The 286,897-nt window shown below is 36.3% G+C and overlaps 14 protein-coding genes and 1 long non-coding RNA gene across 21 annotated transcripts; 9 read left to right on the plus strand and 6 right to left on the minus strand.

The window, feature by feature from the left end:
* Positions 1-20,261: 20,261 nt before the first annotated feature.
* LOC130014063 (alpha-(1,3)-fucosyltransferase C-like) lies at positions 20,262-33,976 on the plus strand. Its single transcript, XM_056102932.1, has 2 exons — positions 20,262-20,507; positions 32,798-33,976. Exons 1-2 carry the CDS (start codon positions 20,494-20,496, stop codon positions 33,942-33,944), a joined length of 1,161 nt encoding a protein of 386 aa, XP_055958907.1. The 5' UTR covers positions 20,262-20,493; the 3' UTR covers positions 33,945-33,976.
* Positions 33,977-38,842: 4,866 nt separating this feature from the next.
* On the plus strand, positions 38,843-47,024 carry LOC126830562 (uncharacterized). The gene is made up of 6 exons (XR_007683864.2): positions 38,843-38,872; positions 39,942-39,968; positions 42,599-42,880; positions 43,747-44,106; positions 45,351-45,484; positions 46,796-47,024. It is a non-coding gene; the product is annotated as an uncharacterized LOC126830562 (long non-coding RNA).
* A 1,314-nt stretch (positions 47,025-48,338) lies between these two features.
* LOC126830554 (uncharacterized) lies at positions 48,339-56,967 on the plus strand. The gene is made up of 6 exons (XM_050560947.2): positions 48,339-48,465; positions 49,344-49,427; positions 50,296-50,954; positions 51,945-52,086; positions 52,468-53,150; positions 55,452-56,967. Exons 1-6 carry the CDS (start codon positions 48,345-48,347, stop codon positions 55,608-55,610), a joined length of 1,848 nt encoding a protein of 615 aa, XP_050416904.2. The 5' UTR covers positions 48,339-48,344; the 3' UTR covers positions 55,611-56,967.
* Positions 56,968-66,216: 9,249 nt separating this feature from the next.
* LOC126830553 (uncharacterized) lies at positions 66,217-99,966 on the minus strand. Its single transcript, XM_050560946.2, has 15 exons — positions 99,733-99,966; positions 97,593-97,737; positions 96,239-96,460; positions 94,889-95,102; positions 91,760-92,452; positions 91,196-91,365; positions 81,674-81,803; positions 81,074-81,215; positions 80,573-80,677; positions 80,127-80,279; positions 79,663-79,836; positions 72,240-72,441; positions 70,919-71,140; positions 69,220-69,915; positions 66,217-67,610 (listed from the first exon to the last, which is right to left on the minus strand). Exons 1-15 carry the CDS (start codon positions 99,787-99,789, stop codon positions 67,345-67,347), a joined length of 3,591 nt encoding a protein of 1,196 aa, XP_050416903.2. The 5' UTR covers positions 99,790-99,966; the 3' UTR covers positions 66,217-67,344.
* Positions 82,840-84,772, minus strand: LOC130014010 (uncharacterized). The gene is made up of 2 exons (XM_056102750.1): positions 83,216-84,772; positions 82,840-82,951 (listed from the first exon to the last, which is right to left on the minus strand). The coding sequence occupies exon 1, from the start codon at positions 84,702-84,704 to the stop codon at positions 83,682-83,684; it is 1,023 nt and encodes a 340-aa protein (XP_055958725.1). The 5' UTR covers positions 84,705-84,772; the 3' UTR covers positions 82,840-82,951; positions 83,216-83,681.
* Positions 99,967-106,081: 6,115 nt separating the features above from the next.
* LOC126830445 (protein arginine N-methyltransferase 9) lies at positions 106,082-114,940 on the plus strand. Its single transcript, XM_050560833.2, has 9 exons — positions 106,082-106,404; positions 106,881-107,117; positions 107,485-107,652; positions 109,114-109,207; positions 110,650-110,738; positions 111,450-111,820; positions 112,177-112,741; positions 113,550-113,706; positions 114,193-114,940. Exons 1-9 carry the CDS (start codon positions 106,082-106,084, stop codon positions 114,565-114,567), a joined length of 2,379 nt encoding a protein of 792 aa, XP_050416790.2. The 3' UTR covers positions 114,568-114,940.
* Positions 114,941-116,039: 1,099 nt separating this feature from the next.
* On the minus strand, positions 116,040-128,006 carry LOC126830557 (transmembrane protein 184C). The gene is made up of 9 exons (XM_050560953.2): positions 127,695-128,006; positions 126,982-127,018; positions 125,847-126,052; positions 123,985-124,059; positions 122,273-122,366; positions 121,339-121,451; positions 120,535-120,637; positions 119,509-119,683; positions 116,040-118,239 (listed from the first exon to the last, which is right to left on the minus strand). The coding sequence occupies exons 1-9, from the start codon at positions 127,937-127,939 to the stop codon at positions 117,599-117,601; spliced, it is 1,689 nt and encodes a 562-aa protein (XP_050416910.1). The 5' UTR covers positions 127,940-128,006; the 3' UTR covers positions 116,040-117,598.
* Positions 128,007-128,051: 45 nt separating this feature from the next.
* Positions 128,052-140,416, plus strand: LOC126830556 (spartin). Of its 2 annotated transcripts, XM_050560950.2 has the most exons (8): positions 128,052-128,175; positions 129,732-130,419; positions 131,021-131,120; positions 131,728-132,003; positions 132,606-132,800; positions 133,792-133,953; positions 135,106-135,196; positions 138,354-140,416. In XM_050560950.2, the coding sequence occupies exons 2-8, from the start codon at positions 129,742-129,744 to the stop codon at positions 138,628-138,630; spliced, it is 1,779 nt and encodes a 592-aa protein (XP_050416907.2). In that variant the 5' UTR covers positions 128,052-128,175; positions 129,732-129,741; the 3' UTR covers positions 138,631-140,416. The 2 variants fall into 2 exon arrangements, with proteins under 2 accessions (XP_050416907.2, XP_050416908.1); XM_050560951.2 differs by lacking the exons at positions 128,052-128,175; positions 129,732-130,419; positions 131,021-131,120 and adding an exon at positions 131,142-131,165.
* A 1,552-nt stretch (positions 140,417-141,968) lies between these two features.
* Positions 141,969-144,341, minus strand: LOC126830559 (polyubiquitin). Its single transcript, XM_050560955.2, has 2 exons — positions 144,213-144,341; positions 141,969-143,656 (listed from the first exon to the last, which is right to left on the minus strand). The coding sequence occupies exons 1-2, from the start codon at positions 144,309-144,311 to the stop codon at positions 142,277-142,279; spliced, it is 1,479 nt and encodes a 492-aa protein (XP_050416912.2). The 5' UTR covers positions 144,312-144,341; the 3' UTR covers positions 141,969-142,276.
* Positions 144,342-147,467: 3,126 nt separating this feature from the next.
* Positions 147,468-149,963, minus strand: LOC126830558 (U4/U6 small nuclear ribonucleoprotein Prp31). Its single transcript, XM_050560954.2, has one exon. It carries the CDS (start codon positions 149,831-149,833, stop codon positions 148,340-148,342), a length of 1,494 nt encoding a protein of 497 aa, XP_050416911.1. The 5' UTR covers positions 149,834-149,963; the 3' UTR covers positions 147,468-148,339.
* Positions 149,964-150,548: 585 nt separating this feature from the next.
* Positions 150,549-174,614, plus strand: LOC126830555 (calnexin). Of its 2 annotated transcripts, none has more exons than XM_050560949.2 (21): positions 150,549-150,724; positions 151,829-151,970; positions 152,263-152,342; positions 153,001-153,059; positions 157,264-157,328; positions 158,554-158,630; positions 159,100-159,181; positions 159,603-159,719; positions 159,858-159,933; positions 160,441-160,519; positions 160,817-160,891; positions 161,033-161,068; positions 161,665-161,778; positions 163,145-163,185; positions 163,996-164,111; positions 164,804-164,878; positions 165,605-165,757; positions 166,623-166,742; positions 169,060-169,230; positions 169,713-169,789; positions 171,837-174,614. In XM_050560949.2, exons 2-21 carry the CDS (start codon positions 151,830-151,832, stop codon positions 171,865-171,867), a joined length of 1,785 nt encoding a protein of 594 aa, XP_050416906.2. In that variant the 5' UTR covers positions 150,549-150,724; position 151,829; the 3' UTR covers positions 171,868-174,614. The 2 variants fall into 2 exon arrangements, with proteins under 2 accessions (XP_050416906.2, XP_050416905.2); XM_050560948.2 differs by lacking the exon at positions 166,623-166,742 and adding an exon at positions 167,040-167,168 and having other exon boundaries at positions 150,550-150,724.
* A 4,225-nt stretch (positions 174,615-178,839) lies between these two features.
* Positions 178,840-201,989, plus strand: LOC126829619 (organic cation transporter protein). 4 transcript variants are annotated; one of them, XM_050559565.2, is made up of 12 exons: positions 184,142-184,418; positions 187,717-187,884; positions 188,973-189,138; positions 190,566-190,782; positions 191,506-191,609; positions 193,627-193,781; positions 194,423-194,591; positions 195,750-195,962; positions 199,214-199,440; positions 199,776-199,957; positions 200,962-201,113; positions 201,797-201,989. In XM_050559565.2, exons 3-12 carry the CDS (start codon positions 188,996-188,998, stop codon positions 201,894-201,896), a joined length of 1,662 nt encoding a protein of 553 aa, XP_050415522.2. In that variant the 5' UTR covers positions 184,142-184,418; positions 187,717-187,884; positions 188,973-188,995; the 3' UTR covers positions 201,897-201,989. The 4 variants fall into 4 exon arrangements, with proteins under 4 accessions (XP_050415524.2, XP_050415522.2, XP_050415523.2 ...); XM_050559566.2 differs by having other exon boundaries at positions 187,804-187,884; XM_050559567.2 differs by lacking the exons at positions 184,142-184,418; positions 187,717-187,884 and adding an exon at positions 178,840-178,859.
* A 10,727-nt stretch (positions 201,990-212,716) lies between these two features.
* LOC126830933 (uncharacterized) lies at positions 212,717-248,235 on the plus strand. Of its 2 annotated transcripts, none has more exons than XM_050561453.2 (13): positions 212,717-212,997; positions 217,813-217,899; positions 218,711-218,778; positions 221,649-221,842; positions 223,279-223,512; positions 224,687-224,881; positions 226,641-226,751; positions 230,864-231,103; positions 231,438-231,482; positions 232,197-232,247; positions 232,897-233,415; positions 235,119-235,220; positions 239,578-248,235. In XM_050561453.2, the coding sequence occupies exons 1-13, from the start codon at positions 212,956-212,958 to the stop codon at positions 239,592-239,594; spliced, it is 1,905 nt and encodes a 634-aa protein (XP_050417410.2). In that variant the 5' UTR covers positions 212,717-212,955; the 3' UTR covers positions 239,595-248,235. The 2 variants fall into 2 exon arrangements, with proteins under 2 accessions (XP_050417410.2, XP_050417411.2); XM_050561454.2 differs by having other exon boundaries at positions 232,900-233,415.
* A 748-nt stretch (positions 248,236-248,983) lies between these two features.
* LOC126830934 (uncharacterized) lies at positions 248,984-256,032 on the minus strand. Its single transcript, XM_050561455.2, has 7 exons — positions 255,513-256,032; positions 255,186-255,277; positions 254,085-254,191; positions 253,649-253,721; positions 253,134-253,195; positions 251,412-251,484; positions 248,984-250,715 (listed from the first exon to the last, which is right to left on the minus strand). The coding sequence occupies exons 1-7, from the start codon at positions 255,800-255,802 to the stop codon at positions 250,510-250,512; spliced, it is 903 nt and encodes a 300-aa protein (XP_050417412.2). The 5' UTR covers positions 255,803-256,032; the 3' UTR covers positions 248,984-250,509.
* A 908-nt stretch (positions 256,033-256,940) lies between these two features.
* On the plus strand, positions 256,941-285,582 carry LOC126830932 (exocyst complex component 1). The gene is made up of 19 exons (XM_056102880.1): positions 256,941-257,072; positions 258,045-258,185; positions 260,519-260,652; positions 261,292-261,387; positions 262,883-262,946; positions 263,580-263,776; positions 264,315-264,440; positions 265,434-265,535; positions 266,796-266,928; positions 267,457-267,566; positions 268,022-268,171; positions 268,593-268,695; positions 270,157-270,308; positions 270,590-270,694; positions 271,441-271,505; positions 277,370-277,393; positions 277,751-277,831; positions 278,978-279,012; positions 285,572-285,582. The coding sequence occupies exons 2-19, from the start codon at positions 258,062-258,064 to the stop codon at positions 285,580-285,582; spliced, it is 1,812 nt and encodes a 603-aa protein (XP_055958855.1). The 5' UTR covers positions 256,941-257,072; positions 258,045-258,061.
* Positions 285,583-286,897: the final 1,315 nt, after the last annotated feature.

Genomic DNA, 286,897 nt, shown 5'->3' on the forward strand with positions numbered 1-286,897 from the left:
TATCCCCGACCCTTCACCCGCTGCAGCCTCTACCAATCTCGACATTTCTTCTGAACTCGAACTACTCCTTTGGGAAATCAGATTTTATATGTATGGTGAAATAAAAGGGCCCGGACAGCAACATTGTTACTACACTGTCGCATTCCCATTTTCCCGTAAATAACTAATACATCAAAAGACCCGTCTGTGTACACTCAATCCCATCGTTCTCATTAGTAAACAGTTATATTATAACATCTGTAATTTGTTCAACATGTTTATATCAACTTATAGTCCGATGTCAAGAAGTCATCAATATGATCTTAAAGGAGAAATCCTAGCTCTATACCAGTGAATAAAAAGTGTAACAAGTTCCAAGAAAACTACGAGAAAGAAAGCGCGATAGAAATGGGGTTTAACGTCCATTCAACACAAAGTAGGTCATTTCGGAACTAACATACGTTCAATTTCCTTTCAATATTTCGCTTGAGCGTGGGGGTCTTTAGCGGTGGGGCGAAACCAGGGGACCCAGAGAAACCCCACGCGGTCGGACAGGGAACCCTACTCCTTGTCACACACAAGTGGGGAAGGGATCGATATCAGATAGAGAGCGCGATAGAAATTGGGTTTAACGTCCACTCAACACAAACTATGTCATTTCGGGACTAACATACCGTTTAATTTCCTTTCAATATTTCGCGTGATCGTAGAGGTGTCGATTGGACGGACGTTAAACCCCATTTCTCCCTAATTTGAGGATCCCGCACCTTATTCACTGATCCGCCGTGACTCTGGCCAAGTATGAACCGGGATTTCCCCTTTAACGATACCATGCTTAACGAATTCTATTAACCAATTTTATTTCATTTCTTCAAGTTAAGAAGGCGAAGTATTGTGTGATATGTTTAGAGAAGCCGGGAGTGTAATAGCATTTTAAAAAAAAAAACATTTTCAGTTCTTAAGTTCAGATAACATAAAGTAATTGAAAACCATAGGAAATATCAAAAGAAAACAGGAAGTAATTACAGACTTGTAGGTTTTCATTGCATCGTTTTTCTGTACTTGTTAACCAGTGTATCAAGAGGATGGGATCATTATATGTCAAAAATGGGTTGTATAAGGTCGATATAACAGCCGATAACAGGGTGGTATTTGCCATCATTAAGATGTCTTTCTCAAATAGTTTACACCAAAATACCGATTTTTTTTTTAATTTATCATTGCGTACGCTGAATCCGTCTTCCCCAATATGTCTTTCACAGTTATTTCATTTATATCCTTTGAACCAGAACCAGGCCTCGGTTTCACAAAGCATTCTCAGACTTAAGTTAAAAATTTACTCAACTTCCAATTATTGTTTGAGTTACATCTTTGATCCCGAAACACAAAACTTTGAATATAGTTTCGTATTGATTTAATTGATATATTAAAACAGCAATGTTTTGTAAAGGGCTATATTTTGGATAAATTCTTAACATAAGTCTGATAATGTTTTGTGAAACCGGAGCTTGGTTTCATAATCTTGGTAATCTTATACGAAACTTGACATGATTGTTCTTGCGCGTGAATTTTGCATGTCGGTGTTATAATTCCAAAATGGCCGGTACCTGGTTCAAAACCTGATCAGCAGTAAAGATTGGCTTGGCCAGGCATATTACATAGATACTTTGGAAGTATCCAAGATATCCTTAAAGTAGGCTCCAAATATATGACATAATTGGCTTAATCAACAGATGAACCATTCTGAAAGATTTGCTGAATGAAGAAAATACTGCAATCAGTGTGCAACCATTATGGTATAACTATAATTAACTATAATCCACAGAAGAAAAGTTTTATAAATACCAAGAATTCAAAGAAATTTACACAATTAAAAGGTACATTTTTGGACTATTATTGAGCAATGACATCATTAGCAAAATCATGGAAGAAAAACATAGAACAGCTGTCAGAACCAAAATTGATAGAACCAATAAGACCTTTAGTTCTAGGGACTTTAACGAGGGCTGAAAGCGGTTGTTCAGTGTTTAAAAGGCTATTTGAATAAAAAAAATTGAACATAATAAAAAAATATATAAAATGGATATTGGTAATGAGATTAAAGATAAATCTTAAAATAATTTTTTTATGATTCCATGTAACGGTTTCTATTCAGGCTACAATATGATATGATCATGCTATACTATTATATTATTGAAACATGAAAAAGTATTTGTTTGTTTGTCGCCTAAAGACAGCAATTATGAACAGATCGTCTTAAAACTTTGTATACTTATTCATTATATCCCAAGGATGACACCTATTGGCCTTGGTGTATGCTCGATCCCCAGGGACAGAGTCACGCCCACTTTTTATCGTCTACTAGACGCAATTCTTATTGGATGGCCTCGAAAGGATGACCGCTATTATTTTTGATGCATGCATCTGTTTTTCGCCTACAGGTCGCATTTCTTGACGGAAAGTTTGGAAGCATTTCATACTTATTCCTTATACCCTAAATGGCACCCCTAGTCTGGTGCAGAGCCTTGCCCCCATTTTCTCTTTGCGTCCCTTTCTTTCGCCTACATGCCACAATTCTAAATGGAAAATTGTTCATACTTATACCCTAGGGGTGACCTCTAATTTTTTGGGTGCATGCCCGACCCCAAGGGGCAGAGCCACTCCCTTTTTCGGTGAGTTGCCTACAGGTCACATTTCTTAATTGGTTGTCTTGGAACTTGTCATATGTGTTGTTTATAGCCTAAGGTGCATGTCCCGACCCCAGGAGCAGAACCATCGTCAATTTTTGTAGTTTTTGTCTACTGGCTGGAATTCTGAATGGCTCATCATGGAACTTTGCATATTTATTCCTTATATCGTAAGGACAGCAACTATTTATTTTGGTGTTTGCCCCGGCCTACAGGGGTGGTGTCACACCCACTTTTGTAATATTTAGTTTGTAAATTTGGCAAAACAAACCAAACGTCTAGCCTTCTTTGCCTCTTGTCATCTTGCCGTAGATACAGCAATTTCATATTTCATTCTCTTCATTTTAAAAAGCACCAATCAAAGAAGGAATGTGGACGTATGTTTCAGCGGTAGCGATGCTCTTGTTTTAGTTGCAAGAAATTTGATCTTGTTATAATACTGTATTCAACTCCGTACTAAAAAATGTCTCAATAAATAAGAACCATAACGCCAACTCAGAGACACAATCATGTATATACTAATAATAAACCGCTGGGTGGTTGGGAATCACTCTAGCGGATTGTCTTCTAAAAAGATCAGTTAAGAAGAGAAAGGAATGAAATGAAATGGCGTTTAAGTCTGCTATGAGTGAAATTGTGCCCAGGCAGCGGCGCTACGACAATGTAAGCACGGGACCTCGGTTTTTCGTTCCATCCGGAGAACTAGCCAGCTGACCTTGTCACGTCTTCAACCCTGCATCGTGGACGAGGAGAAACCACACAACATGACTAATCAGTTTGTGACTGTTATAAAACAGTTGCCAATCGAAGAAGAGTAGGCCCGAATAAAATGTCGCAGTTATTTCCCTTTAGATTAGATATACCTAACCATGTGGATTAATAATTGAATGAATGTATAAATGGCGATAAATATATTTTACATTAAAAATCAACAAGTCAGTTAGCCACTGGCTCACTCATTAGGAGATCCCGAACTTAATCCCAGTGTTGGCTGAGACAATTTAATAGGTAGGCGTGAAAAAAAGAAGTTCAGTCAATCCTGAGCATCAAGTTACATGCGACCAATTTTACATGCAGTTATTAAGTTGAGCAATATGGCTAGCTTCTATTAAACAGGCATTATGCAAGAGCTAAATCTGCCTATCGCAGGTCTTTCTTCAGGCTTGAAATGTTATATAAATTACTAATTAGACATTAATTAACTTACCAAGATTATAATCAACTCGCGATGCCATCGGATAGCTGCGATATAGCGATATAAGAAGATTTAAATACGTTTTGTGGTCGATGTGGGTACGGTAAAGATGGATAATCGAGACTTTGTTTATTATCGTAACAACGGTAGTAATGACAATCAGCGTGAAGTCATTTGACAGACATGTTCAGCATATTCTCCTTTCAACTATTGGGGGGAGGGGATGGCCGAATGATTAACGCGAGCCATTATATCATAAGGTCTGTCATGTCGGTGTACGTGACAAGAAGTATGGTCGCCTGTCCAACCTCGTGGGTTTTTCTCCGGGTCCTCCAGTTTCCTTCCACTGCCAAAGACCCATATGCGCAAGCGAATTATTGAAATAAACTTGAACCATATGTTAGTCTTGAAATGACCTAATTCGTGTCGAGTGGACGTTAAACCCCATTTCTCACCCTCTCTCTCTTTTTAACTATTATAGCGAGAACTGCCAGCTCTATAATCTTACCTAATGCCGCTTTAATGAAACAAGCTATGGACGTGTTCATATTACTCTTGTTATCTCAGTTGTATTCAAAAGTTGTCCTGTAAAAAATTAATCTATTGAGTATGATTACAATGAAATAAGAAATCCAATTACAGGTTGGTGATGCGCGAAATGAAATATGAAATCAAGTGTCGGAGGTTGAAAGATAAAAAGATAAAATCTAATATAAAGAGACTATTGTAATTATACAATAATATCATGTGAAATATTGGACTTGTGTCAGATGAAGTTAAAGGAGGCAAATACTCTCAAAGGGCCACTTTCGGTCATTTTGAGATCAAATTAAGGGAATTTGTTCTCTATGGTTTTGTGGATAATGCGAGAAGTGTGTGTGTGTATAGGGGCGGGGGCAGGGACAGGGCACAATCTGATTCTAAACACAGATCCTATTTCATTTCGATTTTATAGTTCAAAATTTCGTTTTACTTGTCTTTACTACACTAGGACCTGGAAGAGTTGTTATCATTGACGTGTTCTGAATGATGTGAGGGATTAGCCAATGAAACGCTCTGTTACGGCGAACTTTAGGCGTGTTTTGCACGGAACTGTGGGTAATCCACTAGTAACATCAATGCTGATTGGTTAATCAAATGTCTGACGTCATAGGTCAAAAGCCGCTCGTATGACCTCTGACACGACCTATCGCTATAACCGGTCAGATCTTCATGTAGTGTAGCCCATCGAAAGAATAAAAAAAAAACGAAATATAGATCTGTATTTTAATCAGATTGGGGCAGGGCACATACTCGTTTTCGAATTCCAACTGTCCTTGACATTTTACGAATACGTCAATGTATGCCCGACTGGACCTTGGTCTTTCCTCGATCCCCATCCGAACGCATAGAGACACTTTGCATGTCAGATGAAGCAGCATCATTTTTAAGAATTTATATTATACAGTTTAAAACAAAATCCCTGAAGGTGAATCGCATGCGATGTCATGTTGTCTGAAACAAATCTCGTTAATTTATCTTTTATACAAATTAACCCCAAATTTGATGACGATCTACTAGTTTACTGTGTATCCATCGACACCCACCAATATATAGAACACAAACCTATCTTATGAAGTATCATTATGGAAGTTCGGAGTCAAATTTCAGCTCTTCAAGAACCAACTTCGACCCTACATCATATTTACCATCTTAACGTGAACATGGCAATCAAATTCATTACAGGCCCAACTCCTTCAGGATATGTAATCACAAATATAATTTACTCCATTGCTGTGTGTCAAAATTGGTTAAAATATATCCTGGGGCTATCTAGAGACGTCTTAACAATTTGGGAAAAATATAAGTTGTACTGGAAATGAGATTCAATATGAATTCTTCTAATTTGTTCTGTTTAATGGAAACTGGTACAATGGGGTTAATTGGTCGATATTACTCCTTTAAGCTTCATGACATTTTCAGGAAATGGATTCTTTTCAAGTACAATGTATATATATATTTGTATATGAGAAAACATGGTCGTTGCATGGGATCCCTAGCTGCAAATGTCATTGGGGCCCTTGTATCAAGAGTGAAAAGGGGTCATATTCTGGTCATACCAGTACGGTAGATAGGTATCAACAAGTATTTATAGGTATAGGTATATCTATCTATCTATCTATCTATCTATCTATCTACATGCAGGTTCGCTGTGTTTATGTTTAAATGACCGGGCTTCTGGCTATTGATCTCCCGAAATGTATATTCTGAAGGACTAATTTTAGGCATCGTGTACGAAGCTATTAAATTATTAGTGGTTGACACATGTGTGGAGGACGTTTTTCCATTGGTGGATTCACTTCTAACATTCGAATCTTAGTGGGCGCATGTGTAGGGAACATGTTTCCACTGGGGGATTCATTTCTAACATTAAAATCTTAGTAGGCGCATGTGTAGGGAACAGGTTTCCTTTGATGACTTCACTACAATACTCGAACTTTAACCACGTGTCGTTTACGACATGTTTAGGTATGACTAAATAGATTTTACAATAATTGGTATACTTTTTATTTGGGGTCATTCAAGCAAAAGAGAGAGAGAGAGAGAGAGAGAGAGAGATGGGTTTAACGTCCACTCGACACAAACTAGGTCATTTCGGGACTAACATATGGTTTTAATTATATTTCAATAATTGGCTTGTGGGAGGAAATCAAAGGACCCGGAGAAAACCCACGAGGTTGGACAGGCGACCCTACTTCTTGTCACGTACAACCGAGGATTGGAAACCACGCCAGTTGACTCAATGACAGGCCTTATGATACAGCGCGCGCGTTTTAACCATTCGGCCATCCAATCCCCGCCCCACCCCATTCAAGCAAAAAGTTGTGAGTGAAACATATTATCTGTTGTGGTCTTGGTGTATGCTTCCCTATGATTTATAGTTTTCTAGTCACAGACATTATCAAGATTTGTTTTAGACCATTTGGGTTAAACCCTAATCATGAACTACTCGTGCTGTTTGTGGTTTGTATGTCTATTTCATTAGCATCTAGGATTAAGATAGGAACGTGACCTGTCTAAACCTACTGATGAATGTTATTATATCCTAATTCTCTTTACATGGTATTTAGGTATTTCTCTTCTCTGGACTTATCGAGGTTGATTTAAACGAAATGATATCTCCAAGTAAACCACGCAGAAAACTTAATTAAATGTACACTTTATGCATACAATGTCACCGATTTCATTGAGAAAGGTTGTTTATCTTGCAAGTTTATAAAATGAGCAAGACATTTAATAACTGCGTTTCATATCCACGGAAGTGCCATTATGTCGAATAATAACTGACGATAATGGTATGTCTTAAATCCTAAACGTATTCGATGTATATTTTTCAACTTATGTGCACGTATATTCATGCATGTTTCAATGCAGGTTCTATGGAGTCGACATCTGCTTTAGAGCCCGACAATTCTATTTTATATCATCTGTTCCTTAAAGAATCCGACCCCAAATGTAATATCGAATATACCAATTTTATATTAATACCATTTAGTGCAGAACCATCAACGTGAAATCTACATAAATCCCCTTGACCTACTTATAGCATGTATCTACATCACTTCGACTCATTGCAACAAATCCACGGATCTTTTTGACCCCGTTAATCTTCTCGTCTGGGTAAATTTCTAACGGAGCAAGTTGATTATGACAATCTTGAGACCGGATTTTATATCGTTAGGGGAATTGGTAGACTAGATATATTGTGAATTGAATTTCATTTTCTTTGATAAATGAAATTAAATATTGGATTGTGAAATCTACAGACCTTTCGCATCATATTTAAATTGATAAAATGATTGTATAGCGATGTAATGAATTAGATTTAGCTATTGAAGAGGGTTGTGCAAATTATTTGAAATGCTGATGATAATTCTAACCGATAGATGTAAAAAAACATAATGTGACACATGGAAGCTGACTGGCTTATTGTATTATTTGAATTATTTGAAGTGCTGATTGTTATTCCTGTGTAGAAAACAATCAACAGACAAAGGTTTTCCAAAGGTTTATTTGGGATGATCGCTTTCTTAAAATATCCGGGAGCCGCGGTTGTTCAGTGAGTCAGACGCTGACTCGCTAAGCAGGAGGTCTCGAGTTCGATCCCGGCGTTGGCCTGACCGTTAAAACCGCTCGGGTTCGGTTTCCCCTTGTCAGTGGTGTAAGGACGGAGAGTCTGACAAGGAAAGGGTCTAGTTGTTCTGATGAAAGAAGAAAGCGAGGCCCCGTGTACACATAGCCGAGCACCTCAAAGAACCCTTAACAGTTGGAATTCGAAATGAGAGTAAAACGTAGCGCCGCTGTCCAGACCAAGTTTCCCACATAGCACACTGTAGAACGTTAAACCCTATTTCATGTGTTACAATATCCAGTATTAATTAAAATAAATGGTCTGATGCTTCTTGTATGCTTAACTCCGCTATTAAGCCTTCTCAATTATTCTACTGGCTGCAAGTGTGTAATTAAAATCAAATCTATTTTCTTTTCTGTTTATTCCTATCGTTAATTGGGGAAAGTCTTCATAAGAAGTGGTCTACTTGATTTCCTGCTTATGAAACTGACGCTTATGAAAATGACGCTTTGTACTCGTCGTGGAAAAAGCGTCCCGCGATTCTTGTTACGATTCTCCAGTCGCTTTGCATACCTAATAAAGGTTTACTGCAACATGAATGTCGTAAGAAAAAGTCGTTGAGGGCGCTCGTAGATATTTATACAATGGTTAATTTAGAGTGAATACTTTCTTCTTCATGGTGCCTCAGTGAATAGCCCAGTTAGGTGCTTGTCTTCGAGAACGTTCATGTTGTGGAGCCAGATAGCTCAGTGAATAGGACGCCGAATGACTAACCACAAAGCCTAGTGAATAGGGCGTCGGATGACTAACCATGAGGCCTAGTGAATAGGACGTCGGATGACTAACCACAAGGCCTAGTGAATAGGGCACCGGATGACTAACCACGAGGCCTAGTGAATAGGGCGCCGGATGACTAACCAAAAAGCCTAGTGAATAGGGCGTCGGATGACTAACCATGAGGCTTAGTGAATAGGGCGCTAGATGACTATCCACAAGGCCTAGTGAATAGGGCACCGGATGACTAACCACGAGGCCTAGTTAATAGGGAGCCTAATCACTAACCAGGATGTCCCCGGGACGACCCCGGTGTTAGTTGAGACGTCTCACCTCGGGTTTTTGAGCATGGTTTCATCTTGACATGAAAATACACCTTGTCATTTAAGAATGGGAGCAAACGTTGCATTCTTGGAACAATTGTCCTCAGCAAACGTAGTTGTACGGGAACAATTGCCCCCAGCAAACGTCGTTGTACGTGAACAATTGCCTTCATACAACACTGCATGCCCCCATGGGAAACTTCACGTACCACTGGACATTAAACCTCGTGTAATTTCATTTCGTTTAACACAGCTCTACAGCTCTACAGCTCAGAATCAGTTACTGGTTATTTGGACAATCAAATTAAACGGATAGTATTATTAGCTGTTTCAGAGAGTTCAAAACAGACGCCTCACTTATTATATATCCATTTGACCTACCATAGAAATATCTCCAAATATATCGATAATATGCCAAAGGGAACCCAAATTGATAAAGGGAATCCAGGGACATCGTTAACCAGCGTCTATGTGACTCTCATTTCTGCTGATAAACATATGAAACAGAAACACTTACATTTTTTTCTCATTTTCCAATTTTGTTCGTTAGTTTCTTACTAGAACGTCTGAGACTACTTTCAAATGTCCGTTATAATTGCTTTGTCAATTAGCTTTTAAAACACAGTCTGCCCCCCCCCCCTGAACTTATTGAGAAGTGACTTAGCAATATTCTGCACGAATTAAACATTCCATTATCAATAGAGCCATTTCGATTGTCCCTGGTCGGTCAAAAAGTTTCTATATCTGTTACGTAAGAACATATGTGGCAGTAATTGCTCTTGTCAGGTTGCCTGACTCTTGCGAATCACAGTCCTAATTAGTTTATCCCAGTAGAGAGGCATGCTTCGTCTACAAGTCACAATCGATGAATAATAAAAGACTTCCCCGACATCTTTTTTAAAGTCGGATATGAGGTCGTGGAACCAGATTGGCAGGACAAAAAAAAAATCCAAAACAAGAGGTCAAGCGTAAATAACATTGAGTTAAATAGAAATCTCTTTCAAGCCTTTTATACTCTTTCGTTTGGTGTATAAAAAGTTAATTGCATGTGGTTTTTTGATCACGGTATTTTCAATATCTGTAAACATGCTCTTTATTGGATTTGGTAAAAGTAGAAGGATGTCGGGTGGTTATTATCCATTCCACTTGATTGGGCGAATCTGATGAAATAACTGAACATCAATATTTTGAACATAAAAACCTGTATTTATAGATGAGCGACTATACAATCCATGTGAAGGTGGGTTCTATCATCATCAAAGGTCTTCTGTCAGATTATAAAGGACTACTGAAATATTTATTCTATGAACACCAATCCACCAATTTCAATGGTCCTTACTGAGAATTTTCCAGGATGTGTTTTCCTTGATAGTGGTCAAGACGGTGGGTCTGGTACAGAAAAACGTCTAGTCGTTCCGATGGGACGAATATATCATTAATAACGTGTTGAAGATCCCCTGACAGTAGGAATAAAAAAAAAATATAGCATGTTGAAGATACCCTGACAGTAGGAAATAAAAAAAACATATTAGGCCGTATCGTCGTTGTTATAGCACACTGCATTAGATTAGAACTGAAATGGGGGATCACGTGGCTAAGTGGGTAAGACGCTGGCTCGCTAGCCTGGAGGTCGGGTGTTCGATCCCTGCATTGGCCGAGAAAGTTCATCCAGATTTTCCGGCGTGGTTCTCCCTTGTCAGTGATGCCGGACGGAGGGCCTGACAAGGACAGATGTCTAGTCCTTCGGATGAGACGAAAAACCGAGGTCCCGTGTATACATTGGAATGCACGTAAAAGATCCCTTGGCAGTTGGAATTCGATATAAGAGTAGGCGATAGTGCCGCTGCACGGGCAACTGAAATGTTAAATCCGATTTTACTTTGTATTTAAAACGACATTCAGTCAGATATAGATTATTGGGGAATGGTTTAACCCGTGCGCTTTATATCATAAGGTCTGCCATGGAGTCAAATGGCGTGGTTTGGATTCTCCACTTGTACGTGTACGCGAATTATTCAAATAAAATTAATCATACTTTTGTCCCGAAATAAACTAGTTTGTGTCAAGTGGACGTTCCGCTCTCTCTTTCGATTTTTGCAACATACTTGCAATGTGAATATGGCACGCCCACTTCCTTATTCTTTGATTTTATACTACTTGCTTTTTATTTCATTAATTCGCTTTCGCGTATGGGTGTTTCGATTCCCCGGTTGTACGTGACAAGGAATAGAGCCGCCTGTCCAACCTCGTTTTTTTTCTCCGGGTCCTCCGGTTTCCCCCTCTGCTAAAGACCCCTACGCGCAAGCGAATTATTGAAATAAAAAAATTAAACCATGTTAGTCCCGAAATTACCTAATCTGTGTCGAGTGGACGTTAAACCCCATCTCTCTCTCTCTCTCTCTCTCTCTCTCGCTTTAAATATTGATTGATTGATTTATTGATTGATTGATAACGCAAACCATGTCACATCTCTTGAATGAACAACCTTGAATATAAATCTCCATCTGTTTTATTGCCGATCAGAAACAGAATCTGGCGGGGGAACATTTGGACATTTTTAAAGTTATTTAGAAATATATGGAACCCCAATGATTAATTGTCGTGGTTTATGAGGTCAAGGTATCAGACTAAGCCGCAGTTTAAATCATCCCTTCGGATAAATTAGTAAGCATAAACCACTTTTGAAATAATACCGTGGTGGAGGGTTTTTTTTATAGTTAACCATAAAATTCACGACAACCCAGTGATCAATCCCAAGATCTTTACTATTATGTGAATGAACAACCATAAATATAAATCTCCGTCTGTTTTATTGTTGATGAGAAACAGAATAATATGGCTGTGAACGTTTTAAAGGTCAATTAGAATTAAAATATGTTTCGATCTGTTTATATGGAACCCTAATGATTAGTTGTCGTGTTTTTTGGGGCGCCCCCCCCCCCCCATTTTGAAATAATAAGATGGTGGGGTTTTTTTATAGTTAACCATAAAATTCACGACAATCTACTGATTAATACGATCTGTTCTGAAATAGACATTATGTGATCGCATTGACTAACCAAATAGTGTGCATCGAACGGAAACGAATTAGTACATCTACCAATAGAATCATCAGGTCATTTTTTTTTACTTGCCGGATGTCAGATAATCAGTAGACCTGAAATTAAAAAAAGTAATCTCATTCCCGCTTTTCTCCCGTAATCTGAGAGTTTTTCTCACTCTGGCTATCTATTAACCTAATTATTGCTTTTTCTGCTTAGTTTTTAAACCCGCTCTTAAGAGGTCGATGTAAGCGTTACTAAACTAAACACGTATACTTCCATATTCGTCGTATTCTATATTCCCCACGCTTTCCTAAACTGTGAGGATTTACTATTGGACCAATTATGAGATTGGCCCTAGAGGTGGTGAACCAATATTGATCCGAACAATTATAAGTCAAATGAATTGAGAACAATTTAATTATGCCGAATACTAAACCGTTTAGGTTGCCAGGGTCTGTAACTAGATGTAAATAAAGACTATTTCTGTCTATCTTCATTATTCCATTATCGTACTAAAGGTACTTTAACAATTCTCATCAAGCAAAACACTACTGGTAGCACTGTAGAATTGTGTAAATGAAATGAAATTGGATTTAACGTCCTGCTCCGGCTGGGCTAATGAAAACGGGCATACGATATACAGTGTGCTATGAGGGGTGTTTTGCCTTGGCACCGGCATTACAGTCTACTCGAATTCCAACTGCCAAGGCTTCTTTTACGTGCACTTCTATGTGTACACTGAGCCTCGGGTAGAATTGTAGAAATACTAGTTGTCTGACGATACTGTACCAGGTTTAGTATTACTCCGGTTTACTGTTTTTGGACCGAGGAAGCAACAATTGGTTTAACGGTGGAATTTTCTATAATGTTTGACATATCAAACGTGCAGTACCGAATCCAAACGAGAGCTCAAGCCCAACTTACCCCAAATAAGATAAAATGTTAACTTGTTAATCTGTATCATTGAGATTTTTGTTGGTTGGGGTGATTCAAATCAATAAAGCCACGGTGGTTCAGTGGGTAAGACGTTGGTTCGCTAACCTGGAGGTCCGTGTTCGATCCCTGCATTGGCCGAGAAAGTTCATTGGTGCGGGACCGAGGGCCTGGCAAGGGACAACGTGTAGTCGTTCGGATGGAACGAAATAAACGTGGCCCCGTGTACACATTGTCGTGCATGTTAAAGATGCTTTGGTCGTAGCGCCTCTGTCCGGGCAAAATTTTTAAGACTTTTGTAGAATTTTTGCTTTTTATTGGATTCACATATGTACTTAAATTCAAATGAGCTAATGAGTTACAGATTTTTACATAACAAAGAGTCATAATGTGGTAAAAATTCCATTCTAGGTTGATAACAGATATCTTGTGGGAAGTTTCTCCGGTAAATTTCCGCTATCCATAAAAGGGTGGGTTTCGACGTCATTTGGCTTAATTAACCAATCTCTATAATTATTTACATCATATTTAACCAATTAGATAATTGACGGACCAAAACCCAAAGCTACAAAAGTATCATATTTGGGAGATTTCGTCAAACAGCAACTCGATTCTAGAAGGGAAATGGTGTAGCAATTTCTATCAGCAGACTCGCCCTAGCGAGTCTTGTTGGATAGGGTTAGAGGGGATGATTTTATTATTGCAATCTATTGTAAAGTATGCTTATATGTATCCAGCTACGATATATAAAAAATGTAAAATTAAACTGTTGCATTTTTATTACTGGTACGACAAACGTCTTTATTATTAAGATAGATAAGAAGAGAATACACAGCGTGAAGGAAAGCAAAGACGACAAGTGAAAATACTAGACGATCACAAAGCTACTAAGATATGGAGTAAGAAAAGATGCATGGGTCATACGTAGGATGTGGCGACCGGTTTGCGTAGTTCGCTCTCCACGTCTGACAGAAAGGCCCATGGTGCTACAAATTTCCATCATACCACACTGTATGGCGTATGTCCGTCTTCATTAGCTCAGTCGGGGAGCAGAAACTTGAAAGACTGTATTCTTCAACAGTTATTTAAATTAGCGCCATCAGTGCATCATCAACGAACTGGCTAGATCTGCGGATATGCAGCAGCAATGAAATGAAATGGGGTTTAACGTCCTACTATTCTGCAAAAGCTTCATATATTTCTGTTCTTATTTTAGCACCGGTTAAAACCAGGAAATAACAGGGACGACGGAGTATAGACTAGCTAAGCATAAATTCTGTTATTGGGTCAGCTGCTGTGGTTTCGATTCCCTGGTTGTACGTGACAAGGAGTAGGGTCGCCTGCCCAATCTTGTGTGTTTTTGGTAAAAACCCCTACACGCAAGCCAATTATTTAAATAAAATTGAACTATGTGTTAGTCCCGAAATGATCTAGTTTGTTTCGTGCGGACGTTAACCCCCATTTCTCTCTCTCATACTAACCAAGACAATGTAAAAGGTTCAGGTGCCAGAATAATTAAATAGGTTCATTTAACTAGTGAGTGACAGGTCAATAGTTATTCGCATGGTGTTCAAAGGGAAACAACCCCCTTAAATTTGGATTTGAAGAAAGGAAGCAGACTACCAAATATTTTCTGATCGTACGTAGTGTTAATTCTTGTCTCTGTCAACCGCTAAGGTTTTCGCAAACTTTCGTTGGGTTGAACACTCTCTATCACACCCGGAGCAACATTTTACAATATTTTAATCCAAAGCGTGTATGAGATTCACCATGGACATTTTGCGATACACAATATTGGAATGAAATGAAATGAAATGGGGTTTAACGTCCTACTGTTCTGTTCCGACTGGGCTAATGAAGATGGACAAGAGGTAGGCTGCCCCACCATAAATAAATATCTCCAAATATCTCGACAATTACACCACAATACTTATATATATACTAAGCTTTAAATCAGTTTCGCACAATTCGAGTCACTAAATAAACGGTTATGTTGTACTTAATAAGATATAACCATTTAACCATCTATAAATAATACACTGAAAAATGGTTCGGAGTGTCGTCCATGACATCCAGACACTTTTGAGCAAAAAATAGGTTACGTGCCCTTGTTTTGAAATTAGTCCCACTTAAACCAGTCTACCGACCATTCTCCGTCTGATTGACAGGCCGGGATAATCAAGACTACTTTTTTTACGAAACATGACAGAAAGCTAGAACAAGAAATTGAATTTACAAATAACGCCCGGTGGGCGACACAGAAATTGTTTTAAGAACCTTGTAAAAGTAAAATGAAACTACTGCTAGTATCATTTTCCTGCTTAACCCGCGTTATTCAGAGATATTACTTGTACTAAACCAAAAGATGCCACTCCTTACGGTCTAGTTAATGATAAAGCAATTTAAAAAATAAAACGAGCGTAATTTATAAAGCTGCAGTAATAACCAAAAAGCTAAATATTACTGCTATTCAGAATCGTCAACAATAGATTTTTTACGTCTGTTATAGTTATTACAAGTGTTGAGAATTTCACGTGTTGTAGCTATTTATAGACACAAAGAGAGTCCGAGACTCGTCTGAAATCAATTAGAGTTACGCCACTGAAGCGTGCACATTCAACGTGTCGAGTACAACTTTTAGTAGGGAAAAGTTTCGGCCACGGGGCACCCTACAACAGGGATATTTTGCCCGCACAACGGCGTTACGATTTACGCTTATATCGAATTCCAACTGCCAAGGGATTTTTTACGTGCACGCCAATGTGTACACGGGACCTCGGTTTTCCGTTTCATCCGTAGGACTAGACAGCCGCCCTCCGTCCACACAATTTCTAAATAGCATACTAGATATAAGCAATTCCTTAGATCTGTTATCCTTCCGCCTCAAGACAATTAATATTGATCAATAGATTCAAGCAAATAATTTTGAAATATGCATGCCGATGGCATCTATCAGATTTATGAGCTTAAATAATTTTAATACTCTGTTACGCGCACGTCAACATGTACAAGGGATCTCGGCTTTTGGACCCACACGAACCACTAGACATTGTTCCTTGATTCAGTTTTATTTTTCTTCCTTTTTGTTTCTTTTTTTTTTCTTTTTTAAGCGGGGATAGGGTCAGGTGTACTCGATGGTGAATCAACAGATTAAAGTGGGCACAGATTCGCCGTTATGTCAGTTCATACCAGGGGTCCCTCTACGTACAATAGCAGGATGACCCACCTCTAGAAAGGTGTTATATTAATTCAAGGAAACCGGGAGACGTTTTCTTAAATCATCTTGTTCTTCATTTTCCACCTAAAATCGACTCTCTTAATAATCGTATGTCCAAAATTTAACGATAAAATGGAAAATCGAAGCTAAGTCTCGGCTGTCAAGTATATTCGTATTTCAAATTATTCTGAATACAGGAGAAAAATGATTATTTGGATAATTGTACACGTGTTGATTTGTGATATAGATAATCCATTGTTTATCACAGATTAGTAATATTATCTATCGTTTTAATTTTCATTGTAGACGTTTCTGTAGCACGAAATTTATGAATAACGGAAGAAACACCCACAATTTCTAATAATTGTTCTTCCAATGTTTGTCAATTAGCTGTTGTAATCCGAAATGACGATCGGTTGGTCATATATATGCTATCAACATGAACTAGTCTAAAATCAATATTTGATCGATAATGGTACAGTGTCTGGTAATACAAATTTAGTCAAAATGTTTGCATGTGTTACGGGACAAACCCCTCTCCGCTCCTCCATGTCAGCTAACCCCTGGACGCGAAGCACGGCGGCTCTGTAGTCATCTAGTTTTCCTCTTTAATAGACAGGGGCGAGCTTTATAGGTTTCTATAGACATGGTTGTTGAACACATTTTAGCAATAGGTTCTAAGCGCGAGTAACGTTTGATGTAATTTTACTTTTACTTGAGAAAAAACTTCAATTATTGTGTAGATATCGTGTAGCGTTAGTAAGAAATGAAATGGGATTTGGCTTCCCACTGCTCTGCATCTACTGGGCTAATGAAGACGGGCATTAGTAAGAAGAGTTTAGCTATCGTTGACTGTGTGAGTGTCTGTAAGTTTTAATTCTCTAAAGTGTTTTTGGGGCTTTAAAGGGACAATAACACTCTTGCTGGCTTGACAGCTTCAGAAAATAAATAATAGCCTTATTCTAAGCACTAGATGTTTAAGTGTCCTACCTGTTGTGTAAATTATCCATTACATCCTATTTTACTTGTCCAGAGGGTTCGAAAATATTTTTAAATCCAAGTCACATTTGAAAAGGTTTACGTTAGGCTTTTCAAATCATTAAGTTGAAATTTTCCAATGTTTTAAATTAGGTGTGTTAAGATAGAATTTGTATCATCAATTAATAGGAATATTGTAAAATAGTACAATTTGTTGACCAGAATAAAGATTGGGACATATTATTCAGTTACAACACATTCGCCAAACCTCGGCAGATTCTACGAATCTAATGTAGGGTACCGGAATCTGCCGAGTTTGCCGACTGTGCATCTACTAATATGTACAAGTATGATTAAATTGTAGTTGCTGGACGCAGACCGATCTGTTCGCTCTTAGGACTTATGCCAGATTCCTACTGTCATGCGATACGTTACGATAGGATTGTCCCTTTTGAGTCCACGATCTGCCACGCGCAGTTACGTTCGGATACGTTTCGATACGTTTGCTACGACTGACCTCAATATATAATACGGCTCATGTGTCATGTGAGGTATGAATGAACTATAGTAAGTACGAAACAGCCAGGTTACGAAACAGTCAGCACCCTATAATAAGACCTCTGACAGGATCACCACGAATACCCTACGATTAAAACCACGATTTAATTCGGGGGGGGGGGGTCGAATGGTTAGCACGTGCGTGCTGTATCATAAGGCCTGTCGTTGAGTCACCTGGCGTGGTTTCGAATCCCCGGTTGTACGTGACAAGGAGTAGATTCGCCTGTCCAACCTCGTGGGTTTTCTCCGGGTCATCCGGTTTCCTCCCACTGCTAAAGACCCCTACGCGCAAGCGAATTATTGAAATAAAATATGTTAGTCCCGAAATGACCTAGTTTGTGTCAAGTGGACGTTAAACCCATCTCCTCTCTCTCTCTCTCTCTCTCTATCTCTCTCTCTCTCTTTTTAACTATTATAGCTAGAACTGTCAGCTCTTTATCTAATCTTACCTAATGCCGCTTTAATGAAACAAATCTCTCAAACGATTTAATTCGTATGTTCGTGGGAACCTAGTATCACTGGAAATCATTTGTTGCAAGTGTTGGTGCCTTGTTCTTAATGAATACTGGTCGCCCGTCCAACCTCGTGGATTTTCTCCGGCTTCCACCCACTACTAAAGACCACTACACGCAAGCGAATTACTGAAATTAAATTGAACCGTGTAGTCCCGAAATGACCTAGTTTGTGTCGAGTGGACGTTAACCCCCTACCCCTCTCTCTCGCTCTCTCTCTCTCTCTCTCTCTCTCTACTCATTTTAAACAATTGTAGGCCAACAAAGATATTTTTATAGATATTAGATATGAAGTGAGTTTGGTTTTATTTTTTTAGGTTTTTTTTTGGTTTATTAATTATTTGAAAATAGTATAATTTATATTTGAATCATATGCTAATACATAAAATAGTAAAGAGTTTTGTTTACTGGGGTTTTGATGGGTTTTTTGTTCTTGGGGTTTTAGTTTAGGGCGTCATCTAATTGCCTATATTGTTTTACAATAAACGGGTGGGCCGGCCGCAGCTATATTTCCCATGCAATAAAAAGAAATTGAATGAAAATTATTGAATGAATAGTATGTTTAAATTATATAACCTTGGCCATTGGCAAATATTATCATTATTCCAAATATATCTTTATGTCGCAATAGATCTAACAACAAAACTGACACACTTATATGGGACAACAATCACTGGTTTATTATACACAAGCACAACGTTTCGATAAGTATTCTCTTATCGTTATTGTGCTTGATAACGATAAGAGAATACTTATCGAAACGTTGTGCTTGTGTATAATAAACCAGTGATTGTTGTCCCATATAACTGTGTCAGTTTTGTTATGTTTCCAATTGCTAAATGCCACTAAAGGATTAGATCTAACAACGTAGCTCTAATCAATGTTTGTTAATGATTTTAAGTTAGGAGAGGGTGACGGCTGTCCTAAGTTAAAATTGATTTTAGTTAAAATTGTCCCTAAAATAGTTTTGTGAAACGCCACTATTTTAAGTTAAGATATAATTTTAACTGAAAATATTATTTAGTGGATTTTATCTAAAATGCTTAAAATCGTTTTGTGAAAGGCGTCTATCTTAAGTTAGGATGGAATTTTAGTTTAAGACGATTTTAAGGAGATTTAAGTTTTTGTGAAACACGGCCCTGTTCTAAAAACATTTCATACTATAAGTACTTTAGCGCTATATATACAGATAAAACAGTTTATTATGTAAATATGTGTATGAAATATATATGGTAATCATAAAATTTCATTCTATATTAATAATCATGTCCTTTGATCATGTATGGGTTCATGATTTCTTGTTATATTTTTTCAGTATATATTAGCCCCGCAATTTGTATTACGATTTTAGATTGATAACATTGAGAAAATAGTAGCGGTTTTCCATAAATATGTATTATAGTTACTAAATGATTCTAAAAGACTATAAATAAAATGGTGTAAAAACGTCTACTCGGTTCCAAAGATTGGGTTATAAACGTTATTTTCTGAACGATTTAGATTTTATCGATAATATTTGATTAATCTATGGAACAATAATAAACAATTTACGTAATGGATTAATGATTTTAAAACTATTTCCATCGCGATAATAATAGACTCTTGTCTTATATTTCTTGAGATAATATTCAGGATCTTTCACTTATAGTGATTCTAGAAAAAGAAATTCGAATCTTGAAAACTTTAGATGATATTGAGTTAGAGACTTAGCTACTTTAAGACATACCAAATGTGGAGTGAAATTAATAAAAGCAATATGAATTTTGGGACAGAATGCTAATTTTGGGAAGACTTTTAATTTGTAAAAGTCGTCTATTTTGCTCGGAGCAATTACGACGACCATTTCCGAGCTCAGTATTATTTAACGACAACCATAACTCTATATAATACAGTTAAATCCAGATATCCTGTTCAGTGTAATGTGAAATACTATAGGCCTAGTGAGTTAACAATTACTTGGGACTCAAGATGGCTTTTTTGTACACGTGGTGTCATATTTTCATGAAGTCATATGGAATTTCTGGCTTCACAGTTGTAACTTTATCAATATACGGCTTTGTTCAGTTCGTTAAAGCTTCTAGGGGCGTATACAACTTATATATTCTGTTCTAAACGAATCCCGAACATAAATAGAAGTTCTGAACAGTGTTGCGTCACTCGTTTAGCTGAAGTGGAGTAGCAGATGCATGTGACAAGGTTAGTCAATTATAACATTTATTTAACCTAAACGATTCAGCAAATGTAAGAGAATACACCAGTCCCTGAGTTCCCAAAGCTTTAAGTTAAACCTTTGCTCAACCTTCAATCACTATTTATGGGAAATATCTTTGATCCAGAAACACAAAACTTAAAATAAGGCAAACAATTTTGAGTAAATTCTTAACTTAAACCTGGGAATGTTTTGTGAAACCGGGGCCGGGTCATTAATATGGTATAGCACTGAAAGGTGTGTGTGTGGTGTGTGTGGGTGCGTAAGCTAGAAACATCGGAACAAATTACAGAAAATATTTTTTACGATCAGTTTTATAAAAGCAAGGAGAGAACCCCACATAGGTTCCCAATCTATTGGGGGCCATGGTTTTCAGTTAGCCTGGTGGCTGAATTGTTGAAATTTGGTTGATGGATTTCCGGGTCACTTTGCTAAATTCCATTTTGGCGGCCATCTTTAACAATGGCCGCTGTCATTTCATTGAAATGGAATGGAATGGGGCTGACAATTAAGATTATGGACATATTAACGATTGTATACGGAGTCAGTTAAAAGCCTGATTAAATAAATGTGTTTTAAGTTGTTTTTTAAAAGAATATAGAGATATACAACATCTTAAACTAAATGGTAGATTATTCCATAAAACAGGTGCTTGGTAACTAAAAGAGCGCTGGTAACTTAAAAGTAAGTAATAAAATCTTAAAATCAATTCGATATTTAACAGGTAACAAGTGTAAATTGTATAAAACAGGAGTTATGTGGTCACATTTCTTAGTTAAAGTAACAAGTCTAGCTGCAGTATTCTGTACTTTTTGTAATTTCTATAAGCTTTAAAGGTAAACTAACTAAAAGTGAATTAAAGTTATCTAATCCAGAAGTTACCAGAGAATTAACAAGTGACTTAGTGGCCTCTACAGTTACAAATTTAAGTATTTTACCTATATTTCTGATATTAAAATAGCACAATTTACATATATTATTTACTTGAGCTCCCATAAACATAAAACTATCAAAGATTGCGCCAATACTACGAGCAGAATAAGATGACAATATATCACAATTACCAATTACAACAGGGGGGTTATCATGTGCAAATTTACTTAATTGATGCCTTGAGCCTGATAACAAATATTCGGTTTTATCATCATTCAATTTTAGACAGTTCTTTGACATCCATTTTCTACTTTCACTAATACAGTTCTCAAGTTGCACTTTTGATAAATTGAAAGAAGATGGACATTTAGGTGTAAATGAAATATATAATTGAGTATCATCGGCATACAAATGAAAGCTGAGACCATATTTTCTGACAATATCACCTAATGGTGACGTATAGAGGGTAAATAAAATCGGACCAAGAACAGAACCTTGAGGAACCCCAGATGACAAAACAGATTCAGACGACGATTTACAATTAACTAAAATACACTGTTTTCTACCCACAAGATAGCTTTCTAAAAGATTAAATGCAGAACCTCAAATACCGAATTTAAATTGAAGTCTGCGTAGAAGAAAGGAAGGGTCCACCGTGTCGAAAGCAGCAGATAAATCTAATAAAACTAAAAATGTACATTTTCTATTATCAATTTCCATTAAAATATCATTTGAAACCCGGGTTAAAGCTGTTTCGGTACTGTGAAATTGTTTATAAGCACTGTGAAATGGTTCATACAAACAGTTATCATCTAGATGGACCTTTATCTGAGAAGCAATAGATTTCTCCAATATTTAGAAATAAAACTTAAGTTAGAGGCAGGTCTGTAATTTTTGAAAACATTAGGATCCAGTGTAAACTTTTTAATTAAAGGGGTAACATAAGCTTGTTTGAAAACGTTGGGAATCGTAGAGGATGATATACAAGAATTAATAATATTGGTAAAAAAGTGGAATAACTTCGTCTAGACAGTCCTTAAGAACAGGAGTCGGAACAGGATCTAATGAACAAGGTTTAGGAGCAGACGGCTTAATTAGCTTTAAAACAAAAGATTGAATAAACAAGTTACAATTTTCTAAATAAAAAAAAATTTCTAACTTATCAAAATCATGAGAGTTAAAGTCAATAGTTTTATTTAAATCATCAAGTTCAGGTCGTATTTTCCGTATTTTTATTTGAAAGAAATCAGAGAATAAATTCGCAAGTTCAATGTCATTATCATTGTCCGGGAGAATAGTCCGCTCAGCATTATGATCCAAAAGGGGATTCACAACTTTATACGGGTCTTTTTGTCTGTTTTCGCCATTTTCTATTTTATCAGAGTAAAATTTAATTTTAGCGTCTTCAATTAATTTATTCACATTGTTTTTTAAAGATTTATAAATCTGTTTATGGCCATGTAGATTTATTTTCCGCCACAGATGTTCAACCTTATATGGCGTATTTTTACTGATAATTACAGTATTCAAGTAATGCGGGAATTTGAAACACGTTTTAACATCATACCTTTCGCCTCCCTTTTCAGGGATGGACACTCAAAATGAATATGGTAGTTTCGGGGGGCCATAAACTAGTTAATGTTCTTGCGTAGTCATGAATTTACGTCGTTTTTGATGAATTATTAAGATATATGCATCAGCTAAAAACACCAGGATATACTCTAGAAAGCACCATTTACAGTCAGTTTTTTCAAAAGAAATTTCGAGTCTGGATGGAGAAAACCCTGTCGTTCACCTCACGGAGCAAAGATAAGCCTGTCCTATCCTAGGTATCATATGTGTAATTTTATGTCAACTTCACAATTGTCAGTATAAATATAGCATTTACTTGACAATTATCACAATTTTCATCTGGCCTTAAAACAGTGATCTTGGATTTGTGTTCCTAGTGTTATAAGCTTTCCAAAAATGTATAGTTTGTTTAGTAGGGAGGACATTGAAGCGGAACTGTGTTTCTAAGCAAGCTAAAAATTTTGGCTGCAGGCCTACTAGACTATACGACAAGAGTTGCCGGTCATAGAGTCTTTAATGTAAAAACGGACCCCATTTCCATTTCTGAACGAATAAGAGAACTTAAATTCTTAATAACTGGATATATCATAAATAGTTCTCAATACGGCTAAACATGATGCAAAGGCATAGGAGATGAAATTAAAATGACTCACTATTTTGGTGAAATGTCTTTGATCTGTGAGATCCAGTATAATCAATTCCATATGCCCCATTGTATTGTTTGTGGGGTCAGGGATGAGGGTCGGATAAGATGTGTCATTTTTAGCATTATCATTAACATCATTTTCAGCATTCATTTTTGAGTTTTTATGCAAGTTCAGTGACTCTGAAAACCTTATTAAAGAGATATTATAAGCTATATAAAACGGAAAATTGACGATTTTCTAAAAAAAACCCATTCATTTTACGGAAATTCTGGCCGCCATTTTGAATTTTCGCCATCTTGGATTTTTCAAACTTTTTGTTTAGATGAAACATACATTATGCAAGAGCTAAACCTGCCTATTGCAGGTCTTTCTTTAAGCCTGAAATGTTTTCTAAATTATTAATTAGACATTAATTAACTGAATCAACTCTCGGTGGCATCGGATTTCTCCGATATTAAATAGATTAGAACGGTTCAGCCATATTTTGATTTAATCTAAAAATAGAGGAGCGAGAATTAGCTTCGAATAACCAGTACGTTGTCAAATTTTCAAATTATTCATTTTACATTATCTATTCTCGAACTATTTAGCAAGAATGGCTAGCTCTTTATCTAAATCTTACATAATGTATCTTTAATTGTAAGTTCAGCAACACTGAGCACCCTTTCAATTGGATAGTACATGTCATATCAAACAATGAAATGACTATTATCTGACAAATTGGTCATTTTAGGAAATTTAATTGCCATTTTGAATTTCCACCATCTTGGAGTTGAGACACTCATATTAGAGATTATTTTTAATGATCAATGTTTCTGATATCTATTAAATCACTTTAGTTGACCAAAAAGACCAAATAAACTTATGAACAGACATGAAAAAAAAAATCGAAAATATTGGGGGGGTTTTCAGATTAATCGTTTATTTTAGAACTGACAGTATTGATTAAACAACATATATCATATACCAGCAGATGCAGAATTATATTATGAACATTTTGAGCTATATTACATATCCATAGGTAAAACTGTTGAATTACATATCCATAGGTGAATCTGTTGAATGTTATGAAGGCGTCCTCGACTCGCACTATTTTAAATAAAAAAAACGGCGGTCATTTTTAAAGATGGCCACCAAACTGACATTTGGCAAAGTGACCGGAAGTCAATTAACCAGTTTTGAACACTTTAGACCTAAGGCTAACTGAAAATCATAGTTAAACCAATTCATTAAATTAGTAATGAAGTTCTGCCTGTCACATGGACTATATGTTTAAACTGTAGTTCGGATAAACAATAGTTCAGTTATGTACATAGAAGGGCAACCCCGCCACTGAATATAGCTTATTCAGCTCAACACCAGCCTTAAAATAGATACAATCGGTTCAACTTGAATGTAGAAATTAATCGTCTGTATGTTGCATAATAAAATATATCATTTTATCACTCTTCAGTTGAGATATACTGTCTTAACGTATTTGTTAACACCAAGGTGAACTTGTTTCTTTAACCTATTGAAATGTGTTCAAATAAATTTACTCAACCACCTCCCTCCGCCGCCCATGCATAGTTATGAATTTTCTTGTTTCACTTGACTAAAGAAACAATTTGTAGGAATGTATTCCTTTATAGATTGAACACTTGTTTGCGATATCATTGTCTGTGGAAACGGGCACTAAGTCTAAAAAAAATGAACAAAAAAAGCGGAGATGGGGTATGAGCCAGTTGATCTAAATTATTTCTTAAATCATAGTAAAGCTTGAAATATGCCAGTTTTCACTCTTTAGAATGCTTTTTTAAACAAGATTTTATTGTAGTTTTGGTGACGTATTCCCATTAAACGTTAGAAAAAAGATATATACCCTTAATCTCGGTGCTGATAAATGTTGGGTTGTTTGGAACATGCTGGAGGCGATTTGTAACAAATCTAAGACACGATATGGTTGATACTGGTTGATAACAGCATCAGAACAACATGATGTGTTTCATTGGAAATGGGGCACAAATACCCAAAGGAATCAGGCAAACTCAATCTGATTAAAATACAGATCTATATTTCGTTTTGTTTTTTTATACTTTCGATGGTCTACGCTACGTGAAGATCTGACCAGTTGTACTGGAAGGTCGCGTCAGGGGTCGTACGAGCGGCTTTTGGTCCTATGGCGTCAGACATTGATTACTATATCAGCGTTGACGTTTCTAGTGGTTTATCCACAGTTCCGTGCATGGCACGCCAAGAACTCGCCGTAACAGACAGTTTCATTGGCTAATACCTCACGTCAACCAGAACGCCGGTAATATAACAGCTCTTCCAGATCCTAATGTAATAAAGGCAAATTAAACGAAATTTTGAACTATAAAAAACGAAATAGGATCTGTGTTTAATCAGATTGAAACAAACTCTAAACCAACTACGTCCCCTTCACTGGGCTCCTGTCGGTCTACATTTGTATCTGTTAAATTTGTATGGTTTATATACTATTCAAAAAAAGTAGGGGATATTTGATTTTTAAGTGTTATTAAAGTCACCTAATGAAACTGACGAAGAAACAAATGACAAAATGAAATGAAGTTCACATTCATCGATTTATTCCAAATGATCGTTAGACTAAGTAAGGCACAGACTGACCATTATAAGGGTAAAATGATACCCGGGGTCAAACAGCAAAGTTACCACAGCATCACAACCAAGTCAGTAACGGGTAAATCCTCCTCTGTTTGCCAAACAAGCATTGATCCGACGTGGCATACTCCTAATGAGACGTCTAAGGTCAGTTTGGTCCAGATTGTCCCATACCTGTTGCAACGCAGCAGCAAGTTCTTGGACATTGGCAGGACGTTGATGACGTTGACGTAACCTCTGTCCAAGCATGTCCCAGACATGCTCGATGGGGGAGAGGTCGGGACTCAGTGCTGGCCAAGGTAATGTGGTGATGTTCTGTTGTTGGAGGTAACCTGTAACGATCCTGGCCCTGTGACATCTTGCGTTGTCATCCTGGAAGATGAAACGGCGGCCATGACGTCGTGCGAACGGCACAACATGGACTGCCAAAATGTTGTCCCGGTAGTACTGGCCTGTAACACGCCCTGCAACAACATGTAAAGCCGTTCTTCCAGCAACAGTGATGCCTCCCCACACCATAACAGAACCACCCCCAAATCGATCATGTCTGATGACGTTAACGTCTTGGAAGCGCTCGTTTCGACGACGCCACACCCTCCTACGTCTGTCCAAAAAATCAACAGTGAACCTTGACTCATCTGAAAACATCACATTGCTCCAGCGTCGATTATCCCAGTGTTGACGATCCCTACACCAACGACGTCTTGCCTGAATGTGATGATCTCTCAAACAAGGGATCACGCGAGGACGTCGGGCGCGAAGGTGACCCCTATGCAGTCGATTCCGAATCGTCTGGCCACTCACTCTCACACCAGTGTCTGTTTGAAGACGAGCCCTGATCTGATTTGCTGTGATGACACGATTTCTCAAGGCCAAGGTACGGATAAATCGATCCTGGGCTTGAGTTGTCGCCCTTGGTCGACCTGAGCGTGGTCTGTCCTGTACAGATTGTGTATCACGGTATCTGGACCATAGCCTGCTTATGACAGACTGAGAAACATTCATCGTCCGCGCCACAACCGCCTGTGTTGTGCCGATCTGTAGCATGCCAAGGGCACGTAACCTTTCATTTTGGGTAAGCCGACGCATATCAAAATTTGTTTTCTGGTCACTAAAACAATTAAACTGATGTTTCCACACTGGAATTCAATGCCACAATGACTGTAACATTCAAAGTCAGAGTCGTGCAAATCTTGGGTTGGACCCCCATGATGATCCCAAGCATCACCTGCATTCCATGCGGTAGCTATTGGTGCGTTTGGGCGTCACATGTAACTGGAAATGTTTCTTCTGTTAGGTTCTATAGTGACTTTTTTCGTAGTCATTTGCATATTTTAGTATTATGCCCCCAAAATCAAATATCCCCTACTTTTTTTGAATAGTATATATATATTAGACAGATTTTTAATTAATCGTCATTTTCTTCCGTTGGATATGGCTTGTAATAATAATATGTCTTGTATAACTAATAAGGTTTTCATGGTAAGTGAATTCTAATTTGGGTTCAAAAATTGATTAAGAAATCCAAACATTTGTTTAGCGTTCTTTTTCTGTAGTGCAATTTTTATTACAAGTCAAATCCAACAGGAAAAAATGACGATTAATTAAAAATCCGCCATTTTGGATTACATTTTAAATTTCTACCATGTTGGATTCTCAAACTTCATTTTTAAATTCAGAGACATCAAAAACTATATAAAAGACATAGTAAAAGTCATATCTTACGAGATAGTTTTCTTCGGTACTTTTCGTTTTTCTATCCACTATGTATTGTAAGAAATTTTTTATAAAAATCTTTTTAGTGTCCTAGAAACCTCCATACTGAATTATGCTAATTACTTCATTTCGACTCGGCCGAATTTGAGTATGATTGAACCCAACTGCATTGATTTCTTTTGCAATTTGTTTGGGGTTACTCCTCTTTTGAGAATAGCTTGCCTCACCTAGAAGGCCCCATAGCAATAGAGTTCATCTTCGCATTACCTCAATGTTTTCTACCAAGTTTTAAACAAATCCGTTAAAAAATAATGTCTTTATTGTTCTTACAATGTTTTCGGAAAAGGGGATAACTTCGTAACGCAAAGTCACAGAATGTTGAAAATCAATATTGTTCATCCTCTCATGATCCCAATACTATCGCTTCTATCATGTTCATAAGGCTTTCGGCAAATCGGGGATAACTCCGGAGAGGAATGTCACGGTACACTGAATATCGAAAGGGCTTGCCCTCTCATGACCCCAATGATCACACCAAATTTGAAAAAATATATATCCAAAAAGAGGGGGAAAATTTGAAACTGAAAGTTGCAGAACACTGAATATTAATAGAGTTTATCTACACATGACCCCAACAATTCAACCCAAAATTTGAAGAAAAAACATCTGTTAAAAATGGAAGCCTTTGTCGCGTTCACGAGGTTTTCGGTTCAGGAGGATAAGTCGCATAACGCTGCAAATCGGTCCTCTCATGAACAATGCGTCACATCGAATTTGAACCGAATCCGTAGGAAACTATAAGCCTCTACCACGTTTACAACGTTTTCGAAAAAAGGGGTATAACTCCGAACGAAAAGTTGCGGAACACTGAAAATAGATAGGGTTCGTCCTCTAAGACCACGATGCTTCACGTTAAATTTGAAAAGAATCTTACAAAAATGGTAGCCTCTATTGCGCTCAGATGTCAATATGTTAAAAGTTTGTTTATATCGCCTTAACAAAGATTTCGGTAACGGGCGGATAACTCCGGAACTGAGAGTCGTGGAAAGCTGAAATCGAGAAGGTTAATCCTCTTATGTCAGCAATGCTTACAACCAAATCTGCAAAATTTCGTTAAAATACTGTAGCCTATATCGCGTTCACAGGGTTTTCGGCAAGTGAGGATAACCCCAATAACGGAAAGTAATAGACCGCTGAATATCGATAGATTTCGTCCTCTTATGATCACAATGCGTCACACAAATTTTTAAAAGTCTGTCGAAAACTACAGCCTCTATCGCGCTCACAAGGTTTTCGACAAGGGGGAATAACGCTGAATATCGATAGGGTTCGTCATCTCACGATCCCAATGCTTCACATCAAATTTGAAAAGAATCCGTAGAAAACTATTGCCTCTATCGCGTTCACAATTTTTTCTGCAAAGAGGCCATAGCTCCGAAAGAAAAGTCGCGGAATGCTGAACATCGAAGGGTTCGTCCTCTCATGAACACGATGCTTTCAACCAAATTTGAAAAGAATCCGTCAAAAACTCTGCCTCCATCGCGTTCGTAAGCCAATTCCTGATGGACCAAGTGACGATATAATACGCCCGCACTGAAATATGTGTTTGAAAGATTAAAAAAATGTGTTGTTTTTTTAGGGTTTTTTTTCAAAATGACACCACGGCGATAATAATAGTGTTAAATTGATTGGGTAAATTGGATATCGCAAATGGTGATAAATCGAATAACGTCAACTGACAACACTGCAAGAATTGGCCGTGGCACTGCAAGATGAGTGGGTCAGATTGCCCCAAATCGTGATTGGATGGTTGATTAGGAGCATGCCACGAGGATTGGTGAACCGCCTATATGAACTGTTTATGTTCATATGTAGGCAATTGGCCTGTTATTAACATACACTGGTTACCTCTAATAAAAACAGCAGTGCATTTCTGCAGTTTTGTATTGTTTCTGAATATGTAAATTTTGCCTTAGGCCAAATGATCCATTTACACTTAGTTAAATAAGTAACTACAGAAAAACACACATGGTTGTTTTCTTTGATACACCCCGAACCTTTATGGGGTATTTTTTTATTTGTATGTTTCAGAAATAAAGTTGAATGGTTTCAACTGGGTTGGTCTATTATAAGTATTTAATAAACCACACCTTTGGGAGAAATAAACATTGGCTTCTATCTCATAGCATCTTCCGAGAATGTACAGATCATTGACGATTAATCCTTTACATTTGTAAAAAAAAAAATAAGACAAATAATAAATCAATACTTTAAATGATAGAATACTGTGTAATTTAGTATTGGGTATTTTAAATGATATTATATGTCTCCAGTGTTTGTGAAAGTTATCCAGTGGTTCGGCTTTCAATTTTGTTCCGCCAAAATCGATAATAAAACAATCTTCATATTTTTTTTTTCCGCCAACTGGAATATTTTACCTGCCAAAAATGTGTGAAAAAAAGACAAGTAACAATTTTATTTCTCGGGTAGGCTTATTATTATGAAACAATTACCGATATATGCAATATGCAACTACTTACAAAATTTGCCTTATAATATATTAGCACACTGTATGGCGTATGCCCGTCTTCATTAACCCAGTTCGGAGCAGAACAGTAGGACGTTAGTTAAACTCCATTTCATTTCATTTGAGATTACTTAATAAAATCAGATTTTAATTTTGGTGACTTTGGTCTTCTCGCACACCGTATTGCACAGTATATTTCCAGTATTTACACGTCATATTTCATCCAAGGATTGCCAGTTTTCTATAAATTTATGTTTTGCGTGTGCAATAGGCCTGTTGTTATTTCCAGGTACCGTAAGGTATCATAATCGGAATCCCTTATATAATGATAGAAATCAAATTTCATTTGTGAAAGATGCTTATGATCAGACTCGTCGTTCACGTTAGAGCATTTTTGTGACGGTAATGAAACAAATGGTGGACCATTTTCTCATTCGAGAATCGTCGCTATTTGACTCGTTCGTCACTCCCACATTTCGGACCAATAATGATAATTAAATTTGAAATATAGCCGATTAAGCATGTTTGTATATTATACATGCCGTATGAAGCCACGGTAAACGGAATTCAGCTATCAAAATGTTTAATTCTGTTCGAAAACAATTGTCGACCAATTTGATTATTTCAATTTATTTTTTCAGACGAAACCTTAATCACCGCTTTGATTAATTAATTGGAGTAAATAATGATGTTTGTATTACAAATTTAACGTCCAATATATTAAAATGATGGACAGAATGTAAATAATGACTTAAGATAGACTTTATATATGTCATTGACAATTGGTTTGTAGTACTCATTGACACGATCCGGATTACCAGCGATTGGATTAATATATAGTATGCCACCACGTGATTGACACTCAATGTAATGGTCAAAATAGAATATATACTGTCAGAATTTTAAGATTTTTTCCGCCAGTTCTCAAGAAGAATCGGCATTGTAACAAAATGTGTTCCGTCTCTCGTTTGTTCTGTCTGGATTCGGATGTGATGGAAGTCCGAGGTTCTGTGTATGCCAATGGCTGCACGTCAAAGATCCCTGGTGGCTGCTTTGGTATTATTTTCACCAAGTTACACCGGTTCTGAATTAGCACGGTTGGTGCAAACTAGTTCCCACGTTCAACCTCATTTCAAAATCATCAGCGCCCAGGGTGTCTTTTAAGTAAAAGTTTTGATTTTGATATGTTACTGTTTCGTCTCAAGGGATATTTCAATCACTCACACAAGGACGTCGTTTAGAAATGTACCTGTTGGTGGTAATTCGACAACAAATTTAGATGTCAACACGTGTGCAATTAAATCTTTCAAAAATCACGCTTGTCTTTTATTTAAAATAGATGGGATGAATGTTTATTGCGGATGTAGAAAAATTGTTTAGAAACACTTGAATTTTGCTAAATAAAGGAAATGCACGAATTTAATGTTGTAAAAGGGGTGGGAATTTGACCCAAGTTAACACAGTGGAAAAATGGCACCAACCCGTATCTCGAACTTTGTTTACATGCCTCTATACTGTACATTATTAGCACAATGTTGCCAATTTCGGCAGAAAATCTGAAGCACTTTTAAATTCTGACAAACTTGTTTAAATAATATTTTATTCAAAGGAAGACTAATACTTCCAAATGGTAATTTTGAAACATAAGTGAATATGATGGAAACATGCTTATAAAGACCTGTTCGGCTAATCTGGGCATTTTTTTTTTAAGGTTTTGCACTTGGGGGCAAGAATAGGGGAAGTGGGAGCGGTAGTTTCTCCCGCCAAATTTAAAATTTTGACCCTCTAAATTACCAATCGTGCACCCACACTTTGAAGATTTTAGCTTCACCAGGGGGTGGGGCGGGGGCAAAAATATATAGTACGGAGGCACTTTTGCCTTAAGAAATGGGCTGCGGTTAATAATGATCAAAACATATTTGGCAACTTAAAAACTGTATATCTATAAAATATTGTGTAAAACATGTATATATAAAAATTGTGTGATTTAAAGGACATGTGACTATTCTTTGGAACCTTAAAATAGAAGAAAATTTTCCTAAAGGTACATATTAATGTAATATGAATGTATATAAATTGATATACACCACTGACACGGGGGAACCACGACGGAAAATCCCGATGAACTTTCTTAACCAAGACTGGAGATCGAACACGGGACCTCAAGTTTATCGAACCAACGTCTTACTCACAGAGCCACCGCGACTCCAATGCATGCCCTTTAGTAATTCAATTTTCATAGTAGTGTACTTTGCAAGGACAACAGTGGCGTTGTAAAATATTTAAATTTAATTATAACCCTGCATACATTATTTTTCAGGAACAATCGTCGCAATATCACCATGGGGACATTTAAATCTAGAAAGCTGTTTACAGTTCCTGTGGCTGTGGGTTTACCCATACTATTCCTCGTGGGAACCATGTTTATAATCACCAATTATACCACCATAAAGATTGAAACCACGCCCTTGTCGGTTTCAACTAGTTTACGAAAAAAAACAACACGAGTTTCAAATATGAAAGCGACAGAGGTTATAACAGTTCGGTGGCACAAGAGACCATCCTATATAAGTACTGCAAAAATGGTTGGCTGGTTTTCCTCATGTAATCATTCATGCCAATATACAAAGGACATAAATAGCCACATCCTTCTATTTGATGCTAATATAATAGGAAAGCGACCCAAAAGAATAAATCCAAGACAGATATGGGTTTTTTATAATCCAGAATCGCCCCATATTACATTTTCACATAAATGGAGAGACCCTTCATGGAATGGACAGTTTAATAGGACAATGAGTTATCGGTTGGATTCAGATGTGAATGCGCGTTATGGATATCATATCAAAAGACGACATCCTTTGAGAAAAAACAGAACCGAGGTGATGCAGAATAAAACCAAAATGGCGGCTATATTACGCAGCAATTGTAAAACCCCGGGTCGGCGAGAAGATTATCTCAAATTATTGCGTAAATATATACCGGTTGACAGTTACGGTCGGTGTGAAAAATTGTCCTGTCACATGGCCAACTACTGTAATATTGACAAGAAATACAAATTCTACCTAGCATTTGAAAACAGTTTTTGCAAGGACTACGCAACAGAGAAATTTTTCCGAGCTGAAGGGTGGGACTTGGTAACCGTTGCTAGGGGAGGCGCAAATTACTCTCTTTTAGCTCCCGAGAAAAGTTACATTCTAACCAGTGATTTTAAGTCGGTAAAAGAGCTAGCCGAGTATTTAATCTATCTCGATAAAAATGATACAGCCTATATGGAATATATAGAGAAGAAATGGAAATATGAAGTGTTTTCGACCTTAGTTCATGGCAGTGCATACGTGAAACGATGGTGCAATTTTTGTGAACAAGCGCATTCGTGGCTCAAAGAAAACAATAATCATTCTTATGAACACATTAAAGAATGGTATGAGACAGATAAATGCCACAAACCAACTGATTTACATTAAAACCCGTTATTAAAATCTTTATTCATTTATAATATGTGTAATATAATTGGGAATTGATTCCATATAGAAGTCTCATGTGGATCTGATAACAACCTGGCCTAAATCCTTGCTTCATTTTGAATATGGTATTATTAATACATGAAAGGGATTATTTATTAATATACGCCCGTATGTTAATGCCGACCTTATATTGTATAATTACCGTTGCCGTCTGTCGGCTACAGCTTGTACCGATTGGTTGGTTCGTCAGGCTTAACGTGCCGGATTTTATTGAAACTTTTATTGAGCACAATTCCTTTTCAACAAAATGGGATAAATATTTTTTGAATTGGGCCCCTTTTTGCAGAAACCTGTCCACATTGATTGTAATGCGTATAAAGGCCGGGGTTTTCATCAACTGTTTCTGAACTTTCAAGAAACATGTATTATGATCAGGTAAAGATGCCTATTTCTTTTTACCAAACCCGATTAAAATGTTTTAGGGTTATGCCCATTGTCTCCGAAAACTATTTGATATCACAGAGGTCGCAGTTTTTATTGACTAACACCTGGTAGGGTGCCCCGTGAAGCGAAAATTTTCTCTACTAAAAGTTGAACTCGACACGGCGAATGGGCACCTTCAGTGGCTTGTCTCGAAGTGATTTTTGGCTAGTCACATCGCACGTGAAATTCTCTATACATTTATCAACTTTTACAGCCGTAAATAATCTGTTATTGACGATTCTGAATATTTAGTAATATTTAACTTTTTGGTTAATACAGCAGCTTTAAAAATTACGCTCGTTTTATTTTTTAAATTGCTTTATCATTTATAGGAGCGGCATCTTTTGATTTAGTACAAATAATATCTCTGAAACACTCGGGTAAGGCAAGAACATGATACTAGGAAGAGTTTCATTTTACTTTTACAAGGTTCTTAAAAGAATTGTTGAGTTGCCTAACGCTAGTGTTTCTAAATTCAATTTCTTGTTCTACTTTCTGTTATGTTTCGTAAAAAAAAGCAGTCTTGATTATCTCGGCCTGTCAATCAGACGAAGAATAATCGGTAGACTGGTTAAGGGAGACTAATTTCAAAACAAGGGCACGTAACCTATTTTTTACACAAAAGTGCTCGGATGTTATGGCTGACACTCGTAATCATTTTTCAGTCTATTATTTATGGATGGTTAAATGGTCATAGCTTATTAAGTTATTAAGTACAACATGATCGTTTATTTAGTGACTATAAATGTGTGGAACTGATTTAAGGTTTGGTATATACATAAATATTGTAGTGTAATTGTCAAGATATTTATTAATGGTGGGGCACCTTACACATGGTTCAATTCTATTTTAATAATTCTCTTGAGTGTAGGGGTCTTTAGCAGTGAGGGGAAACCGGAGGAGATGAAGAAAACACTACTCCTTGTCACGTACAACCTGGGAATCGAAACCACACCAGTTGACTCAATGACAGACTTTATGATACAGCGCGCACGTGCTAACCATTCAGCCAACCAACCCCAAACGTAGAATGGGGTCTCTAGATAATAATGTAGAAGTTGATATTTTTAAACTGTTTAAAAATGTAATTAAACATACTTTATACATTGTAAGTAAATATTTTGAAAACAATCGGCTAAAGTTTACTCAAACTTTCATTAAACCATCTTATAAGCTATGAATTAGACGGTACAATAACCGTTGACTTGTAAATGTATACCAACTAAAATCTACTAACCATGTTCATGTTTAAAATAGCCTATTAGAAAAGGGAGATAATCAAAATTAAATATTAAGCTTGTACTTTTCGGAAAACAGGTTTCCTTCGAACGCTCATAAAGTAAGGCCTGGCAAGGGACAACTTATACTCGTTCGGATGGGACAAAAAAACCGAGGTCCCGTGTACACAGAACCCTTGGCAGTTGGAATTCGATATAAGAGTATGCCATATACTTACGTTGCCATATCAACATTTTCCTCATATCACACTGTATGGCGTATGCCCGTCTTCATTAGCCCAGTCGGAGCAGGGCCCTGTTTCTCGAAATTTTAACTAAAGATAAAATCCAATTTTAATAGTTACTTCAATTTTGATGGGCTAAGCACTAAAATCAATCTAATATTATCCAATCAAATTACTAAAATTTGGATTTTATCTTAGTTAAAATTTCGTGAAACAGGCCCCAAAACAGTAGAACGTTAACACCAGTTCATCTCTCTCTATCTCTCTCTCTCTCTCTCTCTCTCTCTCTCTCAAACTCTATTCGTCCATTCTAGACCAAAAATCAACAAAAATGCCCATGCAAAAAGAGAGAAAAGAGAGAGAGGAAGAATTGCTTTAAATAGACGAACTATAATTTGTGGATACCAAGAAGGTGAAATTGAATAGTGGTCTGCATCCCGAAGATATACAGTAGTTGTCTCCCTACAATCGTTTCTCAGTCACCACAAAGTCTCCATAAGCAAAGAGGAAGCATAATTATACATTGTTACATAGTTTCTTACTTTTGCTAGGGTTATTCATCATTGATCAACTTGCCGAAATGGTCCAGGGTAGTTGGGTGGCTGAATAGTTCAACATGAGCGGTTCAGTTTATAAAGTCTGTCATTCGATCAACTGGCTTGTACGTGACAATGAGTCGGGTTGTCCGTCTAACTTTGTGGGTTTTCTCCTCTCCGGTTTCCTTCCACTGCTAAAGTATCCTACGCACGAACGAAATATTTTTAAAAAAAACCAATGAACCATATTATTATGTTAGTAAGAAGCGACATGACCTAGTTTGTGTATAGATCTTTTTTTCGTTAGAAAAGAATAAAATCTTACCTTTTATGAATGGAAAATAATTGTTTACCCACACAAAACAAAACAAACAAACAACAACATTCCTCAAAATCTATAAATAAAGCATCTCGGGTATTATTTTGTTTTATACACCCCCACGCCCCCTCCCCCCTCACACACACACCCACACACTTAGCCTCCACAAAACAAACAATCACACAAACAGACAAATAAATAAATCCTAAACCCAATGCATACCTAATGTGATGAATATGATAAACATTTGTTTTTCATAGGTTTTATGTTTAGTGGTTGTTAGACATAACCTCTCGAATAGAACGTATCATTTCTAACTTTCAACTTAATATATCAAATTCATATATTCTTTGGTCCTCTTTCCGCGAAAAAAAGCGGACCGGCTTCTTGATAAGACTAACAGCAGTTTATGGGCCTTGGTTTGTTTGTTTGTTTTTTAATAAAAGGATTGGTAAGATAGTCTTACATCGGACTAGAGTTAAAGTGACGATTTTATGTTGTCCTTGTATTTACTTCTATTTAACTAAATTGTTATTTAAACGACATAAATATGTCGCCATGTGTATAATGTCCAATAGTTTTATAGTTGAATAATTTATATCCAGTAGTTGAACAATGTGAGTCCAATAGTTGAACAATTTATGTCCAATATTTGAACAAAGTGTGTCCAATAGTTGAACAATTTGTGGCCAACAGTTGAACAATTTGTGTCCAACAGTTGAACAATTTGTGTCCAACAGTTGAACAATTTGTATCCAACAGTTGAACAATTTCTGTCCATGATTGAAAAATATGAGTCCAATAATTGAACAATGTGTGTCCAATAGTTGACTTATTTATATCTAATAGTTGAACAATTTGTGTCCAACAGTTGAACAATTTGTGTCCAACAGTTGAACAATTTGTGTCCAACAGTTGAACAATATGAGTCCAATAATTGAACAATGTGTGTCCAATAGTTGACTTATTTATATCTAATAGTTGAACAATTTGTGTCCAACAGTTGAACAATTTGTGTCCAAAATTGAAAAATATGAGTCCAATAATTGAACAATGTGTGTCCAATAGTTGACTTATTTATATCTAATAGTTGAACAAGGTGTGTCCAATAGTTGACTTATTTATATCTAATAGTTGAACAAGGTGTGTCCAATAGTTGACTTATTTATATCCAATAATTAAATAATTTGTGTCCAATTATTGAATAATTTGTGTCCAATTATTGAATAGTCCAATTATTGAATAATTTGTGTTCAATAATTAAACAATTTGTGTCCAATAGTTGACTAACTGGTGTTCAATTGTTGAATAATTCATATCCAATTGTTGATCAATTTGTGTCGAATAGTTGAATAATTTGTGTCCAATAGTTGAATAATATGCATCCAATAGGTAAACAACTGCTGTCCAATTGTTGGATAATTTACATCCAATAGTTGAACAATGTGTGTCCAATAGTTCTCCAGGTCCCCCCCCCCCCCTTTACTGCTAAAGACTCCTGATGCAAGCGAATTATTGAAATAAAATTGAACCAAATGTTAGTCCCTAAATGACCTAGACTGTCGACCTTTTTTTCACGAGAATTCGAGCTGAAATAGTTTAAGAATATAGTGGGTTTTTGTTTGGCTAACAGTTAAAATCTTTGTACAGATTTTAAAACTCTCAGTCAATGAAAAAACTGTATTCATTTCATTCATATTCTCGATAACCTAAGCTAAAATATTTTAAGAATTTAGCTTTTTTATTGGCTGAAAAGTTAAAATATTTGTACGAATTTCTAGTTCTAAGCCAATGAAAAAAATAACTGTATCCTTAAAATATACAAACTGGTTAACGGTTATAATATCTCTGACGTGTCTAATAGATTTTGTTCTTATGCAGGACCTTAATTTTGTTCTTATGCAGGATGTTAAACCCCACTTTATTTCACAATTTGTATTGTCTGAGTTTTTGTGCAGACCCATCTAAAAACACGGAAAACATGACATTAGTATCTTTTAAATTAAAAAGTAGATAAAACTAGTTGTGTTTGCCTGTCTTATCGCAATTCAAGAAACCTATAAAATCAACGTTAGTGAATTTCACACCATTATCAAGATGAAGTTATTACTAGTATTAATAGCCGTGGGTAAGTATAGTTCACTAATATAACGACAATTTATTTATTTATTTATTTATTCATTTATTATTCTAAGAAACAGACACACGTATGACAATGGAAAAAAATCATGAATGATCTACTTCTTAATAATAACCCATGAAAACAAGCATAACCAGTAAATAATCTAAATAATAGTGTTCACCCATAAGCATGCTCAAATGCTCAAAGCATTGTTAAAAGCAATGAACTGTATACATGTCTATTAACTGGGATTTGAAACCTGTAAGCGTTTTGCTGTCGCGAATTGTTCCGCCGTTTTGGTGCAGCCACAGTGCTTTAATTTTGATAATGAAATGTTAAACAATTGCAAGTCTTTCTTTAGGCCTGAAATGTTATCTAAATTATTAATTAGACATTAATTAAATTATCCAGACCATAATCAACCCTCGGTGGCATCTCTAGTCTGTGATATTTACTGGATTAGAACACTGTATGCTGCTTCTGATTAAATCAAAAACTGGATAATCCAGACTATGTTTTTTTATCGTGCCGACTTTAGTAATGATGATCGAGGCTAGGCCCAAAATTCAATTGCTAAATACTCGTTTCAGGGTGGATCAATTTGACTGAAAGTTAACTATTATAGTGAGAACTACAAGCTCTGTTGTACCTAATCTCCCATAATGTATTATTAAATGAATGAAATTGATTTTTATGACACTGCACAATATGTTTTGATGCCGGAATTTCAAATTGCAAGCATAAATGAAATGGAATGGGGTTTAACGTCCTACTGTTCTGCATCGACTTGGCTATTCAAGACGAGCATAGCCATATAGTGTGCTATTAGGAACAATTTTGGCCGGACAGTCACTGGTTCTATGGCCTACTCTTATATCGAATTCCAACTGTCAAGGTTTATTTTACGTGCACGCCAATGTGTACACAGGACCTCGTTTTTCGTCCCATCCGAGCGACTTTACGTTGTCGAACACGGCACCTCCAAGTCAGCGAGTCAACGTCATTTTCACTGAGCCACCTCAGCTCCCAAATTGCAAACGTATTCCTATTTTATTTCGTTTTTGTTTTTTAACAGGCGCAGCCCACGGCCTGAGTATACAAGGTAGGGATACACATTTTGTATTAGTGATTATATATCGTGAATGTTTATACGAATATTTAATTGAGTAAGAGAAATGACACAGCGGCCTTTCGTGCTTGGTGGGTACAGTGGCGGCGCCAGCCGTCGGTGGTTGGAGGGGCAAAGCTGGGGCAAAGTCCAAGGTTAAGGGGGCAAAGGCACGAGCTTCAACTAGGGGTAGGGGGCCTCCCCCAGAAAATTTTGAAAAACAGGTTGCCGGAAATGCAGCCTGGCAGTATTTCAGGCACTGATCGATGAGGTGAAGTGTTAAACGAACGAACTTGCGAATCACGACGAAGCCCACTCACGAGCGTCAAAGTAGGGAGTCCTTCTCCAGAAAATTTTGAAAAATAGACTGCCGGAAATGCTGTCTTACAGTATTCTGTCAGGCACCGATCATCGAGATATATAGATCTGCCCAGATACCGTTCGTCGCCTGATCACTAGTTTATATCCGACTACAGAACAAAATGTCAAACGAACGGACTTGCGAACCTCAACGAATTAACGAATTCCCCTTGTGAGCGCCAAAGTAGCGAGTCCATTGCGGACCTCGCCAAGAAAATTTTGAAAAATAGACTGTCGGAAATGCTCTACAACATGCAAGTTTATGACTGAGTGGGGATGTGGGATTTATTAACCTTAGAAGGTATTGATTACCGAAACGTATCACAAATACTTTTTTTTTATTTTCTAAAATTATTGGGGGGGGGGGGCAAACAGAGGGCAGACCAGATTAATGGGGGGCATGTCCCCCCCCCCCTGGCGCCGCCACTGGGTGGGTATTGTGGTTGAAGATCATAAGAAAGATACAGAGAAATGGTCTTTAACGTCCACTCGACATATGATTCAATTTTATTTTAGTGATTGGCTTGCGCGCAAGGGTTTTTTTAGCAGTGGGGCGTAACTGGAGGACCCAGAGAAACCTCGAGGTTGGACGGGCCACCCTGTCACGTACAAGTTGGAAATGGAAACCACGCCACTTGACTCAATAAAAAAAACGTATGATGTAACGTGTTAGACCATTCGGCCAGTGTGCTATGAGGAAAATTTTGCCCGGACATAGGCGCTACGGCCTACTCTTATATCCAGACCTTTTACGTGCACGACAATGTGTACATGTAATCTTGGTTTTTCGTACCATCCGAACGACTACACAGCTTTCCTTGTCAGGCCCTGCTTCCTGCACCACTGACAAGGGGAAACCCTAATGATCATGTTAGGCCAACACCGGGAGCGAACCCTTGACTTCCAGGCTAGCGTGCAACGTCTTACTCGCTTAACCACCGTGACACGTCGATGATACCAAAAGTTAGATTAAGTTCTCAGTTGATGGAATATACCAAATAAATTTACAACCATTGATCATTTTGACAATATCTAATTTTCACGGTTTAATCCATGCTAATTGTCACTATATGCTAGTTTACATGAAATGAAATGAAATGGAGTTTAACGTCCTACTTTTCTGCTCCTAACCTGGGCTAATGAAGACGGGCATACGCCATACAGTGTAGTATGAGGGAAATTTTGCCCGGACAGCGGCTCTACGGCCTACTCTTATATCGAATTCCAACTGCCAAGGGATCTTTTACGTGCACGCCAATGTGTACACGGGACCTCGGTTTTTCGTCCCATCCGAAGGACTAGACAGCTTTCCTTGTCAGCCCCTCCATCCTGCATCACTGACAAGGGAGAACCACGCCGGAAAATCTGGATGAACTTTCTCGGCCAATGCAGGGATCGAACACCCGACCTCCAGGCTAGCGAGCTAGCGTCTTACCCACTTAGCCACGTGATCCCCTGCTAGTTTACAAGGTATGAACGGGTGATGCGGTGGCTCCGTGAGTAAGGCGTTGGCTCGCTATCTTGGCTGTCCCGTGTTTGATGCTAGTGCAGGCCGAGAAAGTTCATCGGGTTTTTCCTTGTCAGTGGTGCAGGACGGAGGGAGTGGCAGGGAACAACGTATAGTCGTTCGGATGAGCAAAAAATCGAGACCCCATCTTCATTAGTCCAGCCGGGGCAGTAAAGTAGGACGTTAAACCCCATTTCATTTCCATTAGACAAACAATATACATCAACATATCTGACGAGATGTTGATCTTGTGGTATGGAATCAGACCATTTCAATCAGGTTTTCGCATACTGCTCATCTACCCCAGTCGAAAAGTCGCTCAGCAGTACGCATTTTAAAATTGCATTATCAAATTCGATTACTTCTATGTTATTGCATATTTTAAGATTGATTTCAGAATTTAGAATGTTTAAGGCATTCTTAGGGTTTAAGGTCCGCTTCTATCAAGGGTGATATTTCAGATAAGCGGTGTTATTTAAGTATATTCATGCATGAGCAGGGTTCTTTCATATGGGAGGGAACTCTAGTACTCGGGGTAACCCACGAGGATATGAATCCGCATGCGCTCACACCAGGGATGGAAATAAAAACCACAAGCCAGGTGTGACCCGTCAGCTGGAGCTCGAAGCGCGACATTCTAGACCACTATGCCATCAAAATCCTCCCATATTAAGCTTTCTAAAATATCTCAATATAACTTTTGTAGCTTAACAAAAAACGTTGTCTGTCTAAATTTGTTTGTGTATTTGTGTTACAGAACGAGCAGGTGCTGGTGAGGCATGTTCCTCCGATGATGTTTGCCACTGCCCTCCGGAATTCCATGGCGAATGCCATGACAACATTTGTAGATGTCATCACCATGGACATGAATTGCCAGACCACTCCGGACCCCCAGACCCACACCATTCTCCTCCTCCTGACCCACACCATGACTCCCCACCCCCAGACCCACACCATGACCCACATCATTCCCCACCACCAAATCGACGCCGTATCCCACACGAAACCCCACGTCCAGATCCGCACCGCGTTCCTAACAGTAAGTATATTTAAATTTCAACATCCAACAAATTTTGTGATTAGAGCTTAATGTTTTTCATACGTCATGTGAATTTCTCTAATGACAATTGATATCAGATTTCATAACCCGCCTCGTGCATGACACTAGTGTCAGTTCGTTATATAGCGCGGGGCCATGGTGGCTCAGTGTGTAGGGCGTTGGTTCACTAACCAAAATGTCCCGGTTTCGTTCCCAGTGTTAGCCGAGAAAGTTCGGATAGGCAAAAAATTGAGGCCCCGTTTTCATTAGTCCAGCCGGAACAGTAAAGTAGGACGTTAAACCCCATTTCATTTCCATTAGACAAACAATATACATCGACATATCTGACGAGATGTAGATTCCATGGTAATCTTGTGATATGGAATCAGACCATTTCAATCAGGTTTTCGCATACTGCTCAACTATCCCAGTAGAGAATTTGCTCGCGAGACGCATTTTAAAATTGCATTATCAAGTCCAATTACTTCTATGTTATTGCATATTTTAAGATTGATTTCAGAATTTAAAATGTTTAAGGGTGATATTTCAGATAAGCGGTGTTATTTAAGTATATTCATGCATGAGCAGGGTTCTTTCATATGGGAGGGAACTCTAGTACTCGGGGTAACCCACGAGGATATGAATCCGCATGCGCTCACACCAGGCATGGAAATAACAACCGCAAGCCAGGTGTGACCCGTCAGCTGGAGCTCGAAGCGCGACATTCTAGACCACTATGCCATCAAAATCTTTCCATATTAGCTTTCTAAAATACCTCAATATAACTTTTGTTTGTAGATGTGCTTAATTGTGAAGCTTAACATAAACGTTGTCTATCTAAATATGTTTGTGTATTTGTATTACAGAACGAGCAGGACCTGGTGAGGCATGTACTTCCGATAATGTTTGCCACTGCCCTCCGGAATTCAATGGCGAATGTCATAACAGCATTTGTAGTTGTCATCACCATGGACATGAACTTCCAGACCCACACCATTCCCCGCCTCCAGACCCACACCACTCCCCTCCACCAGATCACTCTCCACCTCCAGACCCACACCATGACTCACCACCCCCAGACCCACACCATGACTCACCACCCCCAGACCCACACCATGACTCCCCACCTCCAGACCCACACCATGACCCACACCATTCCCCACCACCAAATCGACGCCGTATCCCACACGAAACCCCACGTCCAGATCCGCAACGCGTTCCTAACAGTAAGTATATTTAAATTTCAAGTGATATCGTGCATGACACTAGTGTCAGTTCGTTATATAGCGCGGGGCCATGGTGGCTCAGTGTGTAGGGCGTTGGTCACTAACCAAAATGTCCCGGTTTCGATCCCTGTGTTGGCCGAAAAAGTTCCTTGGGATTGTACAGCATAGTTTCCACTTGTAAGTCGTGCGGGACGTCAGGTCTAGCAACCAACATCGGCTATTAGATGGAAAGCAAAAGGACGTTCCGTGTAATGTACATGTTTGGCAGTTGGAATTTGATCCAGAGTAGGCGGTAACTCCGCTGTCAAGGCAAAGTTTCCCTCATAGTACTTGGCCGAGAAAGTTCATCCCGATTTTCCGACGTGGTTTCCCCTTGTCAGGGATGCAGGACGGAGGGCCTGACAAGGACAGCTGCCTAGTCCTTCGGATGAGACGAAAAACCGAGGTCCCGTGTAAACATTGGAATGCACGTAAAAGATCCCTTGGCAGTTGGAATTCGATATAAGAGTAGGCGATAGTGCCGCTGCCTGGGCAAAATTTCCCTCATAGCACACTGTATGGCGTATGCCCGTCTTCATTAGCCCAGTATAGGAGCAGAACAGTAGGACGTTAAACCCCATTTCATTTCATTTCATTTCCCTCATAGTACACCACGTGGCGTATACCCGTCTTCATCATTCGGCAAACCTCGGCAGATTCTACGAGCTAGATGTAGGGTACCGGAAAAAAACCGAGGTTTGCCGAAGGCCGTCTTCATGAGCCCGGATTATACACAAAGGTTGGATGTTTAACTCCATTCATTTCATTGTATATTCCATTGACGTAGATTAAGCAATTAATGCTCTAATACAAATGGCGTAGATTATTCTTACAAACCAAGTCCCGTGAAAAATCAAACAATGGGTTAAGTAACGCCGCTAGGCTAATCCACATATTATTCTCGAAATGCTCAACATTGAAACTTGAAAATCTTTACGTGATTTGCATATTTTAACTCACTTGCATTTTCGATGTGTCCCGTTTGCCTAGGAGAAAGGAAATGAAATGAAAATTAATGTGGTTTAACGTCATACTGTTCTGCACCAAGTGGCCTACTCTTATTTCGAATTCCAACTGTCAAGGGGTCTTTTAAGTGCAGGCCAATGTATTCGCGTGAGCGTGGTTTTTCGTACCATTCCAAGGATTACACGTTGTGCCTTTGGCTCAGAGAAGGGGGGAATAATACTTACATTTCAATATTTCAGAGAGAGCCAATGTAGGAGAACTTTGCACAGCTGATGCTCAATGCCAATGTTTCATTGGTTATAGAGCAGCCTGTCATGCTGGACATTGTACTTGCCATCATATAAATTTTAAGCGAAATATTTTTAAAATGACCGTAAGTATAATTCAGATTGAATGAAGAATATTAGTAGCTTACAGAAACAGGGAAAAGAGGTGACTATTGCCCCTGGTATCCCATCTAAGAGTTTTGGCATATTTAAAATATGTTCAATTCTCACATTTTTGAGAATTCTATAGACCCTATACTTAAAGATGCACCGTGTAAGATTTATATAAAGAACTGACTGCTCTTGCTAAAAACAAAAGGTTCACAAATTGATAATGAGAATGAATATTGAAAATTTTCAGTCAAATTACTCGTTTCTCAGTGAAATTATCAGTGTCTGAAGGTTTTACAATATAGTCATGATTTTCAAGAACATCTGTCACGATAATAAACAAAGTTTCGCTTTCCTTTTCTTTAAAATTAAATTATTAAATGGCGAGCATATTTCAATCCATTGAAAATTGTGACAGTCCGATGCTCTACAGAGTTGATTATGATCTTGTCATGTGAATAGATGTCTAATGAATAATTTATATAACATTTGAGGTCAAATGGGAGCAACGGTGGCTCAGTAAGTAAGACGTTGGCTTGTTAACCTGGCGGTTCCGTGCTGGATCTAAGTTTTGAACGAGAAAGTTCATCTGGATTTTGTGTCGTGGCTCCCCTGGTCAGTGGGGCGGGATATCGAGCCTGACTAGGGTCAATTCACAATCGTTCGGATGGCATGAAATAGCGAGGTCTTGTGTTCACATTGAAGTGCATGTAAAAGAACCCTTGACAAATAAAATTCGATTAAAGAGAGTAGGTCGTAGTGCCGCTGTCCGGGCAAAATTTTCTTCATATCACATTGTATTGCGCAAGCCCGCCTTCATTAGCCCAGTCAGATAAACGCTCCGCTTGCGAACAGACACTAAGCTAGTTGACCGACATTTTAAGTCCTAAATCGACGATTTTATTCGAAAACACTAAGTATACTTCAAAAATTCTGTTAAGTATTTATTCTGCTTCCATTTGATAAAAATGAAAAAGTTTATTAAGTCTTTGGGTGTATGACAGATGTAAAACAGGGTAGAACCGCATTACCAAACTGATAATAAGTGGCGTGATTTCAATTACCCGCTTGTACGTCACGTGAAGTAGAGTCGCTTTTCCAACCTGGTGGGTTCTCTCCCCCCCCCCCCCGCCCCAGTTTCCTCTCACGGCTGAAGACCGTGAACATAAGCGAATTATTGAAATAAAATTGAACAATGTGTTAGCCCTGAAATGACCTAGTTTGTATCGAGTGGACGTTAAACTTCATAACTCGGTCTCTCCTCGTGTTGTTAAATAGTCACAACATAATTACTGTTTGTATTTCAGAAAAATGGTAATAATATTTTCTGTAGTTGAAATCTATTTAGAATATAACTGAATGCTGGTCCAATCGGTATTATGTGCCAATAATGATTATGTCAATAAATGCAAAATTGCTTTTATCAATTTTGTTATACATTTGAATTCAAAATTCCTTAAATATAATTGAATGTGGTTCCAATCACTAGTATGTGCTAATAGTGATAATGTAAATGAATAAAATATTAAACACTTACAGACCTTTTTTTGTTGTTATTATTATTATTTATACATCTTGGCGTTGATATCGTTTATGTTATGTGGTAATCTTTCATGAATTCATCGCTCAACTTGGTTCATGAAAATTCCATGGTGTCAACATCCATATATATGAGGAGATAAAGCAACTATAGATATTTCTTTGAAAAAAAATAGCCTTAATCAGTAAATTCTACTTAAATATGAGGCATCAGGTGTCACAAATCGAATTCAAAATTGAGATACAGAAGAAGGTCGACAATTTGTCAGAAAATAACAATAGGTTACCTCTCTTCTGTACTCGATAGAGGCTAAAGTTTTAAACAGATGATTTGTTCAAATTGCAAAATTTGGGTCAATCTTGCATGGCAATCTCTTGCTGGTGTCGTGGTCAGTGCTTGAAATGTCATTGGTAGGACTCTCTCGTGTAACCAATCTCCCTATGTCATACAAGTAGAGTACCGTTTCTATTACTCGTGATAAAATTGTCCCCTGTGTTGGTTGCACTGGAATGAAATACAAGTTTAATTATTCAAATAATAATTAACTAATGACTTAAAAAGCTCCAGATTGACAGTGAACCGTGTAGCGAAATAATGTATTCAGCGGGTTTGATTTCATATAACACAACACAATTAAAATCTAAATCCCAACATACTTTGATATTTTGGGTTTAATAAATTATATAATTATTAACTACTGAAACCATTCCAGGAACCAGCATGGACTCTGGGTACCTATTCTTTTTAACAAAAAACATTATTACAGCGAAGTATTTCAAACAAACGGGAGTTTAATTGATTATTGGATTATTGATTAGCTAATTACTCAAAAGCCTCCATGCTGACAGTGATCAAGCAGCGAAGATTGAATTAACACGATTCCAAATAAAAACGTTCAGATAAAAAACTTGGGTCCCCAGCTTTGGCCGCCATGCTATAGTGTCTTATATAATAATCTTGGATACTGCTCTGGGTATTTCTGAATTACATGGAATCTAGCGTTATTAAGAACCGGATTTAGTTAAATCACTAAATAAACCTGGTTGCCACGTTCGCTATTTATCTATTGGTATTGCTGGTTCTTAAATTACCTTGACATGAAACCCTCTCTTTATCGTCGTCTAGTAGAAAATAATTCATTGATTTATTATAACATATGTCGTTCGTGAAACGGATATTTAAACACGGCTGGTCACAGCATATTATGAAAATGAGACGAAACGTCAATAGATTACACACATTAGAGAAATATACTTAATATACACAGTGGTGTACTTTCTTAGGATCGTTATATCAACATGAGAGTCAGGTGTTTTATGATTTTGTTAGGTTCATGGACTATACTGTGGTTATTATTCGCATCCAACAGAACATTGTTTAATATAGCGAAGAACAATTGGCTAGTTTATCAATGCTGGAGAAATATTTCTGCTACAGGTTAGAAATAGTTTTAAGAACTAAACTTTTCTCCGGGTTCTTCGGTTTCCTCTTACTGCTAAAGACCCCCTACGCGCATTATTGAAACAAAATTGAACCACGAGTTAGTCCTGAAATGATCTGGTATGGGTCGAGTGGACGTTAAACTCTCTCTCTCTCTCTCTCTCTCTCTCTCTCTCTCTTTTGCGGTGGGTTGATCGGTCTACTCTTATATCGAAGGACTAAACCCATTTAGCGCCCACTTCTCTCTGAAATGACATATGATGCTTCTTTATTTCAATAGCATTTAGCTGGGAATTCACGATGCTTCAGTGGGCATAACGCTGGTTCAGTAACCAGGGTGTCCTTGGTTGGCTCCCGCAGCTGGACGTATCGATTCCCTTCGATTTTCCAACTGTCTCCTCTTGTTGGTGGTGTAGGACAAAGCACCGCGGTCCACGTATGCACGTGTTAACTTGTTCGTAAAAGAACCCCTGACAGTTGGAATTCGATGAAGAGTACACGGCAAAGCCACTGACTGTTCAGACACAATTGCACTGAGAGAATACTCTATGGCGCATTATTTTCTTCTATAGCCCGGTGGTGCAAAAAAAGTTGGAAATTAAATTCCATTTCATATTTTTCGGGTCGTAAGTGCCCAAAGCTTGCCCTCAATGCTAGCCGCCGTGGTTTATATACAAATATTGACCATATCAATCAAATTATGGATTAGGTATTGAGTCAATTCAAGAAATGTAAACACACTTCAGGGTATGTATATATATATATATTAATACTATTGAATTATTACTTCCTACAGGTTAGAAATATTACGGCAATTAAACCAGAACATAGAGTCATTATTAGTATCATCTTTATATAAACTTTTTATTTTACAGATAGTCGTTTGTTCTCTGTAAACCATGGTAAAAGTGACGGACTGTCGTTATACAACAATAACACCAACCCCTCCTCGTTATTTAGTAAGAAAATAACTAGTCTAAAGTCATAGTCTTAACTGCGGTTCATGCCATTATTGCTTTATCCATCTTCCATATCTATTTACCCGCCCTGACCGGTCTATCTACCACCACTGTCCTGTCTTTCTAATCTGTCATACTTGCTTTGGCTATCTGTAAACCTTGCTCTGCTAATCTACCACCCTAGCTTCGGGTCGTTGTTTTCAACAATTCGTAATGTCAGGAAATCTAACCTAAGTCCATATTGTTTCCAATATTTACATTATATTCGTCCGTCTATCTACCATCCTTGCCCCGTCTACCTACCATCTTTGCCTTGTCTACCTACCACCCTTACCCTGTCTATCCATGGGCGTGGATTTAGGGGGGGGGGGCGAATAGGTCTCTGTCCCCCTCCCCCATGATTTTGATCGCCAGGACAGATTTTCGGGTTTATATCCACATGATGGTGAGCTTGTTTCTACGTATCTTGAACTCAATCGGGACTTGGAACAAGAATTGCCATTCTTCAAGCGCCAGTTTTCGGCCAAATCTATTTCACTTGTGCACGAAGCGTTCATCATTATGTCACCTGAAGTGAGGCAGATGTTCCCTTCTGTCGAAGCTCTTCTCATCTCACACTGCTGAACCCTGCTAGTTCCTGCTCAGACGAGCAATCCTTTAGCACTCTGCGCCGTATCAAAACTTGGCAACTCCATGACGCAAATCGATCGGCGAGCAGAATCGTCGTCACCGTGAACGGGCTCACGGGCGATTTTTTCGAGCGATTTTAAAAATTCAAAATTTCCAAAGCCTTATGCATAATAACATTTTGTAACCCCCCTCCCCACATGGTATTTAACCTATCTTTTTTTTATTATTCATATTACAGGATTTCCCGGTGACCACAGAATTTGGTCCGTGAATAATAGTGACGTGTATTGTTTTGTTTACGTCACGAAAGCTACAAATAGATGGTTGCTTGAATTGATACCAAAAACATGGGGAAGTCATTGCGGCCATCTTGAATTTATTTGTAGTTATAAATTTCACGAAAATTGTACTGTTCCTAATGGCGTGATTGTGCAGGGCAAATTAGTGATCACCAGAGAATCTGACGTCATAAAGAAAGTCTTCCAGTATTGTTATTTACATTATTTACAGAAATTCAAATGGTTCTTCCGGATAAAAGAGCGAGCTTACGTCATTATGAATAATTTAATAGATATTTTGGCCTACGTTGACTATCTTCAACCTAGATACTTAGGACACAGATTTCTCGAAGGAAGTAGTTTTGACGCAAATGCCAGTTACGTTTTAAGTCAAAGCGGCCTTCGGTCATTGGTTGAATCCAGTCACATGAATAATAATGTAACCGAATACGGGTTTAGGTCAGAGGGTGAAATTGTCGGTGATTGGTTGAATAAATCTGGAGTAGAGTTCGTGGATACAGTGGATGTTTATGGTAGAGAAACGTTTCACTCTGATGATATGAGGTCGTTACTTGGCTTAAGACGGACCGATACAAGATCTCTTCATCCTTATCGCGATGTAAGTACCAATTATTAGTATACATGTTTCATATGTCTCTCAATCTGTTTCTAAACCTTTCATTAAATTCTATCCATGTCCATGTCCAAGGGCCAGTTTCCACTTTTCTGATCGATACTAAGATGTAAATATTCTGCTGATTAGGTTTCAATGTACGCGCTTTTGCCGGCGAAAAAGTCGGTCTAATTGCAAATAATAATAAGACCGTTTCCATGTAACAAGCGAAAACGCGCGCAGTAACGCCGCGAATACGCATACATGGAAAACGGGCTTTGGCCATACCTAATCGTATATTTGGCCAGGAATGTTTTGCAAATTTTCTAGGAATCTGAAACATCTTTGTACCGCCACTGAATTTGAGGGTACAACCAAGTTTAGGTCAATGCTCTATACATTCGAAAGTCCCGAGTTCCTGCCAAATGGTTAAATTATTATATTAATCAACATATTTTAAGGAATAAAACTTAGAATTTAATACAAATAATTTCATCCAGAATTTTTATTTCTATATGTGTACATGTTTAAAATAATATGACAACTGTTTCAAATGATCTAATATGACAACTGTTTCAAATGATCTAATATGACAACTGTTTCAAATGATCTAATATGGCAACTGTTTCAAATGATCTAATATGAAATTAAATGGGGTAACGTTGTACAGTTCTGCTCCGACTGGGCTAATGAAGACGAACGTACGCCACGGTGTACCATGAGGGAACTTTTGCCCGGACAACGGCGCTACGGCCTAATCTTATATTAAACCCCAACTGTCAACGGATCTTTAAATAGCTGTCCTTGTCAGGCCCTCCACTCTGCACCACTAAAAAGGGGTAACAACGTTGAAAATCCTGAGGAATTTTTTCGACAACGGGAGCGAACTCGTGACCCCCAGGCTAGCGATCCAGTGTCTTACTTAGCCACCTTGACTCCCTGATCTAATATGGCAATTGCTTAGAATGATCTAATATGACAACTGTTCTATTACAGGGTGTATGTTGTAGTGATTATACAGTAACGTTTTTAGCTCCATCTGTCAGAACGTACTGGGAAAACGATGCTTTAGTCAGACAGATCAGAGTGTTTGGATATCAGAAACCTTCTTATTTAGCTTCAAGATTAAATAACACAGGTATGCCAATCAATTATCGACTTGTTCAGTCTGACGCCCCCATGACGGTTGGGGGGTGGGGCGCGCGAATGGCTTGACATATGCGCGTTGGATCATAAGATCCTTCATTGCGTCAAGTGGCGTGGTTTAGATTTCCGATGGTACGTGACAAGGAGAATGATTCCATATCCAACCTTGTGGATGGGTTTTTCTCCGGGTCCCCCCCCCCCTCCACTGCTTAAGACGATATGTTAGTCCCGTAATGACTAGTCTGTGTCCATAAACTCCATGATGAAAGCATTTAGACATTTTAAAACATTATTGAGCCATAGATATTAAACTTGTACTTTATATGAAAGCTAAATTCATGTTTGATTTAGGCACTGATATTTTTTTTTTCAGCTGTTGATTCAGCTCCCGACATTGACGATCCAATGCTAACGAGAACGAAGAATGTTAAAATTTTATGTTGGATTTTATCGATGCCAAAACATTTCAAGATTTATAAAACCGTAATAGATAGAACATGGGCAAAACGTTGTGATAAATTTCTGGTTTTTGTGTCGAATCCCGTGAATAAAACAGCAAATGTGATTGGTCTAAATATTACAGAAGGTCGAGAGCATCTAACCGAAAAAGTTTATGCGGCCTTTAAACATTGTTACGACCATTATGTGGATGATTACGACTGGTTCCTGAAGGCTGATGACGATACTTTTATCATAGTCGAAAATCTTCGTTATTTCTTGGCACACCAGGACCCAAAACTGCCGGTTTTCTTTGGTTATGAGTTCAAGCCCAAGTGGTCGCAATATTCATACATGAGTGGTGGATCAGGTTATGTTCTGAGTAAAGAATCGCTGATTAAATTGGTTTTAATAGGAATTACACACCCCGGGGTCTGTCCGCCTAAAGGAGGTGCCGAGGATGTAACGATCGGACACTGTTTAGGAAATATAGGAGTAAAGAGTGGACATACCTCAGATGTATTCCATAAAGAAACTTTCATTCCATTAGGTTTTAGATATCGTTTAACTAATACCCCTCCATGGTTTATAGAATACAGTGTGCAACCAGTTTCAAAGGTAGGTTAGGGGGTAGTCCTAGAACAGGGGTGGTGGTAGAGCGGTATTTGCAGCTTAATACGGAACGGTGGGAGGACTTCGTCCTTCTCTTCACTGTTAAAAATAAATGTAAAATTACAGTGAAAAATATGTAATTTCTTTAACATAACGCTGTAAAAATACCACTGCATGTTTTTATACTATAAATTTACTGTATAAGTGAGGTAACATGGGATTACTGTAAAAAAAATGGTAAATTAACAAACAAGGTGTAGTTTTACAAGTTAGAACTGTATTTTTGTTACATGTAATCTGTATTGATACAACTATGTTGGTTAAAAGTATATTTATGTTGTACTTTAACTGTTTTATGGGTAATTAGACTATTCAAACATGTTTAAAAACGGGATTTGTGTACAATTACAGGAAACATGTAAATGTACATCTCTTTAGAACTTTAACATTTATAGACCTTTTAAGTATAGTCCACTTATGAGGGGATCACGGTGGCTAAGTGGGTAAGACGCTGCGCTCGCTGGCCTGGAGGTCGGGTGTTCGATCCCTGCATTGGTCGAGAAAGTTCATCCAGATTTTCCTGCGTGGTTACCCCTTGTCAACGATGCAGGACGGAGGGCCGGTCAAGGATAGCTGTTTAGTCGTTCGAATGGGACGAAACACCGAGATCCCTATTAAACTGTTAAAATTATATGTATATTTACAGTTAATATACTTAAAGTACAGTGTCCGATTTGTAATATCACATAGTTTGTTAATTTACATTTAAAAAGATGTAAATGCATATGAATACAAGGCTTACGTAAGATTACATCAAACTTAATGTAGAAATACAACCATATGTCAGTTTACATTATGTGAGCTGTTTATTAACAGAATTGCCATTTGAATTATTATTTTTACTGTAAATTGTAAATTAACTTTCAAATAGTGGCCACATCGGTTATTCCCTCTTTGGCCACATGTAAGATTACATGAAACGTAATGTAAAAATTCAACCATATGTCAGTTTACATTATGTGAGCTGTATATTAACAGAAATGCCATTTGAAATAGTATTTTTACAACAAATTGTAAATTTACTGTCAAATAGTGTTCAAATCGGTTATTCCCCTTCGACCACATATCGAATTCTGTGCATAATATTTACTGTTATATCAGTCAGATTAGTCCTTTTTTTTTTTAGAGAAGTAGGTTATTTAAGATCTGAATGCATCTAACTGGCGTATGGAGACAGTGATATGCGATACATGGGGTTGTGTGGGACATTTTGCTTCGTGTCATGCCTCCTACTCTTTCCATTGTAAGAAGCAGAACAGTAGGACGTTAAACCCCATTTCATTTAATTTCTTTCCATTATCGAATGATGTTTTGCATGCTCGGCTGAAAGGTCAGCAAAACTTTATGTGTTCCCCAGGACCTAACCTAGGACTACATAGCCGAGTGGGGACAAACACGTTCAAAGTATATTTCAAGTAAATCTACACTTCAAATTGTATTTTTACCGTAAAATGACTGACATAAAGTTGCCAGTAAAATCACAGTATTTTAACAAATGACTTGTAAATGTGCCCCTAAATGGTAGATTTACAAACACCACGTAAATTTACAGCGAGTGTAAAATAACTTTGAGGTGAATGTACAACCACAGTGTAAATTTACAGTGAGTGTAAGATAACTTTGGGGTAAATTTACAACCACAGTGTAAATTTACAGTGAACGCAAATTTACCTCACTTTCTATAAGAACAAGTTATTTTACGCTCACTGTAAATTTACATGCTGTTTGTAAATCTAAATCTACCACTTAGGTGTACATTTACAAATCAGTGTTTTAAATACAGTCAATTTACTGGCAACTTTCAGCCAGTCAAATTACGGTAAAAATACACAAATATTATTTACAGTGTTCGCTGACAACTGGACTAATGAAGACGGGCATACGCCCGCCACACAGTATGCTATGAGGGACATTTTGCCCGGACATCGGCGCCACGACCTATTCGTATGTCGAATTCCAATTACCCAAGGGAGATCTAAAGAAGAAAATGCACAGACTCTCTCCACTTGTTCAAAAAAAACAAAGGTTCCATTGCAATTGGTCAACAGAATTTTGTTTGAGGGCAGATTCGACTGTCATCAGTTTGTCGCCATAAAAACTACTATAAATAATTGTGTCTTTTATTTAAAAACCTTTATTACCCCAGTCGGAGCAGAAAAGTAGGACGTTAAATCCCATTTCATTTATCTAATAGTGGGATGTTTCGCGTCAAGCTTTGAAATTAATATGATTGTTTGTATTTTTCAGACCAATACTTTCAGTAGCCGATATTCCATCAGTTTCCATTATACGGCCGGTCTATATATTGATATATATCATACGTTACTTTATGGTATAAGTCCTAATAAACACAACCAGGTGGGGACCAAACAGTATTTTAAACCGTATCAACCAAACAAAACATAGATCTTTTCTAATCATAGATATCTCGACCCATTGTGATCAATATGTACTGTAAAACCATAGATATCTCGAGCCATTCTGGACATGTAATGTAAAACCATAGATAACTCGAGCCATTGTGGACAACATGTAATGTACAACCATAGATAACTCAAGCCATTTTGGACATGTAATGTAAAACCATAGATAACTCGAGCCATTGTGGACAACAAGTAATGTACAACCATAGATAACTCAAGCCATTTTGGATCTGTGATGTATAACCATAGATAACTTGAGCCATTGTGGACAACATGTAATGTACAATCATAGATAACTCGAGCCATTGTGGACATTATGTAATGTATAACCATAGACAACTCGAGCCATTGTGGACAACATGTAATTTACAATCATAGATAACTCGAGCCATTGTGGACATAATGTAATGTACAACCATAGATAACTCAAGCCATGGTGCACAACATGTGATGTACAACCATAGATAACACAAGCCATTATGGACAACATGTGATGTAAAACCATAGATAACTCGAGCCATTGTGTAAACCATTGAACCATTGTGAGCAGTATATTATGTAAAACCATAGATATCACGAACCACTGAAAACAGCATGTAATGTAAAACCATAATGTGCACTACACCTATATAACAAAATAGGTCTACCACCTATAGCGATTTATGGAATATTCTTCGGGATCGCATGAGCCTATTAGTGACCGGCGTGTACATCTCCAGGTGCGTCTAATGGCCAACGTGTACATTACAGTGCCGAGCAGGTACGTGTTGTGGCATATGCAGCATTTACATTACAGTGAAGGGCGGGTACGTGTAGTGACGCATGCAGCATGTATACTACAGTGACGAGCAGGTTCTGGTAGTGACTCATGCAGCGTGTATATTACACTTATGAGCAGGTACGTGTGGTGTCCAGCATGTACATTATAGTGACCAGCAGATGCGTGTAGTGACTCATACAGCGTGTATATTACATTGACGAGTCGGTACTTGTAGTGACCAGCGTGTACATTATAGTGACGAGCAGGTACGTGTAGTGACCAGCATGTACATCATAGTGACGAGCAGGTACGTGTAGTGACCAGCATGTACATCATAGTGACGAGCAGGTACGTGTAGTGACCAGCATGTACATTATAGTGACGAGCAGGTACCTGTAGTGACCAGCATGTACACTGTGGCCAGCATAATACTTATACATATATATTATTACCAAAAGTTAAATACTTATGCGCATGTGGACATTTTAGTAGTGAGGTGACAAATTAGTATCGTTCAATACATTCTCAGCATTTATGGCACACATGTCACTGGTAAGCTGACACCATTGGCCTATGAACCTTGAGCTTTTTAGTAATGACAAATTTTGTCAATAAATCATAAGTAATCATTATTCTAAACTAGTGTTTAGTGTGTATAGAAAGTGTTTAGAAATTATACAGTAGTCATTTATAAGCAGGTGTGTAAACCAGCTGTAAAAGATGTACATGAAATGAAATTTATGTTCTGCTACGACTGGGCTAATGAAGACGGGCATACGTCATACAGTGTGCTATTTCGAATTCCAACTGTCAAGAGATATTTTACGTGCACACCAATGTGTACACAGGGCCTCGGTTTTTCGTCCCATACGTTGTCCCTTGCCAGGCCCTCCGTCCTGCACCAATGACAAGGGGGAACCACTCAAGAAAATCGCGACGACTTTTCTCGGCCAATGCAGGGATAGAATACGGGACCTCCATGTAAGCGAGCCAGCGTCATACCCACTGAGCCACCGTGGCTCCCTGTAAAAGATGTCACTAATAGTGTAAACGCGTGACTAATTAACACACATTACTATCAATAGTCACTATTTAACACATGTGGTAAGCAAGAATTTCAAAATAGCCTTACCGCTACAGATCGCAATTATTATCCGATTTCAATGAAACTTACCTATTATGATAACACTGATAATATCTCAGGGTAGCCAAACTTTCGTCTACATCCGGTTCACGGTTTCCGAGATATGGGATTACCATACATTTCATGTGGCACGGTTATAATCAACCGATTTCAGTGGCACTAACGGATTATTTATGATAACACTGATAATATCTCAGGTTACTACACATTTTATGTGGCACGACTGTTGAGCGCAATTATCAACCGTTATCTATGAAACTTACAGAATATGATAACATTAATAATATCTCAGAGTAGTCAAAATTTCAACCATTTCATGTGGCACGGCTGCAGAACGCAATTACCAACTGATTTCCACAACACTTACAGATTATGACAACACTAATAGAGTAGGCAAAATTTCGTGCTACATGAAATATCTGTTAACCTGGTATCTCGGAAACTGAAAACCGGAAGTGGCCGAAATATTGTCTGCTCTGGGATATTCTTGACATTATCATAATCCGTAAGTTTCGTTGAAATCGATTGATAATTGTGATACGCAGACTAGCCACATGTGGCAAATAGCCCCCGAATTGTTATACCAGCAGGGGTAGTTGCCTGCAATTACAGTGTTGTGGGAGGGATTTGAGGGATTTGAGGCTCACTTGTGATAGATCAATTGTTTTTTTTTTTTGGTTTATTTAAACTATATTTTATTCAATAAGAATAGGATTGGGGAACAGGCGTAACGTTTCTTTGAAGGGAAAACGACGTTTGGGGTATGGGGAGCTTGGTATCTCTGCCACCAGTGATCAATTCCTGGCTGATCACGAGCCACCGGTAAACGGAACTTCGGAAGGGTGTGTAAGGACCAGCTAAAAAGTGGTCAGTAACGGTGTTTTGCTAAAATTATAATAAACTTCACCATACAAATTCCAGCCATCTAGACGTATCTATAAGAGACATTTATTCCTACTGGCGATTCACAAATATTGCATGAAGAAATTCAAATCATAAGAACATAAACACGACTAATAAACAGTATCATATTGATTATAAAAGTACAATGTATATATTGGTTACACTATATATGTCACAAAACACTAATCATTAGATAATAATAATTATTTACTAATTATATAAATCACTTTAGGAGGTAGGAGTTATCCGTTGTTCAATTTAACAGTTATATAATTACCCTGGTTATAAAGGTACGAACAATTAAGGTATTTAAACAAATGATTACGAAAGAACATAACACTATAGATTTCTATGATAAGACATATAATACATGTTTAATATATATATAAATGACAATGTCCTACGCTAACAAATAATGAAATATGATAGTATCAGTAAATATAAAAAAACAAAGTAGTCGCGATCATCCTGGCTCTTGACTGCTTCACTACCCACGCCTTCGTAACTTCTCACTCATCCTCGATGTATAAATCAAGCCTTAATTCCATCATTTGGCTAACTTGAACACCTACAGTTCTTGAAGATTTGTTTGTAGCCCGGGTGGTTGTTGCTGATTATGTGGGTGGATTTGGGACCCTAACAAACTCTCCGGTTGTTCCGTTTAATATATACATTTCTTCTCGGCTGTCATTAAGTTGACTGACAGTTTGTGAAGTTTCAGACATTAATTCAATTTCGGGGTCCTCTCCAATATCATTTCTTGTTAAAGTACTTTCTGCAAGACGTTGTGTGGGAGTAGATACAACCTGAATTGTGCTTCTGATGCGAGGCTGTGGAACTGAAAGTTGCGGTCTTGTCGGACGTCTGGTTGCTACCATTTCCACTTGATGTTTAGAGAACATGTGGTTTTCTAAGTTTAACTTAGAGGTATATGATCTACCACAAACTCGACATCTCGTTATTCTCTGTTGACAAGATTTTTCGTGACTCTTTCTGTCTTCCACTTTTTTACCGCAATGTCTGCAAAATTCAGCCATTTCAATACAGGACGTATTCTTTAAATCTCGAAGGTAACTTCGTTTGTCGATTATATTTTGACCGAAAATAACTAGGGTTGTCTTCCTGATTTTGACGAGTAGTTTCTGTTTCGATTTCTCCCTGACTATGGTCAAAATCCTGAAAAACACTGGTACCGGAAGTAGGCTCATCACAAGTCTCTTTGACAGGACAAAGTTTTAATCTGTCCGTATGCACTACTTTCTGTTTTGTACCAAAATCAATTTCCATCGTTGTATCAGTGATTTTCTTTACAATCTTGAAAGGTCCTGTCTAAGGTTTATGGAATTTTGGCGGAATGCCTTTTTATGCACTTGGGAATGGACATAAACCGTATCTCCTGTTTGGAATTTTCTAGAAAACGACTTTAAATCGTAATATTTCTTCTGTCTAGCAGCTGAATTTTCCAGGTGGTCTCTGGTAAACGCAAAGGTATCCTGAAATTTTTCTCGGATATTAGCAGCAAAGCTATTGATATTTTCTTCTACGTCTGGTGGAAGTCCATAGTGGAGTTCGAGAGGGGTGTAAACATCCCGACCAAACATTAAGAAGTTCGGTGAACACCCGGAACTTTCTTGCAAAGTGCATCGATATGCAAACATTACATACGGTAGATAGTCATCCCAGTCATCTTCCTTCGTGCGGACGTAAGCAGCTAACATGTTCTGTAATGTCCGATTAAATCGTTCTACCTGTCCATCAGATTGGGGATGATAAGCGGTTGTTCGAGTCTTAGTTATACCAAGTAATTTACAAATTTCTGCAAAATGTTTACTCTCGAACTGGCTTCCCTGGTCACTATGGATCTGAAATGGTAGCCCAATCCGTAGGAACACCTCTTCAACTAAAATCTTTGCGATTGTTATTGTCTCCATATTAGCCATTGGAAAAGCTTCCGTCCATTTTGTAAAATAATCTGAGATTACTAGTATATAGCAATTGCCTGACGACGTTGGTAGGTCTATCCTACCCATAATATCAATGGCAATTCTTTCCAATGGTGCGCCCGCTAAAAATGAGCTAAGTTTACCTCTTTTCTTGTTTCCCTTTCTTCTGTTACAGACATCGCAACCCTTTACATAATCTTTTACAGATTTGTTGATCCCTGGCCAGTAGTAGGTTGTTTTAAGTCTGGCAAGAGTCTTGGTTACCCCCAAGTGTCCTCCAGTGGGTAAATCGTGAGCCAGACTAATGGCAGTCTGTCTGTGTTCCTTCGGTACTAGTTTCTGGAATCTTTCTTGTTTGGCAGGAGATTTAACTTTTCTGCTAAGAATCCCATTTACCAACTCGATATATTGCCACTGGTTGTACAGCTTTTTAATACATTCTGATTCTGGGGAAACGTCTTCTAGACTGGGCTGTACACCGGTCTTTTTCCATTTCCTAAAGAGCTTAAGATCAGCATCCATTTCCTGCAATTCCTCGAATTGAGTTGGATCTGCGCCAATTACATTTATTACCCGTTTTCTGGATTTCCCTTCGTTCCGACCACACTGCTTGCAGGGAAGTCTTGACAGGCCATCGGCATTTTTGTGAACCAAACCAGGTCGATAAGTTATCTTAAAATCATAAGAGGATACGACTTCTAGCCACCTGGCTAGTTGTCCCTCTGGATTTTTGAAATTCAAGAGCCATGTCAAGGCTCCATGGTCGGTTCTGACAACGAACTTCTTTCCATATAAGTACGGTTTAAAGTATTTCATAAAATGTACTATTGCTAACAGCTCCTTCCTGGTAACACAATAACATTTTTCCGCTTTTGTCAGCGTTCGGCTACCATAGGCAATTACTCTTTCTCTACCATCTATCTTCTGCGAGAGCACTGCACCGATTCCGTATCCACTGGCGTCTGTATCTAAAACGAAGTCTTCACTCGGATCTGGAAATGCTAGGATCGGTGATGTAGTTAGCCTTTCTTTCAACGTACTAAAAGCATCTTCCTGCTCTTGATTCCAAATAAACGGTACTTCCTTTTGAGTAAGTTTATGCAAGGGAGCAGCAATATGCGAAAACCTTTCAATAAAGCGGCGATAGTACGAACAAAGTCCAAGGAAACTTCTCAGTTCTTTTAGAGTTTTTGGCTTTGGACAGTTCTTCACGGCTTGGATTTTCTCTGGGTCAGTAGAAATACCATTTTCTGATACAATATGTCCTAAGTAACTTACTTTTTTCTGAAGGAGGAAACATTTATTTGGTTTCAACTTCAGACCAGCATTTTGTAACCGATGAAATACTTCTGTTAATCTGGCTAGATGGTCTTTAAATGATCTTGAAAATACAATTATATCATCAAGATAAACCAGACAAGTTTCCCATTGAAGACCTGCTAAGACTGTTTCCATTAACCGCTCAAAAGTTGGGGGCATTGCAAAGGCCAAAGGGCATTACCCGGAATTGAAACAGACCTTTAAATGTGGTGAATGCTGTTTTGTCTTTATCATCTTCCGACATTTCTACCTGCCAATATCCAGAGGCAAGATCCAATGTTGAAAACCATTTAACCCCGGTTAGTGAATCGAGCGTCTGGTCTATCCTAGGTAGTGGATAAGCATCCTTCTCTGTAATATTGTTTAGCTTCCTATAGTCTACACAGAAGCGAGTACTTCCATCTTTCTTTTTTACTAAAACTATAGGTGACGACCAAGGACTATTGGACGTTTCTACCACCTTTTGTTTTAACATCTTCTCCAGGGTTTCTTCAACCTCCTGTTTCTGAAGTAACGGTATCCGTCTGAGCTTCTGCCTGATAGGAAGACTACTATTCAACTTAATGTTGTGTTTTACGGCCGACGTTCTTCCAAGATCGTACTCATCTTTTGCAAAAAGTGTTTGGTATTTCCCTAATAATTCTACCAGCTCACTTTTCTGCTGACTATCTAAGTGAGTGCTCGATCTTTCCCGTAAATCTTCTAAATGTTGCGGCAAACTTGTAGATAGCGATTCCTTTAGATCCACTGTGCATATGGACGAACAGCTTATGGGGCTGAATCTACCAATGGTGCTGCATTTGTAGACATTAACTGTATTTGGAGAAGCATTCATTAATCTCACTGGAACGAGAGGAGTGTCATCAGAAACATTTGCTAGAACTCTGGCAGCTATGACACCACTCTTCTCACACATATTTTCTACAGATTCCACAAGACCAATGTTTTAGTCAATTCTTGTTCAGTATCTGGCTTTACCTTTCCCATTACAATTTGTTCGTGGTAAGCAGGAATCTGTATGTGTTTTGTCGCCGTAATTCTACATATACCCAATCCTCCTTCCATCTTTAGAGGTAGTTCTTTTTCGTGAATGTCCAGTGTGTTGTCTTTGACATTAATTTTACAGTTATGTTCTTTGAGGAAATCAAGTCCAAGTATACAGTGTGAACCAATGTCAGCTATGACTACTTCCTGAGAACAATCTATACCACCAATTTTAAGATTTAAGCGACAAGCTCCCTTGGCATTCATTCTTCTACCATCTGCTAATGTTAAGGAATGAGACAATGGTCACAGTGTTGGCCTATCTTTAATAGAGTTAAAACTTCTGGTGGACACTATGCTCAAACATGCACCAGTATCGATTAGTCCGTGAGTTTGAACATCTTCAATCATCATGAGCACATGCAACCCTGCCTCAGTTGGTTCATTCGAAAACTTCCGCCTTCTATGATTACAGCGGTTGTTTACGGGTCTAATGTTGGACTTATCGGTCTCTTTCTTAGCATATTTGGTGCTTCTATCCGGGCAATGGATAGATAGATGTCCCGGCTTCCTACAATTATTACAAACGATCGGGTTTGGTGGTCGTGTGTCTCTTTCTTCAAATTTACTCTTTAGTTGCTCAACCATTTTAGTAAGAGAGTGAATCTGTTCTTTCATTTCCTTCACATCGTCCGTTTTAGGGTTACCCTGTACACCTCTGGTATACTTTTCCTTCGGCAGTTTAGCTTCATGTGAAGCTCTGAAAGATTCGAGCTCGATAGCCACTTGAATACTTTGCTCAATGTTGCATGGTCTAGTTTGTTGTACTTTCCATACCATATCACTGACTTCTTGAAGTGCGTCCAGAAAAGCATCTCTCGCAAGAATATCTTGTAAACCTTGCTCCGCCGTTGGATATGCCATGTGCACAAGTCGTTTGATTGACTGGCCTAACTCTGTGAGTTTTTCTCGTGGATGTCTTCGACGGGACTTCAACTCTGTACGATACAGTTCTGTCTGATTCCTTGGCTGGAATCGCCTCTCCAGGGCGTTCACCAAGATTGTGTACTTGTACCTCTCTGTAGACTGGAGCGAACTCAACACTTGCTGGGCTGGCCCTGTTAAGCTTCCAGCTAGATATAGACCCTGCTCTTCTGGTGTCCATCCGTTTAACTTAATACATGTCTCGAAGTGAACTAAATAGTCCATTAAGGGCGTGCTTCCATCAAATTTTGAGGCAACCAAAATTGGCTTTTTATAAACTGGTGGCACCAATGGTCGGTTACGTACTGTTCTCTCAGCTTCAACATTTGCTTGATATCTGGGAACCATTGGGTTTAGCACAGGCGGAGACAATGAAGTCCTGAACTCCGGGTTTTCAAATAATGGAGGAGTTGGTAAACGTCGTCTCGACTCTTGCTTTAACGGTGTTGGACGTGGCAGATAATGTGTATCTTGTGGCACTTCGAAATCATCAAGTAACCGCCTAGTCTGCTGAGTGATAAAGGATGGAGGTCTTCTAGTTGTGCTCTCGTCAACTGGATTAAAACCACGAAAGCCAGCGCGCTCTTTTTCTTTCTGTTCACCAGCACCATCCTCCAAACCCAAGCTTTTACTCAGGGTTTTTAATTCACTAGAGATTTCTTCTAATTTCTTTTTTCCTGCCTTGTCCGCCAAACTTGTTGGTGTATCGGGGAGTTCTGCCATTTTGAAAGATTGTCAAAAAGTTCTAATACTGAATGTCTATTTTTATTCCTTATTCCATACAATTATCCCACCTCTGCCACCAAAAACGTGTAACGTTTCCTTGAAGGGAAAACGACGTTTGGGGTATGGGGAGCTTGGTATCTCTGCCACCAGTGATCAATTCCTGGCTGATCACGAGCCACCGGTAAACGGAACTTCGGAAGGGTGTGTAAGGACCAGCTAAAAAGTGGTCAGTAACGTTGTTTTGCTAAAATTATAATAAGCTTTACCGTACAAATTCCAGCCATCTAGACGTATCTATAAGAGACATTTATTCCTACTGGCGATTCACAAATATTGCATGAAGAAATTCAAATCATAAGAACATAAACACGACTAATAAACAGTATCATATTGATTATAAAAGTACAATGTATATATTGGTTACACTATATATGTCACAAAACACTAATCATTAGATAATAATAATTATTTACTAATTATATAAATCACTTTAGGAGGTAGGAGTTATCCATTGTTCAATTTAACAGTTATATAATTACCCTGGTTATAAAGGTACGAACAATTAAGGTATTTAAACAAATGATTACGAAAGAACATAACACTATAGATTTCTATGATAAGACATATAATACATGTTTAATATATATATAAATGACAATGTCCTACGCTAACAAATAATGAAATATGATAGTATCAGTAAATATAAAAAAAACAAAGTAGTCGCGATCATCCTCGCTCTTGACTGCTTCACAGGCTAGGCCTATATCACCCCTCTCCCTTCAACAAAACAATATAATTACAATTAGTTTACTTAAATACATGTATATACATGGTTTGAATATGATTATAGTCCAAATATGTCACCCAATCACACAGTTTGTCTATGGGGGTGCATCTTTTTATTTATTTTTTTATATTGTAATAATATTATAAAGATAAATGGTCTATTATAGGAATAACTAGCGGTTGGCCCGGCATAACACGGGTATTTCCATGTACCGGAAGTAGCATAATCCCGAAAACGGAAGTGGTGGTCCATCGCCACCAGCCCTATGTTACTCTACGGCATCCCAAACTTAGGCTGCCTATCTACAGCTAGCTCCGGCTGAGAATAGGCCCTAAGCTAATTAACCGACATTTTAATTCCTACATCGACGATTTTAGTCGAAAACACTGAGTATGCTTTTAGAAATTTTTAAAAGTATTTATTTCTCTTCTATTGTCATATTGAATGAAATTAAATATGTTTATTTAGCCGCTGTGTGTATGAAAGATGTCAAACTAATCAAAGCCGAATCACAAAATAGTCCTCTAATTATTCAATATGGCGGCGCCCATGAAACATAATTTCACAGAGGCGGTTTTGTTTGCGAAAACAAATTTAGGAGTATCTAACCTTGTTTTGAAAGATAAACAGATTGAAACTCTAAAGACAGTTAACAATGGTAAAGAATTTATATTATTGCAATATTACCCATAGCACATATTATATATCGCTTTTACGCGAGTGTCAGCGACATGGCGTGTTTACATAAAACACACGTGCTTGGGTTATTTTTACTCTGCTGTCTAAACAAAACAGTGTTTAGTCGATAAGTCCCGCCCCAAAATGATCACGTGAACGTTTTAAATGGCGGGTAATCAGTGCAGTGTCACATTCTGGGATGTATGACGTAGATGGGTCGCTGCGTGCAGTATGACTCTACGGCCCGAGCTACCCCTATACACTAAATTTCAACATCAGGACAGCGCTAGTGTAGCCACCAACCCTGAACAAACAAACAGACAGGCAATCAAACAAACAAACAAAAACAAACAAACAAACGACAGTCACAAATATTAATATAGATAATGAATAGGTTTACATTAAAATAGTGTAATCATTTTAAGTAAGTTCTATATACATCATTCTAAATTACGAAATGAAACACTAAATATAAAATAGTATGAAAGCTTTGTTGTAGAACATGCTAAACTGCAGTGAATATTTGCTAGGCCGCTACAATCACTGATAAGGATGACATCGATGCGGCTTAATGAGCCAGAAATATTAACTTTTTTCCTGCGACAAATTAAATTCTAAAACATTTTTTTTATGTATTGGAAAAATAAATAAAGGCGTTTGACGTATTTGTAGGTAAAAATTATTTCCTATTTAGTGTAAATGGGTATTAAAATGACTAAAATGCAGCATTCTCTCCGAGGCAGTAACGTCTTATGTAAACAATGCACGCGCCATTCAGCCAATGATTGACGCCGCGTGCTGTGACGGCCCGTGTTAAGACAGTCATTTTTGACAGAGATATATGACTAGACTCGTAATTCTCTGTGAAACAGATTGGCTAAACTGGTTACTGACATATCCCCGGAACTATGCATAAATAAATGCAAAATATATTTTATTTGAGAAAATTTTGAAAATTTGAGCCAATATCCTGGCCATTGAGGTCAATGCTGAGGGCAAATTCTTGTGAACGAAAGGATCAGAAATGGGAGTCAATGGGACAGAATCTTGAGATCTGCCTGTCAATTCCGTCTGTTTTGTGACAGTTAACAGAAAATCTGTACAGTGATACTACTGGGCGGTTCACTATAACCATGAATATGATAGCGATGAGATAGTATAAGACCACAGAGGAGTAGAGGAAGAATGATGGTATAATGGAATTGAGCGCCGTAGGCGCGAAAAAAAATCAGATAGCAACGTATAACATTATGTAATTAAGCTTTTAATTTTTTAGGACAGGGCCTAAATTTCCTGAAATTGGAATAAATTCTTGTGAACGAGAGGTTAAGAAATGGGAGATAATTTTGAGACCTGCATCTTACTTCCGCCTGTTTTGTGAGAGTTGCCAGAACATTTGTACAGTCTGTCACCCCACTGGGGATTGGATGGCCGAATGGTTAGCGGGTGTGCGTTGTATCATAAGATCTGTCATATTCGCGACTGATATTAAGTCAGTCTTTTATACGTTATGACATATTCGGGATACACCATCCTACTATCATAAACAGCAAACTCTCGAAACTTCCCTTTTCTTTCTGAGATAACAGAGTCGTAAAATCCATGAAATAGTGTACATCCTGTATCTTGATGTTGTGGGTCTTTACATGGAGGTTTTTTGCAATCTTTTGATCGCATATCACAGATCATGGCATCACCAAATAATACCCTACAGAGTAATAATTTCTTGTCACCATCATTTCGATCCTTTCTATCTATAAAAGAAATCAAAATATTTTAAATGAAAAGGAAAAGAAATGGTATTTAACGCCCTACTTAGCCGGATTAACGAATACGGACATACGACATGCAGTGTAGTATAAGGGGAATTTTGACATGACAGTGGCGTTTCCACCTACTCTGCATTGATTTCCAAAATAGGTAAATAAATTTCAAATTCAGTTGTAATGTATTAATTAAGACTATAATACCTGTTGCGCTAAATTGAGTGAACAAATTATGATGGCAAGTCGTTCGATATTTTCCGTCTTCATTAACCGGAATAGGGCAGAATAATAGGACTTTAAACTCAATTTAGGATGTCCCATTAATTGTTTTCCATATTTCATATCAGACCAACAATTGTTCGCTAGAAAATACCTCTTCGAGTGGCCATGTCTCTAGCTTAAGATGATAGGCATATCTGCTTATGGGGCCTTACTTTTCCGGAAGTAGTAATGAAGTCACAGGGAGAAACTCCAGACAAATTTGGAAGTTATGGTTATGGCGATTAAATGAGCTAAACCTCATACTCAATATTTCCATAATATTTGAAATTAAAACCCCGAATTAGGATTCAACATTGGTCTATTTCAATCAATATTGATGTTGTTTTCTTGTCGTGAAAATATAGGGTCCTAATATCCAATATTTAAGAAACAATGACTACTTTAAAATCAGTACACGAATCGTGTTATCGGTGGTTTCGGGCGCCACTTGTAATTAACAATGAAAAACATATTATACAAAACAATGTGGAAGTAATTATTGTTGACTGATTCAAAAACGACAAAATAATAATTCAAAACGTGCAGAATTGACATAGAAATTACAGTAACTTTTTTTCAAATGTTACATTAATATGTGCCGTTTGACCCATTTTCGTCTATTTCAAGGTTCCAGAGACTAGAACCATACTTCCTTTAAATAAAGACTAGATGAGTTATGTTTCGTCAGAAAAATGTATTTAGTTAAAGGTGCATTATGTAAGATTATTATAAAGAGCTAACTGTTCTTGCTATAATAGTTAAAAACTAGATAATGAAATAGGATAATGTTGAACATTTTAGTATAATTACTTTATTCTGAGCGGAGTTATGGCCGTTTGAAGAATAATGTAGTCTCGTTTGTCATTGATACCGTTGTTACGATAATGAAGAAATTCTCGATTAATAACTCGCAATTGTGTTTAAATCCGGTGAAAATCAAAATCATCATACCCATGGTCTATAGAGTTGATAATGAACTTGGCATGTAAATAAATGTGGGGGGGGGTTGGGATGGCCTAGTCATCTAGAGTGCGCTTCGATTGGGGTGCCTTCTGAACCTCGTTGGTTTACTCCGGGCACTCCGGTTTCCTACCACAGGAAAGACCCCTGCGCGTGCGCTGAGATAATACAATGAAAAATAAGACTTGTCTGCGATATCACCTTCGGTGGAAGCGGACGTCAAACACTAAGAACATGAATAAATGTCTTATTAATTATTTATATAACAATTGAGACCTAACGAAGATTCTGCATTGGCCAGATTTAGCTCTTATATAATGCATCTTTATCTTAACTGGATGAGTTGCGATTTTATTTAATAATCAGTGGGACATACCTGCATATTGATCAGATTTTGTTGATTCTTCAGCAAAATATATAGCATGTCCCAGCATCCCGTTGTTAGAGTTACGAACATCGAAACCCTCTACGCCAACAACTTTCGCTACCTCTGGCTTAGTTCCGTGAAAGACATAATGTTCGTTTACCTCTGGATATAAATCATCATGTTTAAGGGCGGTGTGGGATTTTTCGGTTGTGAGAATAGGACCTCGACTGCCTGGTAAACTTCCGATATCTTTGTAAGATGATCTATTTTTTAAGGCTTCCTTAAAGAATTCTTGTCTTCTATCATGGTATTTACGATAAATTTCAAAGTTTTCTATCCGTTCGATGCCGATAACTTGAATATCTTTATGTGAAAGACCCTTGGCGTCACAACCTTGTCCCACTAAATCCGATTTCCATGTTATTTTTACTAGGCCTTCAATGGCTTTGTAGATGACACTGCTTGCTTTTATTTTCACTAAACCAGGTTTAAAAATCATTTTTTTCATTTGATTAAACAAGCCAGTATAAGATTCCCAGTACGGTGGGGGTGACGCGTCTTTCTTTGCCATGTAACGAAGAAATTTCACCGTTCCTCGTTTAGGTGCATCACGTCCACTGTATAGTAGTTCCTGTAATGCTGCTTTCACTTTCAGGACACTTTTCGTTTCACCTTGTAGTCGAATCTCTGGCACCATAAGCGCACCTTAAAAAAACAGACATTCTGTCATACAATGAACTGTGTGTACGCATAGTTGCCCCCCGCGCAGGGAGAAAGAAAGGGGGGGGGGCATAAGAACTACAGAGCGCTATGAGGGATTGTTGCCAGGACAGCGGCACTATACGGCCTATTCTTAAATCGAATTCCGGCTGCGAAGGGTTCTTTTAGGTACATGCCAATGTGTACACGGGACCTCGGGTTTTCGTACCGTCCGAACAGCCCTGATGAACTTTCTCGGTCCCCAGGCTACCGTGGCCGTAGCGCCAAGGAAAGAGAGAGAGAGAGGGAGAGAGAGAGAGTTGACTCAATGATGAGACATAGTATGATCTAATGGACACGCGTTTAATCATTCGGCTCCCTCCCTCCGCCACCCTCGGAGATCAGTTGCCTGGGTTATTATATAAGTTTGTGTGAGTGAGAACCCATCAACACAATTTGTCCTGCATGTCTATGAAGTAAACTGAAACATTCCCCGGCCGGCTAATTCGTGAAATCAAATGAAATGAAATGGGGTTTAACGTCCTACTGTTCTGCTCCGAACTGGGTTAATGCAGACGGGCATACGCCATACCGTGTGCTATGAGGGAAATTTTGCCCGGACAGCACCACTACAGCCTACTCTTATATCGAATTCCAACTGTCATGGGATCTTTTACGTGCACGCCAATGTGTACACGGGGCCTCGGCTTTTCGTTATATTCGAACGACTAGACAGCTGTCCTTGCCAGGCCCTCTGTCCTGCATCCGGCTATTTCGTGTTGAGGCCAAAGTTTAAAAGTGTCAAAACTATCTTTAATGTACATTCAACAAATTGAGATTAAAATTGAAACCTCTCGAGAGCTACCAAGGTTTCATTGCAAACGGGGACAGTTCTAGAATCTTTGCGAATCAATGGGTTTCGTCCTATGCTATGTGACAGAGAGCTGGGAGGACTGACAGGCGGATTGGACTACGATATACACCCACAATGAAATGGAGTTGTGTTTACCATGTCCAGGGAGTTCTGTATTACATATCTGCATATCAACATCTAATTTACTTGCTTCCCTTTTCATGTCTTCTTGGGTATCTCGATCGAAATGTGTTTTACAGCTAGTATCAATTTTAAAACAATCCTTGTATAAGTAATTTTCCTTCAGGAATGTCTTCATGGTTTGCTTCGCTTGTTTACATATATCTTTACTAGAAGCGTAAATGCCAATACCAGTATCTGTAATTATAGCCATATCTGTTTTACCGTGTGTACATGACTTTAGTTTGCATAAATAGTTATAGCTGTTTCGCCACGTGTACACGGACTAAGTTTGTAAATAGAGCTATAGCTGTATTACCATAGATACATGTTCGTTGTTTGTAATGATAGGCATAACTGTTTTATCACGTGTACGCGGCTTTAGCTTTTAATTATAACCATAGTTGTTTTACCATGTATACATGGCTTTAATTTCTGATTTGTTTTACCACCATCTGATATTGAATATACCCCTGATTAGTACACGGTGAGTTTGGTGGAGAAGGAGGTTTAACGCCTCTATAACATAAATTGGTTAACCAAGAATCTATATATAACTAGTTGCATGCATGTGTAATGCGTGGTTGGGGTAGGGTGTGTTATTTTGATCAGACAGCAGCCTTTCGTTTCCGTGTCTTTAATATAAAAGGGGTTATTAGTTCAGAACCCGAAGGCACTACACCTAAGATTCTTCTCGACCCAAGCAGGGATTAATGTCAATAGGGTTCTTCCTTATAACTTAAGAACAATCTCTTCAAATTACAAATTGGCCCGTCATAAAATCTGATCTGTAGCGTGTTTACAAGAAATTAAAAGAAAATTTTTATGATTGTATTTGTTATGTTCGCATGTTCAATATTGACAAAGAACTGATTCCAAGACTGTGAATCATATTCACACCAAATGCTCTTAATCAATAATCCAATCGTTCTCTAAAATACAGTCAAAATAGGTCATGGAGTGTTAACGGGGGGGGGGGGGGGGGGGGGGGGTGTTAGTGAAACAAGGGGGGATAACTCTCCATTTATAGCAAATCTCTCATTTTCAATTTTCTAGCTCTTTTTCATTACAAGAAGGTGCTTCCAAGTTTTAATGAATATTTATTATTTTGGAACAGAAGGGAAATCACGCGCGATTGTTGCTTTTAACAAAACGATAGGAAGGTAATTGACACTCTGGGTAACGAGAATATACAACTACAAAAATGACCTTATTGCCATCTTTGGGTAGAAGTTATTTTTTCTATGTATGCTCAAATTGTTTTTATTTTATCATCGCTGTTTCCTTTTATTCTTACCTGCAGTAAAAATGGCTGCAAATTCATCTGAATCCTCATCCAAATCTGTTGAGTCACAGGTATCATGGTCTGAGTCAGAATCATCCGAGCTATATGCTTCTGCTCTTTCTCCCACAGCTCCGTGTATCGTAGGCGAAAATCTTTTACGCTGTACCAAAAACTCATCATGAACACTATTATCGTAAATTACAAAAGTTATTTTCTAAAAACAAAAAATAAAGAGAGATAACTAAACTCTATGAAGCATTATTGATAATGGGAAATTGAATTAAGAATTGGCTGTATCCAACAGACACAAAAATTTCAAAGATAGCCACGCAAATCGTTGAAATACTCCCAATCAGCAGCTATGTCTTTACAACAGCCCATCCGAAAGGAGAACTTGAATGTTGACCAAATTTGGTAAAGATTCTTGATGCCTTCAAGACATCTGACCTCTATCGTGTTTGCAGGGTTTTCAGAAGGTGGGGGTTGGGGGTAATTATGGAACGGATGGTCGAAGAACAATGAATGTTTACAGGATTGGTCTTCTGATTATCCCAATGCTTCACACCTGTTTTGCAAAAATTCCATTAACGACTCTAGCTTCTATCATGTTCATATCAGGTTTTCGGAAAAGGGTTGGGATGAACCGCTGGTTGTAGAATGCTGAATATCGATATCTTTTGTCCTCCCGTGACCTGAATGCTTCACATCAATTTCCAAAAGACATCTGTTAACCAGTGGTTGTCATGCAAGATACGTCCACATTTTGCAAGAGATGGGCGGAGAACAAGCTAAAATCAGCGGTTGTCAGACAGGATACGCCCACATTTTGCAAGAGATGGATAGAGAACAAGCTCAAAAAAAGAAGTGATTTTTCGTATAATCAAGGGCCATAATTCAGGAAGTTACGATCCGATATGCATGAATATTGAAAGGAACCAAGATCTTTGGGTTATAAACATGTATTTCAAGTTTCATCGAAATCGGATTAAAATTGTGTCCTCTCTCTAGAGGGTCCAAAACCTTGATATACCATATATTGACAATATTTGCGTACGAGGGGCAGCCATTTTGTCCAGCAGGTTTGGTCCGATTTGTACGAAATTCGGACTCAGCCATCATAAGGGTGTAACAGTGATATATTCAAACGTTTTTTTTAAATCAGATAAAATTTTGACATCTAGAGGGATCACATCCTAAAAACGTGACTTTTCGTACAATCAAGGGCAGGAAGTTACTATCCAATATGCACGAATATCGAAAGGAACCAAGATCTTTGGGTTGTAAATAATAATAATAATAATAATGACTTTATTTTCTGAGGGAAAATATTTAGTACATGAGTTCTAATTTTCAACATGTCCCCCCCCCCCCCCGCCCCCCTACTCTAAAAAAACTAGCAACTACACAGTAATAATATTTACAAAGTGCATATATATATCATATTATATAAGCTTATAATAAAGAAATATCAAACAAACAAACAATAAAGAAAGAAAAAAAGGGCGAATAAACATACATTCAGAGGACAACAGTAATTAACAAGGGTTCGAAGATTTAACGTGTTTTACTAACTCCTTTCTGAAGATAAAACTTGAAGACGCGTGTTTCACAGTTTGAGGTAGTGAATTCCAGAATACAGAGGCGGTATATTGGAATGTTCTTGTCATTTCCTTTTTCTTACTCTTTGGAATTGCTAATTTAAGTTGACTTTCTGATCTCAATGTCATGGTAGTTTCGGTCAATTTAGAATTTTCACAGAATGTGTTATATAAATATGATGGTAATTTATCTCTTAGAATTTTGAAGGTGAGCATTCCTTGGTTATATCGAATGCGTTGGTAGATTGTAAGCCAATTTAGAGACTCAAACAAAGGTGCCGAATGTGAATCAGGTTTTTCATCCAAAATGCTCCTTGCCGCACGCTTTTGAAGTTTATACAGGACCTCTAGTTTACCTTTATTGGCATTACCCCAAACTGTGGAACAGTAATCTAAGTATGGTAAAATATAGCCGTTGAAAAATAAAATTCTAAGATGGTGTGGTAAATAAGGTTTTAACTTTGTCAGGAGGTAGATTTTGGAGGATATGATTTTGGAAATTTGGAGATTCCAATCTAAATTTTGGTCAACAGTAAGTCCTAATAACACTGCTTCAGATACATTTTCTAACGATTCTCCATTAACTTTTAGTGATAAGCAGTTTGTGTTTGTTTGGTGTTTTGAAGCGATTAGCATGGCTTTGGTCTTTTTGGCATTCATTACCATACCATTATCATTACACCAATTAAATACCGGGTATATTTAGTAAATCTTCTTGAAGGGCAATCTCTATATTAGCTAGATTGTTGCTAGAGAAGTCAAGGGTACTGTCATCAGCAAAAAGTTCAGTATGGCATTTACTGACATGAAGTGGGAGATCGTTTATAAAATCAAGAAAAGTAATGGACCAATATTGGATCCCTGTGGGACCCTACATTTCACATCAGTAACAGTTGAATGGCATGCCCCTAAGACTACTTGTTGCTTTCGAAATTCCAGATAGGATGAAACTAGTTCATGCGATTTCAAGTCAAATTTGTATAATTTTAATTTTTAGAGGATTAATCTATGGTCTATAAGATCGAGATAAACAACTCCGGTCATATTACTTGAGTCTATTTCTTTCAGCCAGCCAGATATCTGTAATTCTCAATACGGCTGTTGAACACGAATGATTTTTCCTAAAACCGGATAGAAGTTCATAAAATAGTTTGTATTTTTCAAAATATTCTGTAATTTGAAAACTAATGTGTTTTTCAAATATTTTTGATATTGTGGGTAAGACAGAAATTGGCCTATAATTATTTGGTAGATCATTGTCTTCCTTCTTGTGGATTGGGATAAGTTTAGCAAATTTTAATTGTTCAGGGAAAATATTTTTTGAGATGCATAAATTTATTATAGAAGTTAATGATTTAAAAATATAGTCTGTCGACATCCTTAGAATTTCTCCGTCCTATAGAATCAATACCGGTTGCCTTACTTGGATCGAGCATATTTAGATATTTGTGTACATCTGCACATGAGATATAATTTATGATAAATTCTTTGTCGGGAGGAATCGTTTTTTGAACAAATTTATCAATCTTTTCACAATATTTATTGGAAAGGGGGTTATATACAGGCTTAATATCATCGGTAACATTGGTAAAATAATTATTGATAATATTAGCAATATCAGATAAATCATCATATTCTTTATTATCTGATTTTTAGACATCGGATAGGTACAATTCGTTTTATTTCCCGTAGCATTGTTAAAATATTTCCAAATATATTTTGAGTCTTTGTTCTCTTGAATGGCAGTTTTGATATATTTAGACTTAGAACTTGTTATTAAATTTTTGGTTTTGTTTCGCCAAAGTCAGTAGTTGATATGATCTCTTGTTTTTCGAGCTTTATTAATTTCTGAATTAAACCATTCTGGTTGTTTTGATTTTTTATTCGTTTTCGTTTTTGTTTTTTTTTTGGTGCATGCAGATTAAGAATACCATTAAATAATTTATACCATACTTCCAATGCCATATTTGGATCATCTATAGTTTCAATATCTGAAAAGCTTTGAAGAGAAAGGTCATTTAAAAAAGCATATTCATTGAAATGTTTGAAATTTCTATATTCGATTTCAAGATGACAATGCCGCCTGATGTTTTCATTATTTCCTATGATAAATATAATTGGATAACGGTCACTAAGACCATAAACTGGAATATTTAATTCTATAACCGTATCGGGAGAGTTTGTATATAGATGATCTATTATTGTTTGACTATTCTGAGTACACCTTGTTGGAGAATCAACAAGTTGATGTAAATTGTTTATAGTTAAAATTTCAGACCATTGTTTAGTCATGTTCAGTTTAAAATGCATATTAATATCACCCATAATATATAATGGTATGTTTGAAATATTAACAATATTTAACTGGCTTTCAAAAATGTTATAACACTTTAGATTGGAGGTAGGAGGTCGGTAAACCAAGCACAATAAAAATGATTTTCTATATTTGGGTGTAATTTCGATCCATATTGTTTCAATATCCCCAATCTCTAGATCTAACCGTCTCTTAAATATGATGCTAGACTTTACATACATAATTAATCCTCCACCAATTTTATTGCATCTATCTTTTCGAATTATTTCAAAATTAGAAATATTTATATATGCGTCATTAATCTTTGCGTGTAAAAATGTTTCAGTTAGACCTAAAATATCTATCTTATTAGATTCACCAAGAATAAAATCATTAACTTCATCGAATTTACTGTAAAATCTGTTAATATTTAGATGACAGAGTTTGAATCCATGACGTTTAGTAATAAATGGATTGGAAAAGGAATCTCTCATGTTATAAGTATCAACACCTGTTTTATTACCCTCATAACTAATTGCCGATGACAGTGTAGTAGACAATGAATCAATTATATCATCACTAACGCTAGACTGTGAATGATCAACATTGTTTGTTGGATTTTGACAAATATGAATATCTATTTTAGACGATTTAGCAATATTAATATGATTGTTATTAAATGAATGATTTGAACAAGTATAGGTTACGTTAATTTTTTCCTCGACTTCTACACTGCTTTTGGGAGTGATTAATGTATCATGAGGAGGGACATTAAAGTTATCAAATAAATGTAAAAGAAAAGTTTCATATTGAATGTTATCATACAGATAAAGCTCTTGTGCTGGAAGATGTTTCAGTACTACTTGTTCGGCATTAACAACATTGCCTATGTTCTATTGATCATACATATACCTGTAACTAGAATTGTTATAACAGTTCTTCGCTTTGTGGGCCCTTACTCCACACGAATAGCAATGCACATCTGGTGGAAGCTTACAGGATTTTGAAACATGTCCAGTTTCCCCACAGTTGAAGCAAATGGGAGTTATATGCATTTCAAGTCTCTACAGGGTCCACAACATTGATCTACCATATTTTTACGCTATTTGACTACCAGGCGTGGCCATTTTGTCTGTCAGTTTTGGTTCGATGTTTACGAAATTCGAACTCAACCACCCTTAGGGTAGGGTATAACGGTGATATATTCAAACGTTTTTTTTAAATCGGATAAGAGGTATGACCGCTATACGGTCCACAAGCTAAAAACGCGATTTTTCGTACAATCAGGGGTCATAATTCAGGAAGTTACGATTCGATATGCACGAATATCGAAAGGGGCCGAGATCTTTGGGTTATAAACTTACATTTCAAGTTCCATCAAAATCAGAAGAAAATTGTGACCTCTAGAGGGTCCACTGCAGCCTTGATATACCATATTTTTATGCTATTTGAGAAAGCGGGGCGGCCATTTTGTCTGTCAGTTTTGGGCCGATTTAAATCGGAAAAAAATTATGACCTCTATAGGGTCCACAAGCTAAAAACGTGATTTTTCGTGCAATCAGGGGCCATAATTCAGAAAGTTACGGTCCGATATGCGCAAATATCAAAAGGAACTGAGATCTTGGGGTTATGAACATATATGTCAAGTTTAAACCAAATCAGATAAACATTGTTACCTCTACAGTGTTCACAAGCTAAAAACGTGATTTTTCGTACAATCAAGGGCCATAATCCATGAAGTTACAGTCCAATACATGCCAATATCGAAAGGAACCGAGATCTTAGGGGGATAAACCTATATTTCAAGTTTCGTTGACATCAGATAAAAATTGTGACCTCTAGACGGACGGACAGACAGGGGCGTTGACAATATACGTCCAAATGAAAATGTGGGCGTATAAAAAGTGTTAAAATTCGGCAAAATGGCATAATTATAACCCAATATTTATCCGATTTTGCCCAAAAAGAAATATACAGTGGACTCTGTCACATCCGATCTCTGATCACTCCGGATTGCTGTGACATCCGGTATGATTTTCATGTCCCGATTTATTTCCTTATTACTTCAGCCAAAAAATCGCTGGTAAATCCGAATTCTGTATGTTCCGGATTCCGAAATCAACCAGCCGTCCCGTCACATAATTTCCATTGAATCGACACCGTATAATCCGTACTTCAAACGGCGGGTGTGAAGCATCCAATTATCGGTGAGATTAAACCTCAATGGGTGTGAAGCCAGAAAAGATTAACAAGTAATCACCAATCAATTATCGGTGAGATTATCGGTGTGTTGATTACTTTGATCGGTAAAGCAGTTAACCCGAGATGTTTTAAGGGAGTGGACAAGATCAACCTGCCAGTCAATTGGTCGGCCAATCGCAAAGCTTGGATGACAAGTTCCGTTTACTTTGATTGGCTTGAAAAACTGGACATAGAACGACAGATTATAAATGAACACGTAACAGAGTGGACAATTGGCTGAAGACGGGGACGATGAAGAATATACATTAACGACAGTCTTGACCTATTCAAAATTCCTACGCATGCTCAACGACATTAAACACTTCGCACAGATTAAGGACGAAAAGATGATCGCAACAATTCATTTGTTAGAAGATGTTGCCCAGGACTCCGCCTTACGATATGCTTCCGGTAATCTTAAGCAAACTACTTTAAACGATTACATGCATTGATATTTATAAATATATTGTGCGCATGCATTGATATTACATGTAAACGATTTTATGAATATATTGTACGCATGCATTGTTATTGTTAATTATTTAATATAATAAAATTTTGAAAGTACAGAAAAGTTTATCATTTATAAAGGGAATATCATTCTGGTGATTCGAAGCTACAATATAAAAATACTTTCGGTTTTCGAAGTTACAGTATTTCCGGTTTTGGAGAAAGCTCGGTATTCCGAAACACTGTGTGATCCGAATTATTGTAACGATCCCGTACGATGTCGGATGTGACAGAGTCCACTGTAGATCCGAAGAACAGACTGACATTGCAGCATGTGTAGCAAATGTCGAGTTACTGGCATGACAACTTCTGCAGCTTATGAAGCAACTGGTCAGGTACGGGCATGACAGTTTTTGTAGCAACTAGCAACTGTCTAGGTACTGGCGTGACATCTTATGTAGCAACTGTCCATGTACTGACATGGCAACCTATGCACCAACTGGTTTGTTATGGAGACATGGTAGCATGAGACACAATTGTCTAGGTACTGGCATGGCAGTTTACGCTACATCTGTCCTTGGACTGACATGGTAGCATGTGAAGCTACTGTCCTGATATCCACATGGCAGCTTATGTAGTAATTGTCTAGGTACTGATATGGCAGCTTATGCCCCAACTACACTGGTATCGACATGGTCGCATGTGTACCATCGGGAGACTGTTAAAATTAGATATTGATCCAAAAGACTTTTGAAGCAAAAGCCACAACACAATTGCGATAGAGGCCTATCCAAAGGTCATACTAGATTTCAGAATAACACACTTTGGGAATGAATATTTTCTAATTGTGTACCTTTATTGTTGGGTGTTTCGCTACCTCTTGTTGTAAGATAGTCAGAGCTGTCAACGCCATTTGATCTGCAGGAAAATTAAATAATCTACCACAGCCAAGAGCGGGGAATGCAATTGATGTCAGTTTGTCTCGATCCATGAAGTCTAAAACGTGCTTTATCCCAGTTTCTAAAACCTAAAATATAACAATGATAAAGGGCTTCAATATTGGGACTAACATAATATTTTTTCAGTATATTTCATCCACACGAGGAGCGTTAGCAGTGAGAGGATACCGGAGAACAGGGATAAAACCCACGAGGTTAGGCAGACACTTATCACAGACAAGGCTACTCTTTGTCACGTACAATTCAGTGACAAATCACGCTTTACACAGATCTACAGAAAGCATAGCTCGCTGCCGCGATGGTTTCACAGCACATTACAGGTATTTTGGTCTATAAGGAGATTTTAAACTATATTTACGTTTTTGGTATCTGGTGCCCTCCATTTGTCTAAAATCATGTGATAAATATGTTGACAACCAAGAGGTTTACAGGCTTTTGTTTTTATAACTGAACCAGCGGGTAATCTACCACCATCATCTAATTTTAGTTTAGCTTTCTCTGTGTCTAAAATCTAAAACCATAAACAATTCATTAATCAATTGAAAGGAGTTAATTCCAGGTCGAAATAAGTTTTAATTCCTCCTGGATTTATCTAGGGATGTGAAACATTAAAAAGGAGACCGATTGTCTAACCACAAGATAATTCAACATAATTTAAATCCCCCAAATCGATATTTATTACATAGATCAATGAGCGACTGCTATTTTATGATAGAGAGAGAGGGAGGGAGAGAGAGAGAGAGAGAGAGAGAGAGATGTTAAGTTTATTTGTAATACTCGTCGTAAATAACAAAATGTTATTACCTTTACAAACTCCGCTCCACAAGCACAAGCATTATAAAATGACTGACCAAGTTTTGTGTGTTTTGAGTTCAGAGATGAAGTTAAAACGTTCACCAGGACATCAGCCTACGGTAAAAAAAACCAGGTGAAAGTTGATATTGTAAATAAATTGTAATTAATCATGGCTAATTCGTTTTAATTTTCCGGTAGCCCCGATGTATCAAGTTGGCACCCTGGAGAGTAAGCTAATATTTTATCCTTTAATAAAACCATAAACAGACAAATTTAGAGCAATTGTACAATCTTTAAAATTTTCTAATTAACAAAGTATAAGCTATGAGTGTATCGATTCCATAAAATAAGAGACAATCTGATTAAAATAGACATCCCAATTCGTTTCGTTTTCGTTTTTCAAAATGCTCAATTTTACTTATCTTCCCCATGTAGTAGAGGTCGTCGAATGTACGAAATACCGAAACGAAATATAGATGTGTATTTTAATCAGATTGAATAACAGATTACCTTTTCCTTAGTGATGTCCCCTTTTTTTAAATTAATGGTGGTCTGATGAAAGGTCACACTCTTTAATTCTTTTACCTCGTCAGCATGAGACTTCGATCTCGTACTACGACCATCACTTCTAGTCGTGGGTGTTAAAAGGGGTCTAAGAAAACAAACAAAACATTGGTCTTTCTCCGACTGATATAAGAACGGGACCCATCCTCTCATGTTCTGTAGCCTCTATGGTGTGCTCACGTGAAAATGGGGGAAATGAGGTTTAACGTCCTACTGTTATGCTCCAATTGGGCTAATGATGACAGGCATACGCCATACAGTGTGCTATGAAAGTCATTTTTACTTCAGCCTACTCTTATATCAAATTCCAACGGCCAAGGGATTTTTTACGTGCACGCCAATCTCCACTGACAAGGAGAAACCATGCCGGAAAATCCCGATGAACTTTCTTGGCCAACACCGGGAGCGTACCCGCGACACCCAGGCTAGTTTCCTACCACTGCTAAAGACCACTACTCGTAAGCAAATTAGTGAAATAAAACTTAACCATATGTTAGTCTCTCTCTCTCTCTCTCTCCCTCTACATATTAATTATAACAGCCCTACCTAAATAAAGTATTTCTTTGTTCCGGTTTTAAATTCAGAAATTCTAAACAGCATTTATTTTTTTCTTCAAATGTTAACTTTATTTGCACCTGGTCCGCATTCTTTAGACCATTTACCAATGTTTTCAATTCTGAAAAATAGAAATTGTTGAGACGAATAAGTAAGTCGGAAAGGTAAATCCTTTCGGCGGACAAGCGCATGGGAAATCAAATGAAAAGAAATGAGATTGAAGGTTTTACTTTCCTGCACCAACCTTGCTAATGGAGACCGAGGCTCACAAATCCCCCCCCCCACCACCCGTCCGTATGTGACGATTTACTTTGTACACTTAGTGCATTGTTCCAGAAAATTGTTTTCAATCACCTATACAATTACTTTCATGATACCAACCTTCTTTGTGGTATGCTTATTTTGACATCTCAAAGGCATTTGACCGGGTGAATTATCAAGGATTGATCACCAAATTAACTAGTTATAGCATAATATGTGGTGATTATATAACATGGATAAATGACTACTTGACAGACCGTGAGCAATGCGTTCAACATAGTTATTGGTTGTACGTCGTCTAATATTTTCTTAGAGTCAGGTGTACCTAAAGGTTCGGTCCTAGGTTCATTCTCATTCATTGTTTACACAAATGACGTTCAGGATAATTTAGACTAGTTGCTATAGATACTGCGATTTCATAAAATGTCGATTTGTCTCGATTATATTCGTTGTCTTCTGATTGGTTAATTGCCTTTAATCTATCTAAAACCAACGGTGTCTCGTTTCTGCCATAAACCGGTGCCGAGGAACTTGGACTATTGCGTGGAAGCGACAAATTAGAATTCGGTCATTCACATTAACAATCGGCTGTAACCTTCGCAAGCATCTGTAAATGGTTAAATTATATTAAAATGATTTGTCAAGAAGCATCAAAACGTCATAATATTTTACGAAAATTCAACACTGGAGAATACTCATCATTACCGATTAATAACTTTCTTTATTCTATAACTACATGCAAATACAAGCAAATATCATTGTAACAGCACACCTCGTTACGCAGGCAGCCAAACACAAATGAACAGAGGTGTGATGCTCTGCGCAATCTTCTGGGATTAAGTCGCAAGCTTTTTACTAAATGTGTACCGGAATAATCAACAAATTCAACATACAAGTTTTAGAGTTCAATGAATTCTCTTTATATCATCATTTAGTTGACAGACAATTCTAAGTTGATTATATGATGAATATCAAGTTGAACATACACACAATACACATATGTGAAAACTGAAATAACAAAAGTTAACAGAATTACTAAACGGTACTAATTGATATACGATAATAACTATAGCACAACGTACAAACTACGTAATATTGTTAGCTAGGAAACGGCGTTTGACAGTGCCTGCATGACAGCTAATACAATACACAAGATTTCAAACCCAAAACGCAATTATACATATCAAATAAGAATACTGACATATACTTAGTTATGTGATGGACATATTAACTGATAATTACAAACAAAAATATATGTTTATAACACAATACCTTTTTGACTTCACCCCTTTCCGCAACGCACAAATTTGGCTGCCATGCTTGATCCCAGACGAAAGACCACGATTTATAGGAGTAACTAATAAATTACATATACAAATTCGAACCAAATATTTATAATCATAATTTGATTAACTGAATAATAATGTACGTATTTAATATTTACTCTAATATATAGAATCTACTAATAAACATATCTATACTTCGGATATAAAATATAATTAGGAAACCATAGAATGTAAACAATTGATGCTCCCAATAGCTACCCCTCTAGTAAGTCATACGGTCTATACTTGACTATGCATTCATTCAATCGCAACACTACGGCAAGACGACAATTGTTACATGGCTCCTCAAAATTAGTATGCTGATTTTCAACAAAAAACATAACAACCTAACTATTACATATTCAATATTTCAACGAACTTAATAAAGAGAGTTCTAATTTTAAAAAGACAGTTCAGTTGGCTCCTTGGCGGGGATTTCCCTGGTCTTCAAGTCCAAGAAGTAAAACTAATTTCTGTACTGGACGTTCTAAATATACAGGGGGAATTACACATTTTCCATCAGAATTTAAATATTTATTACCAATGTAAAGCTTTACTTTACGCACATGATTGTCCGCATCGGGATATGTTTCAACAACACGACACACTGACCATTGGTTTCGCGGAAGACTATCATCTATCAGAAGAACAATATCACCGTTACAAATTTCACGTTTAGAATCATTCCATTTAGAGCGCACTTGTTGATTTTGTAGAAATTCGCGTTTCCACCGTGTCCAAAACTCATTGGCCATATACTGCACACGACGCCATCGCTTTTTAGAATAAACGTCTTCCTTTTGAAATTCTCCAGGAGGTGGTAATATAATCTTAGTCTTCATAGTCAACAAATGATTAGGTGTCAAAGGTGCTAAAGATGTGACATCATTAAGAGTATCTACAGTCAAGGGACGACTGTTCACAATTGCTGCAGCTTCATACATAAAAGTACGAAGAGATTCATCATCTAACTGTGTTCCAGACTGCATCATAAGCGTAGAGAGAACAGCTCGCACTGACCTTATTTGGCGTTCCCAAACTCCGCCCATATGACTCGCAGCAGGGATGTTCATTTTGAAAACAAAGTCGCAACCATTTTCTAACAAATATTGTCTAACATGATCATGATTGATCTTATGAATAAGCTCAGATAATTCTCTTTTTGCTCCAACAAAATTGGTGCCGTTATCCGAACGTAACTGGCGTACAGGACCGCGAATAGCAATAAATCGACGCAAACTGTTAATAAATGAGTCTGTTGACAAACTATTCGCAATTTCTATGTGAACAGCTCGACTAGTCATACATGTATATAATACACCATAACGCTTTCGTTCGCATCTTCCTTCCTTAATAGTCCATGGTCCAAAACAATCAACAGCGCAATATGTGAAGGGAGGCGCAGGCTCTAATCGATCTTCAGGAAGTTCTGACATTTTCTGTTCTTGTACTCTTCCTCGCAATTTACGACAGATGACGCAATGATAGATGTAACTTGAAACTACATCCTAATATCCAAAATCCACTGGAGCGTATCTCATTAGTTGTGAGACCTTTACCTTGATGCTTTACAGTTTCATGGAAATGACGAACGATCAACGTAGTCAAATGATGTTTCTTAGGCAGTATTATTGGATTCTTTTCTGCAGGGTCCAACTCGAATTATACCATTATGATCAAGATATGGATCTAACTTATATAACGATGATGATTTCTTTAGTTTTCTCTTCGCAGCATTATCATCAGTCGCTTTCTGTAATTTCTTCAAAATTTGTATTTCTTCGCTGAAAACTTGTGATTGAAGAAGTTTAATGATTATTGTTTCAGCATGTTGTAATTCATCCACGGTTAAAGGTGTGTAAACAGATTTCAGACTCGCCTGATTAACTTGTATCTTCTTTCTTAATCGCAGACACAGGGCAACAGCTCTTTTAACTCGAAACCATGTTGAAATATGCTTAAAACGTGATAAGTCGAATTTTACAGTGGGTTTTGTTAACTGTGTTGCAAATACTTGAACTTTTCTTACTTCTGGGTCATCCTTGGAAATTAGGGATTCTTCTTTGAAATCGCAATTTACGGGAAGTTCAAGATTCCACAAAAAATCAGGTCCGGTAAACCATTTCGACTGATTAACCAGTTCGTCAACTTCTAATCCACGAGAAGCTGCATCCGCAGGATTATCAGAACTACATACAAAATTCCACTGAGCAGGTGACGACGCTTCTCGAATTTGTTGGACTCGATTCGCAACAAAAGTTTGAAAACGTCTGGCATCATTACTTATGTATCCTAACACAACCTTACTATCGGTCCAATAAATTTCACTAATGTCATCATAGTCGAGTTCACTCTTCAAATGCACACCGACTCTAACCGAAACAAGGGCAGCAGCAAGTTCTAAACGAGGTATAGTTATAGGCTTAAGTGGTGTTACTCGTGATTTCCCAGCAACAAGTGAGCAATATACGTTTTGTTGATCATCAACTAATCGCAAGTATGTACACTGACCATATCCGTAGGTACTTGCATCAGAAAAGTAATGTAACTCTCGAGTTGTTACTTGACCAAAGGTTTGTGGTTTAAAACATCTCTGAATTTTCACTGACGAAAGATGCACAAGATTATCTCGCCAACGTTCCCAGCGTGACCGCATATCTTCAGGAATACTAGTGTCCCAATCAATACGACTTCTACAAAGTTCTTGGAGTATCTGTTTTCCTAATAGTAAAAACGGCGCTATAAAACCTAATGGATCATATATAGAACATACTGTGGAAAGTATTCCACGTCTAGTCAATGGCTTGTCATTCAAAGTTATATGAAATTGAAAACAGTCCGACTCAATACATCATTGTATACCTAATACACGTTCCATCGGAAGTTCATCATTGAATAAATCGAGATCTCGTATCTCCTTAGCTCGGTCTTCTGGATCTATTGAATTAACAACTGTTTTAGAATTTGATACAAACTTATGTAATCGGAGTCCGCACTTAGCTAACAAGTTTCTACTTCCATCTATTAGATTCATCGCTTCTCTTTCAGTAGGAAGAGACTTTAAACCATCATCTACGTAGAAATCTCGTTTCAAAAAATCTGTTACTTCAGAACCGAATTCCTCTTCGTTATCGATAGCAGCCTGTTTCAAACCAAAGTTTGCGCAACCAGGTGATGACCCAGCACCAAATAAGTGTACTGTCATCCTAAAATCCGTAGGCTCTTCCTCATCATTGATCCACCAAAGAAATCTTAAATAATTGCGATGTTCTGTATTTACACGAAACTGATAGAACATCTGTTCTATGTCGCAAATCACAGCTATGGATTCTTTTCTAAATCTACAGAGTACACCAGTTAGCGTGTTAGTAAGATCTGGGCCTTTAAGAAGATGGTCGTTTATTGACTGTTCTTTAAATCTGGCATTGCAATCAAATACTACGCGTATTTTGTTAGGCTTCTTCGGGTGGTAAACCGCGTGGTGAGGGATATACCATATTCTACCGATATCTTGATGAAGTTCATCCGCAGGAACTTTTTCTGCATATCCTTTACTTATAATGTCTGACATAAACTGACGATAATCATGCCGATAATTTTCATCCTTCTTAAATTTATTACGCAATGGTAAAAGTCTTTGTAACGCATGAGCTCGGTTGTTAGGAAGTGTAGGTTCCCTATCTCTAAATGGCAAGGGCATCTCATAGTGATTATCAGATGTTAAATGTATACTTTCTGACATTTTATTCAAAAACTGTTTATCTTCACGTGAATATGTTTGATTACTGCAAGAGTGGAGATCACTAAAGTCAGTTTCTAAAATCTTGAGAATATTAAAAGGGCTTACGATTTCTTTCACTTGAGTTTTAAATGAAATAAACGCATGTCGTGTTCGAATGTTTAGATCGAAGACTTCTCTAATCGAATGAAGTGGTTGAACATTACTCTCAGTTTTATGACTACAAAACATAAACTCATCGCATTTAAGTTCATTATTTATGTCTGGATCAACATTACCAATAATTCCCCATCCAAGATCTGTCTTCTGACCAAAGGGTTCATTCAATACAGGGGGGATAACTTCACGAGGTAATAACGCACGGGAACAATTATAACCAATAAGCAAACCAATCTCACAAGAGTTCAGTGACATTAATTCATTCGCAATTGTTTCAAGGTGAGGCCACCTACGTGCTATTTCAGGTGTAGGGATATGAGAACGATTAGCAGGTATTTCGTTTCTTGTATACGCAGTTGACAAAGGAATTCTAATGTCACAGTTATGTCCTCTGATAATTAAGCCAGTCATTTTACGACTATCTACTCGCATATCTTTCGCAAACATTGTTGATAATGATAACTGTATGTGGGGTCCATCGATACCTAACCGATCGCAAGTAGTATCTGAAATGAAACTAGAGTCTGACTGAGTATCTAAAAGGGCATATACAAGACATTCTAATTCTGGATTTGACATATGGGAAATCCACACAGGAAGAATCATCGAACAATGACTTGATTTATCGCTAATGTCCAATTTACAATTATGACTTGTAGTTGCAGGCCTTTCTGATGTATCAGTTCCTTCATGCACATCACCATGTAAAGCTGTTGGATGATACATGTTACATATATCGCATGTTTTTCTTCTACGACAAAACTTGTAATAATGTCCAGGATTTAAGCAACTAAAACATAATTTGTTGTTTCTTAGAAAGTCTTTTCTATCATCAATTCTTTTCTTCAGAAAAACAGAACATCTATCCAAAATGTGTGGATCTTTACAGAAGAAACAAACAGGTTGCCTTGGCGCATTTTCATAAACTTTCGACCTTGAGGGTATATAGTTTTCTGACGAGTTCGTTGCAAATGAACCAACATTTCCAGGAGGTCTCCTAAAATGTGACTTATCTGATGACCAGCTTGATTTATTATTGTACCTTAACGAATCTGGTTGATTTAACTCCTTTCCAGGTTGTTGTAAAGATGTTACAGGATCGCAAGCAATGTTTGATTCTTTATCAATAAATTTCGCAAATTCAACAAAGGGAGGGAATGTCATTCTCTCAATTCTCCAGTCATGGACAATACGTGCCCATCGTGATACTAAATAATCAGGAAGTTTCTTAAGTAATTTCTTATTTTCCCTATCATCGTTCAAAACACATAAACTTCTAGTAGTCCGCATCGCCACTTCACACTGACGCAAAAAATCAGAAAATTTCCGCAAACTTATTCCATCTCTGTAATGAATTTTAGGCCAAGCATCAAGTTTATCGCGAAACGCATTGGCAATGACAAATGAATTACCAAATCTATCATCAAGAAGTTTCTTGGCTTCATCGTACGCATCTTCTGTCGACAACAGGAAATAATTCTCAACGCACTCTCTCGCAGATCCACTTAAATAACGCTTAAGATAATACATTCGTTCTGAAACAGGAATGTCCTTTTGGTCTATCAAAGTTTGAAACGCGCTTTTCCAACTTGGGTATTTTAACGGGTCTCCAGAGAATGTACCAGGCTCAGGAGGGGGTAAACGACTGAAACTCGCATGTTCCGCAAAAACTTGTGCTACTCTGACTAACGGATCATCTTCATTAGTTGACCTTGTAGGAATGTAATAAGCTGGCTTTGTTGACATTACAGGATTCGGTTGTTGACTTGAATAAACTGTTGAACAGGTTTCTTGAGAACGCAACGCATAAGGGTTAATTTGAGATGTTGAAGGGGTATAAAGAGGATGAGACACAGAATGACTAAGTTCAACGCTACAGGATGACGCAAACGCAGAATTATTAACTCCTGTATCATAAACTCTCGCAAACGCAAAGTTATTATCTTCAACACAAGTTACAGGTGAACAATTATTCTTGTCAGTATCTCTATCTAACGCAGACGCACGGTTTGTAAGTTCAATATCGCTGGAGGTCGCACGCACAAAGTCACGTTGAGCTTCGCAGACAGGTGTTGACGCAAAATTAGTAGGTCTGTTATCGCAATTTGTCGCAGTAGTAGCATTTGGAGTTACAGGTAGATTTGATGAGTTATTCAATTTGACCGGTTCAGACTCAGAATTGTGCAAAGTGTTCACATAATCTTGAACGTATTCAGTTTTATCTGCAGACAATGCAGAATCAATGGCACGGCTTGTTCTATCATCCTCTTGTTCTATTTTCGCAATAGCATCTAACTTGGCTTCCGCAATTTCAATATCTCTAATTGTTTCTAAACGATTTAATTCTAATTGTTTCTGTGAAAGGACATCAATAAATTTCAACTTCGACTTTAATGCAGCAGCCTCTGCAGCAAGATCAATCTTCTTTGAATAACGTGATGAACTTGACGCACAACTTCTTGTCCTATACGAAGATTGGCTGTGTGATCTTCTAGTTGAATGACTTGACTCCATCGCAAAAATCTTTTCTGTACCGCAATATACGCAAATTAGGAGAAACAGCTACTAGTTTACACACAGGGCTAGATTCAAAGAGTTCGCAAAATAAATAGGCTTATACATTGGCCTACGCACGCAAATGTTTTACAATAAAATGTTCGCACAAAAAATACCATCACTCGCAAAGATGTGAATAAAGTTTTCACTGTAACAGCACACCTCGTTACGCAGGCAGCCAAACACAAATGAACAGAGGTGTGATGCTCTGCGCAATCTTCTGGGATTAAGTCGCAAGCTTTTTACTAAATGTGTACCGGAATAATCAACAAATTCAACATACAAGTTTTAGAGTTCAATGAATTCTCTTTATATCATCATTTAGTTGACAGACAATTCTAAGTTGATTATATGATGAATATCAAGTTGAACATACACACAATACACATATGTGAAAACTGAAATAACAAAAGTTAACAGAATTACTAAACGGTACTAATTGATATACGATAATAACTATAGCACAACGTACAAACTACGTAATATTGTTAGCTAGGAAACGGCGTTTGACAGTGCCTGCATGACAGCTAATACAATACACAAGATTTCAAACCCAAAACGCAATTATACATATCAAATAAGAATACTGACATATACTTAGTTATGTGATGGACATATTAACTGATAATTACAAACAAAAATATATGTTTATAACACAATACCTTTTTGACTTCACCCCTTTCCGCAACGCACAAATTTGGCTGCCATGCTTGATCCCAGACGAAAGACCACGATTTATAGGAGTAACTAATAAATTACATATACAAATTCGAACCAAATATTTATAATCATAATTTGATTAACTGAATAATAATGTACGTATTTAATATTTACTCTAATATATAGAATCTACTAATAAACATATCTATACTTCGGATATAAAATATAATTAGGAAACCATAGAATGTAAACAATTGATGCTCCCAATAGCTACCCCTCTAGTAAGTCATACGGTCTATACTTGACTATGCATTCATTCAATCGCAACACTACGGCAAGACGACAATTGTTACAATCATTGAATAACCTATTTGTAGTTGTATTCAATGGCCATTGAATAACCTATAGTTGTATTCAATGACTTGAAAACGTACTACTTTTGTCCAGAATGACGTCACTTACAGAACGACGTCAAACTGTAATGACGTTACAACTAGGCAACCAAAATTTTTGTAAAAAAGAAAAATAAAAGGGCGGAACCTATGATGAATTTTAACGTTAGTGGTCATGATTTTTATGATAATCTAGATAGTACAGTGTATTTTAAGATTTGCATGTAGTTATAGAATAAAAACAGAACTCAATGACCATTGAATACCCTCGGGTTATTCAATGGTTCACTCGAGTGTATCCCTGCCGCAGGGATACACTCTCTTGAACCATTGAATAACCCGAGCGGTATTCAATGGTCATTGAGTTCTATCTATATACACTACTAAGATTTTAATTAAATTATCCAGTATTTGAATTTACCTCTGGGTGATATGCTCATGTCTCTTTCAAATGTCAGTTTTTTATGCCATATATTTTTCTCTAATTGTCTAAGTTCCTTCTCTAGTTGTTCAACTATACTTGGTGGTCCCGATAATACAATCTTATAATTAACATCACTGAGTTCATCTTGCAAGCAACCATTACTTTCTCTATAGTACCAATAATATACATAAATAAATATCAAACATAAATTCCACGCGGAAATTCGCTGATGAAACTTGATGATTTGATTATGTATGTCTTTTGACCTCGCACTCTGATTGCATTTGGCCAATAAACTATTATAGCAAGAACGACCAGGACTAATCTAAATCTTACATAATGCATCTTTAATATGTTATATAGAATATAGCTTGATAACAGTTATGGAATTACGGAACACTTTGTCACAAAGTCGCGATCGCGTTCAGTATAAACGGCCCTTTAGAGGACGAAGTTATCTGTCGTCACTGAAATTTTTTTTTATTCGACAAACAACATATAATTGACCTATTTGTGGTGAAATTGAAATAGGCTAACTTCACTAATCTATAAATACATTACCCCATTCTGACTTTCATATCAGTTATCTTGTTTTGAAAAAAACGGCACAAGCATTTGGACTTGGCAGCACCATCAACTACTACTGTCTTCACGTGATATTCATTTTTTTCTAAAGTTTTTTTTAATTCCTGAGTTACCATGGAGACGTCTTCGTTTAATCCTTGAATAATGATTAACATCTTCTTCTCAATGTGTAGGGAAACTGCATAATCCGACTGCATGGATGTTTTAAAGGTTTTCCATTTATCACCCTCAATAAACTTTGTGTGAGTATGTTTATATTCAATTCTATTTGTTATTAGCATGCCCATGCAAGTTTCGAGAAATTGTTTAGTTAATAATTCTCCGAATCCAGCACAAACCAGCATCCGGTCATCGCTAACGTATCCCATCGCGGAATCGGACTTTTTAAAGATCGATTCAAGATGGACAGCTCCTTTCACAGATCTCAATAAGTTATAAAATGGTTCTGTTATGCATTTAGACACCTTATGAATTTTTTCCATTTTTTCAAACATGGTTTCTTTCATAGCATCAATAGCTGGTTGAGTACCCTCAAAAACAATTGTTCGTTTGTTTTCGTCGATGGTTATTTTACAAGGACAATCCGCACCAAAGCTACATTTCTTCATTAAAATAATTTGATGGCTGACCAATTCTACTTCATCCTTCTTAACCACGTCTTGTGCTTTTCTATAATTAAACAACAATCATTACGCAAAAAATACATGTCCAATGTCGGCCATAACAAATTATACATTGCATGAAATTATGAGAGAGAGAGAGAGAGAGAGAGAGAGAGGGGGGGGGGGTCGCAACACTACTTCTTGTCACGTTTTATTGGATCAATAAGGGACTGCGAATACATTTCTGTGAATATATAATCCAAATGCGTCTAGATGGAATAAATTCTGTAAAACTGAATTTTAACTGAACTAGTCTGTAGACGCCACTATATAAAACAGTGTACTAAATTTTAATCAAATACACGAAAAAAAAAAAAATCCGAGATACAGAATGTTAATTCATTTTAAGACAACAAAGGGACCCGCAAACTTGATCTGTAACTCGGCTATATATATATACAGCAATGTATTAAATTCCAATCAAATATCCATGTCGCAAAATTTACATCGAAGATCCGGGCATTTAGATACATAAAAGCCGGTCCTTGTGATAGATGAATTGAATTTTGCTTTGGTTAGGAGACGTTTCAGATTAGGTGGCTGTCTTTGTGATTTAATGAATTGAACCTTATCAAATTTCATTCTGAGGTTGTCGTTTGATGCCAGGATTGCCCTACTCTCGTACATTGTTTTAAAGAAGTTGGGATGTTGGGGATTATGAGTAGCGACAAAGGTAATAATATTATCCGAACTGTCTTTTGCTTTAGTAGCCCTCAGTGTTTGAATATCAATTGCCAAAGCCTTATTTATCCCAACTTCTAATACCTCGAGAGGGTAATACTGTTTCAATAAATTTCTCTTTAGCTCACCTAATCTGACAACCCGGAGGTCTTCATCTATCACAATGGTGCATATTTTTCTAGCTAAAGAAAAGGGTATATTATTTTTGGTATGGCGTGGGTGACATGATTTATATGAAAGATAGTTTTTCGTATCTGTTTCTTTAGAATACATATCCGTTATAAGGAGTTCTCCCCTTCGTTTCACTAGAACGTCCAAGAATGCGATTTGCAGATCGTTCGTTTCAATTGTGAATTTGATATTTAGATCTAAATCATTCATTATTTTTTGAAAATCTGCAATGTTGCCAATTCGTTCATTCCAAATACAGAATGTATCGTCTAGGAATCGTTTCAACTGATTTTCTAAATATAATCTGTAATCCACCCCATGTTCAATTTCTACAATTGAGTATAGTTTTTCCTCAAGGAATCCCATTGTTAAATTACTTAATTGTGGTGCCGCCTTGGTACCCTCTCGCTATACCAAGAATCTGTTTGTAACTGGTTTCGCCAAATGTAAAAGTGTTGTTAGTCAGGATGATTCGTATAGCTTTGAGGATGAAGCTGTATATATATTTTTATATATAAATATATATATATATAATCGTTTGAATACAATGTTATTATTTCGCTAGTTTTATACAGAGCAACAGGTTTTGTATACAAATGTAGATCATGTGATATTTTCATAAATTACGAGTGTAAGCAAGCCTGCTACTATTTGTTTTGATCAACTTGGGATCTAACTCACGACTAGCATGTCGCGGGTTCGATCCCGGTGTTCATCGGGATTTTCCGGTGTGGTTTCCCCTTGTCAATGGTGCATGGGCCGGGGGGAGGCTGATAAGGACATCTGTCTAGTCGTTCGGATGGGACGAAAAACAGAGGACCCGTGTACACATTGGCGTGCACGTAAAAGATCCTTGCTTGTTGGAAAACGGTATACAAGTAGGCCTTTCCCTCACAGCTCATTGTGAGGCAAATGTCCGTCTTCATTAGCCCAGTCGGAACAGAACAGTAGGCTCTACACAATTCTATACAATTAGTGATGGAACATGATATATGCGATTAGTGATGGAACATGATATATTGAATGAGAGATGGGGAAAAGTTCTACACGATTGGTGGCTATGGGACTGGCTCTATACTACTAGTGTTGGAACAGGCTCCATACAATTAATGATGGAACAAGCTCTCTACGATTAGTGATGGGACAGGCTCTATACAGTTAATGAGGGATGATGGAGCGTGATCTATATGATAAGTGATGGAGCGTGATGGAACAGGCTCTATACGATGGGACGAACTCTATATGACTGGTGGTGGGACTGGCTCTACTATTAGTGGTGGACATGAAGTAAGCGATTAGTGATGTTACTGGCTCTATAAAATTAGTGATGAAACGGGTTCTTTACGTAAGTGATGGAACAAACTCTACGATTAGTGGTGAGACTGGCTCTATACAATTAGTGATGAAACAGACTCTATACAATTAATTATGTGACAGGCTCTATACGATTAGTGATACAATTGGTGATGGAACAGGCTCTATAAGATTTGTGATGGGACAGGCTCTATGCAATTTATGATGGAACAGACTCTACACAATTAGTGATGGAACAAGGTCTATACGATCAATTTGGCATTATTAATGTACTTACTTTGCTACTGGAAATGGTAAAACCTTTTGCACTGGGGTGGTATTGTTTCTATCACTGTCTTCTTTTACATCATCATCATCGTCGTCATCATTAGTATGACTAGGTGGCGGTAATAGCGTGTTACAGTGACTTATTATATAACCATGGAATCTTTTATAAAATAATTTTACTTTCATGCCCCTTGGAAGTTTTATCTTGATCAACTCGTCAACAACTGAAATTAAATCACATGTACATGTAATCATTGGAGTAAATCACGTGTAATCAATAGAGTAAATCACATGTTATCACAATAGCAGATTACGTTTAATCATTAAAGTAAAAACAAAGATCTGGTGGTAACTATTAAAGAAGGTGCTTCACCAGTGTTTAGCTCTTCTATTCACTCTAATCAATTTCCAAGTTATTCAAGTCGTAAGATTGTGATATTTCTGAACATAATAATCAACGACCTACTCCAGAAGTATTATAAAATTTCGGTCTTTAATTTCAGTCACGAAAGACGTAGATTAGCATTTTATAATAATCCATATGTACAAGACCGAGAAATGTTTTGACTCGCTTAGTTCGCCAAATATTTTTATACGGGATCGTAAATAATTCAGACATGGCATACAAAACTAAAACTACATAATATACCATATCTATAACAATTGGTTTTAAAAAGCATTACCCAACTCAATCCCATCTTTAACGGGACATAACCTCTAACTCAGTATTTTCCATAGTATTTGAAATTAAAAACACGAATTAGAATTCAACATGTTATTATCTTGCAGTGAAAATATTGGATCCTAACATCCAATTTTTAAGTCATAGTGAACATTTCATAATCACTAACAAGTCTTGTGTTTCATGGTTTCCGGAGCCATTTGTAATGAAGAAAGAAAAACAAAAGTAATTAGTACCGGTAATGGCTGATTCACAAACGACAAAAAATAATTTAAAAATGTAGAATGGACTAAGCAGACGCAAACGACTGCCGTTCAATTGTTTAAAAATGTGACTATAAATCACTTTATCCTATACATTGAAATTACATTAATAGCCCTATAAACAAGCACCATAAAGTTTTTAACATTTTATAACATTTATGTGACTAAGAACATCCGACGATAAAAAAAAACTCATGGGAAATGGGTTGCCTCGCATGACTTAGATAGTAGAACTATTATTACTTCATGTATATCTAAGATACATAAATATGGCGGTGTGGAGTCAACAGTTCCCAATGTAGACTTTAAAATGTCCACTCTGATTTTGCAATTCAGCCTAATATTTCAATACGATTGGGCTGAAAAAAACCCTTAATTACGGGTAATTAAAAATTCAACACATTAAATATGTTACCATTGATATTGTTGATATGAAGAATCACACATTCCAGTTTTTCATTACGTTTTTTCTCTGTGATAATATTCTTGCCATGTGACTTAGTGAAGTATGAACAGACCTTGTTCAAAGTGGTATCAGTGGGAACGCGCTGTACGATCAATCCGTCAGGTTCCATCAAGGGCGATAACTTTATTTGTTCTTTCTGACATTCCCCTCTTTCAATCAGATCATCAAATTCTGACAATATATAATAAAAGATGGAAACTCGATAATTATTTTCATCACATAACTATTCGTTTATCATTTTCAATACCCAAAATCATGCTGAACTGGATTCAAACGCAACTTTTCGTGTACGCTCACCATCATTGTATAGCGTTCTACAGACCCTGACTAGGCCCTGATTATCTGTCGGGCCCGAATACTCCGACGGCGACGAGAGCTTCAAACGAAACGAGGACGAGCCAGGGCCCCACGACGCGAAGTCCCAGGCAGGTGGCAGACAGAATCCGATTCTAATCCTACCCACGCCACAAGGTATCCACGTTCAGAAATATCTCGTGGCAATGATACTTGACTTTCGAGAATATATGAACTGTCAATCGGTGATCGTCAGGGACAATTTACGTTATTTCTGTCAAAACTTTAAACATATAAACGTGTTTCAGAATAAAGTTGTTGGGCTGAAATTTTCAATATTTTCATTTTCAATTATCAAATAGGCGTACGGACAGATTTACCTTGGGCAGCTGTATCATTTTTGCCCGAAAAATCGGCGACGGCCTCCGAAAAATGAACCTACATAATTTACCACAAAATAACCGTATAAGTAAAACCTCGAAGCGGAGAGAATTTTCTGGGACTGCAGTTTGAGTTTGAGACCTAGACACCCTGAATCAAATTCAGAATTGTGTGGTTTTCTGAAACTCCGAACTCCTAATGGGAATTGCATAACCCATACAATGGTCATTTTTCTTGATGGGATAATATAAAATGTTTCCTTTTATATCCACAAAAAGCTCCCGGTTTGTACACCTATGAATTATCTAGTTTTGAACTATTATAGCAAGAACGACAAGCTCTTTATCTTATTGTTATACAGTGTATCTTTAATTTTCTATTGTGGTAAAATACTCTAGGCGAGTTTACATAAAACATTTAAATCATAAGGTCTGTCATTGATTCAAGTGGCGTGGTGTCGATTCCCCGCTGGTACGTGAAAAAGAGTATTCGTCTGTCCAACCTTGTGGGTTTTCTCTGGCTCCTACGGTTTCTTCCAACAGTTAAAGACCGCACCGCGCAAGCGAATTTTGCAATAAAATTTGACTATATGACGTGTAGTCTCGTTCTCTATTTCAATCGTTCATACCAGTTTCAGTTATTGGTTCTGTGAATTCCACTAATGCCATACTTTTCACTTCTCCAAACCATTCTACAGTTTTAACATCTTTATCATTGCTACAAACCTCCATAAAATCCACAACGATATATTCATTCCAATCTGCTGGTATATTCTATAATAAATACAATAAACATCAACACATTCCACTGCCTGCTTACCAGTTGCATCCAATAACAAAATATTGTTCTTTTAGATTCCATCCGCAATAGCTTTGAATCTTGATATAAACCTTGACAATCCCTCCCAACCACAACATCATACACCAACCTTTAGCTACACAACCTGTTTAACTAAGGAATGGTTCCATGCAGGCAAAAGAACCCTTGACAATTTAAATCCGATATAAGAGTAGGCCCCTCATAAATTTCGTATTGGCCTAGACGAAATGGTTATGTGTACACATTGGCATGTACGTAAACGATCCCTTGTTAGTTGAAATTCGATATAAGATTAGGCCGTAGAGCCGCTGTCCGGGCTAGTTTCCCCCCATAGCACACTGTATCGCTTCAGTTGTTACTTTGGGTTTTGTACAGGTTTTGGCCCGCATAATTTCTGGGGTTGGTCGATCTACATAATTTTAGGGTCTTTTCGGTGCACATAATTTAGAAGCCGATTGGTCCACTTCATTGCAGGACAGGTCGACCCGATGCACCACACCATGATCATGCTGAACTTTTTCAAACACTCTGTCAGTTCTTGATGGATCGAGTTAAATTTATCAATTTAATTATGAAAAAAGAAATTTCCTTTGAATCTACCAATCTGTTCCACGACGGTAATGCGAAAGCCTTCTAGAAGATGACTGGCCTTTAACTTCACGTACATTATACATTATACACGGGCATCAATTTACAGACAGACAATATATACAAATCATACATATACAGTATACATAATATAGAAAATAAAAACAGGACAAAAAAACAACATGCGCGCATAAAATAGATACGGGTAATATAATTAATATTATGTAGACATATAAATCACAAATTCTGCAACACTGATCGGGACAATGATGCTTGATGGATTGAAGAGATTATTAAAAAAAAGGTTTGATCAGTAATGTTTACGGTTGGATATATATATATTGTGTTCGCAAATCTTTACACTTTTCGCATTCCATAAGAAAATACTGTTCTGATTCAGTTTTATGTGTACCATTTGTACGGCCAGCTCTCGATAAACTACTAGAAGGTTTTATTACTCAACAAATACCTTCTCGAAGTATGTAATAAAATCTAATCGGGTGGAATGATAGCGATAGGCCGACAAATATTTTTATTTTGCTTTTTACTTTTACTTTTGTTTTACATTTCAAATTACTTTTAAAAATGATTTTAGTTTTCATTTGTGTTTTGATTAATTTACATTTTGGTTTTACTTTTACTTTTATTTTTATTTTTGCTTTTGGTTTATTTTTAGTTTTGATTTGAACTTTTGCTTTTAATTTACTTTTGATTTTGATTTTTCTTTTCATTTTCATTTCATTTTATTTAGGTTTTTAAAGAAATTTTGTTAAATCCTGAATGATAACGATAGGCCACCATACTAGACTGCATTTTGAACCCGATACCATAATTAAATCCTTCCTCGTTTTCAACTTTCTTAGCCCTTACGCAATTCATTGACTGAGCCAAACACAACAATTAGAAAAACTTTACCCCGCGATTTCGGAGTTCTCCGGGAATACCGAGTGTTTATTAATTAGGCCTCGAAAGATATTTGTGAGTCTTTTGTCACTCGTGAAATCCTTCCTGTTTTCAACTTTCGTTGTCCTCAAAACCACGACATTCCTCGTTTAATCATATCTGAGCCATATACATAAAACTCGGAATTCGTAAAACCCTTTAAAAAAAAATTCGGAAATTTCCTAGTTTTAAGAGAATTCTGAGTTTCAGGTATAGCTCACTTTAAAACATATTTTGTGACTCATTCATTAAATACTTCCTCGTCTCATCGTTTCCAACAACTGCATGTGTTATTCCTTAGCGACGCCATACCTTCACATCCCATTTCTGATTTGCATCAAGAAAGGATCTAGTTGAATTTGTATAATTATTTATCAATATAACCAACAAAGATTAAATTAAAACTAAATAGATACCACCTTTACAAGTACGTGTTGTATGTTGTTTGTATATCTTTTGTCGTTCCTCGCCATCATAAATAACAAAAATTGTCACTTTGACTGTTGTAAGCTGAGAAAAACCCCGAAAAATATCTTTATCCTCGATCTGAAAATATCATCACAATAATTTCAACACATAATAATAAAACTGAAACACCTAACACTTTATAAACCAAAGTCTTGTAGTGGCCAAGCGAATATTCACTGCGGATCAGTGTGATCTATTCATAGTAACGCTCACTGGGTGACGTCACGACATTTTTTGTATTTCCGGTTTCTGTCACACTCAATTACACCATATTGATTAGGTCACTACAATCACTTTTAGATCATGGAGGTGTATATATATTGACAATATATACACCTCTATGGGTTAGATCTATTTCATAAGGCCAACTTAAAATTTGGCGAAAGGTCGCGAGATGTAAACATGGCAGCTAGCGGTAATTCTCAACGCTAACCCTAACCCTGGGCGTAGCCATAACACTTATTCTAACCCTAATATCGCTACCAATCACGTGTCCTAGCCTTATTTACATCTATCGACGAAATGTTAGGTTCGCCTTAAGAAATAGGTATAGCCCTACAATTCCTGATAGGGGTGACATCGGTGCAGTATGGTGGCTGGTTGGTACCATGTCGTGATGTCAGGTTGTCGGCCATGTTCCTCTCTCAGTACACAGTATGATTATGTGCACTGATTCTGGTGTTGGTCAAGAAAGTCTCTCCGGCCGGGATTTTGCTGCGTGGTGTCTCCCTGTCAGTAGTGCAGGACAAGAGACTTGGTAAAGAACAGTGGCCCAAAAACACAAGCTCCTGTGTACACATTGGCGTGCAGATAAAAGAATCCTTTATAGTTGAAATTCGATGAAGAAATGCCAAAGTCCACTGAAAATTTCCGTCATAGCACTCTCATAGAGCAGGTCTATCTTCTATAGTCCGATTGGTGCAGAAAAGTGGGAAAATGAAATGAAATGGGGTTTAATTCCTACTGTTCTGCGCCGGGAGCCACGGTGGCCATGTGAGTACGCTGGCCCGCTAGCCTGGAGATCGCGGGAACACGCTCCCTGTGTTGGCAGAGAAAGTTCATCTGAACTTTCCGCGTGGTTTTCCCATTATCGGGGTTGCAGGAAGGTGGGGGGTGGGGGTGACAAGGACATCTGTCTAGTCTTTCGGATGGGACTAAAAACCAAGCTCCCGTGTACACATTGGCGTGCACGTAAAAGATCCATTCGCAGTTGGAATTCGATATAAGAGTAGGTCTTAGCGCCGATGTGCGGGAACAATTTCCCTGATAGCACAATGTATGGGTTTAACGTCCTACTTTTCTGGGAACCACGCTGATTCAGTGAGTAAGACGTTGACTCGCTAACGTTGGGGCCCCATGTTCGATCCTTGCGGTGGGCCAGAAAGCTCATCGGGAATTTTCCGGCGTGATTCCTCTTTGACAGTGGTGCTGGACGGAGGGTCTGGCAACTGATAACTTATGGACTTTCGGGAACGAAAAACCGAGGTCTCGTGTACATATTGGTGTGGACTTAAAAGACAGCTGGAATTCAATATAAGAGTAGCCCTGTTTAAATCTCGTGACCTATGACGAAATCTGCAGGTGGCCACAATTGCGCTTATAAAATTGATTTTTTCATCAACTCCGCAAACGAATAAAATTTTCAACGCATATCGCCATAATTTGTATAGAAATAGATGCTTTTATCAAAAACAATTTAGTATGAACTTTTAAAAAGTGCCTGTTCACCGCCGATGACCACCCACGAAAGCCGATTCCTTTTAATTGACCGCCGACCACCGCCGATTGTTCTCAAAATCAAACATATTAATACAATTCGAAATAGGAACTATTATATTTCCACGAACATAGATGATAGAATCTTCTTCTATCTTTATAATTATATTTTCCATATAATATTAGATCGCCAATTCCTTTCAAATGACCGCCACCGACCAGCGATTGTTCTCATACATTAACAAAAATCAGAGTGGGGACTATTACATTTCCAGCATTTATGATTATATTTTCCGTAAGACAGTCAATAGCGGATTATAGCAGAGGCACCGGCCTCCGACCCAAGATTTCTTTTTTAAAATCTCAAACACTAAAACTGAAAGAAAACACCGAATCCGGAGAGAAAATTCGATATTTTACCCCTGAGGTAGGGCCCACAGGTCCAGTGTAGGCGTCTCCAGTACAAAAAAATTCTCGGTGGAGGAGCCCCAGACTCCTTCAACTCCGCGGGGAGAGAACCCCCCTGACCCCCACTAGGATGTCCTCGCGTCTGTCGACCTGATGATCCGTCACTGGGTAATATTTTCAAATAATGATTCTTAAAATTCAAACAAATTTCTTGAAATACTTTAGTTCAGTTCCTAAATCAACGACCGCGAGTTTTACTTTTAAACTTTGAAGTCTTGAACTTTTAATTAATTTTTAACCATAGGGAACTTTTAATATGCAAATAATCCACGGGTCCAGCTATGTGCTTTTTACTGAGAGCACTTCGCTTTTCCACATAAAGCTAGCAGATTCTTTTTCCCCACGGAGTTTTCTATCCGCTCTGATGACGGCGAACATCAGTCAGCTGGACCTCCTGTTTTAACTCATTATGACAAGGGGAGAAGATGACCTGCCATCTCTTCTCACAACATCGAGTTTATAAGTGTGCTTTAAGGAACTTTTGATATCCGAGGACTTTTTTATTTTGTGTTTATAACAATTTTCAAGTGTAAATAATTTAATTAAATCAACTTGTCCATAATATATATTTATTGTATTGGACGTTAAATCTGTAATAAATAACAACAAACAACCTTTGCTTTGCTACACGGAAATGACCGCCGATAAATAAATATATACCGCCAACTTTACTCTACAAGTCAACTTATGATTTCACATAATGCACAATACATTGTATATTACATATTTTATTTTTCATTTTCAGCCGATACCTTTCAACTGACCACCGATTGGTCTCAAAATACAAGATATCAAACTCTGGAAAGATCATTAAAATACATGTGCTTTCCAAAACAAAATAAATATCTTAACAATAATACAAGATTTAGCGTTTGAGTGTTCGAGTGTAGTAGTACCCTTTGGCAGGGGCGTAAATGTAGGGGGTGTGGGGGTGGTACACCCCCCCCCCCCCCCTCCGGAAGAAAAATAGTCGGTCGCAAAATCAGTGCAGTCGGTCGCAAAATAAGAGCAGTCGGTATCAAAATAAGTGCTCACTACATACGTCACGCTACTCACGCAGAACTTTAGTATAAAATAACCTTGTCAACTTATCATGTTTGAAAAAATGTTGTGCTTCACTCTTATTCTGTTGTGAGTATGTTTGACTATGAACAAAATTTCCCCCAGGGAGAAAAATAGTCGGTCTCAAAATAAGTGCAGTCACTGCAGTCGGTCTCAAAATTATGCATCGGCGACTCAATGAATTAATGAGGCAAACAAACAATGCCAGAATAGATCCCAAATACTATGTATTTGTGTGAATCCGTGAGCCTAAATTGCATACGTCACACAAAACTATAGTATAAAATAAACATGTCTGCTTGTCATATTTGAAAAAATGTTTGTCACTCTTATTCTGTTGTGAGTATGTTGTTCTATGAAATGTTTTTCCCTCATGGCAAAAAAATAGTTGGTCTCAAAAAAAGTACTCACCGCAGTCGGTCTCAGACTAAATGAATTAATGAGTCAAACAAACAATTACAAAACAGGCGAAATTGACAGATAGGCCACAAGATTCTGTTTCATTTCTTATCCTCTTGTTAGCGAGAATTTGGTTCCATTTGCCATGACAATGACTAAAATTTTCAGGCCCAGTTCCGTAAAATAAAAAGCTCGGTTACATATCTGAATTTTTTCGCGTCTGCGACGCTCGATTCCGTTATAACATTATTCTTCTATTCCTCTGTTTCTTATACTGTCTCAGCACTATCATATTCACGACTATAGTGACCTCCCCGTTAAGCTAGGCTGACACTTGCACGATTCCGTGGCACGCATTGGCACGATTCGATTCCCTGCAATGATTGTGTCTCTGACATTCAGCATGTTGTCTCTTCCACAGCCAATCCAAAAATGACCAGGGGTTGTGGAGGCCCCCTTTTTATATGGCATGCCCAAGTCGGCACGACACCGTCCGAATTGCGCAAACTCGTCGTGCCAATGCGGGAAGTGCGTAAACAATGCGCAAACTATGCGTGAACTCGTCGTGCCAGCTCGTGTCAATGTGGACACTGATGGGCACGCATTCGTGAACTCGTCGTGAACTCGTCGTGAACTATGCGTGAACTAGTCGTGAACAGTGCGGGAGCCTCCCAGTTCGTGCCCCAAAATGGCACGACTTGCCACGACAAAATCGTGGCCAAAAGTCGTGCAAGTGTCAGCCTGGCTTTATACTGGTGTGTGGGTCGTGGGGCGTCAGACTATACAAATGTTATGTCAACTCTTGCGAAACAGGGGGAATTGACAGGGGCAGATCTCGAGATTCTGTCCCATTGGCTCACATTTTTGGTCCTCTCGTCCTCAAGACTTTCTTCAAGCAATAACCTCAAATGCTAGGATATTGACTCATTTTTCAAAATTTCCTCAGGTTGCTCAGTGTTATAGGCACATATATGACATAAACTTTATGTCAACTTAAATAAAACTGCTTTCCGGCGAGACAACGATCGGCGAATTGTGGATAGCGCCCTAGATTTGGAACCACCCCCTCCCACCCCCTATTCCCAGCTTCTAGACCCGCTCTGCACATGGCCCCTAGAAAACTCGCACCTGTGGTGCGCGGTTCCTGACTGCGTCACTCGTACTGGGGGTATGTGCATCAGTCGGTCGCATTTTGGCTAAACACCCCCCCCCCACCCCACAAACAAAATCGTTATGTACGCCCCTGCACAAAACTATAGTATAAAATAACTATGTCTGCTTGTCATGTTTGAAAAAATGTTTGTCACTCTTATTCTGTTGTGAGTATGTTGTTCTATGAAATGTCCCCCCCCCCCCCCATGGTAAAAAAAATAGTCGGTCTCAAAAAAGGTACTCACCAGAGTCGGTCTCAGACTAAATGAATTAATGAGGTAAACAAACAATTACAAAACAGGCGAAATTGACAGATAGGCCACAAGATTCTGTCTCATTTCTTATCCTCTCGTTAGCGAAAATTTGGTACCATTTGCCATGACAATGACTAAAATTTCCGGGCCAAGTCCCGAAAAATTAAAAGCTCAGTTACATATCTGAAATTTTTTCGCGCCTGCGGCGCTCGATTCCGTCCCATTGGCTCACATTACTGGTCATCTCGTCCACAAGACTTTCTCCCAGCAATGACCTCAAATGCTAGGATATTGACTCAATTTTTCACAATTTTCTCCGGTTGCTCAGTGTTATATATGACATAAACAACGAGACAACAACGATCGGCGAACAACTATATAATTATACAATACTGTCTATGTTCTACTGGCCGCTTAATGTTATAGCCAGTATTTTGTTGACATTCATTGTGGGTGGGATTGTGGCTGGCGCCCTAGATTTGGAACCACCCCCACCCACCCCCTATTCCCAGCTTCTAGATCTGCTCTGCACATGGCCCCTAGAAAACTCGCACCTGTGGTGCACGACTCCTGACTGCGTCACTCGTACTGGGGGTATGTGCATCAGTCGGTCGCATTTTGGCTAAACACCCCCCCCCCCCAAACAAAATCGTTATGTACGCCCCTTCCCTTTGGATCAGATGAATTAGAAATTAGGGGAGCTACAGGCCTGTAACATTATTGTGATCAATTGATTACAAAACCTGCTCCATAGCCTATATTTGACCACTTTCGAGTCGCAGAAGCCCACTCATGGGCTGAAAAAGCCGGAAAATGCGTTAAAGGACAATATTGGTGCCTGTCATTATCACATATTTGATAGAACTGGTTAAACACATTCCAAATATTATTTTATCACAGAGATCATTGCTACGATAGAGGCGTAATCAATGCTTCAACAATCGGAATTGACGAACGCAAAAGGAAAACACGAGTAATCCCTCTGTATAACTGATTGAAGTGACGGGTGATAACAGGTACATGGGCGAATTTCTGCCCACTAATAATTCTTTCGAAGACCAAAAGTTGTTATATGAAACTGTAAGAGTATATCTGACAATTCAAAAAAATAGTTGAATGTCATAATAGAATGTCATAATCTCTCCGGTGGTCTTCGGCCGTTAAAAGACGCACCCAGTATATTCGATGTAAATCCAGGTTACTCTTTGTGATAAAACCATTGTTGTAAATCGGAAGTAAACAATTCAATATGGCAGCTAATGCGGCCTTTTTGAATACAAGCGGAGATGATAAAGCTAAATTTATCGTGGAAACTTCTCTAAAGAGTGCAAATACTTGTCTCCTTAATAGGAACTATGGCAGGGCTTTTGCACATTATCTTTTGGTATTCAAATTAGACTCTTCTTTCAAAAACAAACTAAAGAAAGACTTTACCTATGTCATGAGAGAATGGACTGAAGAATTAGAAACTCAAAATAGAATTGAAGATTTATTTAAATGTTATGAACAAGCATGTGATGTTTTTCCTGAGTGTGAAACTGCTTTGAATAATATTGGTGCACAGCTATTTAGGTATGGTATCTAAATTGATGATACAGTATGGCAGCACGATTTACCCAAATCCACCATTATTTCAACTCATATCAATGATCATAATAATTTATATGTATGTATATACATGTATTTGATTATACACCATACTTTATGCCAAATTGTCATTTTTGTATGACGTTGACCACCAAAATTTTAAGATATACTAACTTGAAATAGCATACTAAACTATTCGCTGTACATACCACTAGCTTAACCAACCTGTTAACTCTGTTATCCTTCCGCTTCTAAATCATAAATATTTACCAAAACATGACAGAAAATTAAATCAAACCCTCTACGTCTATTCTAGACCAAAAAATCAACAAAAATGTCCATGAAAACGAGAAAAGAGAAAGATAGAGAGAGTTGCTACATGTATAAATAGGTACTACTATTTAATGGTGATCTGCCTCCAAAAGTAGGCAATTTGGACTGTGAACATTATATATTTTCAGACTTGGTTACATAGATGAAGGGGCTATGTATATCAGAAAAGCCATTCGATTAGCACCAGATTACGTAGCTGCCAGACAGAACTTGGAGAATATTTGTAGTTATTTGGTAGATAGATGGCATTTCCGTATGTTGAACGATATCACTAGAAACACAGCCTACAAACAGGCTATTTTAAAGAGTGTTTCTAATGGAGTTCAAACTATTCTGGATATTGGGGCTGGAACTGGATTGCTCAGGTACAATATTTATTGAGAATCTGATTACAATAAAAAAAACTGTACATCTATGTGTGTGAGTTGATGAATGTTCCAATAGTAAAGTGATATGAAGTGTTCCAATAGTAAAGTAATATAAAGTGTTCCAATAGTAAAGTAATATAAAGTGTTCCAATAGTAAAGTAATATAAAGTGTTCCAATAGTAAAGTAATATAAAGTGTTCCAATAGTAAAGTAATATAAAGTGTTCCAATAGTAAAGTAATATAAAGTGTTCCAATAGTAAAGTAATATAAAGTGTTCCAATAGTAGAGTGATATGAAGTGTTCCAATGCTTACTCTGAGAATAAAGACACAGCTTAATCAAATTGAATATTTTATTTTTGTAGTTTATATGCTGTGGAAAGTGGTGCCAGGTCGGTGTATGCTTGCGAGAAATCAAAAACTATGCATGAAGTGGCCAAAGATGTCTTAGCAAAAAATGACCCCGAGAAAACAATAAAGTTGATGTGTAAAAATTCTACAGATTTACACATACCTGAGGATATGCCTGAACGGTAAATCTGTTTTTTTTTTACCGAAGAATTGTGTTGAGGAAATGTTTATAATTTATTCTGTAGCATAGGGTTATACTCCCTGAATACCTGATAACTTGTAGTATTCCATCCATATAAAACAGGGTTACAATCCTAGTCGAATCCAGATACTTGTGTGGTATTCCAATCATAGTAGGAATCCAGGTACTTTTACCATCCAAGTTGTACGATATTCCATTCCTAGTGGCCAGATACTTTTACCATATAAGTTGTACGGTATTCCAATCCTAGTAGGAATCCAGGTACTTGTATGGTATTCAATTCCTGGTGGGTATCCAGATACTTGTACGGTATACCATTCCCAGTGGATATCCAGATACTTGTACGGTATACCATTCCCAGTGGATATCCAGATACTTGTTTGGGATTCCATTCCTAGTGGGTATCCAGATACTTGTACAGTATACCATTCCTAGTACATTGGAGACGGAAGCAACAATGCTGTAATGAGGTAATATATAACAAATATAGAACACAAACATTTATCATATTGTTTTTTCAGCTTTTAGTTCATTTAGTCCTTTCAGTTCCTGGCAGATATTCATTGATTACATGACTCAATTCAATTGAAATAAAAATAGGTTTTATGTCCCACTTTTCTTCACAAACCAGGCTATTAAAAACGGACCTATGCCATTCAGTGAGCTACAGCAGTGTTTCCGTCTACTAGTCATCAAATTCCAAGGGTTCTTTTTTAATCTTTTATGCATACATCAACCGGTACATCTAACACATGGGTTCCATGTCGGCCATATACCGATCGAAACCGAGGGCTATGGAAAATGACCAAAACTAGATCTGACCCATCGGTCATTTTGCATGCTGGAAAAATAGCGCATTGTTGGAAAAAGCCAATTTCCAAACATGGCTACGATCGACCTCTGCGTCTGCCATGTCACAATACAATTTTAGGGTCTGTACAGAATAATACACACATATAGAAGTCACATTATCTCATGATTGGTGTTATAGAGTTGTATACATAGTTGTCAACAGAGGATTATACTAAGTATTGTGTTGATAATTAATCATGAATCTCGGGTAGTACAGCAATAAAAGTTATTTGTTATGTGGGAATCTTATCAATGACGTGAAGTGGTTCATTGTCAGTGGGGCGGTTGGGTGGTCTAGTGGTTTAACGCTTGCATGTGAATTCTCTAGGCCTTTCATTGAGACAAGTGGCATGGTTTTGATTCCCTGCTTGTATGTGGCAAGGAGTAGGGTCGTCTGTCCAACATGTGGGTTTCTCCGGGTCCTCCGGTTTCCTCAAACTGCTATGGGCAAGCAAATTATTTAAATAAAATTGAACCATATGTTAGTCACAGTGAATAGACAATGTTCCTTGTCCGGCACACTGTACTGACACTGAACGACCTAGTTGTTATAGGCTTGATTATGGAAACATATTTTATTTAATTATAGAGTAGATGTAGTAGTAACTGAGACGTTTGATGCTGGTTTGTTTGGTGAAAATATTTTAACAACATTAATACATGCACATAAATCACTGATTAAGGTAAGTCTGTCTTTGATTGTATTGAATATGATTAGTCTGTAATTGTGTTTATTATGGTAAGTCTGCCTGTGATTGTGTTGATTATGGTAAATATCATATTCCTGAAGCAACGACTGCAAGTTTTACAACATCTGGGCGTGGCTAGATTACTTTAGAATTCCCGAACTTATAGCTGCGTTATCTGCAGACACGTGAACAGTAGCATTCAATTATAGGTTATGACATAGCAACCTCCACGGAAACCTTGACATTGAAAGAACCTTGAACTTTGAAACTTGATTATCACAGGTAGACATTTTAGCTGGAAAGCGTGAGACTTGGTATTCGCGATGATCAAGGAATCTGTTAGGCTCCCAACCAGGGTACTACTTGAAGGCCTTGGTAAGATGAACGAAGTTAAAGCGAGATCAATCCTTCTATTGAAGGGTAAATATATGATTACATTGATTATACATGTAGTAAGTCTGTCTGTGATTGTGTTGATTAAGGTGAATATATGATTACATTGATAATGATAAGTCTGTAATTGTGTTGATCATCATAAGTCTGTCTGTGATGGTGTTGAATGTAGTATGTCTGTAATGGTGTTGAATATGGTAAGTCTTTGATGGTATTGAATATGGAAAGTCTGTGTTGGTGTTGAAAACAGTAAGCCTGTGATGGCGTTGTAAGTCTGTGTTGGTGTTGAAAACAGTAAGCCTGTGATGGCCTTGAATACGGTAAGTCTGTGTTGGTGTTTAAAACAGTAAGCCTGTGATGGCCTTGAATACGGTAAGTCTGTGTTGTTGTTTAAAACAGTAAGCCTGTGATGGCCTTGAATACAGTAAGTCTGTGTTGGTGTTGAAAACAGTAAGCCTGTGATGGCGTTGAATACAGTAAGTTTATAATGGTGTTGAATACGGTAAGTCTGTGATGGTGTTGATTACGGAGAGAGAGGAATGGGGTTCAATGTCCACTCGACACAAACTCAGTCCTTTCGGGACAAACATATGGTTCAATTTTATTTCAATAATTCACTTGCACATAGGGGTCTTTAGCAGTGGAAAGAAACCAGAGGATGCAGAGAAAACTACAAGGCTGGACAGGCAACCCTACTCCTTGTCACGCACATGCAGGGAATCGAAATCACCCCACTTGACTTAGTGACAGACCTTCTGATCTAACGCGCACACATTGACCATTCATTCACCCCCCCCCCCCCCTGCTGATTACAGTAAGTCTATGACTGTGTTGTCTATCTCTGTTTTATGGCATCCAGTCGATCTTTGTGTAATTTGGATCTTTAATGTTGAGCTTGATTATATATGCCATGGAACAATGTTTCTTGACCAGCTTTGTGGACTTTCTTTGGTTTGTCTAGTAATCTTCACTGACAGATTTTATATGAAAAAGTAAAGATAATCTTTTTAGTTTATTTTTATGTGACCGTTTTATTTTTACAGGAAAATGGGGTAAAAGATTGTATAATACCAGGTAGAGCAACTGTTTATATTTGTGCCATAGAAGCGGAATCGCTTCGAAATAAAAACAGGTAAAATATTTGTAATATCTATAAGCGAGTGCTTGGTGCAGCGTAGTAAAAAAAAATGTTACCGCCGCATTAAGAATTATTTTATTAGTGGGGTAAAAATGTTATTTGAAACATTATGACTGTTATTGTTCATTGGTCACTAATTGAGCCTCTGTTAGAATCGGGGTAGGATTTAGATGAAGATAGTCTGTATACTATTCCACTTATGAGGCCCCTCCCCAATCCCCAAACAGAAGAAGATGGAAATGTGTTTCAAATACATTGGAGTAAAGCCAAGGATGATGATGGCTGTTTAAGACTACACTGCATGTATGACAGGCATATGAGAGTGTCAAAAATATTATACACCTTGGCTGAAGGACCCCTAGATCTAGAGTCCCCAGAGTTCGGCTTGCCAAGTCTGTAGGTAAATCCAATGGTTAGAATTAATATATTTTTGTTATTGAACGATAGATTTCTTTGTGACCAATAAAGTAGTGCATCATTGATATAATAGTTTCACTAGATGTATGTCATTTGTATATTATAGTTTATCCAGTCTTACAGAATATAGATCAATATGATATGTCATTTGTATATTATATATTGGTTTATCCAGTCTTACATATCTTACAGATCAATATAGCATGTCATTTGTATATTATAGATTAGTTTATTATCCAGCCTTTCAGATCTTATAGATCAATATTATATGTCAATTGTACATTATAGATTAGTGTATCCAGTCTTACAGAATGTAGATCTAGATGGTGTCACCATAGTTTGTAAGACGACCTTGACTGACAGCAACCCCTACACAACAGAAGATTTATCAAATATTCGTGGTGGTTACATCGAGTTATCTTCCCCTCTTCAACTTTTGTCGATCAATTTTAATGATTTTAGCGAAATAGAGAGATTAAATAATGGGTTGGATTTTACTGCTTGTTTACCCGTAGTTAAAACAGGTCGTTTAGATGCTATTGTTCTATGGTTTGACCTTCATCTTGATGATGATATGACCATAACAACACGACCCGATACAACAAATTGTTGGGAACAAGCTGTCTATCCAGTTCTTCCTCAACACATTAATATTAAAGGTATACAATATTTAATTTATTGATCACTGTTGGGTGTGTGATTAATCTTATATTGAATTCTTGTTGGTACCTGGAGATTTTCCGGCATGTTTTCCCCTTGTCAGTACTCAGTGATGCAGGACAGAAGGCCTGACAAGGACACATTGGCGTGCATGTAAAAGATCCCTTGGCAGTTGGAATTCAATATAAGAGTAGGCCATAGCACCACTATCAGGGCAAAATTCCCTCATAACATACTAATTACTACATGACATGTGCTCATCTTTATTAGCTCAGTCAGAGTAGAAAAGTACGAACATTTTTTTGTGCAAATAAATTGTTTTGTAAGCATTAGAAATATTGTATTGTTTCAACAGGTTCAAATAGTCAGCATTTAGATGTACAACAAGGTGAAGAAATCAACATTGGTTGTCAATTAAAGGATAACCATTTAAAAATCATTTGTAGTGAAATCAAATCAACGCTGAAGGATTCGAAAATATTAGCCGACAACTGTCAAAAACTAGACACCAAATTCAAAAGAACCGCTTCAGAAAATAACTGTACCACATTACAATTAGAACATCACGAAATCGCAAATTTAAATGACATAACTTCAAACAGGGTGTTCTTTCACGCCATAGAAAGGTTACGACTGGCTAAAAATAGAAAAAACTTATCCTTGTTAGATTGTAGTCAAGGATTATCTCCCCTTGGTCTTCAGGCAGCCTTATTGGGATATACTGAAGTGTGTGTAGCTTGTGATGAAGATAAAATGGAAGATATAAAACATTTAAGTGAGATAAATCGTGTTAAAGTGAGTGTTATAGATAGGAAGTGTATCGTTGCTAACGACGACAGGTACAATGTTATTATCAGTGACTTAGTCGAATCTTGTGGAGTTTTAAAACAGCAAATTCTGGAAGAAATGGCACTACTCAGGTGAGTGGATTTTTCAACACCAATCGTCAGTTGAGAAGTGATGTGAAAATTATAATATACAGTTTCATACCGTTGGTTACCCATGGTGACGGAGAGAATTATACTGTTGGTTACATGGTAACTGTTTATATTTGAAGTATATGCATTATACGACTCAAAACACCAACTCACCCCCTACTGTAGTTTCACGCATCCGAAGTCCTTATCATCTACTATTGGGGCAGAGTTTCACACATCCCATGTCCTGAACATTTCCCACTAGGGCAGGGTTTCACATGTTGCCAAGTCCTGAACATCACCTACTAGGGCAGAGTTTCACACATCCCATGTCCTGAACGTCACCTAATAGGACAGAGATTCTCATGTTCCCAAGTCCTGAACATCAACTACTAGGGCAGAATTTAACACATCCCAGGTCCTAAACATCACTGACTAGGACAGAGTTTCACATGTTCCCATGTCCTGAATATAACGTACTAGGGCAGAGTTTCACATGTTTACAAGTCCTACTAGGAAAGAGTTTTACATATCCCATGCCATGTCCTGAACATCACGTACTAGGACAGAGATTCTCATGTTCCTAAGTCCTGAACATCACCTACTAGTACTAGGGCAGAGTTTCACATGTTCCCAAATCCTGAACATAACATACTACAGCAGAGTTTCACATGTTCCAAGGTCCTGAACATCTCTTACCATGGCAGAGATTCACATATTTCTACTATAACCATCTCATACTAGGACAGATTTTCGCACATTACACGCCCCTAAAATAATTGTCTGTTATATTTTTTATTCTTGTATTCAGAGTAACGTCATTAAGTGATCATGGAGTAATTTTACCAAATAAGTTAAAGATTTATGGTATATGTGTTGAGTCATGTGACTTGTTACGAGTGAGTCGTGTTATTGGCACGGAACAGACATCGGGTTATCATATAGCGGAATTTATTAATGATTTCCAGGTGGGTAAATAAATCAGCTAATGATTTTGTACACAATTGTACAGATATACTACTACAGGCAACTATTGGCTGGATAATTGCCATCAAGGACAATTGTCCTGCTCCTGGAGAGGACATGTACTAACTTGTGGTATATTAACATAATGTAAGTCTACTATGTTTCAAAACAAAAACACATAAAACTCTTACATTCATAAGCCAGTACATTCTGTTTAAAGAGAGAAAACTATAGATTATGTTTATGACTGACATTCTAAGACAGAAAGTAACAGGAATTTAAGATTGACATGACTTAAATAATTTTTAGACCAGTATGTCTTCTTAAGCCTACTCTTTAATGTGTATATAAACGGAAGTCGAAATCAGTAGTTATCTTTTAGTCTGGTATATGTGTCTTTTATTTGTTAAATAAAATCTCTATTTTATTAACCAAATAACCACTCACCAAATAACCGTCAACATATTTTGAATCTTTTTTTTTTCCAGAGTTCAACTCATGTGGATGTTGATCTTCACACATTGCAGCATAAAAAATTAACAGAATCATTTCTGATGTTTGATTTCTCCTTAAATCCTGACTCGTCAACAAACGAACCGACTTCCTTCCTCGAACAATCGGCAATACTGGATGTAAATATTCTAGAATCAGGTTCTATTACTGCTCTTGTTTACTGGTTTGAACTTGTAGTACTGGATGATCTTAAAATTTGTACTCTTGATTATACCAGTCATTGGAAGCAGGCTTGTATGATGATAAAGGAGGAAGTTGAATTGATAGAAGGAGGAATGATAAAGTTAGAAGTGAATTTAGAGAACAGTTGTCTAGAACTTAAATCACTACAAATAAACCAAAATTCATAAATAACTTCCTTTATGGCTTTTTCCCTGGGGCGTTTTGTGGTCAAGTGGCCCAACGCATGTGCTTTTGATCATCATAAGGTCTGTCACTTGTGTATTTCCATGTGTACAGAAAAATCACTGAAAAGTTTATGGAATCCCATGTGATTAACATCATAAGTGAGGATTTCTCTTTACAGCATGAAGCCAGACATTGTTTACGTTCAGTCACTGCCTTTTTTATAACAATACCATATCCAAAAATATCTGCCATTTACAGCAACAAGAGCGATTGATTAACTTAGTGGAAGAGAACCTGAGTTTGTGCACCAGAATGTAAACCTGCACATACTTCAAGCAAGAAAAAAATCCAGCAATAAAGTCGTGTGGAAACACTTTCATGGAAACGGTCCCATTACATTTGCATTAGACTGACTTTTTGCTGGCTGAATTGCGTACATGGAATGTGAGCCTGATACTGATAGCTAGGGATTAAACTGAAAATAATTTTAACAGCAAACGGGTTCAAAATGAAGTATATTTTAGCACAGATAAAAACCATGGAAAAATTTAATATTTTCTGAAACATACAAATTACTTTGAAAGTAAATTAAAAGTACATGAATAAAAACATCGAATTGATTTATTTTCAGTTTTAATACTGGGTGAATACAAAAAATATTAAATAAAAACTGAGAATGATAATAATGCCCGGTTCTAATAATTCCAGCATCGGGTATGCATGTTAAATTTGATTTTACAAATATGTCAAAATATTTTATTTTGTAAAAATCATGTAGTGCTGTCTCAGGTTCACGTGAGCAACAAGGGCAAATTAAAGGTCAATCAGTTATCACTTTTTGAACACCACAATGTCAGACATACTGTCAGATGTGAAATTACTTTTCCAGAATTACCCATTTCAGCAATATTAACCAATTGGTAACTGAGCTAGGGTATCATTTGAATATTGGTGACATGCTGACTTTACCCGTTATTGCCAAAACTAAAAGGGTGGTATCACAGAAATTTCACAACATCAGCCCTCTCAGCACATTTCAGCCAAATTGAAAGGTGTACGGTTTATCTCTTTGGGTGATCTGACACGGAATGACTCATGTGCAGAACTCGCCACATTCGTCACAAGGAGATTGTTATGATTGTCAACAAAAACAATTCGATAACATCAGTCCCAAATTACCACTGCACTACTGTTGTCCAGGAACATTACAGGCGTAAACATAGCAGTTGACAAGCAACATTGCTTTTGTCTGGCAACATTGCTGTTGACAGGCAACACTGCAGTTGATAGGCAACATTGCTGTTGATAGGCAACATTGCTGTTGACAGGCAACATTGCTGTTCCTGACAGTGGAATAATATGGAATGTTATTTAAAATAATTCTAGACAGTATCACACATCAAATATAAAATAATCATAGACCCTATAAATGTATCACAATAATATCATAAAATACAAGACCCTATACAGGTATCACATGGGAAATACTCTCCTAATATCTTGAAGATCTATCGTCAATAGAAAAAAATTTAAAAAATACCGTCCTAGTGTTATCAGGGGGTGGCCGCATGGTTTAGCGTGTGCGTTAGATTATAGGGCCTGTCATTGAGTCAGGTGGCGTGGTTTCGATTTACCGCTTGTATGTGACAAGGAGTAGGATCGCTTGACAATGTTACTAATGATGTTAAAATAGGCCTCAATGTCTACTTCTACATACCACTATATCATAACGATGATAAAGTTACTAACCATGTTAAAGCGAAAATTTTATATTTTTAAGTTATATTTTTAAAATGTATTAAAATAAAGCCTTAAAATAGATGGTATCTATAAACAGTCCTACCTTGTTAAAGAATAACCCTATTAATCCTATAATTCACTATTGCCAGTTGAGAAATTGGCAAAAATACCATTTTTAACTTCAAATTCAAATGTTTGAAGATAGCTATTACATGGGGGGAATATAAAAACAAGGGAGGTAATGGTGTTATTATTTCCAGGGTCAATGATTTCTAAGTGTGAAAATGATACCTATGATCGTATAATAGTGAGTTGACAACCTATTGAGCAAAATACATAGAAATAATTATGTTTTGACTTTCTTAGAAAATATGAAATTCTCGCTTTAAAATAAGTCTCAATGTCTACTTCTACATCATTATATCATAACAATGACGCTGTTACTAATCATGTTAAAATAGGCCTCATTATTGCTACATCATGCTATATCATAATAATAACAATGTTACAAATCATGTTAAAATAGGCCTCAATGTCTATAAAATCACAACCATCCAGCGAAATAAAACATTAGAATATACATGTAAATGTATAATAAATACATTTCTTCTTAAACATACATTACATGAGATTTAGATAAAGAGTTGGCCATTCTTGCTATAACAGCTCAAACATAAATAATGAATAATAAAATGTACATGTATTGAAAATTTCAGTCAAATTACTTTATTCTGAGCAAAGTTAATGATGTTTGAAATTTTAACAAGAATAGCCATGAATCATCTCTGATTGACAGTTACATTCTCGATTGTCAAATAACTTTGCCATGATAATAAACGGTCCTTTAACAGCAGTATCAGCCATATTAGTGTTTAACCCAAATATGGCGACCATTGTTTAATCCATTTAATATCTAAATCCTGAGGTGGTCTAGAGAGTTGGTTGATTATACGTGTAGGCTTGCCGTGTGAATAAATGTCTAACTAATAATTTAACATTTGAAGCCAGAAACAAACCCAGCAACAGGCAAGTTTAGCATAATGCCTCATTACGTTTCACCACCTTATAAATATTAGTTATAGAATCATGGCTACAATTTGTGACTGGTGTCATGTACATAGCAGGGTATGCTTAGACCATCAGGAACACCTGATACTACTTTCGACATATGTGATTAGGGTGCTGATAACAACTTTATACACCCTGATTAGGATGTTTTTTGTCGAGATGGGTTCTGACATACTGTGCTGTATACCTGTACAGTTTGTTCTGTTTTCTTGTTTATTAATGTTTTTATTTTGTTTTATTTTGCTCATTTTGTGATTCACTTCCCACAGTTTCTATCTCCCCTTTTGCACTTTTCACAGTTTCGTTCTCCTCTTTATCACTTTCCGCAGTCTCTTTTTCATCATTAGCATTCTCCACCATTTCTTTCTCCTCTTTAGCACTGTTTTTATTTGAACATGTTGCTTCTTGTTGAACACTGGTTAACGTTTCTATATTATTTATATCAGAATTACCAGTCTCAAAGTCTATGAGTTTTTCTTCACTGGGTGTTTCACTCTTTGCGGAAAGGGTTTGTCTCTCGAATTCTTTAACTTGCGTAACTTCTACGCTAGTACTAAAATCTGCGTAATTATTCAAACTTGCCGTTCCACGTTGATCTTGATTCACAAAGCTATCTTGTTGGTCTATCGATGATCCATCCCATTCTGTTTGAGTTTCGGATTTCATTGATGCCATAAACTCATCATGGACTATAATAGGTGGAGTATGTGGGCGACCTTCAACCTCTGATGATTGACCTTCATCATGACCTTGTTCCATGATTTGTTGTGCTGATCGTTCAGGTTGTTGGTTATTAGTGAGAAGTGGTTCTCGTTCATTTCCCCGAGATCGGAATTTGTTTCTTAGTTTCCTCTGAACACCGGTACCTGACAGAAAATGTTTAGTATTAGAGTGGCATCAATTTTCAAATGAAAAGTAATAGGGTTTAATGCCCGACTGGGCTAATAAAGATGGGCACACGGCATACAGTGTGCTATGAGGAAAGTTTGGCCCAGAATACTCTTATAATGTATTCCAGCTGTGCACACAAAACCTCAGTTTTTTTCATCCTATCCAAATGACTATATGTTGTTTTTTGCCATACCCTCCGTCCTGCACCAATGACAAGGAGGAGGGGGGGGGAACCATGCACAAAAATTGCATCAAACTTTCTTGATGACCTCGAGGTCCTACTTCAAATGAAATGGGGTTACAGTCCTACTTTTTTGCACGAACCAGGCTAATAAAGGCATGCATTGTGCTCATTCTGCACACAGAGATCCATCTACTTCATACTTTGAGAATAGATCTCTGCCCTAAATGGCTGCCATATCAAACAATTAATATACAGTTTTGTAATGCAGTCCCACTCCAGTTCACATCTGTTATACACAAAAAGACTAATTAACCCTTTTTAATTTTATGCAATGAAAGCAGAATATATACTTCTTAAAAATTCTCGCAATATACTTAGTGTTTTCGACTAAAATCATTGGTCATCTGGCTTAGTGTCTGTTTTCAAAGCGAGCAAACTGTAGACAGACTGCCTAAGTTTAGTATAGCAACGTGCTATGAGGCGAATTTTGCCCAGATAGCAGCATTTCCACCTACTCTCCGTCCAGTTCAAGCTTTTTATTTGCATGTCAATAAATACAAGAGTGGACATTGTTTTTGTTTGCACCATCCAGTGACTTAGATACATTTTTCTTGTCGACCCTTTGGCCAGCACAACTGACATGGGGAAACCATTCTGGAAAATCACTAGGAACTTTTTCGCGACCAACACCAGGATCGCATCCTCCACAACTTGATTAATAAGTATAATTGACAAACTTCCTAAAAATCTATACAAATATTTGTGACTGTCATTTGTCTGTCTATCTGTTCAGGGTTGGCGACTACACTAGGGCTGAAATTTGGTGTATAAGGATAGCTTGAACTGGAGAGTAAAATAGGCCTGGTGGTGATGGACTACCACTTCCAGTTTCAGAGTTATACTGCTTCTGGTTAATGGCTATGTACCTGTGCTACGCCAGGTCAACCGCTGATATTTAATAATTCTGAAAAACCATGGACAGAACCCAGGTATTTTACTCCTTTCTACAAGGGAGACATAAAAAAAAATGTTTGCTTGATCTGTCCATACATGTACTTACCAATAAATCGTGCATGCTCCATGACATCACTGTGGACGTCCGAGACATCCCACATGGAGAGAAAAGATGAACAGCAACTAGATCTATCAGCCGCCATGTCCATATATGGTTTGTGAGAGAAGGAATAATAATGGGCTATAGCAGCAAAAAACATCTCAATACAAATACAAAAATCCTAAAAAATATCAAAGGGGATGATTAGTCACAATAAACTACGTCAAATATACTGCCTAAGACTTATTGTTGCTATTCTAATCTGAGTCCAGTTCAACCTAGTGCATGGACTTTATTGTTGCTACCCAGATCTAAGTCCAGAACAACATTATGGGACATGGACATATTGTTGCTATCATAAAGTATAATTCAACCTGGTACATTGTTGATATCCTTAACTAAGTCCAGTTCAACTTGGTAGTGCCACATATGGGACTTGCTCATGTTGCTATCCCGATGCAGGGAACATATTGATGCTACTCTGATCTATGTTCAGTTGTGTCTGGGATTTACTATTACTAATATCAAATTCCAACTGTCAATATGTCAATATCGAGAACACAAGTGGACATTGCTTTCTTGTCATATCCGAATTACTAGACAGAGCCACTGTGTGGTTTGGTGGGTTGAGGGTATTTATAAGGGTGATATTACCTGTGGGTTGAAGGTATTTATAGAGGTGATATTACCTGTAGGTTACAGGTATTTATAGAAGTGATATTACTTGTGGGTTGAGGGCAAGCATGGACATAAGACACCTGTCTCTGACCTGCCAGGTACAAATTATTACATATACAAAATTTATGTTATAATATATATTATGTTGCAGAGGTGTGCTGGGGGCTCATTTATGACAATGGTTCTAGAACAGGGCTGTGTTGTGATGAAGGACTGTGCTGTTTTATGGAGGAGGTGGTTGGTTTAGAGGGGCACGCCTCTGATATGTTGTGTGATAATTTGTGTCTGACAGAGTCTGTGACAGGTGCCTTAAACCCAGGCTTGGTTGATGGTATTTTATAAAGATGATATTACCTGTAATCCTGTAGCTACTTCTTTAATAGAATGATAAAATAACCAGGGTCCCTGCTGTGGTATGGCTCCAAGTTTAGCTAGAGCAGCTATTACAACACTCTGCCTAATATAACAAATAATAATAACATAATTATATAAATTCATATATAACAATTACAATTTACATTTGCATAAATAGAGTAAGAAAACAAAACAAATACATTTATATAAATTCACATCAAATTATCCTCAACTCAAAAAATATAATTAGATTATAGTATTGTTTCATTTGTTTATTCTGATATTAAGAACACAAAATATTTCAAAAAGTTTACTATTATATAATCCAACAGCTTTAGATACAATTTATGTGGCTTTTCCCCTGCCCAGTGTTTTATTTGCTTTTTGGACTGTTTATGGGATTGTTAATCACTGGCAAACTACAATATCATGAAAGTTAAATCTCTAAAAGGATATACCAGTTCAAACACGGTTCAATTCCATTCAGTATTTTCAAAGATATTATGAATGGACTTCTACTACAGACTATAAACATATAGAAGTTTAATGTCAAATAAGAGCCACCTATATAAGTGTCGCTGACATGTTTTGACAGACCAATTTTTAATCTGTTTGAATCCAAGCTGGGTGTTGATATTTGGAGATTTTGTTTTCTTAATTCTATGTTAAATAACTCATTTGGGTACTTAGCCTGGATTCATTTGTGGAAATTTTATAATTTCCAAAAAATGCAATAACCAACACACACGGTAAAGTAAGTAGTATATGCAGCTTGGTAATGTTATGAAGTGCTGTTCTACTTACCAGAATGAGAGAAAAACAACCGCTTTTACACACATAAACTTAGGTAGAGGTTTTAATGGTTTTAGTTCTTCTTTAGTTAATTTATAGAACAAAACCAGACAATACATGGCCCACTATAATATACAAAATACATGATGCATGACCCACTATAATATACAAGATATACATGATACATGGCCCACAATAATATATGTAAGAAATACATGGCCCACCATAATATACAAGATACATGTATATAAATGGCCCACTCTAAAATACAGGATACATGGCCTGCCCCGTCTTCATTAGCCCAGGTTAGGAGCAGAACAGTAGGACGTTAAACTCCATTTCATTTCATTTCATTTACATGGCCTGCTATAATATACAGAATACATGGCCCACTATAAATATATGCAAGATACGTGGCCCACTATAATATGCAATATACATGGCCCACTATATATATATATATATATATATAAATGATACATCCAATTCAAACAAATGCAATGATTGTAGTAAAATACAAGAGCCAATGTGGGCTTAATATCATGGTTTATTTTTCATTAGAGAGAGAAAAATGAGACACACACAGACGGCAAAGATGGGATTTAACATCCATGCAACATAAACTAGGTTATTTTGGGACTATCATATGGTAATCTGTATTTCAATAATTTTCTTGCATAAATAAGGGTGTAGTGGGAAGAAAGTGCAGGACCAAGAAAAAATACATGAGGTTTGTCTAGCAAACATATTTCATGTCATGTACACTCAGACCACTCAGCCAACCAATTAATTTAGTATCATTTATTCTTGGGTATAAAAAAAAAATTCATACATCCAACAAGGTGTTTATTTAATTAAGCTGCTGCCCCGACAAAATCCTACGAAATAAAAATGTAAATTCTATGCATACAGAAAAGACTGAGAAGGTGAAATAATTTAAACTTACAATTTGAGAAACATTATTTATTATGACTAGATACGACCAAGCTGATGTAAAGTTAAAATCCCCTTCATCATATTTATCACCAAATTCACAAAATCTGAAATAAATCAAAATGACTTATGATTATTATTTACAAAGGATGTCCAAATGACTATGGAACTGTGGCCCTTATGAGCTAATATTAATTACCATTATGAAGCAAAGTCAAACACCAACAGGGTATGCTTACTATTTTTAGAAAACCAAAACATTTTTGTTGAGCATCAAAGACAAAGGGTCCATGAAACAGAAAGACAAAATTAAGTAAAGAAATTATAATGGGCTTCCTGAATGGGAAATTATTGATACCCAATAGTGAAGTAGTATCAGGTATCTATGAAGCTGTAAGCATACTCTGCCTCAAATTGTTGTATCTTTTAATAAGTATGATGAAACAGGTTATTGATACTATTTACAGAGCCATAACTGTTGTCATAGTTACTATTGTATATGGGTATTATTTAGAGTTATAACTGTTGTCATAGTATAATGATATTATTCACAGACCTATAACTTTTGACATAGTTACTATAGTATATTGATATTACTTACATAGCAGTTGTCATAGTAACTGTAGTATATTGCTTACATAGCTAGTTGTAGTAGCTACTATAATTGATATTACTTATACAGCTATAACTGTTGTCGTGGTTACTGTACTATATTGGTATTACTTACAGAGCTGTAACTGTTGCCAAAGTTACTGTAGTATATTTATATTACTTACAGAGCCAGTTGTCATAGTTACTATAATATATTGATATTACGTACAGAGCCATATAACTGTTGCCATAGTTACTACAGTATATTTATACACTACAGGCATTTTTATCAACCACTGATTGGCCAAAGTGATTTGCATTTTATCAAATTTTCATCTTTAATGTACATCTAATTGAAATTGATTACCCTAATCAACAAATTTAGCGACACCGATTTTTGAAGCGATTTCCACAAATTGCTAAATCCCCCCCAGTGCGATTTGACGATTTGATCAGGTGATCACATGGTTTTTCAACTATGTCCAGATACGAGAATTGTTTATAGCTAATCGGCACATTTAACGAACTCGCCAAAGTACTTTGAAAAAATCGACTATACTGTCACATGACATCTCCACTAAAAAGTCTACTATTAAAGCCCCGATAAGACCAAAGCACCATGGGATTCAGATCTAAAAACTTTGGCGATCCAAGGAGACTCATAATTTCTAGCAGGACGCGTATAAACAAGGCACAACTTTGATGTCCACCAGTCTCCAGGACCGACAGACTCACTAACTGCATTATGTTGATACGATCAAAAAAGACCCCAATACACTCTTAACATGATCAAGGCGATCCAATCAGACGTCAACATGACCGAACGCGATCCTGATGCGATGCACTCCCAGGCTTCCAACGTGACCCAAGCACGACCTGGACCGCCACGGTCACTCGTCTGGAAGAAACTGATTAGATGCCTTTTTAACAAGATCTGCTCCCGATTCACAAGATCTGACAGCAACCCTCGCGATCCAGGAAGACCTTCTCCAGCTTTACAATGCGACTCAAAATAATATGAGTCATGTTAGGTCGTGCTTTAGTCTGACGGGGGCTTAACAGAGCTAGCTGTCATAGTTACTATAGTATATTGATATTACTTTCATATAGACATAGTTTATTGACATTACTTACAGTGCAATAACTGTTGTCAAGGGTCTAACTATTGTATATTGTAATACACCATGTTTACATCTCTCTACAAATGGTCTAAAATAACAAATTCATTTCATATTATAGAATACATTTTAACAAGCTCATAGATTTCAGATTTGACTAATCAGGAAACTCAGATATATTATGCGATGATCAATGCAAAATAGGTTTAAGATTTGGGATAATTAATTAAACCTACGATTATTTTGGTTTTGATGAGATAATATTATATTGTATCAATACATCTATTAAGAGCAGCATGGGAAGATACAGTAAACCCTTTATTCCTCGTAATGAGAGATTGTGTAAAAACTGCAACCTTCAATTAGTAGAAGATGAAAAACATTTCTTATTGTATTGTCCATTTTATGATAATTTGAGACAACAATATATCTCACCATTCATCAAACCTCATATAACTGATTCAATTCAACTTAATATATTAATGAATAATGAAGAGTGTATAGAAAATGTTGGAAGTTTTGTATTAAATGCCTTTATGAAAAGGGGAATATAAATATATCTTTGTTAATTGATTTGTAACATTAAATATTGCCGATTATTAGATTCATATGTACCACTCGTCTTGAAAGCTAATGTTAATTCGTAAGATATGTAGATAGATATTGTTATGCATCACAATGTGTAATGCTTGTTACACCTACAGGGCCTTCATCAGGCCTGTGGTGAGATCAAAATAGTTTTTCGTTATGAAATTAACATATTTAAAAAAAGCATCTTAAAAAGTTATGGAAAATGATTGAAAACGTATGTTCGTTGGACTTTTTAATTGCTGTCAAATACTGCCATTAGTTATAAAATGTTATTTTCTTAAGCCAAAATAGGGGTGTTCTTACGGACCATGGCAATTCTTCTTTCAACACCAGTCTTTAAGGTAAACAAAGCATGTGTTTCATAGTGACAATGTTTATCAACTATATATTTACATAAATATTACACGTTTTGGTACCTAAATGCAACTATAATAATTTTCTAATATATTACCCAATGATTTATGTACAAAACACCCCCCAAAAAACAATGAATATATATCAGTTATCATTGAAAGTAAAGAATTAAAAGTGTTATGATTTGTAGTCTCGGACAACTAAATAAACCTGGTACATTTTAGACGCCTTGGTAACCAAGACTATGTTGGGAGGTTTTCTACCATACACCATCTTGAAAATTAATGTTATTTTGTAAGACATGTAGATAGATATTGTTATGCTTCACAATGTGAAATGTTTGTTGTAACTTCCATACTCATGCCTGTACATGTAGTTGTGAATAAACTGTTATTATTATTATTATTATTATTTAAACAAAATGAAAATTGTACAATATGACAACATAAAGTTTTGTACAATCTGATTAAAACACAGATTCTATTTCGTTTTGTTTTTTATAGTTCAAAATTTTGTTTTACGTGTCTTTACTACCCTAGGATCTGAAAGAGTTGTTATATACATTAAATAACCCGCATTCTGGTTGATGTCAGGGATTAGCCAATAAAACGGTCTGTTATTGCGAGTCTTTGGCATGAGTTGCATGTAACTGTGGGTGACCCACCAGAAACTTCAACACTGATTGATTAATCAAATGTCGGTCAAAAGCCGCTCGTATGATATCTGACGCGACCTCACACTACAACTGGTCATCGAAAGCAAAAAAACAAACGAAACAAATTATAGATCTGTATGTTAATCAGATTGAGATTTGTATTATCTTGGTAACAGTGACTCTGTAGCCTACTACAATGATTGGATTAGACGGAATACAGCTGTTTATTTTTAATTAACAATAAATGAAGCAGTTTAAAATGTGTTCCATAAACCTACCTCCCCATAGGCCATGGTGGCAATAAACAAAATGGGAAAAAATGTTTCACTTGTTGTTTATTTTCAAGGTCATATTCTAAATATGGATGATCTTGTCGTAGGTAGTTCAACAAGAAACTCATGAAGTTATAGATAACATACGCTTCATAGCATTCTCTTATAGTATCCAGATATATCGCAGCTTCTGGAAACAGTAAAGCCAACCACTAAAATAAAAAAATAAAATTTTGGTCATAAATTTTTGAAATTGAATATAAATAATCTGGATAAGAAATTCACTCAAAAGTATCAGCTCTTGGTAACAGCAAAGTCAACCACTAATCAAACATTTTAAAAATAAATCTATAAATAATTTGAATTAGCAATTTATGTTTATTCAAAAATATCAATTAATTTATTTGCAGTTGAGAGGATAAACAATCAGATTAAAACAAAGAACCCATTTCGTTTGTTTTTTTATAATTCAAAATTTTGTTTTACCTGTCTTTACTTCATTAGGATCTGAAAGAGTTGTTATATAACCTGCGTTCTGGCTGATGTAAGGAATTAGCCAATGAAACGGTCTGTTAAAGTGAGTTTTTGGCGTAATGTGCACAGAACTTTGCGTAAACTAAACCACCAGAAACGTCAACGCTGATTGATTATTCAATGTCTAACATCATAATGTCAAAAGCCGCTTGTATGACACCTGACGCGACCTTCCACTACAACTGATCAGATCTTCATGTAGTGTAGGCCGTCAAAAGTATAAAAAACGAAACGAAATATAGATCTTTATTTTAATTGGATTGCAATTGGAGGATAAATCAATGTAAGGAAATCAAAAATCAGGCAAATTGTTGCCTAGCAGAGACAGTTTAACTGACAAAGTGAGCTCCATACAGACAGTAGTTGTTAGAAATATCACCTCAATGGAAATAAACTTTAAATAAAGCTCTTCACACACCTACACATATAAACATGTACATTAGATAAAGGATCCTCTATTGTACTTCTGAATTAGCAGGAACTACACTATATTCATATTCATATTCTAGAAATTAATCATTTTCTAACAAGTGAGCAGCTACAGAATTAAATTTATTTTAGTAATGGTTTCTTATTTTTAAAATGAATTAACTAAAAAACAACTTACAGCATTAAGTGCGTAAACTGGTACCATCCATAAAACTCTGTCAATAAATAGAATAACTTGATCAGTTATAAAACATATATTATATCAGGTTGATATCCCTCACTTTTAATACAACAACTTTCAGACAGTACTTTGTACACAATATCATATGGTTAATAATTAACAATTTGTGCATAATTTGGTGGGGGGTGGAGAGAATAAAGATTGTGTGCGAGCCTTTTCACGATACAGTAATTTGCGACTCTGACACTGCATTTCACATGTGATTTGAAATGCGGTATGCCTATAATATATTATGTCGTTACCAGTTCCTAAGAGTTTTTGACATATATATCTTGCAATTTATTCAAATTACTGGATATATACAGAAAATTCTTATCGTAACCACTAACCAGACAATTATTAAGACTGTATATAAGTCACAAGTTTTCCAGATTTTTGGATCCACATAAAATAATACAAGCTGTTGTAACAACATTTTGTCAAGCTACAAATGGATATCAGTTTTCAATCAATGACAGTTAGTCATATTTTGTTAAGCTGCACAGTCATTTAATCTTGAATTGAATTTTTTATCCTTCTCTACTTAATTAGTCCGGTAAATAAAATAAATTTATCCATATGAATCATATGATCATACAATAAATACATTGAAAAATAAATATCCTCCACAGAGCACTTTGCACTGTATTTTATAATGAAAGTCAACCAACCTGATGATATTTTTCTGCAGAACTGGTTGAGTGAAATAAACTAAATGTTGTAGTATGCCCCATAGTGATATTGGCAACGACAACAAAGCGAAGATGCCTCCCACAAACCATCCCTTTACGTGATCGGGTGTATCTTTTCTATACAGCTTCACTATTAGCAATGGGAGGGCTATTACTAAAATACATATATACACAAGTATCACTAGAGGTCGAATCCATTTTCGCCATCTATGCAAACAATTCATATTCGATGTTTTATAGAAAGATATTCAATGACAGCTAATTTTTTTTGTTTTTATTAGCAGCCGACATTTTGTCTATCATGTGACCCAGTGCATGCGTATTTGTTACCAATTCATAAACTTCCGGTTTGAGTCATTCCCACAAGTTTTCGGAATGTTTTGCTAATATTTGTTCTTATTCCGTCATAATTCACGTGTCACTTAGTAGACTGTATCAGAACATCGGATAAAAGACTCAGGTAATTATAAGAATTGTAATTTAATAAGATAGCCAAGTATTATCTCGTGATATTAATAAGGCCAGCCATGGACCTTAGCCTACTGCCTATCCTCAATCCTGATTCCAATTCGGCAACTCACCAACTGAAACTGAAACTGAAACCACATTGACCGACATAACAAATTTTCAGTTTCGTTCATGTTATATTATTGTAATTTGTGTCGTCCATTTAGAATTTGGGTTTGTTTATATTACACACTTTTGGTCAGTGATGATTGTGAATCCGTTCAGAATTCAATTACTAATGTCTTATCGAAACCGCTGTCAAGTCAATAGATATATGGCCTGGTTTACTACCAAACTTTTATTTGGGTAATTCAACTGGGTGATTGTAATGTTGATTGATTTATTTATTGATAATCACCAGACTTCTTTTGATGATTGTTTTTTCAGTAAAGGTACAATCTGATTACAATACAGATCTACATTTCGTTTCTTTTTTGTATTCTTACGATGGCCTACACCACATGAAGATCTGACTGGTTGTACTGGAAGGTCATGTCAGGGGTTTTTAAACCTATGACGTCAGATGTTTCTAATGGTTTACCCACAGTTCCGTGCATCAAACGCCAAGAACTCGCCGTAACAGACCGTTTCATTGGCTAATCCCTCACTTCAACCTGAATGCTTGTCAACTCTTCAGATCCTAGTGTGGTAAAAACAAGTAAAACGAAATTTTGAACTATAAAAAATGAAATAAAACAGGATCTGTGTTTTATTCAGTTTGGTACCAGTAGGTACAATGTAGGTCATCATGGCCATTGAAATGTAAATTCTGTTGATTGTGCCTGCCGTCTTTGGGGTTGTTGGACAACAATTTTTCAAGAATAGTCCTGAGCTACAGTGTATATAAATATTGATAAGCATTCTGACCAAACTTTTGTGGTTTTCTTTAGCTTTTTATTACCCCCTGTTAAAATACATATATTACAAATATCTGAAAGAATATTTTTAGCTTTTTTATAACAAGTTTTATTTGGAGGTTCAAGTTACAAATATATAAAAAAATCAAATTACGTTTTGTTCATGAAGGTGCAGAAACAGTTCTAAGCAAAATTATGGATCATAACCTATAAATTACCATTTTCAATTTCAAGCTGGTTAGCTAGTGTAACCAATTTTAAGGCTACCATATCAGACATTTATTTGATAGTCATACCTTGCATATTTGGTACCATATAGCACCATATTTATAAAACTAAATATTACTATAAGAAAGCTTCCAAGGGCCGAAATTAAGACATCAACTACAACGGAAAAGATATCATGCTTCTCATAAACAAGTTTGACCTCGAAATATCAATAAGATAAATTAAAAATGTTAAATACCAGTACGGTAAGTCTGAGAAACAAGTTCTCAAGGGCTAGGTTATAGAATCAGTCAGCCAATGAGATTAACTGTATCTTTTCTACGTACAGAAAACATCTTGGCCTACGTTATTTACTACTTAAGTCAAAGCATACAGTTATTAAAATATATATTTACCACAATGTTGATTTATTTTTTTACATCAGAGATACAGAGATGGAATGCATGGAGAGAGAAGACAGATCACATGAAAATGGGGGACAAGTCCGACCACCTAGACCTCCACCACCAGTTGTAAGCACAGATGTCAACAGCTATAAATATCTTCAAAGAATGCACGATAAAGCTTTTCATTTTTCTAGTCAGGGTCTGTCAGCGGAGGAGACTGGGAATTCAGAAATAGCTCTTACATCTTATAAAGAGGCCATAGAATTGATGACTAAAGTTTTAGAAATGGACAGTGAAAACTTAACTAATGCCACCTCAGATGAAAAGGATAAAGCAAAACTTTTACAACAAAAAGTCACCAAAACTAAAATGCAGATCGAGTATCGAATTCAAGAATTAGAAAGAGAGCTTGCTCCACAAGCAAGTCAGGATTATTTAATGCAAGTAGATTCCCCGCCATCATATGACGAAGCCATGTCAAGCGGAAGTGCCTGGACGTCATTGGGTGATAGTATTATGTCCGATGAACAAAGAAACACTGATGTTATGGCTAATGCAGAACAGTTGTTTACCATTGAAGAAGGGGTGCAGATGTTTTTTATAACACCGGAAGGTTACGTCAGTGCTCCATCTTATCCTGCCAGAATGAGGCTATGTAGATTTTCAGATGATGGTTTACAATCGGCGGGTGCTACTAACGCCCCCTCACCACCAGCTTTCTTACAGGTATACTATAAATAATAGTGGAGGAAATTGTCATAAAATAAAATATTCCAGCCTAATTTATTCACTTTAGGGGTTTGGGTTTGGAATCCTGGAGAGGGCTGTAAAGAACCTTCGAAATTTTTAAAACCCCACCCAGTTCTCACTTGTTAGGGAAGAGCCTACAGAGCTAACACAGAAAGGATGTCTATTCATTTGGATAGGACAAACAAAACAAGGCCCACTTATACATTTGTGTGCACATAACAGTGCCATTAGTAGACTGGAATCTGACCAAGAGTTGGTGCAAACCAGCTGCCTATGTAAAATTCTTCTCACATTGCTCTAGTAAGATTGAAATTAATATTATATCATTTGTTAGTTTCAAAATATTTTATTCAAGGGTTGCTAAACTCTACTCCATTTACAGATATAACTATTATATAATTCAGCATCCGAGGTAGAATTTCTAGTCAAGTATTTCCATCTGACATCTGAGCATGGTACTAAGATATACATGTAGAGCTCTGAATTACTGAAATATTTTTTAGATAAGAGATTTCTCTTTTCAAATTTATATATAATTTATGTAATATGAATATGATCTTCAAATTTTTATCCTCAGATTGGTGACTGGGTATATCCATTAATACCAGGAATGTCTCCAGCGTTACAGACTAGTTATGGTGGTTATATATTCCCTGATACTCTGTCACAAATTCCAGGTAAGCCTTTACCTTTATTACCTGATACACTGTCACAAATTCCAGGTAAGCCTTTACCTTTATTACTTGATACACTGTCACAAGTTCAAGGTAAGCCTTTACCTTTATTACCTAATACACTATCCAGGTTAAGTCTTTACCTTAATTACCTGATAAACTGTCTCAAGTTCCAGGTCAACCTTTACTTTACCTGATACACTGTCATAAGTTCCATTAATCTTTTACCTTAATTACCTGATACACTGTCACAAGTTCTAGGTAAACCTTTACCATACCACCATAACCACCTGTTTGTTGGGAGAATGAAAGCCTGTCATTTTTGTCAGGAACAGACTAACCAGGAGGTCCAGTTTTCGATCCCTGTGTTGGCCGAGAAAGTTTATCAGGATTTTCCGACGTGATTTTCCCTTGTCAGTGGTGCAAGACAGAGGGCCTGGCAAGGGAGAAAAAACCAAGGTCCTGTGTACAGAGGCAGTTAGAATTCAACATAAGAGTAGACTGTAGCGCCACTGTCCGGACTTAATTTCCCTCATAGCAGTCGGAACAGAACAGTCAGGTGTTAAACCACCATTTCACTTCATTTAAAGTCTATAATTTATTATTACAGGGGCATCAGTTGGATTGATGTTACCAGAAACCGTTTCCGACGATGAACGACAAACATTTGAACAACTTTTATCATCGTTAACTGTAATGAGGGAACAAGTTAATACGATACAACCAGCTGATATTACGCTACCATCTGCTCCTATTGAACAACATTATCCACCACAGGTGGTGCCTCAAATACCTCCACCTCAACCAACTGCTGTAGAAGAACGAGAAAGTACTGCTGGACAGAAAGTTGATACTTCAACTAAAATATCAAAAGGAATATCCGTTGGTAATTTTCTTTTGCTTTACTCGTATCCTCCATGAAATATATTTATTTATATCTGTCAAAGTTTCTAAAGGGAGATGATAACAATTTGCTTTTTTTGTTTCACAGAATTTTGCTGGATAATCATACCTTCTTATAAATAACATGAGATAAATACATTGCCTTGAAATGTGATGTTTGTGAGATGTCATTTAGCCCAGTTGTGATAGAGAGAAATGGGGTTTAACGTCCACTCGACACAAACTAGGTCATTTCGGGACTAACATGGTTTAAATTTATTTCAATAATTTGCTTGCGCGTAGGGGTCTTTAGCAGTGGGAGGAAACCGGAGGATCCGGAGAAAACCCACGAGGTTGGACAGGCGACCCTACTCCTTGTCACGTACAACCGTGGATTCGAAACCATGCCAGTTGACTCAATGACAGGTCGTATGATATAGCTCGCACATGCTAACCATTCGACCATCAAACCCCTCCTCCGTTGTGATCCCTTGACAAAATAAAAACCTCTCTCCCGTGTCCAATATTTTGGAAAGTTTGTCTGAGAACCAGAACATATTTTTGTACGTGTATGGCCTTATGAACCAATAATTTTCTTTTGTTTAGCTGCTGACTGGATAACTTGGGGATTAGGAAAGGGAGCTGAAAAAACAGGAGATCTGATCAAGTTTGGTTCACAGCGTCTACAACAACGAATAAACCCTGTCAGTAACCCTAAACCAATACCTCCTAGAGTACAGACGGGTGTGACGTATGCTAGAAAAGCCTCACATGCAGCTGTCACTGTCAGTTCTTTTCTTGGTGAGTTTATAAATGGGTAATACTTGACAACTATAAATATTGTAGTATCAGTTGAACTTGAATATACTGTTGGCAGTGGCATGAGAATGTTTTTCAGTCCATTGTACCCGAAATCTGTCAAATTCATAGACTAATTAATAGTACAGTAGATGTGTCAATAGGCTTTGAAAGATTCTACTCAGTACTTATATTTGACTAGCTTTTTTATATCATCTACAGATACCAAATATTGTGAAATGTTCAATTCATCTTATCTTTTCGTAATTACTGAATAGAACTGAACCAGTTTTTCGGACTGATATTTATTTTAGAGATGCTACGACAATATAATAAGTGTCGATTAATGCCATACAGATGTTCACATTATTGTTGTTATTATAATATTGGAGTTTGCAAAAGGGTTCAGAATCACTTAAATAACAAATGAAATGGACCATTCTTGATCTGATATTCCCTTTTAGTGATTCACTCTTCACTATTAAAATTATTGTAGATTGAACTTGCCCTCAAATGATGATTATCAGCTTTAAAGATGCACTATGTACGATTTAGATAAAGAGTTGGACGTTATTATATATGTGCTGTTATAGTTCAAAAATAGATAATGAAAAATAATTATATTGAAATTTTCAGTCAAACTGCTTGTTTCTGAACAAAGTTATTAGACTTTGAAGTGTTCACAATATAGTCTTGATTGTCAAGTACCATTGGTATGGTAATAAACAAAGTTTTGATTATCCAGAATGAAACTAAATTATTAAATGGAAATCATGTTTCAATCCATTGAAAACCGCAACCATCTGAATGTCTTGAGAGTTGATTATGGGATTGTCATGTGAATAAGTATTTAGATAATAACTTCAGTAACATTTGAGGCCAAAAGAAAGATCTGCAATAGTAGATTTAGCTCTTATATAATGCATCTTTAACTAGCTCAACATTTTTATACCAAAACATTTGACAGAACAACGTTTTGGTTTGTTTTTTTCAGTGACCAAACTTGGTGATGCAACTGTTAAACTAGGACGCCATCTTGCTCCTCACGTTAAGAAACAAGGTGCAAGGTTTCTTCCGAAATCCTTGAGTCAAGAAGGTTCAGATGGCAAATCAAAGATGAGTGGAGTCATTGAAGTGGCTGCTTCTGGTATAAAAGGTAATATTTTTGTTTTAGAGGATCTTGTCGAAAAATATAAATGGACCAGTTGGGTTGTGTATTTGGATTACTGCATCCACAATTTTCATGAGATGGAATGAAACGAGGTTTAACGTCCAAATTCTCTGCTCCATTTGAGCTACTGAAAACAGGTATATGCCATGCAGTGTGCTATCTGGGATGTTTTTCCCAGACAAAAATGAAATTGATTGCACAAGGGTATAAGTTGCATTCATTTTGTTTTGTGTGCTAAATAAATCATAGTTGTTCGTCCCCACTGGTAATTTTATCAAGCCCTGATATTGTTGGCTATGTGAACTTCAGATAGGATATATCAAATTTTACTGATGATGTATATTTTTAAATAAATATTGGGATTTGGTTGTTGGGTAGACTAGAACTACTAGAAGGATTTTGGGTTTGATTCTAGATTTGTACATGACAAAGTGATTCACAGGTTTCCTACAATTTCATATCCCTTCTGGAGACTGTGTGCAAGCAAATTATTAAAATAGAAATATAAAATATGCTGTTTAGTGGTCCTATCGTCTTAACAGGCGTGATTTAGATCATAAGGCCAAACATTGAGTCAAGTGGCATGGTTTCAATCCCACAAGAAGTGGGGTTTCCTGCCTAACCTCATGAGCTTTCTCCAGGGCCTCTTGTTTTTCCCCAGTGTCAAAACTGCTACGTGCAGGCAGGGGGTTGGATGGCTGAATGGTTAGCGTGTGCGCGCTGTATCATAAAGTCTGTCATTGAGTCAACTGGCTTGGTTTTGATTCCCGGGTTGTACGTAACAAGGAGTAGGGTCACTTGTCCGACCTCGTGGGTTTTCTCCGGGTCCTCTGGTTTCCTCCCACTGCTAAAGACCCCTACGCACAAGCGAATTATTGAAATAAAATTAAACCATATGTTAGTCCCGAAATGACCTAGTTTGTGTCAAGTTTTCTCTTTCTCGCTACGTGCAGGCAAATTTTGAAATAAAATTGTAACATGTTAGTCTCAAAATAACCTATTACCACTTCGTATCTGTAGCCAACATAATGTTTGCAAAAGTGTGTATTCCATGTTTTGGATATACTCTTTCTAGAGAACTGGATACCACTTAACCTCTGTAGTAGCTAACATGTTTTTAAAAAATTAACACTTCAGGTTTTGGAACAGTCTATATGGGATTAGAGAGTGCAGCTAAAGCTTTAGCGAAAAGTTTAGCCAATGAAACAGTTGTAGTAGTTCAGCACAGGTTAGTTTTACTTCTTTACTCAAAGTTGAACGAAAGGGAGGTAACTGTGAATCTTGACCCTCGGATCATATTATCTCCCCTTAGACCACAGTTTGGAGTTTTGTTTTAAAAATGTGCAGAATATTGACGAGTCATCTTGATTTGCTTTTACTTTAATCTGAATAAAACATGGACCCTATATTTTTATCTCCTTTTTTATAGTAGAAATATTTTATTTGTCTTCATGACTCTAAGATCTGGGAGATTTTTTTAAAAAAAACTGTTTTGATTGAAATGGACTGGTTAGTTAAGCTTTGCATAAATTTTGCACATAATCATGGGAGTGGCTTCTCATTAAGCAGTTCAGAACTAAAACAGAAGTTAAATATAGGTCGTTCAGTCACACCTCAACAGTATTACCCAATGCGTTACCTTCTACATAGACGAATCAGATCTATATCAAGTGTAAAAAAAAAGGAAACGAAACGTAGATCTGTATTATAATCTGATTATTGATGTTATTAATACATGGTCGGCACATACCTACCATGACATTATCATAGTCATTTTGGAACTGTGATGTCGAGCGTTTGTCCCAGAAATAAGCATTAAGTTTTGCGTTGATAGTATTCAAATTGACAGAGCTTTAAGCAGTGGACACATTAGCCGAATCATTCGGCCGAATCAATCGGCGCCGAATTTTATTCGGCCGAATGGGTGGACACACTAGCCGAATGCTTCTCCCGATTCAACCTGCCGATTGCATCACCTTTCACGTCACATGATTAAACATGGCGGCGTCTGTGTCTTCAATCTATCACGTGACTTCTCGATATGAGTGGTGATTGGCTAATGAATTCTATATTCGGCCGAATGCTTCGGCGAAGCGGACACACCAGGCGAATATAATTCGGCCAAATATATCAAACCTGTTTGATTCGGGCGAATCATTCGACCGAATAGAAATTCGGCCGAATGACAGTGGACACACTAGGCGAATTTCGACGCCGATTGATTCGGCCTGTGTGTCCACCGCTTTAGTCTTAATATGAAGACTGTCGCCACATGTCAAGTACAAACAACAGTAGTAGAACCTGGCCCTGGTTTCACAAAACATTCTCAGACTGAAGTTAAGAATTTTCTCAAAATTGTTTGCCTTATTTAACTAAAAAATAGCCCTTTATATTATAAGACCTTTTTTGTTTTAATGTATCAAATACACCAGTAAATTCTTAAATATACATTATGCAAGAGCTAAATCTGCCTATTGCAGGTCTTTCTCTCGGCCTGAAATGTTATCTAAATTATGAATTCGACATTAAATAACTTATCCAGACCATAATCAACTCTCAATGTCATCGCTAACCTGTGATATTTACAGGATTAGGATCCGATCTGCTGCTCTACGCTCATTCATGATTAAATCAAGAAATGGATAATCGAGACTATGTATTTTATGATGATTGAGGCTAGGCTCAAAATTCAATTGCTAAATTCTCGGTTCAGAATGGATCAATGTGACTGAAATATTCAGCAAATTGCCTTTACATTATCTAGTTTTTATACGCCCACATTGAAATGTGGTCGTATATTGTCGTCACCCCCTCCGTCCGTCGGTCCAGCGTCCACAATTGCTTGTGGACGCTCTAGAGGCCAAAGTTAATATCTGATTGACTTTAAATTTATACATACATGTAGTGTTTAAGGTCTTGAGACGAAGAAGCCATTTGATTTTCAGCGATTTCCGATAATTATTGCCAGTGTTACAGCCCTTGATCACTTTGAAAAATCTTGTAGACGCTCTAGACGCCAAAGTTAATATCCGATTGACCTAAAAATTTATACACAGTGTTTTAGTTCATGAGACGAAGAAGCCTATTGATTTTCAGCGATTTCCGATAATTACTGCCAGAGTTATGGCCCTTGATCACTTCAAAAAATCTTGTGGACGCTCTAAAGGCCAAAGTTAATATCCGATTGACTTTAAATTTATACACAGTGTTTAAGGTCATGAGACGAAGAAGCCTATTTATTTTCAGCGATTTCCGATTATTACTGCCAGAGTTATGGCCCTTGATCACTTTGAAAAATCTTGTAGACGCTCTAGAGGCCAAAGTTAATATCCGACTGACTTTAAATTTATACACAGTGTTTAAGGTCATGAGACGAAGAAGCCTATTTATTTTCAGCGATTTCCGATTATTACTGCCAGAGTTATGGCCCTTGATCACTTTGAAAAATCTTGTAGACGCTCTAGAGGCCTAAGTTAATATCTGATTGACTTTAAATTTTACACAGTGTTTAAGGTCATGAGACGAAGAAGCCTATTTATTTTCAGCGATTTCCGATAATTTCTGTCAGAGTTATGGCCCAAATCTTGTGGACGCTCTATAGGCCGAAGTTAATATCCGGTTGACTTTAAATTTATACACAGTGTTTAAGGTCATGAGACGAAGAATCCTACTGATTTTCAATGATTTCCAATAATTACTGCCAGAGTTATGGCCCTTGATCACTTGAAAAAATCTTGTGGACGCTCTAAAGGCCAAAGTTAATATCCGATTGACTTTAAATTTATACACAGTGTTTAAGGTCATGAGACAAAGAATCCTATTGATTTTCAATGATGATAATTACTGCCAAAGTTATGGCCCTTGATCACTTTGTGACGCTCTAAAGGCTAAAGTTATCATCCGATTGACTTCAGATTGATACACAAGAGTTAAAGATCTTGAGACGAACAAGTATATTGATTTTCAATGGATTTTTATGTCTTGAACAGCTAAATCCATGATATTAAAAGTTTTGTATACAAAACATTAGCATGGGGCAAAACTTTATACAAACAAACAAATTCTAATGGTTTTCTGATAATTACTTCATGAGTTGTTGCTCTTAATTAGATTTTAGTGTATTATAAATGTTTCATTACCGAAAAAAGTAAAAATATGCAACAACTCTTGTTGACTGCCTGGACGATTTAGCTGTTGTGGGCGTATGTTTTGTTGCCTGGCAACCTATCTTTAACTATTGTAGTGAGAACTGCCAGATCATTATCTAATCTCACATAATGTATCTTTAACTTAAGTCTGAAAATGCTTTGTAAACCGTCCCATACTAGAATTGTTTTAATCTTCAATGATTGCATATTTAATGCTTTTTGTTTGTTTATTTTTAGATATGGACGGGAAGCAGGAGCAGTGACGGATAATACCTTATATAGTATTGGTAATCTTGGTATGACAGCCTTTAATGTTGATAATCTTGGTGTCAAGGCCATGGCTAAACGTGCAGCGAAGGAGACTGGAAAAGCAGTGATAAAAGATTATGCAGACGAACATAGCCGGAGAGCTCAACAGAATCAAAATGGACCTTTACAATATCCAAACCCTGCATCCAATTCTACAACAGACAATTCCAATTGTTATCCTAAACTACCAGAAAATAAACAATAAATGAAAGACTGAGTGACGGGAATATATTGTGTTATCTGTGATTGATATTTGCCCTGGTTTTCACTAAAAAATGGGACACACCAACTGGTTTATGTCTTAAAAAGGTTGGGGCTCAGTCTTTTTTCGGACAATAACTAATTTCTAGCGACTTAATCCATATATATATTGTAGATATGTTATAATTGTTTTAATCCACGATTCAGGAAAACAGCATAGTTAATAATAGACAAAGCAACTCAAATAATCAGAATTATTACGTCAATTGAACATTAGTGGTATATCTTATTTCAGGATAAAAATAACTAATATAACAAATCGATCAAGTGTCACATCTAACTTCAAATGTATGTTTTTATATGAATGTTTAAATTAAGTGTAGTTATTAGACCAATAGAATGTTAGCGGTATATAGAGAATCTCCTACTCATCTTTTTTTAAATCAAAAAAGACGAGTAGTAGATTATATTTACCACCCAACCTTTTCTTATGCGCACAGATAAGTAATAAATTCTTTGGTATAAATTTAATTTTACTGAACCTGATTACATTACGGAGTAGTGATACATCATTTTTTGACAGCAAGTCACCCGTTGCAAAGTCGTATATATTGACCCAGTGTTTCCTTTAAAGTTATGGGGAGTATTGTAATTGTTTATGGTAATGGAGAACTTTTCTCCAACAATATTACTAGATCCAAAAAGTAGTTCCTTTTTCATAAAAAAAAGTAGTTCCTTTTTAATTGACCAATCAAATTCGGGTATCCCTTAGTAGATTATGAAAAGTTATCACACAAGCGATATTTACTGTAGAATGTGTTATTGGATGATAAATCATATTTCAGAGTACAAATTGTGGATTTGTTTTCAAACGACTCAGCTGCTAGTCAGGGAAATTGGTAATATGACCTCGAGTCAGACAGCCTGGGTTGACTGTTAATTCCCCTTAGATGACAGACATAACGTCTAAAGCCTAATATTTTCCTATCTCTGTTAAAGAGTTCAGTGAATTATTCTGGTTCTCAAATACTCCTGTGTCACTTAAAAAGTGACGCATGACCTGTTTTTATTTTAAAAAAATCAACAAAAAAAATCTCATTTACTACCTCATGTAAATATTTCCACCACAGGTTACAGAAATTTTGGAATGAAACCGGTATACCAAGTTTAGTTATGAAGTATGCAACCCTAATAAATCTTACCGGCAATCATGAATGAAACTGTATAATCACACATTCTTATAAACAACATGAGATAAATACAGTGCCTTGAAATGTGATATTTATGAGAAGTCATTAAGCCAAGTAGTTATCTTTTGGCAAAATAAAAACCTTCCTCATGCATCAGATTTTTTGGAAGGATTGTCTGAGAACCAGTTTACCCATGGCTTTACTAAATATCTTTAAATAAGTTCTATGTCCATTGTTTATTTATTTGTTGCCGTTTATGTTGAATCTTTGTTTGTTTTTGTTATACTATACATGATGTAATTCAATTTCTGTGATTTCAGTAAAAAATCAAAACTGCTATTTTAGATTTATATCGGCCTACTGGTAAGAATCATAGATATCATGAGCCCACAACTGTTGTTGCTTTATACTATAGAGATGTTTATGAGGTTTTTTTTAAATTATTTAATGATTTTCAATCATGCACAAAGCTATTTATTTAATGTTTTCCCATAATATATACCCTCTACCAGGGTGACATTGAACAATTTATTTAATTGTACGTTGTTTCATAATATAATATTGTTGATTATTGAAATAAATGGCTATGAAACTTTGGAATTTTTTTTTCCCCATCTATATTATCCACACAACCATATATTAAAGCATTAAAGAGAGAGAAATGGGGTTTAACGTCCACTAAACACAAACTAGGTAATTTCTGGACTAACAGGATTCAATTTTATTTCAATAATTCGTTTGCATGTAGGGGTGTTTAGCAGAGTGTGTAAACCAGAGGACCTGGAGAAAACCCATGAGGTTGTACAGACGTTAAACTATTCAGCCACTCAACCTCCTCCATTAAAGAGGCTTACGTCTTACTTTTCTGCACCAACTGGGCTAATGAAGACTGGCATATGCCATTCAGTGTGCTATGAGTGTCGTGTTTCCACCTACTCTACATCAATTTCCAACCTATAGATTAGATACTTTCTTGCCAGATTATACAACAGATGTCCTACTCAGAAGATCTGGGCCAATGCTTACAAAAAAGTTTTAATTCAACCACATCATGTAGGCTCAAGTGAGGTGGGTCCGGATACTACCCTGCTTGTACAGAGCATAATTCTTCCTACAACATTCAACGAAATAACGTCAAAAGCATTTCCATCGTTTTGGTCTAGCACCACCCTAATCCTCCGTGTGTATGCATCTAAAATTCTCAGGTAATACCGTAGACCTCACGCCAAATTTGACAATCTCAAATTAAAACAACTCTAGTTCTTAAACTGTAGTCAAGCACACTAATATTAAACCCAACAAGTTCGAGCAACCTTGGTAATTAAGTTCCTGGTTGCCAATACATTTATTTTGCTTTCATGCACTTGGAACTCTTTAGCTTATATATAACACTGCCAGGATGTCCTGCATTCACATAATTCAGGTCCTCTACATGTTTAATATACTTAATATTACAGAAACTAAACTTTGTGCCATACTCCCACAATCTGATTTAAAGACGGACCCTAATGTGATTAGTATTTTTTTTATTTTTCAAAATATCGTTTTATTCATCTTTACTATACTAGGATGCGAGGGGTTAGCCAATGAAACCGTCTGTTACGGTGAGGTGCACAGAACTGTGGGTAACCCACTAAAAGCATCTGAAGTCAGATCTTTATGTAATGTAGGTCATCGAAAGTCAAAATATTGATCCGTATTTTAATCCGATTGATACAACACCAGAAATGAAATTTTAATAGACTACTTTTCTGCACCAACAATACAGCATATGCCATGTAGTCTGCTGAGAGAGGATATTTGCTTGGATTACTCTTATTTCGTATTCAGCTAGGGAATTTTTTTTAGGTACATTACACTCAGGACTTTCGTTTTTGTCCCATCCAAACGACTCTTTGACATCCTGTGCAACAGGCCTATGGTGAAACCACACTGGAAATTCACAGGGCCTTTTCCTGGTAAATACTGGGATTGAAACATCAGTTTCTGTTTGGTGAGTCATCATCTTACTAGGCTATCTCACTCCATTAGACACCAGCCAACTCCCACAACTTAATATGGGTGCTACATACATGTAGCAGTCTATAAACTAAGTGACCTGCAGTTAAATTTAGGCCTACATGCATAAGTGGAATAAAATATTAAAACAGAATTTATCTGACAATTCTTTATTTGGTCTCAATAAAATTAAGATATAATTTATTAACTTACATAGTTGCAGGTTTTCTGGTAAAAGCAGAATTTTGAAATTTTGAATATTTTTATTTACTTGGAATGGTTCTGGTAATATATCATTAAGATATAATTTATTAACTTAAATAGTTTCAGGTTTTTTGGTAAAAGCATAATTTTGAAATTTGGAATATTACATGTCTTTATTTAATGATAGGGAAAAATTTGCAAATGGAAAAATTTGAATAAAATACACATTGGAACAGTTACATTTTGTCGAAATTATGTTTAGTTTCCACCTCTCAATCTCAAGACAAGATGGAGAGTCGACTCTTTCTGGATGTTGTAGTCGGAAAGAGTTCTTCCATCTTCAAGCTGTTTTCCGGCAAAGATAAGACGTTGTTGATCTGGGGGGATACCTTCCTTGTCTTGGATCTTGGCCTTAACGTTCTCAATGGTATCAGCTGGTTCTACCTCCAAGGTAATGGTCTTTCCTGTGAGGGTTTTTACGAAGATCTGCATGCCTCCTCTCAATCTCAGGACAAGATGGAGTGTGGATTCCTTCTGGATGTTGTAGTCGGAAAGAGTTCTTCCATCTTCAAGCTGTTTTCCGGCAAAGATAAGACGTTGCTGATCTGGGGGGATACCTTCCTTGTCTTGGATCTTGGCTTTAACATTCTCGATGGTATCTGCAGGTTCAACCTCTAAAGTGATGGTTTTACCAGTGAGGGTTTTTACAAAGATCTGCATACCTCCTCTCAATCTCAGGACAAGATGGAGTGTGGATTCCTTCTGGATGTTGTAGTCGGAAAGAGTTCTTCCATCTTCAAGCTGTTTTCCGGCAAAGATAAGACGTTGCTGATCTGGGGGGATACCTTCCTTGTCTTGGATCTTGGCCTTAACGTTCTCAATGGTATCAGCTGGTTCTACCTCCAAGGTAATGGTCTTTCCTGTCAGGGTTTTTACAAAGATCTGCATACCTCCTCTCAATCTCAGGACAAGATGGAGTGTGGATTCCTTCTGGATGTTGTAGTCGGAAAGAGTTCTTCCATCTTCAAGCTGTTTTCCGGCAAAGATAAGACGTTGCTGATCTGGGGGGATACCTTCCTTGTCTTGGATCTTGGCCTTAACGTTCTCAATGGTATCAGCTGGTTCTACCTCCAAGGTAATGGTCTTTCCTGTGAGGGTTTTTACGAAGATCTGCATACCTCCTCTCAATCTCAGGACAAGATGGAGTGTGGATTCCTTCTGGATGTTGTAGTCGGAAAGAGTTCTTCCATCTTCAAGCTGTTTTCCGGCAAAGATAAGACGTTGCTGATCTGGGGGGATACCTTCCTTGTCTTGGATCTTGGCCTTAACGTTCTCAATGGTATCAGCTGGTTCTACCTCCAAGGTAATGGTCTTTCCTGTGAGGGTTTTTACAAAGATCTGCATACCTCCTCTCAATCTCAGGACAAGATGGAGTGTGGATTCCTTCTGGATGTTGTAGTCAGAAAGAGTTCTTCCATCTTCAAGCTGTTTTCCGGCAAAGATAAGACGTTGCTGATCTGGGGGGATACCTTCCTTGTCTTGGATCTTGGCTTTAACATTCTCGATGGTATCTGCAGGTTCAACCTCTAAAGTGATGGTTTTACCAGTGAGGGTTTTTACAAAGATCTGCATGATGATCTGTAAAAGAAAACGGTAAAATTCTAATAATTCCGTTAATTATTTGTCTGTTTTGAGCCTTGTGATAAATAGCCTACCCAGAACTTGAAAATTGAACTCGGTTGGGTTGTGGAACAATTTGACTTAAAAGTAACCGTCCTAGATAGACTCCTATTAGTATTTCAATATTTGCGCCTTCCATTCCTTCCAAGAATTTCTTCGCGCCTACTACACTAAGGGTTGTTGAAGACTGACTTTCTAATTCTATACCCAATAAACGCCAAAAATACCGAATTATAAAACGAAATAAGTGTTAGATGTAATTTTTATTCTTAGAAACAAACTTGTAGACAAGGTGAAACTGAAACAAATTTGATTCAGATCAAAATTTTCAAGATGGCGTCAAAATTATGACCAGATGACGCCATTTCGTCTGCTAAATTTGAATTTTGGATCCTTTTCCTTCCCTTTCCAGATATAAAATATAATTGAGAAATGAATACATAATTTGATATTCGATAACTCTTTCAATCGGAATTAGGGCCTATTACACAAAAAAAATTTTCAACAAACTTACCAATAAATTCGACAAAATATAATTGGTGTGTTCTTCTGCACTGTACAAAACCTCCGAATAAAACAGATTCGAGGCGCAGAGGCTTTTATACGTGGGCATGACGTCACGTACTATTTTTACTCTTTTGATTATCCAGACTGATTTAACAAACTGACTGATAGAGGAGAAAACCCACACCTGTTATTCAAGACAAAAGGGTCAAGGGTTACTGGGGTTTGGTTTATTGATCAATAACAATGTCATGTGATATACATATGACATACTGAAGCAATCTATTGAACTTTCTCATTATAATGTTGCCATGACAATTAATAAGTTTAGATAATCATGGAACTGTTTAGGTGATACGTGTTTAGTGCATGTATAGAGGACTATTCAATTCGGTTTTACATGTAATTTGTCAGTTTATCACGCCATTTGGCATTTACATGTATACATAATCATGACATCAGCAAAGTGAAATTATGAAATACATTGACCTACTGTGACTCAGTTACGTATGTTGATAAATAAATATTGCATCCGCAAGCTAGAAAATGAAACGACATTTTAAAACCTTTTCTTTTATTTCTGGTGACTCAGTTACGTATGTTGATAAATAAATATTGCATCCAAGCTAGAAAATGAAACGACATTTTAAAACCTTTTCTTTTATTTCTGACTTGGTGATTATTATTAAACGTGACACTCGATTATAAATTATGCCAGAATGTGACTACTTTCCCTAGCCTTAATAAAAGGAACTAAATTGTTAATATTTGGGACCTAGAAATTGACATAAATGGGTTGAAACGCATATATAATAATGTAATAGGAATGTATATAAACTGATTTACGTTCAATCGTTTCTGGTTTTACTCTAATTTCAAATCAGTTATGTTCGGCGTAATATGCGAGAAGTCTCAAGCAAATGGCAATCTGTAGCGTCTGGTTATTCGGGCCGGGGTTATCCTGTTTACACCAGTAATATTTATTGCGCATGCTCTCCAGATAAGAATATGGCGTCACCATTTGACATGACTTATGGAATATGTCTAGCCATGTTCTTCGAGTCCCTTGTTACAAATGGGCAATAGCGCTGAAACGCATTCTGGTACACGATTTGTGTACCAGTGATAAAATGTATATTTTGTCTTAAATATTGGATATCAGAAGCCCATCTTTTCCCGGTAAGATCACAACATCAATCTTGATTTAAATTGACAAATAATTCATGTTTTCAATGTCGAAGACTGTGGATGATATCGAGTTAAAGAATTAGCTGCTTTCAGCTAGCTTGTAACTATTTTGAGGAAAGGGCCTAGGAGATTTGAAACAATATTAAATCCCCAGGTTTTTATTGTGTCACATTCTGATCTTTATATATTGAATACATAGTTTTAACAGTTCATTCAATATTCTCCCGGTCAACACTGAGAAGTTTGATCATCACCGAGAAAGTTCATCAGGATTTTCCGGCATGGTTTCCCCCTTGTCACTGGTGCAGGAAACTGGGCCTGGCAAGAGACAACGTATAGTCATTAGGATGGGACAAAAAAACGAGGTCCCATGTACAAATAGCATGCACGTAAAAGAACCCTTGACATTTGGAAATTGAAATAAGAGTAAACCATATCGCTGCTGTCCAGGCAAAATGTCCCTCATAGCACACTGCCTGGTATTTGCCTGTCTTTATTATCCCAGTCAGTGCAGGAAATGAAGACGATAAACCTCATTTCGTATCATTTCCGTGAGTGAATGTACATTACACTTCCTTGTGCTCAAGTTTGATTGCCATTTGAGGATATATCCTTCCCCTGTTCATCTCAAATAACATATAGAGATGTTAATACATTTACAAGATATTTAAGGAAATGAAATGAAATGAAACAGGGTTTAACGTCCTACTGTTCTGCTCTGACTGGGCTAATGAAGACGGGCTTACAACATACAGTGTGATATGAGGGAAATTTTGCCCAGAGAACAGTGCTATGGCCTACTCTTACATCGAATTTCCAACTGCCAAGGGTTCTTTTACGTGCATGCCAATGTGTACACGGGACCTCAGTTTTTTGTCCCATCTTAACGACTATACGCTGTCCCTTGCCAGGCCCTCTGTCCTACATCACTGACAAGGAGGAACCACGCTGAAAAATCCTGGTGAACTTTCTTCAGCCAGTGCAGGGATCGAACATGGGACCTCAGGTTAGCGAGCCAACATCTTACTCACTTAGCCACGTGCGTGGCTTCTCAAGATATTTAAGGAGAGACACAGTCACTCTGTGAGTATGAGCTGGCTCACAAACCAGAAGGTCTCAGCTTCGATAGCAGTGTTGGTCGAGAATTTTCTTGAAGAGTTTCCAGCTTTCTTTCACCTTGTCAGTGGTGTAGGACGCAGGATGGGCGGGAGGGGGACTGTCAGTAGGATAGCGTCTAGTCAGAAAAGACATGGTCCCATTTGTACTGTGGCTTCCCAAGATATTTAAGGAGAGACAGTGTCACTTGGTGAGTATGAGCTGGCTCACAAACCAGAAGGTCCCAGCTTCGATCACAGTGTTGGCCGAGAATTTTCCTCAAGAGTTTCCAGCTTTCTTTCACCTTGTCAGTGGTGTAGGACGTGGGATGGGAGGGAGGGAGACTGTCAGTAGGAAAGCGTCTAGTCAGAAAAGACATGGTCCCATTTGTACTGTGACAGAGTAAGATCATCTGACAGTTGGAAATCAAAATGAGAGTGGGCCATAATGGCAAAATTTCACTTGTAGCACTTGGCATATATTTGCCTGTGTCCAGAAGTCTGGTTGGTGCCATTTCAATATACCATCTTATCAAGCCCTTCACGTAATACCCTGTATGTTTCATCAATAACTTTGATTGGCTACTGACCCAGCTGGGGACCTCTCATATTCCTTGATAGTAAATATCATCGCGAATACCAAGTCTCGCCCTTTCCATCTAAAATGTCTACCTGTGATAATTGAGTTGCAAAGTTCAAGGTCTCATTCAATGTTAAGGTTTCCGTGGAGGTCGCGATGTTTGATTCGAGTGTCTTTGTGCCACAGCCTCTGATTGGACAACTCTATTGTTCACGTACCTATAAGTTCGGGAATTTCTGACTAATCTAGCAAAAGCTAGATTTTGTAAACTCGTGCCAAATAGTAGGATGTTAAACCTAATTTCAATCAATTCATAGACAAAAGATATGGGTTCAACTGGCAAAGGCCTCCTCCACTATCCACACCCCTTCATATTTAAATTTAAAATTATTTTTGCAAACAATATGTTTTCATTTTGTTTATTTTTTTAAACATGCCCTTTAAACAAGTACAAAGTTTAAAACAACAATGCATGACACAATAAGAAGTGTGATAAATGACCTTCATATCACTGAGATATTACGTGTCAGTATTTACAAATGCAGGATTCAAATATTTCTTGTGACACTTTCACTTTAAACTTAACCATTAAACTATGATCGTCATTGAGGGATTCTTAATCCATTGCAAACTACAATATTGTGAAAGTTGAATCTCTAAAAGGAGCATCAGTTCAAAAATGGTTGCATTTCTGTCACTATTTACATGTAGGCCTGAAAAGATGTACAATAAATTGAATATTTCGCATCCACTTGACAAGCCAGTGCCATCTATAATTTTTGCTGAAATTGTTTGATCGGTCTATTTTTGATCAACTGAATCAAACTGGGAGATTATCCACCGTTAATATTTTTACTTCTTAATTAAATGTTAAATATCAATTTCGAGTGCAATTAGTATGGATTAAGCCCTGAAAAATTAGACATTGTCCAAAAAGTATAAATGAGGATCAGCAGCTTTATTTGATACATGCAAGGGCGTGTGCAGAAAAATGAGCAGAGGGTACCTGTTCTGGCATGACGGACAGCAGAGCTTTGAAGGGGATATGGGGTTCTCCCCCCAGACAAATTTGGAAGTTTGATGTCAATTTACTTGCATCTGAGGCCATTTCTGAAGGAAATTTACTCTTTTAAATGTATAGTGTCTCTCCTGTACTATAGGCTCCACATGAGCTGCCCCCCCCCACCACCTGGACACGCATCTGACATCTACCAGTATCCTGAAGGAATTCTATACGGCAATGACATTTTCATGTATAATATTGTCAACAAATGTTTAGAATGGAGCAGGTTTGGGTGTTTCTACTTTCAGAAATTTTGCAGTATTTGAGAAATATTTTTGGCTGGCTTCTTGAACTCTTTTTTCTGCAGCTTGTGGGTTAACTATCTCCAGGCCTTGTAATGGAGTGAAGGCCACACTGGATGCCGTACCTGCTACTTGTTTTTTAACAGTCGTACTGCCTCCCCAAGTAGTTTGATTTCCTTTATTGAGTTTCTGTTGTAAAGTTTTTGAAATTCTAGCCTTGGTTTTCGCATCTACGGGAGGTCCACGTATTTTACCAGAATTAGATTTGCCAAGCGAACCGAGAGAGAAACCAAGGTCTTCTTGATATGCATCATCTTCAATCTGTGCGAAATTCATTCGGTTTGTAGCTTTTCTCATTTCTGTTAATCCTAATCTTTCCTTCATTCTCCGAGCTCGTCTGCCTCCTCTTTTCTTTTTTGACTGTTCAATAGGAGCTGGCAAGGCTTTAATCGTTTTCACTGGAGGTGGTTCCTGGAGTTTATCTAACTTCTGTTCTATTTCTGCCCGTAAAGTGTCCCCGACTGTGCCGTCTGTGCTCTCGTGAAAACTGTCCACTCTTGCTGCCAACGTACATTTTGCTGCCACTAATCTTGTTGCTTTTTTTCTCAGGTCAGGAGGCGTTTTCTGTACAATGTCTGCGTAATACAAGAATCCTGTATGGGGTAAAATCGCTGTGGACGAAAAGCCAGACAGCGTTCTTTTCTGTGCGCCAAGTACCATGATATTGCAAGCAGGCATGGTGGCTAACTTGGTCAATCCTCCGGCCACCCCCATTAATTTAGCAGCAATAGATGCTCCCACTATGATAGATACGTTTGGTGCTATAAATGTCATTCGTGATTCAACATACTCGAATATGCGATGTTTGCACTCATTCAAATCAAGGGCCATATCACAAGCTTCTATGACAACATTTAAATCAGGTTCGGTTAGTTTTGAGCCTTGCGTCGTTGATGCCGTCACACTAACAACCATTATAGTAGCTGGCGTTAAAATTTCTTGCAAATTTTCATTGTTTTTAGATTTGTCCATGATGTTATTCCCCAATTCTTTTACTGTTGATATATATTCCAGTGCTGTTGGCACCAACGACTCTAATTCTGGGAATCGTTTCGAATAGGTATCTCGAACGAATTTGTGAATAACGTTTATTTCATTGTCTATTTCCACTGTCATATTGTTGGCGTCAACAATAAGTTTGTATTCAGGATCAGACTCCACTGGGCCACTTACAGAATCCCTTCTCTCCATTTTGGAATATTTTTCAATATTGACAACAATTTCTTTCAACTCATTACTGGTTTGAAGTTTGGCAACATTGTGAACATCATAATTAGTTTTTTCAACATCCATGGCAGAAACATCCTGGATGTCTTCCACCTCTAGTGGCAGTAATTCCTCATCATCATTATAATCGACTCCCCCTTCTTCCAAATCAGCTAGCAGTTCGTCTGCTAGAGACATTTTGGATTAGATATTTTTTTGTGGTTTGCTAATTGCAAGATGCTCGTATACAGTGTTTATTCGTTCAACAACGTGTTTCTTGCGTTTCAGGCAAAAGCTTTATTTTGAGCCTCACACTTCCAGTCTCTTAATAGAATTGGGTGTCCCTTATCCGTCCCATAATATTTGGGTTGAGGTATAGTTTCATTTTAGTGGTAATATTCATATCTGGACTATTAAGACTAGTCATCTTTTTAAAGTCTATAGCCAATATTGTTATTGGCACACGTGGAACTATTTAAACGAGTAGCATAACATACTCCAAAAATATACATTATGTTAATATGGTGGACGAATGAGATTGAAAAGGGTGCTCCAACAGTTTAGAATTTTTGATCGTCTGGTTGACCGCGAATTTTATTGATAATATCGTCGAATTTTGGTTGACCAACAAAATCATAAAATAAAGATATTAACCCAAATGAAAGATAAATATTTTTGGTAGGATGAAAACATCAGTTTCCAATGAACATTTCCAAAGACCCAATCTCATTATGATAATTTTTATTAAATACATAAATGAGTTTTTATTTCGTTTCGAATCTACGCTCTCAATTCAAATTTGTAGAAAACCATGAGACGACTTCCTGTATCACAACCAATAGAAATTACCGTTACATTTTACAGTTAGGTTATTCCGAGACGAGTTTATCCAGTCCTGCGTTTTGATATACACCAATGTGGCTGGTAAGACCAAGACTAACACGCCGGTAATCCCGTCGAATGAAAATTCACCACGTTGTTAGGAAAGCGTTGTGGTCGAGTAGTTTTCGGCAAGAATCGATTCCTTCTAGATTATTCAATAATCCATTTATCGTCTAAATAGTGAAGAGACAAGTGCAAGAACGGAAGGTAATTATAATTCACGTGTAGTAGCCATTACTGTTAGCATTCCAATGGTAAAACAGGTTTTTAGTCCTGTGCTCTCGACTCGTTGAGTCTGCTTCATCATCATTCAGTCATATATACATAATCATAACACATTTATAAATGATGATCGAAATGAACTAGATCTAGATTAAATGTTTTCTTTTTAATTTTGACTTCAAATAATAGAAATATTATAATATATCTTTATTCGAGTGCTTTGTGACTCAAGCCCATGGTAATTAGGCTACACAAGTACAAGTATATATAGTAAAATATATTATAGTACTACGGTACCCGGTATTCAACAAAAATAGAAATATGCGATTGTAAATAATCAATCTTAGTTAGTCGCAGTGGAAGGCATAGGCCTACATTAATAAATTTAGTCAAAGAAGACGTGGATAGAGAAATAAATAATAGAGTGCACATCAATGTTCTAGAAAAATCAGAAACCTAGCTCACTTACGACTTACATACATGTATTAATTTATTTTATAATATATTATTAATAGACTTCAATAACAATTCCAGTAGCCTAATTAGTAATATATACTTAATATGTAGGCCTACAAGATGTAGAATTGGTTACCTTAAACAGAATTTCGTTGAGATATATATATCTAGCTTTTGTAAATATTTCTCTTCATTCTTAAAATTTTATTGTTAACTTCTTTATAACTTCCGTATTTATTTTAATAAAGTGCAAAATGTAAGACGGGCCTCCATGCCTAATTTTAAACCCTTTGAAAATAAAGTTATTATTGTTATAAAAACTAGCCTATATGTACTATTTTTTTTTTTATTATTGCTAGTAGGCTACGGGGGAAGTTCAATTTGTCTCTTCCCATTTGTACTTGAGGAGGAAAATGGTTCCCTGTCCAACCTCTTGGGTTTTCTCGGGTTTTCTCCCACAGCTAGAGACCCCTACACGCAAACAAGTTCATGTATGTAAGTCCCAAAATGACCTAGTTTGTGTCGAATTTAGGTTAAACTCTCTCTCCCTCTCTCCCCTTTCAGCATCATTAAGAGTGGAGTGAGCAATCTATGTTTAAATTATAAATAGAATTATTTTTAATTTTATTGTAGAATGAAGATTAGAAGAAGTTTATTATTATTGGGGTTGTTGGCGTCACTTTTATTAGCAGTAAAATGTGAAGAAGATGATGTTGATGATGTTGATGTTGAAGTTGAAGATGATGGAGAAGATGATGTACCACCAAGAGAAAAGGTAAATTAATTTATCTCCCCTTAGTCATCTCCTAAGGTCTTCTTCAAGAAGCTTGTCTTAAAGATGCATTATGTAAGAGCTAAATCTGGCAATTGCAGGTCTTAATTTTGGCATCAAATGTTACGTAAATTATTAATTAGAGATTTATTCACATGGCTAGTTTATTATTAACTCTCTAGACCACGTGTAAGATCCGTGGACAACTGTAAGTCATCTTATAGCACACTGCATGACACATGTCAGTTATCATTACCCGGTAAAACTTCATTTGATTTCTTAATTTATCTTATAGCCAGTGTACAAAAGACCAACTCTAAAAGAAAACACATACTTTGCAGAACCATTCCACACAAAGGATGATTTTACAAAAAGGTAAATACAAATAACCATATTATTTCTTTTACACTTTTCAGAAGATCTTTTATATAAATGTCCATTATTTTCTGCTTTCACTAGTACTTTTTAATATCATATTTCAATTACATCTTGATATGTATCCCAAGTTTGGTTGTTTTTTGTGAAGATTATTTTAAAGTTGAATTGTAATTCCCCCCTCTCAATTTAGCACATTGTCAAGTGTTCATAATATATTTACCCTCGGCTGAGATATTCCACTCAGCACATCACAAAGGTCGTTTTTTGTTGACCGAGGCTTCTTGTTATAAAAATGGCTTCTCTAATGTTCCGTGTACACAGTGGAGTGCATATAAAAGATTCCTTAGCAGTTGGAATTAATATGGTCAGTAGCGCCTCTGTCCAGGCAATATTTATAGCAAACTGTATGGCATTGGCTCATCTTCATTAACCCAGTTGGAGCAGAACAGTAAGACATTAAACACCATTGCATTTAATGTCTGTTGAATGGAACCTATTAAGAACAACCATATATGTTTGTAGACAACAATTTGATTATAGTGTTGTCACCAGAAATACACCACAGTTATTTTACTATGCTACATATTGACCAACAGGCAATACCTAATATACATTTAGTTACTGATATATAATATGTTTTGTTTTTATTTTCTAGATGGGTTTTATCTGAAGCTAAAAAAGATAACACGGATGAAACAATAGCTAAATATGATGGTAAGAAATTAATCTCCTTGGATTACTCCCCCTTGATTTTACTGATTTGAATCATATCAGTGACAGAAATTTTGTTATTGTATGATGGAATTTTTGATTCAACACAATTTGATTTGAATCATATCAGTGACAGAAATTTTGTTATTGTATGATGGAATTTTTGATTCAACACAATTTAGGGCCTGAGATTTGCTCCAATTTAAAGGTATAATTGATGATGACTTCAACAAAAAATAACGTGGAAAGCAAGAGTCAAAACTTTATAACAAAACTTACTCTTCTGATTCAATAAAAATTGTCCCTCATCACTAATACCCAGCCTCACCACTCCCCCCTCTCCACCACCCTCAACCCCCCAGCATTTACACACGTACAGATGTGCCCTCATCACTAATACTCCCACCCCATATCCCTTATTGTTCACATACATACAGCTGTTCCCTCTCACAACCCCCACCCCTCCACATTTACATACACACATACAGCCATCCTAGATCACCCATACCCTGCAACAGCTCCACTCTACCTGCACACCCATCCATGTTCGCACACCTAAATGCCTTGAAAGATACATTCTCACAAAAGTATTTATAGAGCAGTTATTTGTAGTAAAAGTAAGGCAAATTTGGTATAAATGGAAATAGAGATGCCCTATGGCAATCTTACTAGAAAAATACCGGATCCTGAAAAACACCCATGAGGCAAGCACTGGGCAAAAATTCCAGGATATCACTAACTGGCAACCCTGAGGATTATTGTCTGCCAGCTTGGCATAGGGAGCGCGTATTATCTTGATTGAATGGTTAGGCAGTTTAAACACTGAGGGGTTTAAACATACAAAAGACTCTGAAATTAAATGGCAAAAAAAGAAGTTGGCAGAAGATAATTCGAGAATTTACTTACATGTAGGCTTCAATATGTATGGCAAATGGAAATGAAATGAAATGAAATGGGGTTTAACGTCCTACTGTTTTGCTCCGAACTGGGCTAATGAAGACGGGCATACGCCATACAGTGTGCTATGAGGGAAACTTTGCCCGGACAGCGGCACTACAGCCTACTCTTATATCGAATTCCAACTGTCAAGGGATCTTTTACGTGCACGCCAATGTGTTCACAAGACCTCGGTTTTTCGTCTCATCCGAATGACTAGACGGCTGTCCTTGTCAGGCCCTCCGTCCTGCATCACTGACAAGGGGGAACCACGCCGGAAAATCTGGATGAACTTTCTCGGCCAATGCAGGGATCGAACACCCGACCTCCAGGCTAGCGAGCCAGCGCCTTACCCACTTAGCCACAGTAAGTAATGACAAATACATTCTGAAAATGGGCCCTCCCTTCAGGGATGTCACTAATTTTTCAAGTAACAGGAAATTTTGCTAAAGTAGGGGGCAGCAAATTTTAGGACCCGGGCCCGAATCTGCGGGCAAACCAAAGGGTTGGGAGTGTGTTATGGCGCGTTTTGGGGCAATATTTTAAATGACAGAAAGTTTTTTTTAAATATTTTGTGAAAATGTGCATAGAAAGTCTATCCAAAAAACTTTAATAAACCAAATAAGTGCTTTTCAGTCATATCTGAGTGATGTCACAAGATAAGCCTTATAGAATTGCTTGTCTACCAATTTTCAAACTGAAATCCGCGAATATTAGTTTAGGTAAAACTTATAAAATCGTAACAATTTGAATAATACTGTATATAAAATATTTTTAATCTTCATGATATCAGATAAAAGGCAGGCTGCATTTATTCAGAATTAAAAAATTTCTCTCTGCAAAACAGATAAATCCCGTTTTCTAATTATGAGTGTAATCGCGTGAATGGAAATTCCCCGGAAATGTGACGTCAGAGGTTTATTTTCCCCGCAAGTGCCTCCCACATAAACAGTAATAAGCGCTTATATTTCTATAACTTTTGAGGCCGATTATTTTCATATATTGAGATCGATATCAAATCATTATAATACAACCGCTAGTAATATATTTAAACAAAAAAGTAATCTAAAATCGCAGATTGAAAGTCAGCTAAATTTCAGTCAACCACTTAATGCCAATGGCTTCCGATTTCACGCTAAAGTCACATGGCGTGGAACGTTTTCTCTTCGCGTGAGGACTGTCAAAATCGCATAGACGTTTACTACTAGCTGTGAGGAAATATGACAGTAATCGAACAGACCTTGTACACTCATGCACTCTACTTTATTTATCCCACTAATAATAATAGCACAAGCATACTACCGGAGTAAAACGTTTCCAGTCAAATTTAACCAATCATTAGATCGATTAATACAACAGAAGTAAGGGGGTTACCTCCCTTTTTGAAAGTAAAACTAGCATTGGCATAATTATGAACATTTACCGTGAGAAATATCCTTCCGTGCGGGAGAAAGGTGAATCCGCGAGTCTCACGGGAAAAAAAACTGGCTAGTTGATACGTCTATGTGTTTAGCGTTTTGGAATTGAATTAGTTTCAATTAATATTACTCAAAATTATTTTATAAAAATGAAGTTGCTGATCATTTTTTAGATGAAAAGTAGCCGGAAATTGGCCTAATGTAAACAGCGAAATTTGCCAGTTGCCGGCTTCTAATGACATCCATGCCTCCCTTAATCAAGTTACATGACAAAAATGGCTCCTGAAATAGATTTTTTATATCTTTGGTTTTTTTCCTCACAAATACATTGTTTTGTGAGGGATTTGAAGCACATTTTTAATAAATTAATTAGTTTGAAGATGTTTTTAGTCCAAATATATCATCAAATCATCATATCATCAAATCTTTAAAGAAAACTGTGATATATTTTGTATATATTTTGACCTCACTGAAAGAGGTACAATGTATTGCCCTGGTCCACTGATCTAATTTCTTCTCAATGAATAGAAATTCTGCTCCTTTAAGTCAATAACTAAATATACAATGTATAGAATATGGATAAATTTATACTAAACTAATAGAATAGGGCCTATATATAAGTGGATATAGATACTGGGGTATATAACATTGTTGATACAGCAGCAACATTGTTTGATGTACATGTAGGTCATATTTACATATATTATATATTCATACCCACTGATGAAAGATAAGAACTTGACTTATTTTACTAATTTTATACAATTTGCTTTACATCAGTGAATAGATGAATAAGGCTAAATAAAAAATTATTCTGGTTCTCAAATACTGCTGTTACACCGCCGCGTGACCTGATTTTTATTCCATCCCCATTAATTTCTGCTCGTTCATATTTCATGTGTTTAAGGACAGTAAGTCTAATAAATGTTTGCCGTTTTGTCCAGTAGGCACAATTATCAAGTACACAATAACTACACAACCCTGATAAATCTTATTGACAATCATCAAAGGCACTGGACAATTGTAAATTGTTATGAAATGGCAACCATCGATTCTTCTGCATAAATCTTAAAGTTCTTGGAAGATAATTATTGTCCTGCAAGAATATAGAATTTTGAAATGTGACACAATCCTTTGAAATAATAATAATAATGCAAGATTTTATTATTTTTTTTAGTATGGCCTAACCATATATATATATATATTTTAAAGTACCGATTAGTCAATAAATTTTAGAAACACAATTTATGTAGTTATTGGTGTGTACATGTACGTAAAGTCATAATTACATGTAATGCTCACATCAAATGTTAATTTTATTGTTCAGATATTCTACGCCACTAGTCAAATGCTAATTATCTGCCCACATTCTCATGACGAGATACATGTATTACCATATTGCGTCGTCACCCATGTCCATTTGGACGTCCGTTAAGATTGGCTTGTGGACACTCAACGGGTTAAAAAAATTAAAATTTTATCCGATTTTTTTGAAACTTAATAAATATATTTAGTATCCCAAAGTAAAAATCCTGATAACATGGCTTCTCCCCATTATGACACAGGGCAGCACATACAAGATCCCATATAAGAGTAGGCTGTATACCCTTCCTCATTATCCCTGTTGGAGTAGGACACACTACTCATGTGGCAAAGCATGTAATACTAGGGCTGAAGACCCTCCAGAGGCCTCAATGTTTTCTGATTTAGTAAAACGTGAAATGTATATTACGGATAAAAAGATCCTGGATGAGTTTGATTTTTGGAGGCATCGGGCCCTAAATTTTTGTTTTATTTGAAAAATGTACAATTTTTGTGTCTTCAAACCAACCATCTTTAATTTATCTTTGCAGGTAAATGGTCTGTAGAAGAACCAAGTGAGAATCCTCTAGTAGGAGATCTGGGCTTAATACTTAAAGTAAATATACAATCTGTCCTTTGTTGACCATAGTATATGGTATAGATCTCACTATTTTATTGTGGACATTATATTTTCGTAAATCCCCACAAAAACCATTGAATTTCACTTTCCTCTCTGTTGGGTTTCAGTGACTAAGACGTTGGCTCGCTAACCTGGAGGTACTGGGTTCGATCCTTGTGTTGACCAAGAAAGTTCATTGAGATTTCCCAGCGTAGTTCCCCATTGTCAGTGGTGCAGGACAGAGGGCCTGGCAAGGGACAATGTATAGTCGTTCGAATGGGACAAAAAAAACGACGTCCTGTATACACATTGACTTGCACATAAGAGATTCCTTGGCAGTTGGAATTCAATCTAAGAGTAGGATGTAGCGCCACTGCCTGGACAAAATTTCCCTCATAGCATACTATATTGCGTATGCCTGTCTTCATTAGCCCAGTAGGAACAGAACAGTAGGACGTTACACCCCATTTCATTACTTTACTGTGTCCAATGTCAGAATTAAGTTAACATGCTGATCACCTCACTTGATCACTATGAGGGAATTCCTACATGTATATGAGGACTTCCACCAATAAATTGATCTATAGGTGCACAGGGTACACTGCATCACGTATTGTGCTAAAAATCTGAAACAAGCTCACTCAATAATACAAATTCCTCTGCAAATATGGAAAAAAAAAATGGAAAATTTCATGAAATGAAATGAAAAAGAACTTAATTCACAATGTTTAAAATGGAATTTCCTATTTTGTGAAATGAAAAATCAGCACCCCTAAATTAGTTTCTGATATTCCTCGTTGTGTGATTTTGATGAGCAAGTCTTGGGGTTGGGTGGTAAGGTCTGTCAATGATTCAAGTGGGGTTTCGATTCCCCGCATGTACGAGGCAAGGAGTGGGGAAGGCTCACTAGTCAGTGGGTTCACTAGTCCATTGATACCTATTATTAGGGTTAGGGTTCGTATTATGTTTTTTTGATACCCATATTTATAGTATTTCTTGTAGCGGCGGACTAGTGAACCCCTCCCCAAGGAGTAGTGTTGTCTTTCCAACTTCCAGTTTCCCCCCACTGCTAAAGACCCCTATGCGCAACTAAATTGTTAAAATGAAATTGAAACAAATACTTGTCCTGAAATGACCTAGTTTGTGTCGAGTGCACGTTAAACCTCATTTCTCTCTATCTCGTGTTGTAATATCTAATTGTGTTGATCTTGTTTGATTACAGAGTAAAGCTAAACATCATGCTGTCTCATCTCCTTTAAACAAACCTTTTGATTTCTCAGGAAAACCATTTATCATGCAGTAAGTACTCACATTGTTCTCCTATCAACATCTTGGGGGGCGGGGGGGGAAGGGGGCAATGGTTTAATGCATGTGCGCTAGATCAGTTGGTTTGCAATCTAATCTAAGTCTATGTTGACTGGGGAGCCATGGTACACTGTAGCTGAATGATCATTACGTTGGCTCGTTAACTTGGCAATCACATGTTAGATCCTTGTGTTGACCAACATAGTTCATTAGGAATTTCCGGCATGTTTCCCCCTTGTCAGATGTGCAGGACGGAGGGCCTTGACAACGACTGCTGTCTAGTCGTTCAGTTAGAATTCGATGAATAGTTGGCTTAAAAGCACGGCTGTCTGAGTAAAATTTCCCTCATAGCACACTGTATGATGTACAGGTATGTCTGTCTTCATTAATCAAGTCAGCGAAGAATAGTAGATATTTGAAACTCATTTCATTTGATAATTATCTTAATTGTTGTCTATTTTAGATATGAAGTTCGATTCCAGAATGGAATGGAATGTGGAGGTGCTTATGTTAAACTTCTGTCTCAAGATAGTAAACTACCTCTGGTAAGATTATATTTCCGTCTATTCTTGGCACATTTGGAATTTGTATAAAAGACTTTAAAAAACAAATTTAGCAACTTGATACATGTAAATATTAACTACTCTCGGTTCCTTGAAGAAAGTTAGAGAAAAGATTTTTAGTTCATACTAGTATATCCCTGGACCGACTGACACAGTCCGAAGTTGTTGTTCATTGAACTGCCCGAAATGAATTATGTAAAATCATCTCCATATAGGAACGTTTACTAGTTCTGTGTGTGCTTTTTGAACTGGCCATCTAACACGGTACATGGATGATGCCAAAATTCAAATTTTTTATAGATCAAATGATAATGTCGGCTTTAAAAAATGATCATATTCAGAGGACAGATTGCTGATTCATAAATCAAACTCATTAATGAGTTGTACACTTTTTATATTTCAGAATAAATTTCAAGATAAAACTCCATATACAATTATGTTTGGTCCAGATAAATGTGGCAACGATCATAAACTACATTTTATCTTCCGTCATAAAAACCCTAAAACAGGAGAAATTGAGGTAATAAAATGGAATTACTCATATTTATTGAATTGTTTTGAAAATCAGAGTCAGTTGTATACGATTATGAATTTTGTCTTTTTGATCTTGGTATTTTAATATAGGGTAATAAAAGTTGTATCATTTGTTTATTTTCAGGAGAAACATGCGAAGAAACCTGCCGCTAGTCTTGATAGTTTCTTTACAGATAAAAAAACACATTTATACACATTGGGTGAGTTATTACTTCATAATTCTATTAAACCTGGGGTGGAAGGGTGAGGCTTTCATATCATAAGAAGGCAAATAATAATCGTGATGTCAATTCATGAAATTCAACTGAGGGGGGCAATAATAAGCTTGATTTCATATCAAACATTCCACTGAGATGGTAAATTATGATTTTGATTTTATATCAGACATTCCACTGAGAGGGTAAATTATAATCGTGATGTCATTTCAGACATTCTACTGAGAAAGTCAATAATAATTTTGATTTCATATCGGAAATTTTAATGAGATGGTTAATTATAATTGTGATGTCATATCAGGCATCCACTGAGAAGGGTCAATTATGATTGTGATGTCATTTCAGACATTCCACTGAGCGGGTCAATAATGATTTTGATTTCATATCAGACATTCCATCGAGAGGGTCATTTATAATTGTGATGTCATATCAGGTATGCACTGAGAAGGTTAATTATAGGGTAAATTATAATGAAATGGTTTTATTTTCTAGTTATAAAACCAGATAATACGTTTCAAATCAAAGTGGATGGTAATGTTGTTAATTCTGGCAGCTTATTGGAAGATTTCAGGTAATTATCCATTTTCTTCATCTTTTGCTGTCTAAAATAGTGGGAGTTTGGGGTACTGGAGTTGTCAAGGGTCTGTGTTCTTGAAGAATGTTCCAGGTTCGAATCACTAAGAACAGTGTTAACTTATCGTAGTCACTTTTATCAGGTAATACCATGGAAAAAGAAAGGATGATCATTTTCATAATCGCATATTATTCACATTTATCAGGTCATATAATCACATACTTTAATCATATTCAACAGGTTATACCATGGAAGAAAAATGGGTATGTTTAATTATATTTTATTTGCTTTTAGCCCACCTGTAAATCCACCTAAAGAAATAGAAGATCCTGATGATAAGAAACCAGAAGATTGGGATGAAAGGGAAAAGTAAGTTGAAAAACAATCTAGGCATTTTAAATGCAAGGAACCTTTAGTTTCTATTTAAGTTTCTTCTGAATGAAAATTATTTATTATTTTTAGAAATCTTTTGATGATATATTCATTTATGAAATGTTTTTATTTTTGTAGAATCGCTGACCCTGATGCAACGAAACCAGTAGATTGGTAAGATTTTATTACTACACATTTATACCATCATTAATCAAATTTTTGTTCTATAGATGTTCAAGCCTGGATATAAGGTACCTGTCCCAGACTTTGTCATTCACAAATTACCACGCAATACAAGTGCCTTATGTCCAGGCTTGTAGAAGTTTGAGGTTCAGGAACTAAACATGCAGAGCGATGGCTTGATATACATTTTAACTGAGTTAGGATAATATTAAAATTTTCTTCCGCTTTCTGAGAATGATAAAAAAAAAATTGTTATGTTGGATTTGATGATATATATGGATATGCATATTGAAAAGACAGATTGCAATGCATATGTAATGATTGTGATGTACATGTAATGATCGCAATGTCTGTGTTATAATTGTGATGTATACATGATGATCACAATGTACATGTAATGATTGTGATGTACATATTATGATTGTGATGTAAATGTAATGATCACAATGTAATGATTGTGATGTTTTGGGGATGAAAGTGATGTACATGTAATGATTGTGATGTACATGTTACTTATGATTGTGATGTACATGTTAGGGTTGTGATGTACATGTTCTGATCACAATGTAATGATTGTGATGTTTTAGGGATGAAAGTGAACCCGAGATGATTATTGATGAAGATGCTGTTATGCCTGATGGTTGGTTAGAGGATGAACCAAAATTGATTCCTGATCCTGCTGCAACTAAACCTGATGATTGGTTAGTTTTCCTTATTCTAAACAAACTCAAAGTACTTTATTTAAAGGAACTTAATCTCAAAATTTATTATTCTGTTTAAAAGCGCATTAACAATAAATTCTGGTTAAATCATCAAATATTTGAATCATGAGCACAAAAAGTTTCTATAGACAAGGTAAAGCTTGTTTTCCATTTACATGGAAAAAAAGGTGTGAAGGAATTGTCTTCCTATGTTAGGGTGACCCACCATAAATAAATATCTCCATATATCTCGACAATTACGCCACAATATTTATATATATGCCAAGCCTCAAATCAGTTTCACACAATTATAGTCACTAAATAAACGATCATGTTGTACTTAATAAGCTATGACCATTAATCATGTATAAATAATAGACTGAAAACTGGTTCCAAGAGTCGTCCATAACATCCAGACACTTTTGAGTAAAAGATAGGTTACGTGCCCTTGTTTTGAAATTAGTCTCGCTTAACCAGTCTATCGACCATTCTACGTCTGATTGACAGGTCGGGATAATCAAGACTACTTTTTTACGAAACATAACAGAAAGCTAGAACAAGAAATTAAATTTAGAAATAAGCACGTTAGGTAGCTCAACAATCGTTTTAAGAAGCTTGTAAAAGTAAAATGAAACTACTGCTAGTATCATGTTCCTGTCTAACCCGAGTGATTCAGAGATATTATTTGTACTAAACCAAAAGATGCCGCTCTTAACGGTACAGTTAATGATAAAGCGGTTTAAAAAATGAAACGTACGTAATTTCTAAATCTGCTGTAATAACCAAGAAGCTTAATTTTACTGCTATTCAAAATCGTCAACAATAAATTTTTTACGGCTGTAATAGTTGATAGATTTGTAGAGAATTGCACGTGCCATGGCTATTTATAGTATCATACTGTCAGAAAGTTGGTCTCGGCACGGCGAATGTGCACGCTTCAGTGGTAGTCTCGAACTACATGTATCAGCGATGGACTGTATTTCTGTGAGTACATGGGTCACCCTTCCTATGTTGAGTAATTCTGTACACAGTGATCCATCTACTTCATACTTCGAGAATAGATCTCTGTCCTGAATGGCTGCCATATCCAAAATTGGAATAATGATTTTGTAACATGATTATACTCTTTCACAGCTATCTTGCACACAAACTATAAATAAACCTATTCAATTCCATTTAATCAGAGTAGAATAAATACTTCTACAAATTTTCAAAGTATACTTAGTGTTTTCGACTAAAATTGTTGATTTAGGAATTAAAATATCGGTCAACTGGCTTTGTGTCTGTTGTCAAGTGGAGCTAATTGTAGACAGCCTATGTTTAGTATGATGTTGAGTCTTCATAATGATATTCCTGTATATTATAGGGATGATGAAATGGACGGTGAATGGGAGGCACCATTGATAGGTAAGCTGCATATATTTAAAATATTGGTAATAGAACTTTGTGTCTAGAAACTTGTGTCTGGAAGGAGCTAAGGTGGCTAAAAGAGTAAAACGTTGGCTCGCTAACCGGGAGGCCCGTGTTCGATCCCTGCATTGGCCGAGAAAGTTCATCCAGATTTTCCGGCGTGGTTCCCCCTTGTCAGTGATGCAGGACGGAGGGCCTGACAAGGACAGCTGTCTAGTCCTTCAGATGAGACGAAAAACCGAGGTCTCGTGTATACATTAGAATGCACGTAAAAGATCCCTTGGCAGTTGGAATTCGATATAAGAGTAGGTGATAGTGCCGCTGCCCAGGCAAAATTTCCCTCATAGCACACTGTATGGCATATGGCCGTCTTCATTAGCCCAGCATAAGAGCAGAACAGTAGGACGTTAAACCCCATTTCATTTCATTTCTTTAGGCCTGAACTGTTAAATGAATTATCATTTAGACATTAATTAACTTATCCAGACCATAATCAACTCTCAGTGCAATGGGATAGCTGCAAAATAAGTAGATTTAAATACGTTTGTGGTTGATGCAGTTGGTATAAAAATGGATAATCGAGACTTTGCTTATTATCGTAACAACAGTAGTAATGACAATCAAGGCTAGACTATTTATTGTATCACCAATATCTAGGCTCAGAGTGAAGTAATTTGACTGAAACTCTCAGCCTATCCTCATTCCATTAACTATCTTTTAACTATTATAGCAAGAACTGTCAGCTCTTAATCTAATCTTACCTAATGTGGCTTTGAATATTCTATTATTATTTTTTTATGACTACAGATAATGAGAAATGTGCCGATGCTCCTGGATGCGGTCCGTGGAAAAAACCATCTATTAAGAATCCAAATTATAAAGGAAAATGGTTTGCACCAATTATAGATAATCCTAATTATAAGGTAACTAGCTACATGTATTCAGCTGGGGGAGCTACGGTGGCTAAGTGAGTAAGACGTTGGTTCGCTAACCTTGAGGTCCTGCGTTCAATCCCTGCATTGGCCGAGAAAGTAATATAAAGCAGGATCCAGATCTGCTGGTGTTATGACTTTTGATCTATGTCCCTCCCGGGCCCAAATTGTCCCGATTCCCCAAATTTCAGCCTCGGAGCAGCCCTAGTGTAGCCACAATCTCAAACAAATAGACAAGTGGTTGTCACAAATACTTATCAGGTGACCCAGAAAAAACTACACTATTTAAAGTGGAATAATTCACAAAGTACTGTACCTGTAATAATATGGATGCTTGACAACTTCACATTCCACTTTAAATAATGTGCTCTTTTTTTCTGGGCCTCCTGGTATATATGTACATATTTCATCCAATCCTGGAACTGTAATGAACACCCTGATGTAATTTGAACAAGTTACTTCTGGCCTTCAGATGTTATGGAAAGTGAATACCAAACATTCCGCAAGATTTTGTTTCGTTAGCACATATTTTCATACTTCAGTAATATTTATAGAGACAGAAATCCACTATGGCTGTTGATCAATCTTTCTGCTATTGTGAACTTATCCTCAATTTTGTTCTTTTTTTTATTTTACCAATTAAAGGAAAGTTGAATTATAATTTTTAAAATGTTTTATTTCAGGGAATTTGGCAACCGAGAATGATCCTTAATCCTAATTATTTTGAAGATTTAAATCCTTATAAAATGACACCAATTGTAAGTATATATTACATACATAGTACAGTGTAATCATAGCCCACATTGGTGTGCACGTAAAAGAACCATTGACAGTTGGAATTTGAAATAAGAGTAGGCCATAGTACTGCCGTCCGGGCAGAATTTCCCTCATAGCAGACTGTGTGACGTATGCCCGAATTCATTAGCCCAGTCGTTGCAAAACAGTAGGATGTTAAACCTCATTTCATTGATTTCTAATCATAACTGTTTTGTAATATGTTTAATTTTCAGTTGTGCTTTATCTATAATCTTTTAATGGCAGTTCTATGGATAACAATCTCAATAATATATACACACGACATAAAATCTTATGGAAAATATAGCGATTGTTATCCATCAAACTGTTGCGTTTTAATTATAATTGTTTAATTTCACGAAAGTATGACAGCAGTTATTGTTCGATTTTAAGGGTACTGTCCTTATTTCTTACGACACTAGATTTAGAGGTCTATTGATCACAGGAGCTGCAGTGGCTCAGTGAGTAAGACATTGGCTTGTTAATCTGGAGGTCCTGTGTTGACCAAGAACGTCTGTTGGAATTTTCCAGTGTGTTTCCCCCATGTCAGTGGTGCAGGACACAGAGGGTCTGGACAGGAACAACATGTAGTCGTTCGGATGGAATAATAAAATGGAATTGAGAGAATTTAATCTCTGAATGTTCAATCAAGTATCCTGTATAATATTCCATATTGTATTTATTTTCAGTCTGCGCTTGGTTTAGAGTTGTGGTCAATGACAAATGATATTTTATTTGATAATTTCCTCATATCTGACGATGATAAGGTGGTAGAAAGCTGGACTCATTCTTCCTGGGTCATTAAAAATATGGAAGAAAAGGCATCATCTGCTTCAGGATTGGTAAGTTTTATACATGTATCTCCAATGACAAAGATTGAATATCTAAATCAGGTTATTTTCATTTGATTCTTGTTATACAAACTTACTGACTCTTTTAATCTGTCTTGATGAATAAAATAGCTGCTGGACGATTTGGGAATTTCAAAACTTAAAGGCTTGATGCGTCATTTCAATTTTCAATGAAATATCAAATTTCTCACAACTTAATCCATGTTAATATATACTCAGATTGATTTGTTATCATTTAATTAAGAAAACAAGATCAAAATACCAAAGCTAGATAATCTCTCGGCTTGGATTCAGTCAGAATTAAAAAGCCATATCAGGTTTATCAGTTACCATTTAAAAATGGCAGCGTCTTGTTACACTTGTGTAGCATAGATTGATGAAATAAATTTCAATTTATCATAACTTTGTAAACTGAACCATTTCTGAACTTCTATTACTATTAGAGAGATTTAACTTTGACAAGGGATTCCTATAGGGCTAAATGATGCATTGAGCCTTAAGAGATATGGACTAAACTTTGGCTTTTTAGTGAATATTCAGTCTGCTTGTCACAAACAGTTAAAAATATTGTAAGCTTGTTCTCACAATTATCCACCGCATTCCAAAGAAAGATAGAAGTGACATTGAGATAAATTCTTCTGCTGCAAAGTTCCTGAAAAGGCTTTGGTCTTCGACATACTCAAATTCATGGAGGAAATTTAGAGTATGGGCAGAGTGGATTAATTAACTAATTAATTAATTAAATTCAGATCTGACCAAGCACTCGTATCATACTTCCACCTGATGCGTACTGTATTTGAATTAAGGAATGATATTTTGTTGTGAGATGAAATGTTAATGAATTTAATGTTTTCAGAGTAATATGTATAATGCTATATTAGATGCCACGAAAGAACGTCCGTGGTTATGGGCTGTTTTTCTAGTAGTCATAGCTCTACCACTAGTGCTTATATTTGCATACTGTTGTATGTCGAAGGTGAGAACCACTGGGACATTTTTAACGTTGTATTCTTTTCTCTCTAGTTGATAGCGACAGGGGTGATCTTTCCCGCAAAACTTTTTCTTGGACAGATTGTTCTTAGTTGTGAACCAGCTTTTAAATAGTCATTGAAAATTAAAAATTGGGAAGTTGAACATCCAAAACTGACCAATTACACATGCATTTACTGGTTTGATCCACCCCCACAGCTATCAACTGCAGAGAATTGTATTCAGCGTAACTGCATGTTTTTATGTGTTTTTTAGTTGTTTTTTTATTTGTTGAACACTTCAGAATATCTGGAACACGTTAAAATCATCGGCGGATGCGAAACCATGGCTGTGGGCTGTTTATGTCGTTGTTTTACTTCTACCCATTGTCTTGCTCTCCATTTGTTTCTGTCCTAAATCGGGACCAATTAAGGTAGAACTTATTTTTTGTATTGATGTCTGATTTGACCTTTGACCTCCCCACATTTTCATTATTGCCAATAGATAACTTATAACTCCTCCGAAGTAAATATCATCATTCCATTCCCCAAGGCAGGGGAATCGAGTGGTCAAAAGAGGGTGCCATTTAGATGATACCTGTAATTTAATCAAGAAGTTTTGATGCAAAGCTGCGGCTTCCACTCTCGAAGTTGGCCATGTCAGTTATTGGGATTTTGCAGAACGGAGGGTCTGACAAGTACAGCTGTCTAGTCGTTCGGATGGTACGGAAAACCGACGTACTGTGTATATATTGACGTAAAAGATTCCTTGTCAGTTGGAATTCAATACAAGAGTAGGCTGTAGCGCGGCTACCTGAACAAAATTTCCCTCATCACACACTATATGGCGTATGCCCATCTTCAATAGCCTAGTCAGAGCAGAACAGTAGGACGTTAAACCCCATTTCATTTCATATTTTTGCATTTAGTCAAGTAGTTGTGATTCTAACCTTGTACACAACAAGGAGTAGTGCAATTTCCTCCCACTGCAAGCAAATTATTGGTCAGTTAAGGTTAAGCCTTATTTCTCTCTCTCTCCTTCACCAAAAGTCACTGCTCAAAAGGGCTTAAATGATAGGTAATCTTGTTAGTAGTAATACTATTGCCGATCAAGATGTCCGTCAATGCTGACTATTTCATTGACTTTCTCAACTAGAATTTCTCAGATCCTGGCATATGCCAAGTAGACTTTTAAGATTTTTCAAGCATGGTTCCCACTTGTCATAGGTAACACCTATGAGACTGACTGATAAGTAAAGTTTTGCCTGGGCAACCACAAAAAATAAGAAATTATGTATGAAATGTGACCTACCATCAGTCACGTTGATTGGCAAATCAACAAATGTAACATCCTTCAAACCAACACACTAATCAACCTTGTTGAATTATTTGAAAGGCTTATATTTAAAACAACCATAATATGGGATACATTGTTCCCCATTGATGTCAAATGCATTAAAGTAATTTTTTTATTTAAAGATGGGTTCCCAGAAAAGTATTTATCGGGTGGTTATTTCCAATAAAAGTATGGCTATTTTGGTATATATGGAAAGTAGAGATATCCAATCTTACTAGAAAAATACTGGATTCCCCGAAAAACACTCGTGGAGCGTATACAGGACAAAAATGTAAGGGTTCCCCTAATCAACAGCCCGACGATTAGGAACTTCTGCACGCTTGATGTCAAAGGTCACACGCGAACATTGAGCGCTTGATGTACAAGTTTATAAACTTTATGGAGAGTTAGACGTACAATACTTTCTGAGATAAAAATGACGGAAAAAGACGCGGGTAGTGGATAATCCGAGAATTAAATTAGGATTCGATATTAGTAATAAATAGTAAGCGATTAAAGACAACATCGTCTTATGTATGCAATGAATTCTCCTCTGACTTCCAAGACGTGACGGAAACATGACCTGGTTTGATCGAATTTTAATAGCAGGGCATTCCTTCGCAATTACAATGTTTGAGAAGGATTCGAAGCAAAATTATGACAAATTAATTAGTTTGAATATGTTTTTGGTCCATATATACCATTAAATCACCCAGTTTGTACGCGGGAACCCATCTTTAATTCAAAATTGAAAAGAAATTTGTAAATCACTCTGTAAATGGATTTTATTAGGTAAATAGGCTTTAGATGGTAAATTCTGTCTTTAAGTCAGGTGACATAGTTTCGATCTCGAGCTTGTACATGACAATGATTAGGGTTGCATGCTAGAGAAAATTATGGGAATATTTTGCAACATGTATTAGTCCCAAAATGACCTGGTTTGTGTTGAGTGGATGTTAAACCCCATCATCGCTCTCTCTTTCTTTCAGTCAGAAGATATCGCACAACGTAAGAAGACAGATGAAGCCACACCAGATGATGATGCAGTGAAAGAAGGAGAAGAAGCTAAATCAGATGATAAAAAAGCTGATATTGGACCAGGTGGAGATAATACACAAACTACTGGCAAATCAAAAAAATCAGATTTAGAAGCTAAAGATGTAAGTTGTTTAATTTTAACAAAATGTTTATTTTACCATTACCTCAATAATTCCTTGACAGTCGAGATCTGCAGTAGGCTACATAACATGGATTGGAAAATATATAAAAAAGAAATGAAGACGGGCATACTGCTATGAGGTCAGTTTTGCCAAACAGCAGCCAACAGCCCATTAGCAAGGGGAAACCACGCTGAACTCGGCCAGCTCCACGGCTAGCTAGCCAGCATCTTACTCACTCTACTACCCCCCCCCTCCCGTGACTTCTATATTAAAAGATCTCAGGCATAACATATCTTGTTTAAAATACAATATCTTGAGACGTACAGTTTATAAAAAACAAAAAAGAGGTAAATGCTTGCCCTGGATTGACAGGGGTAATAAATAACTTAATTTGTGGAGTTACGTTGCAATCTGTGTCCGTTGCAATCTGTGTCCGTGATTTAATTTTTCTTGGTACAATATATTGTACCATTATGTTATAGGATGATGAAGGTGATGATGCTGATGAAGAGGAAGATGAAGATGTGGAAGATGAACAGAAAGTAAAAGAATCACCCAGGTACATATAACCGTTTTACAGAGTTGCACCATAATATTGATTTCAGGCTTGATATATACTATTCAAAAAAAGTAGGGGATATTTGATTTTTAAGTGTTATTAAAGTCACCTAATGAAACTGACGAAGAAACAAATAACAAAATGAAATGAAGTTCACATTCATCGATTTATTCCAAATGATCGTTAGACTAAGTAAGGCACAGACTGACCATTATAAGGGTAAAATGATACCCGGGGTCAAACAGCAAAGTTACCACAGCATCACAACCAAGTCAGTAACGGGTAAATCCTCCTCTATTTGCCAAACAAGCATTGATCCGACGTGGCATACTCCTAATGAGACGTCTAAGGTCATTTTGGTCCAGATTGTCCCATTCCTGTTGCAACGCAGCAGCAAGTTCTAGGACATTGGCAGGACGTTGTTGACGTTGACGTAACCTCTGTCCAAGCATGTCCCAGACATGCTCGATGGGGGAGAGGTTGGGACTCAGTGCTGGCCAAGGTAATGTGGTGATGTTCTGTTGTTGGAGGTAACCTGTAACGATCCTGGCCCTGTGACATCTTGCGTTGTCATCCTGGAAGATGAAACGGCGGCCATGACGTCGTGCGAACGGCACAACATGGACTGCCAAGATGTTGTCCCGGTAGTACTGGCCTGTAACACGCCCTGCACCAACATGTAAAGCCGTTCTTCCAGCAACAGTGATTCCTCCACACACCATAACAGAACCACCCCCAAATCGATCATGTCTGATGACGTTAACGTCTTGGAAGCGCTCGTTTCGACGACGCCACACCCTCCTACGTCTGTCCAAAAAATCAACAGTGAAACTTGACTCATCTGAAAACATCACATTGCTCCAGCGTCGATTATCCAAGCGTTGACGATCCCTACACCAACGACGTCTTGCCTGAATGTGATGATCTCTCAAACAAGGGATCACGCGAGGACGTCGGGCGCGAAGGTGACCCCTATGCAGTCGATTCCGAATCGTCTGGCCACTCACTCTCACACCAGTGTCTGTTTGAAGACGAGCGCTGATCTGATTTGCTGTGATGACACGATTTCTCAAGGCCAAGGTACGGATAAATCGATCCTGGGCTTGAGTTGTCGCCCTTGGTCGACCTGAGCGTGGTCTGTCCTGTACAGATTGTGTATCACGGTATCTGGACCATAGCCTGCTTATGACAGACTGAGAAACATTCATCATCCGCGCCACAACCGCCTGTGTTGTGCCGATCTGTAGCATGCCAAGGGCACGTAACCTTTCATTTTGGGTAAGCCGACGCATATCAAAATTTGTTTTCTGGTCACTAAAACAATTAAACTGATGTTTCCACCCTGGAATTCAATGCCACAATGACTGTAACATTCAAAGTCAGAGTCGTGCAAATCTTGGGTTGGACCCCCATGATGATCCCAAGCATCACCTGCATTCCATGCGGTAGCTATTGGTGCGTTTGGGCGTCACATGTAACTGGAAATGTTTCTTCTGTTAGGTTCTATAGTGACTTTTTTCGTAGTCATTTGCATATTTTAGTATTATGCCCCCAAAATCAAATATCCCCTACTTTTTTTGAATAGTATATAACTAGAATGACTTTAGTAAAGATATGTTATGTAAGAGCTAAATCTGACTATTGCAGGTCTGTTTTCTGGCTTCAAACCTTGTATAAATTATTGTTTTGACATTTTAATTCACATGACAAGCCTAAAATCCACTCTCTTAGACTACTGGATAATTGAGGCTTAGTCTCAGGTGTCAAGTACCGTTTTTATGATAATAAATTATCTACTCTACATCTTCAAACAGTCAGAATAAAGCAATTTGAATGAAATTTTCGATATATTTATATTAATAATAATAATGATATTTGTATCGCGCAACTATTCAATCCACTAGGGAATGCACTAGGCGCTATGTTTGAACTTTTATAGCAATAACGGTCAGCTCTTTATCTAAATCTTACATAATGCATCTTTAAGATTGATTTGAAACAAGTATAACAAGACAAGTTGCCATAAAAGATTGTTTTGTATTTGCAGGCAAAGAAAACGTAAGCCAAGGAAAGAGTAAAGATAGAAGAGTATACTTGTTATATGCAGTGTATAAACTATTATTAACGTGTGTATATGGTTGTCTGAATGTTGATGATTGGTTGGTTGAATTATTTTATAAACTATAAATAACAACAAACGTTGTTAAATCAGCTTTCAATTTTTAAACCAGATGCCTTTTAATAGTTACTATCAGGATTAAAGCGCTGTTCATTAAATTAATAAAAAAGAAATAGTGTTTTAATTTACTAGAGCCATGATATACCAATTTCATTAAAATGATGTGTTTGATTGAATAGATTTCTAGTGAGTCAGGTTTCATGCTTGTTTTAGATTAAATTTCTGCTCTCGTCTTCATTAGCCCAGTCGGTGCAGAAACGTATGAATGTATATATCACTCTCAAATGAGAAAGCTTCTATTATTTATAACTTTTGCCTCTCAATTGATCTCATGGAATATCCGCTGATAGTATCAAATATTTTAATATTTAAAAGAAGAAATTGTCAAGCCCTGTGAGAAATATTTAGAAAATCATCTTTTTAATATTTATTTGCTAGTTATGGGCCATGTAAATCAATTGGCTTTCTTCAATTATTGTAGCAAGCGGTAATGAAGCCAGAAGAACACAGTTTCATAATTTCATGTTTGCTTATGAAGTTTTGGGGTCTTTTTTTTTTAGAATTTTCATTTTTCTTATTCCATAGGTAGATTTCATTAAGGAATTATAATTGCTCAAAGTTAAATATTAACATGAATTTTAATCTGATAGATTTATTTTTCTGGGGGTGGGCTGGAACTTTAAAACAGAAGAATTTGTCTTCCTTACTAATATTACTGCTGTGGACTCAGCCTGTATGTTTGTATCTAAAAATTCAATTGAGTAAGGTGCTTGCTCATTAACCAACCGGTTCCGGGTTGAATCCCAGTTTTAGCCGAGAAATTGATTGGGGCTTTCCAGTCTAGTTTCCCCAGCGAAAAAACAGCTTCTAGTCTTTTAAATTTGCACTAAAAAACGGAGGTCCTGTATACTCATTGGTGTGCAAATAACAGAAACCCTTAATAGTCAGAATTCACAGGCAGAAACAATTCACATAAAAAAATATTTTCAGTGCTGAATGTGTGTAGAGATATTATGAATAGCAAATGATATTTGTTAATTATGTGCAAAATGTCCCGAAATGTTTGCCCATATCCGCAAACAAATTTAATGTTTTTGAATAAAGTTGATCAGCCAATTTGAATTAATGTTTAAGTGTATATAGACTATACTAATTAGTTAGAAGATTTGATTGGTTATAATGTTAAAGAATAATTGTTTGTATTTAAATCATGGTAGGTGTATACATTTGTTCTTGTTCCATTTTTTTAAGATTTAAATGTTTAGCCATTCATTAATATGTTGTTCTTTTTTATACCTGTGTTGACCTATGTGTTATATATTATTCCAATGATTGGTAGTAAAACTAGAATCAGGTAGCCCAAAATAAGGCCAGACCAATTTTATTTTGTGTTCTTCGGGAACAACTGTTAAAATTTTACTTTTTATTTCTTCGGGAAAAAGACTAATTTAATTAAAAACCAAAAGTGCTTGATTGAACTTTTCACAAGCAATTAGTACCATTGAAATTTGGTACAAAACATCATACACAAGAATTGAGTTGGGTATTTAATGAACAAGACTCCCGAAGAACTGAACATTAAACTGGTTTGGCCTAATGATTACATTTTGTTAAGGAAAAGTAGATTATGTAAACTCAAGTAAAAGGAAAGTAGAACCAAAGCACTGACTGGAAATAAAAATTGATCAACTGTAGAATTTAGATTGTAATTTTAAAACAAAGTAAATATTGTTAAATTCATAGTTTGTATGCATTAAAAATTTGATTTTTATTAAACTGAGACAATGATAAAAAATTTTCAGATTATCTTTACAAATGATTTGCTAATATGGGATGAACAAAATAGGCAGGAAATACATGTACTCAAAATTCATTCATATTAAGAACAGTTCATGGTGACAAATTATCAAGGTACATGTTTTTATGGTGATAAATTATCATGAAGTTGTCAAGCTTTGTTTTTGATAAAGTCCACATGAATGGAAGCCATTACACTTTTTAATTTCTGGCCTGTGTTTTAACCAACCAGAATATTGATTTAAAAAATCATGAATTCAGTTCATATTGATGTAAACCATTTAATCAAAGGTATTCATTTTATAGATTCTCCGCCTTTATAAGCCTAGTTTGGTGCAGGAAAATTGGACGTTAAACCCTATTCCATATCATTCATTGAATGAGATTTCAGGGTCTGTCTGTAAAATCTGAGTTTAAGTAATGGTCACTTCACATGATCAGTCGCAGTATGATCCAGTTGCTATCCCTTGTGCAAGCTTGTCTCAAACAGTTGCCATGTGCATTATTGGACTGTTGTAGGAGCAGCTTTTGACCTTGATTAATCAATCGGCAGTGATGTTTCCAGTAGTTTACCTACAGTTCCATGCATCGCACGCCAAGAAGTCGCTGTAACAGATGGTTTCATTGGCTAATCCCTCACTTCAACCAAAACGCCGGTAATTTAACAACTCTTCCAGATCCTAGTATAGTAAAAAGACAAGTAGAACGAAATTTTGAAGTATTAAAAAACCGAAATAGGATTGGATGCATTTCTTACCTTGATTGTGTGAAGATGGACTTTAGGCTACTCGAAGTTTTCAGAAATCTAGTTTTGTCATTTATATGAAATAAAGTTATATTATCACCAATTATCGGTTATTGTCTGATTAATAGAATAGTGGGGGGGGGGGCTTGATCAGAAATCCTAATTTAAGGAACGCTACGACCTATTCTTATATCAAATTCCAGCTGCTAAGGGATCTTTTACGTGCACACCAATGTGTACACAAGACGTCAGTTTTTTGTCACATCCAAACGACAGGCCCTAAGCCCTGAAAAGAAATGGTTCCACTAATTAAACTAACCCAAACAAACCACTGGTCTAGTTTTCACTTTCTTGGTCTTCGATATTCTGACGGGATTATGGACTTAATGTTGTGTATTAATTAAAGTCTGGAACCGTATAGGTTTGAATATTAAACCACATTCAGAAAGGCAATTTAGGAACCAACGAGTATCTTAAACATACATCATGCAAGAGCTAAATCTGTTTATTGCAAGTCTTTATTTAGGCTTCAGATGTTATAGAAATTATTAATTAGAACTTTATTTACACGACAAGCTCAAAATCAACTCTGTAGACCCACGGATATACGGAGGGGGTGGGGGGGGGCGCCCATAATGGCATTATTGGTTTGGCACCTTGTAATGACAATATATGATTGTCGGGCCTCACATAATGCGTAATGCCGAGTGAGATTGGTTGGGTGCCCACAACTTGATCAATAGGACGCCCAAAACGGCAGGATTGGTGGGGTGCCACATCCCAGAGGGGCGCCCATAATGCCGAGATTGGTGGACCACCCACGACAAGATCATGGGCACCCATAATGTAATTGGCGGGGAGCCCATAATGCCGAGTGAGATTGATTAGGCCCCCGCCGAATGAATTGGGTGCCCAAAACTGCTTGATTGCCGCCCCTTGAAGGGCTTGTGTTATATGTGCCCGTTACAAAACTATCTGTGCAAGAACAGATTAAAATTGGTTAGGACTTTCTATAAACCCAAACATTCCGGTCTTTTTGAATCCATGTCAAAATATAAATGTTGATAAGGTAGCCAGTGGTTAGCACGCGTGCACTGTATCGTACAGTCTGTCATTGAGTCAACTGGCGTGGTTTCGAATCCCCGGTTGTATGTGACAAGTAGGGTCGCCTGTCCAACCTCGTGGGTTTTTTCCGGGTCTTCCGGTTTCCTCCCATTGGACCATGTGTTAGTCCCGAAATGTCCTGGTTTGTGTCGAGTGGACGTTAAACCCCATTTCTCTCTCTCTCGGTAGCCAGGGGATATGCGCAAACATTGCACGTCCGAGGCGAGAAGTCAAGATTGTGACGAAGCGAGAGTAGGCCAGAAGGCGAGAAATACTCAAAGGCAAGAAGGCGAGGGAGCGAGAACTCAAAGATTTTCAAAGGCGAGGGAGCGAGAACTCAAAGATTTTCAAAGGCGAGAAGTCGGGGGTGAAAGTGTTAGAACGTGAGGACTTTCAAAAGCGAAAAGTCAAGAATTGGACTTGTCGCTCCCCTAACTTCTCGACTTTTCGATCCCTTGCGTAGGCCTACAACCGGCCCCTGGCTAGATCTATTTCTTAAGGCCACCTCCAGATTTCGTCAAGGTCGCTGAGATGTAAATAAGGTTAGGGCACATGATTTTTGACGAGACTGTGCCTGTGGGTTAGGGCTAGGTCCAAGGCTCGGTTTCAGAATTTGGGGGAGAGGTTGAGTCTCCACATAAGCACTGACCTAGGATGATGAAAATGCAGTTAATGATATTTCCTGGTTTTATAAAAATACAAACGATACATTGAATTTTAGATACAAAGTTGTTTTCGCTGTTTTTTGGTGTTGGTGGCGCTGATGGTCTTCCTTAGGTGATGCTTGTGGTATTCTGGTATTTTTGATACTGAAAAAAAGGAATAAATTTGAGGCTCTCATTAGTGTTTTTCCTACTAAGAATTGGATTTTCTAAAACATATGTTTGTTCCACTGTCACCTGGTTAGGGCTAGGGATTCTTACATCTAGTTGATTTTTTTTACTAAGGATTAGGGCTAGGGTTTGATATATTGTTTGTATTGGGTTAAGGTGAGGACTGGTCTTATTTTGTCTAATTTTCTGTACACTAATAAGATGTCGTTCAGATTTTTTTTATTTTTAGAATATGCAATTATAAGTTTCTGTGTGAAGATTTTGGGATGATTTTCTTGGAGATCAGTACAGTGTTTTCTGATGGTTTGGGACGCACTTACTGCTGTTGCGCTAAATGGGGCTACAAAGGGGTCTATGGCGCTAGCCGTATGAATATTAAATCCTAGTGGGCTGTTGTTTTCCATTTGTCAATCGTGACCAGAATTTTTCAGTTTCTTCTGGGGTTTCAAAATCGCTCTTAGTCTTTTCTGTTTACGTGACAATGAGATCAAAAATGTCATGATTTGGTTGGATGAAGTGAATTGAGACCGGTTTATCCTTTTCGGTGACTATGTCTGGCCGGTGACCGTTAATTCTTTCCCTAAGTGCATTTTGGGTCTCCCCAACGTATTGCATGTCACTTTGTCTACAATAGTTTACTAAATTATGTTTGAACTGCTGCATGAAAGTTAGTCTAATATTGGGAATTGTGTGCCAGATGTTTTGTTATGGAACTGATCGGATATGTTTATGATTTTGCGTGTTTGGCATCTGGGATGGCCACAAGTTTTGGTTTTAACTGCTGATTGCATATTGTTTGTTTCTTTGGCGGCAAGTTCTGCTAGAGTATTGTTTTTATACGTTGGAGATCGCGTTTGAAGTATCCCCGTTCTCTTAGTTTGCTAAATACCAGCATACATGCTGCCTTAAAGTCGACCTTCTGAGTACATATCCTATGGAAACGGAGAACCCGAGATTTAATGATGATAGAGAAAGTATGCTTTGGGTAAAAGGAGCTTTTGAAAAGTAATTGATGTGTATCGGTTTCTTTGAAAAATACTCTAGTTTCCAATTGGCTAGTGTTACTGGTGTTCTACTTTTAAAAACGGTGGTGTCAAGAAAATCTATGCTGTTATGACTTTCTTTTGCGGTTGATTTGGCAGATGGATGATGAGTCTTCAGAATGTTGAAAAACGTCCAAAATTTGTCCAATGTGTACGTCCAGACATACGATCCATGTCCAGACTATGAAAACGTCATCTAAAAAACGTCCATAGAAATCTGGTTTTAATGGGCAGATTGGCAAAACTTCCCTTTCCCACTCCGCCATGAAGAGATTTACAGAACTCGGGGCAAATCGTTTCCCATCGCAGTTCCGGAAGACTAGAAGTATACTAGGTCGTGGAATGTGAAGTTATTCCTCCTCAGACAGATGTCGAGTAATTTTTGGATTTCTTCGTCCGATCTGGATGCTTGCGGGTTCCTAAGAAATGCTCTCCTAACTGCTTCAATACCTGTGTTTTTATCGATATTCGTGAACATGCTCTGTACGTTAATGGATATTAGAATGATGTGCCCAGGAACTTTTAACTGATTTTGCGAATAAAATCGTTGGTGTCTTTAAGGTAGGATGCGTGTTGTCATGCTAGGGGTAATAAGAAATGGTCTATATATTGTGATACGTTATATGATTCGCTGCCATAGTCGGATATTATTAGGCGTCACTAGGGTAATTTATTAGGTAAAAACCATTCTGTTTCTGGCTAGGTCCAGGGCTAGGGTTAGGGTTGGTTTAGCGCTAGCCCTGTTCACATCTCGTGATCTTAGACCAAATCGGCCCACCAGTCCGGCACTGTCACAGATATGTACGTAGTTAAAGCGAGATCAAGCCTTCTATTGAAGATGGATATACTATGAAGAGTAGTGTCATGTGCAGTAAGAGAGAGGAGAGAGAGAGTGTGTTTAACGTCTACTCGACACAAACTAGGTCATTTCGGGACTAACATATGGTTTAATTTTATTCCAATAATTCGCTTGTGCTTAGGGGATCTTTAGCAGTGGGGGGAAACCGGAGAAAACCCACGAGGTTAGATAGGCGACCCTACTCCTTGTCACGTACAACCGATGAATCGAAACCACGCCAGTTGACTCATTGAAAGACGTTATGATACAGCGCGCACGTGCTGAACCGTGCTGAATTATTTGTGTATATGCTTGATAACGACTTGTGAAATCTTGTTGAAACGTCGCAGTGAAATACACCATAGTATTGTTATTTCATAAAAGTGTGTTATTTGATTATGTTTCAATTACTAAATGCCATTCAAAGATTAGAAAATAGGAGCGTTTTTCTTTAAATAACAACATTAAATTTCTTTACGGCACAGTACACAAACAGACAATAATATGCAGTATTGAATCAAAGGTTAACAGGTAAGCTTTCGTCAACTTTCATTTTAATTCAGATTATTTTTTTCTCATTTTATTCAAAGTTACTCTATTTTCGTCATTTGGTTGAACATTAACAAAGGCGGTTGTTGTCAGTAATGTTACGATGACATTAGATAGACCTACAAAAAAACAGAAGAATGTGTTTACGATGTTTACGCTTACTTGGCCCACAAAAAATAGACTCAGTCGGTAGGTCGGTCGGTTGGAAAATCTTTTTATTAAGCTTTCATATTACATATGAAAGCTTATTGTTTCTGTTAAGATTATTATTGTTATTTTTTTTTTTGTGTTTTGTCCACAAATCGGATTTCTCAGAATCTAACCATAGGATCGTTCTGAAACTTTTACCTATCCCCCCAAAAATGGGTGGTGGCTGTTGATTAAATATATTTTCAAAACGTTTTACGAATCCGAAATCACCGAATTTTACGAAGGAATGCATTTGACCTACAATGCTGTAACTTTGTGACTATTTGACCTATTTTACTAATTCTTTTTTCTTTGAGTATCTTGAAACATTTACTTCAAATCTGCAATTTCGGATTTTGGCATTTCGAAAATTCGTCGCTGTCATTTCGAACCGGAAGTTATTACCAATTTGACAACTTCTTTAATAGTTGTGCGATTTTCGTGAAATTTAGAATGTTAGTAGATCTTGCCAATGCGACTTCAATGATGTCCTTGGAAATTTTCTAAATTATCTCCCCTTGGTGAAATTAAGGATCAAAGTTTTCAAAAAAATCGTCGAAATATAGGTCAGAATGACCTAAAAAAAAAATTCGATACTAGACAAGTAATTACTGATTCGTACACAAAATATGGAGTTTGTCGATCGAACCGGAAGTGCCACCATCTTTAAACGTGAAAAATCAAAAAGGCTTTTTTGCTATTTTACTTACAGACTCGGGCGTCATATTTTCGGAATCCTGGAAGGAATGCCTAAAAATCTATCGGATCAGAATTTTGATTTCGGTCACGTGATGGTCACCATTTTGAATTGAAAATGAAAAATAGAAGCAATTTGAAGGGCCGGGACTTTGGAACACAAGAACTCTCCTTCTAATTAAGCTAGACTGTTCAAACTTGGTGTAGGCGTTCACTAGGTCAATGTCATGATTGAGTTCAAAGTTGAGCATTTTTTGCCTAGGGTAAGCAGAGATAAGCAAGCTGATTTGTTGATTCTTTAGGGCACGATGACATTGGTTATAATGAATGGAGGGCGATGAAACTCTTGTCAATCGAGAGGCTAATAGCTGGCCTGTTGTGTGAAATCATTGTATCATTTTTTGAAAATGTCCGGGGTAGCCGAAAAAAGGAGATCGAAATCCAAAAAGTCGTATTTTTACGATTTGGGGCATTTTTAGAGGTCGTGTAAAGTAAAATAAAGCATGCATATACATATATTATTGATATTAAATATATCATATAAAAAACTAAACAATGAATCAGCTGTCATTGACAGATTTTATATTATAAGCATGGTCAGTGGAAGGTCAGCGTATTGTCTAACTTGAACTCACTGACTCCGTAACATTATTGTGGGTATGGTATAAGCTGAATTTGATGAGATGCACATATCGCGTATGACTATTTGGTACTTACAGTGTTAGACTTTGTCGTAACGTTACGGTCTCCATTCATCAAATCGTCGTTGGGGCTATAATACGATTTTGAATCAAGTTATTTATCACTGAGGGACTCAAAATTAGGTTTGATGTAGCTCTGCTCATTTACAGTGGCGAATTTAACGGGCTCATGGGTTCCAGCTCCCTCCTCTAGAAATTTCACAGCACCCGCATGGATTGTGGCTAATTTTGTGGCAGAATTTTATTTTTCTGGGGGAGGTATTTCTAAATGGCTCCGACACAAGTGCCTGAAATGCCATGAAATCACGTTTTCGGCCTCCAATTAAAATTTCTTAGCGGGAGAACCCCCTGACCCGACCCCCTTGCGGGGCTTCACGGTCGGTATCAGCCCCCCTCCCCACCACCATGTACAAGTTCATTGCCTCATTGTCAAAGATCCCACTTTTCTACCCCAGTTCGGGTAATGAGGTCGAGCGTATATTGTATAGGGGATATTAAACAAGCAAACAGTATGGCTGATGTCTCCCGCCAAAACCCCAAAGTAAAAGATGACACATTAATTAATCGCACTTTCATATTTTTTTCAAAAGTATCGAGCAATCAAACTATACTGTAAATTTCATCACTCTCTGTCAAATAGAAATCAAGGTTATCTTGTCCCAAAGCATCGACCAATGAAATTGCCAAGCTGTAGCTCAAAATGTTCAGTCAAGACCTGATGAACATCTACACCAAGTTTAAACATTCTAGCTCAATTAAAAGCTGGGTTGTTATGTTCCAGTACTTCATTATAACCAAAGTTATCATACCCCAAAGCATCAACCAATTCAAAGTCCCGGCCAATCAAGTTGCTTTGCTTATCCTGACTAAGAGAATGCTCATTGTCGAACTTGGTCAAGGTAATATGGTCAAGGTACTAATGTAATGAAACTATACACAACGTTTCATCAAATTGCTTATCTCTGCTTACCCATTTTAATAGTCCCCTGCCAATCGAAAAGCCCCCCGACCCACCCACTCCACTCCCGTGTAATACATTAGGTTATAATTGTGTTACAAACGTATCACAAGGAGCATTTGAATATTCTCTCTGAGGCATCTGATACCACTTGTCATTGAGGTGTTCACACAGCCAACTCATTTTTGTTTGTTTGTGTTATCTTTATTCAGTATAAATCAACTAATACAAATGAAAAAAAGTACTTGGTTTAATGAGATTATCTTTTGAGAGTTGGTCATACAGGTATCACTAATCATAATTGCTCTTAACTTCAAATATATACACGATTATGTGTATTCTAAATATCAAATAAAACAATGATGATTTCTTTACAATAGCAGTACAACAAATTTATTCGCAATATTTTCCTTTGATCAGTTGATCAAAAACCTGATTATATTTACAATATATTCTAGGTCTTTGCTCTTTATTCCATTGGTTCAAAATATGATAAAAGAGGCTTATCAAAAAGTTTATATCATGTAGTCTTATATAACAAATAGAACAATGACATACAAGATGTTTCAAATCATAATCTATTTGCATTATTTATTTCAATAATTTGACCTGTGATATTCATGTATAAAGCAAAATAGTAAACATTGAATTTCATTCACTTTTATGTATAATATAGTATTAAACCGGTTAATTATTGTATACAACATTTATTTAATTTCATAGCAACATTTTATACTATTGTATTCATTGTAGTTTTTTGTCATTATTAGCCCAGTCCGTGCATAGCATTATGATGTGAAATCCCATTTCATTTCAATTATAATAGTCTTCATCTAGAAACAATATTACTATTTATATTGGTATGTTACTACCAAGATATAACAATAAAATTAGCAAAAGTATGTATAAATTAATAAAGTTCTCTTTAGTATCTTTCATGAATAGTCAATTGTTCAATACCATTATTTCTCTTCACCTCATGCAAATAAATTGAAATGGGATTTAATGTTCAACTGTTTTACTTCACAACTTACATAAATCATTTGGTGATAAAGAAACATACATTTCTAGTATTTTTTTAACATAGTGTACTATACTATGCATCATTATATAGAAGACATATGAATGAATAAACAAAAATATGGCAAAATGAACAACATGAGAATGATTGTAGAAGTATAAGAACAAAGCAATTGTTTAATATTAAAAATATTTGATTTTCTTCTATTTTAAAGTTACATCCTTTACATTTGTATTTATACATTGTATGCAAAACATAATTAGAGAGAAATGGGTTTAACGTCCACTCAACACAAACAAGGTCATTTCGGGACTAACATATGGTTTAATAGTTCACAGCTACATGTACAGTTGTAAAAATACTGTAGTGGCTAATTGAAAGGGAACATGTATGTGGGTTTAGAATGTTTATCTTAGTGGAAAAAAATCATGTGGTTCAATGCTTATAAAGTGCTACTGATCTCCATTATTTCAAAAGCATATCACTCAACTACTGTCAAACATATCCCCTGGCTAGAATATGCTACAAATCGACTCTAGCATGTTCCATACAAGCGATAATTTCTGAGCAAACATCCAACAACCAACCCTAACAGGCCCTTGAGATCCAACAAACAAAATAATTATTGGGCTTGTTTGCCCACACCTGGTCTTATGATTCATACAAGACCTGATAGTCTATCAATTACAGGCATTTGACAGAAAGGGAGATAATTCTTTTTTACCGTTAATGGATTTCCACAATTCTTTATTCACCCATGACATTTGTGTTTTGAGCATTTTTATTTACATCAAAATCTGTCCAATAAACTGTTCATTGCCAAGGATGAAGGCATGAGGTGTTTTACCAACTATTTAATTTTATGTCAACTTCAGAATTGTTAGTACACAAATAGCATTTATTTGACAATTTTGACGAATTTCATCTGGCCCTAAATCAATAAATTGCAAACATTTTGCTTGGAACTCCCAGATTTTGTCTTCCTGGCATCATAAGCTTTCCAAAAATGTATAGTTTTTCTTTTATGGAAGACCGTGTAGCGGAGTTGTGTTTCTAAGCTAGCTAGAAATTTTGGCTGCAGGCCTACACCTCCCAAGCTAAATTTCCCTCATGTCATCCTGTATAGCAAAGGCATATGCCTGTCTTAATTAACCCAGTACTAAACACAATTTACTTGTTTAATTTTTCCAGCATTTTTCAGGATAGCTGATGGGATGCGGGTCAAGTTATGCCACTTGTCTATTTAATTATTTACCAGTGAAAAATCGAATTAACTTCACCAAATTTTTACTCATTATAATGATTTTTTTTTTTCTGTTCATATTATTTCTATGACATGTGACAGTGACTGTGAATATGAAAGCTTTAATATCTGCTTAGCAGATCTAGTTTTATTTTATTTTATTTTTTTTATTTTCCCGGGGGTTTTATTATCTATTTCCTAGTATTACTAGCTTAATTACTGAGTAGAGTTCTGGAAAATAATACCAAAATTGAAATGTTGGAATTTGTCGACAGAAAATCACGCCCTGGAAAATGAGAGAAAAAAGGTTATAGTCAGAGATTTCGGCTAAAAAAACCCCCCAAAACACGGTCCTGGCAAGGGTTAACGTGTAGTAGTTTGGATTGGACGAAAAACCGAGGTCCCGTGTACACACTGGCGTGCATGTAAAAGAACCCTCGGCAGTTGAAATTCGAAATAAGAATAGGGGTGCCGCTGTAGGACTTTAAAACCCATTTTGTTTCATTTGAGTTTTGACAAATGTAGGGTGTTAAAGCCATTTTATTTCATTTCATTTCATTTGAGTTTTGACATTTATACTGTCTGACTAGATCCGGTTTGGTTATGGTGTATTAGCAATGGACGCCACCGAGTAATATCTAACCTCATAGAATGCTGTTCGTTTCGTGATATGACTATATCACCGTGGAATGCCATTCAGTTTAGTGTGATAGGATGTGAGGACATGTTGAAGGTACGTGACAAACTTAGAAATATTGATATTAATTCAAATCATTTAATCTAGTTTTGTAAATATAAGTAGGTCTAATACTTTTTGTTTCTCAATTTTAACAAAAAGTATGTCATGTTACTTTCTTGACTTTGTAGTTTGTTTGCTAAAATGAAATGGGGTTTAACGTCCCTGGGTTCTGCTCCGACTGGAGTAATGAAGACGGGCATACGTCATACAGTGTACAATGCGGGAAATTTCGCCAACACTGCTGCGCTTACTCTAAAATCGAATTCCAACTGCCAAGGGTTCTTTTATGTGCATGTCAACTGTGACAAAGTGTTGGTATTTATATATATATATTAGCTTGTGTCATTATGATATCGTCATATCAAATTATAGCTGCCTCACTATCCCCAGACCCTACGGATATCATGTCAAATTACATGTTCCTGAAGCAAAGACTGCGAGTTTTAAAACATCTAGCTGTTGCTAGATTAGTCTGAAATTCTTAAACTTTTAGGTAGTTACCCTTACGTGATACAAACACAGTCATAAATGAATAGATTCGTTTACAGTCGTTGAAAGCTTTTTTTTTAATTGAAAAACTCACGGAAAACCAAAACGAAAAGTAAATTAGAAAAGTTTGGACTAAGATCTGAGGTGGCTTATAGCATAATCATAGCCGAAAGCGCGCGACTTGGTATTTGCGAAGATATTTTCTATCGAGGAATCAGGGAGGTCCCCTGCTGGGTCAGGAACCAATCGAAATTCGTGCCGAAAAATGCTGGGTATTACGTGAAGGGCTTGGTAAGATGTACGGAGTTAAAACGAGATCAAGTCTTCTATTAAAGTAGCTAAGTCTCTAACTCAATATCATCAAAACTCTTCAACATTGAAAACACGATTTATTTGTCAAATTAAATCAACATTCATGTTGTGATCTTACCGGAAAAAGATGGGCTTTTGATATCCAATATTTAAGACAAAATAAACATTTTACCATTGGTACACGAATCGTGTACCATAATGCGCTTCAGACCCAGTTGTATCAAGAGACTCGAGGGACGACACTAGATACATTGCACCAAATCAAACGGCGTATGTAGACTGGAATAACCAGACGCTAGAAATTTGCACTCGCTTGAGACTGCTGGCTTATTTCGCCGAACATAACTGATTTGAAATTGGAGTAAAAACGGAAACCATTGAATGTAAATCAGTTTATATACATTCATATTACAGTATTATATGCGTTGCGACCCACTTTTGTCAATTTCTAGGTCCCAAATGTTAGCGATTTAGCTCCTTTAAAGATCTTTTAGAGGCATTTAGTAACTGGATAGAGCAAGTCTTCTATTAAAGATGATCAAATTATAGCTGTCTCACTGTCACCACGGATACTATCATGTCAATCTATAGCTGACTTACTAACTCTACGGATACCATCACATCAAACTTTGCTAGAACTGAATCAATGTCTCTAGACCCCAGGCCAATATGCCAATCAGCTAGTTGGCCAATTGCCCAATGTGGCCGAATTGTCTACTAATTTTACCAAAAGATAAAACCAGTTAAAAAGAATATCGCAAACTCGGGATTCATAAGGTAATCATTTGGCCAAATATCTGGTTTTACAGATTGACTATAACATTAATATGGACAGTAGAGTGCACGTTTATATATGGACTGTATACTGTACAAGTGTATGTATTGTATATTGTTTAATGGTCGAGAGCGTTTTTACAATATACATGTATTACGTAATGTCTTAAGCTCGAGACCATTAAACGACTAATAATACAGACACTCCGCACGTGCTTTTACAGTGAAATACGTCACGCGAGTCCAATATTTCACTAGTATAAATAATGTACGATTGGCAAGTTGCCCGTACGATTATTTCAAATAATGGTACGCCAACATGAAAGGGTAGTGGCACATCTGTATTTTAAAATATTATATAGTACAAGCTTATATATGGACAACATACAATGCAAGTGTACAGTGAATCGACAATACAAGAGAATATTTCGACTGCATACAGTACACGGGTATATTTGGATAGTAGGCTATAAGTGTACATATACAATATAAAATACAGGTGTATAAATAGACAGTACATTATGTGTATAGGGGCTTACAATGCAAGTGTATGAACAGTACAAGTGTATATATATGGACAGTACAGGTGTATATGTACTGTATACAGTATCGGTGTTTAGAAGGGCCATGATAAAGAACAATGTTATAATACATACGACTCGTACATAATCTTAAAACTTTTGCATGAAAGCTATGGATTGTCAAATTAAAAATTATATTCTTACCGACAAGCGAAAAAGTGTTCTAATGTCTCTTTAAATCTAAAAGTACAATATGGTGTTAAGTTGTACATGTGATACAGTAATATAATAATATAGAGTATGTTGACATTGACGATATCACCTTGTGTTTGTTTATCAACACTCTAATCTAAATACCAACTCAATAACACTGATTCCGTATATCAACTAGTAATGAATGAAATTAGGTTCAACGTCCCATTTTCTGCACCAACGGGGTTTATGAAATGAAATGGGGTTTAAGGTCCTACTTTTCTGCTCTGACTGGACTAAAGAAGACGCGCGCACACCATACATTTTGCCCGGACTGCAATTGAATTTCAGCCAACTACGACTCTTTTACGTGGACGCCTAGCTTTTTAGTCCCATCCGCACGATTAGACGCTGTTCCTTGCCAGTCCGTCCGTCCTTCACCACCGATAAGGTGGATCCATGCTTGAAAATACCTGGAAATGTTCTTGGCCAAGATCTGGAACAAACCCCTGACCGCGGGATTAGTGACCAGCGCCGTATTCTCTGAAGGTATCAAATATTCAACATGCATTATGCAAAAGCTAAATCTGCCTATTGCCTTTCTTTTCTTAGGCCTTAAATGTTATCGTAATTATAAATAAGACATTAATTAACTTATCAAGACCATAATCAGCTCTCGATGCCATCGTTAGCCTGCAATATTTAGTGGATTTGAATACATTTTGTTACGGGTGTTTTAACGTAAAAATGGATAATCGAGACTTTGTTTATTATCGTACCAACGGTAGTGAGTGAAGCAATTTGACTGGAATATTCTACATATTCTGTTTTCTTCATTATATATTTATATTGTTTAGAGTGTACTGTAAACCAAAAACCCAATCAACCTTAAAGGGACTATCCCTTATTTGAACAGAGTCTCAAAAATAAAAGTCTGAGTATGTATGAAATTTAAACGCCAAAATATAGAGGAATGATGTATTTACCTTATCTCAAAATTTCAGCTCAAAATATTGAGTCGTTTGGACGTGACCGTCAAAACTGCTTATCCGGACACGTAACCCTTTTAAGATTTCGGGTCAATTTTTTAGTTGGGTGACCTGGTAATCGATTCCCGTTCATTGAGAGGTCTATACAGTGAATGACCCGAATGCTGTTCTTGATAACGAAAGGTAAATTTTACCTACATATTATTTTTATACCAAAAATGTCTGGTTTTATCTAGACACCACATAATACAACTTGGGACAACAGTCCCCATTTCCAGATGAAGACTGACGGGTTTCAGTTATTTGAAAACTTATCACAAATATTGAGTTAGTTGCTCGGCCCTTAGGTAGAGGATCTTAAAACAAAATTAGACAGTTTTATTCTCCAAAAAATTATCAGGATTAGCCCTTTAAAACTGTTGTTTGGTTAAACACTAAATCTAAGAGTTCTACTTATAGATATAATGAATTCTAGTGTTGTCTCCCACAGCAAACATACATTTATACTAGAAATGAAATGCACATATAGTAATAGTGGCCGATCATGTAAGGTGAACGCGCTAAAGGTTTCAGTTGTCTTCTGATATAGTTTGAACTTGGATTTCAGAAGCTGAAGTTGCTTGTTAGAAGGTAACCTCTGTACAATGAACATTTGTATATGAATGAAGATTGCTGTTTTTATTTATGCCGTATAAGGATAGTAATATTGTAGTAAAACTATAAGGATAGTAATATCGTAGTAAAAATATAAGGATAGTAATATCGTAATAAAACTATGGTGGTGGTAACATCGTAATAAACCTACAAGGATCTATTATCGTAATACAACTAGAAGATTGACTATAAGGATATTAATATCGTAATAAATCTATAAAGATAGTAATATCATAATAAAACTAAAAGGATAGTAATATAGTAATATAACTATAAGGATAGTAATATCGTAATAAAACTATAATAGAGTTATATCGTAAGGATATTAAGGATAGTAATATCGTAATAAAACTATAAGGATAGTAATATAGTAATATAACTATAAGGATAGTAATATAGTAATATAACTATTAGGATAGAAATATCGTAATAAAACTATAATAGAGTTATATCGTAAGGATAGCAATATCGTAATAAAACTAAAAAGATAGTAATATTGTAAAAAGACAATAAGGATAGTAATATTGTAATAAGACAATAAGGATAGTAATTTTGTAATAACACTAGAAAGATAGTAATATATTAATACAACCATTGTCTGTTTACATAAATTCCAGGACAATAACCAGAACGCACAGGCATGAAATTTGACGATATTCTTCACCATGTTGGTGAATTTGGACCGTACCAACGACGATTATACTTTTTGGTTTGTTTACCTGCCATTACCATCGCCTTCCATGGTATGATGCCTATATTTATATTAGATATACCTGATTATAGGTAAGATATTTATATTAGATATAAACTGTTATCTCTTTATATATATTTATTGTCACGCAATTAGTTTTTCTGCAATATTCTGCTATGCACTGGTTAATTGGGCATACTCAAATCGTGAGTCATGACGTAACGTTATGTAAACATATTTGGACCAATTTGGAGCTCAGTTTAAGGCGTAATGATATTATTACGCAGTTAGCTATTGGTTGTTAATCGGACTATTGACCAGTCATAATTTGGAACAGAAATTTGCTTCCTTTTAAGCAGTGTTAAGTGGGTTTAGGTATAATCAAACGAAACACTGCAAGGAGTATGCCTCTGACTCAATGTGTCGTTTTTTGTACTGATATTGATGTACTGAGCTGAAAGGTTGGGTAACAAAATGGCGGTCATGGTCCGAGTCATCCTCGGTATCCCCAGTGTTCTCATTCCGTTCTACTCCACTATGCCATAAGGTTTCCACGATTTCAAATTATCTGCCTTGGCCTTTATTGTAGATCAGGTCTACGAACTAATCAAAAATCAGTTTACAACCCAGTCGTTTTGCCTTCGATTTATTAAGGGTAGATAACCATATTCATGTCCATTTACTGAATGATTTATGTAAATAATGTATATATATTGTATTATCAAAATCTCTAGTATGTTTCGCTGATTTCAAATGTGTATAACATCTATATGTTTGACATTTGTTATTATTATTACTACAGTGTATTCGTTCTTTGTCTGAAATATTTCATTCTTTTATGTTTATTATTATTGAACTCACACTTGTCTACGATATCACCTGGACGTAAAACGGGAAAGAACGAACGAACGAACGAAAGTTTCTCAATAAAACTCTTGGTCCTACATAGAAAAAATAGCCCGGTCTTCATTAATATAATTTGTTGATAAAAAAATACGCAATTAGAATAATTTGGACTTCTCTCATTTAAGCTATCTCCTAACCTTGTCCGGTGACAGTTACTTCCCTTTGCCAACGTCATTTTCAATTAACGATGTATGGAATTGGTCGATAAAAATAGCACAATCATCAAGGGCGGATAATTTGAAAACGTGCCTTCCTCATAGATTAACCAAGGGGTTAGTGGAGTAGAACGGAATGAAATCACTGGGGATACTGAGGATGGGTCCGAGTTGTCCCGAGTCTCTTTATATATAGCTTTGTTTATACCATCTGTGAATCTTTCTCTAAAATGATCGTCCCGACGCCCCCTCCCGCCAACACACACCCTAGCCTATGTCACCCCACACCCCCAGCCTAAGTTCAGTTCCCTTTGCAAACCCCAATGCCGGCATTGGTACACATTGGTCTATTTGAATATGTTGCTGTAATAACATCGGTTTTACAGATCAGGTTGTGATGGAATAAATTATGTTGTAATCACTTCCGGGAATTTAAGATTTTTGTTTTTATTTGAAAGATGTGCGATTCCTGGTCTAAAGAATGACAGTTATGGGTCAGGTGGTATTTGGCATCAAGAATTGTTAAATGATTCTATACCGTATAAAGATGGCAAACTATCGCAATGTTTGGTATATGACAATACAACAGGTCATCATGACGCCAATAGCAGCGTCAAACAATGTGATCAATGGGTTTATGATGAGTCTGTATATGAGAATACCGCAGTAACACAGGTAAGTAACAGAACTACAAACGTTTTATTTCACCCTCCTCATTGTTGATATGTAAGAAACTGTCTTCCCACTCGCCAACACTCGAAATAATCTACAAACTCTCCCTACTTCTCAACTGTCACCCTTTGACTTCTTTTCCAGATAACAAATATTGGAAAATAATGTCAACTCCTTCCCGAAATATAATTAGTGCTAGGATTTAGAATTGTTGGTCAACTAGATCAGTGTGTTCCCAAGTGGAGCTAATGGTAGACAGACAGCATAAGTTTAGTATGCGTAGTCAGGTGTGCACATCATTGAACTAGTCCTCTCTGACAACTTATAACCATCTTCACTCAAACTAGATGCATGTGCAAAAATTTCAAATTATTTTAGATATGAGTAGCAAAATGAAACTGACAATGGTATAATATTTGTAAAACTCCACCTCATCGCATCTACCCCAGTCTGTATTTGATTCAAACAAAACGTCAAAATAGCAATGAATTTTATATGATTTAGAATATACATGTAATTTATAATATAATTTATAATATAATTTATTTTAATATAATTATTATATAATTTATTTAAGTTACAATATAAATTATAATATAAATTATAATATAATTTATTACCTAATTTATTATATAATCTGTAACATAATTTATTACATAATTTGTAATATAATTTATTATATAATTTATGATATAATTTGTTGTATAATTTATTATATAATTTCAGTTGAATTTAGTGTGTGGTAAAGAAATAGATAGATCCCATCTCAATATGATAAATATGGCCGGAAATCTGGTCGGTTCGTTAGGATTTGGACTTTTATCTGATATGTAAGTTTTAGAAATTTGGTGTAATTCACGTCTCTTATCAATCACCACTAACTAGGTCATTTTGGGACTAACATATGGTTTAATTTTATTTCAATAAATCTTTAGCAGTAGAAGCAAATCGGAGGACCCGGAGAAAACCACACCACTTCACTCAGTGACATTAGCAAACCTTATGAACTAAAGTCCGCGTATTGTACATTCAACCATACAACCCCCCACTATGATACTAGACTTGGTCACCTAGAATCTCCTAGTCTTCAACGTACGGAGGGTCTGGGTCGGTTGTCAACATCAATTTGGCGAAATTTACTGGATAATCAACCACATTAAAAAACAAACTCCCGGTGACACATGGACAATGGAACATTTTAGCTAAAGTCATGGTTACGGCGAACTGGGATTAATAAAAAAAACCCATAGACATTGTCCTTGAACAGGAAAATTTACAATGTTGAACGGGCAATGCAAATATAGACTACTATAATACAGGACATGACATGGTCATAACTTAATCCGATAAAATGGTCTTCAATAACCCCTACAAATTTTATTGTCCCCCGCCTTTCGAAGAAAGCAGGGGACTATTAAAATGGGTTCGTCCGTCTGTCTGTCCGTCACACTTTTTGGGACACAATAACTCTCTTCCTAATTGAGCTAGAATGTTCAAACTTGGTGTATGTGTTTATTAGGTCAATGCCTTGATGGAGTTCGAAGATGAGCATTTTCCGCTTAGGGTAAGCAGAGATAAGCGATTTGATTGGTTGATGCTTTGGGACACGATAACTCTCTTCCTAATTGGGCTAGAATGTTCAAACTTGGTGTATGTGTTGATTAGGTCAATGCCTTGATGGAGTTCGAAGATGAGCATTTTCCGCTTAGGGTAAGCAGAGATAAGCAATTTGATTGGTTGATGCTTTGGGACACGATAACTTTTAATTGAGCTAGAATGTTCAAACTTGGTGTATGTGTTTATTAGGTCAATGCCTTGATGGAGTTCGAAGATGAGCATTTTCCGCTTAGGGTAAGCAGAGATAAGCAATTTGATTGGTTGATACTTTGGGACACGATAACTCTCTTCCTAATTGAATGTTCAAACTTGGTGTATGTGTTGATTAGGTCAATGCCTTGACGGAGTTCGAAGATGAGCATTTTCCGCTTAGGGTAAGCAGAGATAAGCAATTTGATTGGTTGATGCTTTGGGACACGATAACTTTAGTTGTCCCCCGCCTTTTGAAGAAAGCAGGGGACTATTAAAATGGGTTCGTCCGTCTGTCTGTCTGTCCGCCTGCCTGTCCGTCCGTCTGTCTGTCCGTCACACTTTTTGGGACACAATAACTCTCCTTCTAATTGACCTAGAATGTTCAAACTTGGTGTGGGTGTATATTAGGTCAATGCTTTGATGGAGTTCGAAGATGAGCATTTTCTGCTTAGTGTAAGCAGAGATAAGCAATTTGATTGGTTGATGCTTTGGGACACGATAACTTTAGTTCTAATTAAGTGAGAGTGATGAAACTTGGTGTATAGTTTTATTACATCAGTACCTTGACTAAGTTCGATGATGAGCATTTTCTGCTCAGGGTAAGCAGAGCGATAAGCAATTTGATTGGCCGAGACTTCGGAACACAATAACTCTCCTTCTAATTCAGCTAAAATGTTCACACTGCTTCTAATTGAGGTAGAATGTTTAAACTTGATGTAGATGTTCGTCTTGACTGAGTTCAATGATTAACATATCGATCTCAAGCTAAGCAGAGATAAGCAATTTCCTTGGTCGATGCTTTGGGACAATATAACTTTGATTCTGTCTGATAGAGAGTGATGAAATTTAGTGTATAGTTGATAATCAGTTTGATTGCTCGATACTTTTGAAAAAAATAGATGTGCGATTAATTAATATGTGGCATCTATTTATTTGCGGATTTCGGCGGGGGACATCAGCCTCACTGTTGGCTTGTTTTATTTCTATGCACATTATGTTTATGTGAGTGTGTGGTTTTTTTTTTAAATTTTTTTCAAGACTTGGGCGGAAGAAAGTGATGATGATTAATATAATAATACATATTACAGCTGGTATAGGAACCGCTTTTATAACAGATTTTACAGGCTTAGCGATACTCAGGTTCATGGATGGCACGTCTAATTCTGGTCTATTTCTCATGGTCTTTGGTATAGGTAAGATATATTTTATGAACATCAGGCATTTATCGAGATTTTTTTGAATTGATAAACGTCGTCGTTCGGATGGGACGAAATTCCGATTTTGACGTGGTGCGTTATTCTTAAGATTATGAAATAACTGATCCGTTATGTATATTAGTATGACGTAAGTAGCCTGTTTTACATAGAATTTTGACGTTAATGGCTCGTCGTGCATACGGTTAGCACGTGCGCGCTGTATCATAAAGTCTGTCATTCAACTGGCGTGGTTTCGATACCCCGGTTGTACGTGACAAGGAGTAGGGTCGCCTGTCCAACCTCATGGGTTTTCTCCGGGTCCTCCGGTTTCCTCCCACTACTAAAGACCCCTACGCGCAGGCGAATTATTGAAATAAAATTAAACCATATGTTAGTCCCGAAATGACCTAGTTTGTGTCGAGTGGACGTTAAACACAATTTCTCTCCCTCTCTCTCGCCGTGCATACAATTATGACGTTATTGGTTCATTGTACTTATGATCTTGGCGTTATTAGTCAATTGTGCTTATTAATATGATCATGCCATTATTAGTTCATAATGATCACGAGGTTCATTATGCATATAATTGTGACGTCAATGGTTGATTATGCATATAAATATGACGTTAAATATTACAGGCATGGAACTTGTGGGTCCTTCAAAAAGAACATTTTGTGGAATTGTCATAGACTTTTTTTGGATTCTTGGATTATTTGGTCTTGGTGGTTTAGCGTACTGGTTAAGAGACTGGCGACATTTAACTTTAGCCTGTTCTATACCTGCCGTGGTCTTTCTGTCTTATGGCTGGTAAATATATTTTGAATATTAGGTATAGACGGGGATTCTATCCATCAATAGGCGTAACGGATGTTTTATAGAGCGGACAGAGTTATTATGACCTAAAAGTAGACCAAACTGAATGAATCGTTGATATTGTATAACTGGGTGAATCGCTATTATTGTGTGAACTGAATATTATGTTTCACAACAAGCCAGATCATTTACATATATTAAATGCAAAATTTGTACCATTTTAATGTAAAGGCAGTAGTTGTTAAGCATTTTCTGGTATACAAAGACATTCATATCATTGCTATATTAATTTGTCTAAAAGAAGAGAAACAATATAAACCAATGTAAACCTAAAATAACTATAAATAAGTTAGATTTGGTCGATGCGTGTAATTGTGGACCAATCAGAGCTATGACATCCTACTTTTGTTTTATGTGGATTATTATTATTAGTAATGATGTAATTAGTAATATATATTTATAAGGCCCCCTATAATGCAACGGATTCTATATAGTCTGATTGTCTTGGACTTGAAGATGAATCATGTAAGAGCTAAATCTGTCTATTGTAGTTTTTTCTTTTGCCTTCAAATGTTATGTAAATTATTATTTAGACATTTATTCACGAGGCAAGCCTATAATCAACTTTCTAGGTCATCGGATGACCGAGATTTAAATGGATTTGATCACCTGCGCGATTTAAAAATGTAATGATCAAATGGATAATGAAGACTTAGTCTCGGTTGTCAAGTACCGTTATTACGATAATAAACAATTTACGCCACTTTTTTAAACAGTAATAACTTCGCTCAGAATAAAGTAATTTGAATGAAATTTTCAATATATTCAATGTTCATCATCTACTTTTGAACTATTATAACAAGAACTGTCATCTCTTTATCTAAATCCTACATTATTCATATTCAATACACTGACAACACCCTATTTTACAATCGTACAGACATTTCCTACTTTGCAGCAGTGACACACGTGGGACTGACAAAGGTGTGGTTCAAACCATGTGTAAACAAATCATTCGAATGGCACGAAAGCCCCAATTCCGATGTACCTCAGATATTTTTTACTATTTTTAATGTGAAGAAAAGCATTACAAAAACCAAGTGACCTAAACATATTATTGAACCAGCTGTCATTCTTACAATCTCCTTCTAGGCTAGTTCCTGAGTCTCCAAGATGGCTTCTATCAAGGGGACGCAACGACGAAGCAGAAGCCATTATCAAAAAAGTGGCCGAATCTAATAAAAGGGTTGTACCATCGAATATGTTTGGAGATGACACGCTAGACGAAGGCCCTAAATCAAAACTATCAGAAATGTTTACAACCCCACGATTGGTTATAACATCAGTTATACTGTTTTATAATTGGTAAGATTAAAGATATAACATATTTATACAGAAAACAATCACAATTGTACTTACTTTTCATATAACTGTCCTTTGTCGTATCCTATATATGTGTCAACAATTAAATTCCTTTAAAAGAGGGACTTGGTAATACCCGTTACGAAAAAATTATGTACATATCAAAGAAAGACAACAGAAACACCACACTGATCCGCAGTGAATATCTGCTAGGCCGCTACAATCACTGATAAGGATGACATCGATGCGGCTTAATGAGCCAGAAATATTAACTTTTTTCCTGCGACAAATTAAATTCTAAAACATTTTTTTTATGTATTGGAAAAATAAATAAAGGCGTTTGACGTATTTGTAGGTAAAAATTATTTCCTATTTAGTGTAAATGGGTATTAAAATGACTAAAATGCAGCATTCTCTCCTAAGCAGTAACGTCTTATGTAAACAATGCACACGCCATTCAGCCAATGATTGACGCCGCGTGCTGTGACAGCACGTGTTAAGTCAGTCATCTTTGACAGAGATATATCATTAGACTCGTAATGATCTGTGAAACAGATTGCAGAAACACAACCCAAGTCTTCTGCCGTTTCGTTTGGAGCAGTGCTTCTCAACCGGGGGCCATGTGCACCCCCAGGGGTGAATTCGAAATGCTCGGGGGTGAATTTTGGAAAAAGGGGGAATTGGGGGTGAATTATACACAAAGGGGTGAATTTTGTGAATAGGGGCCAATAGCAGATGGACGAATTGACAGTCCGCAGAAGTGAAGCGTTGCTACTCGCTTATGTGCGATATGTAGAGAACGGACAATTCAGAGACGAGATGTTCTTTTGCGAACAACTGAAAACAACCACAACTGCGGCAGATATCTACACAATATATACCAAATACATGCTAGAATCACGTATTCCACTACAAAACGTAATATCATGCGCAGCAGACGGTGCTCCAGCTATGATGGGTAGACGGCAGGGAGTTCTGAAGCTGATGAAGGATGACAATCCTTGCGTGTTGACTGTGCACTGTGTCACCAGAATTAAACACTGTCATGAAAGCAGTTATTAAGTGTATCAACCTAATGAAGTCAAATGCTAAACAAGAACGCCTTTTCAAAGACTTCTGTTCGCAAATGGAAGAAACTAATATTTGAATACAGAAGTGCGCTGGCTGTCCAAGGGTAACTGTTTGGATCGGTTTATCGAGTTGTATGATGCTATGGATGAGTTTATGGCTGATAAAGACGAAATGGCTGTCTTATGAGGGGCCGAAGCAAAAGCACAAGTCTGTTATCTTGAATGCGGAGTTGCAGGGTGCAAACAAGACGCTTCTGGATTCAAAAACGAAAATATTCGGTTTTGTTACCGTCAATACAGAATGGAAATAGCCAGGCGGGAGTTTGTGAACTTCATTCGTTTGAGTTCTTGTGATGATGTTTCAGATCGGGTCTTGACTGTGATCACGCGTCACCTACAAAATATAATGACAGAGTTCACACAGAGATTCGTCGACTTGAGTGAGACTTTCCTGGGTGGCTTATCTATATATATATTTGTGACTGTCGTTTGTCTGTCTGTCTGTCTGTCTGTCTGTTCGGGGTTGGCGGCTATACTAGGTCTGCCCCGAGTCTGAAATTTGGGGTATAGGGCTAGCCCGGACCGGGGAGTAACATAGGCTAGGTGGCGTTAGTCTACCACTTCCGGTTTCGGAGTTATGACCCCCGAGCGAAGCCGGTCTGTTCGGGGTTGGCGGCTACACTAGGTCTGCCCCGAGTCTGAAATTTTGGGTATAGGGGTAGCTCGGACCGGGGAGTAACATAGGACAGGTGGCGTTAGTCTACCACTTCCGGTTTCGGAGTTATGACCCCCGAGCGAAGTCTGTCTATTCGGGGTTGGCGGCTACACTAGGTCTGCCCCGAGTCTGAAATTTGGGGTATAGGGGTAGCTCGGACCGGGGAGTAACATAGGCCAGGTGGCGTTAATCTACCACTTCCGGTTTCGGAGTTATGACCCGCGAGCGAAGAAGGTCTGTTCGGGGTTGGCGGCTACACTAGGTCTGCCTCGAGTCTAGAATTTGGGGTATAGGGGTAGCTCAGACCGGGGGGGGGGGTAACATAGGCCAGGTGGCGTTATTCTACCACTTCCGGTTTCGGAGTTATGACCCCCGAGCGAAGCCGGGTATCTTGCTAGTTCAATATAAATTGGTCGATCTCGGTGACGTTAAGCAACAGTTCAAAGATGAACTTGCTGATCTTCAGAACGACCCATCAGCTGAACTTATCCACAGAGCAAAGCGCCAGTTCATGTGGCTTGACGAAGCAATCGTTGGAAACTATCCAAATTTGAGTACAAGAGCACAGAACTTGCTATTACCTTTCCCCACTTCGTATCTCGTGGAGTTTGCATTCAGCGCCGTAGCGGATTTATTGACAAAAAACGAGACAGTCTGAACATTACTGAACGCGGCGATCTACGCCTGAAGTTAACAAAGTTAGTTCCGGATGTTAAGACCCTTGTTCAAAAACACCAATCACAAGGTGCTCACTAAACAAGGGTCATGACATCTCCATTGTGCTTTTAATGTGTAAATCCATGGCATCTGTTCATTAAATATGTGTTTGAAATAGCTAATTAGCATGTTTCAGTTTTTAGTTTTTAGTAATTTGATGTTTTATAGTGCCAGGGGTGAATAGCGGAGAAAATATTTCTCACGTGGGGAATTGTATCATAAAGGTTGAGAAGCACTGGTTTGGAGATTTGGATTTCCTCTAGATTCTGTTTTGGGGCTAGTAGGCTACTTTATATATCGTCATTTAGCGAAACTACGGTTTGCATACACTAGTAATTTTATAAATATCTATTTTTAGAGAACTTTAAAAATTTGAAAAATATAATATTATATTTATTTCATTTAACGAAACGACGTTTTCCATATACATGTACGAGTATTTTGTAAATATCCATTCGTAGAGAACTTAAAAAAGTAAAAAGTATAATGTCTTTAATTCATCGGTTCAATGTAAATGAAATTAGGTTTAAGGTCCTATACCGTTCTGCTCCGACTGGGCTAATAAGACGAAAATACGTCATACAATGTGTTATGAGGGAAATTTTACCCGGTCAGTATCGCTATGGACTAGTCTTACAACTGGCGGGGGTGGGGGGGGGTCAGAGGATCTATTACAAAGGACCTATGTTTTTCGTCCCACCCGAACGGCTATTAGTGTATAACTTAATTTAGATTCTGCATGTTTATTACAGGTTTGTGGTAAATCTTGTGTATTATGGATTGAGCTTAAATATTGGTAATCTAAGTGGTGACATCTATCTAAATTATACCTTATCTAATATAGCAGAATGTGTGGCTTATATTGGTTGTATTTTGTTGTTGGATAAAGTCGGAAGAAAATTTTTATTAACTACTTGTTTTATTGTTGGAGGACTTGGATGCGTTTCTATTTTATTTCCTGTTATATATGGAAGTTCATGTAAGTAAAACTGTATCTACTAAAGTTTACCCCTTCTATGCATATGCAGTGGTCACAGTGATTTGGTTTTTATTCGTTACGTTTTACATAATAAACGAGATTTTCTTGTCCTTACCCACAAATCTGTAAATAGTAAAGATTATACAGCTACATTTTGCCCTTTAAGGGCCAATAGAAGAACCATATACTTGGGTGTGTGCGTAGAAATCTATACAAACAACTGTTAAAGATAGAAATAATATACCAAGTTCTTTTCATGGGAAACAAAGCTGCTAAATATGATGTAGCGGTATTATTATGTATTTAAACGTCTCTTACTTTTTTAATATTTACAGCTCAGGCCTGGATAACCATAATGATCACTATGATTGGTAGACTGGGTTGTTCCGGTTCCTATGCTATCATGTTCGTTTACTCGGCTGAAATCTTTCCAACTGTTGTCAGAAGCTCTGGAATGGGCGTCTGTGCGGTTTTTTCCCGTATTGGGGGAGTTGTCGCCCCTTACATAGCAGATTTGGTAGGCTATGTTATCATCACATTATAATGAGAGGAGTGGGTCTTAAAGCGGAGAGAGAGAGAGATGGGGTTTAACTTCCACTCGACACAAACTAGGTCATTTCGGGACTAACACATAGTTTAATTTTATTTCAATAATTCGCTTGCGCGTAGGGGTCTTTAGCAGTGGGAGGAAACCGGAGGACCCGGAGAAAACCCACGAGGCTGGACAGGCGACCCTACTCCTTGTCACGTACAACCGGGGATTCGAAACCATGCCAGTTGACTCAATGACAGGCCTTGTGATACAGCAAGCACGTGCTAACCATTCGGCCATCCAACCAGGGCGTCTTTCACATACTAGGTCATCATCACATTATTCATTAATATGTTGCTGATGTGAGAAAATATTATTGTTCTGTATTTTTGTTTAAATCAGCCCAGCCAAGCGGTCATTTTTTTAGACAAGGGTCCCAGCCAAAAGGTCATTTATTTTAGACAAGGGCCCAGCCAAGTAGTCATTGTTTTAAACCAGGTCATAGCCAAGCGGTCATTGTTTTAGACAAGGTGCCAGCTAATCAGGTCATTGGACATTGTCCAAATGTCTGTACCAGTCAACCCTAGTATTAATATCTTGTTTCATGGTTTATCGTTGTGATTTATCAAGTATCGAGTTATTGTAATGACAGGTTTTAACATGGTCATTACAATGACAAACCTTGTCATTGCAATGACAGTTTTATCATTGTAATGATAGGTTTGTCAATGTAATTACAGGGGTTCGTTGTAATGACAAGGTGTATCACTTAATTACAAGGTGCATCATTGCATTGTCAAGTTGTATCATTTTAATGGCAGGTTTATCATTGTAATGACAGGTTTTGTCAGTGTAATGCGGGTTCACCGTTGTAGTGACATGGGTGTATTGACAAAGTTTTGAATTGTAATGAATGGGGTTATTGCAATTATAGGTTTTCTAATTGTCATTTCAGGGTATTATATAATTTGTTGTTATTGTAATTTCAGGGTTTATTAACAGGTGGAGACTTAAAGACAGCTCTACCTCTACTGGTATTTGGGGTAACGTCTCTTTTGGCGGGAATCTTGACTCTTGTTTTACCAGAAACTTTAAATAAACAACTACCAGAAACAATTGATGATGCTAAAATATTGACCAAGTAAATAACTTCTTTCATCCATCCATAATAACACGAGCTAAATGGGAGCCATGGTGGCTCACTGAGTAAGACGCTGGCTCGCGTACGGCGTTGGGTGAAAAAGTTCCTCCGAATTTTTCGACGAGGCTTCCCCATGTCTGTGGTGGCGGGACAGAGGACCTGGCAAAGAGAGTGTCTAGTCATTCGGACATTGGCGTGCACGTAAAAGAATCCTTGACAGTGTGAATTCGAAATAAGAGAAGGCCGTAGCGCCGCTGTCGGGGCAAAAATTCCCTCAGCACATTCAATAGCCCAGTTGGTGCAGAAAAGTAGGAAGTTAAACCTGATTTTATTTCATTTACATTTAAACACAAATTTAATGATTGACATAACGGAAGACGAAACTTAAACTAGCCATTGCTAGTTAGAAAGGGTAACAACACGACTTACAATTAACTTTTTAATAACATTGCTCTATGATATAATACAAAACATCGCTATTTTGAATTAGGCGGATTGGGGCGGTGGGGGGGGGGGGCATATTGCAGTTTATGTTTGCAGTAGTACTTGACAAAGAGCGGTTCTCTCAAGGTACTCCGGATTCATCCCATAGATACAGACCCCTCCAGAAGATCCCTCCCATATATACAGACCCATGCGGACAAACGAATTATTGACATAACAAAAATACATTTTATTTTTAGAGGTGGTATAAGCTGTGGAAGAAAAAAACATTATGAGATGAATGATAAACATCAACATAAAAATAGTGGACTTGATAACTATGGTTACCTGGAGAAATAGCCGTAAAATATACGGGGTGGGGACGAACAATATCATTACTAGAGGACAATATAAATGCTATAATGGGGGGAAGGGGTGGGGAGCAATGTAAATACTATAGTTGGGGACAGGGAGGGAGCAATGTAAATACTATACTGAGGGACAGGGAGGGAGCAATACACTACTATACTGGGGGACAGGGAGGGAGCAATATAAATACTATACTGGTGAATGGGGAGAGGGCAATATAAATTATATGTTGGGGGACGGCGAGGGGGCAATATAAATACTTGGGGACGGGGAGAGGGCAATATAAATACTATTTTGGGAGACAGAGAGGTATCAAAATAAATACTATACTGGAAGACAGCAGTGGTCATTATATTAAGATTATATGTAATTTTGACGGGGAGCAGAACACTTTCACTTCATACTCATTCGTTTATTTTAACCGTACTTTTTTTAAGTTAAATATAATGTATAAAACAGTAAACAAAAGATATTGATTGAACCATTAGAAAATATGGGTGCCACGGTGACTTAGTGAGTAAGACGTTGGTTCGCTAAACTGCGGGTCCTATGTTCGATCCCTATGTTGACCCAAAAAGTTCATCGGTATTTTCCGGCGTGAAACCCCATTGTCAATGGTGCAGGATGGAATGTCTGGCAAAGGATAACAGGTAGTCTAGTCATCCGGGTGAGTCCAAAAATCAAGGTCCTGTGTACACATTGAAGTGCACGTAAAAGAGCCCTTGATATAAGAAAGTTCCATATCGCCACTGTCCGGGAAAAATTTTCCTCATAGCACACTATGTGGATGTCCATCTTCATTAGCTCAGTCGGAGCAGAACAGAAGGATGTTAAATCCCATTACATTTCATTTCATTTCACTTTGTTAATCGTAGATATCGATTAAAACATAGCAACCTTGGTCTATATTATGGAACAAAGTTATATGTATGATAACCTTGCTTGTAGTCGTGTTTACCGGTTTGAGATTTGTAACAAAGTTCTTCTAAGGAGCTCGTAAACAACTAAATTTATTTAAATTTGTCCATGTACATTTTGCACTATCATCGATAAGTTGACGGTATATATTTCTGGGGATCACGTGACTAAGTGGGTAAGACGCTGGCTCGCTAGCTTGGAGGTCGGGTGTTCGATCCCTGCATTGGCCGATAAAGTTCATCCAGATTTTCCAGCTTGGTTTCCTCTTGTCAGTGATGCAGGACGGAGGGCCTGACAAGGACAGTTGTCTAGTCGTTCGGATGGGACGAAAAACCGAGGTCTCGTGTACACATTGGCGTGCACGTAAAACATCAGTTGGCAGTTGGAATTCTATATAAGAGTAGACCGTAGTGCCGCTGCCCGGGCAATATTTCCCTCATAGCACACTGTATGGCGTATGCCCGTCTTCATTAGCCCAGTTTAGGAGCAGAACAGTAGGACGTTAAACCCCCATTTCATTTCATTTTCTGTATAATATATTTCTTCACTGTACTATAGTTGTCTTTCGTATACACTCGTAGCTTATCAAAACGAGATATCCCTCGTCCAAACGTCACCAGAAATAAACTGTTAAACAGGCATTATTTAGGGATCTGTTTTCGACAAAATCATACACAATTTAAGTGATGTCACACTCCGCGGCCATGAAAGTCCAATTTTGTCACAAATAAATTGTAAATTTTAAAATAAAATTGACATTTTTGACAGCGAATGAAACGTTCAAATATCGAAACATTGTAGTAATTAATGTGATGCGAGTTTGGGTGAATTTGGGTAAATCGTGCAACATTATTTGGCTGAATTTGCGTCGCTGCAAATATTCGATTCCCCAAATGCTCGATAGAGGCCGCAAAACGAGTCACATTTCGTATTCGCCTCTGAAATACGCGCTTCTTCGGTTAAATTGTGCAACTAATAATCATATTAATGTGAACATTTGTATAACGCTATTCCACACTGACTGTATAATCGTATCGCATTCAAAGAGTTCAGTTTTCTACAATTCGAGCAACATTTACAACACAATACTAAACATAGCATCGGAAGAGTTAAGTCTTCAGTGATGATTTGAGAGTTGATAGGGATGGACACTGTTTCAAATAAGTAGGGAGATTATTCCAGTGTGAAGCTGCCAGATATGAAAATGGTTTTGCTCCAAAAGGTTTTAAATTGTAAGTTGGTAACAGTAGCTGAAAGTTATTTTTTGATCTAAGGTTCCTAGAGGGTAAATGTTCCTGAACACGTTCCTGGAGATACACAGGTGCTATATTATGTTGTAAACTGCCTGATATGTTAAACATAGTAATTTGAATTCAATATGTTGATTGGTACGAGGTCAATGCAGAGAGTTTAAAACCGGTGAAATTTGGTCACGAACTTTTTGATTCTTATATATCAAACTGTGTTTGTCCAGGTGTTCCATAATTGGATCTAACAACTTTTTCTAAAATTTTCGACAGAAGGGTAAATTTGAAACTGGACCGACGGTAGTTTTTTAAAACTTATGACAGCTGTTAAAAAAGGGTAGGAGAGGATCTAAGATTAATAGCACAAGCCAACAGTGAGGCTGATGTCCCCCGCCGAAATAGGAAAATAATTAGAGGACACATATAAATTTATCACAAATTATCTTTTACAAAGTATTGAACAATCAAACAGTATATCTTTACTTATAGTCTAACACTCAAAGTAGGAGAGTTATTGTTTTCCAAAGTCTCGACCAATCAAATTGCGTATCGCTCTGCTTACCCTGAGCAGAAAATGCTCATTATCAAACTTAGTCAAGGTATTACTGTAATGAAACTATACACCAAGTTTCATCAATCTCACTTAATTAGAACTAAAGTTATCGTGTCCCAAAGCATCAACCAATCAAATTGCTTATCTCTGCTTACCCTAAGCGGAAAATGCTCATCTTCGAACTCCATCAAGGCATTGACCTAATCAACACATACACCAAGTTTGAACATTCTAGCTCAATTAGGAAGAGAGTTATCGTGCCCCAAAGTATCAACCAATCAAATTGCTTATCTCTGCTTACCCTAAGCGGAAAATGCTCATCTTTGAACTCCATCAAGGCATTGACCTAATAAACACATACACCAAGTTTGAACATTCTAGCTCAATTAAAAGTTATCGTGTCCCAAAGCATCAACCAATCAAATTGCTTATCTCTGCTTACCCTAAGCGGAAAATGCTCATCTTCGAACTCCATCAAGGCATTGACCTAATCAACACATACACCAAGTTTGAACATTCTAGCTCAATTAGGAAGAGAGTTATCGTGCCCCAAAGTATCAACCAATCAAATTGCTTATCTCTGCTTACCCTAAGCGGAAAATGCTCATCTTTGAACTCCATCAAGGCATTGACCTAATAAACACATACACCAAGTTTGAACATTCTAGCTCAATTAAAAGTTATCGTGTCCCAAAGCATCAACCAATCAAATTGCTTATCTCTGCTTACCCTAAGCGGAAAATGCTCATCTTCGAACTCCATCAAGGCATTGACCTAATCAACACATACACCAAGTTTGAACATTCTAGCCCAATTAGGAAGAGAGTTATCGTGTCCCAAAGCATCAACCAATCAAATTGCTTATCTCTGCTTACCCTAAGCGGAAAATGCTCATCTTCGAACTCCATCAAGGCATTGACCTAATAAACACATACACCAAGTTTGAACATTCTAGCTCAATTAGGAAGAGAGTTATTGTGTCCCAAAAAGTGTGACGGACAGACAGACGGACGGACGGACGGACGGACGGACGGACGGACAGACAGACGGACGAACCCATTTTAATAGTCCCCTGCTTTCTTCGAAAGGCGGGGGACAATAAAACTATAGTTGGAAGTGAGAGAGAGAGAGAGAGAAATGGGGTTTAACGTCCACTCGACACAAACTAGGTCATTTCGGGACTAACATATGGTTTAATTTTATTTACATAATTCGCTTGCGCGTAGGGGTCTTTAGCAGTGGGAGGAAACCGGAGGACCCGGAGAAAACCCACGAGGTTGGACAAGCGACCCTACTCCTTGTCACGTACAACCGGGGATTCGAAACCACGCCAGTCGACTCAATGACAGACTTTATGATACAGCGCGCGCAAGCTAACCATTCAGCCATCCAACCCCCCATAGTTGGAAGTGAATCGAAATAACAATAGGGTATTTTTTTTATAAAGTTCATCTTCCGTCATGTTGATATTTTTTTTTACAGATATGGAAGCCAGCCATATATATATATATATATATATATATATATATGACATATAATGACATTATTTATGAATAGTCCCAAGACGGACGAAAGGTACTTTAAAATGTTTAAATGTTACTAAACCAGTGTTGAAATCAGTTTGTGCCGGCATACCTTTTTTTTTTATCTTTTCATCATTTACCGCGAAACAAAGTATTGCAGCTTTGCGGTTGTGCCAATAATTTTGGATATATATATATACTCTTAAAAAAACAAGTAGGGGATATTTAGAAACAATACAAAACTGCGACAATGCACTGCTGTTTTTAATTAGAGGTAACCAGTGTATGTTAGTAACAAGCCAATTGCCTACACATGAACATAAACAGTTCAAATGGGCGGCTTATCTGACGGCCCCATTTCACTCGCAATTTAAGCAACACTGTCAAAAGTGAAAATGGACGTTTTTGATTTTTGTCTTAATAATGAGTAATTGATTATTGCTCCACCAATCCTCAGACATTCAGCAATTCGTCGTGGCATGCTCCTAATCAACCGTCCAATCACGATTTGGGGCAATCTGATACACTTCTCTTGCAGTGCCACGGCCAATTCTTACAGTGTTGTAGGTTGACGTCGACGAACACGTCTCCCGATCATGTCCCAGACAGGCTCTATAGGGGAAAGGTCAGGACTCATGTCTGGCCAAGGCATATGGACAATATGGTGACGCTTGAGGTAGTCATTCACGACACGAGCGCGGTGGACACGGCCATTATCATCTTGAAAGATGAAACGTCGACCTGCACTTTGAGCAAAGGGCAGAACTATCGGTGCCTGGATGTGGTCACGGCAGTACACATCAGTGACCCTTCCTTGAACAATATGCAAGTCCGTTCTGCCAGGCATGGGATGAACGCAACGAGCTGAATTTAGTGTTGGGATATTCCTTAGTCCCCCCCCCCCCAAAAAAAAAAATGTATATTGCTCTCTTGCACGAATCAAGAATCACCACCTGCGTTCCACCATGGGTAAGGGACGCATGAAAGCGCTCCCCTCGCTGTGTATAGAGTTGTTGCAGTTAACATGTTCGCAAGTCACAAAGCTGGAAAGAAACTTATTATGTAAAATATATGTTATATGTTAAAGCATCTATGCGACATTTCGTGGGTTATTTTTCTCTTGTCAACTTTGTTTCCAAAGAGTGGGTGATTTATCCATTGCAGAATCACTGTCTAATTAGAATTTTCGATCTGTATCGAAACAACTCTTTTCGCGCAAAAATGCTGATAACTCCGTATTTCGTCAGATTTGGGCAATATAATTATTGGTTTCACTTTGTATCTAACCCGACAGGAAAAGGCTGCAATTTTCAAAATTTTCTGTAGGAGGGTCCACGCTCAACCCAACCAATCATAAGAAAATGACTCACTTTACAGCGAGGTCGATTGGGTTCTGTATGTGGTATAGGATGCTGATTTTCTCTATTTCTAGAATATATATAAGATAATATTCTTAACTTTTATAAGAAAATCACTCAAATATCATTTTTCTATGTAAATTAATTGAAAAAAATACGCCAAGACCTTTCATACATAAGAAAAAGACTCACTGTAAAGCGAGCCCGATTGATTGGGTTTTATATGTGGTATAGGGCCATGAATTTCCCTTTTTCTAGGATACATAAAAAATAGTATTCTTAATTTATATAATAAACAGACTCTATTGTTATTTTTTTTTATGGAAATTAATTGAAAATATACTTCAAAATCTTTCAAAAATAAGAAAAAGACTCACTATAAAGCGAGGACGATTGGGTTCAATGTGTGGTACAAGGCAGCGATTTTCTCTATTTCTAGGATATATATAATATTATTCTTAATTTATATAATAAAATCATTCAAATATCTTTTTTTCATGGAAATTAACTGAAAAAAAATACTCCAAAATCTTTTAAACATAAGAAAAAGACTCACTATAAAGCGAGGCCGATTGAGTTCTATAAGTGGCATAAGGCAACGATTTTCTCAATTTCTTGGATATATAGGATAATATTCTTAATTTATATAAGAACTCACTAAAATATCGGTTTTTTTTAATGGAAATTAATTTAAAAAATACACCAAAATCTTTCAAAATTAAGAAAAAGATTCACTATAGAGCGAGGCCGATTGTGTTCAATGTGTGGTATAAGGCAATGATTTTCTCTATTTCTAGGATATATAGCGTAATATTCTTAATTTATATAAAATCTTTGCAAATATGTTTTTTTATGGAAATTAATTGAAGAAAATACTCCAAAATCTTTTAAACATAAGAAAAAGACTCACTATAAAGCGAGGCCGAATGGGTTCTATAAGTGGCATAAGGCAACGATTTTCTCAATTTCTTGGATATATAGGATAATATTCTTAATTTATATAATAAATCACTCAAATATCGTTTTTTTTAATGGAAATTAATTTAAAAAATACACCAAAATCTTTCAAAATTAAGAAAAAGATTCACTATAGAGCGAGGCCGATTGTGTTCAATGTGTGGTATAAGGCAATGATTTCCTCTATTTCTAGGATATATAGGGTAATATTCTTAATTTATATACTATTCAAAAAAAGTAGGGGATATTTGATTTTGGGGGCATAATACTAAAATATGCAAATGACTACGAAAAAAGTCACTATAGAACCTAACAGAAGAAACATTTCCAGTTACATGTGACGCCCAAACGCACCAATAGCTACCGCATGGAATGCAGGTGATGCTTGGGATCATCATGGGGGTCCAACCCAAGATTTGCACGACTCTGACTTTGAATGTTACAGTCATTGTGGCATTGAATTCCAGGGTGGAAACATCAGTTTAATTGTTTTAGTGACCAGAAAACAAATTTTGATATGCGTCGGCTTACCCAAAATGAAAGGTTACGTGCCCTTGGCATGCTACAGATCGGCACAACACAGGCGGTTGTGGCGCGGACGATGAATGTTTCTCAGTCTGTCATAAGCAGGCTATGGTCCAGATACCGTGATACACAATCTGTACAGGACAGACCACGCTCAGATCGACCAAGGGCGACAACTCAAGCCCAGGATCGATTTATCCGTACCTTGGCCTTGAGAAATCGTGTCATCACAGCAAATCAGATCAGCACTCGTCTTCAAACAGACACTGGTGTGAGAGTGAGTGGCCAGACGATTCGGAATCGACTGCATAGGGGTCACCTTCGCGCCCGACGTCCTCGCGTGATCCCTTGTTTGAGAGATCATCACATTCAGGCAAGACGTCGTTGGTGTAGGGATCGTCAACACTGGGATAATCGACGCTGGAGCAATGTGATGTTTTCAGATGAGTCAAGGTTCACTGTTGATTTTTTGGACAGACGTAGGAGGGTGTGGCGTCGTCGAAACGAGCGCTTCCAAGACGTTAACGTCATCAGACATGATCGATTTGGGGGTGGTTCTGTTATGGTGTGGGGAGGCATCACTGTTGCTGGAAGAACGGCTTTACATGTTGTTGCAGGGCGTGTTACAGGCCAGTACTACCGGGACAACATCTTGGCAGTCCATGTTGTGCCGTTCGCACGACGTCATGGCCGCCGTTTCATCTTCCAGGATGACAACGCAAGATGTCACAGGGCCAGGATCGTTACAGGTTACCTCCAACAACAGAACATCACCACATTACCTTGGCCAGCACTGAGTCCCGACCTCTCCCCCATCGAGCATGTCTGGGACATGCTTGGACAGAGGTTACGTCAACGTCAACAACGTCCTGCCAATGTCCAAGAACTTGCTGCTGCGTTGCAACAGGAATGGGACAATCTGGACCAAAATGACCTTAGACGTCTCATTAGGTGTATGCCACGTCGGATCAATGCTTGTTTGGCAAACAGAGGAGGATTTACCCGTTACTGACTTAGTTGTGATGCTGTGGTAACTTTGCTGTTTGACACCGGGTATCATTTTACCCTTATAATGGTCAATCTGTGCCTTACTTAGTCTAACGATCATTTGGAATAAATCGATGAATGTGAACTTCATTTCATTTTGTCATTTGTTTCTTCGTCAGTTTCATTAGGTGACTTTAATAACACTTAAAAATCAAATATCCCCTACTTTTTTTGAATAGTATATAATAAAATCACTGCAAATATGTTTTTTATGGAAATTAATCGAAGAAAATACTCCGAAATCTTTAAACATAAGAAAAAAACTCACTATAAAGCGAGGCCGATTGGGTTCTATAAGTGGCATAAGGCAACGATTTTCTCAATTTCTTGGATATATAGGATAATATTCTTAATTTATATAAGAACTCACTAAAATATCGTTTTTTTAAATGGAAATTTATTTAAAAAATACACCAAAATCTTTCAAAATTAAGAAAAAGATTCACTATAGAGCGAGGCCGATTGTGTTCAATGTGTGGTATAAGGCAATGATTTTCTCTATTTCTAGGATATATAGGATAATTTTCTTAATTTATATAATAAAATCACTGCAAATATGTTTTTTATGGAAATTAATCGAAGAAAATACTCCAAAATCTTTTAAACATAAGAAAAAGACTCAGTATAAAGCGAGGCCGATTGGGATCTATAAGTGGCATAAGGCAACGATTTTCTCAATTTCTTGGATATATAGGATAATATTCTTAATTTATATAAGAACTCACTAAAATATCGGTTTTTTTTAAAATGAAATTAATTTAAAAAATACACCAAAAGATTCACTATAAAGCGAGGCCGATTGTGTTCAATGTGTGGTATAAGACAATGATTTTCTCTATTTCTTGGATATATAGGATAATATTCTTAATTTATATAATAAAATCACTGCAAATATGTTTTTTATGGAGATTAATTGAAAAAAATACTCCACAATCCTTTAAACACAAGAAAAAGACTCACTATAGAGCGAGGCCGATTCGGCTCTGTGTGTGGTATAAGGCAATGATTTTCTCTATTTCCAAGATATATAGGATAATATTCCTAATTTATATAATAAAATCACCGTAATATCTCTTTTTTATGGAAATAAATTGAAAAAAATAACCCAATATAATTTTAACATAAGAAAAAGACTCACTATAAAGCGAGGACGGTTGGGTTCAATGTGTGGTATAAGGCAACGATTTTCTCTATTTCTAGGACATAGGGTAATATTTTTAATTTATATAATGAAATAAACCTACTATTGTTTTTTTATGGAAATTAATTTAAGAAAATACTCCACAATCCTTGGATTCTATGTAATACTGTGATGATTTTCTCCATTTCTAGGATAATATTCTTAATTTATAATAAAAAGAATTACTCTAATATAATTATTTTATGGAGATTAATTGAAAGAAATATCAAAATCTTTTAAACATAAGAAAAAGACTCACTATAAAGCGAGGCCGATTGGGTTGTATATGTGGTCATAGGATAGCCTAGGCCTATATAGGATAATATTCTTAATTTATATAATAAAATCACTCTAATATCTTTATTTTATGAAAATTAATTGAAAGAAATACTCCAAATTTCTTTCAAATATAAGAAAAAGACTCACTATATAAAGCGAAACCGATTTATGTGTCGTATAATGCGATGATTTTCTCTATTTCTAGGACATATACGATAATATTCTTAATTTAAAATAATAAAATCACTCAAATTTCGCGTTTTTTATGGAAATTAATTGAAAAAATATTCCAAAATCTTTTAATTTTAGTAGATCCAAGATCTGATTTTAGCATCTACTATACATAATGTCAAGGCCGTACATCGAACTGTCAATCAAATTGACTGACATGTTCCTCGCTCTATATAATACTAAGCCAATCAGCCATCCAGTTACTTATGGAGATCAGTTGTATTCATCGAGTTATAGTTTCTATATATAACTCTATGGTGGTATTATAATGACTTGTCTGCGATATCACTTATGTGGAAGCAGACGTTAAACACCAAGAACTACTACTACTATTATAATGATCAAATTGACTGACATGCGGCCTCGCTCAACAGCGGTCTCGCATAGTACACTTTATCACAACACAAGTGACGTATCTATATGATCAGTATATGGTGGCATCAGACTGATAGGGTGACCCACCATAAATAAATATCTCCATATATCTCGACAATTACGCCACAATATTTATATATATGCCAAGCCTCAAATCAGTTTCACACAATTATAGTCACTAAATAAACGATCATGTTGTACTTAATAAGCTATGACCATTAATCATGTAAAAATAATAGACTGAAAACTGGTTCCAAGAGTCGTCCATAACATCCAGACACTTTTGAGTAAAAGATAGGTTACGTGCCCTTGTTTTGAAATTAGTCTCGCTTAATCAGTCTATCGACCATTCTACGTCGAGTCGTCTGATTGACAGGTCGGGATAATCAAGACTACTTTTTTACGAAACATAAGAGAAAGCTAGAACAAGAAATTGAATTTAGAAATAAGCACGTTAGGTAGCTCAACAATCGTTTTAAGAAGCTTGTAGAAGTAAAATGAAACTACTGCTAGTATCATGTTCCTGTCTAACCCGAGTGATTCAGAGATATTATTTGTACTAAACCAAAAAATGCCGCTCTTAACGGTACAGTTAATGATAAAGCGATTTAAAAAAAATGAAACGAACGTAATTTCTAAATCTGCTGTAATAACCAAGAAGCTTAATTTTACTGCTATTCAAAATCGTCAACAATAATTTTTTTACGGCTGTAATAGTTGATAGATTTGTAGAGAATTGCACGTGCCATGGCTATTTATAGTATCATACTGTCAGAAAGTTGGTCTCGGCACGGCGAATGTGCACGCTTCAGTGGTAGTCTCGAACTATCAGCGGTGGACTGTATTTCTGGGAGTACATGGGTCACCCTCTGATAGTGTCTATCTGTCAATTGAAATTGGTACGTTATGTAATTAATTGTTAAACGGTACTAGAAATTCATGACTCTCGTGATTCACTGTATTTTGTTTCAACATTCAATTATCAAAGACTAGTACTTAGACTTTAGCCGGCGAGTTGGTCATAATAATTCATCCAGGAAGTCGCCCTGCAGGTCGACATTTTGCGTAGTTAACTTCATACTATTACTAGGCCTTTCTTAAGTAAAATATTTTTAGTCAAAATTAAAAATTGGTTCAGTATTATGACAATAATCAAATTTTTTTAGTGCTGTTATAATCATATTGACATTGTTTTTGACCCATGTGCGAATATGTTCAACTCAGAACCAGGTGTGACACTCACTGACAGTTTGAGATGGTTCTAGGTGTGCTCAAATAGCGTAAAAATATGGTATATATATATATCAAGGTTGTGGACCCTATAGAGGTCACAATTTTTATCTGATTTTGTTGAAACTTGAAATGTAAATTTATAACACAAAGATCAAGGTTCCTTTCGATATTTGCGCATATCGAATTGTAATTTCCTGAATTATGGCCCTTGATTATAGGAAAAATCGCATTTTTAGCTTGTGGACCCTATAGAGGTCATAATTTTTAACCGATTTAAAAAAAAAACGTTTTAGTATATCACCGTTACACACTAAGGACAGCTGCGTTCGAATTTTATGAAAATCGTCCCAAAAATGGCCGACTCTCGTTCTCAAATAGCGAAAAAATATGGTATATCAAGGTTGTGGACCCTATAGAGGTCACAATTTTAATCCTATTTTGTTGAAACTTGAAATGTAAATTTATAACCCAAAGATCTTGGTTCCTTTCTGTATATGCTCATATCGGACGGTAACTTCATGAATTATGGCCCCTGATTGTACGAAAATTGCGTTTTTAGCTTGTGGACCCTATAGAGGTCATAATGTTTATCCGATTTTAAAAAACGTATTATTGTATCACCGTTACACTCTAAGGACGGCCAAGTTCGAATTTCGTGAAAATCAGCCCAAAATTGACAGACAAAATGGCCGCCGTTCGTTCTCAAATAGCGTAAAAATATGGTATATCAAGGTTGTGGACCCCATAGAGGTCACAATTTTTATCTGATTTTGTTGAAACTTGAAATGTAAGTTTATAACCCAAAAATCTCGGTTCCTTCTGATATTCGCGCATATCGGACCGTAACTTCCTGAATTATGGCCCCTGATTGTACGAAAAATCGCGTTTTTAGAGCTTGTGGACCCTTTAGAGGTCGTAATTTTTATCCGATTTAAAAAAAACGTATTATTATATCACCGTTACACCATAAGGACGGATGAGTTAGAATTTCATGAAAATCGGCCCAAAACTGACAGACAAAATGGCCGCCCTTCATTCTCAAATAGCGTAAAAATATGGTATATCAAGGTTGTGGATCCTATGGAGGTCACAATTTTTTTTCCGATTTTGTTGAAACTTGAAATGCAAGTTTATAACACAAAGATCTCGGTTCCTTTCCATATTTGCGCATATCGAATTGTAATTTCTTGAATTATGGCCCTTGATTGTAGGAAAAATCAATTTCTTTTAGCTTGTTCTCTATCTATCTCTCGAAAATGTGGGAGTATCCTGCCTGGCAGCTGCTGGTTTTTATCCGATTTAAAAAAACGTATAATTATATCACCGTTACACCCTAAGGATGGCTCAGTTCGAATTTTCGTAAAAATCGGTTCAAAACTGACAGACAAAATGGGCGCCCTTCGTTCTCAAATAGCGTAAAAATATGGTATATCAAGATTGTGGACCCTATAGAGATCACAATTTTTATCCGATTTTGTTAAAACTTGAAATGTAAGTTTATAACCCAAAGATCTCGGTTCCTTTCGATATTCGCGCATATCGGACTGTAACTTCCTGAATTATGGCACCTGATTGTAAGAAAAATCGCGTTTTTAGCTTGTGGACCCTATAGAGGTCATAATTTTTATCCGATTAAAAAAACTGTATTATTATGTCACCGTTACACCCTAAGGACGGCTGAGTTCGAATTTCGTGAAAATCAGCCCAAAACTGACAGACAAAATGACCGCCCCTCGTTCTCAAATTGCGTAAAAATATGGTATATCAAGGTTGTGGACCCTATAGAGGTCACAATTTTTATCCGATTTTGTTGAAACTTGAAATGTAAGTTTATAACCCAAAGATCTCGGTTCCTTTTCATATTTGCACTTATCGAATTGTAATTTCCTGAATTATGTCCCTTGATTTTAGGAAAAATCACTTTCGTTTTAGCTTGTTTTCTATCCATCTCTCGAAAATGTGGGCGTATCTTGCCTGGCAGCCGCTGGTTTGATATTGTATTCTATTAATTATTCTATTAATCTGACCAAAACTGCCAGACCAAAATGGCTGCCCCTCCTATGCAAATAGTGTAAATATGTAATATGTACATGTATATGTATATCAAGGTTGTGGATCCTCTAGAGGCCGCAATTTGATCCCATTTTGATCCCATTTTGTTAAAACTTTAACTTTATGTTTATATCACAAAGATCTTGGTTCCTTTCAATAATCGCACATATCCGAACATAATTTACTTCCTGGATTATGGCCCCTGATTGTTTGAAAAATCGCATTTTTTGCTTAAATATATCACTGTTACACATCAATGAAGGTTGAGTTTGAATTTCATAAAAGTCTGACCCAAACTGCCAGACAAATTGTTTGTGGACACTCTAAAGGTCACAATTGTTATCCAATTTTGACGAAATATAGGTTTATATCCTAGAGATGTTGGTTCCTTTAGATATTCGGGCATATCGGACCATAACTTCCTGGATCATGGCCCCTGATTGTACGTAAAATCGCGTTTTTAGCTTGTCCATCTAGAGGTCACAATTTTTATCCGATTTTAAAAATCGTATTTAATATTTCGTCGTTACACCCTGATGATGGTTGAGTACGAATTTCGTAAAAATGGACAAAATGGTCACTGCTTGGATGCAATTAGTGTAAAAGTATGTAATACGAAGGTTGAGGACCCTCTAGAAGTCACAATTTTTGTCCGATTTTGATGAAACTTAAAATATATGTTTATGACCCAAAGATCTGAGTTCCGTTCGATATTCGCACATTTCAGCCCATAAATCCCTGGATTATGTCCCCTGGTTGTATGATAGCAGGGGACTAGTAAAATTTGTTTGTCCGTTTGTCTGTTCATCCGTCCGTTCGTCTGTCGTATAGCTGACTGTGTGAATTCTATTTAATAAACAGAATTGTCAATACATGTGGTATTCATTTAAGTCTGAGATTAAATATGTGCATATATGTAGTGGACATGTATATATGTAGTGGACAGTATATCTTATATTGTAGATCAATAACATATGAGGTTTAGTAAGTTCAGTGCATCTAAATAAATGTTAATATTTTATATGAGAGAATATAGTCTAACTTTGAATACTTTAATGAAAGTTCTGGAGCACTTTGTCACACTGAGGTTGAGAGTTTGATTCCAAACAGGGCCATTCTGTCACTTTTGGTGTGCCCAACGTGGAGCACGGCGACTTTTCAGGTGTGGGAGTGCTATTTTAGATGTATTCTGGATGTACTAGGTTTTAACTGTGTTGACAGGTCTCAAGAACAAACCATTTGAGAGTTGGGGAGAATGTAGTGGTTTCTTGTGAGACGGTTCAAAGTCTGTATATCTGGAGACGAGGTGGCACAGTGTATAAGACATTGGCTCACTAAGCTGTTGTTCCCCTTGTCAGTGGTGCAGGATAGAGGGCCTAGCAAGGGACAACATAAGTCATTCGGGTAGGATGACAAACCAAGATTCTGTGTACACATTGGTTTGCAAGTAAATGATTCATTGGAATTCGATACAAGAGTAAGATCGAAGTACCGCTGTCTGGGAAAAATTTCCCTCATAGACTCATAGCACACAGTATTGTGTACAGTCGGAGCAAAAGAACAGAAATTATGCAGTCTTGAGATTAAATAGACTGCCTGATGACTTGGTCGTGGGATATATTAGTGTTAAGGTAACCCATAATTAATTCAACCATAGAAAGATAATTATGAGGTGATGACAAACCGTGGTGACAAATGTATGAATTCCATGCCAGGAGTCACGGAATCCCAATAGTAGCATTCTGCCACAACATATCCAGCAAAATCGAAATATCGGTATTAGATAGGCTACAACTAAACTTTCCAGGCTTGTCCTCTAGTCTATTCATATACAGTATACCAGGTGTTGATTTATTTCGTTGAACATGTTTCGTTTCATTGTGAAATGTCTGTGAGTTCAAATTATAAGGGGGGGGTGGATGGCTGAATGGTTAGCGTGCGCGCGCTGTATCATAAAGTCTGTCATTGAGTCGACTGGCGTGGTTTCGAATCCCCGGTTGTACGTGGCAAGGAGCAGGGTCGCCTGTCCAACCTCGTGGGTTTTCTCCGGGTCCTCCGGTTTCCTCCCACTGCTAAAGACCCCTTACGCGCTAGCGAATTATGTAAGTAAAATTGAACCATATGTTAGTCCCGAAATGACCTAGTTTGTGTCGGGTGGAAGTTAAACCCCATTTCTCTCTCTCTCTCAAATTATAAGAGCAGAAGTTGTGAAATGTCTGAGTTCAAATTATTAGAGCAGAAGTTGTGAAATGTCTGTGAGTTCAAATTATTAGAGCAGAAGTCGTGAAATATCTGTGAGTTCAAATTATTAGAGCAGAAGTCATAGTTTCCATACAATACTTTTCAGTAGTTATGACAGATGGAATACACTGTCCCGTTAGCTGAAATAATGCAGGAATTTATATTTATACTTATTTTTTTATTTATAGGAAAATGAGTTGATTAAAAAAATGTACTTCAGATCATTTTTACATCAATGCTTTCCTATTATACTTATTTTGATTAATAAATTTATGGTAAGTTAGTTTTTGAATTCTCGTTGGATGTCCTTTATAGACTTTAATTGTAATAGAGGCGGGACCGACGGCAAGTTCTGCTACTGTTCAACTTAAGTTGCATCAAAGACCTGACTGTGTGACTTGCCTTGAAAAATTTATTGCCACTCTGGACTCAGTGGTCATGACTACTTGCGACTTGAAAGAGCTAATGATGACTTGTGTCGAGAGGGAGGTTAGGACAGGACTCTTAGTTGCCTTATTTGCCATGGCCTCACTGACTCATTTGATGAACTGGCAACTTGAAAAGGACTTGGGCTTGGTGAAGACTCTGTACTTGACTCGACTTTGTGACTTGGGACCCGACTCGCACACTTGAGGTGCAGCGACTAGGGATTCAAATCAGACTGGTGGTGCTGGGAATTGGAACTCGACCAGGACTCAAAGTCCTGCGACAAATTCCCACCTCTGAATTGTATTAGTAATAGAGTGGTATGATTTCATGACTTGTTTATTTCATCCCCCCACCCCCATAATTGGGGGCTTCCACTTCCAAATTTTTATTGTCGGTCATTTGCAATTACTCACAGAAACTTTGCAATATAAATTATTATTTCATGTCATTTATGGTATCACAAATTCTCATGTCTTTACCACTTTGCACAAAAAATGTAAAAGTAATTATTAATGAAATATTTCTTTTTGGCTGTTGAAATTTGTTTAAATATCACAAAGTCTGTCATTGACTCAAGTGGCATGGTTTTGATTCCCCGCTTGTACGTGACAAGAAGTAGGGTTGTAACCTAGCTTTTTTGCTTTTTTTTTATATAAGGTGTGTTGTGGTGAAATAGAGATCGTTAATAAGCCTGATGGATCTAAACTTTACAACTCATCAACTTTGTGAGTATTTTTATTTATAGGGGGATTGGATGGCCGAATGGTTAGTGTGTGCGTGCTTCATCATAAGGCGTGGTTTCGATTCCCTGGTCGTACGTGACAAGGAGTAGGATCCTCTGGTTTGCTCCCACTGCTAAAGACCCTTATGCGCAAGCAAATTATTGAAATAAAATTGAACTATGTGTTAGTCCCGAAATGACCTAGTTTGTGTCGAATGGACGTTAAACCCCCTTATTATTTATAACAAAATGTTTTTTTCGAACAAAAACTTGAACACTGCAATAAAACAAAAAACATGCAATTGAATAATTCAATGAAGAGAAACATGCAAGGCCATATAAAAAATAAGATTTGGTCGTGGATATTTCGGCATTCCTGTGGCTTTAAAGCAAGAATTTCATATTTTTGAGAGTTATATTTTTAAAATGTATTAAATAAAGACAGAAAATAGATGGTATCTATAAACAGTCCTACCTTGTTAAAGAATAATCCTATTAATCCTATAATTCACTATTGCCAGTTGAAAAATTGGCAAAAATATCATTTTCAACTTCAAATTCAAACGTTTGAAGATAGCTATTCCATGTGGGGAATAGAAAAACAAGGGAGGTTATTGTGTTATTATTTCCAGTGTGAATGATTTTATAAGTGTAATAATGATACCTATGATCGTATAATAGTGAGTTGACAACCTATTGAACAAAAGACATAGAAATAATTATGTTTTGACTTTCTTAGAAAATATGAAATTCTCGCTTTAAAAGAGCTGCATGATTCATTTCTTTTGAAAGAAAAAATAAAATAAAAAGAGTCTCATTAATTACCAAATGTAAATATTTTCTTCGGTTACAGGATGTAAAACCCTGAATGAAACTTGAAATGTACCTATGCTCAACTCTCAAATACTCAAACCTGATAAATGTTATTGACAATCATAAATAATACTGGATAATCATACATTCAACAAAAAAATGAATGAAATGGGGTTTAATGTCCTACTGTTCTGCTCCTACTGGGCTAATAAAGGCGAGATTATGCCATACAGTGTGCTATTGAGGGAAAATTTAGCCCAGACAGCAGCTCTTATTTTGAATTCAAACACTGTAAAGGGTTCTTTCACGTGCATGCCAATTTGTACACAGGATCTACTTTTGTTTTTTTGGGGGGTCCCATTTGACAACTATACGTTGTCCCTTGCCAGGTCATTCATCCTGCACCACTGACAAGGGTATTATATGACAACTATGAGGCCTTATCTGTCAGTACATGAAGAGCTTACTGATTTAAATTAAAATGAAGGTGTTTAAAATGTCATATCGACTAGTATGGCATATTATTACCCATTAAAATGCCTCGAATGCCGTTATACTTGAGGTAAATGTAGTTATATGTAATTGTTGGTTGGGAAACACAGGGTACTATTTTACCTCAGGAATCAAACACTGTCAATAAACGTGAGTTATGCAACAGGATGGAGCGTACAAAAATAGCTCACCATGATAAAACTTCGTTTTTGGAAGACTATACAACTGATTCCCCAGAAATGATATTGAAGACTTTATATAAAATGAGCTTTTTATTTTAGAAATTAAAATGTTGTCATTTGATACTCCGAATGGCCCATTCATAGTTGTCAACGCATATATAATTTATATCAGGGCAATAAAGCTACTCAAGATGGACATGTTGTTTAGATCAGGATACCAAGCAATTAAAATCAGTGAACCAGACCAAACCCAAGCATCCAAAATTTAGCACTTTTTCCTAGTTAGTCCTAGCACTGAATATTAAATAGACTAGAACAGTTCAGCCATATTTTGATTTAAGCTAAAAATGGAGTAGCGAGACTTAGCTTCGAACAACCAGTACGGTGGTTGAAATTATTGCACACGTCTTGTCAAACCTTCAAAGGCTGATATCTTCGCTCACAATAGAGTAATTTAAATGAAATTTTCAAATTATTTATTTTACATTATCTATTTTCGAACTAGTATAGCAAGAATGGCTAGCTCTTTATCTGAATCTTACATATTGTATCTTTAATGTTATTGTTGAAATATCGTTAGTGACTACTACACTGGGCAATCAAGTCTATATAATCTAGTGCCACATTATTTCAATTTTATGGCAAAGGGATTTTTCCATTTATATAAAGATATCACATTTTTCACAAAATTCAAGATTCACAGTATAACAACTTCTATCTATTGACTGCCTCTTGTCAGTGGTGCAGGATGGAAGACCTGGACAGGAGCCATGTTGACTCAGTGAGTAAGATGATAGCTCGCTGGTCTGGAGGTCAAGGGTTAGCTCCCAGTGTTGGCCGAGAAAGTTCATCAGGATTTTCCGGCTTGGTTTCCCCTTGTCAGTGGTGCAAGATGGAGGGTCTGACAAAGACAGGTGTCTAGTTGTTCAGATGGGACAAAAAACAGAGGTTCGTGTACATGTTGGCGTACACACAAAAGATCCCTTGGTAGTTGGAATTCAATATAAGAGTAGGCCGTATGCCACTGTCCGGGCAAAATTTCCCTCATATCACAATATATGTGTTATATGCCCGTCTTCATTAGCCCAGTCAGAGCAGAACAGTAGGATTCGAATTGTATATACAATGTACATGTAGAACCGAGGTCCTGTGTTCATTTTAAATGGCGTGCACAAAAAAAAATTCACAGTTGGAATTCGAAAAAAATAGATCGCAGTGATCCGTAGCACACTGCATAACATGTGTCCCTCTTCATTAGCTGGAATGAAAATTAAAAAAATACAGGATGTTAAACCCCATTTGATTTCATTTCTATTGATTGTAAGTGGACATATGTTTCGTTGCCTGTCAACCTAACATATCTGTAATATTTTAAAAATATTTTCAGGTTTGTTTATGGCAATGGCTATAAAAAGATCTGTTCGTATTGTCCAAGGGAGTATTTTAGTGATCCTGGGTACTTTTCTGGGGAATGTAATCAACAATACTTTCCACATAATAAAAGGTTAAATATCAGTGGCAGTAATAGAACATACCATCGTGTTTGTAGACAGTTTGGCAGAGAAAAAGATTTTATAAATGGTAGGTTAACAATTATGAATATTATGTGTATTGATAACATCCCAAGGCCAGTAATCACCCAGCTGTTATTTTATGTAATAACAACTCTGAGCCTATAATCACCCAGGGCCTATAATCACCCAGGTGCAATAATCAATCAGGAAAATAATCACCCATAGCCTATAATTATCCAGGGGGGTTGGATGGCTGAATGGTTAGCGTGCGCGCGCTGTATCATCAAGTCTATCATTGAGTCGACTGGCGTGGTTTCGAATCCCCGGTTGTACGTGGCAAGGAGTAGGGTCGCCTGTCCAACCTCGTTGGTTTTCTCCGGGTCCTCCGGTTTCCTCCCACTGCTAAAGACCCCTACGCGCAAGCGAATTATGCAAATAAAATTAAACCATATGTTAGTCCCGAAATGACCTAGTTTGTGTCGAGTGGACGTTAAACCCATTTCTCTCTCTCTCTCTATAATTATCCATGGGCAAACCTGTTTTAACTGTTATGTTAAAGGTAATTTAAAACAATATAAAAACTATAATAATTCCAAATATAGTCATGGAATCTAATTATTTTGTCTCCATATTAAAAATGGCAGTGGATACAATATTTTCTTGTGGGATTTTAATAGATAAGATTTTTATTAATTCATCATAAACAAATAAAACACAATATCAATAAGAATTGCACACAACTTATAGCAATATTCATAAATATTTAGGTTGCAATAATTTACATATTTAATAAATAAATGGATAAATAATCCTATTTATATAACATTACACATTGCATTTTCACACCTGGTCATGATTTAAACAACTAATAATTTCTTAATTCTGGTTCAGTATTGTGTTTAAAGCAAGAAATTGGAACATTTATCCTTTCGTACAAGTGTTAGGGCTACTTAATATAATCATAATGTCCATTCGGCTACCTGCTAGCTTATACATTTGATACATGTAAATGCAGATTTATTTTGCTGATACTAATGTGGTCTTGTTATACTAGTACCACAATATATACATAAAAGTTACATTGAATGGTACAATCACGTTGCATTTTGTGAAATCTTTGTAGTCTTCCTAGGCCTCTCTATTTTGTCTGTAGGGAGAAAAAAAATTGATCCTAGTCTAAAGCCTGAGGTGTATAGTAACATCCCAGGGACAATCAACAGCACATAGCCTATAATCACCCAGGTACAATTACAGCACATAGCCTAAAATCACCCAAGTACAATAACTACCCAGGGCCAATAATCACTCATGGACACAATAACAACCCAGAAACAATAATCACCCAGATACCATAAGTCTCTCTCTCTCTCTCTCTCTCTCTCTCTCTCTCAAAAAGACAATTTGATCAGGTGATAAGACTAGAAATCTGCATGACATTAGTTATACTGAACTTGTCAGGTGATCTATGGATGTCATAATCGGTTGCTTTGTGTTTCTATTTAGATGTTGACTGTACATTTCCATTGGATATTCAGAATGGGAAGGTCTCTCTACTTAATAATTATCTGGGTAATAATAACTACCAAGTAGACTCTAAAAGACCTGTAATAGGTACAGTGATAGAACTGGTCTGCAGTTCTGGATACACACCTGTTACCGGTAATAATACTATAGCTCTATGCCAAGTTCAGAAGAATAAACCAAGATGGTCGCAGGAATTGGTCTGTAAAAGAACAGGTAGATTGATTTCTTTTTTGTATTTAGGACTTCCCCCATATAAATAAGTGGTGGCCATTTTGATACTATGTCAGAATTGTGTAGCCTATCTAGTTTAACGTCTCAACACAATACTCTGGTCGTTTCCATGTTTACGTGTGAAATGTGATTGGCTGAATTTTGGACTGGCATCATCAATTCTTGTATGTTTATCTACAAATTACAATTTTTTTCCCATCCAAATGACTATGTACACTTCCCTTGTTAGTCCCACAATCTTTTAAAGTAAGATAAACTTTTTGCAATATCTGTCATCTGGTTGGATAGAGAGTGAATATAAAGATAAATTAGATCACTAATGATCATCAAGTTTATTGTTCTTGAGGGGTGGGGGGGGCACGGTGGCTCAGTGAGTAAGACTTTGGCTCGCTAACCTGGAGGTCCTGTGTTCAATCCCTGTATTGGCTGAGAAAGTTCATTAGGATTTTCTGTCGTGGTTCCTCCTTGTCAGTGGTGTGGGGACAATATATAGTCATTCATATGGGGTGAAAAACCGAGGTCCAGTGTACACATTGGCATGCACGTAAAAGATCCCTTGGCAGTTGAAATTCAATATTAGAGTAGGTCCTAGTGCCACTGTCCAGGCAAAATTTCCCTCCAAGCACACTGTATGGCGTATGCCCGTCCTTCATTAGCAGTCACAGTAGGACGTTTAACCCCTTTTCATTTATTTTGAGCACAGAGTAGAAATATTTGTCACTAATCTAATCTAACCTTATCTTGACCAAGGAAGTTCATCAAGATTTTACGGCATGGTTCGCCCTTGTCAGTGGTGCAGGACAGAGGGCCTGGCAAGGGTCAAGGGTCAATGTATTGTTGTTTGGATAGGATTAAAAACCAAAATCGTGTGTACACATTAAAGTTCCCTTGGCAGTTTGAAGTCGATAAGAGAGTAGGCCGTAGTGCCACTGTCCGGGAACAATTTCCCTCATTGCACACTGTATGGCTTGTGTACAACTTTATTACATAATTAGGGCAATTGGAGCGGAACAGTAGAAGGTTAAAACTCATTTCATTTCATTTCTGTCCCTTGCTTCCACAGAATTGATATCACAGACTAGAAGTAGATACCAATATGTTATACCTCCAGCAACTGATGATGAATGTGAACAAATGTCATATTGTTTATTTGTAGGTTGTTTCAGGGATATTTTCAATGAAACAAATGGGAAAGTGACATGTACAAATATATCCAATAAGGAATTGATTGCGAATGATACAATCTGCTCATTAAAATGTTTCAATGGATTTGAAACTAAGAATAAAAGAACTACTTGTTTAGAAGGAGAGTGGTCTGAGCAATTAAAATGTTCGCCCAAAACTGATACTTGTAAGTACATAGCTGAATCCAGAGCTAGGAACAAGTTTTGATTTATCTAACTCAATCATGACCACATGTAATTTGATTGTTATATATATGACTCTATCATCTCATATGTGACCCCTATATATCATCACATCTGTGACTATTATAATTACATAAGCGACTCCATCATTACATATCTGACTCTATCATTACATCATCATGTATGTGACTATCATCAAATATGTCATCTATCATTACATAAGTGATTCTATCATTAGCAGTACATGTACAACTCTATCATTGCATGTGACTATCATTACATGTGACTATCATGTCATTTGTGACTCCATCATTACATATTTGACTATCATTATTACATGTGTAAATCTACCATTATTAAATGTGTCACTCAACCATTACATGTATCACTCTATCCTTGCATGTGTCACTCTTATCATTCCATGTGCCACTCTATCATTACATGTGTCACTCTATCATTACACATTTGACTCTTATAATTAGATATACGACTTTTATCATTACATGTGTGACTCCATCATTACATGTTGCACACTAACATTGTGTCCCTCTATCATTGCATGTGTCACTATCATTACATGTGTTACTCTACCATTACATGTGGTACTCTACCATTACATGTGTCATCCTATCTGTGACTCTACCATTACATGTGTATTTTTGCCATTACATGTGTGTTTTTACCATTACATGTATGTTTTAACCATTACATGTGTCAGTCTATCATTATAAATTTTTCTCTCATCTTTACAAGTGACTCAATCATTACATGTATCAATCTAGCATTACATCTGCAACTCTATCATTAAATGTATCACTTTACCATTACATACTTTATACAGAAAGCATATAAAACGAAAATTTATTTCATTTGTCCTTAGATGTTCAGTGACTCTTTTCATTAGGTGAGTTGGTGTGTAGTGACTAACTGTTGTATAATACTCCTGTCACCCTTAATTGGAGTTATCTCCTGGGGTCTCATCCGGGGAACTGAAGGTGAATGAAGAGCGGTTCCATTGTTCTTGTGTTCGTGTCAATGCTTATCTAGCCTGGGGTATTCAAGTAGATACGGTCACAAAGTATCAAACACTAACATCGTGTGTATAATGACTCTTATCATCATGCATTTACTGACTCTATTATTATGATGTATCTACTGTCAATAATAAATCATCTACTCTACATTATCACTGTGTGTGTTGTGACTCTTTCATCATCTATCAGGGGGGTTGGGTGGTCTAGTGGTTTAATGCGTGTACGTTAAATCACAAGGTCTATCATTGAGTCCAGTGGCGTAGTTTCGAATCTCTCTCTCTCTCTCTCTCTCACATCATCTATAATGACTCTCTATCATCATTTCTATCATGACCTTATCATGTGTATTGTGTCTCAATCATAATGTGTGTTGTGACCCTAGCATTTGTTTACTGACTCCATCATGTGTCTACTGACTTTTATCATGTGTCTACTGACTTTTATCATGTGTCTACTGATTATTTAACCTTCCTAATAGAAATATGTCCTTTATTTAAAGTTGATGATTTTCAAAGCTTGTGAACTTGTAGTAGAAGTTATCTTCTTTTAAGAAGATAAAGTGTGTTTGGACATATAAAATCTTGTGTTTGGGATACAGGATCGATTTCACAACAGATTTAACAGAGGTGGATAAGTTTCTATCAATATTTCCTGATTTCGATGATAATTTCATGGTTTAATGTTATAAAATATGTTTGATTTATTTCAGCTGTCAGTACTGTTATTGTTGCAGTCATTCCAGTCACAATTGTAATTGGTATTATTGTGTTTGCAATTGTAATTTGTTGCTGTTGCAAACATAAGAAACCCAATAAAAAAGGTAATTACTTTTATGTGCCCACATTTTCATGTGAGAAATTTCCAATCAATAGAAACAGCTAACACAAAATGATGCAATTGATATTCAGATAAGTTGATATACAATATTTAATAGAATACAATATCAATAAACCATTGTTTTATCCAATTTTTTGTTAGTAAAAATACTAACTTCTTCAGGGATAAAGAACTAAATCCCAGGAGTTAGTATTTTTACTAAAGAAACGTTTGATAAAACAATGTTTTTTTGATATTGTCAAGTGTGGATCCAGACATAAAATGTCTTTTTTGATTTTTTTTTTGCTTGTTCTCTGTCCATTTCTTGCAAAATATAGGCATATCTGTTGCATGGCAACTGTTTGTTCACTCTCAAATTGTGAGTGTCAATTGTTGACTTGACTTGAATTGAGTAGAAATAGCCAATAGTATCATTGCTGTCTGTTGTTCTGTTTGTCGTCATAGCAAGATTAGTCATTGACTCATTTTCAACTTTTTTATACTCTAAACCAGTTGATGGATTTGAAGAAAATTTGGTTTGTTGAGAGGTTGATGTTTTTTTCAGATTTATTCACATTTAAGCCATCTACTTTACTTGTACTGTCTTCAGTAGCCCAGTAGACGCAGAAAAGTAGGACGTTAAACCCTCATTTCATTTTTATACACCCACAAGGGAATGTGGTTATATTTTGGTGTCCCCCCTTTCCGTCCGTTCATTCGTCGTCCACAACATTTTGTGAACAATCTAGATTGTTTTGAAATTGATATATGTTGTGTACATTAGTGAGATGAAGAATCGTATTTAATTTCAATAATTTCCATTAATTTCTTCTGGAGTTACAGGCCTCGAAATGTTTTAAAAAAAGCTGCCTGTCGACCTGTTGCAAGCGATAGGTAGCTTTTCTTCATACCTGTCACTTCAGTAAATAACCTGTCACTCTCAATTATCAAAGACTAATCCATACATGTAGATACACACACACACTCTTAAATTGTTTAGGTCTTGACGTACATTCCTCCATATAAATATCGTAATATGAAACCATTTTATTTCTTCGACATCGGAATGCTTAAAAGTACTTTAAAGTCGGCGAATCTGCTTTGGCTCAGCGCTTCAAAGATTCGTACAATTCTATCATCCGTATCCACGTCAATTCCGCCAAGTATCATGGTACCAAACTTGCGTACTAAATCGATTACTTAGCCGTTGAGGTGTAGAATTGAGATTTTAAAATATCATTAATACATTGAATATCAAAACACGAATCACACCTGTGTATGGTACCGTATTTACATGTACCGCATGCGGAGGACAGGTAATGCCCCCTGGAATTCCTTTCTCACATATCCTGTCTATATTTACGCTACAAATTATATTTATATATTAAATATATTTCCGACCTAATTAATTTGATTTGGTCAAATTGTCTTATGAATTATTCATAGCCTTTATTTATGGAAATTGTTTTAAACTTTTTAAATGATTAAATACACCAGGCAATGAGCCGTGTGCATTTCCATTCCAGCCACCACTATATTTACTGTGGTGCCGTTATGGTAGAATTGTTTCAGATGACATGGGGGGGTGTATTAAATGAATTTAGATATAACATTCACAATGCTATAAACTAGTGTTAAACAGATGAAAGCAAGCTTAGATGGTGTGAAATTCATTGTTATAAAATTGTCTACTTCCAAACTGTGTGAGTAACTGTAGCCTACGACAGAGTGAAATGTTAACAGTGCAAATGGCGGCTTTTCGCTGTATTTCTGTGCTTAATTCTTGCATTTAGAAACAAATAATTAAATGTACATGACGTGGACATGAGTATTGTGGTCTAAAGTCAATTTACTCAACATGAAGTAAAATTTAATCCACCTATCGCAAGCGATAGGTAGTTTTACTTGCTACCTCTCAGCAAAAAAAAATCGCCTGTCAGCGACAAGTAGACAGACAAACATTTCGATCCATGAGTTATGGCCCTTGCTTCACTTTGTTGAACCATATGAATGCTCGAATGACGAAAGTTCAGTCCTTCATGTTTAAGTGGAGCTTTTGCTCCTGCTCCTCTCGACGCACAACGGCTTTTCTTCGAAGGAGTTATTAAAGACTCCTGCAAATTAGCTAAATCGTTCTCCTAAATATTGAGATTAATAAATTACTGCATATATTCAAGGTATCAGGAGCTTTTTATGGCTCCTGCACAATTTTATAAACGTGAAGAACTGAAAGTTATCATCTGATCTGTATGAAATTTATATGCATCATTTAGATTAGTGAAACAAAGAATCCTTTTAAATTTCAGCAATTTCCGTTGATTACTTCTGCAGTTATGGCCCTTGTTTCACTTTGTTGCTATTTGTGAATGCTCCAATGACAAAAGTTATCATCCAATGATTCCAATCTGTATGAAATTCATACGCATCATGTAAATTAGTGAAACAAAGAATGCTATTGAAATTCAGCAATTTCCAATAATTAATTCTAGAGTTGTCACCCCTGTTTAACTTTGTTGAACCATTGTGAACACTCAAATGACGAAAGCTATCATCTTATCTGTATGAAATTTATATGCATCATTATAAATTAGTGAAATGAAGAAACCTATTGAATTTTGGCAATTTCCACTATTTACTTCTAGAGTTATAGCCCTTGTTTAATTTTGAACTATGGAATGATCAAAGTTATTAAGCCTGTCGAATTTCAACAATTTCTGTAAATTACTTTTAGAGTTAAGGCCCTTGTTTCAGTTTGTAGAACCTTGTGAACCCTCAGATGACGAAAATTTTATTCTGATCTGTATGAAATTGTCTTGTAATTGCCCCCAATTACCTACAAAAGAATAAATATGCGACAACCCTTGTCGACTGCTAGGATGATTAAGCTGCTGTGGGTGTATGTTTCATTGCCTGGCAACCTATCTTTTAAACATTAGTTGTGATTCCAAATTGAATCCATACAGATATCAAATGCTGCCTGCCCCAAAACATCTGCCAATCCCCATGTAACGAGAATAAATATTAATATAAATTGTAAATTACATGATAATACACATCGTGCCATATTCTGGTTGAGGCACCTGTTATAAGAACAGGTACAAATAGTGTGACGAATTAAACCTTGCCACTGAGAATTTTAAATGCATATTATGTTTATATCATTTAAAATATGAAGGTATTTATTGATCGATCTGTCTAGCCCATCTTCAGTGTCTTTTTCACACGACGACGGGGATTGAAATCATCGACAAATTGTCCTGTTGTTCACTGTCATCTTTAGTCCATAAAATTTAAAAACATTTTCCCAGTTTCAAGAATATTAGTAAATAATTAATAATTAATTCAGGATGTAGTGACAATTTAATGGCAAAGTTACAATTTAAGCGATACTGATCATTTTTAACAATTCTTCCAAATTATTTATATTGTTAATGATTTCACGCTCTACTGACGTTGGTTGCACTAACTGATGCAGATCAAAGAAAACTGGCAGTTTGACCTAAATAGTGAAGGGTAGTCTCAATAGTGCCGTTTTCTTAATTAGTCAATCTTACTAGTGATCAGTTCAGATTAACTCAAGTTTGTTGTTTGGAGTCAAAATTTGCTTCATAGCACACTGTATGGTGTGGACGCTCTAGCTAAATCCATGATGTTAGAAGTTTCGTATACTAAACGTTAGTGTGGGGCAGAACTTTATAAAAACCAAACAAATTCTAATGGTTTTCTGATAATTACTTAATGAGTTGTTACTCTTAATCAGATTTTAATGTATTATAAATGTTTCATTACCGTAAAAAAGTAAAAATATGTGACAACTCTTGTTGACTGCCCGGAAGATATAGCTGCTGTGGGCGTATGTTTCGTTGCCTGGCAACCTATCTTTAAATCATGTTTGTGTTATTACTCGCGCTTTTTTTTTTTTAACATACTGATGCAAATAAGCCCTCGGTCTTGACTGGCATATACGGACGACATGGAACCCATGTAATGAGGTTTAACACCCTAATTATCTGCACCAAACATGTTAATGAAGACAGGGCTTATTATAAAATATTTTATATATTGTAGCGCCGATGATGAACCATATCTGTTATGTTGATTATTATTATTTTTTAGCTTATGTGAGTGTTAGTTCTTCGTCCAGTTCAGAAGATCCTGGAGTACAAATTCCTCATGGAATAAAATCTGAAAATCCTCGAGTATCAGACAGTGGAAGCTTTGATTTAACTTCAGATCCTTTATCACCATCTGTTAGTCCACCTACATACCCTTCCATATCTGGTCCCAGCATGTCTCAATCCAACACCAGCTCGAAAACAGATTTGTCACTTGAAAGTCATATCAATTCAGATCCAGGTATGATTTCATTCACTTCGAAATGTATTTATAGTTACTATGGTTTCTGTATAACAGTTGCTATGGTTTCTGTATTTATAGTTGCTAGTCTTTCTAAATTTACATTTGCTAGGGTTTCTGTATTTACAGTTCCTGTATTTACAGTTACTATGGACTCTGTATTTACAGTTGCTTGATGATTCAGTTGCTTGGTCATTGTACTTGATAATCCAGTTATTTGGTCAAGGTACTTGATGATCCAGTAATTTGATAATTTGGGTACTTGATCATCCAGTTCATTGATCATCCAGTTAAATCTAGATTTATTAAAATATATTAAAATTTCATATTTCAGAATTAAACCCCATTCTATCACGTGAAGGTGAAGAACATGAGGAAGGTAATATTATTGTTAAACTTAACTAGCCAATCAGAGGCTGACATATATTTTGTTGTGCATGTGGTTGCTAAATTGAATTGAAAAAGAAGATGTTCCAGGTGGGGAGTGGGACATTACTGCATTAATTGACCATCAGATCTCTTGATTGATTGAAGGCAGTTAAAATTTACCAGTATTAACTGACTGTGAAATTGGCCATCTGCCTGGAGAACTTATCTGTCAGTCAATTTACAGAAATACAATTTCGTAGAATTTAACCTAAGAACACAATAGATACAGTTAAATTTTGAGGTTTTTACCTGATATTACTGACAAATTACCATGGTTTTTTAATAAGGAATATCTTGCTCCTTTTGGGACTAACATTGTTCACTATTATTTCAATAATTCGCTTGTGCATAGGGCTGTTTAGCAGTGGGAGGAAACTGGAGAATCTGGGGAAAACCATGATGTTGGACAGGTGACTCTGCTCCTTGTCACATACAAGCGGGGAATTGAAACCACAGTACTTGACTCAATGACAAACCTTATGATCTAAAGTGCATGTGTTAAACCATTGAACACCCCTCTCCCCCCTACTGACATCGAAGAAGGACCTTGCAATGTAACGATAGAGAAAAAAACATGATAGGCTTTCATAAAAATAACTGAATTATCTTAAAAGACTTTAATCCTTTTGTTTGCTGATTTTTACGATCTGGTATTGTTTTGTAGATATTAATCATGATGCATCAGGCAGGAGGAAAGAACCAATGGAACATGCAGGTAAGACTACAATCGAGTTGTGGGTATCAAATAGAGTGGATGGCTGAATGGTTAAGATCTTTCATTGAGTCAAGTGGCATGGTTTCGAATTCTCGCTTGTGACAAGGAGTAGGGTCACCTGTCCAACTTTGTGGGTTTTCTCTGGATCCTCCAGTTTCCTCCCACTGCTAAAGCCCCCTATGCACTAGCAAATTATTGAAATAAAAGTGAGCCACATGTTAGTCCTGAATTGACCTAGTTTGTGTCAAGTGGACGTTAAACCCCATTTCACTCTATCTCGTGGGTATCAATCAAAAAAAAATTCAACCATTAGCACTTACACTAGTCTAAAAACTAGGTAAAGTAAACAATGTATTCATTGATTTTTTGTGTTGCTTGCAAGGCAGCCGCATTTGCTCAGATAGTAAGACTGTGGTTCTGGGTATTTGAAATAATACTTCCGGTATTGAGTCAATTGAGTATTCCGTCATGCTGTATAATCCGGTATATTGTATCGGTCCTGTATGAGTCCACTATACATCATTGAGGATATTTTTATACAAAAGTAATTAATATAAGATATAATAATATGTGAACTATTTATATTATTCTATGAAATAATTAATATAAACTACAATAAAATGTGAAATATTTTTATATTATCATCTAGAAGTAGTTGATGAAACAGAGGTGAAACATATTTTGACCCTAGAGCCATGGAAACAAGACGAGAATCCATCACCAGGAAATAGAAAGGTTAAGGAATTAGAATTGGATGAAGAAACAATACCTAAAGTAATAGATGGGCTAGATGGACCAGATGGACCAGATGGACCATCTGGTGGCCGACAAGCTGTGAATGGAGGACACGGAATGTTAAACAGACGGCAAGAAAATGGTTGGCAAGATGAGAATCGGCCACAAGAGAATAAAAACAAAGAATTAGAATTAGATGAAATAAAGCACCCCATGTTTGAGAACACAGAAATAATACCTAAAAAAATAGATAAGCCAGATGAAACATTTGGTGGCCGACATGGAATGTTGAACAGGCAGCAAGAAAATGGTCGTCAACCAGAACAAGTGTTTCCCCCTACCCGTGATTCTGGAGTGGAAGGCAGTAATGATCTACTTTCATTACTACCATCACATCCAAGTCCGGCTGATTATTTTGTTACTGATAATGAGGGTAAGTATATATGTAGAAATAAAATAAAGGCTTTGTTAGGTCAGTGAACTCCTTGAATGAGATGTGGTATCAGATGTTATGACATAACTGGGTAGTTGTATTCACTCCAGAACAAATAAATCCTTTCCTCAATTCATAAAAATTACTAAGGGAGCTTGAAAGATCCAAAGTATCTTGCCATGATATACAAAATGATAATGTCAGATCTCTCAATAAAATAATTCTGTCAGATCTCTCAATAGAATAATTCTGTAAGATCTCTTAATAAGATAATTTTGTTAGATCTGTCACTAAAATAATAGAATAATTCTGTCACATCTCTTTCTAAAATAATAGAATAATTCTGTCAGATCTGTCACTAAAATAATCCTGTCAGATTTTTTATTGAAATAACCCTGTCATATCTGTCAGTGAAATAATAATCCTGCCAAATCCTCCTTAATAAGATGATAGAATAATTCTGTCAGATCTCTCAATAAAATAATATAATAATTCTGTCAGATGATCTGACTCGGATCTCTCAATAAAATGATAGTGCCGCTGCCCGGGCAAAATTTCCCTCATAGCACACTGTATGGCGTATGCCCGTCTTCATTAGACCAGCATAGGAGCAGAACAGTAGGACGTTAAACCCCATTTCATTTCATTTACACATGTGAGACATTTCTGTAAAGATATGTTACTTGTATAAAAGCCCCACACACCTTAATTCTATTACCATTCTTGTACTTTTTCACTAATCCTCAGACTCTGTGTCTTTATATATCTGTATGAAAGCTGACAGTAAATAATGTTATTTATGATTATCCAGACGTTCTGAATGTTTATCACTATATGTCTAAAAATCATTAACTAATAAACATTAATTACATTCTTTCATCTTGTTCAGAGAAAATGTTCTGGGTATGATATAGATCCATAAGCGCTGGACACACTAACTGAATCACTCACCGAATCAAAGCCGCCGAAATTCGCCTAGTGTGTCCAGTGTTGTTTGACCAAATTTCTATTCGCCAAAATCAAACATGTTTAATTTATTCAACTGAATTTTCATTCGCTGTGTTTATATTTGCCTTGTTTGTCTGCTTCACACCAAGGCATCCACTTGATGGTAGAATTCATGAGCCAATCACCACTGATGTCGAGAAGTCACATGATTTTTTGAAGACATTGTCACTGCCTTGTTTAATCATTTGACGTGAAAGGTGATGAAATCGACTGGGGAATTGAGCAGAGAATTAGTTGATTGATTGGCTAGTGTGTCTGCCGCTATAAATAACTACTGACCAATTGTGGTCATACCTACTGTCTAGATGATCTGCCCATGTAATTGTTATCGTTCCCACTGTCTAGATGATCTGTTCATGCTAATCATAGTCGTACCATCTGTCTAGATGATCTGTCCATGTTAATCGGTGGTACCCATTGTTTAGATGATCTGTCCATGGTCATACCCACTGCCTACATGTAAATGATCTGTCCATATCAATAAAGTTTATATTTTAATCATTCCCAGCTTATGTGCGAAAGCGAATTATTGAAATAAAATTGGACCATGTATTAATCCCAAACTGACCTCTCTCTCTCTCTCTCTCTCCCTCTCAAAATTTTTAGATTTTTACAACTATTCTGGTTATTTAAGAACTGATTAATGAGAGCAAATAATTCTAGCTTATACATTATAGACTCTTTGTCTCTTACAGAAACCGGTTTTCCAGAAACTAACCATCATTTAAATCACACACAAATGCCCAGTAGTGAAATGACGAAAATGTTGAAAACAAATCCAGAACCATTATACCCAGGTAAAGTCAAATTAACATTTCTTAGATCTTTACATCATTCCACCAGCCTACATTCATTCCACCATTTATCATGGTTGTCTGTCATTTCACCCTTTATTGTGGTTGTCTGTCATTACACCCTTTATCATAGTTGTCATTCCACTGTTTGTTTTGGTTGCCTGTCATTCCACCCTTTATCATGGCTGTATGGCATTCCACTAGTTATCATAGTTGTCTGTCATTCCACCAGCCTGCAGTCATTCCACCATTTATCATGGTTGCCTGTCATTCCACTGTCTATCATGGTTGTATGTCATTCCACTTTTTATCATGGTTGTCTGTCATTCCACCGTTTATTTTGGTTGTCTTCCACCTCTTTTTTTTTTAAAAAATAGGTTCGTCTGTCTGTCCGTCCGTCCGTCTGTCTGTCCATCACACTTTTTGGGACACAATAACTCTCTGTCTAATTGAGCTAGAATGTTCAAACTTGGTGTAGGTGTTTATTATTTCAATGCCTTGATGCAGTTCGAAGATGGGCATTTTTTGCTTATGGTAGCATAGATAAGCAATTTGATTGGTTAATGCTTTGGGACCTGATAACTTTAGTTCTAATTAAAAGGGAGAGTGAGGACACTTGGTGTATAGCTTTATTATATCAATACCTTGACTTAAGTCTCGATAATGAGCATTTTCTGCTTAGGGTAAGCAGAGCGATAAGCAATTTGATTGGCCGAGACTTTGGAACACATTAACTCCTTTTCTAATTGAGCTAGAATGTTCAAACTTGGTGTAGGTGTTTATTAGGTTAATGTCTTGATGGAGTTCGAAGATGAGCATTTTGTGCTTAGGTTAAGTCGAGACTTTAGAACACAATAACTCTCATTCTAGTTGAGTTAGAATGTTCACACTTGGCATAGGTGGCTATTAGGTGAATGCCTTGATGGAGTTTGAAGATGAGAATTTTTTGCTTAGAGTAAGCAGGGATAAGCAATTTGATTGGTTGATGCTTTGGGACACGATAACTTTAGTTCTAATTAAGTGAGAGTGAGGACACTTGGTGTATAGCTTTATTATATCATTACCTTGACTAAGTTTGATAATGAGTATTTTCTGCTGTCATGTCATGGCTGAGTTCAATTATTAACATTGGTCGATGCTTTGGGACAAGATAACTTTGATTCTATCTGATAGATAGTGCTGAAACTTAGTGTATAATTTGATTGCTCGATACTTTTGGAAAAATAAATGTGCGATTAATTAATGTGTCATCTATTTATTTTGGGATTTCAGCGGGGGACATCAGCCTCACTGTTGGCTTGTTTTTTTTGGGTTGTCTATATATTAATCTACCAGCCTGCAGTCAATCGACTGTTTATTACGAAAATTGTTTGCATATCTCATTTTATACAGGTCACAATTCTATGGAATGCAATTACTGCTTATTGCTGAGCAACGTTTCAACTAGTCATTATCAAGCAATGATAAAATATGAAAATATGATAAGCCAATATATACATGTACACAACAATAATTAGTTAATGCTGACCAACCAGAGATACCCCTTAATTACATGTACCTAAAGGGAATCTAATTTAATTAAGGATTATAAAGTTTAATGCTAATAATAATAATAATGATAATAATAATTTTAATACATTTATAAAGCGCACACATTCAATAAGACCAATTTACCTGAAAATTAACAGAAATTGATTAATTGATTAATGGATAACTTGTTATGGAGTATATACAATGATTTATTAGGTTTTAATAATGACAAACGATCAAAGAAGATGAAATTTGATAAAATGCTATTAATGACCACTTTACCTGACTAGGGAAGCCTAGTCGAAATGTCACTCAGTAATAAGCAGTACTTGTATTCCATAGAATTGTCACCTGTATACTCTAGTCCAATTACTAAATGGCATTGAAACAATATGTCTCATTATACGCCCACATTTTCATGTGGACGTATTTTGTCGTAGCCCCTGTCCGTCCGGATGTCCGTCCGTCCGTCCACAATTTGTTTGTGGACTCTCTACAGCACAGGTCACAATTCTTGTCCGATTTTTACGAAACTTGAAATATAGGTTTATCCCCAAAAGATCTTGGCTGCTTTCGATATTGGCATGTATCGAATCGAAACTTCATGGATTATGGCCCCTGTTTGTACGAAAAATCACGTTTTTAGCTTGTGGACCCTATAGAGGTCACAATTTTTATCCGATTTTGTTGAAACTTGAAATGTAAGTTTATAACCCAAAAATCTCGGTTCCTTTCTATATTCGCGCATATCGGACTGTAACTTCCTGAATTATGGCCCCTGATTGTACGAAAAATCGCGTTTTTAGCTTGTGGACCCTATAGTGGTCACAATTTTTATCCGATTTTGTTGAAACTTGAAATGTAAGTTTATAACCCAAAAATCTCGGTTCCTTTCGATATTCGCGCATATTGGACTGGAACTTCCTGAATTATGGCCCCTGATTTAAAAAAATGTATTATTATATCACCGTTACACCCTAAGGACGACTGAGTTCGAATTTCGTGAAAATCGGCCCAAAATTGACAGACAAAATGGCTGCCGTTCGTTCTCAAATAGCGTAAAAATGTGGTATATCAAGGTTGTGGACCCTATAGATGGCACAATTTTTATCCGATTTTGTTGAAACTTGATATGTAAGTTTATAACCCAAAGATCTCGGTTCCTTTCGATATTCGCGCATATCGGACAGTAACTTCCTGAATTATGGCCCCTGATTGTACGAAAAATCGCCTTTTTATACGCCCACATTTTCGTGTGGACGTATTATGCCGTCGCCCCTGTCCGTCCGTCCGTCCGTCCACAATTGTTTGTGGACCCTCTACAGGTCACAATTCTTATCTGATTTTGACGAAACTTGAAATATAGGTTTATCTCCAAAAGATCTCGGCTGCTTTTATATATTCGCATGTATCGGATCAAAACTTCATGGATTATGGCCCCTGCTTGTGGACCCTATAGAGGTCACAATTTTTATCCGATTTTGTTGAAACTTGAAATATAAGTTTATAACCCAAAGATCTCGGTTCCTTTCGATATTCGCGCATATCGGACCGTAACTTCCTGAATTATGGCCCCTGATTGTACGAAAAATCGCGTTTTTAGCTTGTGGACCCAATAGAGGTCATAATTTTTATCCGATTTAAAAAAACGTATTATTATATCACTGTTACACCCTAAAAACAGCTGAGGTCGAATTTCATGAAAATCGGCCCAAAATGTACAGACAAAATGGCCGCCGTTCGTTCTCAAATAGCCTAAAAATATGGTATATCAAGGTTGTGGACCCTATAGAGATCACAATTTTTATCCGATTTTGTTGCAACTTGAAATGTAACTTTATAACCCAAAGTTCTCGGTTCCTTTCGATATTCGCGCATATCGGACCTTAACTTCCTGAATTATGGTCCCTGATTGTACGAAGAATCGCGTTTTTAGCTTGTGGACCCTAAAGGTCATAATTTTTATGAGATTTAAAAAAACGTATTATTATGTCACCGTTACACCCTAAGGACGACTGAGTTCGAATTTCGTGAAAATTGGCCCAAAATTGACAGACAAAATGGCCGCCGTTCGTTCTCAAATAGCGTAAAAATATGGTTGTGGACCCTATAGAGGTCACAGTTTTGATCCGATTTTGATGAAACTTGAAATACATATTTATAACCCAAAGATCTTGGTTCCTTTCGATATACGCACATTTTGGAACATAACTTCCTGAATTATGGCCCTTGATTGTACGAAAAGTCGCGTTTTTAGGATGTGATCCCTCTAGATGTCACAATTTTTATCCGATTTTAAAAAACATTTGAATATATCCCTGTCAAACCCTTATGATGGTTGAGTCCGAATTTCGTACAAATCGGACCAAAACTGCCGAACAAAATGGCTGCCCCTCGTACGCAAATATTGTAAATATATTGTATATCAAGGTTTTGGACCCTCTAGAGAGTGGACACAATTTTGATCCGATTTTGATGTAACTTGAAATACATGTTTATAACCCAAAGATCTTGGTTCCTTTCAATATTCATGCATATCAGATTGTAACTTCCTGAATTATGGCCCTTGATTGTACGAAAAAATCACTTCTTTTTTTGAGCTTGTTCTCTGTCCATCTCTTGCAAAATGTGGGCGTATCTTGCATGGCAACCGCTTGTTTTAATAATCAATTTGCTGCCCTGCCCTGCCCTGCCCTGCCTTGCCCTGCCCTGCCCTGCCCTGTTTGTGTAAGAAATGACTGTCTTGTTATATTATAGCCAGAGATATTGTTTTATATCATATATTTATGTCATATACATCAACTCAATCTAAAACGTTTTCTTTTTTCAGATTATTTAAAAGAATAGAATAAGAAGAAATGTTATCAAGAACTATTTTTTATGATCTTCTTTTTCTTAAATCTTAGGCTCAAAGTCTATACAGTACATTATAGATGTTTTCCAGTGGAATAAACATAACAAAAGTAAAACGGAAGGCAATATTATATCAATGTAACCCAGGTATCGCTTAATCTTGCATATTTAGCCCTAATTTGTTTCACATTCATTCAATCTCGCCCCAAATCATATAATTTATACTTGTGTCCAGTGTAAAGTCGATCATTTAATATATAAGCGTTTAATTTCTTAAACAGCAGTCAGGAAATTAAACTCTTGTAAATTGTAAAAATGAATTGATATTGAATGAATGTGAAAGAAATTAAGGGTAAAAAAGAAAGATTAGACAATACCCACGTTACAGTGTAATCAGGGTACTGGAGCCACATTACAACTACAATGTGATAGGGGATTGGTCTATAAATAATTCCAAATAACTTACATTTTTTGATTTCTGTAAGTTTGTTAATCAGCAATAATTAGGCCATTGAAGACTAGAAAAATACTAATAACTGAACTATGTCAATTATTAATAATCTTTTTAAACCGTCTTCATTAGCCCAGTAGGAGCAGAACAGTAGGACGTTAAACCCCATTTCATTTCATATCTTTTTAAAATCTATTACTTGGAAAGATGGAATCTGTCACAGTCATTTTCAAGCACAGATTAATTAATGTCTGACATATTGTTATGTGTATCTATACTCTTCAAAAAAAAGTAGGGGATATTCAAATGCAAATACCTATGCAGGTTGTGATATGATAAATGGTCATGACACTTGACATGCTTTGAGAGAATGTTCACAGATGAAGAACTTATCGCCCCAACAGAACCACTGAGCTGCATGTGCGACACGCAATAGCGCCATACACTGGGAGGGGTTCATTGTCAAATTTGACACTTCAAGGAAAGGGTGCTGGTTTATCCTATCCATGTTTGCTTTCCTATCGGTTCTTGCATAAGATTTACTGTTTTGCGTATCTTTGCTTTAGTGTGTTACGTTTAATTTGATCGGGAGACGTGTTTGTCGACGTCAATAGACAACACTGCAAGAATTGGCCGTGGCACTGCAAGAGGAGTGGGTCAGATTGCCCCAAATCGTGATTGGATGTTTGATTAGGAGCATGCCACGACGAATTGCTGAATGTCTGAGGATTGGTGGAGCAATTACTCATTATTAAGACAAAAATCAAAAACGTCCATTTTCAATTTTGACAGTGTATCTCTTTGCGAGTGAAATGGGGCCGTCAGATAAGCCGCCCATATGAACTGTTTATGTTCATGTGTAGGCAATTGGCCTGTTATTAACATACACTGATTACCTCTAATAAAAACAGCAGTGCATTGTTGCAGTTTTGTATTGTTTCTGAATATCCCCTACTTTTTTTGAAGAGTATATAATCAATATTTCCAGAGCTATATATATCTGTTATGTTATGTTTGTTAAATTATATTTCTTTCATTCATGTATTAAAATTATTTATCTGAGTATTTACAAACCCTATGATAAAGGTTACAATAATACATAATTATTTGTTACACAGAATTGTTAAATTAAATGATATATAGTTAAAGATGCATTATGTAAGAACTAAAGATGCCTAATGTAGATCTTTCGTTTGGCCTCAAATGTTAAATAAATCATTAGTTAGACATTTATTCATATGCCAAACCCATAATCAACTCTCTAGACCATCTAATGGCTTAAATTTCAACAGAGTTTCATGCGATTGGCAGTAAATGATTTAATTTAAAAATGGATAATAAACAATCTATGTCAAAACTTCAAACAGTAAAGTAATTTGAATGAAGTTTTCAGTATATTAATTTTGAATTATCTATTTTAAAATTATTATAGCAAGAACTATCAGCTCTTTATCTCAATCTTACATAATGAAATCTTTAAGTATTACAAACCCTGTGATAAAGTTAAACTATTACACAGTTATTTGTTATACTGAATTATTAAATGATATACAATGTATAGTTAAAGTCTCTCATGGTCATTTGAACGAAAAGTTGAATCTCTAAAAGGAATTTCGGTCTGAAAATGATATATAGGATATAGTCAATGCAAGCCAGCTCTCAATATAGGGAGCCACTGTGGCTAAACAGGTGAGATGCTGGCTCGCTAGTCTGAGGGATTCGCGGGTTCGCTCCCAGTGTTGGCCGAGAAAGTTTATCTGGATTTTCCGACGTGGTTTCCCCATGTCAGTGCTGCACAAGATGGAGGGCTTGACAAGGACAGCTGTCTAGTTGTTCGGATGGGACAAAAAAACAAGGTCCCGTGTATACATTAGCATGCATGTAAAAGATGACTGCAAATTTAGATATAGTAAGAAAAATGTGAATTATGATCAGCTACTTTAATAAGAAGCTGTTTTTTTGCTATTGAAGTTTGAATTGAATAAAAGAATATTTTAAAATAGAATAAATTGGAGAAAATTATAAATATTTTATATGTTTTTATAAATATTTATAGAGATATTTTATAGAAATGTTTATAGTAACTAATGTATTTATATGAATATGATATGACCAGGGAGGTTGATTGTTTACCAGAATATCGTCAGATATAAAAATGTTTTTTATATATATATCTGACAATAGTTGAAGGTTTATATATAATATATCTCTTTAAATTTGTATTTAAATTTGTATATATATATAAATATATATATATATCTGTTATACTAATTTTGAACAAAAGGGGGTAGGGTCCCTTGTCCAAACTCAGGTTGTTATTGTTCTTAGCGTTTTACGTCAACTTCCACCGCAGGTGATATCGCAGACAAATTGTCTTATTTTCATTTTTTTATTATCTTAGCACATGCACAGGGATCTTTCCTGTGGGAGGAAACTGAAGTAAACCCACGAGGTTGAGAAGGCACCCCTTTGCTTCCACTGCTAAATACCCCTATGCATAAGCAAATTATTGAAATAAAATTGAACCATATCATATATTAGTCTTGAAATAACCTAGTTTGTGTCAAGTGGACGTTAAACCCCATTTCTCTCTATCTCTGTGTTTTGTTTTGTATATATCTTTCTAGTCATAACAAGATACATTTTCCACATTCATTTCACAAGACTATGTTAGTTTGTAATAATAGCCAAAATAAATGCCAGGATTAAAATTAAATACAGAGTTTCTCAGAAATAGGACCCAACATGCTAGAATTAGAATTAAATACAGAGTTTATCAGAAATAGAACCCAACATGCTAGAATTAAAGTTAAATACACAGTTTTTTCACACGCTAGAATTAGAATTAAATACAGAGTTTATCAGAAATAGTACCTAACCTGCTAGAATTAAAGTTAAATACAGAGTTAGTAGAAAACGCTTCAAGGTGTTCTTAAAACTTACGAATGACGACCTGTCGGAAGTATTTTACCTGCACTTGATCGCTGTAGTATAGGCCTACCTTCCACTGTTTCGCGGTAAGGGCATGTTCCAAGTTCACCTAATAGACATTCTCTTCAATAATAATAATAATAATAATAAGCGGTGAATATGTTATGTATCAAATTTTTAAAAAATCTTATAAATTCTGCTAGCATATATTTTTTTTTTTTTTAAATTTTGATAAAATAAATGACAAGTTTTTTTTTCTTATCAATGCTGCCGATAAAATTAAACAGGCGAACAGCGTTAATAACACTCTTTAAATTTCAATAAACTTATATTTTCATACAGTACGGTATTAAAAAATTGCCGTCGTCAATTGTTCCGGACGGCAATTTATGCTGTTGACATTTTTGGCTAATTGCCAGAACTGTATGTGACTATTTGTTTTTGCCCACAATGGAATGAAACTCGCAATTTTTGGGTCAGATTAAGGCTTTTAGATTTAAGTTTCTCGTACCCTTCAAAGTTTCAAGCCTGAGCGGGGGGGTCCAGACCCCCTGCCCCCCCCCCCTCTGGAACTGCGCCTGCTATTATAGCAAGAAAGGCCAGCTCATTACCTAAATCTTACATTATGCATCTTTAATAAAGGTGGAGGTGGGCTGATAATGAAGCATACACACCCAAACCCGACACCAAAAAGAATCCTGGATCTCCTTATGATGTTTAACCAAAGAATATTATGTATATTAACTACTTCATTCCTGGTATTTTATATATTAATTTGTTGAACATTTGTTAATTAATAAGATCATGTTATTTTAATCTGAGGGTTTGATATTTCTTATGAATTGGAAAAGTCAAATTTGAAACCAAATTTGAATAATATGCCCACAATAAATTAATGAAAAATGGGAATGTGTTCTGGTAATATTATTAATCTTAAAAAGTCGAGTTGGCTCACTAATGAGAAGGTCTTGGGTTTGCTCCAAGTATTGTCCGAGAAAGTTTCGCTGGATTTCCCTGCATGGTTTCCCCCTTGTCAGTGGTGCAGGACATTATCTAGTCATTTGGATGAGAGATGCTAGGTTGTAAGTGCTCTTTGGCGTGCACATAAAAGAACCTTTGGCAGTTGCATAGCACACTGTATGGTGTAGTAAACATGTCTTCATTATCCCAGTCACTGCTGAAAAGTAGGATGTTAAACCTGATTTAATTTTATTTGGGTATTAATATTCATTTTGAGCCTTGTTATAAAACAGACTAGTATTTTGATAATAAAGATATTTTGATTAAAATTGATATTTTATTTCTGGTAGTTTGAACATTTTACAATGAATGTGTATCTTTTCTGGATCTCAACTTCTATGAATATATTTGTTATTCATCTTTTAACTGTTAATGATTTTCATTTTATGGTGTAACTATTGTATAGTTTTATGTATATATTATTGCACATATATAAATTATTAAACAATTTATAGCTTAATGCACAAATCATACACTCAAGTTATGTGATCAAATCACAGATTTGTTCATGTGTGGTTTTTATTCTAGGGCTTTATCGAAGGTTAATCAAGTGATTGGCAGACTTACACTGCCTAACAACCCAGTTAATATTATTACCATTATCCATAGAATTAGAAAATGACTTCACAAAAATTCATCTTCACAATGTTAAGATTACCAATGACTACGATACTACATTAGCTATTGTTTCATATTGCCATCACCCTGTCTGTTCGTTTAAGCAATATTCCTACAATTACTCCTAGAGATTCTGCCTTTGTTTGTATTATTGAAGTCACATTAATGATTTTATTAAGATTCAGCCGAGATATGTATTTATTTTGAATGTTTTCCATGGCTTCTTGTCAATTATATGCTTAGTGAGTAGGACCAGACCAGGGTTGGGTCAAGAAAGTCCATCAGAAATTTCAGCATGGTTCTCCCATCGCCAGTGATGCAGAACAGATTGCCTGGCAAGGAACAGCGACAAGTCTTTCAGATCTGACGTAAAACAGGATCCTGTGAATACCATTGACAGCACATTAAAGATTCGATGGTAGTTGTAAATTGAAATAGAAGGCTGTAGCATAGCTGCCCTGATAAAATTGCCCACATAGCACACTGTATATAACATATGTCTGTCTTCATTAACCCAGTTGTTGATGAAAAGTAGGATGTTAAACTCCATTTCATTTCATTTCAACTGAGTTGTATAGTAAATGAGCTTTTTATCGGGACACTTTGGATGCCTAGTAGATTTAATACAAAATAAATAAATAATGTTTACATATACGGTCCATGAATTTACAACGAAATGTACAAGCCATGATTTTACACAGAAACTAATCATATTAGATGTTTTTTAGAACAAATATTTCCAGCTTTTATTTGGACAAGAATGTCCAACATTCATATGTCCCAATATGCCTCATGTTAAATGTTGTCTATATGATTTTTATACGCCCACATTTTCATGTGGACGTATATTGTCGTCGCCCATGTCCTTCCGTCAGTCCGTCGACAATTGTTTGTGAACAGTCCACAGCTCACAATTTTTATCTGATTTCAACGAAACTTGAAATATAGGTTTATATCACCCTAAGATCTCGGTTCCTTTCGATATTGGCATGTATCGGACTGTAATTTTTATCCGATTTGGTTTAAACTTGAAATGTATGCTTATAACCCAAAGATCTCGGTTCCTTTCGATATTCGCGCATATCGGAATGTAACTTCCTGAATAATGGCCACTGATTGTACGAAAAATCATGTTTTTTAGCTTGTGGACCCTACAGAGGTCATAATTTTTATCCGATTTAAAAACCATATTATTATACCGTTACACCCCAAGGACGACTGAGTTCGAATTTCGTGAAAATCGGACCAAAACTGACAGACAAAATGGCCGCCCTTCGTTCTCAAATAGCGTAAAAATATGATATATCAAGGTTGTGAACCCTATAGAGGTCACAATTTTTATCCGATTTTGTTCAAACTTAGTTTATAACACAAAGATCTCGGTTCCTTTCGATATTCGCGCATATCAGACCGTAACTTCCTGAATTATGGCCCCTGATTGTACGAAAAATCGCATTTTTAGCTTGTGGACCCTATACGGGTCATAATGTTTATCCGATTTTAAAAGACGTATTATTATATCACTGTTACACCCTAAGGACGGCTGAGTTCGTATTTCGTGAAAATCGGCCCAAAACTTACAGACAAAATGGCCGACCCTTGTTCTCAAATAGCGTAAAAATATGGTATATCAAGGTTGTGGACCCTATATAGAGGTCACAATTTTTATACGCCCACATAGAAATGTGGTCGTATATTGCCGTCGCCCCCGTCCATCCGTCTGTCGGTCGGTCCGTCGTCCACAATTTCTTGTGAACACTCTACAGACTACATTTATCATCTGATTGTTTTGAAATTGATATATGTTGTTTGCATTAGTGAGATGAAGAAGCCTATTTAATTTCAATAACTTCCGTTAATTTCGTCTGGAGTTATGGCCCTTGTTTCACTTTGTTGCACATTGTGAACGCTCTAATGACAAAAGTTATCAACCGATCTGTATGAAATTTATATGCATCATTTAAATTAGTAAAACAAAGAAGCCTATTGAATTTCAGCAATTTCCGTTAATTACATCTAGAGTTATGGCCCTTGTTTCACTTTGTTGAATCTTGTGAACGCTCTAATGACAACAGTAATCATCCGATCTGTTTGAAATTGGTATGCATCATTTAAATTAGTGAAATGAAGAATCCTATTGAATTTCAGCAATTTCCTTTAATTATGCCGTGAGTTATGGCCCTTGTTTCAATTTGTTATACCTTGTTTATGCTCTAACGACAAAAGTTATTATCCGATCTGTATGAAATTTATATGCATCATTTAGAGTAGTAAAACAAAGAAGCTTATTGAATTTCAGCAATTTCTGTTAATTACATCTAGAGTTATGGCCCTTGTTTCACTTTGTTGAATCTTTTGAACGCTCTAATGCCAACAGTTATCAACTGATCTGTTTGAAATTGATATGCATCATTTAAAGATGCCTATTGAATTTCAACAATTTCTGTTAATTACACCATGAGTAATGGCCCTTTTTTCACTTTGTTGTACCTTGTGAATGCTTTAACGACAAAAGTTATTATCCGATCTGTATGAAATTTATAGGTATCGTTTAAATTAGTAAAACGAACAAGCCTATTGATTGAGTTTCAGCAAATTTCCGTTAATTACATCTAGAGTTATGGCCCTTGTTTCACATTGTTGAAATTAGTAAAACGAACAAGCCTATTGATTGAGTTTCAGCAAATTTCCGTTAATTACATCTAGAGTTATGGCCCTTGTTTCACATTGTTGAATCTTGTGAACGCTTGAACGACAAAAGTTATCATCCAATCTTTATGAAATTCATATGCATCATTTAAATTAGTGAAATGAAAAAGCCTATTGAATGTCAGCAATTTCTTTCAATTACCTCTAGAGTTATGGCCCTTGTTTTACTTTGTTGAACCTTGTGAACGTTCGAACAACAAAAGTTATCATCCGATCTGTATGAAATTGATATGAATTATTTGAATTAGTAAAACGAAAAAGTCTGTCGAATTTCAACAATTTCTGTAGATTACTTCCAGAGTTACAGCCCTTGTTTTAGTTTTTAGAACCTTGTGAACCCTCAAACGACGAAAATTATGTCATCTGTATGAAATTGTCTATTAAATGCCCCCTAATTACCTACAAAAGAATAAATATACGACAACTCTTGTCGACCGCTCGGACGATTTAGCTGCTGTGGGCGTATGTTTAGTTGCCTGGCAACCTATCTTTATCCGATTTTGTTGAAACTTGAAATGTAAGTTTAGAACCCAAAGATCTCGGTTCCTTTCGATATTTGCGCATATCGAATTGTAATTTCCTGAATTATGGCCCTTGATTGTAGGAAAAATCACTTTCTTTTTAGCTTGTTCTCTATCCATCTCGCGTAAATGTGGCGTATCCTGCCTGGCAGCCGCTGGTCTGTACTGGTAAATGTTGTCTATATGATTTTCTGTATTGGTAAATGCTGTCTATATGTTTTTCTGTACTGGTAAATGTTGTCTATATGGTTTTTTGCACCTGTACTGGTAAATAAAGACTGATCTATTCTACTGCTAAATGCTGATTATATAATTTCTTGTAAATGCTATTTTATTCTATATCATATATCATTTCTATCTTCTTATATAAAATATATATTTTATACTTTGATGTGTTATTTCTGAAGGGGGACACGGTGGCTAAGTGGGTAAGATGCTGGCTTGCTAGCCTAGAGGTCGGGTGTTCGATCCCAGCATCGGCTGAGAAAGTTCATCCAGATTTTCCGGCATGGTTCCCCCTTATCAGTAATGCAGAACGGAGGGTCTGTCAAGGACAGCTGTCTAGTCGTTCATATCGTACGAAAAACCAAGGCCCCGTGTACACATTGATGTACACGTAAAAGATCCCTTGACAGTTGGAATTCGATATATGGGGTAATGGGGTGTACATTTTATGCAGGATGAAGGGCCTGGCAAGTACAGCGTCTAGTGCAAATGCCCCCAGTCCCAGTAGGACAAGTCCTCTAAAGCACAGGGACCCACTGTCCTTAATTGTCTTTAAAATGTATTTCCATAATATACCTTTTCAAGCCTTCAGTAAGTTCAGGGCTGAGATTCAAAATGTGTTTAGTGTTCAATGAGGTCTGATGGTGTTGAAATGATCACAGGACCAAGGATGTCAGATTTCTTCATTTCTGCATCAGAATTTTAAAAAAAATTGTATGGGTGGAAAGATCACCACCTTGCCCATCGAACATTCTGGTGCCACTGGTCTCAACACTGACAATGGTAAACATCTTATATTCTAACAGAGTCGTCCTTGGATACCAAAGTTCAAAATAAATATACATCACTGATACTCACAATACTTAGTCATCATAATAACTTGAACATGATAATTCAAAAATCCAAAATGATATATTATTTTTTTTATTCTTGGCTAATACATGTTATATATATATATATTAATTAGTTAATGATATATTTCTGATCCTCTCTAACAATATACAAATTTCATTTACACTCTTAATATTAACATACTGACTGAAAATGGTTGATTTAATGAGACAGTTTCGACAATTGAGGAGGGGGTCTAGTGAAATCATAAGGTCTGTAATTGAGTCAAGTGGTATGGTTTCAATTCCCAGCTTGTATGTGACAAGCAGTAGGGTTGTCTGTCCAATGAATTTAAACCATATGTTAGTCCCGATATGACCTAGTTTGTGTCAAGTGGACGTTAAATCCCATTTCTCACTCTCGTTCACACTCTTAAACATACATTATGCAAGAGCTAAATCTGCTTATTATTGCAGGTCTTTGGTCTGAAGATTTATTCAGACCATTATCAACTCTCGATGTCATGGCTAGCCTGTGATATTTACTGGATTAGGATCCAATTTGCTACTCAACTTTCATTCATGATTTTATCATGAAATGGATAATCGAGACTATGTTTTTTATCGTACCGATTTTAGTAATGTTGATCAGGGCTAGGCTGAAAATTCAATCGCTAAATTCTTGGTTCAGAGTGGATCAATTTGACTGAAGTTTTCAGCAAATTCCCTTTACATTATCTTGTTTTTACCTATAATAGTAGGAACTGCCAGCTCTTTATCTAATCTCCCATATTGTATCTTTAACATTAAAAAACTGACTGAAAATGGTTAATTTATTATGAGACAGTTTTGACAGATATTTTCTCGCTTGCTTCCTCATCAATGGACTACAGTGATATCAGGTATGGTCAAATTAGATTGTATGTGAAATCAGGGAAATATAAGTCTTATACAACCTATTTGTTTCCATGGAAACCAACAGCTATTCAATAAGTAAATCAGTCAGGTCTTGGGTGTTTTAAGGAGGAATGTCTTTAACTCCACAGTCTTCGACATTGCAAATATTTTTAAAGACAAAATGAAAATTTTAAATTGGTACACAAATAGCGTACAAGAATGCTTTCGAGTGCCATTTGTAATGAAGTAACTCGATGAATGAGGCTAAACATACTCCACAGGAGAATACAGGGATATAAGTCTATTTGGCATTAAATTTACTCATCGTACACAGCAACTTTCACATTTAAAATAATTTGTTAAAGCCATCAGGAGAAAGGAAATAATGTTCTCTTGATGGTCAGCACTCGATTTTGGAGTAACTTGCTTTCTTAATATACAAATCTATTTTACAAATCATTAGATAATCTATAATTCACAGAACACAATTCTATGGAATAGGGTCTACATTTAGACCTGTTTATTATTACTGAGTCCCATATTTACTATACCTAGTTCTAAAGACATAATGATAAGGACTAGAGAATCCTAGTAGAAACATCATTCAGTAATAATAAACAGTAAATATATTCAATACAATTGCGACCTGTGTATTTCGAGTTTAATTACTAAATGCAATTGAAACAATTCACAATACAAAAAGCTGTTTAGGGCACATAGTGGTGGGGTATACTAGGTGGCCAGTCAGGATGTATAGAGTAGTCTCCCCTAGCAGAATGAAATCGTAACTTGGGTTGTTTAGGAGGATGTAAAATTCTTCGTCGTAAACCGAGTATGTCCATAGAATATGGCAGAGTGTTAGTGACAGCTGGATAATTTGGTTGATGATCACTCCCGTACAATTTACTGTGTTCTAAAAAAAAAGATTTGAGTTAATTTATAACAGAGAGACTTAGATAGGAGAGCGGAGACGAGGATATGGACTCACCTTAGTTCAGCCGCTGCTGTGGCAGAGGGGTGTAATGGTTGTTTTAATAGTCATGTACTCTGTGTTAATGTTTTATATTCTGTTATCACTACAAGGTTAATATTACCTTAATCTCAACCCCTAATAACTAAAAGCGATAATTGCATTTTTTTTTAAAAGTGATATGTTTAAAATATGTTAAAATAAAGCCTTAAAATACATGGCATCTATACACGCAGTCCTACTTTGTTAAAAGAATAATCCTATATCCTATAATTCACTTGGCAAATATATCATTTACTTTTTAAATCCAATGTTGTATCTTTGAAAAGTCTCACTTAACCAGGACCTTGACAATCGAGACAACTCCCTCTTCCATTGTGTAGACTTAGTTTTCCAGTGAAAAGAAATGATACAATTTCCAAATACTGTTTGCAAAGAGAAATCATTTCAAATTCTAATGTGAATGTTTTTTTGTTGTATAGTAGTGATTTGACAACCTAGATTAGAAATAATTATGTTTTGACGTTCTTAGAAAATATGCAATTATGGCTTTAAGGACAGGAATAGCCACTTTAAAACATCAATAATTGGTATGGGTATATAGTCTGGAGATGAATGAATATATTTCTATATACTAACCGTGAGGACCAGAATATTTCATCCATCTATATGTTGATGGAAGGGCTGATTTTGCTCGTGATGGGTCTCCGTACTGAAATACATATCAAACATACAAATATTATACAACATAGTCGATACTAAACCTTTAGATTACTTAAAGATACATTATGGGAGATAAGATAAAGAGCTGGCAGTTCTCACTATAATAGTTAAAAACTAGATAATGTAAAGGCAATTTTGCTGAAAATTTCCGTCAAATTGATCAACTATGAACCGAGAATTAAGCGATTGAAATTTCGTCCTAGCCTCGATCATCATTACTAAAGTCTGTACGATAAAAAACATAGTCTCGATCATCCATTTCATGATTAAATTATAAATAGAAGTCGAGCAGCAAACGGGATCATAATCATAGGCGTACGAGCTGGCGGGGGGGGGGCACCAAATGCTGGGAAAAATTTGGGCACACAATTGTACTTTGTAAAAGTTGTATAAAAAAAGATAGTGTGTTCTTGAATGTGTCCAATTTAGCGAATTTATTATTATTATGTAACATACTAAGAACCTAACTACATTTTTTGGGCACCAACCACCACCACCCCACCAGTCAAAATTTTCCCCGTACGCCTATGATCATAATCAAGTAAATATCGCAGGCTAGCGATGCCATCACAGATTTAGCTCTTGCATAATGTATGTTTAAACATACATTATCAAAATCTACCTATTGCAGGTCTTTCATTAGGCCTGAAATGTTTTCTAAATTATTAATTAGACATTGATTAAATAATCCAGACCATAATCAACTACTGATGCTATTGCGAGCCTGCGATATTTACTGGATTTGAATACATTTTGTGATGCATGACTTAACGTCAAAATGGATAATCAACGTTCCCACTTTAGTAATGATGATCGATGCTCACTAATATCTCGGTTCAGAGTGGAGCAATTTGACTGAAATTTTCAGCGTATTTTCTCTTTACGTTATATCTATTCTTTTTAACTATTATAGCGAGAACTGTCAAATCTTTAATCATTAAACTGTCAACTCTTCATCTAATCCCCATAATGTCCCTTTAATATGATATTCAAAGGAGGAACGGGGAGTTAAATTACTTACATACTCGGTACTTATAAACACAAGAAGTAAAATGAAATGGGAGTTAACGTCCTATTGTTCTTCTCAGACTGCTATGAGGGAAATTTTAACCAAAAATTGGTGCTACGGTCTACTCATATATCAAATTACAACTACCAAGGGTTCTTTTTCGTGAATGCTAGTGTGTACACAGGACCTCGTTTTTTTGTCCCATCCAAACAACTATACACCACTGTCAAAGGGGAACCATGCGAGAAAATCCAGATGGACTTAACCAGGATCGAACATGAGACCTCCACGTTAGTGAGTTAGCGTCTACCCACTGAGCCACCATGACTCCCAGAAGTAAAATGACCAGAACATTGTCTATTGAATGATTAAAACAGTTATAAGACATGGTTGGTAAAAATAAAAAACTTTAAAGACATTAAAGTGCTGGAGTTTTTTGCACCCACCAAAACACTGGAATATAAATTATATAAATACTTCTCATGCCATTATTACCAATTTATATTTAAATACTTACTGTGCCATTATTAGTACCAAATTATATTTAAATACTTACTGTGCCATTATTACCAAATTATATTTAAATACTTATTACTGTGCCATTTTTCCCAAATTATATAAATACTTACCGTGCCATTATTACCAAATTGATTTCTCTGATCTTCTAATAATGATAAAGCATGTTCTTTTTCTATAAAATAAAAATCATTCAATCAATTATAATCTTCAAAAATGAAATGAAATGGCGTTTAATGTTCTACTGTTCTGCTCTGACTGGGCTAATGACGGGCATACACCATACAGTGTGCTATGATGGACATTTTGGTTGAAAAGTGGCGTTTTGGTCCAACTGCCAAGGGATCTTTTAAGTGCATTCAAATGTGTAAACAGGACCTCAGTTTTTGTCCTATCTGAACGACTATACATTGTTTCTTGCCAAGCCCTTGGTCCTACACCACTGACAAGGTGGAACCAAGCTGGAAAATCCAGATGAACTTTCTTGGCCAACACCACAATTGAACTTGGGACCTCCAGGTTAGCTAGTCAATATCTTACTAACTGAGCCACTGCAGCCCACATAATCTTAAAATTGTCAAAATGCAAAACGTTTATTACATGGACACAAACAAGTAAAGTGACTCACCGTCTTTACCAGCCCAGTTTAACCAGGCTTCAGTAGCCTGCGCAGGAGTAGGTTCCATGAAGTCTTTTAAATACTGAAAAACAATACATGTGTATTATAAAAAACGTCATTTAAGAGAAAGTTCTTTAAGTTCTTTATTCTAGACCCAAACAACTGTCCAAAGCACTATAAAATCGTTTCAAAGAAATACCCGGCCAAAAGCCTGGTTGTTAGATGATGTTTTAAAATTAAAATATGCTACAGTTTCCATGACCATCACTATCAGTCTACTTAATTTGTTCTTGAATAAACTTTTCTAAAATTGAAATGGGTGTGGAGTGACATTGAGTCAGTCAATGGTGATATGAAGACCATAACATTAAAAGAGTTACATAAGCCCAAAAACAGAGTAGGCCTACATATTATTATGGGGTGGAGAGCTTTACATCATACTTACATACTGGTCTCTATATTGATTGATGCTAACTGTACTTGGTCGACCAATGTATTTAGATCTTGTCAATTGTCTTGCTGCTCGTTCAGGAAAAGGTACGCTGGCATCAACTGTTAATACATGAATTCAGTCTAATTATAACAAATACATTTATTATTTTACTAGTAAATACTAGTAAACTCCTATATGAAGCAATTTCAAAGAATATAAAAATGATTTTCACAATTTTGAAAAAAGAGTTCTTCATATGCAATGAAAAATTGTGTGCTAAATGAAATTGTTAGCTAAATAAGATTGTTAACTAAATGAAATTGTTAGCTAAATGAAATTTTATAATGTGTACAATATAGCTAACCTCTACAGGCATGTGTATAACATAAAGCTAACCTCTATAGGCCTGTGTATCATATATGTCTAACCTTTACAGGCCTATGTATAACATATGGCTATCCTCTATAGGCCTGGGGATCATAAAGCTAACCTCCATAGACATGTGCATGGTGATATATAACCCATATAGGCATGTGTGTGATGTTGAGCTAACCTCCAAAGGCCTGTGTGTGATATAGTTAACCTCTATAGGCCTGTGTATCATATAGCTAACCTATATAGGCCTGTGTATCATATGTCTAACCTTTATAGGCCTGTGTATAACATATAGCTATCCTCTATAGCCATAGTCCTGTGTATAACATACAGCTAACCTCTATAGGTCTGTGTTTTATATATAGCTAACCTCTATACATGTATGATATATATATATATATATATATATATATATAGCTAACCTGTATATAATATAGCTAACATCTATAGGCCGATTTATAATGTATAAGTAATTAACCTATATAGGTCTGTGCATAATATATACCTAACCTCTATTGGCCTGTGTATCATATAGCTAACATCTATAGGCTTGTGTATGATATATAGCTAACCTCTATAGGGTTGTGTATGATATATAGCTAACCCCAAAAAGCCTGGTTATCATATAGCTAACCTGAATATCATAATATACCCGTGTATAATATGATATAGCTAACCTCTGACTGTGTATCAAATAGCTAACCTCTATAGGCCTGTGTAAAATATATTATAGCTAACCTCTATAGGCCTGTGTAGGAGTACATGGATGACAAGTTGCATCTGGTTCTTGATAGCCTGCTATGTGATGTAACCGGTTGGTTAAAAAGACTCTGTAAAAAAACAAGACATAAAGAATACTACATAAATGAAGTCAAAAAAATATTATCATGTAACAAATGAAATAAATAGGCCTATCTTACATTAACACATTAATTTTATAAATAAATATAAAATTTCAAAACAGATAGGTCTTATGAAAAGGTTTCTATATTTCTAATAAGGTATGAAAATGAATGAATAAATAAAACTTACTGGATAGATAAATAAATTAACACAAATACTTACAGAGGAGGGTGTGGTTTATTTTTTCTGGTAGCAGACGACGGACGAGCCGGAGCAAACTCTCCAACTTTATCTCCCGTATGATAAAAATTATACGTTGTTTTTTCTCTATCGGGCTTACTCCATATTTCCCTAGCCTTGGCCCTGATCAGTTCAAATTCATTTCTATCAAGACTGGTCTCTTGTCGTAATTGTAACATCTTATCGGATTCTATTGGATATCCGATATTTTGAACCCGTCTTAAGCGGGTAACGGGATCATTATATCCCGGTAAAATATGTCCCGTTGTCATCTCAGATGACCTGTAATGTTATTTTACTAACTGTAAGTAACAAGTTCACGGATTTACGGCTACCACAAACGACAAGTGTCGTATTCAACTGTTAAATTCACACTAAATGTGACAGATTTTCCGCCATTTGTTTACAAACACTAGGCAACGCTTCATTGATTGTCCAGACGTAAACCACAGCAAAAATGTCAACGGTTCAAACAGGGAACCAGCCATCCAAGACTACAGGAAACAGGTGTGCCACACTTGCGCTGCGAATTCCGAGATCAAACTGGCATACAATAAGCCACCTTACAATAGATCCGTACAAGTTTACAATCAAATCGGCATACAATATGGAATTCGCTTGGACCATGACTGCAGTGAAAGCACTTGCTCGGTATGGGCTAATCCGTACTGCCTTCGATAAATAAAATAAATTGAAAGTAGTCTATATTTAGTAACTAGGCTATTGTTTGATGGCGACACATTTCTTTGCTTAAAATAAATGAAATGAAATGGGGTTTAACGTCCTGCTACATTAAAATGGTTTTATATCGACTCTCTCCAAAAGTATGAAATCATGACTGTGCTACAACAAGTAGATTCAAAGAGCTAGAAACTTATTTTTCCGGTGATGTTATGACACGGTAACTGGATCGAATTTCGCATTAAGATGCGCATCTCGACATCTAGCGAATATTCACTGCTGATCAGTTACCTGCAATATTTGTAGCCGTGATAATTCTTATCCACATCTACAATTGCTACAATTGATACACTATTCGAGTCTTTGCGCAAGTAAAATTAGGTTCAATTGCAAATTTTTTAACATAATTATATCATCACCACAGTTTGCACGGATATTAAGTAATTATGTTACAAATAGTGAAGAGTGGAGCACTGAAATCTTAATCTTATCTTACTGAACAGTTTTTCTGTATTTTCAAGTGACATAAAATCACGTGATTCTGGTTCGGCGGCCATTTTGAAATGAACAGAAATTTCGCATAGCACCAGAGTAGACATCAGACAATACCCTGTTACTAAAAATAGACTACTTTTAATTTATCAAAGGCTCAGATTAGCCCATATACCGAGCATGTGATTTCACCGACGTCATGTAATCCAGCAAATTCCTTATTGTATGCTGATTTGATTCGCCCTTGCTGTATTAAGCTGTCTGATATTGTAGGGTGGCTTATTGTATGCCAGTTTAATCTCGGCGCTGTGAGTTGTCAAAACAGGAAGTTGATGAATTGAGAAACTGAAAGATGAATAAAATATAGATGTTAGTAGATATTGTTCTTTAAAAACATGACCTGTTAAATATTTATTTACAGTTTGTGTCTTTGGGTAATTTTACTTTGTCTAAATTAATGTCTGAAGCTTATGATTAATTGTTTACGCTTTAATAACTAGTGAAAATGTGAAACAACTACAACTGTCCGTCGTCGCAACAGAATCAGAATCGGAATGCAATGATGAGAAAACACCCATCGACCCCATCCATCAACAATATGTACAGTCATCATCATTGATTGACTGGATGTTAGGCCCTCTGTCTTTCTCTCTCTTCTCTATATTAGGATTAGGCTGTTCACTTAGACCTACATTATGGTAATTATGGGTGGAGCCAGGGTCACGAGGGTGTGTACGTATAAGATTGAGAGGGCTAATGAACCGCTGTTCAGGCAATATTTCCCTTAACACCCTTCTTCATTTGCCCAGTTGATGCAGAGTAGCTACGAGAACGTAGCTAAAAACGTTGAGATATACTGATGTGTTTGTTTTTAGCTACGATTGGATGCCTTTAGTTCCAAGTGGCAAATTCAATTTCTTTATTAATGCATGTAACATCTTTAAAATAAGATAAGTTTATGCTATTATTATGATTAATTAACTTACAGAGGCCAATGTAGTGGCACAACTGTCGCTTAACTCCAAATATTCGCGTTTAAGCGTTGTTTTTGTCTGACATACACCGCCATCGAAATTCATTCATAGTTACGGAGCTTTAGATTGCCCTATTGATTGGCTGTTATAAAATATAAATAACAATAATCAATGGTTGTTTTTATTAAAAATATTGTCAATTTTGTTTACAAATGCCGGGTAAGAATCGCTCCCGCATGTGCTACGTTGAAGGTAATGGCCTCATGTCTTATCTCGAAACACGGAGGGTTGAGAGATTAAGGTTTGTTATCTAGATGCAGAGCAGTATCACGGTGAACCCCAGTTCATTTTACAGAATGTTTTTTAGGTTGTGTCAGGTGAAACATGGCTTCGGTAAAACACACCCTACAGAGAGATTTGTTTCTACCAAACGATGAAAGATTAATCAGTTTAATCAGTGTTTATAAACCACCGAGGAAGAGAAAAGGATCATATCTATGTGCTGTATGTAAGTATAACTTATAACCAGGATCATATCTATGTGCTGTATGTAAGTATAACTTATAACCAGGATCATATCTATGTGCTGTATGTAAGTATAACTTATAACCAGGATCATATTTATGTGCTGTATGTAAGTATAACTTATAACCAGGATCATATCTATGTGCTGTATGTAAGTATAACTTATAACCATGATCATATCTATGTGCTGTATGTAAGTATAACTTATAACCAGGATAATATCTATGTGCTGTATGTAAGTATAACTTATAACCAGGACCATATCTATGTGCTGTACATTATGTAAGTATATATAACTAGGATTGTATATGGCTAGGATTGTATACAGTGAACTATATGTCACACCTGGCTTTGAATTCTACAGCATGCAGTAAAATCTGTCATCATTATCATGTCCCGATTTATTTCCCTATTATTACTTAAAGGACCTAAGTCCGTAACTCAAAATCCTCCAAAATCTTCGACATCGAAAACAGGAATTATTGGTCAATTTAAATCAACATTTGATGATGTAAACTTACCGGGAAAAGATGAGCTTCTGATATCCGATATTTAAGATAAAATAATTTTTTTAACATTGGTACACGAATCGTGTACCATAATGCGCTTCAGCCCCAGTTGTATTGAGAGACTCGAGGGACGAGGCTAGACACATTGCACTAAATCAAATGGAGTTATGTAGACTGGAATAACTAGACGCTAGAAATTTGCACTCGATTGAGATTGCTGGCTTATTTCGCCGAACACAACTGATTTGAAATTTGAGTAAAAACATTGGTACACTAATCGTGTACCATAATGCGCTTCAGCCCCAGTTGTATTGAGAGACTCGAGGGACGAGGCTAGACACATTGCACTAAATCAAATGGAGTTATGTAGACTGGAATAACTAGACGCTAGAAATTTGCACTCGATTGAGATTGCTGGCTTATTTCGCCGAACACAACTGATTTGAAATTTGAGTAAAAACCGAAACGATTGAATGTAAATCAGTTTATATACATTCATATTCCAGTATTATATGCGTTGCGACCCACTTTTGTGAATTTCTAGGTCCCAAATGTTAGCGATTTAGCTCCTTTAATCAAAAATGTTTTGAGTAGTCGGCATTCTGAAATGACATCAATCAGCAGTCCCGTCACACGATTCGCGTTGCATTAACATCGTATAATCCGGCCTTCAATCAGTGGGTGTTAACCTACAAAAGATTGACACGCAATCACTTATTGGTGAGATTAATACCTGTGGCTGGGTTTGTTGATTACTTTGATATCAGCAGAATGACGCAAGAGTGGTTTCAACATCAAAGCCTTTAGTAGCGAAAGTGTGCAGGTGTTGATCTCGGTGCTGTTGAAGAATTCCGCATGCATTTTCCCTCTATTGTTGATGTGTATCATTGTGTGATAAAAAAATTGAGCGCTAAAGATGGCAAAAATTTCAACAGAACGATTAACAATCTTATTTTGTTGTAAGCATGATTGGTTCTATTTATAGCAACGTAAATATTAAATGTGTGTGACCAAATACAACATCGATATAGGTGTTGATCTTGGTGCTGTTGAAGAATTCCGCATGCATTTTCCATCTAAAGATGGCAAAAATTTCAAAAGAACGATTAACAATCTTATTTTGTTGTAAGCATGATTGGTTCTATTTATAGCAACGTAAATATTAAATGTGTGTGACCAAATACAACATCGATATAGGTCTACAACCGAAGAAGATTATACTTCTGGTATTCGGAGACCTGTACAATAATACTTCCATCATTGAGTATTCCGTCATACTGTGTAATACCGCATATTTTAACGTTTCTGTACGATGTCGACGTGGCATATTCCACTGTACATGCTTTATATAAGTATCATACAGATCGTGTCTATATACAATGGTTTTTATGTGTCTAGATCAGCGGTTCTCAACCTTTTTTGCCAACGGTATACCTTGGAACACCTGGCTAAATATATATGAAAAATATTTGAATTTTACAAAATAAAAACATGGCAAGTCAGACGGGATACAACCGTAGACAGAGACTAGTCATAGACACATAGAATGACTCAAACTAAATAAAGAAAAACACCACAGCTGTGAACTTATCAGTACACACCAATGATTACTCAATTGGGATCATGTGGTTTTTCGCATTTTCTTAGTGTGCCGTTCAAAATTCCGTGGCACACTGGTTGAGAATCACTGGTCTAGATCTAGGTGTCAATACTTTCTTTGTATTTTAGTCAATACAGTATTTAGGTAAATGTAAACAAAGAGGTGTCAATCTATGTCTTTAATTCTAGATCATTCTACGTATTTCAGTAAATACCACAGACAGCCCTATTAGAGTTTTTATTTATCAAGTTAAAAAGACAGACCGAGGCGACGCATATAAGAAGAAGCTCTCCTGGCTGTTACGGGATCTCAGAAATGTGGATGGCAGAAGTGCACAAAAGGTGGATAATTATGTTTTTACATTCATTCATTTAGAATATTAATTTTTCACACAAGTAATCAAATTCTTCTGTGTATCGGTTTATTCTTTTCTTTGATTAGCTAAATTCTGTATACTATTCCGATTGAGAAAGAAATATTGTGTTTAACGTCTACTCGACACACACTAGGCCTATGGCATTTTAGGATTAGCGTGTGGTTCAATTTTATTTCAATAATTTGCTTGTACATAGGGGTCTTTAGCAGTAGGGTAAAACCCACATTGCCTGGACATACAGACGATACTACTCCTTAATTACAATTCTAGAGATCATCATCACTGCCCAACATTAGAACAGATCTTACAGTACTTGCGAGGGAAAATGTATAGTTGTTCAGATGGGACAAAAACTGAGGTCCTACATGTACGTACACGTTAGCATGCATGTAAAAGACCCCTTCATTAGCCCAATCAGAGCAGAACAGTTGGGTGTTAAACCCCATTTCATTTCATTTCTTACAGTGTTTAAGGACAAAAGACAGCAGAGAAATGAAATGAAATGGGGTTTAGCGTCCTACTTTTCTGCACTGACTGTGTAGACAGCAGAAAATAGATTATTTCTCCATTTGATTATGGTATAATTGTTAAATTTTAATTACAGGAAACAACAGAATTTGACCTTCAATTTGAGAAAATTTACAGCTGGGCTACGAGTAGCGTGGAAGAAAAGGAGGGGTTTTTGTCTTCATTATGGAGAGTGAGTTTTATTGCATATTTTTAACAACAAAAGTTATCATTCGCTTTGTATGAAACTGATATCAGTTGTCTTGTAATAGCTCACATTAATAATAAATATGCGACAGCCCTTGTTAACTGCTTTGATAATTTAGCTGCTGTGGGCAACTCATCTTTCCTTTCTTTAAAGATTTTTTAATCTGTTTTTTTTTCCAATGTGTTTAGAATATAACTTGGCAAAAAATAACCTGTTTATCTCTTTGAGACCCATTCAGTGTTTTCCTGATGAGGAAAGTATGTTTATGTTAGACTAGGTGGAAACTATGTTGTCTGGGCAAAATTCTCTTTTTCCATTGCAAATGTAACTATAAACAATAGCGATTACCTGTGTTCATTAAAGATACATTATGGGAGATTCGGTAACGAGTTGGCAGTTCTCACTATAATAGTTAAAAACTAGATAATGTAAAGGCAATTTGGTGAAAATTTCATTCAAATTGATCCACGATGAACCGAGAACTAAGCGACTGAAATTCCCATAAGCCTCGGTCATCATTACTAAAGTCAGTACGATAAACAGCATAGTCTCGATTATCCATTTAATTGTTTAATCGAGAAGGAAAGTTGTGCAGTAAATCGGCTTACAATCCACTAAAGATCGCAGGCTAGCGCTGCCATCTAGAGTTGATTATGGCCTGGATAGGTTAATTAATGTCTAATTAATAATTTAGATAACATTTCAGGCCTAAAGAAAGACCTGCTATAGACAGATTTAGCTCTTGCATAATGTATGTTTAAAACAAGACATTTGTTGCTTTTCTACAATACCTGAATACTCACATGTATGCTGTTATATTTATAGCACAGCTTTCATGAGTTAACAGGTTTAACCAGAGGCCGAAGTCCGAGGGGTTAAACCTGTTAACGAATGAAGCGTGCTATGGATGACCTGTAACATTGACAACTGCTCAACATGCTTATTGTTATTGCACAGAAAACCCACCCCACTTCTCTATATGATTTCTACTAAAACTAGTGTAAACCAGAAAAGTGTGCAATAACATTGAACATGTCTAGTTATTGCACAGTTAAGCTCCAGCCAATCTACTAGAGGGAAAACAATCTGCTTATTCAACGAAAAGAACAAAGGAAGATTTCCCATCCATGTTACAAGAATAATAATTTCTGTCCTGGGAAAAATGTAAACAAACCTGAACAAAGGGCACCTGTCACAGACTTTGTCATACACAAATTATCTCACAATGTATAAATAATTTCACCTGGCAATGTCTGATAGGTGCATTATGTCCAGTATTGATAGTAAACAAAATGCAGTACTTATGATCTCTTTTATCCAACCAAGATTATGTTGAAAGAGAAAGTGAGACGTTTTTCTCTTTTATTACTCAAATTTATCTGGCCATTTCAGTTGTCTTCCATTGAGTTGATTATGATGTTACAATCAAGAATGGCAAAGGACGCCTGTAAATTTTGTATAATTTGTTTTTTTTCTTCAGCTGAGCCAGCGATACCTGATACAGAAACCGACATTTGTTAACATTCCAGAACATTTAATACAAGGTGGGTATATTTATCTTAATACGTTAAAGGGCCAATCCCGATAATATTTTAGAGAATAAAACTGCTTATTTTTGTGTTAAAATAGCTTAAAATCCTCTACCTTAGGACCAAGCAACTAACTCGATATGCATGATACGTTTTTAAACAACTTAAACCTGTCAGTCTTCATCTGGAAATGGAGATCCGTGTTCCAAGCTGCATTATGCGGTGTCTGGATAAAACCAGACTTTTATTTTATAAAAATAATGTGTAGGTGAAATTTACCTTTCGTTATCATGTACAGCACGTGGGTCATTCACAGCATAGACCTCTAAAGCAATGGGAATCGATTATCAGGTCACCCAACGAAAAAATTGACCCAAAATCTTAAAAGAGTTACATGTCCTGATAAGTAGTTTTGACGTTCACGTCCACACGACTCAATATTTTGAGCTGGTATTTTGAGACAAGGTAAATACACCATTCCTCTATATTTTGGCACTTAAATTTCATACCTACTCGGATTTTTATTTTTGAGACTCTGTTCAAATCGGGATAGTCCCTTTAAACTCTATTTCATTCCACAGCATTGTTTGAACTTTTTCACAAATGAGATTTATTGTTGATACAGTAAACTTTATATATGTTTATTAGACATCAACAAGCCGTTAGATCAAGGTCAAGCAGCACAAGATGGCGATGATATTTCGATTGAGGATGAGGACTATCAGGCGCTGTCAGCGAAAGAAGAATCCGATCTAGAACGTCTCATGTCATCATGCCAAGCTGGTATCGCTAATGCAGAGGTCTTTGCTGATCAACTCTCTAAAGAATTATCTGTACTGGATGGGGTAAGTCTATTGAAAATGAAGTCCAGTTGATTTTATTTGCACGCGTTTGGATGGCCGAATGGTCAAATGCGCGTGCTGTAGATCATTTGGTCTATCAGTGAGTCAACTGGTGGGATTTTGATTTCCAGCATGTAAGTGACGAGGAGAAGGGTTGCCTGTCTAACCTCATGGGTTTTCTCAGGGATTTCTGATTTTCCCCCTTACACTCAACCAAATTTATTGATATAAAATTGAACCAAATGTTAGTTTCGAAACATTTGTTGTTTGAAGTGTGTGTTAAAAAACACCATCTCCCTTTAGCTAATATCCTGGCTTGGATTCGGTCGGATGAAAAAAGAGGAATATTTTTGTCTCTGCACAATATCGAATATTGTGAAATTTTCAATTCACCATATCTTTGTAAATAAACCATTATTGGACGGATATTCCTTTTAGAGACAAATTTCACAATATTATAGTTTGCAAGGGATTAACAATCTATTAAGTGATGATTAGTGGCGATTAATTGATTAAGATATTGTTGTTTATTTAATTGTAGGCTAATATTCATTCTATCATGGGATCAGAAGATCAGGTTTTAAATCTAATGAGGTTACTGGATGATGGAATAAAACAAGCGGAAATGGTTGAACAACAGTTGAATTCATATGATACAATATTAGAGGTATGATTAGATATCATTTCTAAGATACAGTACTAGAGGTATGATTAGATATCATCTCTATGACACAATACTAGAGGAGTGTTTAGATATCATCTCTATGATTCATTACTAGAGGTAAGATGTGATATCATCTCTTTCACAGTGTATAATACTATGTTAGTGCTAAATCACTTAGATACCAAACACCAGTTAAAATGTGTTATTGAGTGATAAAATTCTATTTAAAGATACATTATGGGAGATTCGGTAACGGGTTGGCAGTTCTGACTATAATAGTTAAAAACTAGATACTGTAAAGGCAATTTGGTGAAAATTTCAATCAAATTGATCCACTATGAACCGAGAACTAAGCGACTGAAATTCCCATAAGCCTCGGTCATCCTTACTAAAGTCAGTACGATAAACAGCATAGTCTCGATTATCCATTTAATCGTTTAATCAAGAAGGAAAGTTATGCAGTACATCGGCTTACAATCCACTAAAGATCGCAGGCTAGCGCTGCCATCTAGAGTTGATTATGGCCTGGATAGCTTAATTAATGTCTAATTAATAATTTAGATAACATTTTAGGCCTAAAGAAAGACCTGAAATAGGCAGATTTAGCTCTTTAATATAGTACCATCAATCCTACAAGAGAAATCTGAAGAAAATTTTTGTTCAAAAAAAAAGTTTTATAGTCTCGATGCCTTTGTATATTTTATACAATGATTTATGTATATTTTATGCAATGATTTATGTATATTTTATGCAATGATTTATGTATATTTTATGCAATGATTTATGTATATTTTATGCAATGATTTATGTATATTTTATACAACAGTTTACATATATTTTATACAACAGTTTATGTATATATTTTACAACAGTATTTATATTTTATGCAGCAGTTTATGTATATTTTATACAACAGTTTATGTATATTTTATACAACAGTTTATGTATATTTTATACAACAGTTGCTGTATGTATTGTTGTATATTTGTTGTATAGAATGTCAAGGAACAGATGGAAGTAATGAAAGATAAAGATATGTTGATGACCATCAGAAATACAAATCATCATAAATTAACAGAAGAATTAAATGGACTAGTGGTAAGTTTATCATTTAACGTAATATTGTAGTCGATTAAAATACCTAATAATCTCTTTCTGTGTTCATAATTATCTGGCTATCAATCCATTAAAACAATATGTTTCTAATTAAACATCTAAAACAATGCATTTATAATTAAAAGTCTAAAACAATGCGTTTATAATTGAACGTCTAAATCAATGCTTTTCTAATTAAAAGTAATTTGTGGGTTGGTAGGTATTTTACTCTACAATACAATACAAAGACTGGAAAAGTCTTTAACAATGGATGAATATTAATTCATGTAATCAACTAATACTCAAAAATAAATAATAGAGGGCTTCTGTACCAACACCTGGCAGACATATTCCACCAATAGAGTCATCAGCACAGAGATTTAAATACAACAGATGTTCTAGAAATATGCTTCCTGGTGCACAAAACCCACCACTATTAAACATTTCACCAGTGTTTTCAACTGTTAGGTTCTTGACAATAAATTCTGAAAACATTGCTTTGTATTCAAAACTAAATAGTAAATTGGTGTAGTTCTATAGTGGGTTCATTATTTTTTCCATGCCACATGCTTTTGACATTATACAAATCAGACAGAAATATCTAGTGCTCACTAGATGAATAATATGAATATTTCGTGAGGTAGTTAACATACGCTGTTTTTGATTGTGTGCTGTGTCCTTAAAGATACATTCCCAGGTACAAACTGGGTGATTTGATGATATATTTGGCCTAAAAACATATTCAAACTAATTAATTTATCATAAAATTGCTTCAAATCTTTCTCAAAACATTGTAATTGTCAAGGAATACACTTGCTATAAAAAATCGATCAAACGAGGTCATGTTTGTGTCACGGATTAAATTCTCAAATTATCCACTGCCCGCATCTTTTTCCGTGATTTTTATCTCAGAAAGTGTTGTACGTCTAACTCTTCATAAAGTTTATCAACATGTACATCAAGCGCTCAATCTCCACGTGCAACCTTCGACGTAATGCGTGCAGACACTCCTAATCATCGGGCTGTCGATTAGGGCAACCCGTACATTTTTGTCCTGTATACGCTCCATGGGTGTTTTTCAGGGAATCCAGTATTTTTCTAGTAAGATTTGATATCTCTACTTTTATTGGAAATAACCCCCCGATAAATACTTTTCTGGGAACCTATCTTTATTTATATAATTCATATTTATTCTATTATATTGTATATTTATTCTATAGAGTGAACTGAAATGGGGTTTAACTTTCTACTTTTATGTTACAGAGTAATATGGATTTAGATTTAAAACATATGAGTGCATTATTAGATGGTGATTTACAGACACCAAATGGTATTTATGACTGTGCTATAGCAGCTCAAGCTTTGTATCGATGTATGAATGTTGACATGGATCCAGGTAGGTTTATATCAATGGCGTTTCAACACAATTCTTCAGTCATCTGGAGACAAAAAACCTGATATTTTGTGCTGAAAAATCACAAGGTTTTAATCTGCTTACATTGAGATTTAATTCCAAGTTATATTTATAGCACGACTTTCATGAGTTAACAGGTTATACCTGTTAACGAATGAAGCGTGCTATAAATGACTTGTAACATTGACACCTGCTCAACATGCTTGTTGTTATTGCACAGAAAACCCACCCCACTTCTCTATATGATTTCTACTTAAACTAGTGTAAACCAGCAAAAGAGTGCAATAACATTGAACATGTCTAGTAATTGCACGGTTAAGCTCCACCCAATCTACTAGAGGGAAAAAAATCTGCTTATTCAACGAAAACAACAAAGGAAGATTTCCCATCCATGTTACAAGACATTTTAGTGAAGTTGAGTGTTCAGTACCCTTGACAACTGCCCAGTCTCATGTAATTTGTAGAATGATATTTCAAGAGTATAATGGACCATATTTGGTATGATTATAGCATTAAAAAAACTTGGCGCTGTAGAAGAACAACAGAAGAAGTTTGGTAAAATATCGGCTACATTCAGTAAAAGATTAATACAACATCTAAATAATCTATTTATACATCAGGTTTGTTGCTGTTTATTCAACCATCAATCCATTTACATTACATGTACTTTATCCATTATTCATTCACTTGTTATCCATCATTCCATTTACCAACTCCCTTCACACATCATTCCATTTACTCCCTCCCTTCATATATGATTCCATTTACTCACTCCCTTCATATATCATCCCATTTACTCACTCCCTTCATATATCATTCCATTTACTCACTCCCTTCATATATCATTCCATTTACTCACTCCCTTCATATATCATTCCATTTACTCACTCCCTTCATATATCATTCCATTTACTTGCTCCCTTCATATGTCATTCCATTTACTTACTCACTCCCCTCATATACCATTCAATTAACTCACCCCCTCTATAGTGGGGAAGTTCAGTCACAATAATGATTATAATTTTACAGACTTTATGCTGTGTCGTGTCTTAATGTCATATTTCACCTGTTTCAGGGCAACCAAATGGCAGAATTATTGAGTCGTTCATCTGGTGAATTAAAGATGCCTCAACATGATAAGATTCACAAAGAGTTGATTATTTATTCTGATTTAATGTACTGGTTAAAAACTACAGATCCACATGTCTTTGATTGTCTCTCAGAGGTAAATACGGGTGACAGATTTCAATAATTTAGTAATTGAACACATTAAGATAAACACAAGTGTTAAATGGATAACGAATTACTGTATTTTAATCGAAGCTACGTTTCTACAATGATTCTATTGTCATTTTCATTCTAACTTGTCAAAATTGATTTCATTCTTAATATTTAAAAAGCCTATAAAGAGAAGTTTACAAGTTGATTACTGTGTGATATTCTTGATAAACCTCTAAATAGGATATAAAATATGATATATATATATATATATACTACCATGGACCATGGTAAGGACTTCTTGGGTCATGGATTCTCAACAGAAGTATCATTCAAGCACTTGAGTTAAGGTCCTATTAATTAAAACAATATTTGCATAAATTGATTTTTGTAGAAATACTTAAGATTTTATGATTTTATTTATTCAGGTATACTGTGAGAATCTATCCAAACTTTATGTAAGAGAGTTACAGGAATTTTTAGATTGTGCCAAACAAAAGCTGGCCAGTAAAACAGAGAAAGGAAAACATAGTAAGTCGATTAAAGATGTCTATTTTTATCGCACCCCATGTGATATTGTCATTTAACTCCTTTTAATAAATATAGGAGAACTGCAGAACAAATAACAAACCAAACAGAAGCACAGAACATAAACTAGCAGACAAGACACATCATATACAGAAGACACATTGCACACTTTACACATGGACAAGGGAATGGAGTAAGGGGAGAGAAGACACTTCATATATATTGCACATGGACAAAGGAATGGATTCACTGCCAGATGACACATCACACTCAGAACACATGGACAAGGGAATGGGATAAAGGGATAGAAGAAACATTCTACATGGACAAGTGAATGGATTCAGGGGCCAGAAGACACATAACACATGGACAAGGGAATGGGGTAAGGGACTAGAAGACACATCATAAACATTACACATGGACAAGGGAATGGTTTCAGAAGACACATCACGCGCATGGACAACTAAGCGAATGGATTCAGAGACCAGTCGTAAGCATCCACAGTATGTGATGCACAATTGAGGTCTGAAAAAAACAGGAGAGCAACCCAAAAATGCAAAACACAGTGGAAAGAAGAGAACATATCCCAAACATTGTATTATTCTAGGGTGTATCATAATCGACTGTATATTTACAAGATATCTTAACTACATTAAAGAAAACAGTTAAAATCCATTTAATTTGTATGATTTACTTGATGTCTCGTTTCCCTGATTGGTTGTTAGTATATGAGGTGATTTGTCGTCTTAAACTTCTGAGCTTTCTTTAATTAACTGTTTTAAAGCCCTGGACTGGAAGCTGGGGGAATTAAAACAATTTCTTTTTTTTACTTAACCTAAAGTAACCAGGTTGAATTGGGTAAAAAAGATAAAAGTGTTGACCTAATGAAATAAAATGGTGTTTAAGATCCTTTTTTCATCACCGACTGGGCCAAAGAAGATGGGCATAACACCATACAGTGTACTATAATGGGAATATGGCCCGGACAGCGGCCCTACAGCCTACTCTCACTTTGAATTCCAACTGACAAGGATTGTTTTACAACTCTGAACCGAGAATTTAGCGATTGAATTTTGGGCCTAGCCTCGATCATCATTACTATAGTCGGTACAATAAAAAACATAGTCTCGATTATCCATTTTTTGATTTGGTTATCAATGGGCGTTGTGCTGCTAGTAGGATTCTAATCCAGTCAATATCGCAGGCTAGCGATGACATCGAGAGTTGATTATGGTCTGAATAAGTTAATTAATGTCTAATTAATAATTTAGATAACATTTCAGGCCTAAAGAAAGACGTACAATTGGCAGATTTAGCTCTTGCATAATGTATGTTTATTAAAGGACAATGTGTTGATTTGCATTGCAGATAACCAACTTTTAAGTTCATATTTTAATTCTGTATTTCTTGTTTTCTCCATATTTGTGATCCACAAGAATGTAAATATGTTGTTTGTATTAACAGATATGGCTTCCATGTTATCAGGCTCATCAACAAGTTTAGAAAAAGTTTCTTCCAAAGTACGCGGTCGATCACCTTCCATGCAGAGTATCGATTCCGTTAGCATGAGATATGGCTCTGAAACAGACATCGCTAATAGAAACCTGTTTGATTCAGTGAGTTTTTATCAAATTTATTTGTCAATTTGTATTACTATAAAGTATTATAGAAAGTAGAGATGAGCTGATAGGGTTATTACCAGTAAAGCCGATATCAGGTTATTTTAGTAAAACTTTCAGCTGCCGATACAAATATTGATACTGATGTTGTAACCAATCAAAAGTGCAGTCTGAGATAAAAAGATAAATCCGAACTTTATTATAATCTGTTTATTGAAAATATTGTATTTGACTTTATCAAAGTTTGTTTATTGTTTGCAACTTTTTCTATATTACAGATTTTAGAGAAAGTATTTGTAGAGTTAGAAAGAGTTTGTTTAGCAGAACAAGATTTCTGTGATAAATTCTTTCACTTAAGTGACACAGTTGTAGCAGAAGCTAAGGTAGGTGGGACACAGTTGTAACAGAATCTAAGGTTATGTTGGACAAGTTTTAGCAAAAAATATAGCCAGTGTGAGACCATTGTAGCAGAATCTTAGATAGAGACACAGTTGTAGCAGAATCTAAGGTTAGGTGTGACATAGTTGTAGCAAAATCTAAGGTTAGGTGTAACATAGTTGCAGCAGAATCTAAAGTTAGGTGTGATACAGTTGTAGCAGAATCTAAGGTTAGGTGTGACATAGTTGTAGCAGAATCTAAGAAAAGGTATGAAATAGTTGTAGCAGAATAAAGGGTAGATGTGAACCAATTGTAGCAATATCTAATGTAGGTGTGACACATGTTGTAGCAGAATAGGTGTAGTGGTGACACAGTTGTACCAGAATCTAGGGTATTTTATAACTGATTTTGTGTGAAATATTTACCATCAAGACTTGGTAAAAATATTTACAGTTGATTGACGGACAGAAGGCTGGTCCTGGTCGCTAATTGTAAGCCTTTTGCTAAAGACAATATAGCGCTTTTTAGTAACTTAACTTGGTAGAACACATGATAAAATGACATTATAGAATGGCTGATTTATGGAAAATTCTTCTCAAGATCTGATTTCTACTGATTTCAACCTTTGGAATAAAACCTAAGAAGAATCCAATTAAAACATTATTATTATATGTATTGTATTATTCACACCGCTAAAGTAAGAATCCAGAACCTAATAATAACTTCTATGTGTATGTGTTGTTAATTTTAGGATGGTGATCAAGACAATGATAGTAGTGATATCTGGACACCAAGAAAAATCACAAATGTTCAAGAGTAAGTCATCCATATGTATATTATATTCTAACATTTTATAATTTTATAAAGAAAAGATAAAACACCTTCAATATAAAAATATAACATGTTACTCACTAGATACATTACAACTTACTTGTACCAATTGTCTGCAGCTGATGATGACTGCACTCATGTATGGCTTCCAATAGTTCAATCACCTTCTAGCTACATTTCTCATGTTCTGAGCATGATCGATCAAACATTTGCAGAGGATCGATCTTCGTGTTCTGAGCATGATCAATCAAACATTTGCAGAGGGTCGAACCTCATGTTCTGTGCTGATGATCAGCAATACCTTAAAACCAAGAAGTGGTTTCTACAGACACTGAAAAACAAACTTTGTTTATTTTGCTTATATGTGACCCTTGATGGCATAATGAGTTGGAAGTCGCAAGTCTTTTATGATATGACGAAAAGTTAAAAATATATTGTTAATGATATAACACAAATGGTAAAATTTTTTGATTTGACCAATAAAGCAAACTAATTTCTTTTTATATTTTTTAGCCTATTTCCACATTTTTCTTCATATATTATTTTAGTAAACTTCTGACTCATTTTGCCATCGCCGGTCACATAAAAGCAAAATTATTTGTTGATCAATGCCTGATCATCTGAAGATGTTTGGATCATCATCGCTCAATGACCCACAGAGGATTGGCCAGTGGTACACTAACTAGTGCTCACAGAATAACAATAATAATAATAATAATCTATTTATAAAGCACTGAATATCCAACAAACTGGTTGCTCAAGAGCGCTATCTACATAAGATATCTTTAAAAGATGAAAAATAACCATGATAGGTTATCTCGAAAAATCGGAAGGATTCGGTTGATTAATAATATGAAGAGAAACAAGGGGCCACATGAAATATTTTTCAGACAGTTAAACCTGAATTTGAAGCTGATATTATCTATCAGTAACATATATGCGCTTGTTTATCAAATAAAGTCTATTTGATAAACTTCTAGACTATAAATTAAGTATAAATAGAACAAGAATTAAAACAACAACCGAATATTAAAATCAATTAGATATAAATCTGACCTAGATTCAACTGGGGCCGAATTGAAAAATTTCACAGGAGGAAATGTTGAAAATAGGTTAGAAAGACCTGAAATATTAAATGATTGATTTGCATTTGGCATGACATCGACAATATATCTTCCTATTTGACTAACACTAGGCTTTTTTATCAACCACTGATTAGCCAAAGTGATTTGCATTCAATCAAATTTTCATCTTTAACATCCATCTAATTAAAATCGATTACCCTAATCAACGAATTTATCGACACCGATTTCCGAAGCGATTACCACAAATAGCCAAATCACCTCTAGGTTCAACTTGAGGATTTCATCGGACGATCACCTGTTCGGCCACAAGAATTGTTTACAGCTAATCGCGCATTTAACAAACTCGTCAAAGTACTTTGAAATCAACTATATGACATCTCCACTAAATACAAATCGATTTGGCAAGTCAATAGAAATGCACACTGTATGCCATGTAGCTATATTGACATAATTACAGTATTGTGTTTGGCAGTTGACAGTCTATGAAAATATTGACTATATATCTATATGAAGATGTTGACTAATATTTCAAATTTTGTTTGACCAGAAATAATCCTTTTAAAAAGTGTTTTACTATAAAACCATCCTAGTTTAAGCATGATTGTTTTATTTCTTAATAAACTTTAACCCAAGGCATGAATTTGTTTTTATAGTAGATGTAATTATTTATCTTATTACTAAACTTGATAAATTGAATGTATTAAAGGTTTGAAGTGTCATTTAGCAATACAGAAATTCCTTGCAAACTATAATATTATGAAAGTTTAATATCAGTCCAAAAATTGTTCAATTTTGTTAAGTATTTACAAAGTTATGATAAATTGAAATTTCATCGATCTATTTTGTTCACTATGTAAGGAGACGCTGCCATATTTTAATGCTAGTGGAGAAACCAGGTGGACCCAGTTTAAATCCGATGGAATCCAAGCCGAGAGATTATTTAGCTTTGGTATTTTGATCTTGTTTTCTTAATTAAATGATAACAAATCAATCTGAGTATATATTAACATGGATTAAGTTGTGAGAAATTTTTATATTTTAGCGAAAATGCAAATGACCCCTCAAGCCTTTAATATAATTAACATAAGCATATTATTTAACAGGATTGCATTCTTGAATTGTTTGTTTTAAGATGAGAGTATTCCCTGAGATCAGATATTGTGCTGTTTTAGACACCTTTACTTATCACAGAAACCAGTGTCGTTAGCCAAAAAATATCTATTTCTGATTAAGTTGTCAAATACTTTGCTTGTCATGGCAATCTCATTACAATTTATCACTCACACGTTATCAGACTCTTGTTAAAGGTTTCGTCGGTTTATCGTTTTCCATGTTCGACCAGTCAAATGCAAGAAATCTCTATTTTGAGCTGCAATATATCTAGAATATTTATATACACAAAACAATAGGGTTTTTAAGAAATGGGAAGTGGACATACATCCCTATTCTAAACATCCTGGATTGAACATAAGAATTTCATAGAAAACAGGTTTTATGATGTTGTAAACATCCATTAGTTCAGTAGACAAAAATGGGCTCTGTGATTACTCTCGTTTTATTATTTTCTCTGATGTTGTTTTTAATCATATATATAAATATGATAACAGAATGCCATAGTTACATGTTTCTCTACACTAACACCATTACTGATTGGCTGTAACAATCTTATATTATCCAATCAGGGAATATTTTGAAGAGAATCTAGGGGAGGGCTTGTATCAGAGAAGAACCACGAAAGAGAAGTAAGTGATTGTAAATATTCTGGGTGTTTGGTGTTTTTGTTTATTTATTTTATAATTATTTAACAATTTCAGTTCCGATTCCATTTCGTTTTTAATTTTGGCATTATGGTGCTATGTTCGCTTATCTTTACAATTGTCAAGTCACTACTCTACAACATATTAAGAAGCGAGACTCCTTGTGTTGTCCTGTTTAGCAGCCATGACTGACAGGAAAATTCACAGCTGGAATATTACCAGTCAGTCAGATTACTTGGATATTTATATCTTGCGAAGATGTGAGTCAGTTACTAAATTTAACCTTAATGTGAAGACAAATGCAGAGCTTGACACAGGAGAATATCAAATCTCTATGCATTATTGTATATATTGTATATATTGTGTATTGTATATATCTTTTGTATAGGCCTAATGGTATAACATTTATAATAGTGATTGAAATTCATAAATTTTGTTTGTTAGATGTTTTCGTGTTGTCAATAATTATTAGATGTTTTCGTGTTGTCAATAATTATAACAAATATACTAATTATTACTGGAACCTGAAGCATGATTCGATCGCATCTCTAATTCTAAGATATTTTCTACATTGAATTGGCATGATAAAACTGGGCTGATTTCCTGCTTTGTAGGATGACTGTTTGTTATAAAGTCATATATGTTGTGATGTTTGTTGTCATACTAAACTTAAGCTACAGTTAACTCCGCTTGCGAACAGACACTAAACTAGTTGACTGACATTTTAAGTCCTAAATCGACAATTTTAGTTGAAAACACTAAGTATACTTCGATAATTTTTTTGAATATTTATTCTGCTTCCATTTAATAAAATTGAAAAAGTTTATTTAGCCTTTATGAGTATGACAGATGTATACAAAACAGTATACTAATTTTTATATGCCCACATTTTCATGTGGACGTATTATGCCGTCGCCCCTGTCCGTCCGGACGTCCGTCCGTCCGTCCACAATTGTTTGTGGACTCTCTACAGGTCACAATTCTTATCCGATTTTGACGAAACTTGAAATATAGGTTTATCCCCAAAAGATCTCGGCTGCTTTCGATATTGACATGTATCGGATCGAAACTTCATGGATTATGGCCCCTGATTGTACGAAAAATCACGTTTATAGCTTGTGGACCCTATAGAGGTCACAATTTTTATCCGATTTATTTGAAACTTGAAATGTAAGTTTATAACCTAAAGATCTCGGTTCCTTTCGATATTTGCGCATATCGGACCGTAAATTTCTGAATTATGGCCCCTAATTGTACGAAAAATCGCGTTTTTAGCTTGTGGACCCTATAGAGGTCATAATTTTTATCCGATTTAAAAAACCGTATTATAATATCACCGTTACACCCTAAGGATGGCTGAGTTTGAATTTCGTGAAAATCGGCGCAAAATTGACAGACAAAATGGCCGCCGTTCGTTCTCAAATAGCATAAAAAATATGGTATATCAAGGTTGTGGACCCTATAGAGGTCACAATTTTTATCCGATTTTGTTGAAACTTGAAATGTAAGTTTATATCCCAAAGATCTCGGTTCCTTTCGATATTTGCGCATATCAGACTGTAACTTCCTGAATTATGGCCCCTGATTGTACGGAAAATCGCGTTTTTAGCTTGTGGACCCTATAGAGGTCATAATTTTTATTCGATTTAAAAAAACGTATTATTATATCACCGTTACACCCTAAGGAAGGTTGAGTTCGAATTTCGTGAAAATCGGCCCAAAATTGACAGACAAAATGGCCGCCGTTCGTTCTCAAATATGGTATATCAAGGTTGTGGACCCTATAGAGATCACAATTTTTATCCGATTTTGTTGAAACTTGAATGGTCGCCCTTCGTTCTCAAATAGCGTAAAAATATGGTATATCAAGGTTGTGGACCCTATGGAGGTCATAATTTTAATCCGATGTTGTTGAAACTTGAAATGTAAGTTTATAACCCAAAGATCTTGGTTCCTTTCAATATTCGCGCCTATCGGACCATAACTTCCTGAATTATGGCCCCTGATTGTATGAAAAATCGCGTTTTTAGCTTGTGGACCCTATAGAGGTCATAATTTTTATCCGATTTAAAAAACCGTATTATTATATCACTGTTACACCCTAAGGACGACTGAGTTCGAATTTCGTGAAAATCGGCCCAAAACTGACAGATAAAATGGCCGCCCTTCGTTCTCAAATAGCGTAAAAATAGGGTATATCAAAGTTGTGGACCCTATAGAAGTCACAATTTTTATCCGATTTTGTTGAAACTTGAAATGTAAGTTTATAACACAAAGATATCGGTTCCTTTCGATATTTGCACATATCGAATTGTAATTTCCTGAATTATGGCCCTTGATTGTAGGAAAAATCACTTTCTTCTTAGCTTGTTCTCTATCCATCTCTCGAAAATGTGGGCGTATCCTGCCTGGCAGCCGCTGGTTTGATATGGTGGCCTTTTAGGGCAGAGATCTATTCTCGAGGAATGAAGTGTGCAGAATTATTTGTTATATGGTAAAAATGTACTGCCCTGTAATGTGGTCTAGATGTATATTGCGTTAAAACAGCTACAGTGAGATCAAATGAGAAAATTATTCGAAATGAAATGAATTAGGGTTTAACATCCTACGGTTCTGTTCCAACTGGGCTAACGAAAACTGGCATCGAGTGTGCTATGCGGGAAATTGTGCCTGGACAGTGGTGCTATGGCCTACTCTTGTCCTATTTCAACTTCCAACTTTCAAGGGTTCTTTTATGTGTACATGGGACCTCGTTTTTTCAAACCATTCGAACAACTATACATCGTTCCTTGCGGGGCCCTCCATCTTGCACCACTGACATGGAGGAACCATGCCGGAAATTCTCAATGAACAACCTCGACCAACACAGGGATCAAATACTGGACCTCCAGGTTGGCGTGAAGTGGTGTCAGGTATTCTAAAACAAGTAAGCCTATCCTGCCTCTTGCATGACACACAGCATAGTTGAATATAGCAATAGTAATATTTACTTTAATTCTCTTTTCAGGCGACAAATCAACGATTCAGTTCGGTAAGTTAAACTTCAAGATCAGTGAGAGCTTATGACATGTAATATATGTTGCTAGCCTACGGCTACAAAGGCTGGGTGAACATTTTTAAGCCTGAGAACCATAGATCAGTTGGGTTGAAACAAACTTTTGCCACCAACACTGACAAGGGGAAATACGCTGGAAAATCTGGATGAACTTTCTCGGCCAGTGCAGTTATCGAACACCCGACCTCCAGGCTAGCGAGCCACCGTGACCCCCCAATAGTTTTGACATCTGATGCTTAGTTTAATTTAACTAGGCCTTATATTCAGACATGATATCTATATTATTATAGGTTACTGTAAGAGATAAATGATTTATATTTATATATATTACAGGTCAATGTTAGGAAGTTTGTTTCCATCATTGGAACATGATATAGATAATTTTATCATGTTTTCTGATCGACAAGATGGTCTGTAAGTATTTTCTTCATCATGGTTTTATAATCTGTTTATTGTCAGTAATATACAAGGTTTTATAAATACTGTAGCAGATTTTCATGATATTATATAAGCTCAGTTGAACTATTGAATGCTGATTTTACTATTCAAATATACTAAGTCATTATTAAAATATTATTCAGATATGCTAAGACATTATTCCATTCAAATATACTCAGTCATTATTCAAATGTTATCAAATATTGAAGTCATTATTCAAATGATCAATATTCAAATGCTATTCAATGTGAATCTATCAATCAATGAATTTTTATTAATTTTCAATATCAGTTGATGCCAGTGACATAAAATACTTATCAAATTGCTTTAATGTTATTTGGCAATGAATAATGATCATCAAAAATCAGTTCAGTTGTGTTATAAGAAAGACTGATTATATATTAAGAATGGCTGATTATATTGCGCAGTAAGAATGACTGTGTGGTAACATGTTTGATTGCATTGTAAGAATGACTGATTGTATAGTAAGAATAACAACCTTAGTAAGAATGACTGATTGTATATTACAGCTAGATATTCCATGTATATGTTAGTAAAAATAACTGCTTGTATATTTCAGATATTCCATGTATATGTTAGTAAAAATAACTGATTGTATATTTTAGATATTCCATGTATATGTTAGTAAAAATAACTGATTGTATATTACAGATATTTCATGTATATGTTAGTAAAAATAACTGATTGTATATTTCAGATATTCCATGTATATGTTAGTAAAATTAACTGAATTAGTAAAAATAACTGATTGTATATTTCAGATATTCCATATATATGTTAGTAAAAATAACTGATTGTATAATACAGATATTCCATGTATATGTTAGTAAAAATAACTGATTGTATATTTCAGATATTCCATGTATATGTGATATTCCATGTATATGTTAGTAAAAATAACTGATTGTATAATACAGATATTCCATGTATATGTTAGTAAAAATAACTGATTGTATATTTCAGATATTCCATGTATATGTTAGTAAAAATAACTGATTGTATATTACAGATATTCCATGTATATGTTAGTAAAAATGACTGATTATATATTTCATACATTCCATGTGTATGTTGGTAAAAATGACTGATTGTATATTTCAGATATTCCATGTATATGTTAGTAAGAATGACTAATTGTATATTTCAGATATTCCATGTATATGTTAGTAAGAATGGGGCAACATGTAATCAATGCTCAACATGTTGGATCCTTTCTAAGTATGACCTTTGGTAACTGTCTGGTCAAGGTCAAGAGAAATTTTGATAAATATATTGTAAGTATAACTAAATAATCAGGACCAAATTAAAGGCTCAATACCACTCTTGTTGTAACTGAATAATATGTCCCAATCTTTATTCTGGTCAACAAATTGTACTATTTTAGAATATTTCAATTAATTGATGATACAAATTTCATCATAACACACCTTATTTAAAAATTTTGAAAAATTCAACATAATGGTTTGAAACGTCTGACGTAAACCTTTTCAAATGAAACTTCGATTTAAAAATAGTAAAATAGGATGTAATGGATAATTTACACAACAGGTAGGACATTTAAACATCTAGTACTTAGATAGAGATATCATTTATTTTCTGGAGCTCTCAAGCCAGCAAGAGTGTTATTGTCCCTTTAAGGAAGAGATCCACAAAAATTCCGAATTATCATTCTGTGAATCAGGAAAAATATGCTGAAGTATTTTTATCATGTCCTGAACAAGAACTAAAACATCATCTCTGAGATTTTCCTGTGATACACCACAAGACATAAGGAACAAAAATGTCACATGACCATGTAACTATTTAGGGCTCTTTTCTCCTTCGGTTATCGCTCTTTACTTTCTTCCTAATAAAATTCACGTACTTTGCTATGATATATTCCAATTGGGACCTTGCATTGAGATGTTAACAAAGCCAAAAATGACATATTTGATCCATGTTAAGATCTTTTCTTTTGTGGAATTAGATGTTTGAAATTCTGTACTAAGCTTGAGAATTATAATGAAATGAAATTGTGTTTAGCAAGCCAACGTCCTACTTATAAGATATTTGTAGATGTTATAGATAAAGATATTAGTTGTTGTAATATTTGTAGATGTCACAGATTAAGAATATAGAAGAGATGAAAGTATCCAAGAAGAATCGCTGTGGAATTATTTTATTTGTACAGTCATTTGAAGTAAGTATTATCACTAAAACATGATCGATCCCTGAATGTTTCCACATAAAAATCCCTTAGTGGTATATTAACAATAAAAGTAACATAGAATTGAAGATAGGTGTGTTACATCCTTGCGGCACTTCCTTGTTCATTTTGAGACTAACAACCGATGGATCTTTTATAATATGTGCACAATCAATTTCTACGTGCAAACAGAGATTTTTGTCACAACTGAACAACTACAATCATTTTCCTAGTCAGCCATGTAGGCACCACCCCATCCATGACAAATGAAAACCAGACTTGAACCACTGAAATCCCCATCTTAGGTATTCCCAGTGGTATCGTTCCGTTCTACTAAATTAACCCCTTGGTCCATTCACATCTAATATATCGCCGAATCTCTTTTGAAAACTTTGTTAAAATAGTTTAGGATATCATTTTGTGTGCATATCACTTCTTTGATATTAAATTTCTCAGAATTAAGCTTACGTGAACAATGAACCTAAGACTGGTATGTAAACTGCTTTTTGATTGGTTCGTAGAATCAACCTATGTGGCCAATAAAATCATCAAGAACAGATAACTTGAATTTGTGAAAACCCTGCGAATGGACCCAGGGATCAGTGGAGTAGAACGGAACGATACCACTGGGGATAACGAGGATGTCCAACCCAATGCTTTGAAGAGTACATGTGAATATGACAATTCAACAAACGTAATTTTGCTAACAGAATTTAAGACCTTTTTATCTAAAAAAAATCTATTCATCAATATTTCATAAACTTTTAGGCGGTTGTTGAGAGTGACATTAATTTGCATTTACCCATCCCTAATACACATTTATCCTCTCAGATAATCAAGCTGTGGACAATATTTTGAGCAAAGAAATTATACATGTAGGCTGTAAATAATTATCAACATTATAATTCCTCTTTAAAAGACATTTACGTGAAATAGGTTGGGCTAATCTGATATATTATTTTGTAGGAATTTGCTAATTTAGCTGAGAATATATTCCGAGGGTCAGAGAGAAGAACAGATTTAGAGAAAGCGTACACGAAACTTGTTCAGGTTATTTTTGAACAGATTGTACGAGTAGCCAGAGATCATCAAAAAACACCAAAAGATGTGGTCATGATGGGTAAATATAAAATAGTTTTAATATCAGGTAGAAGTGGGGCGGGGTAAAATCCACTTGACACAAACTATGTCATTTTGGACTTACATGGTTCAAGTTTATTTTAATATTCGCTTGCGTATAGGGGTCTTTGGCAGTGGAAGGAAACCGGAGGACTTGGAAAAACCCACATGGTTGGACAGGCAACCCTACTCCTTGTCACGTACAGGCGGGGAATCAAAATCACGCCACATGACTCAGTGACAGACCTTATGGTTTCACGCTCATGTATTAAACCGCTAGACCACCCAAACTGTGGAGGTTATAGAAAAATGCTGGTTTGAACTTCAGGGGTAGCAATGGCAAGACTGGTGAAAGGTCGAGATTCACTAATGTACACTGACAGTTAGAATTCAATAGAGAATTGGCAAAATTCCCCTTATGTTAAAGGAGCTAAACCTCTTATTCAATATTTTCAATACAATTCAAAGTTAAAAACAGGAAATTGGTCCATGTCAATCAATATTGAGGTTGTTATTTTGTCGTGACAATATGGAATCATTATTAATATCCAATATTCAAGACATACAAAACATTTTAAAATCAATACACTAGTTGTGTACTCTATGGTTTCAGGTGCCATTTGTAATGAACAAAGAAAAACATATCCTACAAGACAATGTAGAAGTAATTAGTAATGGCTAATTCACAAACGACAAAATAGTAATAAAAACTCATATAGAATGGATTAAGCAGGCATAAGTGACTGCCTTGCAATTTGGACTGTTCACATATTTCATTGAACAGAACTGATTAGAATTTACAATAAAAATGTTAAAAATTGAATATAGATCAATTCATATACATTCATATTACATTAAATATATGCTTTTAGACCCGTTTTCGACTGTGATAACGTTCCAAAGAATAGAGTCATACGTATATGCCCTTTAAAGATACGTCCTATCATCTCTTTTTTAACCCTGAAGAATTGAATTACCTGAGGCATGTTACATTTTTAGATATATTTACAAATTTGTATTTTTCAGAGAATTTCCATCGTATGTACCGTAAGTATTCTACATTTCTTGAACCCTACATTTTACACTTACCAAGGAAAACCCACAAAATGTCATCTTGAACCATACCTTTCATACCAAGGAATACCATATTTAGACCCACAAAAAAAAATCAAATATGGCTCTGTCTAGCTATATGTAGGGGAAACTGGTGACAAAGTTTATTGCTTTTTAAATCTTTTTTAACTTCAGTTTATAATTTGTTAGTTTTCAGTTGTTTTCAATACAAATTGTTTACAGTATAAGTTTGAACTATTTTTAGGTATATTATCCCATCTAAAGGTTGACTGTGTTTTCTTTAGGTATATTTTCCCATACATAGGTTGTGTGTATTTTTAGGTATATTATCCCATCTAAAGGTTAACTGTGTTATATTTCTAATTATCCCATTTAAAGGCGGTTTATATTTGTAGGTATATTTTAGGTTTATTATCCCATCTAAAGGTTGTGTTTAATTGTGTATATTTTTAGGTATATTATCCCATCTAAATGTTGTGTGTATTTGTAGGTATATTATCCCATCTAAAGGTGGCGTGTTTAGAAGGTGAGAAGAAAGAATCACGAGCTAAATATACAGAACATTTAGCTCATTATACAGCTGGTCTACTTGGTCGACCTCTAGAAAAACTACATGTAAGTACTGTAGGACATCTCTATTACACTGGGATCAACTACATGTATATACTGTAGGACGTCTCTATTACACTGGGGTCAACTACATGTATATACTGTAGGACATCTCTATTACACTTTGGTCAACTACATGTATATACTGTAGGACATCTCTATAATACTGGGGTCAACTACGTGTATATACTTTAGGACATCTCTATTACACTGGGGTCAACTACATGTATATACTATAGGGGATGTCTCTATTACACTGGGATCAACTATTTGAATGTACTGTAGGACGTCTCTATAACACTGGGGTCAACTACATGTAGGTGTGACTGTGGATAAGCACACAACTGAAGATTATCTACACTTTATACACAACACCTAAAATTCGATTTTGATCAAATTCAACCAAATGTAAATGGACATAATGAAAATAACAGTAAATTGTTGTATTTTCAGATATTTTTTGAAGGTGTTCAAGCTCGTATAGCTACTGGTGTGAAACCTGAAGAAGTTGGTTTTCAGTTAATGTTCAGTAAACAAGAATTACGTAAAGTCATTAAAGATTATCCTGCTAAAGAGGTACAAACTTATTAGTGTTTTTACATCTTTTTGGTGTCCACGATTCCGATTTTGTCAGCTGGTACAGTCTTAACACAGAGATAGAATCCTAGAACATGTTGCTCCACAAGGAATTCAACGAGACAGTCTGTTTAAAGAGGAAATAAAACATGCAGCCTGGTCGTCATGGCAAATAATCCCTTAAACCACAACTAGAAGTGGAGGTATAATATTCATGGATTTGCTTGATAAAGTTACCTGTAAGAGTATTGAAACGTTGCATGTAATAAACCAAGAAGTAGTAAATCCATAAAGTTGTGTTGTTATGAATAGAATAATTCCTTCATTTAAATTTTCGAGTAACAGTGGCTCTGTAAGTATTGCACTGGCTTACTAACCAGAGGGGGGTTGGGTGGTCTAGTCATCTGACATTGATTCAAGTGGCGTGGTTTCAAATCCACGTTTGTAAGTGAGAAGGAGTAGGGTCGCTTGTCCAACCTTGTGGCTTTTCTCCAGGTCCTCCCACTGCTAAAGACAATGTTCTATTAGGTTCAAGTTAATTAACAATTTTCTATTATATTCAAATTAATTAACAATGTTCTATTTGTGCAGGTAAAGAAAACATTAGATCACATGTATAAAAAGGTAGAAAAACAACTTTGTGAAGAGGAGAATCTTCTACAGGTAAAAGGGAATATTTCGTTATTAAATAATTATTATAGACCCTACTAATATTTTATTTCTTAGTCTATTATATGTCAAGTAGTATAGACACCTGAATTCACGATAGGTACCATAAAAAAAACTCCCATCAAATATGAATTTAATTAGCCAAGTTTCTGCTTTAACAAAGATGTGGGGGTTGGATGGCCGAATGATTAGCTTGTGCGCGCTGTATCATAAGGTCTGTCATTGAGTCAACTGTCGTGGTTTCTATTCCCTGGTTGTACCTGACAAGGAATAGGGTTGCCTGTCCAACCTCGTGGGTTTTCTCTGAGTCCTCCGGTTTCCTCCCACTGCTAAAAACCAGTGCAAGCAAATTATTGAAATAAAATTGAACCATGTGTTAGTCCCGAAATGACATGTGTGTCGAGTGGACGTTAAACCCCATTTCTCTCTCTTATCAAATATGGCCAGCAGGTAAAGTTTTGATGTGGAAGCCCTGTTGTACATTGATCAAATGGAACATATTCTATGCATGTATTATTTAATATTTCAGGTTGTATGGAGAGAAATGCAGAATTTATTTATCAACCAGTATAAACATTACGATGATTTAATGAAGAAATGTTATCCAGACTCACAAATATCATTAGATTTTAGTATTGAAGATCTGTTACAATATTTCTCGGACATCGCACAATCACATTAAACCAGTCATGTGTCGAGAGGGAGCAGAATGAGAGGACGCCAAAATTCACAATTTTTAGTTTTCTGCACTGCTAACGCATTAAACTTATAAATCCAGTTCATTTATTTCACAAAAAATCGGTTTTACCGATCATTTTACAAGATTTGTAAAAATTCATCACTAACAATCAACTGCAAACCCTAAAACTGGAAATGACCTCGTTGAACTCTGGCAAATTGAAATTCCGATCGCAGGATTCGACATGGAACAATTTTATTGTAGTTATCTAAGTTGTTCAGAAACATTTATATTTGGTTCCAAGGGTTGGACGGTCATGGTATATTTCGTTTCGAGTATAGGCTAACTTATCCCAACATAGTTGTCGATTTTTAATCTAGGAGGTCTTGGCGAAAATGACTTTAGATAACATGTTTTACTGGACAGCTGTTGCTTGTCAGTGTGTTTTACTGTTGTCCAGTGAAGGATCATTGAATAACATAGGAGCTGGACTTGCATTTGTAATTTACTGACTGATACCTTTCAACTTGTGAGTATTTTATGCACCAAAAATTCAGTGACAGTTGCTGTTCGCTTACGTAATTAACTTGAAGCTCCTAGAGGTTACGCGTGAAGGAAACCTCAAGGCACCCTAGAGTAGCATCCAATCAGAGAGTGAAATTAAAATTAACTTTTTAAAAATGAAATTATCACTGTTAACCTTGGTGTATAAGCTGGATAAATTAATAAGGGTTTATCAAACGACTGATATTTTTGTTATATTTTCTACTGGTATTTGTTATAGTCAACATTTAGTTGTTTTTTTCCAGTATACATGCTTGTACACATATTAAATATATTTCATTATAAAGTACTATTAGTTTTATGTGCAATATCAAAATCCCATACTGTACTGTTATTGATCATAATTATGCTAATAAATAAATTATATGTCATAATTTAGTTGATTTAGACATTGTCCTGTGAGTTTCCAATTGTGTTTTCCCATTGCCAAGAGTGCAGGGCAGGGGCCACTCTGGACATGAGAACTGAACGAAACAGCTGTCAAAAAAAACATTTCCCTCCAAACCAGTCTTCATTAGCTTGCTTGTTGCAGAAAATTACAACATAAAACCCATTTCATTTCATTCTGTGTCTTATCTAGGGTCGCCTGTCCAACCTCGTGGGTTTTCTCCGGGTCTTCCGGTTTCCTCCCACTTCTAAAGACCCCTACGCGCAAGCAAATTATTGAAATAAAAATTAAACCATATGTTAATCCCGAAATGACCTAGTTTCTTCTGTTTCTTATCACCCAAATAAAAAATGTAGAGCTAATGGTAGTCATGACAATTATAAATATAGAGCCGATGGTAACCTTGACAGTAATACATCTAGAGGTGTTGGTAGTCATGACAATAATACATCTAGAGCTGTTGGTAGTCGAGACAGTAATATATCTAGAGCTGTTGGTAGCCATGACAACAATACATCTAGAGTTGGTGGTAACCATGCCAATAATACATCTAGAGCTGGTGGTAACCATGCCAATAATACATCTAGAGCTGGTGGAAACCGTGACAATGTATCTAGAGCTGGTAATCATGTCAATAAATCAAGAGCTTTTTGTGGTCGTGACAGCAATACATTTGGAGCTTATGGTATCCATGAGAATAATACATATAGAGCTGTTGGTAGCTGTGACAATAATACATCTAGAGCTGATGGTTGTCGGACAATAATACATCTATGACTATAATAAATATATAGCTGATGATAATAATAACCATGATAATAATAAATCCAGAGCATGTTGTAACCATGACAAATTCTTCGAAAAGCAAGAACTATGGTTGGCGTAAAAAGTTCTTTAAATCACTTTTCTGGATCATAAAATCAAAGACTGAACTTGATATTTTATATCTTTTTAATGTTCTGGTAAAAGATTTTTTTTAATTATCATTTCATTGTCTGGAATGAAATAAAAACTTTTTGGTTTATTCTTAATAAATCCTTTCATTAATCTACAGTCGAATAAAATTATCACGATTCTGCTATCAGACATTCTAGAAAAAAAATCATTTTAATTCCAGCATACATGTCTGCGTCAATTCAAATTTATTTTACGGGTTAG

Source organism: Patella vulgata, chromosome 8 (genome assembly GCF_932274485.2).
Source record: "Patella vulgata chromosome 8, xgPatVulg1.2, whole genome shotgun sequence".
Lineage (NCBI taxonomy): Eukaryota > Metazoa > Mollusca > Gastropoda > Patellidae > Patella > Patella vulgata.

What these genes read in the sequence shown, in the direction of transcription:
- LOC126830554 (XM_050560947.2), top strand. Translation starts at nt 48,345, where the DNA reads ATGATTTTGTTAGGTTCATGGACTATACTGTGGTTATTATTCGCATCC. An exon ending in GAGAAATATTTCTGCTACAG is followed by an intron (nt 48,466 to 49,343) that starts GTTAGAAATAGT and finishes TTTATTTTACAG; the next exon opens with ATAGTCGTTTGTTCTCTGTA. An exon ending in CAACCCCTCCTCGTTATTTA is followed by an intron (nt 49,428 to 50,295) that starts GTAAGAAAATAA and finishes TTCATATTACAG; the next exon opens with GATTTCCCGGTGACCACAGA.
- LOC130014010 (XM_056102750.1), bottom strand. Translation starts at nt 84,704, where the DNA reads ATGTCAGAACTTCCTGAAGATCGATTAGAGCCTGCGCCTCCCTTCACA.
- LOC126830553 (XM_050560946.2), bottom strand. Translation starts at nt 99,789, where the DNA reads ATGATGGCGAGGAACGACAAAAGATATACAAACAACATACAACACGTA. An exon ending in TTACCATTTCCAGTAGCAAA is followed by an intron (nt 92,453 to 94,888) that starts GTAAGTACATTA and finishes GTTTAATTATAG; the next exon opens with AAAAGCACAAGACGTGGTTA. An exon ending in GGGCACCAGATACCAAAAAC is followed by an intron (nt 79,837 to 80,126) that starts GTAAATATAGTT and finishes GTTATATTTTAG; the next exon opens with GTTTTAGAAACTGGGATAAA.
- LOC126830445 (XM_050560833.2), top strand. Translation starts at nt 106,082, where the DNA reads ATGGCAGCTAATGCGGCCTTTTTGAATACAAGCGGAGATGATAAAGCT. An exon ending in GAAGAAATGGCACTACTCAG is followed by an intron (nt 112,742 to 113,549) that starts GTGAGTGGATTT and finishes TCTTGTATTCAG; the next exon opens with AGTAACGTCATTAAGTGATC. An exon ending in AATTTATTAATGATTTCCAG is followed by an intron (nt 113,707 to 114,192) that starts GTGGGTAAATAA and finishes TTTTTTTTCCAG; the next exon opens with AGTTCAACTCATGTGGATGT.
- LOC126830557 (XM_050560953.2), bottom strand. Translation starts at nt 127,939, where the DNA reads ATGAATTGTTTGCATAGATGGCGAAAATGGATTCGACCTCTAGTGATA. An exon ending in TTGACAACAGTTATTGCACT is followed by an intron (nt 122,367 to 123,984) that starts GTAAGTAATGTC and finishes GATTTATTTCAG; the next exon opens with ATTTTGTGAATTTGGTGATA. An exon ending in TAAATAATGTTTCTCAAATT is followed by an intron (nt 121,452 to 122,272) that starts GTAAGTTTAAAT and finishes TGTATATTATAG; the next exon opens with TGGGCCATGTATTGTCTGGT.
- LOC126830556 (XM_050560950.2), top strand. Translation starts at nt 129,742, where the DNA reads ATGGAATGCATGGAGAGAGAAGACAGATCACATGAAAATGGGGGACAA. An exon ending in GGCTGCTTCTGGTATAAAAG is followed by an intron (nt 133,954 to 135,105) that starts GTAATATTTTTG and finishes TTAACACTTCAG; the next exon opens with GTTTTGGAACAGTCTATATG. An exon ending in GTTGTAGTAGTTCAGCACAG is followed by an intron (nt 135,197 to 138,353) that starts GTTAGTTTTACT and finishes GTTTATTTTTAG; the next exon opens with ATATGGACGGGAAGCAGGAG.
- LOC126830559 (XM_050560955.2), bottom strand. Translation starts at nt 144,311, where the DNA reads ATGCCCACGTATAAAAGCCTCTGCGCCTCGAATCTGTTTTATTCGGAG. An exon ending in ATATTTTGTCGAATTTATTG is followed by an intron (nt 143,657 to 144,212) that starts GTAAGTTTGTTG and finishes TTTCTTTTACAG; the next exon opens with ATCATCATGCAGATCTTTGT.
- LOC126830558 (XM_050560954.2), bottom strand. Translation starts at nt 149,833, where the DNA reads ATGTCTCTAGCAGACGAACTGCTAGCTGATTTGGAAGAAGGGGGAGTC.
- LOC126830555 (XM_050560948.2), top strand. Translation starts at nt 151,830, where the DNA reads ATGAAGATTAGAAGAAGTTTATTATTATTGGGGTTGTTGGCGTCACTT. An exon ending in AACAATAGCTAAATATGATG is followed by an intron (nt 153,060 to 157,263) that starts GTAAGAAATTAA and finishes TTATCTTTGCAG; the next exon opens with GTAAATGGTCTGTAGAAGAA. An exon ending in GCAACGAAACCAGTAGATTG is followed by an intron (nt 161,069 to 161,664) that starts GTAAGATTTTAT and finishes GTGATGTTTTAG; the next exon opens with GGATGAAAGTGAACCCGAGA.
- LOC126829619 (XM_050559567.2), top strand. Translation starts at nt 188,996, where the DNA reads ATGAAATTTGACGATATTCTTCACCATGTTGGTGAATTTGGACCGTAC. An exon ending in TCTCATGGTCTTTGGTATAG is followed by an intron (nt 193,782 to 194,422) that starts GTAAGATATATT and finishes TAAATATTACAG; the next exon opens with GCATGGAACTTGTGGGTCCT. An exon ending in GTCTTTCTGTCTTATGGCTG is followed by an intron (nt 194,592 to 195,749) that starts GTAAATATATTT and finishes ATCTCCTTCTAG; the next exon opens with GCTAGTTCCTGAGTCTCCAA.
- LOC126830933 (XM_050561453.2), top strand. Translation starts at nt 212,956, where the DNA reads ATGGGTCACCCTCTGATAGTGTCTATCTGTCAATTGAAATTG. An exon ending in AGAAAAAGATTTTATAAATG is followed by an intron (nt 221,843 to 223,278) that starts GTAGGTTAACAA and finishes GTTTCTATTTAG; the next exon opens with ATGTTGACTGTACATTTCCA. An exon ending in AGAACCAATGGAACATGCAG is followed by an intron (nt 232,248 to 232,896) that starts GTAAGACTACAA and finishes ATTATCATCTAG; the next exon opens with AAGTAGTTGATGAAACAGAG.
- LOC126830934 (XM_050561455.2), bottom strand. Translation starts at nt 255,802, where the DNA reads ATGACAACGGGACATATTTTACCGGGATATAATGATCCCGTTACCCGC. An exon ending in TCCTACACAGGCCTATAGAG is followed by an intron (nt 254,192 to 255,185) that starts GTTAGCTATAAT and finishes ATGTATTAACAG; the next exon opens with TTGATGCCAGCGTACCTTTT. An exon ending in AATTTGGTAATAATGGCACG is followed by an intron (nt 251,485 to 253,133) that starts GTAAGTATTTAT and finishes TATGTATTTCAG; the next exon opens with TACGGAGACCCATCACGAGC.
- LOC126830932 (XM_056102880.1), top strand. Translation starts at nt 258,062, where the DNA reads ATGGCTTCGGTAAAACACACCCTACAGAGAGATTTGTTTCTACCAAAC. An exon ending in TTTTGTCTTCATTATGGAGA is followed by an intron (nt 261,388 to 262,882) that starts GTGAGTTTTATT and finishes TTTTTTCTTCAG; the next exon opens with CTGAGCCAGCGATACCTGAT. An exon ending in AATTATCTGTACTGGATGGG is followed by an intron (nt 263,777 to 264,314) that starts GTAAGTCTATTG and finishes ATTTAATTGTAG; the next exon opens with GCTAATATTCATTCTATCAT.